The 281,119-nt window shown below is 36.1% G+C and overlaps 3 protein-coding genes, 1 long non-coding RNA gene and 3 other non-coding genes across 7 annotated transcripts; 2 read left to right on the forward strand and 5 right to left on the reverse strand.

Annotated features, from left to right (window-relative positions):
* Positions 1-3,680: 3,680 nt before the first annotated feature.
* On the forward strand, positions 3,681-15,789 carry LOC131846330 (sodium-independent sulfate anion transporter). Its single transcript, XM_059195608.1, has 10 exons — positions 3,681-4,088; positions 6,682-6,852; positions 7,838-8,058; positions 8,755-8,908; positions 9,617-9,781; positions 10,320-10,481; positions 11,130-11,230; positions 11,983-12,168; positions 13,669-13,842; positions 15,473-15,789. Exons 1-10 carry the CDS (start codon positions 3,860-3,862, stop codon positions 15,686-15,688), a joined length of 1,779 nt encoding a protein of 592 aa, XP_059051591.1. The 5' UTR covers positions 3,681-3,859; the 3' UTR covers positions 15,689-15,789.
* Positions 15,790-21,393: 5,604 nt separating this feature from the next.
* On the forward strand, positions 21,394-128,549 carry LOC131846252 (prominin-like protein). The gene is made up of 21 exons (XM_059195513.1): positions 21,394-22,010; positions 90,779-90,917; positions 92,311-92,436; positions 93,138-93,325; positions 94,661-94,825; positions 95,457-95,578; positions 95,802-95,825; positions 96,973-97,138; positions 97,726-97,892; positions 98,610-98,722; positions 99,653-99,757; positions 100,297-100,438; positions 102,854-103,060; positions 105,964-106,152; positions 107,544-107,678; positions 109,634-109,792; positions 110,221-110,342; positions 115,875-115,925; positions 126,712-126,909; positions 127,300-127,380; positions 128,375-128,549. The coding sequence occupies exons 1-21, from the start codon at positions 21,737-21,739 to the stop codon at positions 128,385-128,387; spliced, it is 2,886 nt and encodes a 961-aa protein (XP_059051496.1). The 5' UTR covers positions 21,394-21,736; the 3' UTR covers positions 128,388-128,549.
* On the reverse strand, positions 46,857-48,532 carry LOC131846254 (uncharacterized). Its single transcript, XR_009357672.1, has 4 exons — positions 48,293-48,532; positions 47,706-47,832; positions 47,247-47,381; positions 46,857-47,065 (listed from the first exon to the last, which is right to left on the reverse strand). It is a non-coding gene; the product is annotated as an uncharacterized LOC131846254 (long non-coding RNA).
* Trnae-uuc (transfer RNA glutamic acid (anticodon UUC)) lies at positions 79,349-79,420 on the reverse strand. Its single transcript has one exon. It is a non-coding gene; the product is annotated as a tRNA-Glu (tRNA).
* On the reverse strand, positions 89,849-89,920 carry Trnap-agg (transfer RNA proline (anticodon AGG)). The gene has a single exon. It is a non-coding gene; the product is annotated as a tRNA-Pro (tRNA).
* Positions 128,550-134,973: 6,424 nt separating the features above from the next.
* LOC131846248 (sodium-independent sulfate anion transporter-like) lies at positions 134,974-222,115 on the reverse strand. Its single transcript, XM_059195510.1, has 14 exons — positions 221,600-222,115; positions 180,818-181,012; positions 173,442-173,572; positions 172,719-172,854; positions 165,169-165,296; positions 156,674-156,766; positions 144,278-144,461; positions 143,498-143,662; positions 142,533-142,720; positions 141,286-141,400; positions 140,001-140,146; positions 138,502-138,672; positions 136,856-137,051; positions 134,974-135,249 (listed from the first exon to the last, which is right to left on the reverse strand). Coding segments are annotated over exons 1-14 (2,271 nt in total). The 5' UTR covers positions 222,021-222,115; the 3' UTR covers positions 134,974-135,247.
* Positions 222,116-222,758: 643 nt separating this feature from the next.
* Trnak-uuu (transfer RNA lysine (anticodon UUU)) lies at positions 222,759-222,831 on the reverse strand. Its single transcript has one exon. It is a non-coding gene; the product is annotated as a tRNA-Lys (tRNA).
* Between the last annotated feature and the right edge of the window lie 58,288 nt (positions 222,832-281,119).

Consider the following 281,119-nt stretch of genomic DNA (forward strand, 5'->3'; position numbering starts at 1 on the left):
ATAAACAAATTATAACGTTGTATGCTAATAAACTAATTATTTACTTGATATGTTGTCTTCTATGAATTCGTCTATCCTGTAATAGGCTTTCTTACATAAAAATTGTTTAATATAAGATTTGAATTGCCTCTCTGTCAGATTTAGTGCAGATTCTGGCAGTTTATTATAAAATCTTACGCAATTACCATAGAATGAATTACTGACTTTGTGCAGGCGGCATTTAGGTAAAATTAGCTTATTTTTATTGCGTAAGTTTCTATTTGTACAGTCTTTAAGTTTTCTAAAACTGTCTAAATTCTTCCGTGTATACATGATATTCTCATAAATGTATTGTGAAGTAACGGTGAGGATATTTGAATCTTTAAAACACTGACGTAATGACTCTCTTGAACCCATACCATAAATAGAACGTATGGCTCTCTTTTGTAAAATAAATATAGTATTTATATCGGCTGCTTTACCCCATAGTAGTATACCATATGACATAATGCTATGGAAATAACTAAAGTATACAAGTTTAGCCGTCGCCACGTCTGTTAATTGCCTAATTCTTCTAATTGCATATGCAGCTGAACTGAGTCTATTGGCCAATTTTGAAATATGGGGCCCCCATTGTAATTTCGAGTCCACTGTTATACCTAAAAAAACTGTATCATTAACAAAATTTACTATTTCGTCATTAAGCAATAACTGTGTATTTATTGGTCTTACATTAGGAAGTGTAAATTTTATACACTTTGTTTTGCTGGAATTTAATAATAGGTTATTACATGTAAACCAATTTAATATAGCAGACATAGCACAATTTACATCGTCTAATTGATTAGTTTGACGTCCAATTTTAAACACTAACGAAGTATCATCCGCAAACAGCACTATATCTGCAATTTTCTCTACCATAAAGGGAAGGTCATTTATGTAAATTAAAAAGAGAAAGGGGCCTAAGATTGACCCTTGTGGAACGCCCATCCCAATATTAGCTCCCTTAGATTTTATACCGTCAATATCTACAGTTTGGACCCTATCCTCTAAATAAGTTCTCATTAATTTTAGATCATTATCTTTTATACCATAATGTTCGAGCTTGTACAAAAGTGTTTTATGATCCACGCAATCAAATGCCTTTGATAGGTCTCCGAAAAAACTCCGAGTGCATCCTGTGACTTCTCCCATGATTGGAAAATATGTGTTATCAGCGCTACACCTGCGTCAGTAGTAGACTTGCCGGCGGTGAAACCATATTGTTGACTGTGAAGCAGTCGGTTATCCCTGAAGTGTTGTAACATTTGATTTAACATTATCTTTTCAAACACCTTACTTAGAACTGGCAAAATAGATATAGGTCTATAGTTCCCTGGCTCAAATTTATCTCCTGATTTAAATAGTGGGATTAATTTGCTAAATTTCATTAATTGTGGAAAAGTCCCATTATCAATACATTTATTAAAAATAGTAGCTAGATATGGAGCAACAATATCTATGAAAGAACTAACTACTTTTACAGACATGCCCCAAAGGTCTTCTGTATTTTTTAAATTTAGATGTTTGAATATTTTTATGATATGAACGGGGCTAACATGTGAAAATTTAAATCTTAAAGCACAACAACCGATATTAGACTCTAGTAATATTTTTGCTCGAGATGGAGATGAGTCCAGAGAAGATGTAATATTAATCGGAATATTAGCAAAAAAATCTTCAAAAACATTAACTACATCTTTTGTTGCTGTTATTAATTTATTATCATAATTTAATGTAAATTGAGTAGTTCAGTATGTTAAACCACTTCATCACCAAGTGCGTCTAAGGGCGTGTAGATAAATAACATTCGGAAATTGATCACTAATGAGGAAGGACCTGAAGGGCATAGAAGCGCTATGTACCTCGTGATGATCTGACCTCCATCTGACTGTGTGTATGGTCTCATACAATAATGATAGCGGAATTAAACAAATTAATACAAAATGTGACATAATCATATGCACCTTACATAAGAGAATGCGGTAAAGTATAGTTAGGTATGACATTTATCAATGAAATATAGATTGTAATCAATATGATTGATTACAAAAGTATTTTGATGAATTCCACCCCTAAGAGAATAAATTCAAATCGAAGCCGCGGTCAAAAGCTAATTATAACATGTAAATAAAAATAATAAACAATACAAATCATTAAGAGAAAAAAAAGCGAACAAGAAATTCAAACAAAAGAAAACAAAAAATATAAACACATACCAAAACCATAATAACAAGGCAAAAAAAATGTGTAACCACTACTTCGGAGCATCGTCACCGAGTCGCTGTACTGATGTGCGTGTAGGGGGCCCATCTCAGCATTATGCCATGACAAAAGCCACGACGCTTATAGTGAAATATGATATGATAGTTATGAAAGAATTTCATTATAAGATAACTGTACCTATAGTATAGGTACCTAGATCTTAGATCAGCTCACCGTTCGTCATTTTAACGCTCTAAAATAACAATTTTACAATGCTGTTTCAAATTTCTTCATGAATATCAAAATAGCTGAACTTTCAGGTCGTTGAATAATTTCATGTTAATTTTTGTTTTTATAGAGACTAGTGTAAGTTTTCGAAAAAGGATATAAGGTCTCTAAAAACTTGTCAGTGCTTCTCATAACTGCATACCTATCTGCTGTAGGCATCCGATGGGCCGTATGCTTGTTGTAATTATCATAAAGAGAAACCAGACACTTTTAATTAAAATACCATAACATCTTGAACAAATATTACAACAATGGTAGGTTATAACTTTGCACGTACACTGAATACCTCGGTGGGCTAGCGGTTTAGACTACCGAAGGTGGTTTGATTCCTCGAACAGTTCGGTACAAACATTTGTATTCATAGGTATGATTGTTTATATCGTTCTGGGCGTTATATATGTATATTATGTATGTATTTAGAAATATATATATATTTAAACATTTATATCAGTTGTCCATCACAAGCTCTGCTTAGTTTGGGTCTAGATGTGTCGTGTAAATTGTACTGGATTCTGACTATTATACTAGCTGTTCCCGCGACTTCGTCCGCGTGGATATTAACTTTATACTTCAAAAATAAAAATAGCCCAAGTTACTCCTTATTACATCAGCTACCTGCCAAAAAAAGTCACGTCATCGGTCCAACCATTTCAGAGATTATCCGGAACAAACAGACAGACAAAAATTGTAAAAAATGTTATTTTGGTGTATGTACCGTATTTATATTCATATGCATGTAGTAAAAAACTGTTAATTCAATATTACAAACAGACACCCCAATTTTATTTATATGTATAGATGTATAGATGTACATTGTGTATGTATTTAAGAAAATTTATATTTAATTATTTATATCAGTTGTCTAGTACCCATAACACGAGCTCTGCTTACCTTAGGACTAGATGGCGCCGTGTAAAATGTACTAGATTATTATTACATAGAACTACGCTATCTGTTGAACTAGCCAATAAGTACTTAAGAGCACAAAAATAACCTGCAAGTATACGATCGTATAATGCGCGTTTATACGTGACATTATCACTATTAATGAATTAATATTGTTTATTGATACTGAAATGTTTATACGCGAGTAGGTTCGCATGACGCTGAGATAACGAATTAAATTATAAAGTGTGATATGACAGCAGTCCGTCGACGAGGTGCGCGAACAGACAACGTCCAGAGCTGCGGCTTCGATACCCGGGACTGTTAGCTACAGATTCTTATTACTTTTGGAAGATAATATCAAAACAAAAATAAATTTATTTATTAGTGAATTACAGTATAATTAAGTCAAGTTCCAGTCCTTTTTTTAATAAATGTGTAAAGTATAGAATTCCATTTGAAAATGGAAATAATAGAAGAGACTCCGTACTCCAAGGGTGAGAGTGCGTGGTTGCGTATAGCCCGGCGCCGGCTGCCGATCCTGGAGTGGGCGCGGCGGTATGATCGCATGGCGGCAGTGGCGGACCTGGTGGCGGGAGTAACCCTCGGGCTTATGCTGGTGCCGCAGAGCCTCGCGTATGCCAGCCTCGCTGGTCTTCCGCTGCAGTATGGACTATACTCTTCATATATCGGTAATAATATAGACTAATCTATACATCTATACATATAAATAAAATTGGAGTGTCTGTTTGTTATATTGAAATAACCGTTTTTTACTACATGCATATGAATATAAATACGGTACATACACCAAAATAACATTTTTTTTTATTTTTGTCTGTTTGTTCCGGCTAATCTCTGAAATGGCTGGACCGATTTTAACGGGACTTTTTTTGGCAGTTAACCGATGTAATAAGGAGTAACTTAGGCTACTTTTGTTTTAGAAAAATAAAATTTAATTCCACGCGGACGAAGTCGCGGGTACAGCTAGTATTATTATGAAGTTGAAAGATTTGTTTGAATATTTTTTTTATACTACGATGGTGGCAAACAAGCATACAGCCAATCTGATGGTAAACGGTTACCGTAGCCTATGGACACCTGAAACTTCGGACCAGGGGTGTCACGTGCGTTGCCGATCCTTAATATACCCTTGATATAATTCTAATATACAAAATTCTCGTGTCACAGTGTTTGTGACTGAAGTTCGTCGTAACGGTTTGACCGATCCTTATGAGATGTTGTGTCTGTATGCAGTACGTCTGAGCTGATATAAGTGATCCATACCCAAAAATCTTTTAATTATTTTTGGTCAATTATTTTTTATTTTTTTTATACAGAATTAGAAAAAAAAAATACCTCGAAATATAACACCAATCCCTATTTTTAACAGTGATAGTATATTAATAATTCGACTCTCGCCGGTCGATAACTATGTAGTTTATATATAAAATACTATTATATACTAGCTGCACCCGCGACTTCGTCCGCGTGGAATTTAACTTTATTTTTCTTTTAAATAAAATAAACGCAGCCTAAGATACTCCTTAATACATCAACTATCCGCCAATAAAAATCCCGATAAAATCGGTCCAGTCATTTCAGAAATTAGTCGGAACAAACAGACAAAAATTGTTAAAAATGTTATTTTAGTGTATATACCGTATTTATATTATATTATTATATATATAATATATTATTATATATATTTGGTGTATATACCGTATTTGTCATATGCATGTGGTAAAAACGGTTATTTCATAACCGTTTTTACCACATGCATATGACAGTTCAATCACTTCAGACACTTCAATTTTATTTATATGTATTATCAACGATTAACATGAACTGAATCTTAGTTTAGAGAAAATTAGAGATTTCAACAAGATTCAGACATCGTGAAACCAAACCGAGTATTTAAACCTACCCTAACCTACCAAACCGAGTACCTAATATAGATATATCCTGAAAAAAATATAAGTTTTATTCCTATAACCTAAGTAAATTCAAAGAAATAATTATCAAAAATGCACATACGAGTACAGCCGCAGGAAACAGTTACAGCATAATGTTAATAATCCATACTTCGTAAATACTATACTGTACCTATGCTGTATGTTTCTTACCACATGACTACTAAACGGCTAAACGGATTTTATTGAAATTTGAGATAAAGATAGATTGCTTGTACGGAGTGGTCTGCTCTAATCACTCACTGATTTCCTCTTATTAATTGTTTAACCAGTTGTTGTGTATTCAATATTTTTTCTATTTGATTGTTTAATTGAATTAGTGCTAATCGGTAGTTTGTATTCACACACTTAAACTTAAATTGTAAAGTAAGAATAAAACTATTTAAAAGAGCAACACGCAAGTTTCTTGCTCGTTCTTCTCGTGATGAGACAGCTTTCCGAATGAGTGAATTTTAATAGTCATTTTTTTTAATCTACCGAGATTAAAAAAAAATGTGATGACTATTAAAAAGTGCTTCAATGTATGTTTATTTAAATAAATGATTTTCTATTCTATTCTGTTCTATTGTGTATAACATTCTGACTCTAATGAATTAGACGCTTGTAGTTTGTACTCACACATTTCAATTTTTAGATACAATAATTATTTAGTAGACAGCAACACACAAGTTTCGGGCTCGTTCTTCTTGTGATGAGACAGATTTCCGAACGAGCGGTAGATTGAAAAATATGTTATGACTATACAAAAGTACTTAAATTTATTTTTAATTAAAACAATATTTTTCTTTTCTATTCTATTCTATTGTGTCACGAAAGCGGGCAGTTTCTCATACGGATATATTTATCTCAAAAAGTAATCAGAAAAGAGGGTGAAATAGGGGATGACTGTACGTGCAGAGGAAGGCATGGGTAACAGATATTTACTCGCGCTTATCCACGCACATATTTTTAGAAGTCATAGGTAACGTATTTAATGGTGCTTAATTGTCGACACATATATGTAGTTTAGCTCAAAGAATATTCTAGAAGGGTGTGGAACAGAGGAAGTAACAGGTATTTTATCTGTTGTCTATATAACATATAGTGTTGCCAGGTCCGATTTGTTTTAAATCGCTACATGAGTCAAAAAATCGGAATTCAGTGGTTGCAACAAGTAATCAGTGTTGTTTAGTCTAGTCTTAATCAGACATTCAGCGTCCCGATCAGGTACAAATCGGGACGCGTCCCTAGACCCCTAAAAAACGTCCCGCGTAAATCGGGACACCTGGCAACACTAGTAGCATATAGAAGAACGCTGATGTAATGACCGCAGGCACCATACTGTACGTGTTCGTGGGGACTGTGAAGGAGGTGTCCATCGGTCCTACCAGCCTGATGGCGCTGCTGACGCTGCAGACGTGCCGCCACCTGCCCCTCGAGTGCGTAGTGCTACTCACCTTCCTCTCTGGCTGCGTCGTGCTGCTCATGGGCGTGCTCCGACTAGGTAACGCTTAAAATAAATAAATAAATAATATCAGGACAATTTACACAGTGCCATCTAGACCCAAATTAAGCTTGTGTTATGGGTACTAGACAACTGATACAAATACATAGATATGTTTTTTTTCGTAAATACATACATATTATACATAGAAAATACCCAGACCGATACAAACAATCGTACTCATGAATACAAATGTTTGTGCCGTGCGAGGAATCGAACCCGCGACCATCTGTAGTAAGGCGGTGTGCTAAACCGCTAGACCATCGAGGCCGTCGAAAAAACAGCTTACTTCCGATGGTCGCGGGTTCGATTCCACGCACGGCACAAACATTTGTATTCTTGAGTATGATTGTTTGTATCAGTCTGGGTATGTTCTAAGTATAATATGTATGTATTTACGAAAAAAAAATGTATCTATGTATTTGTATCAGTTATCTAGTATCCATAACACAAGCTTTAGCTAGCTGAATTTGGGTCTAGATGGCGCTGTGTGAATTGTCCTGAGATTATTATTATTATTATTATTCCTAAAAACTGATTTAAAAACTGTTGCGTAGTTTAAAAGATTCAAGCGAACAGACAGCAGAAGCTTTCATTTTATAGGTACTATATATAATTGGTTATTGGTAAATAGTAAAATACTATACTATAATATGTTACTATTTACCAATCACGGTAGACAGACTCTAAGTTGTACGACGGGTATCTGCTTATTTTCAATACGTTATTAGAACCTGATCTAAGGTTTTACGTAAATTCTGGCCGGGTTAAACTTAAGTTACTACATTTACCAATGATTTAATATATTACGAAATTGGTACAGCTGAAATACTAAGTCATAATTTGTAAATCGCTGCAACTTGTAAGAGTGAAACGAAACGTTAATGAAACTGTCACTCTACCATGCTACAGTGCACATGGTATAGTCTAATATTTCCCTGCCAAGTATTAGAAGATATAAAGTTTTATTTTCAACACTGCCCAGGTTGCCTGGTGCAGCTGATATCACCCTCAGTGACGAGCGGGTTCACGTCAGCCACGGCGGTGATCATCATGGCCTCGCAGGTGAAGGGCCTCCTGGGACTTAGTTTCACCGCTGAAACTCTGCTCGAGAACGTGCAGGAGATCATCGCCAGGTGGAACGACATACGCTTGGGAGACTGTTTGCTGGGAGCGACCTGTTGTACAGTGCTTTTAGTGTTGAGGGTAAGGTTTATCATTTAGAAATCATGAGTAGAAATAATTCATTTATCATAATAACTATAGCCCTGAACAAACAGCTAGAGAATTTTGAGGAGAACCGTCTGAAGAGTTTGGACGTGACACGCACCACCCGCAAGACTCGTGTGAGGCACTCCTGCATCTCCACCTACAATGATTCTGGCACACAATGCGACCGAGTCTTTATGAATAAACTTGGTTTGGCTAGTCACATTGACCGCATGGAAGGAAACATTTGTGAGTCGCTGTTGTCAGATTTACGACAAGGAGGATATCATAGCCCTAAATAAGAATAATAATACACACAGAGCCATCTAAACCCAAGCTAAACAAAGCTTGGTTTTTTTTGTGGATGATAATGAAATGATGCAACCGCCTGCGCTAACGGTTTACGCTGGCGGGGCCTCGCCTAGTGGAGGATGATAAGATGAACATGAGGTCTGGTCTAGCCCATCGTGACAAATTCATCAAGAATTCCACGACGGTTTCCAGGGGGAACCGCATGGAGGTCAACTTAACATGGTACATTGCTAGTATGTGGTAATTCACGTCCGTCACATGAGGTTTTTGATGATTTAGAAATTGCTCAAGTCAGTTTTTTCGTGGACTTACCAGTGATGAAATCATCCGTCAACATTTTCTAATATACAGTTAATGAGTATAAAAGTATGTCTGTTATAGAAATTAAAGGACCTGAAGGTGAGCCCGAAGCGTCTCAGACTGCAGAAAACACTGTGGCTTATTTCAATAAGTCGAAACGCGCTGGTGGTGACCGTTGCCGCTATATTCGCATACTGCAGTTACAACCCCAGTAAACTTCTTGTCAAACTCTCAGGTAAGTGTCGTTTGGAAATTACTATGTACTTTAGCTTTAACAAATAGAAATAGAAATAATCTTTATTCGAATAAACTTAATATAAACACTTTTGAATAGTCACTTTTTTTTATTCTACCGCTCTTTCGGAATGCAGACTCAGCACAAGAAGAATGAGCAAGAAACTTGTGTGTTGCTTGTGTTTATTGTTGCTTGTAACTTCATCAGATCCCACTTAATTACTCACGCATTGTAAAATAGTACATACATAAAGGAAGAGGTGAAATGTACTTCAAAACAACCGCCAATTCGTTAAAATAAGTATATGTCCAACAATTTCAATTTCAATTGTTGGTGGCTTCAAATATTTGTAAAAATTTTATACTGAGTGTTCGTGTACTTGAATAAATAACAAATACACAGACAGACACAAACAGAATAAAGTTATCCTGATTTTTAGCACAAAGTAATTAAGATTTGCAAATATTTTTAGATGTTCTTATTGCATGAATAATGTAAACTGTGTCAATAACAATTCTTCTGGTCAACATTTCTATAAATGGGAAAGGAAACAAACACCTCTTGTTTGTTATCCAATCACCATAAAATATATGTAGTATTTGGAATCGCCATAATGTCAATCAAACATGATCATGCGGACGGTGTCGTGTACAGAGTCTAGTATTGAAGAAACTAAAGAAACTGATAAGGAATTCAATGTAAACCTAGGTTACGTAGAGCCTGGTCTTCCGTCGCTGGCGCTGCCGCCATTCAGCGTCACCTCCGGAAACCACACGCTCTCCTTCTCGGAGATGGTGCACGAGCTCGGCTCCGGTCTCCTCATGATACCCTTTGTCATGGTGTTGGCTAACATCGCTATCGCTAAAGCCTTCTGTGAGTATAATTCAGTCACCCTTTATAATATAGTTAAATTGTAATAATTAAAATCCAGAATATTTACAATAATAACACTGTTGGTATTCAGTGGCAAACAAGAGCAGTGAATCATAATTTATTTTCAGACAACGAGAGTCCATTTTGTTAGTTACATTTGGGACAACCCGTCAATGTCCCAAATTACAGTCAATACCACCCAGTGTCCCAAAATTGGACAGTATTTTACAAACAATTGTCTTCACGACACCGCAATTGTAGAAGTCGTAGGTTCGCTCTTGCGCAAACATGAGTGACGCGCTGCAATGGCGCGACAGCCTCAACAGCGCCCTAAAGAGCACGAAGATCATTGTAGGTTTTTTTATGTATAGCTGCTACACCCGACATAAACTTTGACAAAACTTAACTCGTTGAACACCGAGTAAATCTGCGAACTAACATATTAATTACTTCTAACTGCCAATGTACTTCTTTCAGCTCAAGTCATCACATTAGCATGTATACCATTTAAGTTAAATAAAAACTAAACAATTTCCAGCTGGCGGCGGCCGCGTGGACGCGACGCAGGAGATGCTGACGCTGGGGCTGTGCAACGTGGTGGGCGCGCTGGTGCACGCCATGCCCACGTGCGGGGCCTTCACGCGCTCCGCCGTCTCGCACTCCAGCGGCGTGCGCTCGCCCGCCGCCGGCCTCTACTCCGGTTAGTATCCACCACCGCACCGTCTCGTGAGAAAACCTCGGCAGGTAGTACATTCCACACTCTAAGTGTAGGCGGGAGGAAGCTCCTCTGAAACCACCCTGTCATCATCGTCATATCATTTATACTACCTACTCGCCCCGACTTCGCACGGGTGTGCATGTATCTTATATATAAAATTCTCGTGTCACAGTTTTCGTTCCCATACTCCTCCGAAACGGCTTGACCGATTCTCATGAAATTTTGTGAGCGTATTGAGTAGGTCTGAGAATCGGCTAACATCTATTTTTCATCCCCCTAAATGTTAGGGGTAGTCCATCCCTAAATTTTTTTTTTATTTTTTTGACAATATATTTAGTTTTTATTTTTTTATGATACAACATACAAAATACATAAATTTTCCTACATAAATTTTCACCCTTCTATCATCAACCCCTGTTAACATATATAACTAGCTGTCCCGGCAAAACAACGTTTGCCGGGACAGCTAGTTATATATATAAACCTACCTCTTGAGTCACTCTATCTATTAAAAAACCGCTTCACAATCCGTTGCGTAGTTTTAAAGGTTTAAGCATACATAAGGAAGAATAGACAGCGACAGCGACTTTGTTTTATACTATGTAATGACTATATTGTATGCGTTTGCAGGCATCATCACGTTGCTGGCCCTGATGTTCATAACGCCGTACTTCTATTATATTCCCAAGGCGTGCATATCGTCCGTTCTAATTTGTGCCGTCATGTTTATGGTGAGTTATGACCACGTCTACTACGTCTGTGCACTGTTAGTACTTGGAGTAGTTTATTTCCTTCCCCAAGGTCTTATCCATCTTTATACAATAACTAGCTACTTGCCCCGGCTTAACACGGATGTACATGTATCTAAATATATATAAATCAAAAGTGACTGACTGACGTAGTGATCTATCAACGCACAGCCCAAACCACTGGACGGATCGGGCTGAAATTTGGCATGCAGGTAGATGTTATGACCTAGGCATCCGCTAAGAAAGCATTTTGATTAATTTTACCCCCAAGGAATAAAATAGGGAATGAAAGTTTAATGAAACTTTGTTAATTTTAAACCGATCGGGCTGAGATTTTGCGTGCTTAAAGCTACCATGACGTAGGCATCTCCTAAGAAAGGATTTTGATAAATTCCACCTCTAAGGGGATAAAATAGGTGATGGAAGTTTGTATGAAAGTACTATAAAGCTGCAAAAACTATACCTAATAATAATACTTTTTATCGCGAGCGAAGCCGCTGGCAAAAGCTAGTATGATATAAAACTTCATATCTTTACATTTGTTTCAAAAGAGGTACAGCTATACTCACATGCTGTACATAGAAAACACCCAGACTGATACAAACAAATTAATCAGAAATAGAAATGTTTGTGCGAGGAACTGAACCTGCGACTATTAGAAGTAAAGCGATGTGCTAAACCGATAGACCACCAAGGCCGTCAAATCTCGACTAAACTTACATGATGCGTTGCAGGTGGACTTCGATATAGTAGGGCGGCTGTGGCGGACCAGCAAGAGCGAGCTGATGGTGCTGGTGTTGACGTTTGTGATAGGTGTGACGATGACGGTGGAGCTGGCCGTGCTGGCGGGCGCGTTCGCCAACCTCGCCATGCTGCTGCGAGCGCTCATGGTGCCGCCGCTGCATCTCCATACCGTCAAGGTGAGTCACGTCAATTCTAGTCTCCCTCTCACAGAAGGCCAGAGATTTGCGAATATTATAAACCTACTCGTCGGTTCCATTTGCGAGCTGATTTGGTATAATGCCCTTACTGTCCGAGTCACTGCTCAAAGACCGCCATCTTGTGCTGTCTGGAAAAACCAGAAGTGATAATACAAGAAGACCTACTCCCGAATTGTGCGTTCCGTTCGCGAGCTGCTCTCTTTTTGTTCGCATCACTGTTCATAACCGCCATCTTGTGTCCTCTAGAAAAATCTGAATTAATACAAGAAGATCGTTTTAAATTTTTAGAATAAATTCAGAAGTAATTTGGTTTCGTACTGTGGGCTCAACTGAAAATTAGCGCTGGAAACTATGTTTCCAGCATTATGCTGAGTTGTGGTCCACATTGCTCTGTTTTTTTTTATGTGTAAATTATTCTAGTACTTCTTATGTTATTACTGTATAAAACGAGTTAATAAATTCTATTTTATTCTATTTTAATTTGCATTATTGAAATAAATAAATTCAAATTTCATATTTAACAATCTGCTTCTTGGTTAACATGACTTCTTATTTGTTAGGCTCTATGTTAGCTCTGGTATGATACATTTTAGTCAGTCTGTTCATAATCCTTATCATTGGACTTGACTTATTGGCTTTTTGCCTAGTTAAATAAAAAAGAAGTTTATTTAGTATTGTGCAGAAAATCTCTATCTCTCTGTTAGAGGGGTGAAGAGGAGGTGTGTAGGATTTGAGTTTTTACCATCTGCCTCTGACTGCTGGTGTGTGTACAGACTCCTGGTGGGGTTGTAGTTAAATAGAAATAAACCGTTTTTATCGCGTGGAAAAATCTTTAAAAATCGTCTCTTTGCCCGAGGGGTGATGAGGGGGTGTGTGGTATTCTTACCCACTAAAAAACCACTCGGTGTACGAGCGCCAGAGCCGGGGCGCGGCGTTTCGGAGCAGTCTCTCTGACTGCTGGTGTGTGTGCAGACTCCTGATGGATGGGTGGTGTGGGTGTAGTTAAATATAAAATAAGTTTTTTTTATCCTGTGGAAAAATCTTTAAAAATCGTCTCTTTGTCCGAGGGGTGATGAGTTGTGCAATTCTTATCCACTAAAAACTCGGTGTACCTACGAGCGCCAGCGTTTCGGAGCAGTCTCTTTGACTGCTCGTGTGTGTGCAGACTCCTGGTGAGGAGTGTAGTTAAATAGAGTGGAAAAATCTTTAAAAATCGTCTCTTTGTCCGGGGGGTGATGAGGGGGTGTATTATTCTTATCCATTGCTACCTACGTGTGTGACTGCTCGTGTGTGTGCAGACTCCTGGTGAGGAGTGTAGTTAAATAGAGTGGAAAAATCTTTAAAAATCGTCTCTTTGTCCGGGGGGTGATGAGGGGGTGTATGGTAATCTTGGCCACTAAAAACTTAGTGTACCTACGAGCGCCGTAGCCGGAGCGCGGCGTCCCTAGGCAGCCCCCTTGAGTGGTGGTGTGTGTGCAGAGTGGTGGTGGTGAGTGGTGCGCGGCGGCGGTGTGCGCGCCGGCGATGATGTTGGTGTACGTGAACGCGGAGGGCGTGTGTCGCCGCGCGCTGGCGGCGGCGGCCCGGCTGGCGCCCGCGCCGCTGCTGCTCGACTGCGGCCGACTCGCCCGGCTCGACGTCTCTGCAGCACAGGTACCCACATACTCTACACGGCCTCTGTGGACTTTTTATTTTTACTTGTTTTTCTACTGTTTTTATTATCACATTTTTCTATTTTTTATTATAAATATATTATCTATAATAGTACTACAGCATTGATTTGATACGGCCAAAGTTTTAATTGCTTAATGTGTTACTCTGGAGTGGGCTTCGGTGTTCTTCCAACTACACTGAACAGCAGCACGGACTATAAAAAAAATCTTAGGACAATACCGTCTAGATCGAGGTTAAGCTAAATAAAGCTTGTGTTATGGGTACTAGATAGTGTGATATAAATACATAGATATATATTTTTAGTAAATACATACATATTATACATAGAAAACACCCAGACCGATACAAACACCACGGTGGTCTAGCAGTTTAGTACACCGCTTCCCTTCCGATGGCGGCAGGTTCGATTCCAAGCACGGTACACACGTTTGTATTCATGAGAATGATAGTTCGTATTGGTTTGGATGTTTCTTATTTATGTGATTACAAAAAAAATTACAAGTATTTCTATCAATCGTCTAGTACTGGTAACACAAGCTCTGTCATATTATATTCAAATGTAGAAAATACGAACTAGACAGATTATTACTCATTCACGAGATTCAAGAGCATAGTAATGAAGTACCGAAGTCTCTAGAAGAGATCTTATCAAGGCCTGCACTATTCAAGACTTTATATAAATTTATTTCCAACACTGTGAAGAAATTGTATTTTTTTTTAAGTTTTTGTATTTTATGTTGGGCTAAAAAGGACTTGTATCCAGATTAAATAAAAAAAATTTGATGGCACTAGAATAATCCCCTGACATATTTATCAATCATATTTATAGAAGCAATCCACTTTTTGACACTTGATAAACACGTTCAAAAGTTGTCCATTATGTATAACTTTTAACTTAAATATCAAAATAAAAAAATAAGAATCAAAATATCTTTATTCATGTAGGTCTATTATATACTTTGCTTTACAAATATTTTTATAAATATGTGCAAGCATTTTTGAAAATCAATCTATCGTCAGTTCGAAATTAGAGGTAGGTATTGACGATAGATTTGACATATTATAATATGTCAAATCTACCGTCAGTTGGGAATGATTTCGAGATGAGAAGAACTGACAAGAAACTCAGCTCGTATTCTTTTCAAAAATGCTTGCACATATTTATAAAAACATTTGTCTTTTGTTGTTTTCAAACAGTTGCGTACAGATCCATTCTTAAATTTAAATTAGTGAGAATAGGTCGACCTAGTATATGCTATTACAATTATGCAAGAGGAAACAGTTTGATCACAATATTATTAAATATTCTTTATTGCACTTAAATACATTTGTAAGTATATTAATTACAACTAATGTTAACAAAGGACGACTTATCTCTAAAAGAGATCTCTTCCAGTCAACCCAATAGAGCGTGGCATAGGAAGTGTTGAGTGGGTCAAAATGTGCAAATAATATTTTTTATAAAAATGTCATAAATAATTAAAACTAAACATAAAAATATAATGTCCAAAATACAGATACTAATACAATACACATAAAGATAAAAAAAAATATATATTAATATATATGTACTTGAATACCTAAATTATTATATTATATACATTTTCAGATTTTACAGCGTCTCGCAAAAAAATTAAAAACCACCAAACAGCAGCTGATCATATTCAACGTGTCCCCGGAGGTGGCGCAGGGGCTCGAGTGCCTCCAGGACATCGACAAGAGCGCCTTCCGCGCGACCACCGCCTCCGAAGCACTAGCAGCCGCCGCCCGCCCGCGGGACGACGAGGCCGGCCCGTTGCTCGCGGACGGGCCCGAACACGCTTGACGATAACCCCGAACTTAGGAATTACCTCCTCTAGCTTTCTCGTTTCCTAGTCGAATTATTTCGGAAAGTAAAATTATGTTATTAGCTACCTTTACACGTTATTTCGTGCTCTTTCACGTTGTTTCGTCTCATTTCACTTTCTTAATGTATATAATTAAAAACTGACGGCTGTATGAGCTTAGACTCTTTGCCTTTCCTATAAGGATAAAAAAAAAATTAAATAAAATTTTTATTATTAGCTACCATTACACGTACGCTTTCAGGCAGGAAAGAATATTTAAGGTCTACACAACGGCGGATCTGGGGGGAGGTCATGGGGGTCATGACCCCCTGAGCCCAGGACTTAGGTGGCCCACTAATTGAACGTAATAATTTTATTTAATATTTTGTCACCATACAAATTTTATCAATATTTTTAAGTACAGTACTTACGTACATTAATAAAATACCTACTTTTTACTCGAATCTATTGTTATCAAAATTAAATTATAAGTTCTTGACTTGACCACAACTATGTGACCCCCTCCTGGCGCCAAAGCTGGATCCGCCCTTGGGTTTACATTACACATTCTTATATATATGCAGTGCCTTTTTGTTTTAGGTTACAAAATTAGGTCTACAAAACTGGATGTCTTACAGAGTACCTAACTTCACACAGATGAAATAAACTAAATAAATAAATAAACTATTCAAGTGAAACATCCTACTATACACAGCAGCATTGCTTAATTTTTAAACACACAAATTGACACTACACAGTAATTATTATTAAAATTACAATAAAATTGTATTAATAAAGAATTAGGTTATAAAACTTCTTATATTTCAAATGCAATTTAGTGTCTATTTAATATTACTGACTGATGCGCTAAAAATATCAAATATATGTCTAACATTCTTGTAATATTCACACATCCAATAATCTTAATCTTGTTTTAAAAGAAAAAGATAGTTAAATTTAAAAGAAAATTTCTTGGCGGTAAATCGCGAACGCATCTGATCGCGTGTCAAAGAACGCGTAGTGTAAAGGAAGCTACTGACCGAGTTTGTATTAATATAGTGATTAGAGTAGTTGAGTTTTTTAATTACAATTTGGTCGCCAAATAGTCAACAAGGCTCCAAGCTATATCCGAACTCTATTCAACGCCTGATGATGCCTCGTTCAGAGGCGAAACGCGTGGCGCAACATGGGTGTAGACTCAATAACGATCGGAATTTGATCACCAATAGAGAAGGTCGTAACGCTTCCAGTAGTGGTTAAATTCAAATTCAAAAATCATTTATTCATGCAGGACATTTTAGCCGCTTATGAACGTCAAATTTTTACATTATAATTTTATTTTTTTTCCCTACCATCCAGTTCGGTTTATAGATCCAATCATAATCGTTAGCTTTCCGCACTGAATATGTGTGGTCTCACACATGCTAATTGTATGCGGAATTAAACAAAATAATATAAATACGTTAAGTAATGGAATATATGAGTTATGTGATATTTTATAACTTTAAAAGTGTGTGATTATATGTAAACACGTTACAAGCAGTTCTATACCCACATTCCGCTTTGACGGCCTCGGTGGTCTAGCGGTTCAACAGGATCGGAATTTGATCACCAATCCGATGGTCGCGCTTCGATTCCTCGTTAAATTCAAATTCAAAAATCATTTGTATTCACGCGTGTAATTGTTTGATCGGTCAGGGTGTTTTCTATTATATTTTTTTTATAACACAGCGGACAATCGAGCGTGCGGTTCATCTGATGGTAAGTGATTACCGCCGCTCATGACCACATGTAACACCAGTGGAATTCACAAGTACGTTGTCGGCCTTTTAAAAGAATAATATTTAGTTGAAGGTTTGGAATATATCGAGTTCGGATATTTTATACCATTGCTGGAAGTGTGTGATTACAATGTGGCAAAAAGTTTCTATAAAATGTAGAGATGAGTCAACTCGAGTTAGCGAGTTACCTGAATTTTATCTCGATGTTAACGCGAGTCATGTTTATTACGAGTTAAAACGTCTCTAAAATGTATAATATGTATGTATTTACGAGTTATCTTGTACCCATAACACATGCTTTTACTAGCTCAACTTGGGTCTAGATGACCCTGTGTGAATTGTCCTGAGATTATTATTATCTTATCTATTATCTCTCTGGTCAATAATATTTTCCAACTAGCTGCACCCGCGACTTTGTCCGCGTGGAATTTAACTTTATTTTTCTGTAATAAAAGTACCTAAGTTACTCCTTCTTAAATCAGCTACCTGCCAAAAAATGTCCCGTCAAAATCGGTCTAGCCATTTCAGAGATTAGCCGGAACAAACAGATAGACAGACAGACAAAATTGTAAAAAAAGTTATTTAGGTGTATGTACCATATTTATATTCCTATGCATGTAATAAAAAACGGTTATTTCAATATTACAAACAGACACTCCAATTTTATTTATATGCATAGATGTATAGATGATAAAAATTGTTTAAATATTTTTAGACCCCTAAAACTCTATCCACACTCATTTGCATCTGATAATACTATTGCCAGGGTGACTGTTTTGTTTGTAACATGTAAGTAATATATTTGTTAAGTATTAACTTAAATTAATTTAGTAATAAGTACCCATTTACTGACGATGTTAATTAGATACGGTATATCAATACAATCCGAGGTTGTACTCAACAATTGTAGGTACACAATGTATAGGTACACAATGTGTAGGTACACAAATCATAATTAATAAGTAAGTAAGCTACATTGTAAAATGTAGCTAGTATTTATGTTCAGTGTACATATTATGTGGCATATAATAAAATTGTATATAATATATGTAAATATGAATTATTGTTTAGTAGTTTCATTTTAGAATTACAATTATCTTTATATATAAAAACTAGCTGTTCCGGTGACTTCGTCCGCGTGGAATTTAACTTTATTTTTCAAAAATAAAAGTAGCCTAAGTTGCTCTTTATTACATCAGCTACCTGTCAAAAAAAGTCCGATCATAATCGGTCCGGCCATTCCAGAGATTAGCTGGAACAAACAGACAGACAGACAGACATTGAAAATACAAGAGAAAATTGTAGAAAATGTTATTTTGGTGTATGTACCGTATTTATAATCATATGCATGTAGTAAAAAACGGTTATTTCAATATTACAAACAAATACTCCAATTTTATTTATATTTAGGGGTAGATGTAGGTAAGACAGGGTAGCGGGTAAGACGGGGTACCCACCAAAATTCACAGTTCAAATTGATCAATCACGCTCTTTCAATCATCGTGCGACGCGCCACCATGATACTTAACAGTCGCCGGGTGTTTAGTGATTCACAAGTGCAGTGTCGATAAAAATGCAAAATAAGTGTTTTATTGCAAGTTATTTATAACATTTTCTTCTAGCTTGACACGTGACTGTGGTTTGTTAAATAACGTTAGCTGGTGAGGTGTTGTTGTGATTGATGCTTAAACTAATCTATAAAAAAGTAGGCATTTTGTTCCTTTAATATTATTGACTGTTTTGTATTTATTTATTTTTTTATATAAAAGGGCTCTGCAGGCGAGATAGGGTAACTGATGAGAATAATTCTGTTCTGGTTTGTTTTTCGAAAAATGAGTTCGTTTTTTGTGAGTTTGTGATTTTAGAATGGTTCGTGAATACAAACGCACGACTAACGTCGTCGGTCGTGGTCCGAAGAAACCATGCAGGAAGCGAAGAGTTCAAGCGGTTTTGGATGAAAAAATGGGTTATAAAGAGAAAAGTTAAGGTTTCCTAAGAAATCCTCTCATGTTGCTAAAAAGCATGGAGACACAGCAATAATCATGTCGCCTCCTACAAAAAAGAATTAGAAGTCATAGCTGGAGCAGCAGTTGAAGCAGCTGGTTTGATGTGTAACTTGGATGTCGCTACATAACCCATGCTTACCGTGGGACTAGATGAGGCCGTGTTAATTGTAGAAGCTTATTTATTTTTATTTTCATCGAGACGCCAGATCAGCAGGGTTCTCCTTGGATGGTACATGAAACCAATGATGACTACATAATGAGGTTATTATCTCCGATATCCTGTAAATGACTTTGGTCTTTCGACAGCCGGATTCTGTACATCGCGGCACGGACGTGATCATCAGGGAAAAAAGGGCTTAAAGTATGACATCATAAATTACCATAATTATATGAATATTTTTAAATAGGATTTTAATGTCCAAATATTAAAAATGTATACATGAATTCTATCGATTAGCATATTTACTAAACCACTGTCCTTTCTTTATAGTTTCGAGCCAGTGCGGGTCGTACCGATGTGCTGTCTTATTTTGTAGAGCTGTATATATATTTCGTAACCTAAAGATGGATTTGGCAATATAGCAAGATAAGTTTAAATTGTGTGCTCTCTTTAAACTTAGAACAACCTTCAATTGTAGTAGCTTCCCGCTCCAGCGAGGAGAGCAGACTACTATGCTTGTAAAGCTCATATTGCTGTTCATATGTATAGGTCTGGGCTTGCCGAATATTAAATTTAAGTAAATTACAAATTTGTGTTACACACAATTTCGATAACGCCTACAGAATTCGTTAAAGCAAAACCTTTTCACGTGTGTCATTACTTTTAAAACAGGAGTTTTATCCGAATATTAAGTATTTTGTTTTGTATTATTAAAAATTAACAATAAAAACAGACAAAAATGCTATGAGTTATATTTATTATGTCCTATATGATATAACCTTTTGCCGATGATTGTTACATACTAATAGTAAAACCTGTCAACTATTTGAATTAAATACTAACTAATATTATGTTTCCGTGGCATATTTTTAATATATATACATAATGAACCGGAAATAGTAGCCTATTACAGAAGGTATAATGGGTAATAATCTACGTACATATATTAAATACATAAACCTTTTAGTTTCCGAGGAGATGATTGAATTGATTGGTTATGAGTGAATGATCAGCAGAAAACTTCAGCTTAGTTCAATTGCTCAGCAACGTCATGTGCATTCTCGTAAATGTTGCCAAATAATTAATGGTAGAAATCTGAGTTCTACAATATTCATGGAATAATATACAATAAAATTTAAAAAGATTATTATACATAACTTTCTTTCTTTTATACTCATACATATTTAGTTATTTATAATTTGTTTGAGAAATACAATTTTTTTACTTAAATTTATGTAAAATGATAAATACGACTTCGTAAGGCAATATGACAAATAAATTTACAGAGCACATTCTATTTTTTTTTTTAATTGCGTAGAGTTAGGTTAAAAATTTAGTATAACGTCCGGGATGTAAAATGACCATATACCATATTTTTATTGCTTCTTTAACAATTTATATATATTTTATGACTCGTACTAAATTGAATAGTAACCCCACAGATAAGACAATAATACCTACACGTAATATTAATAAATGATTATATATGAAGACGATTTTACTTGTGTTACAATGCCACTTTGCATGTGCGTAGTTCAATATGAAGTAAGAAAGCATGACTAATATTTGGTCTGTTTAATACTTTCATTATATTTACTTCAGACCAATACATTTTTAAATATTTTTGTTGTTTTTGTGTAGTTTTATTTATCGAGATAGTGGCAACATTAATACTATCTTCTTGTCACCGCTGTGTGCTCCCGGTCATTGACATTCATTCATTCCATATTCGATCATTCATTCACAAGTCGCGAACCCTTCGTGGTCGACGGTAATGTCTGTCGACCGTTTTATTTTCGTAACAAAGGATTTTCTGAAATGTAAATGCTGACTTAAAACCTGCATAGGATTAGTCGCTTAAGTTTAGTGTTAGGTTGACATTTTAAATATTGGCAGTGAGAATTTAATTTTTTGTTATAACTTCGAGAAGTCAATATATCGACCTCAATAGCGGCTGTTTATGTTTATTATACGTGTAGTTCGATGTTTGTTTTACAAACAGCTAGTTTACCGATATTTAAATTATAAATAGTGAGAGTATTCCATGCGTGGATAGCAGGAAATATCGGGGTTTGTGTGTGATGTGAGAGCAGTGTCGACATGTATATCGGAAGGATGGGTGCTGTGTGGCTCGTGGTGGCCGCGGTGTGGAGCGGCGCGGTGGCCGGCCATTCTTTCCTGAACGACATCAGCCGGAACCTGCGCACGGAGATGTCCGGCGTGATGGAGATGGCGAACGTGTCGTACTCCACGCCGGTCATCAACGCCACATATTTATCGAAGAACGAGTTCGACATGCGCGCTATGGGCATGCTGTACAACTCCACGCACCTGGTTATCGACCTCATTGCCAAGAAGGAAGCATACCCTGAAGGTGAGTACGCAGTTCACACTCTGCCCATGTGTACATTCAGTTATATGGCAGAAAAAAAATATCTCTAAATGACTAATATACTATCAAATTGAATGATTTTTTCATGACATTTGAATCTTTAGACACAGTTATTTAATAAAATGATGCTAAGATTGTTTATTAAAAAAAAAAAACAAAGTAAGTATATATTTAGTAGTGATATATAATGTCTGTCTGTCTATGAAAAACTGATTAGAGAGGTCTGTCACAGGTACTTAGTGATAAATTCTGTTATTTAATAAACATACTCTAACTACAGGTCTAGAGCTGATTTTGTTTCCAGAACTAATTAAATACATGTTTTTTTTTTTACCCATTTTCGTCCATCTCCTTTTCAGTGATGGAACAGGCAAAGATCCTCAGACTGTACAGCCTTTAATTAAATACATTTCTTTTCTTGTCAACCATTTTGATTTAGAGGGTAGAATTAAGACATTTCTCTTACCATTAGTTTCTTGTCCTATATATTATTATCTCTTATGCAAAATTATACAATAAGTATAATAACATGACATCTATATACATATAAATAAAATTGGAGTGTCTGTTTGTAATATTGAAATAACTATTTTTTACTACATGCATATGACTAAATATGGTACATACACCAAAATAACATTTTTAACAATTTGGCTGGACCGATTTTGACAGGACTTTTATTGGTAGGTAGCTGATCTAATAAGGAGTAACTTAGGCTACTTTTATTTTAGAAATATAAAGTTATATTCCACACGTTGATTTCAACTTCGTCCGTGTGGATATAATATAATCTGCACAAATTACAAGTCCAGTTAGGATATAAATGTAAATTTTGAAAAATATTGTTTATTATATTTGTAATTTTTTATACTATTAGTAATTTGGAACTTAGAAAAAGAAGTTAGATCTTCTAGATTTGGAAGTTAGATCACTTAGACAATAAATCATTCTTACTTTAATATTAGGTGACCCCGCAAACATTGTTTTGCCATATAAATTAAAATCACTATTAAAAAATAGGGGTTGATGGTAGAAGGGTGAAAATTTAAAGCTGTATGTATTTTTTAATATCACATTAAAAAAAAAATTTTGTACAAAAAAAAATTTAGGGGTGTGGCCATCCCTTATCACTTAGGGGTATGAAAAATAGATAGTAGCCGATTCTCAGATTTATTGAATCTGCATATAAAATTTCATAAAAATCTGTCAACCCATTTAGGAGTAGTATGGTAACTAACATTGTGATACATGATTTTTATATATAAGAAGATAAGTTTTTGCTAACCACAAATGTATGAATGAATCGAGATATCAGGCCTGTAGTGAATATGATGGCATCCTTATGACAAATCTATATAAATATATATAGTGACCTATCAACAGCCCAAACCACTGGACATAGTGAAATTATAGATGTTATGACGTAGGCATCCGCTAAGAAAGGATTCTGATTAATTCTACCCCCAAGGGGATGAAAATTTGTATGAAACTTTGTCAATTTTAAACCGATCGGGCTGAGACTTTGTATGCATAAAGCTACTATGACGTAGGCATCCCCTAAAAAAGGATTTTAATAAATTCCACCCCTAAGGGGATAAATTAACGCAAGCGAAGCCGTGGGCAAAAGCTAGTTTCATAATATAAGTCTGTGAAAACAGGTTTACAGATGATGCACACATTAATACAAACTAGATTTTGTATACAAGACACATATTTTTTTATACATAACATAATATTCTGTTTTGTTTCTAGTTTCATACTAATAAATTACTTAAGTTTATTTCAATTTATGTAATTTACAGCCATAAATAATAGCAAATGTTTTTCCTTATTTATCCCAATTTTAAGTTTTTTACAATTAGTTAAATATTTATGTTGGAATGAAATCCAACTGTAAGGAACAAAAATGAGTAACCATTTTTATATATATATATATATATATATAAAATGCACGCTTTATATAACAACATGATTAATTTGTTTTAAATTAAAATATCTACAATGTCATATAAAACAGTTTTTGCAAAACCTGATTATAAAATTATCATCGTTAACTATATTACTGTTTTTATAAAAACAAAAATGAGTAACCATTTTTATATTAAGTAATGAAATGTGGTATGATAATGGTACAAAAATGAAGTATTAATCTTGTATAAATTATTTATATAAAAAGTCCATATATTCAGTCAACATTAAAACTATGATTAATTTCTGTTGAATTTGAAAAGTGGGAATCAAAATATGACTATTCAAAAGTGCTTGTAATGAGTTTATTTGAATAAAGATTATTTCTATTTCTAGTACCTGCCCCGCTCATAATGTGTTGATTTTCATCCTATCATCTTTCGCTGATATTTCACCCAGCATATACCAAGATACATTTCCATATTCAACCATCCGTACGGGCGTTTGGGCCCGAGTTCCCACCAACATGCTGCCCACCTTCGTGAAAGAGGACTACTGGCCGAAGGGTGTGGTGTATCGGCGCTACCGGGGCAGATTACCATCATCAGTGCCGTGATCACACAGACAATTTATATTTCATTTTCTATCTAAATATATATAACTCAAAGGTGACTGACATAGTGATCTATCACCTCACAGCCCAAACCACTGGACGGATCGGGATAAAATTTGGCATGCAGGTAGATGTATGACGTAGGCATCCGCTAAGAAACGATTTTGATTAATTCTATCCCCAAGGGGATAAAATAGGGGATGAAAGTTTGTATGAAACTTTGTCAATTTTAAACCGATCGGGCTGAGACTTTTGTATGCATAAACTATGACGTAGGCATCCCTAAATTTTAATTTGATAAATTCCTCCTCTAAGGGGATAAATTAACAAAAGCTATTTATATGTCATTTGTATGTTAGTCTGTAAGGTATTTTTAATATAGGTATCAATCTCTGGCGGTATAGAGATAATTAGCTTGAAGCGAGACTTCGCTTCGCTTGTGTGTTCTACCGATTATAGGACCAGACTGTGTTCTGAGCAATTGTTCGACATGATGCCGACAGCCACCTTTTACCACCGCACCGCTCGCCATCGACAGGGAATTCATCCCCACACGCTGGAACGCGGAAGTGCGGTTTCAGAGGAGCTTCCTCCCGCGTACACTTAGATTGTGGAATGTACTTCCTGTCGAGGTTTTCTCGACGAGACTACAGCATGGGGTTTTTCAAGAAGGGTATATTAAGGTTTCTTAAGGGTCGGCAACGCGCACGTGATACTCCTGGTGTTTCAGGCGTTCATAGGCTACGGTAACCATTTACCATCAGACGGCCACCATCGTTGTATAAAAAAAATGGGCCATTAGTTGAATTAAATAAATAAATAAAAAAAAAATACTTATAGGAGTTAATAATGATCAATTTATTGCATAAACAAGTTCATAGGACTTGATATGTGGCTGTTATAGGAGTATGCTTCATTATGTTACGCACAATGGATTTTAAACAATGGTACTTTGTATGCACTGCTAATATATTCACATTGCACTACTCCAGGGTGTTGGTAATACCTGTAATTGTTACACAGTGGAGTACTTGAGAAGGTATTAAAGCACTAAGAGCTGAAATTATATGAAATTGTATTTATTAGGTAGTTGCTTAAACAAAGGACATACATAATTACAATTAAATTAATCTATACATCTATACTTATAATTAAAATTGGAGTGTCTGTTTGTAATATTGAAATAACAGTTTTTATTACATGCATATGAATTGAATACACCAAAATATTTTTTTTTTTACAATTTTAGTCTGTCTGTCTGCTTGTTCCCGCTAATCTCTGAAATACTACTATTTTGAAATAAGGGGGATAAATTAACAAAAGCTAGTTATATGTAGGTATGTTAGTCTGTAGGTATTTTTAATATAGGTATCCAATCTATCTGGCGGTATCGAGATAATTAGCTTGAAGCGAGTACTTCGCTTTGTGTTCTACCGATATATATATACCGACTCTGTTCTGAGGAATTGTTCGACATGATGACGACAGCAACCTTTTACCACCACACCACTCACCATCGACTGGGAATTCATCCCCACACGCTGGAATTTAAGTGGTCCCGATTACAGTGGAGCGGTTTCACATAAGCCTCGCGTATTTAGATTGTGGAATGAACTTATAGGTTTTCACACACAGACTACATTTGAGGTTTTTCAAGAAGGATTATATTAAGGTTTCTTGGGTCGGCAACGCGCACGTATATAAATATATAAATTTTCAGGCGTTCATAGGCTACGGTATCCATTTACCATCAGATGGGCCGTATGCGTGATTGCCACCATCGTTGTATAAAAAAAATGGGCCATTAGTTGAATTAAATAAATAAAAAAAAAAAATACTTATAGGAGTTAATAATGATCAATTTATTGCATAAACAAGTTTTTGGACTTGATATGTTTTTTATATTCATTATGTTACGCTACATATGGATTTTAAACAATGGTACTTTGTATATGCTAATATATTCACATTGCACTACTCCAGGGTGTTGGTAATAATGTAATTGTTACACATGGAGTACTTGAGAAGGTATTAAAGCACTAGCTGAAATTATATGAAATTGTATTTATTAGGTAGTTGCTTAAACAAAGGACATACATAATTACAATTAAATTAATCTATACATCTATACTTATAATTAAAATTGGAGTGTCTGTTTGTAATATTGAAATAACAGTTTTTATTACATGCATATGAATTGAATACACCAAAATATTTTTTTTTTTACAATTTTAGTCTGTCTGTCTGCTTGTTCCCACTAATCTCTGAAATACTACTATACTACTCTGAAATACTGATACTACTATACTATATACTGAACGGGACGGAAACAATTATGATATAAAAAATTTGACGTTCATATGCGACTAAAATGTCCTATTAAATGAACGATTTTTGTATTTGAAATGTTTGTTTTTATATTCGTGTTGTCTCCGTACGGTAGTAGTTTTGTCAATACTAAAGTCTATTTTTTACTCGTTCGTTTCGCTGTCGCTGCACAATGTAAGCTTCTCAAACGAGACAAGTGTATGTTTGTATAAAAAGTGTGCCGCACAGCTGCCAAATGTCAACCGGCGCTTCACGATACGTGTTGCAAGGACTTGCATCTCAAAGCAGACATGTGTAGTAATAATAATCTCAGGACAATTCACACAGCGCCATCTAGACCCAAGTTAAGCTAGCTAAAACTTGTGTTATATAATTTTGGTAAATAAAAAAAATATTATTATCATTATTACATTATATAGATACCTTTTTTGTAAATACATAGAAAATCTCCAGACCGATACAAACGATCATACTCATGAATATTGTATATACATATTTGTACTAAGGATGTTATGGATATGAAATTTCGGATACGGATAGGTTTCGGATATAGGAATGATTATGAATAGATAACTGATACAAATACATAGATTTTTTTTCGTAAATAAATACATATTATATATAGTAAACAACCAGACCGATACAAACAATCGTACTCATAAATACATAGGGTAGTGCCGTGCAAGGAATCTATCGGACGCGGTGGTCTAGCGGTCTAGCACACCGCGTCCGATGGTCGCGGGTTCGATTCCTCGCACGGCACAAACATTTTTATTCATGAGTATGATTGTTTGTATTGGTCTGCGTGTTTTCCATGTATATTATGTATGAATTTTCGAAAAAAAATATCTATGTATTAGTATCAGTTATCTAGTATCCATAACACAAGCTTTAGCTAGCTAAACTTGGGTCTAGATGGCGCTGTGTGAATTGTCCTGAGATTATTATTATTATTATATTACTATCATAGGTCATCAAGTAGACGGTTACGAGTGCTACTTCTAATATTGAGGTCAATAAATACGATCCTATCTTATAAGTTGGACCAAATTACACTGAGTGGAGCACTTGTAAAAAAAACGGTTAATTAATTCGGGGTTTAACCCGGACATACACGTGTCGAGAGATTTTTTTATGAATGACTAGCTGTGCCCGCGACTTTGTCCACGTGGAATTTAACTTTCTTTTTCTAAAATAAAAGTAGCCTAAGGTACTCCTTATTACATCAGCCACCTTCTAGTAAAGGTCCCGTCAAAATCGGTCCAGCCATTTCAAAGATTAGCCGGAACAGACAGACAAAAATTATAAAAAATGTTATTTTGGTGCATCTACCATATTTATATTCATATGCATGTAGTAAGAAACGGTTATTTCAATATTACAAACAGACACTCCAATTTTATTTCTACGTATAGATGGGGCAGTGCGGGGTGCATTTGATACTTATGTACCACTATTTGTGCGCGGTTTCACTCGCGTTAAATCATTACATAGTATAAAACAAAGTCGATGTCGCTGTCTGTCCGTCCTATGTATGCTTAAATCTTTAAAACTACGCAACGGATTTAGAAGCGGTTTTTTTTAAATAGATAGACTGATTCAAGAGGAAGGTTTGTATGTATAATACATGTACACCCGGGCGAAGCCGGGGCGAGTAGTACTCTATATATGGCCCATGTGTTATTCTGATGTATAAGCTACATTACTCTAAGTTTTATCAAAATCCGTTCAGTAGTTTTTGCGTGAAAGAGTAACAAACATCCATACTCACAATCGCATTTATAATAAGATTATGCGTATTTATTTACCACTGTGCAGTATACAAGGGTGTGCCCTGCGCAGGCGCATGTCACGTGTCGCGAGTCGCGGCCGTCGACCCCCTTAGTTCTGAGATGTAGGCATGGGTTCTGGCGCCGACTGGATGCTCTCATAGCAATAAAGAGACGTTACAATTGGATCTGAACAATTTTAGATCCTCAATTAGGTGTGTGCGGTGGGAGTGGGCCGGACGAGCTCTTGATTACTTAATACGCCTCTACGTGTACATTGTGAACCTGAGAAGCAGTGGAGTAGGTACTTTTCTTCAAATTCAAATTCAATCATTTATTCATGTAGGACACATTAGCCGCTTTTGAACGTCAAATTTTACATTATAATTTTAATTATTTCTACTACTGGACTACCGTCCAATTCAGTATATGGATCCAATTGAGAAGAACTGGCATGAAACTCAATTGAATATTTTATTTTCTTTTTTTATAAGCCAGTTTATTAACAATGTTATATAGGTGTCTATGTCTAACATTAAATGAAAATCCCGTGCACGAACAACTATTGCCATGCACGCTCGTCATTCAAGTAATCGTTTAGTGAGTAATAGGCCTTGCTCAGTAAATATGATTTAACAGATGTTTTGAATTTATTTAAGGGTAATTCCAATATATCCTTTATTATCTTATTGTACATTTTTATGCCTGTTCCTATAAATGTCCTATTGATTTTTTTAAACGATATTATGTGGATGGTAATTGAAGAAGAATATTTTTTATATTTCCTATGGAATTAGGTGTTATTTTGCGAAGTCAATTTTTTTACTCAATGGATTTATATTATTTTGTTTAATTCCGCTGTCATTGGCATCTGTGAGATAAATATTTAAGAATAAGAAGAAGAAGCAGAAACATGACTAAAATTATTGTCACACTATTGTTTCGCTCCTCTAGTCCCAAGCTCAGCAGAGATTGAGCTATGGGTACTAGAGAACTGATACAAATAAATAAATACATTTTTTTGAAAACACGGACATAGAAAACTCCTAAACCGAAATAAAGAATAATACTCATGTATGTAAATGTTTGTACAGTTTGAGGAAACAACCTGCGCTCATCGGAAGTAAGGCAGTGTGCTACCCGCTGGACCAGTGAGGTTGCATCAAATATAACTTGTACTGCATTAAACAGACTGGGGCAATTGCTCGATACTTAGCTAACGAAACATGTTTCTAAACGCATATATATATATATTATATTTATGACTCAATATTTTTCGTTAATTTTCCTGAAAGTTTCATCAAAGTTTCCCTATTGTTATTGTATTGCGTCATTGAATAGACTTTGGTAAAACAAACAATTAATTTATGCATCATCAAAACACTTTGATATGCATATATTGCAGTAATGATGTAATCATTAATCATTTATTGTATTACCGACTAGCTGTTCCCGCGACTTCGTCCGCGTGGAAATTAACTTTATTTTTCTAAAATAACAGTAGCCTAAGTTACTCCTTATTGCAACAGCTACCTGCCAAAAATAGTCCCGTTAAAATCGGTTCAGCCATATCAGTGATTAGCCGGAACAATCAGACAGACAGATAAAAATTTTAAAAATGTTATTTTCGTAAACATATACTTATATTCATATGCATGTAGTAAAACACGGTTATTTCAATATTACAAACAGACACTCCAATTTTATTTATATGTATAGATTATATATAATACTTTATCTATACTCTGTCTATCGGCGCTACCGTGGCAGATTGCCGTCGTCAGTGCCGTGACCATAGAGACAATTTTATTTTACATATTTGATTATTATTTCTTATGTATGTTAGTCTATAAGGTATTTATAATATGGGCCATGTAGCCTGAATTAAATAAATAAAAATACTAGATACCCACCCCGGCTTCGCACGGGTGTAATGTATTATACATATAAACTTTCCATATAAACTAGATATGTATATAAAAAAATTACATAATCTGTTAGGGTCTTAGTACTCATAATACTGCTTGAATAGGACTAGAAACATTACAAGGAGTCGCTTATTTATTTATGTTTTGGGACTAGAAACATTTTAAGGAGTCGCTTATTTTATTATTTATTTATATACGTGTACTTTTTTAATCACAATATAAACTGTCGTATCCTCTGTTCCAGGTAAGCGACAGTGGTTCATTTTACCGTTGTGGGCAGTGGTAGCGCGGTAAGTGGTAACACGTTTCTAGCGGTAACCGTCCGCAGTTGCCGTTTTTGCGTGTCTTCTCCGGTCACCGTAGTCTATAAATCTATACATATAAATAAAATTGGAGTGTCTGTTTGTAATAATATTGAAATAACCGTTTTTTTACTACAGGCATATGAATATAAATACGGTAAATACACCAAAAAACCACTATTAAAAATTTTTGTCTGTCTGTCTGTAGGTCTGTTTGTTCCGGCTAATCTCTGAAATGGCTGGACCGATTTTGACAGGACTTTTTCGGCAGGTAGCTGATGTAATAAGGAGTAACTTAGGCTACTTTTATTTTAGAAAAATAAAGTTAAATTCCACGCGGACGAAGTCGCGGCTGCAGCTAGTCTATACATATAAATAAAATTGGAGTGTCTGTTTGTAATAATATTGAAATAACCGTTTTTTTACTACAGGCATATGAATATAAATACGGTACAAATACCCAAATAACATTTTTGTCTGTCTGTTCCGGCTAATCTGTGAAACGACTGGCCCGATTTTGACGGGATATTGTTTGGCAGGTAGCTGATGTAATAAAGAGTAACTTAGGCTACTCTTATTTTAGAAAAATAAAGTTAAACGCGGCGAAGTCGCGGCTACAGCTAGTACAGAATATAAAGTGATGATTATCCAAATAAGCTTAATACAGGCTGCTTCTTGCAGTAAAGACATTTCAACAGACTTTTAAAATGGAAGAGGCTTTCAAATCGGCTTTTTTTTGGTATCTGTGATCACACATTTTTTCTACACAAACTGATTATGATTATTCTTTTTGTTTGAATCTGGTGCTTTTCCTTTAATACTTGAATATGATTTGATTTGTAATTTTTGTGTTATCATTAATACTCGTAATGCAACTGAGATTGGCTTCACCGGGGCTTGCCGGTCTATTGTGTAAATTAATTATATTAGGTTGTAGGGTTCCGCGATTTTTTATTCTCTTACATTATATATTATCTCAATACATCATACATACATGCTTCTCAATACATTTATGATAATATCATCTATGCCAGAAGGAATATAGACAGTTTCAAAAGAGTTAGTGATTGCACTAATAAAAGCTTACGTAACAATAACAAACTGATTTTACCTAAATGTCGTTTGGCTAAAGTTAGTAATTCGTTTTATGGCAATTGCGTAAGGTTTTACAACAAAATACCAGAGTCTGTTATAAATCTGCCAGAAAAAAGATTTAAATGTCAAATAAAACGGTTCCTTTGCAAAAAAGCTTACTATAAAATTGAAGAATTCGTTAACGATAATAATGTTTTTATAGAAAAACTTTAAATCTATAGCACTGACAATATTATCTGATTACATTAATAATGAGTGCGTAGCGACTTCTATGTTGATTATCGCATGCCTCTTACTTGTTATACTGTAATTATTTATATAAAAAAAACATCTATTAAAAAGAGCAACACACAAGTTTCTTGCTCATTCTTCTTGTGATGAATCTGCATTCCGAATGAGTGGTAGAATCAAAATATGACTATTCAAAAGTGCTTGTAATGAGTTTATTTGAATAAAGATTATTTCTATTTCTATTTCTATCACGTTTAATTTATGATTTCGTGGTCAACAACTAGGTAACCGACTTTGATATTGACGAGTATGTTAGGTTTAGTTTTGTTTAAAGTACAGCACAACAATTACGTTAAAATAGATGATGCAATAACTTCGATTTTAAATAAATTTCTACGATTAAAGTGTAGCCTTACTGAGTACGGTGTTACATCACGAAGTGGATGCCTATTTTCTTTTATCAGGGAGTATAGAGAAATAATTCATAATTCGAAATATCATTATTCATGCAGGTCTATTACATACTCTTATGATATGTCAAATCTACCGTCAGTTCGGAATGATTTCGAGATGAGAAGAACTGACAAGAAACTCAGCTCGTATTCTTTTCAAATAAATATTGTACATGTTTACAATATTACAGATTCATTTTTAAATTCAAATTTGAGAGAATAGAGTGACCACCAGCATTTGCTACTGCAATAGCAAAAACTCTATCAGTGTTCGTAACCTGAACAGAGCAGTAACTGTAAAATAGATGAACATGAGGTCAGGTCAATTAGCCCATCGTAATAACTTCACCAGGAATTTATCATTATGGTTTCCAAGGGTCAACCTGACAGCGTATATTGCTAGCAATAGGGCTGGTACTAGTCCCACTATATGTCCATATTACAGTTATCTACAACACCACGATGTTCTCAAATGACTAATTATTATTTATAAGCTGCGTAGCCTAGCGTCTAGAGTCTAGATCAGTGTTTTTCAATCTGTGGGTCATGACCCCTAGGGGGGTCGCGAGCCTTACCAAATACATTGCTGTTGTATGAAGAAATTTAGGTATGTACACACATATCGCAAACTTATTAAACTGTATAAACTCTAAAGAATATTTGCGAAATTGGCAGTAACCGCAACATGAAAGCACTATAGACATCGTTTTGTTATGTGATTTCTGTTGCTGATATGGTTCCATTCAGACATTCATTCATATGTTTCATGTGTTTCGTAGCCGGTAATTTCACAACTGCAATTATTTTTTTCTAAAAGTTTAACACAACTAAACTTTAACTTCAACCAAACAGCTTATATCTTTAAATCGAAATTCCTGATGTTTTGCAGTTAATTCAGTTTGTTCTTAAGTTTGCGTTATTATTATATTAGATATATCTAAGATTTACATGCTATCGATCGCTTGTAAAAGCGTTATTGTCGACATCGGCTAAAAGAAAAAGTCGAGGTTCATATACAACAAAAACACAATTCTAATGTGAAGGATGAGCCTGTTTATTTTTCAAATGTTTATCAATTTTTGGTGATATTTTTGAAACGTTAATAATGAAAACATTTTCTAATTGCAGTCTATTTCTCTTTTTAGTTTTAATATCTAAACTATTTTCTTTCCTTCTTTCTTTCTTACCATTGAAGAAAATGTCAGTTCACACAAGTATGAAGTGGCTAATGGCACTAATGATTTAAGAGCTTCTCTTGCCAGTTTTACCTAACTAACGTAGTATGTAGGCTTTTAATTAAATTATTTCTTTTGTTTTATAAAACACAAGGGGGTCGCCAGAATATTTTAACCTGTACCCTTTATAGGTCGCGAATCAAAAGATTGAAAAACACTGGTCTAGACCAACGTAATTTAGGTCGATACTTTGTACATGAAAGTTGTAATAAATTATGATATTAACGCGTAGGCCTTGCCTTACCTTGCCTTAGCTGCCTCGGCAACAGTTCTATAAAAAAAGACTTTCACAAATGTCAATAGAAACCTGCCCGCCATGCCACTGCACTATGTAGGTGTATCGTGGTTTCTTGTTTATTGGAACTAGATGTCCTTTATAAAGATTTATAAATAAAGACACGTGTAGATATATCTTTGTATAATTTAATCTTAATCATGACGACCTCGGTGGTCTAGCGGTCTAGCTCACCGCTTTACGACCGATGGTCGCGGGTTCGATTCCTCGCACGGCACAAACATTTGTATTCACGAGTATGATTGTTTGTATCGGTCTGGGTGTTTTCTATGTATAACATGTATTTACGAAAAAAAATTATCTTTATATTAGGAACAGCTAGTATAAAATATAGGTTTTTGTCTGAAAGAGTAACAAAAATTTACGAACTTTTTCGTTTATAATAGTATCAAGATATTAAGTTTACTTTTGGTATTTCTTCATAAATGTGAACGGCTTCATCATAAACCGTGTCCTTTCTCGCATGAATCACGTCGCGCGCTGTGGATTGTTGTATTTTGACGTCATCCCCGCTCTGTAGCTTTTACATTACAATGCACGCATTTCTTTATGGTTACGTAGCTTGAATTTGTTATCAAGGACCTCTGAATTGAAATATTGATGGTAGGAATAAAAAAAAATATTTGGATCTCATCTGAACTCGGAATATGGATGGTAGGAATAAAAAAAATTTGGATATCATATGAACTCGAAATATGGATGGTAGGAATAAAAAAAATTTGGATATCATATGAACTCGAAATATGGATGGTAGGAATAAAAAAATATTCGGATCTCATCTGAACTCGGAATATGGATGGTAGGAATAAAAAAAATTTGGATCTCATCTGAACTAGGAATATGGATGGTAGGAATAAAAAAAATATTTGGATCTCATCTGAACTCGTAATATGGATGGTAGGAATAAAAAAAAATATTCGGAACTCATCTGAACTCGGAATATGGATGGTAGGAATAAAAAAAATATTTGGATCTCATCTGAACTCGTAATATTAATGGTAGGAATAAAAAAAATTTGGATATCATCTGAACTCGGAATATGGATGGTAGGAATAAAAAAAATATTTGGATCTCATCTGAACTCGGAATATGGATGGTAGTAATAAAAAAAAATTTGAATCTCACTCCCAGCTTTAAGAGAATTGACTAACAACTCACTAGTATGATAGGAATAAAAATTGAGTGCTCATGCTGAAATTTTAAGGTACTAATAAGATACAAATGTCATAGTCTTTAAGGAAACAAAAAAGTTTCAACCAAACCGTAATCGAAAACAATTGTTCATTTAATAAGACTTTTTATTTTCCTCCTAATATATAACATATACAACTTACATAGTATAAAACAAAGTCGGTATCGCTGTCTGTCCCTATGTATGCTTAAATCTACGCAACGGAAATTGAAGCGGTTTTTACTAGATAGAGGAAGGTTTATATGTGTAAATATAAATACTATATAATACATAATGATCTGATAATCAAATTATAAGTACAACTACTACTACTAAGTATTATTCTTGTGCTGCAGAGTTATTGCTCCAACATAATGGTCTACCAAGCTCATTATCGCAACGTACAATAGAGACTGGAATCTGTATCAATATTCTGTAAGCGTTTTATTTTAGAACTCATTTCACTCATCGCTTCACTTGAGCCACTCGAATCCACCTTTTTCTTTCTTTCTTTCTTTCTCTCTCTCTTTCTTTCTTTCAAATTTCTTGCTTTCTTGCTTTCTTTCTTTCTTTCTTTCTTTCGATCGAGTTATCGAGTTTGCCTATACAGAAGTATAAGCATACTCGATAGCTACAGAGAGCTACCAGCCAGCTATGTACCAAACAGATTTGTTTAATTGGAAACTGCCTATACTTCTAAAAAAATACTATAGTATGTTTTTTAATGCCGGAGACTAAATTGACAGGTGTAAATATCAAATGTTTAAATAATGTTACCACCTACAGCAGGGTAGTGGTGTACCTGTGATACCGATTTGTTTAATCGGAAACTTTTTGTTGTTTAAACGTTTCCACAGAATTTTAAAATTTCTACACTAGGGTTTCCATTACTGTCGTCGTATTATACAACATAAACATACATTTTTGTCGTTTCCGTACAAACAGTAATTTTTACAGTATTAAGCTACAAACCAACATTTTTTTTCTTTCAAACAGTCAAATATTTAAATAGTTGTTTGTTTTATGATATATGACACTATAAAACGTCATTTGTTTTATGAAAATGGCAGTTAAGTAGTGTTTATTTAAGTGACAAATAAAAAAATATATTTTGATATAGCAACCTCGTATATTTATTAATATACTCTCTGTCTATGTACTAAATACTATCTATACTTTTTTAATTTTGTGTTGATGCGTTTTAAATAAACTCCCACACAATATTTCTGTATAACCCATAAAAATGGGTAATTAATATTAATTTCCGATAGTACCACAACCCTTTTTAAAACATGCAAAAACCTGGTAATATCGGAAATGTCAAATTTGTGTCCGAGCTTAAGAAACAGACTGTAGTGCCTAATTTACCTCTATCCCTCCTCTCGATCGTGTGGCGCTGCAATCGCTATCGAGTTTTACAGAATAGCTCTACTGGTGGCGGTGTCGCAACGAACCTGTGAGCTGTCAGAGCCGTACGTTTTAACTGCACAGTTGCCGACGCCTGTCCACGACGCCACAACTCAATAGACGCTTTCAGATCTCGATTACATTCAAACCTGTCTGTTGTTGCTTTCAACATTCTATACAGATAGGAAGATATTGAACTGGTTCAGTTAGCTCAAAAGATTGTGTAAGAAAAAGGAAAATTCCTGTTTTGCTGACAATTATTGTCTTTTTGAGTATCCAATGGTTTTTCTGTTACGTGAAAAAGTCTATGCACGTGAATTTATCCGTATATAGAATCCAAAATAAGATTATTCGTAGAAAACTAAAACATCATCATCTGCTTCTTCCTTATCCCATTTATTTGTGGTCGGCGTAATATGTTTTTCTCTTCCATTCATCTCTGTTCGCAGTCATCTCGTTATTTACTCCCTTTCTCACCATATCATCTTTCACACAGTCCATCCATCTCTTTTTCGGTCTTCCTCTACCCTTATAACCATCTACATTCATAGGTAACACCGTCCTTAGGATATGATCTTATCACTACGACTGATTTAATCTTATTGCATGATTATATGTGACCCAAAAAATTAGTGCTTGTTGGTAGTTTGTATTCACACGTTTCGACTTGTAAATGTAAACTTACAAGGATTATTTAAAAGAGCAACACACAAGTTTCTTGCTCGTTCTTCTTGTGATGAGACAGCTTTCCGAACGAGTGGTAGATAAAAAACAAATTGTTATGACTATTCAAAAGTGCTTAAATTAAGTTTATTTGAATAAATGATTTTCTATTCTTCTATTCTATTCTTCTATTCTTCATTCCTACGCATTACATGCCCATACCACGATAGACGATTACTCTTTAACATCTCTGACATCGGTGCCACTTTCATACTTCCTCTGATGTATTCATTCTTTATCTTGTCTATCCTCGTCACAGAAAACTAAAACAAACAGATATTATTGTTCGAGAATTTATAAGTATATGTAAGTAGTAGCAAACATTGAAATGATTATGAATAATGATTTGTGCCCGTGACACACTCGTGAAATTTATATATAGCCTATGTGTTATTCTGATGTAGCTATATTATTGTAAAGTTTCAACAAAATCTATTCAGTAGTTTTTGCGTGAAAGAGTAACAAATATATATGTATTATATAAGTATATTACAATTTATGTATATATATATGTATATATAAGTCAAAGATGACTGACAGTGATCTATCAACGTACAGCCCAAACCACTGGACGGATCGGGCTGAAATTTGGCATGCAGGTAGATGTTATGACGTAGGCATCCGCTAAGAAAGGATTTTAATTAATTCTACCCCCAAGGGGATGAAAGTTCGTGTGAAACTTTGTCAATTTTAAACCGATCAGTATGAGACTTTGCATGCATAAAGCTAATATGACGTAGGCATTCCCTAAGAAAGGATTCTGATAAATTCCACCCCTAAGGGGAAAAAGCTAGTATCATATAATTGTTCCAAATATATATACTTTTAGATATGAATTAACGCGAGCGAATCTGCGGGCTATATAAAAGCTAGTATCATATAATTGTTCCAAATATATATACTTTTAGATATGAATCTCCTCTATAAAATACATTACTTTCCTCTATTGTCAATCATTTCTGCGGTGTAACCTATATATAAAGCTTTTTTTTTGGTATGTTCTTATACATTGGATTACATTATTTAATGTCCATATAGAACTCTAACATTTTTTAAAATATTATATCATATATTTTCAACAGAGGTAATGTAAGGTTCCAATTGTGAAAGAATTTTTCAATTATTCAATAGTTATCAGAGCCTACTCAATGCAAATAATAAAATCGTTCCTCGATTATAATATTAGTATAGTTAAGTTTATTTAAGATATACTATTGCAATTTGTGATACAATTTAACATAATAATACCAGACAAGCCAACGACCAAACTCTACTAGCTCTCTTACCTAATCGTAAAAGTAGGTAGTAACAGTTATAGTGAATTGGCACTTTGTTGCATTGCTGCTCCTCGACCCGGCTTCGCACGGGTGTACATGTATTATATATATAAAAATTCCTCTTGAAACACTCTATCTATTAAAAAAAACCGCTTCAAAATCTGTTGCGTAGTTTTAAAGATTTAAGCATACATAGGGACGGACTGACAGCGACTTGTTTTATATTATGTAATGGTATATTTATAGGATGGGATTTATAGTAATGTGGACTGATGATCCTCTTGCTAGCAATATACCATATCAGGTTGACCTTGACGCGGTTTCGCCTGGAAACTATCGTGATAAATTTCCAATGTATTTGTCAGGATGCGATGACCTGACTTCATGTTCATCCTATCCTCCACTGGTGCCCCGCCAGCGTAAACCGATAGCGCAGGCGGGTGCACCGTTCTATTATCATCGAAAATGTGTACTTATAAAGAACGCCAGGAAATATATTCAGCGATATCATTGACTTATGTTGACCTCGTGATAACGTACACTCTATTTATAGTAATGAAGTGAATACACGTCTGTAATGTTATCTGGTACAGGAACACGGCATATGTTACATTACATTATGTAATTAATAAAATAATTATATAATAATAAATATTAATAAATAAAAGCCTATTACTTGAATGACGAGCGTGCATGGCAATAGTTGTTCACGCACGGGATTTTCACATTACATACATTGTAAATAAACTGGCTTTAAAAAAAAATCAATTGAGTTTCTTGCTATTTCTTCTCAATTGGATCAATAACTGAACTGGACGGTAGGGGAAAAATTATAATATAAAAAAAAATTACGTTCATAAGCGTCTAAGATGTCCCACATGAATAAATGATTTTTGAATTTGAATTTGATATGAGAATGTACAACATGTACAACAACACAAATGGAAACAAATTGTATATAAACATATTTACGTATGTACCGAGGAATCGAACCCGAGACCATCGAAAGTAAGGTGGTATGCAAAACCGCTAGGCCACAGAGAATATTGTCATCCGTGTTTCATTATCCTTACATGACATTACATGTATCCGTGATATATATTATAAATGTGAAAGTAGGTATGTTTGTTACGCTTTCACGCAAAAACTACTGAACCGATCATCGTGAAATTTTGTACACATGTTCTTGGATGTATTAGACTGAACACAGGATACTTATTATTAAAAATATATATATATTTTTTTAATAACAAAATAAAATACCAAAATTTGCTGCTTCAGCGCCACTGAAGTAATAAATCAATTATTAAGTTAGATTTCTAGACATACAAGTAATAATCTCATATAATAATAACTCAGGACAATTCACACAGCGCCATCTAGACCCAAGTTAAGCTAGCTAAAAAAATATATCTATGTATATGTATCACATACACATAGATATATATTTTTTTGTTAATACATACTTATTATACATAGAAGACACCCAGACCGATACAAACAATCATACTCAAGAATACAAATGTTTGTGCCGTGCGAGAAATCGAACTCGTGACCTTCGGAAATAAAGCGGTTTGCTAAACCGCTAGATCACCGAGGCTGACAAAAATTAAGGAGTCATGTGCCCATGCCTTGTTATTTTTCTGCCATAGCCTTTCTTTATTGAAGGGTTTGAGCTATTCTCAGGTGCTTATACCCTTTTACAGCTTACAGTACAAGCTGCTAGCATGGGGTTTTTAAGAAGGGTGTATTAAGGTTTCTTAAGGGTTGGCAACGCGCACGTGACACCCCTGGTGTTTCAGGCGACCATAGGCCACGGTAACCATTTACCATCAGATGGGCCGTATGTTTGTAAAAAAAATATTAATATCACTAAATTAATTAATTGACATATTAATACAATGTTTATGCAAATACAAGTGTCGACTGATATAATCAACGAGTAAGTAAAACAACCTTGGCGCGGATTGAACTATTGGTCCAAAATAGAAAGTTGCCACTCGGCCACCACACACGTGGAAATCCGTCCATTCATACAATTGTTTGCCAAATATTACCAATTAACTGGCACTTGTGAGTCAAGGATGAGTGGTAATAAAATGACGCAAATTATATGATGACTTCATAAGACACTATCAACGAAACATAGGGTCCTAACTACAAGGCGAATTCGGTCTTAAAAGCAAAAAATCCCAGGTATAACACTAGTTCTTAGATTAGGTAAAGTTTATTTAAATTTAAATTAAAAAATCATTTATTCATGTAGGACATTTTAGCCGCTTATGAACGTCAAGTTTTTTACATTATAATTTTTTCCCTACCGTCCAATGCAGTATATAGATCCAATTGGGAAGAACTGACAAAAAACTCAATTGAATTACTTTTTTCGAAAAGCCAGTTTATTTACAATGTATATTTATATAGGTGTCTATGTCTAACATTAAATGAAAATCCCGTACATGAACTATTGCCATGCACGCTCGTCATTCAAGTAATCGTTTAGTGAGTAATAGGCTTTGTTCAGTAAATATGATTTAACAGATGTTTTGAATTTATTTTATTTATTTACGGTTTACATTACAAATTTACGGTTATTAACAATCAAACAACATTATAATGAGCATGTTGTACCCACATGTACACCAAATTATACATGCTAAGTTTTAAGTGCACACTCAGCAAGCTTTGGACGGATGGTCTAATCAGTCAACACTCAGACCAGGTGGACAAACAAACCAACGGCTGTTCAGTCACGCGCACCATGTATATTCTTTATACACACATAGGAAAAACACCATGTAATGTAATGTACAAGAGTGAGATTATCTGTAAAAAAGAAACTCATATAATGATTCTAATAAGGTTTACAACACTTTTGATGAAGAAAAATAGTGCCCTCTCCCCTCACTACCCCCTTTCTTTATATATATTTTTTTCTCGTTTTGGTGGTTGAAAACCAGCTGTATGTTCACATCGGACATACAATAAAGCTGAGTGGAGCCATTTCAGTGCCTATATGGATGTAAAAAAATATTATTTTATGTTTCTTTTTAATTATCTTCATTTTAAATTAATTATATTTATATACACATTTTTTTTTTTTCGTTTGTTTTTTTTTATATTGTAACATTGTTGAAAAGCACTGAATAAATATTTTTTCTTTCTTTCTTCTATAAAATACATTAATCAAGTGAAGCAAATATTGGAACTTCTTAATCTATTTGAGCTTTCAGCAATTATAATAATAACAAGCTACTCACCCCGGCTTCGCACGGGTGTACATGTATTATATATATAAACCTTCCTCTAGAATCACTGTCTATTAAAAAACCGATTCAAAATTCGTTGAGTTCTAAAGATTTAAGCATACTTAGGGACGGACAGACAGCGACAGCGACTTTGTTTTATACTATGTAATGATGATAATAATTTTTATTTTTTACAATATAAATTGTTCCCTGGTACCTAAACCAAATAGAAACTCGTATTTTAGAAAAAGAGATATCTTCCAGCAAATCTAGATAATGTTATATATATGGATAGTGTATTAACTAGAATAGACATATATACGTGTATGTATGTGTATATATATGTTGAGTTCAACTTGCCTTGTAGATCCGGACGGACAAGCGACACGGCCCACTTTATTAGTAGACCTTTCTGACGCACACACGCCTCTGCAATATAAAAGCAGGTAAATGGCAAATGATTCAGAATTATTAATTCTACTGAGTTAGTTGTTACCTCTTAAATTATTGATCATGCATTGTTTTTATTCGAAGGCACATGTAATGAACTAGAGCCCGTACTTACTACTGTATCCCACGAGCATTACTTTTTGCGTATTTATATAATGACTAGCTGTACCCGCGACTCCGTCCATGTGGAATTGAACTTTATTTTTCTAAACTAAAAGAAGCCTAACTTACTCCTTATTACATCAGCTACCTGCCAATAAAAGTCCCGTCAAAATCGGTCCAGCTATTTCAGAGATTAGCGGCAACAAACAGACAGACAAAGATTGTTATATTATTGTAAAAATGTTATTTTGGTGTATGTACCGTATTTATATTCAAACGTATGTAGTAAAAAACGGTTATTTCAATATTACAAACAGATATTCCAATTTTATTTATATGTATCGATGTATAGATTTCGGTGTAGAATTGTTTTTTAATTGATATTTTAGTGTTTTTTGTCTGTACATAAATTAAAATGGTGAATGTTAATATTCATTATGATTATCGCATGCCTCTTACTTGTTATACTGTAATTATTATATAAAAAAAACATCTATTCAAAAGAGTAACACACAAGTTTCTTGCTCATTCTTCTTGTGATGAATCTGCATTCCGAATGAGTGGTAGAATCAAAATATGACTATTCAAAAGTGCTTGTAATGAGTTTATTTGAATAAAGATTATTTCTAATTCTATTTCTTACTATATTATAATAAATCGGGCTGATACATATATGTCGTGTCTGTACTGCACTAACCACAGTGGTTGGTCGTCTGTTGCACACAATCTACGGAACTCGCGCCGGGTGCTGCGATGCGCGCACGCACGTTTCGGGGTCAACACCCACGCAGTACGTACCAAGATCAAGCCGGCGCAAATGGTGCGACACTTAGCAACTGTTACATCATATTTACCGTATATGTTTAATATGCATTTAGTGAAAAACTGCTAATTTTAAATTCACAACAGATTTTCTATTCTATTCTATTCTATTCTAGAGAGAACAGAAGATTTAATTTGAAGAAATGTCTATAGAAAGTGTCCTTATAAAAGTACCTTTAGGATATATCCTTACTGCCTTACTTCCTTATCCTTACTCCTTACTCCTTACTAATATTATACATGCGAAAGTAACTCTGTCTGTCTATCTGTCTGTCTCGCTTTCACGTCAAAACTACTGAACCGATTTAAATGAAATTTGGTACACATATAATCTAGAACCTGAGAAAGGACATAACCTACTTTTTAATCCGAAAAAAGGGTTGTAAGGGATTGAAAGCGGAGATTAAAGGTTATATGGAAGTATCGATAATTTACGCGGACGAAGTCGCGGACACATCTAGTCTAAATATATATAACTTAAAGGTGACTGACATAGTGATCTATCAATGCACAGCCCAAACCACTGGACGGATCGGGCTGACATTTGCCATGCCGGTATGTTATGACGTAGGCATCCCCTAAGAAAGGATTTTGATAAATTCCACCCCTAAAGGGATAAATTAACGCGAACAAAGCCGCAAACAAAAGTAGTTTCTATTCTATTCTACTATGTAATGATGATATAGTCATACAAATTACTAAATTCACAAATCTGGATTTTCTGATCGTTTTTTTAGTATTCATATTAAAAATATTATGTCTGTATATTAAATACTGTTTTTGAAAGATCAAAGGTTAAAAAATAGTAACTAATTCGAATGCAGTTTACCTTCAAATGCAAATGTATGACAATCGAATACAATTGAAGTGCGGACTCGTATATCTTTTGGATAAGATAATGTGCAAGTTAGTTCGAATATTTAACTTAAAATTCATAGCGCTGACAATGTTATCTGATTGAACAGAGATTAAGTGCGTAGCGGTTTCTATGTTGATTGTCGCATGCCTAATCCTTGTTAATGTAAATAAAAATAAAACAATTTTATTTAAAAGACCAACACACAAATTTCTTGATTTCTTCTTGTGATGAGTCTGCATTCCGAATGTGCGGTAGAATTAAAAAACTTGACTATTAAAAAGTGCTTATATTAAGTTTATTTGAATAAAGATTATTTCTATTTCTATATCGTCGCTTAAATAGAAAAATGATATTTTTCAAAATTACAAGCTACAATTGCCTCCTTGTATATAAGTCAATTAAATTAACCACGCCGTCTTAATCATTATCTAAATACTTTTAAAATGATATACAATACTTGTGTATAAATTTAAAACTTTAAAGGAAAAAATAATTCAAATAAATAAAAAAAAAACTTTAAATGCTTGTCTTGTAAAAAATGTACATTTTGAATAGTGCCATTTTTCTATTTAACCGAAGGCCTAAATGAGTACAGTTATGAGTCAACTAGGTTTATATTACGTGGTCCCGTAAGTGAACAAGCTAGGACAGTAAAATCCAAGATTTACGACGGCCGCCAGTAAAACAGACGATAAATATTAATTAGACTGGTAGCCGATTACAATTTGAGACGAGCAATATAATTTTATGAATAACTAGCTGTACACGCGACTTTGTCCGCGTGGAATTTAACATTATATTTCTAAAATAAAAGTAGCCTAAGTTGGAGTAACTTAAGCTACTTTTATATATTACATCAGCTACCTGCCAAAAAAAGTCCCGAACAGACAAACAGACAGACAGACAAAAATTTTTAAAAATGTTATATTGGTGTACGTATCGTATTTGTATACATATACATGTAGTAAAAAACGGTTAATTTAATATTACAAACAGACACTCCAATTTTATTTATATGTATAGATAATGTGGTAAGGTAATTAACTATTAATGTAAATAAATAAATAAATAAATAAATAATGTAGTAGATGCTAACGATAATCAATGATTTGGGCCTGAGCTAACCGATCATACATCAGTTAAGTGTGATTCCTATACCGACCCCCCAGGGGTCTATGACTAACTGCAAGGGGTCTACGACAACAGTCATCTTGTTGTTTTTACTTTATGTTTTTAACACTAAACTTTACTACAGTTAGAAATTTACAAAATATACCAGGGGGCGTATTATGAACTCTTTAAAATCCAGTCAGTTTCCAGGCAGTTCAGTTTACGGCCTTAAACTGAATTGTTCTTTTTCGTATTATGAGGGTCCAAATTCAAACCGTATTCTGCCTGGATAGTTTGTCTCTGGCTGGTTAGTGGATTTTCTCGCGCTGCGTTCGGATACGCATACATTCGTTGCAACGTTAAGTTGAGTTTTTGTGTGTCTCTTTTTGGACAAAATATTAATTAAATAAATGTAAATTAAATATAGAAAACAGTAATTAAGATACAATGGTAGAATTTGTGTAATATACAAAAATATTCCAGACAGTTTTATTGTCTTTTTTAATAATTCGGATTTATTTGTAAAAAATATTTTCATTGTAATATCCAAACGAACTTTGTGCATCTACTTAAAATTCCGCGCAAAGTACAATTTGAAACTTAGCCTTTCCATGACTTTATACGCAAGTTAAATTTAATAATTCAATTATTGTGAAAAATATACCTAATGTAACGTAAGTATTCCTAACATTTTCTTAGTAATGTTTTTTTAAAATGATGCAAATATTTAACTGTTTATATTTGTATATTTATCTAACTAAATTGTAGATCACGGACTGAAACCCCTCGCCAACGTCGTGTATCGTACCGGTAATTTAAAATTATATGGGATTTTTAAAATCCCATAGGGAAATGGCAAGTGGCTTTAATAAGTCCGCCCAAGAATACCATACCAATCGCTTGTGTGAGGACGTCGCTCAACAATTAAACTCCTTAGGTAAAGGGGCTTTTAAAGACTGGAAAGGATTGTCAAGTTTAAGTGTTATAAGGTAACCATCTGAATTTTAATTTATTTCATTTAATAGGAATCTCAGTAAAATCTGAAATACATGTATCTATGCAAATAAATTGAAGTATCTGTTTGTAATTTTGAAGTTCACCAGTTACAACAGCTTTTCAGTAAATGCATACATATATAAGGTAAGATAAATGACATTAAAAAAAATATATTTGTCTGTCCGTTTGTTTGTTCTTGCTAATCTTTGAAACAGCTGGACCAAATTTGAGGGATACTTTCACTGTCATATGTAATGAGTTGTGTAAAGGAGTAACAAGTTGCTTTTATTTGAGATATTTTATTTATTTTAACAAAAACTAGGTATGCCATATGGACAAAGTCATAGGTAATAACTAGTATATAATAAAATTATCATATCCCTTTAATTATAACTACCAATAAAAGACAAATAATGTACCTATATCATTTATTATAAAAACAAATAATTAAAACATTGACCTATTAACAATATTATTATTTATAAAAATAAATATTCAATTTCTTAGTTCCACAACTAAACAACATGGGTTTGTCTAGCAGCTAGACCTTCATTTAGTTCTCTATAAGAACTCAAAGTACATGTAGGCATCTAAATCTAGAAGCCCAATTGTGCTCTCAATGATATTCCATGTTCTTACAGTGTAATATGCTTCTTGTGGTCCTGGTATAGCATTTGAGATGGGAGTATACTTCTCTAAAGCATATCCTGGATCTCCTAAAAAAAAACAACATATTATATACTATAATATTAATATTTATTTACAAAAAGTATTATTTCATTAAAAACACAGCACAATAACTGTTGGTGCTGATAAATAACTATGTTTCTAAATTACTGAAGTTTAGAGCTTAGATGTAATGATGTTTGTAGTTTCATAATAAAATTTTGTGCTTACCAAGTAATCATAAGGATTTATTCCAGCTTAAGTCCTCTAGATGTTGCTTAATGCCTCTGGTTTGCCCAAATGTCATGAGTAGCTCCAGTTCCAGTTGGCATCCACACTTATAATCTCCATGTCAGCATTACTAACCTAAAATTTATTTCCAGATTAATTACATAAATGAAGATTATTTGAAACATAAGAGAATAATTAATAGATAAATATTATTTGAAACATATGAGATTAATTACATGGATACAGATTATTTGAAACATATGTCTAAGTGTTATGGTCATTTAATATTTAAGTAAACAATTTATTGTTAGTATATAAGTAGCTTTAGAGATGTATAATCATTAACATATTTTGTATGTCTAAAATCTTGTTTATTGTTAATTTATATAATTATATTAAAAAAAGATATTAAAAGTGCTTATATTATTAAACATGTCTTTTAATTTATATTTCACTTACCAATTATATATTTAATGAATGGTATTGTTTTCTACAATAATATCTCTTCTTAATTTACAATGGGGTGGCATGTGTACAGTCAAATACAGCCCAATACACCCAGCATTCCAAATTCCAATTATAAAACCTAAAATATAATTAATTTAATTTAATTAATTGTCCTCGGAGGAAAGTGCCGGAGAGACTGCACATCATCAGACTGTTGCATACTTGTATACTTGCTTTCTAGGCTTTACTTGTATGCATACATTTTACCATATATATTATCACTATATCATATGGTATGGTACATGGTACTCATAGATGTATTTGCAACAATAACAGTTGCTAATTGTATAGAAATAGATACCTTTGAATATTTATTATCTATCCTTTACTCAGATGTCCTTGGAATTTTATATATGTATTTACTTTTGGATGTTGGGTAAATGCAATAAATCGGTTATTTGCCATTGGCTGTGCTAAAGAATGAACAGCAATATCACTAATAGGCCGTTGATAAATATGCCTGTAGCATAAATAATAATCCTACTAAAACCTGACATAGTCAGCTAGTGATTTAGTGAAATAATTACAATACATTATACCTTAGTTTCCACTGGTAGGTCTGTAAATTTCGATGATACCGGCATATGAGTTCGCACGCATATTACGCACCAAATCTTTATTTAGATTATAACGTTTTCTAAATTGTTCATTTTTATTGGATTGGTCGCGTAATCGCCGTCTTTTCACTTTCCTTACTTCTTTTTCGTAGGGTGCACACATTTCCAAAAACTCCAATACTTCGAGTTCATCACACATAATTAAAATTAAAACGAAACAAAAACAATAACTGCACAAACATATTTTAAACATAATAAAAACTGACATAGAAATAGAAATAATAACCAAATTACAATAATGAAGCTATAAATTAGAAAACAATTCTATAAAAGCTAATATGAAGCCACCGTAAACTGAATTGTTTTTAAACGGTCTTTTTGACAGTTGTGTCCGCTTAGATCTGTCAAATGAAACGCTCATAATACGAAATAGCCGGTCAGTTTTCGGGCAGAAGACGTTCAGCTGTCACGTGACCGCTGACTGGCTGGCTAATAGCGTTCGTAATACGAAATCGCCAGGCAGTTCAGTTTAAGCCGTAAACTGAATGGGAATAAGAGTTCATAATACGGCCCCAGGTAAGAATGGGGGTCTACCCAAAACAGAAAAATATGGCAAGGGGTCTACGACACAAGTTTCTCGCACATTCTTCTTGTGATGAGTCTGCGTTCCGGATGAGCGGTAGAATAAAAAAATGTAACTATTCAAAAGTGCTTATATTAAGTTTATTTGAATTAAGATTATTACTAGCTATTCAAAGAGGGAACGCTGCCTGTATCTCCGGAATTTTGCCTAAAGGGACCCCTTTTAATAATATATTTTAGTTATTGTATTATATTTTTTAAGCTTTTTAATTTTAGTTGTAGTTGTATAAATGATATAATTAGTTTAGTATTGTTGTCATTTGAATCAGTTTTTAGATATACATAAACAGCAAAATAAGAATAATAATGTTACGACAGAATAAAAGATTATTTCTATTTCTATTTCTAAGATTATAAACTTTTGTCGAGTCAAGTCGGGAAAGCGAAAGTAACTTGTAATCTCATTAAATATAATACAATGTATTGTTAAATTTAACTATTGTTTGAAATGAGAGTTCTTCTATTATTTGTTGAAGACCCTGCAGAGGTCGTACAATGTCGGCGGATGTGTGTCTGCCGCCGGCGTGGTGAATGTACCGTATCCTATGGCTTGAGCCGAGGTTCGAACCCCTAGCGGTGCCCTCAGACTAAAGTCGTATCCGTCAGGCGGGAGTTGGCCTTTAGTCGCTCCATAAGTCCTTCCGCGGGTTTGGAGTGCTATCTGCACTCGCCCCCGATCGTCCGGTGTAGCTGTAAAGGCCAGCTGCGGCCAACAGTATTAGAGTAGTCTGAAAAAAAAGTTGTCTCGCGACTGCAGCGATCTCGTGACGCCGACCGGCTGTGACATCCCACGACTATTGTTTCATTGTATAAATTGCTACATTTAATTATGTAAAGTAAGTTTTATTATTATAATGGTTAGGTACATTATTGTTCTATGCGTTGCGTAATTTTTGTCAAATACTTTTTTATAATGAGATTTGGTTGAATAAAGTCACATAACTCGCGTTTCCAATTAATTTTATATTTGTTCTTTCCCTGAATGCAAGTGAAATACAGTGAATTTAGATAAAATTTTGCGTATTCTACTAGGTTATCATAATATCTTGGCAGTTTGTTTGTGTGACAGTGATCGCAATTCACGGCCAACGCTACTGATAAGATATTGACGTGTAACTGTAGTTGTTAACGCAACGTCACGAAGGCCGCCCCTCGCTCCACTCCTCCCGCCCGCTCCCCTGTATCGCCATCACTGATAACAATAGCAATACTGCTATCGGTTTATGCTTGCCTAGTACATTTTCAGGAGGCACGTCGTGGAAAGCGTTTTTCAATGCTACGCGTTCACGTAAAACGAGATGACGATTACACCGTTTCAGCGGCCGGTTACGTCACGAGGTGTCGAGATCTACGTTCACTTGCCAAATATTTTGATACGAAATATGTACATTGCAGCGATTGGTACTTTTGTTGGGTTTGGAACAACGCCAGATTTCGTTGAAAGTGCTTCCTTCTGCTACTCTATAAAATAAAAATAGTAGATACTTATGTCCAGCTGATTACATATCACGACAACATGGCCTGTTCAAAATATTTACGTTGCGTGTGAATGTAACAACGCTCAGCTGTTACCGTAATAACTAACGGTTAATAACACATCGGTATTATACTCGAGACTACTGTAATTATATTATTGCAGAGTTTTTTGTCTCACATAATGTCTCTATTGCGGAGTGGTATTGCGAAATGGTGGTTCCATAGAGAACTTTCCTTTGTCTCCAACTTGTCAGAGCTGTGCCAAATAGTTGGTCTCTATTCGGGTGGACAACAGGGCCGTGTGTCCCGCATTCATGGAATTGGGTCGCACCTGCACTGCGGCGCCCGAAGCCCTAGCCCCACTCGACCTCTTTCGTAATCGGTGCATTGAGTTTAGTGTCCTTTGATGACGAGTTGCCGAAATATCTATTAATAGTAGGTCTTTTACAGACTCTTATGATATGTCAAATCTACCGTCAGTTAGGAATGATTTCGAGCTGAGAATAACTGACAAGAAACTCAGCTCGTATTCTTTTCAAATAAATGTTGTACATGTTTATAATAATACAGATTCATATGTTCGTTTGTTTCATTACAGCCTGGTGTTTCTTTCTATTCATCGTGAATATTCACTTTTACATCATAAATAGTTTTATCAGCGTTTGAGTGGAATTGAGTAATTTATACTTAGACTTATATAATATATATTTATACTCTTGTGATATGGATTGCATAAGGTACTCGATCTCTATTTACAATGCAATTTTTTAAATTACTTTACTTTTTTATGCTTTGTAGTTAGAAAGCAACTCAGAATAAGTATCATCACTACATAGTATGAATCGACAAAACAAAGTCGCTGTCGCTGTCTGTCCGTCGATATGTATGCTTAAATCTTTAAAACTACGCAATATTGAAACGGTTTTTGAATAGATACAGTGATTCAAGAGGAAGGTTTATATATATAATACATGTATACCCGTGCGAAACCGGGGCGAGTAGCTAGTCTCATATATTTTTTAATATACGATATCTTTTATAATTGTTTTCTAATGTTCAAAAATGAATGTAATTGAGATTAAGCTAACATTTCATTATTTGAGGACTTTTTGCGGCGTTCATAATTTTGCCGTCCATTAGTGAGCTCGGGATCTTCATCAAGATATATGGCGATATTGTCTATTGCATGTCAGAAATGACTAATGTGTAGACCTAATATTATGTTAAACGATCTGACAAACCACATTTATCCAATAAATTTCATCTCATTTCATTTTAAATATTACTTAAGTAAGTTTAAACTCAAAATTCATAGCGCTGACAATATTATCTGATTGCACTAAGAATGAGTGTGTGGCGGTTTCTATGTTGATTATCGCATGCCTCTTACTTGTTAGTGTATATTTTTTTATAAAAAAAACAGCTATTCAAAGAGCAACACACAATTTTCTCGCTCATTCTTCTTGTGATGAATCTGCATTCCGAATGAGTGGTAAAAAATATGACAATTCAAAAGTGCTTGTATTGAGTTTATTTGAATAAAGATAATTTCTATTTCTACTAAATTCAATATAGGTTTTGTGATCTTAGTAGTTCATATAAACCTTCAAATTAATACTGAACGTTGAACTGGTACTATATAAATATAAGTTCTTGGAATTGATATTGAATAGTTTGTTATTTCAATATTAATTCTAGGAATGCAATTTCCTCTTCAATTGATTGTACAGACGCAGACTAATGCCATGCAGATCGTTATTGGACGTGGCCGCGTGCGAAAATATTCGCATTTGCACATTAGTCGCAATATGTCGACTAATCTGCCATGTGTCCGGAGCGAGGGGAGCTCGAAGGCTAAATCAATTGGTCCCACCGATGGTAGCAGTTAGCGTAACTATACGGTGCCCGTTTTGCAATGCGTCTGCCACTCACTGCTCGCGTTAGATAATTCTTAACAATATATTACCATTTTTCTATACTGCGATGATGGTACGACCCATATTATGGTAAATGGTTCATCATCATCATCATCATCATCGCAGCCCGGAAGACGTCCACTGCTGGACATAGGCCTCCCCCAAAGATCTCCACGACGATCGGTCCTGCGCTGCTCGTATCCAATGCCTTCCAGCGATCTTGACCAGATCGTCGGTCCACCTTGCTGGAGGCCTTCCCACGCTGCGTCTTCCGGTTCGTGGTCGCCACTCGAGGACTTTACTGCCCCAACGGCCATCTGTCCTACGGGCTATGTGCCCTGCCCATTGCCACTTCAGAGTCGCAATTCTTCGGGCTATGTCGGTCACTCTGGTGGTAAATGGTTACCGTAGCATATTACAAAAAAATGTATCTATGTATTTATATCAGTTGTCTAGTACCTATAACGCAAGCTCTACTAAACTTGGGACTTGATGGCGCTGTGTGAATTGTCCTGAGATATTATATTATATTATACTAGCTGTACTCCTGAAACACCAGGCGTCTTATTACAAAAAATCTGTTAAAACTCGGACGAAACGGGGTCTAAGTGATCGTGGTTTAAACCATTCCTAAAGTTAATACTTGGAATAAGCCGAACATTATTATGAATCCAGATCTAACAGAGGACTACTTAGTATTACAGTTAATTCGTTCATTATATATCTATCTAAATATATATAACTCAAAGGTGACTGACATAGTGATCTATCAACGCACAGCCCAAACCACTGGACGGATCGGGCTGAAATTTGACATGCAGGTAGATGTGATGACGTAGGCATCCGCTAAATAGGGGATGAAAGTTTGTATGAAATTTTGTCAATTTTAAACCGATCGGGCTAAGACTTTGCATGCATAAAGCTACTATGACGTAAGCATCCCCTAAGAAAGGATTTTGATAAATTCCACCCCTAAGGAGATACATTAACACGAGCGAAGCCGTCTTTTTAACTTAACGTCTGCCACTCAGCGCTCGCGTTAGAGAATTCTTAACAATATATTATCATTTTTTTCTATACTGCGATGATGGTACGACCCATATTATGGTAAATGGTTACATAGTATGGACACCTGAAACACCAGGGGTGTCACTTGCGCGTTCCCGACCATTGTTCATGCTCAATGTTTTCTAAGTACATTTTGTAACAGATACCTGGAAACGCTAGGTAGCAGCAGCAGCTAGGTAGCAGTTTCCAGGTATCTGAATCGCCTCACAGCATTCTCGCCATATATCTACATTATTACTTTAATAGTATTAAAAATGAATAGTGACAATTGAGTTAGTTACAACTCTTTCTCATGAATAATTGAAATATAAGTGTGTCTTATTTGGATCTAAGATTATATTAATAATATCTAATATATTGCCTGCTTCTTCATCCCAGTTTTATTGTGTATGATAATGGAATGATGCACCCGCCTGCGCTAACGGTTTACGCTGGCGGGGCACCAGTGGAGGATGATAAGATGATCATGAGGTCAGATCAGTTAGACCATCGTGAGAAATTCGCGAGGCATTTATCACGATGGTTTCCAGGAGAAACCGCGTGGAGGTGGACCTAACATTGCTAGTAATGGGGATTACTAGTTCCCATTACTAACAATCCCCTTCCCTCCACTTCATCCCAGTTGAATTTAACTTTTTTTATTAAAATAATCAGTCATAAAATCTTCGAGTGAAAGTCCCGTCAAAATGGGTCAAGCCGTTTCAGAGATTAGCAAGAATAAACAGACAGATAATTACTATAGCAACTTGAGAAATGGCCATTCAAAGAGGCAACGCTGCCAGTATCTTTGGGACGCTGCCTCGATGTGCCGCGTTAGATTACAATGATTTGTTTTTATTGTGATTGTTGATGTATGTAATTACTTATTGTTTACTAAATAATGTGTATATTACGATGACAAAAAGCACAATTACCAAAGCACTGTAATAACGCCCTTACCATCCCTGGATTTCCACGATTATTTCAAGACTAAAATTAGCCAAATCGGTTCAGCCGTTCTCGAGTTTTAGCGAGGCCAACGAACAGCGATATATAGAATAGAATAGAAAATCATTTATTCAAATAAACTTAATTTAAGCACTTTTGAATGGTCAACATTTTTTTAAATCTACCGCTTATTCGGAAAGCTGTCTCATCACAAGAAGAATAAGCAAGAAACTTGTGTGTTGCTCTTTTAAACAATCCTTGTAAGTTCACATTTTACAAGTCGAAACGTGTAATTTATTAGGGTCAAACATAAATATACAATAAGATTAAATCAGTCGTAGTGATAAGAGCAGACCAGCCGCTACAAGCAGCACTCGTTCACGAGTATGACGGATGAGCCAGCCATCACTGCGCTCGACAATATTTTAGGGAGCCCAATGAATGGCTACCTCTAAATTTAACAGTGTTTTCTACAATATTATGCATATATTATACATATAAACCTTCCTCTTGAATCACATTATCTATTAAAATAAACCGCTTCGAAATCCGTTGCGTAGTTTTAAAGGCATACATAGGGACAGACAGCGACAGCGACTTTATTTTATACTATGTAAACAGATATATGTAAGGCAATTGACTAGAACCGCTATAGGGTTAATAAACGTCTATTATGAATTAGGTCACAGCGATGTTGGTATCGTGTATCGTGATCTCCCGTTTGTACGACCAGTCAGAACACGATGGTGTCGCAGTCACAGCTGCGCCCCAACATCTGGGTCGGCCGCACTTGCACAACTCATGCGCACGTTCTACCACGTCATCCGCTCCTCCACTGACAACTAGTCAATGAACTTTGAGCAACTACACAGATAATATATCGTTGTTTTAGAATAGAAAATCATTTATTCAAATAAACTTAATTTAAACACTTTTGAATAGTCATAACAATTTGTTTTTTATCTACCATTAAAATAGAAAAATGACATTTTTCAAAATTAGAACCTGGAATTGCCTTCTTTTATATAAGTCAATTAAATTAACCACGCCGTCTTAATAATTATCTAAATACTTTTAAAATTATATACAATACTTCTGTAAATCTTATCTTATATATAAAATTCTCGTGTCACAGTTTTCGTTCCCATACTCCTCTGAAACGGCTTGACCGATTCTCATGAAATTTTGTGAGCGTATTGAGTAGGTCTGAGAATCGGCCAACATCTATTTTTTATCCCCCTAAATGTTAGGGGTAGTCCACCCCTAATTTTTTTTTTATTTTAAGGCAAAACAACGTTTGCCGGGACAGCTAGTAATAAATAAATTTAAGACAAAAAATAATTTTTAAAAAATTAAATGCCTTTTGTAAAAAATGTACACTTTGAATAGTGTAATTTTTTTATTTAACCGACGATAGATTTATTGATTGCAGTTGCAGTTGCAGATGATAAAAATATAAAAATACTTTTGAATAGTCATAACAATTTATTTTTATCTACCACTCGTTCGGAAAGTTCACACTTTACAAGTCGAAACGTGTGAATACAAACTACCAACCAGCACTAATTTATTAGGGTCAAATATAAAAACACAATAAGATTAAATCAGTCTTAGTGATTAGTAGACCAGTCCGTACAAGCAGCACTCGTTCAGGAGTATGACGGATGAGCCAGCCATCACTGCGCTCTACCATATTTTATGGAACACATAGCTGCCGTACACAAGGGCGCCATTTATCAGCAGAGTGGATTTGGTAATGTTTCACGAGTATATGCTGATTGTGTGCCGAAGTGCGATCAAAGCGGTCAACGGAGCGTCTGTACTACGCTATCTGGTTCATTGGGTTATAGTTAAGCCGACTACAGTTACGCCACGGTCATTCTCCTGCTCTCCGATGATTCATGATCTTATCCCATACAATAAGAGACTGTAATGTGTGAACGATGTGGTCCATAATCGAGTGCTAGCAGTTTCCAGTATTGTGTCGGAACGTCGACTGGCAGTTACGTTGCCTAGCGCTCACTCTCGACAAGGCCTTGAGTTCGATTACGGAATGTATTGGCAGTTATTGTTTAATTTCTATTTCGGTAACTCGTATCTATAAAGTTTAATGTTAATTGAAATGTATATGATTTGTTTTATGAATCCTAATATTTTTTTGCCCTGCACCAATATACAGCGTCATCTAGTCCCTCGTTAAGTAGAGGTTTTTTTTTCGGACTAGTCTAATGCTGTTGGCCGCAACTGGCCTGTACAGCTTCACCGGACTTTATGGGGCGAGTGCAGATGGCACTCCAAACCCGCGGAAGGACTTATGGAGCGGCTGAAGGCCAACTCCTGCCCGACGGATACGACTTTAGTCTGAGGGCACCACTAGGGGTTCGAACCTCGGCTCAGGCCGTCGTAATTTCGATCCCCGTTTGAATTGGACGGGGGATCGATCGAAGGGGACAGAGCTTGTGTTATGTATACTAGTTAATTGATATAAAATGTTTTGTAAATACATTTATATACATAGAAAACACCCAGACCGGTACAGTCATACTCATGAATACAAGACTTGGTACTACTTTTGGGGAATCGAACCCGCGATCATTGGCAGTAAGGCGGTATGCTAAAGTCCACCGAGGCCGTTATGTTTAGTTTTCGCGTATTATTAATTTGAATGTGTCAAGTTAGCCTTGATTTGTAAATTTCGCCTCTCCGTTTAGTAATACCACTTCTATACATATAAATAAAATTGGAGTCTCTTTTTACTACATGCATATGAATATAAATACGGTATATACACCAAAATAACATTTTTTACAATTTTAGTCTGTCTTTCTGTTTGTTCCGGCTAATCTCTGAAATGGCTGTATCGATTTTGACGGGAATTTTTTTGGCAGGTAGCTGATATAATAAGGAGTAACTTAGGCTACTTATTTTAGAAAAATAAAGTTAAATTCCCCGCGAACGAAGTCGCGGGTGCCGCTAGTTTAAAGTAAATACACAAGTAAGAAATACACTTTTTGTGTAATTATCTTTTAAAAACTTCCACGTTTTATGACGATTAGACTATCCTACACAAACTGGATTTTATTTCGAGTATTTCTACCCGTGTTTTGTGCCTTGATATCTTATCATTAAACACTTGGCACACAATAATAATAATAAATATTGTCAATCTGTAACATATAAATACTAAGAAAAGGTAAGTACAGTATTGTTATTGATTTATACGTAATCTTATCATAGCCCCTACAAGACTAACGCAAGGCACGTGTCTTGATCCACTGTAATCTGTAAATCTGTAATATCTTCGGAAATATTCATTTAAATTACATGCCGTAAAGGGCTATATTGATGTATATTAAATCGACAATGTAAAAACATAAATTGATGTACGAGTTTTATATTATAAAAATATATATGCTTATTGTTCACTTCGTAAATACGCCATTTTTCACAAAATGTTGAGATAATGGGTGCCAATTGGTATTGTGAATGTATTTATAACAATATAAAATATCATTTCTTATAACTCAGGATAATATACTATAGCCTTTTGTGCCCTCTTACAACAAACTCCCAGAGTATGTACTCAATTTGCCAGAAAAAAATTCAAATGTGTTATAAAATATTTACTTTGTAAAAAAGCTTATTATAAAATTAAAGAATTTATAAACGATAATAATGTATTTGTAGAAAATATCTAACTTAAAATTCATAGCGCTGACAATGTTATCTGATTGAACAGAGATTAAGTGCGTAGCGGTTTCTATGTTGATTGTCGCATGCCTAATCCTTGTTAATTAAATATAAGTAAATCATTTTTTTTTTAAAAGAGCAACACACAAGTTTTTTTCTTATTCTTCTTGTGATGAATCTGCTTTCCGAATAAGCGGTAGAATAAAAAAACTTGACTATTCAAAAGTGCTTATTTTAAGTTTATTTTAATAAAGATTATTTCGATATCTATTTCTTAATTTTAATTACTCTATAAATATAAATAAATAAATAAACCTCTAAATTTATCAGTGTTTCTCTACAATATGCAACAACGACTTTGTTTTATACTATGTAGTGATTAAGATTTTTTAAAAGTAGTTTAGTAGCAACGCAGTTGTTGCGGTTTCTATGGAAATATAACTTGTTAGAAGTCTGTAAAGACCCTCTCTATAACCTACATTTGTTGAACAATTGTGTACACCCTTCTCAGGTCTCATGGTCACTCCGAACAGCACGCACACATCATCTGCCTCCCCATCCATCGGCCCTCCCCAATGCATTATCAATATAGCTATTGTAATATATGGGTGTAACCAACTAGCAAGGGTACCGTATAACGGGGTACATTTCTAAGTACATATTATTATCATTACATAGTATAAAACAAAGTCGCTTTAGCTGTCTGTCCGTGCCTATGTATGCTTAAAATCAGGGATATTAGGGAGCTCCGTAACCGTATCCGAAACTATCGGATATCCGATATAAAAAAATATTCGTAACCGTAATCGAATCCGAAATAACAGTTTCGGATAATATCGGATAGGGGCGCAGCCTAATTGAGACACGTTATGTAACCATTTTATTACTTAGCTGTTTGTATTTTACTTTGAAATTTCGTAAAAAATAATATCCGAAACTAACGGATAATCCGAAATAATTTCATATCCGCATCCGTACCCGTATCCGGTATAATAATCATCCCTATATCCGAAACCTATCTGTATCCGAAATTTCATATTCATAACATCCTTGCTTAAAACTTTAAAACTACGCAACGGATTTTGAAGCGGTTTTTTTTAATAGATAGATTGGTTCAAAACGAAGGTTTATATATATAATACATGTACATCCGTGCGAAGCCAGGGTGAGTAGCTAGTAATATATAAGCAGAAGTGAGTAATCCACAAAGTAAGTACATATTAGCAAGTGGGAGTGACAATCGAAGTGTGTGTTTGTTTGCTATGAACTTATACCTCCGTTTGTGCCAGCGGACCTTTCACACATCCATTGTTCTCTCCCCCATGTTTTCACCTGTGTACACTCACAGGGGGACCTATGGCAGACATACTGTACCTATACTTGGCTAACACACACTTGCACTTGGAATTAAAGTAATAATTTATACCAGTTGATTGACATATTGTTATGTAACTAATTAGGTGTTTATTTTTACTAATATAAATACAATTTCTAAAATAAAAGTAGCCTAAGTTACTTCCATCAGCTACCTGCCAATAAAAGTCCCATCAAAATCGGTCCAGCCATTTCAGAGATTAGCCGGAACAAACAGACAAGACATAAATTGTAAAAAATGTTATTTTGGTGTACGTACCATAATTATGTTCTTATGCATGTAATAAAAAACGGTTATTTCAATATTACAAACAGACACTCCAATTTTATTTATATGTATAGATATTCACAATTATTTGTGAATTTTTTGTTTGATTTACACTACATACTAATACGATCAAAGTGTCTGTCTGTATCAATTTAAGGACCTTAAAAAAAGAACATGTAATTAAGAATTTTCAGTTTTTGGAGTTGGTTAATGATAAACAGAGAGATATCGCCGTATCAGTGAACAATGTAGAAAGTGATGGACAGCCACCAACTGGCAGTTGTCACATAGTTGTCTGTTTGTCACTCACTATAGTGCGGTGGGAAATGTGTCACTCGATCCGTGTCACCAGCGGACTGCAGGTGTATATTGTACGTGTGATGTTTTACTATATTAAAAATGCTTATGTTTTAAACTAGCTGTACCCGCGACTTCGTCCGCGTGAAAATTAACGTTATTTTTCTAAAATAAAAGTAGCCTAAGTTACACCTTATCACATCAGCTACCTGCCAATAAAAATCCGTCAAAATCGGTCCAGCCATTTCAGAGAATAACCGGACAAACAAACAGACAGACAGACAGATAGACAAAAATTGCAAAAAAAATCTTTTCGTTGTATATTTATTCATTCATTCATAATTTAAGAGCTGTGGCTCTTGTCGGTGGAGCTCCCGCCACCTTCCACGATCTTCTATCAGTCGTTTTAGCTGTTGATACGACACGACTCCAACTTTTTCTTTAACTTGCTTGAGATAGCTGTGTCTGTCTTGGTGTATATACCATATTTATATTCATACTAGTGTTTGCTCGCGGCTTCGCTCGCGTTAATTTATCCCCTTAGTGGTGCAATTTATGAAAATTCTTAGGGGATGTCTACGTCATAGTAGCTTTATGCATGCAAAGTTTCAGCCCGATCGGTTTAAAATTGACAAAGTTTCATACAAACTTTCATCCCCTATTTTATCCCCTTGGGGGTAGAAGTAACCAAAATCCTTTCTTAGCGGATGCGTACGTCATAACATCTACCTGCATGCTAAATTTCAGCCCGATCCGTCCAGTGGTTTAGGCTGTGCGTTGATAGATCACTATGTCAGTCACCTTTGAGTTATATATATTTAGATGCATGTAGTAAAAAATGATTATTTCAATATTACCAACAGACACTCCAATTTTATTTACATGTATAGATTAGACCTCTAGCAATGTATTGACCAAAATTGCAATAAATTCCACTAGGTAGTTTTTGCGTTATGCGTATATGAACATGCAGACTTACAGCTATACAAATATGCAGATTAACAGTCTAGATTTTTTATAGAGACAAAAGGTTTTATACCTTTTGTCTAAGAGCCTCTTACAATTTCAATAATTACACGGTAAGAACACTTCATTCGTTAGTCGTTAGATATACGCTGTATTTTGTATAGCTCTCATCAAAACATCATTAGAATGTGTAATAATTAATTCGACCACAACCTTGACTATACTAATATATATATTCTGAACGTGCAATTAATGAGTCACGGTGACAGTAGATGGTGGAAATGGTAATTTGTATTTAACGTTAGTATTAATTACCTACACGATTGCTTATCTGTGGACAATTTCAAGTCACTTCACATCTTTTTCTTATCTCGGTTAGCTCTCTCAGATCATTTGGTTGTAAACTTATATTTTAGAAGACATAATACAAATTTTTAACTGCAGCACATCAGTGAAAATTCCACTCATATCGGTTAAAACATTTCTAAGATTATAGCGTACATAGGCGCAGACAACACTATCATGAGATTATTAGTAACTAGCTTTTGTCCGCGGCTTCGCTCGCGTTAATTTATCCCCTTAGGGGTGGAATTTATCAAAATCCTTCCTTATAGTCATAGTCGCTTTATGCATGCAAAGTCTCAGCCCGATTGGTTTAAAATTGACAAAGTTTCATACAAACTTTCATCCCCTATTTTATCCTCTTGGTGGTAGAATTAATCAAAATCCTTTCTTAGCGGATGCCTACGTCATAACATCTACCTGCATGCCAAATTTCAGCCCGATCCGTCCAGTGGTTTGGGCTGTGCGTTGATAGATCACTATGTTAGTCAGTCACCTTTGAGTTATATATATTTAGATGTGGATTAGTGAAACCTATTGCTAGCAATGTACCATAATAGGTTGACTTCCACGTTATTCACTCTGGAAAACATCACCCCATGGGCTCACGTCACGATGGGCTGTCTGACCTGACCTGTCATGTTTATCTTATCATCCTCCACTGGTGCCCCGATCGGCACAGGCGATATTCGACGATAACGGAATGGTGCACCCACCATTCTGTTATCTTCGAATAAAAAAACTCATTGTTTGCGTTCTACTATTATGGACAGACAGCGATAACAACATTTTTATCTTACTAATATTATGAACGCCAAAGTTGTTGTTGTGTGTTGTTGTGAGTATGAATGCTTACATGGATGTTTGTTACTCTTTCATGCATATACTACGGAATTGATATTGAGGTTTCATTACAGTAGTATAGCTTATACATCAAAATAACATATAGGGTACATATTTCATGTTATATACTGTCTCACAGTGTATTTTGATATATCTGTGCTATTTATCTTTATAGGCAATAGCTATCACATGAGCTCATACTATTGTAGCAAACAATTGTAGTCATATAAATATCATCATCATCTGCTTCTTCCTTATCCCATTTATTTGGGGTCGGCGTAATATGTTTTTCTCTTCCATTCATCTCTGTTCGCAGTCATTCCGTTATCACCATATCATCTTTCACACAGTCCATCCATCTCTTTTTCGGTCTTCCTCTACCCTTATAACCATCCACATTCATATGTAACACCGTCCTTAGGATATGATCTTCTTTCCTACGCATTACATGCCCATACCACGATAGACGATTACTCTTTAACTTCTCTGACATCGGTGCCACTTTCATACTTCCTCTGATGTATTCATTCTTTATCTTGTCTATCCTCGTCACACCACACATCCATCTCAACATTCGCATTTCAGTTGCATGCAGTCGTCTCTCATCCGTCGCCTTTATGGGCCAGCACTCTGATCCATACAAAATGGCAGGCCGGATCATGGTCTTGTAAATTTTGCCCTTAAGTTTAAGGGGAACTCGTGAGTCGCACGTCGTCGCCGTAACCTGCCGCCACTTCATCCAACCTGAGTTAATCCTGTGCTTTATGGTTCGGTCTAATTCGCCATTGCTTTGGAGGAGTGAACCTAAATACCGGAAATCGGAGCAGATCGGTAATGGAACTCCATTTAGTGATATGGCTGCAGAGCCAGAAAGACCGCCAAAGTCGCAAAACATGTATTCCGTTTTGGAATTACTTATCTTTAAGCCACCACTTTCCAGCTTTTGCTGCCATATCGCCAATCTATCTGTATCTCAGCTCCCTCCTCACCAACGAGCACAATGTCATCTGCAAATAGCATGCACCAGGGTGCCTCTTATATATATCAAGGCATATTATCAACAAAAAGAGGTACGGGCTTAAAGCCGACCCCTGATGCAAGCCTACACACACTGAACTCGCTGGTATTTCCCGGGCCGACCGAACGTATGTACGAGGTTGACTGTACATAGCACGAATCAACTCCACATACTTCACTGGCACTCCTCTATCTTTCAGGGCCCACCACAAAACCGGTCTGGGTACTTTATCGTACGCCTTTTCCAGGTCCACAAACACCATGTGCAAGTTCTTGTGAGCACGTCTGTATTTTTCACACAGCTGGCGCAGTGCAAATATGGCATCTGTGGTACTTCGGCCTGGCATAAATCCAAACTGGTTTTGGGTGATACTAGTCTCATCACGCAATCGCTTCTCTATCACTTTCTCCCATACTTTCATACTGTGAGACATGAGCTTTATTCCTCGATAATTATTACAATCCTGTACATCACCCTTATTCTTAAAAATGGGCACTAGTGAACTATTGCACCATTCCTTAGAGGATCGCCACTTGACTGCAATAATTTATTAAAGAATGAAGCTAACCACTTGCATCCATCTTCTCCTAATAATTTCCAGACTTCTGCTGGTATGCCATCTGGCCCAACAGCTTTCCCATTCTTCATACTTTTCACTGCTTTCCTTACTTCATCCATACCAATCTCATTTACTACACCGATGTTTACCGAGACATCTTTTGTAGGCTCATCCCACAGATTCTCTTCATTCATAAGTTTTTCAAAATATACCTTCCAACGTGTTTTTATGTCGTCGTCTTTTAACAAAATTTGGCCTGTATCATCTTTTATACATTTCACATGCTTCATATCTTTCGCTCTTTCTTCTCTCATTTTTGTGATCCTGTATAGTTCTTTTTGACCACTGTGGTCATCAAGTGACTTGTATATTCTATCTAATGCCCTTGTTCTGGATATTGCTACTACTTTTTTTGCTTCCTTTTTAAACTTATTATAAATTATCTTTTTCTCTTGTTTCAGACGATCATTCTCTATAGGTACCTTTTGCCAATCTTTAAAAGCATTCTTCTTTTCTTTTAATATCTTTTGCACTTCTTCAGTCCACCACCATGTATCCTTATCTATTATGCCCTTTCCCTTACTTTCTCCAAAGACCTCTTTTCCTACCATTCTAATATAATGTGCTATTTCATCCCAACATTCATTCACTGTTTTTCCTTTCATATCTTTCATACTAATCATTTTGCCTACAACTTCATTCTTGAATCTACTTGCATACTCCTTGTTTTCTATCATTCGCCATTTAGTTGTAGGTGGGGGGCGTTTCTTATTTTTATTTATATGTACTTTAATTTTTAGTTCTATTAATAACAATCTATGTTGTGTGACTAAATCTTCTCCTGGTAGCACTTTACAGTCTTTCACAGTCCATAGCCTGTTTCGTCTCGTAAGGAAAAGTCTATTTGTGTCGCATGGTGACCACTTTTATAGGTGATAAGGTGTTCCTCATTTTTTTTAAACCAAGTGTTTACTATAGCCAGGTCAAATGCTGAAGCAGTTTCTAATAAAGATTCGCCATCCTCGTTTCGTATACCAATCGACCTCCCCCCATGAACTCTATCATAGTTTTCATTATGTACGCCTACATGTCCATTAAAATCCCCTCCAACATATACCTCTTCATTTTCTGGAATACCTATCATCAAACCATCAAAATCTTCCCAAAACTTTGCTTTTACGTCTTCATCACTTCCAGTCTGAGGAGCATACACACTAATAATGTTCAGAACCATGCTCTCTACTACTTTCACAGCTATTATTCTATCGCTTATCCTTTTTATATCTATGACACACTTTTTCAGCTCATTATCCAGCACTATTCCAACCCCATTCCTTTTCCCAGCACTTCCTACATAGTAAAATTTATATCCTTCTCCAATCTCTTTAGCTTTCGCTCCTTTCCATTTCGTCTCCTGTATACAGGCTACTTTTATTCTTCGCCTTTTCAATACCTCCGCTAGCTCTCTTCCTCTTCCAGTCATCGAACCTACATTCCAACTACCACACCTCATACATACTTCTCTTATTTTCTGGACTTGCTTCTTATGTTGCACCCGTCCGTTGTGGTGCAACACCCTTGTCCATTTCTCGCAGTGGCCGGGTGCTGCCCCTACGCGTCGCCTCGGGGGTACGCCCTAGTCCGATCATCAATTCGTTCACTCAAATTCATATTACGAGAGAATGGTTTTGGCTTCAGTTTTTGTTTTATGACCGGCCGCCTGCCTGACGTCAACCCTCCTTGGGCTTCTTTAAATGATCTTCTCCGGTAGTCCGGTAGCCTCACCTTACTGTAATCTTCTAGGAAGGCTTATTTGGTTTGAAATCAGAGTTTTCCATCTCCTATTTGAACTACCAACCAAGGTTGACGAGGTCCAATCCCCGGGCATAAGAGCTTTGTTTATAGTGGCGGCCCTAATTCGCCACTGCCATCTAAAAAATCATGGAGTTTTGCGCGCTATTTATGGAGGTATACCCTGCCATAAACCTCTCCGACAGACCGCTGCATTGTCCGCGACTGCTTATTGGTTATTCACAGCTAACCTCCATATCTGGGGGCCGTTCGCTATCCGCAACCTGCGACGCGTGTGGTGGCAATGAGCTTTGCCCCTGGAAATCTTCCTCCAGAACCACATAAATAAATCATATAAATACATGTATATTAAATGTATCATAAGTAAGTTTGTCAGTTTATTGTTTGCACGGTAAACATACTTTTACTTCCTATATTCTTTTTGATAGCAGTTAAGTCCCGCTGAGTCATGAGCGTAGAAATTATTTAAACAGAAATGTAGTTATCTTAATTACGTCTTGATATTTTGAAGACGTACAGCCCAATTGTGAATTATCTTGGTTCAATTTGAACACAGTGTATAATATGAATGTGGATGGATGTAAAGGGAGGGGACGCCGTAAGAAAAGATGGATGGATTGTGTGAAAGATGATATGAATAAAAGAAGAGTATGCTCAGATATGACGACCGATAGAGAGCAGTGGAAGAGAATGACATACTGCGCCGACCACAATAATGGGATAAAGGGAAGGCAATGAAGAATTTGAACGCAGTTGGTGCTGGCAACAGCCTCTTACTCCACTATATAACGACCGTTCTGGAAAGAACGTAATATGAATATTATATATATATATAATATAAAGAAGAAATAACCATAACACAAGCTCTGCTTAGTTTAGGACTAGATGGCGTTGTGTGGATTGTGGAGTGGAGTGCGAGCTGAGTTACTTGTCAGTTCTTCTCATCTCGATATCATTCCGAACTGACGGTAGATTTGACATATCATAAGAGTCTGTAATAGACCTACATGAATAAAGATATTTTGAATTTGTTTTGGTATTATTATTTGTAAGTCTGTGAGGAGTATTGTTGTTTTATTAAAGAAAAATCACAAACGACCGTTGAATTATGTTGTTAATGCGATAAACAGTTATAATCGAACTAACTGTGCCCGCGACTTCGTTCGAGTGTTATAGTCCTTCACTAAATAAAGAGAAGATATCCAATAACCTAAGGGTGATTTTACAAACTTTGAATGTCATATTTATTTATATTTAATCAAGAGCCTAAAAAATAAGTTTAAAGATTCTAGCATAAAAATTGACGATTCTTCCATACAACTTTTCATCTCCTCTTCAACTCATTACAAACCGTTTTTCGCATTCAGAAGTAGACTATGTCCTTTCTCAGGGTCTAGATAATCTGTGTACCAAATTTCATTTAAATTGGGTCAGTACTTTTGGCGTGACAGTGAGACAGACAGACAGAGTTACTTTCGCATTTATAATATTAGTAACCAGTTTTTATTAATGGCCTCGAAACGGTATCAGAATTGCGAGAAATTCGCCACGGAACTAAAATACGTTTTACCAGTCTCGTGCATCATTACCGGTATGCTATGGTCTATGGTACAGGTTCGACACGGTAAGCTCGCGTGGTACGTGTCCAATTGGATTCGGTCAAACAATTGCAGTTACGTGAGATATCCATGTCTCAAATTATAGAGCAATCAAAAAGTAACAAGTCGGCCTCGTTAGGAAGAAACGACAATTGAAAGAAAGAAAAAGAAACAATTGATCAATGGCAACGCAAGCTTATAACACTGCTAGTTTGTTCATTGTAGAAAAACTTAAAATTCATAGCGCTGACAATATTATCTGATTGCACTAAGAATGAGTAGCGGTTTCTATGTTGATTATCGCAGGCCTCTTACTTGTTATTGTGTATTAGAACTTAAAATTCATAGCGCTGACAATATTATCTAATTGCACTAAGAATGAGTAGCGGTTTCTATGTTGATTATCGCAGGCCTCTTACTTGTTATTGTGTATTAGAACTTAAAATTCATAGCGCTGACAATATTATCTGATTGCACTAAGAATGAGTAGCGGTTTCTATGTTGATTATCGCAGGCCTCTTACTTGTTATTGTGTATTAGAACTTAAAATTCATAGCGCTGACAATATTATCTGATTGCACTAAGAATGAGTAGCGGTTTCTATGTTGATTATCGCAGGCCTCTTACTTGTTATTGTGTATTAGAACTTAAAATTCATAGCGCTGACAATATTATCTGATTGCACTAAGAATGAGTAGCGGTTTCTATGTTGATTATCGCAGGCCTCTTACTTGTTATTGTGTATTAGAACTTTAAATTCATAGCGCTGTCGATATTATCCGATTTTACTAAGAATGAGTGCGTAGCTGTTTCTATGACTGTTGATTATCGCAAGCCTCTTACTTGTTATTATCAATTAAAAAAAAAAATAAAACACCTATACAAAAGAACAACACACAAGTTTATTGCTCATTCTTCTTGTGATGAATCTAAGTTCCGAATGAGTGGTACAATAAAAAATATGACTATTCAAAAGTGTTTGTAATGAGTTTATTTGAATAAATATTATAACTATTGAACAAGTTCTATGTGTAAAGATGAAATCATCTTACCATCTTACCGATCGCCATCGCCAGGGATTTCATCTCCACCCGCTGAAACCTAAGTGACATAACTTCCTCCCGGGTACACTCAGATTGTGGAATGAACTACTTGCCGAGGTTTTCTCGAGAAACTACAGCATGGGGTTTTTCAAGAAGGAGTATATTAAGGTTTCTTAAGTGTTGGAAACGCGCACGTGACACCCTGCGATGTTTCAGGCTTCCATAGACTACGGTAACAGTTTATTATCAGATGGGCCTAATATTATAAAGATGAAGAATTGGTTTGTTTGTTTGAACGCTATCCTATACTAATCTTAGGAACTACTGGTTGATATTCTCGAATTGAAAAATTATTTTTGTTTTGGATAGTCCATTTGTCGAGGAAGGCTTTAAGTTATATAACACTAGCTGTCCCGGCAAACGATGTGTTGCCTTAAAATAAAATAAAAAATTAGGGATGGACTACCCCTAACATTTAGGGGGATGAAAAATAGATGGCCGATTCTCAGACCTACTCAATACGCTCACAAAATTTCATGAGAATCGGTCAAGCCGTTTCGGAGGAGTAATGGAACGAAAACTGTGACACGAGAATTTTATGTATAAGTGTGTAGTGTAGTGTAGGTTTTTTTTTTTAAAGGATGATAATGGAATCGTGCACCCGCCTGCGCTAACGGTTTACGCTGGCGGGGCACCAGTGGAGGGTGATAAGATGAGCATGAAGTCAGATCAGTTAGCCCAACGTGACAAATTCACCGGGAATGTATCACTATGGTTTCCAGGGGGAACCGCGTGGAGGTCGATCTGAGATGGTACATTGCTAGCAATGGGTTCATTAGTTCACATTACTAACAATCCCCTTCCCCCTGTGTAGTGTAGGTTGGACTCCATTTTCCGCAATTGGCCTCTCATTCGGGCCGTTGAAACCGTTTTTATATATAAGATTACGCTAAGACCAATAGGAGCAAAACTGTAATGAAATATGATAAATATGAAGTTGCGCGTAATAGCTAGTACCACTATATTGTGCGTAGTAGTCTATTGAATACAGAAATAGCATACTTTTCAAGGGTAAATGATGGTCCTGCGCTGTATAAAGCCATTGGGTCGTATAACTCGTGCCCGTCCGCCCCCGGGGGCACATTGCGCCGGACCTTTTCTACTCCGCTTAAGGCTGCACGACTCCGACCCCTGTCCATACAATACGTGCTACTATGAAAATTTTACAATAACTATTTAAACTGAATTAAATTTGCGAATAGAATAAAATATTAATAATAATAATATTTCGAAAATACTGAGAAATTCGACTTTCACAAATAAAAGTAACTATCTTTCAATTTCCTTACTATAATTAATGAATGTAGATAAAATATTTAAATAAGAATCACTGCTGTAAGATCAAGGCTCGAGTTTCTCCTGTATCGCAAGAACATTATTGTTTGTTTGCAGTTACGTATAGCATTTGCTAAGTTATAACTTGGTTTGTATTAGCTTAGCCGTCAAATTGAAATTCAAAATATCTTTATTCATGTAGGTCTATTACAGACTCCTATGATATGTCAAATCTACCGTCAGTTTGGAATGATTTCGAGATGAGAACTGGCAAGAAACTCAGCTCGTTTTCTTTTCAAATAAAAGTTGTATATGTTTACAATAATACAGATTGATTATAAATTCAAATTAGATTAAAGGTAGAATAGAGTGACCACCAGCATATGCTATTGCAAAAGCAAATAGTCTAATCAATGTTCGTAACTGAACAGACCAGTCCCCACAAGCAGCACCCGTTCAAATGCAATTCAAGTTCAAACTCCCATCAAATGGTAAAGAAAGAAAAACATTTATTGATATAAATATACACATACACATTACACATTTGACGTAAGTACATTTTACATATATATTTAGTAATAATAATAATAACGCAGAATCCGAAAATTCTTAAACTCCTCTACAATATCATCACACACCACTACCTCTCCCACACTTGGCTAAGGCCCGTGTAGGTGAGTTTTACCTTTTAAAATTTTTAAATGAAGAGAAAACGTAATAATAATAAAGAAAACCAGCAAAAGTTGAGAGAGTGAGACGATAGAGAGAATAATAATAATAACGAAGAGACAATACGAACAAACCTGATATTGTAGTGATGGATCGGGCACTCTCGAGGGTGTTTTTGGTGGACACCACCATACCGCATGACGAGAACCTCGTGAAAGCCGAAACTGAGAAAAAGAGAAAATATCTCGACCTGGCTCACGAGGTGACCGAAATGTTGGGGGTGATGTCCACCGAAATCATTCCAATCGTTATGTCGGTGAACGGTCTTATCCCAACCAGTCTGGAACAACATCTCAGACGGTTGGGATTCCGAGGCGGCTCACTCCCGGGAAAGATGCAGAAAGCGGTGCTCTTAGATTCTGCCCGCATTGTACGCCGGTCTCTCCCTGCGGCCCTGAACCCCGGCCGACTGTGCTTCTGCCGGGGGTATGTTGCCATCTCCTTTCCTTAAGAGGGGAGATGATTTTTGAAAAAAAAAAGAAAATAATAATAAGTTTAAGAAATAATAATAATAAATTGAAATTAAATAAACGAATCTACATTCCATTCCAAAAGTCTGTTATCTTAGATACATGTACAATAGTCCGTCGCTTCCTAAATACCACAGAATAAACCATCAACCAAATAAAGTAACGAGACACTTGGCATGTCCCGTCCTCGGTACTGATCACCAGCTTAAGCTGTGAAAAACAGATAATAATAGTAAATTTATTTCATTAACCATTTATTTTTAATTAATTAAAGATGTTTTACATATAAATAATCACATATTGTTATTTATATATTTCCTTAGGCTGGGGCTGGGAACTCCTTGTAAGCATAATTAAATACTTGTGATAGGAGATCACGCTCTTCTACGTTTATTTATTATTATATTCAGAATTTGTTTCTACTGTAAATAACGTGTGTATGTGTTTGTGTGTGTGTGTGTGTGTGTGTGTGTGGAAGGGTGTTGGGTGCGAATGTATGTTTATTAAAATATTATAATTATTGTATATATATAATCTTACCCAAAATCAAATAATACCTTCTCTAATGTTAAATAACAATTTTCTTTCTTACGCATCTGTTGATTTGTATATATGTATGTATATGTACGTGTATATTTTTATATTTATAAATATTGAGTATATGTGTAAATATTTATTTAATATTATGTATTATATATAATTATGGACTAATTTATAATATTTTTTATACATTTTTATTTTATATGCTCTGCTCACATAGATCTCTGTATGCCCAATGGTTGACTGGGAGAAAATACCTCATGGTGGTAAGTCCGCCATGTTTATGTATTTGTGCATAAAACATTTAATAAATAAATAAATATTACATTATGACTACATTCCTCAGGACTGCAGTCCAATTGCACACTGTCATCCAGAACAGTACAAAATAGCTTCAATTTCGTCATAGTTTTTATATTTTAGCCACTTTGTTAAAACTTTTTATATACATATGTATGCACACATGTACAGCTCGATGTCTCGGTTCATTTGGTTCTTAGTGACACACGTCATTATTGTTACAGACATTCCTAGTTGCAATTCTGTAAATATCAATTTCCTTCAGATGGAAATTGATTGCAATCGTATTACGTAGTCTAGCCCCTGTTTTTTATTACATAGTAATTGTTATGATTACAAGCAAACAGAGCGTGAGATTACTGTGTTGATGTTTAGTTTCACTTTTTTTTCATTATAATAATAATTATAATATCTCAGGACAATTCACACAGCGCCATCTAGACCCAAGCTAAGCAGAGCTTGTGTTATGAGTACTAGACAACCGATATAAATACATGGATACATTTTTATGTAAATAAATACATATTATACATAGAAAACACCCAGACCGATGCAAACAATCATACTCATGAATACAAATGTACCGTGCGAGGAATCGAACCCACGACCATCGGATAGTAAAGCGGTGTGCTAAACCACTAGACCACCGAGGCTGTCAATTATATCTAGTTACTAGTCATATCTCAAATGAATGTGGATGGTTATAAGGGCAGAGGAAGGCCGAAAAAGAGACGGATGGACTGTGCGAAAGATGATATGGTAAGAAAGGAAGTAAATAACGAGATGACTGCGAACAGGGATGAATGGATGAGAAAACATATTACGACGACCACAAATAAATGGGATAAGGAAGAAGCAGATGATGACTAGTTATATCTCAAATAGGTAAAGTGTTTAAGTAAATTATCTAAACGGATAATTCATTTTATGACACACACGGAAAATTATGGCATTATGTGAAGCAATTTTTTTTATGGATATTAATAGACTGGTGCATCCTACTACGCTGACGGTATACGCTGGCGGGGCACCAGTGGAGACTGATAAACTGAGTATGAAGTCAATGCCCATCTTGGCAAATGTCAATTTTTTTTGTGGATGATAATGGAATGGTGCACCCGCCTGCAGTAACGGTTTACGCTAGCGGGGCACAAGTGGAGGATAATAAGATGAACATGAGGTCAGATCAGTTAGCCCATCGTGAGAAATTCACCAGGAATTTAACACGATGGTTTCCAGGGGGAACAGCGTGGAGGTCGACCTGACATGGTACATTGTTAGCAATGGGGAAATGACAATTTACCACGATGGTTTCCAGGAGGAACTGCGTGGTCATCCTGACTTGTGCAACATTCTGTTATGTGAATTTGTAACGATGGGCTAACTGAGCTCACCTCATGTTCATCTTATCATCCTCCACTGGTGCACCGCCAGCGTAAACCGTTACCACAGATGGTGCATCAGACCAGTATGAATGTAATGTAAAATCAGTAAACTTAAAATCCATAGCACTGACAATATTATCTGATTACACTAATGATGAGTGCGTAGCAATTTCTACGTTGATTATCGCATGCCTCTTACTTGTTATGCTGTAATTATTTATATAAAAAAAACATCTACTAAAAAGAGCAACACACAAGTTTCTTGCTCATCATTCTTGTGATAAATCTGCATTCCGTATGAGTGGTAGAATCAAAATATGACTATTCAAAAGTGCTTGTAATGAGTTTATTTGAATAAAGATTATTCTATTTCTATCGTCTATTAAACAAAACCCTGTATATATATATGTATATACACACACCATCTGAATCTTCGCACAAAGTTAAGAGACTGAAGAGGAGGTATGTAATGTAGAAATGCAGAAGTGGTGCTGACCTCTTCGCCCACAAATCAAGCAGCACTCATCACATCTCAAGACTTCAAGTCTTGCAACTGATCGCCGATTAAAATAGCACCCAGATATATTATGATAAACATAATAAAACTTGTTTTACGTTTGTGACAGACGATGCGACACTGCCAAATATAGACTAAGCCACTTTGTCAGTTGGGTTGATTTATTTCTGTCTGTATAAACTCTTGGGCGTCTCCCGAGTTACTTGAATGACGAGCGTTTATGGCAGTAGTATAAACACCTATATAAATATAAATTGTAAATACTGGCTTTAAAAAGAATAAGTAAGTCAATTGAGTTTCTTGCCAGTTCTTCTCTATTGGATCTATATACCGAACTTATTTTTTTTTAAAAGCCAGTTTATTTACAATGTATTTTTATATAGGTGTCTATGTCTAACATTAAATGAAAATCCCGTGCATGAACAACTATTGCCATGCACGCTCGTCATTCAAGTAATCGTTTAGTGAGTAATAGGCTTTGTTCAGTAAATATGATTTAACAGATGTTTTGGATTTATTTGAGGGTAATTCCAATATATCTTTTGGTATCCGGTTTCATATTTATAAACTATAAATGGCGCTTTTGGAAGAATGATTAATGTTTAGTCTTGTTTAAACAGAAAATGGTTTATTTGAGTAATTATCTAAAGAACATATACACTTACGTTACGTGTGAGCGGAAATTGGTGTAATTCCGTGTTATAATAATTTGTTTATTACATGTCTTAACAAATTTGCTCTGTCTTTGCAGGTAAGAGACGGCATCCAAGGTGTAAGTTTACTTGCACTACTTGTTATCCACGATTGAAAGCGGAAAGGTAATATGTACTTTACTGAGTCAGTATAAGTAACTTTAAAACGTAAGCAATAGAATTTAAATTGAATCGTATTACACAATCAGTTACTACGTTTAGATGTCCGTCTTATTGTATTATAATACCAACCAAAAGAAAGGAGATAAAATGCTTATGAATTTGTGGGGCCCTGGTCTAAGTCTAGTTTGGGACCTACCTAATTATATGACTCAACTAAAAAAATACATCGACCAAAAACAAGCGACCAGAAATTCCCCGTTCCTTTCGATAGACGCGCACTTGCATGAGTTGATTGATCTCAGGGTTGCCGACTTTATTCTAATTATCGTTTGAGTGAGGACTGAGGCCCTATGTATCCTTGGGGCCCTGGGCTGCAGCCCAAAAACCCTTAGGTAGATCCGCCCCTGCTTATGGTAATGTTCCTCACTTTGATTCCAGCGTAAGGGTTTCCAAGATTAGAACTTGGAGATTTATATAAAACAGTATCAATGATACAGATTACAACTTGTCTAATACAGATAACGAGTAATTCATTATAGTTCAATATTCTCTACAACTTTTATCTATATATTTTTTTCATATTTCCTACCGTTATCGTGTTATTTTGAAGAGAGGCGTTTTTCAATTATTTTTTAGAATAGAATAGAAAATCATTTATTCAAATAAACTTAAGTTAAGCACTTTTGAAAGTCATAACAATTTTTTTTAATCTACCACTCATTCGGACATTGTCTCGTCACAAGAAGAGCGAGCAAGAAACTTGTGTGTTGTTTTTTTAAATAATCCTTGTAAGTTCACATTTTGTAAGTCGAAACGTGTGAATACGAACTACCAACCAGCACAAATTTATTAGGGTCAAATATAAAAACACAATAATATTAAATCAGTCGTAGTGATAAGAGCAGACCAGTCCCTACAAGCAGCACTCGTTGCTGCACTGCGCTCGACCATATTTTAGGGACCCCAATGACCCGGCCACCACGCCGCCACATGTCTGGACATTTTAGTAAGCATTGACTACTCATTCCACTCGACCACGTTTTTTTTAATTTTTTCGTCCTTTTCCCGTCAACTTAATCGACTTCCTGACTATTATTATTTACGTTTTTTTTTTATTGATGACAATGGAGTAGTGCACTTGCCTGCGCTAACGGTTTACGCTGGCGGGGCACCAGCGGAGGATGATAAGATGAGCATGAGGTCAGGTCAGTTAGTCCATCGTGAAAAATTACAAGGAACTTATCACCATGGTTTCCAGGCATGGTACATTGCTAGCAATGGGTTCTTCAATCCACATTACTACCATCCCATTCCCCTCTTATTGTTATATAATATATTGCGTCAAAACTGGCCACATCATGATTTAATTTAATATTTTATTACACTACTAGCTGTCCCGGCAAACGTTGTTTTGCCATATAAATTAATAACGCTATAAAAAAAATTACCGCAACAAGTCTTGTGGTTACTTCCGACATTTGATCACTGCACACAAACTGTTCTACGGGTAAAGGTTCTTCAGAAGTAAACAGCTTTATTATATTTATATTTAATTAACATCAAATTTGATTTTTTTTTTATAACACAAGGGACAAACGAGCATGCGGCTCACCTGATGGTAAGTGATTACCGCCGCCCATGAGCACCCGTAAGACCAGAGGAATTGCAAGTACGTTGTCGGCCTTTTAAAAAGGAATAAGCTCTTTTCGTTTAAATATCGTAGTGGTTCAGAAATACCATTGCTGGAAGGTGAACAATGTGGTTGTGTGGTGTTGCTTGTGGGGACTGGTCTGTTCGGTTACGAACACTGATTAGACTATTTGCTTTTGCAATAGCATATGCTGGGTCTATATAAGGTCACTCTATTCCAAATTTGAATTTATAAATGAATCTGTATTATTGTAAATATAAATATGTACAATATTTATTTGAAAAGAATACGAGCTGAGTTTCTTGTCAGTGCTCATCTCGAAATAATTCCGAACTGACGGTAGATTTGACATATCATAAGAGTCTGTAATAGACCTACATGAATGAAGATATTTTGAATAAGAAAAAAACATGTCAACTCAATTATAACAAAGTTAATTATCACAAATCTAAAAAAAAACTACTCAAAATTTGAGATTTTTATTTTATTTTCTTGTTTAGTTTAATTATTGCTACTTCAGCGGATAGTTTCCAGGAGTTAAGCAGCACATATAAGTGTAAAGATCTGAAAGATGTATGGCTTTTATACAATCTCTCTCTGGTATATAAATTGGCCATCTGTTATGAACAGTATGCGGCTGGGTAACTCCCAAAATGATCGTAAAACGGCCATATAAAGCGCATTATGACTGGCTTTGTGTTACATTGTACATTTCATATTTACTGTCGCCGACATAAAGTATATCTTAAAGGAGTGATGATTGAACAAACTCTGTACTCAATTTGCCAGAAAAAAGATTCAAAGGTCTTAAATATTTCCTTTGTAAAAGAGCTTATTATAAAATTGATGAATTTATAAATGATAATAATGTTTTTGTAGAAAATATCTAACTTAAAATTCATAGCGCTGACAATGTTATCTGATTGAACAGAGATTGAGTGCGTAGCGGTTTGTATGTTGATTGTCGCATGCCTAATCCTTGTTACAATAAATCTAATTAAAACAATACTTATTTAAAAGAGCAACACACAAGTTGCACACGGGTGCTGCTTGTGGTGACTGGTCTGTTCAGGTTACGAACACTGATTAGAGTTTTTGCTTTTGCAATAACATATGCTAGTGGTCACTCTATTCTCCCAAATTTGAATTTAAATGAATCTGTATTATTGTGTTCATGTACAACATTGACACTAGAATACGAGCTGAGTTTCTCGTCAGTTGTTCTCATCTCGAAATCATTCCGAACTGACGGTAGATTTGACACATCATAATAGTCTGTAATAGACCTACATGAATGAAGATATTTTGAATTTGCTGGTCGATCGGAACACATCTGTGTGCCGGTCGATGTATGTAAACAACGGCATGTAAGCTAACGATAGCGGTGTCTGGTGTGCGGGCAGACTGCGCTGCAGCCCAGCGGGTATCGATCCAGGCATGCACCGGCTCCCACCTCCCGCCCACCCGCGCACCCCGCCGCGCACCCCCCGACGATCCCGCGCACCCCCAACCCCGTTTCAGCAACAGGCTACATTACAATTTGGGCTGCGGAAGTTCAATGAACCTTCGATACCGGGCAGGTCTCAGTAGTTAATGCGACTATGATATACTCATTTGTCAATAGGTTCACTTTCACGTGCCAAGTGGACTGTAATTTTTGGTAATTGCTTATTTGCTGCGTGTGAGGTCTCAATGATTTATAGAAATAGAAGTAGAAATAGAAATAATCTTTATTCAAATAAACTTAATATAAGCACTTTTGAGTAGTCACATTTTATGAGTAGTACTCCGTCCAAATCTAGTGTATGACTTCAATTTTGATCTTTCAGTAAAAACGGCATAAGATAATATTACATAAAAAATAAAAAAACTCTCGCTCAGATTATTTTTAATATTCATATAATATTTTATATTACAAGTGCAATAAAGAGAATATATCTATACATATAAATAAAATTGGAGTATCTATTTTTAATACTGAAATAACCGTTTTTTACTACATGCATATGAATATAAATACGGTACATGCACAAAAATAACATTTTTTACAATTTTATTCGATCTCCTTTAATATATTATATAACGCAGCATTTAATATGGTTGAGTGCAATGTTGGCTGGCTCATCCGTCATACTCGTGAACGGGTGCTGCTTGTGGGCCGGTGGTCCCTCTATTCTCCCAAATTTGAATTCAAATGAATCTGTATTATTGTAAACATGTATAACATTTATTTGAAAAGAATACGAGCTGAGTTTCTTGTCAGTTCCTCTCATCTCGAAATCGGTAGATTTGACATATCATAAGAGTCTGTAATAGACCTACGTGTATGAAGATATTTTGAATTTTTGAATTTTAATTAAATATAGATAGTGAACTAACTCTGTGGTGATTGAAAACATCGTCAATAAATAAAATTATTAGTAGATTAGTTATAATTAGAGGAAAACAAATGCACAGCGGGGAGTCTATATTTACGTTGCATTCCGCGGTTTTTCTATATAATATATATACGTATATATATCTATATATATATATATATATATATAAATAAAATATATATATATATAAATAAAATTGGAGTGTCTGTTTGTAATATTGAAATAACCGTTTTTTAGTCCATGCCTATGAATATAAATACGGTACATACACCAAAATAACATTATTTACAATTTTTGTCTGTCAGTCTGTCGGTCTGTTTGCTCCGGCTAATGTCTTAAATGTCTAGACCGATTTTGACGGGACTTTTTTAACAGGTAGCTGATGTAATAAGGAGTAACTTAGGCTACTTTTATTTTAGAAAAATCAAGTTAAATTCCACGCGGACGTAGTCGCGTGTAGAGCTAGTACGTTATATAATCCGATACATCGAACTAGTCAGTACAACCACATTGTGAAATCACCTTCCAGCAATGGTACTTCCGAACCGATACGATATTGAAACCTTCAAGAAAAGAGATTCCCCTGGTGTTGCGGGTGCTCATGGGCGGCGGTAATCACTTACCATCAGGTGAGCCGCATGCTCGTTTGTCCCTTGTGTTATAAAAAAAAGAAAGTATTATTAAGTTTTATCTAAGCACTATTTCTTTGCTTTGCTTATTTTAGATGACAAGGGGGTGGGGGAGTCTAGATGATTACGTCATCGGGAGTTATTTACTTTTTTACACGAATGGCAACCCTCACATTGATTTGCTAAAAAACAATACATTAATTGAAAAATGTTTACGTAAGCATGGGGGGAGGGGGGTAAGAGCTTTGCTTACTTTTGCTAACAATGGGGTAATGAAGGGGGTAATTAATTGTAATATATCTGCTTTCGTAATACTTGAACGGCCCCTAACTACATAAACGATTATACGAGTAAAATAAATATTTATCGCACCGTATAAACTTTGAACAAAATAAACCAAAAATAAATCGGGTAGTAAAAGTAAAATCTTATAAATGTACAAAAAGTATATTCCCGTACCGGGAATCGAACCCGAGCCTCCTGGGTGAAAGCCAGGTATCCTAGCCACTAGACCATACGGGAGACGGTGAATGTGACGAAATTGTGTATCACTAGACCGCGTACACAATTCATTCATATAATAAAGAGTAATATATTTTTATGATATATTAGAGATTAGATATATATATATATATAAACTAGCTGTACCCGTGACTTTGTCCGCGTGGAATTTAACTTCAGTTTTCTAAAATAAAAGTAGTTACTTCTATCACATCAGCTACCTGCCTGTATATCGTATTTATATTCATATGCATGTAGTAAAAAACGGTTATTTCAATATTACAAACAGACACTCCAATTTATCTATACATATGAATAAAATTGGAGTGTTTATTACTACATGCATATGAATATAATACGGTACATACACCAAAATAAGATTTTTTACAATTTTTGACTGTCTGTTTGTTCCGGCTAATCTCTGAAATGACTGGACCGATTTTGACGGGACTTTTATTGGCAGGTAGCTGATGTAATAAGGAGTAATTTAGGCTACTTTTAGAAAAATAAAGTAATGTAAAATTCCACGCGGACGAAGTCGCGGGTACAGCTAGTATTAAATAAAAAATTCAAAGTAAACGAAGTATTCTGTGCAGTACATTTGTGGATGGTTCAGTCCCCCAATTATCCATGTTTATTGTGAGCCCTACTTAAGGGTCGAAAGTCCCCTCGACCTTTGTATAAGCATTTCAGCCAGTGTTCGGAAGGCATCAGTCCGGCAGTAATGAGTAGCTGTCGACATAACGGGGCTCCAAATTAGTGTTGCCAGGTGTCCCGATTTACGCGGGACGTCCAGATTTTCAAAAGTCTGGGGACGCGTCCCAATTTGTACCTAATCGGGACGTTAAATGTCTGATTAAGATTAGACAAGACTGATTACTTGTTATGTAACATTAAATACATATTTAATTTAAGTAATTAATATAGTACTATTGGTAGAGCTCACATAAATATTGTAAAGAAATCCGATATTTTAAAATGATATTAAAAAAAGGTAGTTTGTGTTTAGTACTAATGAAGTATCCAATGTAAAGATTATTACAAATATTGTAAATAGCGCCATCTAGTATTCATAGACCGAACTAAGTTGTTTGTCATAAGATAACCGTTACCCCGTTTCTCTCCTTACTACACTGACTTCGGTCTATAAATACCGGAGGTCGGTAGTTGAATAATCCCCCGTCCAATTCAAACGGGGACCGATGTTACGACGGCCTGAGCCGAGGTTCGAACCCCTAGCGGTGCCCTCAGACTAAAGTCGTATCCGTCAGGCGGGAGTTGGCCTTCAGCCGCTCCATAAGTCCTTCCGCTGGTTTGGAGTGCCATCTGCACTCGCCCCCTATCGTCCGGTGAAGCTGTAAAGGCCAGCTGCGGCCAACAGCATTAGAGTAGTCCGAAAAAAACTTTGAATAATCCTCTTTCGTTGGGTGAGCCGCGGCATTCAGTCGACGAGCGCAGAGCGTGCCGGTTGTGTTTTGGATACTAAAGTGAATTGTATTAGAAATGGGTTTATCCCGGTCTTAGTTGGGCCTGGGGGGAAGCTGCAAGTAGTGAAGGTGAGTGTTAATGCATTCTAAAAGGCCTTTTAAACCTACACCCGTGTCACAAGTCACGGGCGCTACTTGGGGTTTCTCTTTCGGTTGCCGGCTTCAAAGCCTAAGTCGTCATTCATAATTTGTACTTCTTACACTGTACTTGCACTAGTGGTTTAAATGCAATAAATTAAACCTACACTTAAAAACCCCTTGTTTTTTATTTACTGTACCGATCCGCAACCCTAAATCCCGATTTTTTGACCTCGTGTACCGGTTTAAAACAAATCCGTCCTGGCAACACTACTCCAAACATCTACACGTTTTTTCTCTCCAAGGGTTATGTAAAGTAGGTTATTCTTGGATATCCTTTGTGTGGGCGAAATCTCACTCACATCTCACTTGTTAAACTTATAAATCTATACATGTAAATAAAATTGGAGTGTCTGTTTGTAATATTGAAATAACCGTTTTTTACTACATGTATATGAATATAAATAATGATAACACCAAAAAACCACTTTTTAACATTTTTGTCTGTCTGTCTGTCGGTCTGTTTGTTCCGGCTAATCTCTGAAATGGCTGGACCGATTTCGATGGGACTTTTTTTGGCAGGTAGCTGATGTAATAAGGAGTAACTTAGGTTGCTTGTATTTTAGAAAACTAAAGCTAAATTCCATGCGGACGAAGTCGCAGGAACAGCTATCATATATAATACCATTATGTACCGCCAGAGAATACTCATGAATTCATAATTGATTACAATTTGCAGATAGGAATGTACTCACGCACTCTTGGCACATTTCATATGAGGGAGCGGTCCATTATTATATAAGTACGTGATATGTAATTTGCCACAATGGGCAGAAATTCGAGATACATCTTATACGTATATACTGTGAATAATTAACATTAACTGGAACAAATTAAAATTCAATAGCAATTTATATCGAGTGAGACTCAAATTTACAAACATTTTGATTTACCACAGTATATGTATGTTTTTTTTATTATTATTATTTAGATAATTCACACAGCGCCATCTAGTCCCAAACAGATTTTGTGTTTTGGGTACTAGACAACTGATATAAATACATATTTATTATACATTGAAAACAGTCAGACCGATACAAACAATCATACTCATGAATACAAATGTTTGTGCCGTGCGAGGAATCGAACCCGCGACCATCGAATAATAAAGCGGTGTGCTAAACCACTAGACCACCGAGGCTGTCAAATGAGTTCTTAACGAAATGAAGTCAAGGCGATAATGTAAGGTTAATCGAACTCACGCATATTTGTATGAATTTATACATATATATATATAAATAGCACGATATACCGAATCTCTGTGTCTAAACTACATTAACATCTACATACATATGTTTATACTAGCTTTTGCCCGCGGCTTCGGCCGCGTTAATTTATCCCCTTAGGGGTGGAATTTATCAAAATTATTTCGTAAGCATTCACGTCATAGTAACTTTATGCATGCAGTCTCAGCCCGATCAGTTTAAAATTGACAAATTTTCATCCCCTATTTTATCCCCTTGGGGGTAGAATTAATGAAAATCCTTTCTTAGCGGATGTCTATGTCAGAACATCTACCTGCATGCTATATTTCAGCCCGATCCGTCCAGTGGTTTAGGCTGTGCGTTGATACATCACTATGTTAGTCACCTTTGAGTTATATATATTTAGATTAATAAAACAATACTTTTTGATACATTCCTTTCGTATTACTCGCGGTTTTCGGCTAAGAGATAAGGACCGAAGTGATCAGTCTGTTACTAATCTTCATCTAAGACACGCTTTTCCTCTTAAAATTATTGGTTTAATTTAAATAAGTAATGGTTTAGTTTAATATAAATAATTGGTTTTTTATAAAACTATACTTAGACCCACTCCGTAACAGTGCACCTAAGCTTTTTTCATTTTACCTATACACAAATAAAATAGAACTACAACAGTTAGGACGATACTGAAGTTTGTATAGCTCTTATCGGTACGTCTGCCAAAAATTCTTTTGTAGTACAATAAGCCAATAAATCTTTGAGCCCTTTTTTAAATAATCTTTCTTCTTTATGCTCTCCAGGATTTTTGTTATAAATCAGTATAGTTTCAGGTCAGCAGCGCGTGATATACTTTGTTTTGTAACATGTAATGCTCATATGTACTTACATTGGGAAGCGCAACACATGCGCGCCAGTTAATCAGTACCCACTAGAGCGTGAAGTACGCACGGCCAAGGTTCGAATTCATTGTTATGTACGTAATACATATACTCACATATACTGAAGGGGGTTTTTGTTTGTTTGAATGCGCTAATCGGTGACCAATCAAATATGGTTTATAAAGTTTATAGCCCAATGTAATTTATTAATTATCATGGTTTACACAATTTATTACTTACTTAATGAATTTATTATTTTAATTCTGCTGCAATTAGCATGTGTGAGACCACAAATATTCGGCGTGGAAACTTGGCTACCGGCGACCAAACCGTCGAAGAGTCAACACTAGCTGTCCAAGCTGTATACAAACTCTATTCAATGCCTGATGATGCGTGACTCTGAGATTGTTGATGACGCAATATGACCACGTCTCTGTTGTAAGTCATCACTGGCAACACACATTGGTCGTAAACCTTCGTTGAGATCGCGGAAATTTGGACGAAAAGATATATCATAACTTCGAACGCTGCCCAAGTTTCCACACCGAATATCTTTGATAGTTTGCCCTAACATACGTAGTGATCGACAATTTCGAGTGTAGAATCACCGATTTTTAAAATGGAATGACATAAATTAATCATTTATGTTATTTTGTTTAAAGAAATGTGTGAGACCACAAATATTCGGCGTGGAAACTTGACTACCGGCGACCAAACCGTCGAAGAGTCAACACTAGCTGTCCAAGCAGTATACAAACTCTATTCAATGCCTGATGATGCGAAACACGACTCAATATGGGTGTATACTCAATAACGGTCGGAATTTGATCGCTGTTAGAGCAGGTCATAACGGTCGGTAGTAAAGTTTCCACACCGAATATTTATGGTCTCACACATACTAATCGTAGCGGAATTAAAATAATAGAAATCCATTAAGAAGAAATGGACTTCCGCAAAATGATTCAATTTAGGCGCCGAGCAGAGTAAATATCAGCAAAGACTTACTCTTACATCTGTAGTGATTCTGTACTAGGTCATTCAATATCTTTTTCATTATTTGGTCAAGGTCACTTATTTTACACGGACGAAGCCGCGGGTACAGCTAGTATAGTATAGCTATATATATAAGTGTTAGTGCGTCTGTATCAACTCTTAGCTTGTGTATTTTATAACTACAACATTCTAAGGCCTTTGGAGTCGATTCATAAATGAACGGAACATATAATTACTTAATTCTAACTAGAGATGTGTCAACTCGAGTTACTAACTCGAGTTGCGGTGAATTCGAGTTAACTCGAGTTGAATTCTGCCAACTCGAGTTGGAAGTATTCAACTGGTAAATGAATCGAGTGAAAGAGCGAGAGCATGATTCTGTTGTCAAACTGACAATGGCATAAAATTTTCCGATCATTTCATATCATACAATTTTCACTCGTCACAAATGTTTCAATATTGATTTGAGGTCGTTATCATTTATTTTCCGCATATTCGTCCGGTTATGTTATCATTAAAATAATTATGCGTTTTATAAGTCCTTCCGCGGCTTTGACGTGCCATTTCTACTCATCCCCTATGGTTCGGTGAAAAATTAAAAAAAAAAAGATTAGTTCGAAAAATAAAAAAATAACTCGAGTTATGTTTATTACGAGTTAGCACATCTCTAATTCTAACTGCCAGTAGCCACTTCATTACGTAGGTGACAGTTATGACCGTGAAATAACGGCGACAATGGACAGTGGACCGTCACCAACGGTGTGGTTAATTTAGTGTTTTCACAACTTTCGCTGCGCAGTACAATCATGAGGAACAGCACGTTTTTTTATACCATTCAGTGACTACAAAGTTGCGCGGATCTTTTTGGAAAATGCTCATTGTTTTTTGCTTTATTCATGACCTCTGTTATTAATCTCGACCTTCACGCCCTGGATTTGCACGGGTGTACATGTATTATATATGTAAACCTTCCTCTTGAATCACTCTATCTATTAAAAAACCGCTTCAAAATCCGTTGCGTAGTTTTAAAGATTTGACGATAGACAGCAATAGTGACTTTGTTTTATATTATGCAATGATAATGGAAGGTGTACCCGTCTATGCTAACGGTTTACGCTGGCGGGGCACCAGTGGAGGATGATAAAATGAGCATGAGGCCAGGTCAGTTAGCCCATCGAGACGCCTTCACGAGGAATGTTACGGTTTCCAGGGGAAACCGCGTGGATGTCAACCTGACATGGTACATTGTTAGCAATGAGGTTATTAATTCAGATCAGGGATGGTAGGGAGCTCCGTAACCGTAACCGAAACTATCGGATATCCGATATAAAAATATATTCGTAACCGTAACCGAATCCGAAATAAAAGTTTCGGATAATATCGGATAGGGACGGAGCCTAATTGAGACACGTTATGTAACCATTTTATTAGCTATTTGTATTTTACTTTTGAAATTCCTTATAAAATTAATATCCATTACCGAAATTATCCGAAACTAACGGATAATCCGAAATAATTTCATATCCGGATCCGTATCCGTATCCGGTATAATAATCATTCCTATATCCGAAACCTATCCGTATCCGATATTTCATACCCATAACATCCCTGATTCAGATTACTAACAATATCCTTCTCCGGCGGTAGATAAAAAAAAATGTAATGACTATTCAAAAGTGCTTCAATGTAAGTTTATTTGAATAAATGATTTTCTATTCTTATTCTATTCTCCCAACGCATACAGTTTATTCTGTAATTATCGACCCACCCCGACTTCGCTTTTTGAAGCGACTTTTTTTAAATAGAGTGATTCAAGAGGAAGTTTTATATGTATAATACATGAACACCCGTGCGAAGCCGGGGCGAGTATCTAGTTTAGTCTAAATACATCTTAATGTAATCTTAGATCTTATTATTTACATTCTCATTGCATTGTGTCCCATGTGAAGGTAAGTGATCTCAGTTGCATTACACTACCATTGTCATCTGCCGAGGATGTATGCATATAATAATCTCACACGGTCAGATATGAGTGTGTGGTGCCCTTGACTTCGTTACCTTAGTTTTTAATTCAAAATTCAAAATATCATTATTCATGTAGGTCTATTACAGACTCTTATGATGTCAAATCTACCGTCAGTTTGGAATGATTTCGAGATGAGAAGAAAGAAAACTAATATAGAAATGGGTTTAGGTGAATCAGAAGTATGTACTCTGTCTGTCTGAACAACTAGAGTCTTGGTTGTGAAGTATACTTTAACAATTTTTTTAACTCGTCTGCTTTGCTTAAGATGCAGAACACCCTGTCCAGAATGAAAAAATGTTTGGTATAACAATGTGCATGGGTGGATACTAAAGCAGTCCAAGTCCAAGTCCATTGGTCCAGTTGACCAATTTCATATCTCCGGCGCAAACCAGGGCAGTAAAGAGGAGGCAGGCAGGCACTTATCAAAATTGTATTTGATATATTTATTGCATTAATTAAAAATATGATAAATTACTATAAACTAGATTATTTGAGAAACAAAATAATCGTAAATAAAACGTCATATTATTTAATAAATAGGATATATTAAATAATTTTATACAAAACCGGTGTAATATTAAATAAAAATGTTTCATTTATTTCATAGAATTCATCACCTCGAAAACGAGGTCTTTGATGTACACGCTAACGTAGACAATTATTAACACAAATATATTGGTACAAAAATGTCCATAAATAGTTAATGGCCGTGTGTGTATATAAGAGATTAGTCGGGAGCGACCGTGAGGTAGCAAGTGATTAATTAATTATTTTATTGACAAAAAAGTTAAAATTTATAATCGCAAATATATATATACACACACCGCACACTAGCACAGAAGAGAGGAGGCAGGCAGGCACTTATCAAAAAATGATGTTGGATAGTGATGCAAAAAAAATATACGAGTATGGGCGGTGTGGAAAAAACAAAGTATATTTTAAAATTTCATAGCGTTTTTTGACATCTTTTTAGCCTTGAAAAACGTTTTTTACGTAAAGATGCACGAAATAATTTCTTTATTATTATTTTTCTTTTATATTAATATAACGAAACAAAAATTGTTATAGCTCGGTCAGCCCGTCCAGTGGTTTGGGCTGTGCATTGATAGATCACTATGGCAGTCAGTCACCTTCGAGTTATATATATTTAGATATTAAAATATGAAATAGTTTCAATTACTATAAAAGATAATATTTTATTTCGATACAAAACTGGTGAAAATGTACTGAGTTCGTTTCGCGTTAGGTCAATAGCAATGGTGTCTCGAAGATGAGGTCATGATGTACAGGAACCACGCTCGAGGTGCCCCGTTACTGGCCGTGTGTGTATATATGTTTGCGATCACGGTCGCTACCTACTGTAGCTAGGGTTGCCAACATTTATTGACAAAAATAAAAACGTAATCGCAAATATATATATATATATATGGTTTGGATAGGAAAAATGAGGATATTTTAAAATTTCATGTTTTTTAGCTTTAAAAACGTTTTTTTTGTGTGCTAAATAATTTCTTTATTATTATTTTTCTTTTATATTAATATATGGACATCCATAAAATTGTTATATGGGGCCTGACCAAAGTAGATTTACTGATTTATTTAAGTCAAACAGAAATGTAAAAGGTTAATATAATAAGAGCACGGATTTTATGTCTGTGGAAAGAAAGAAAGAAAGAAAAAAAACACTAGAGCTGTGACAAATGTCGCAACTCACAATTGACATTTAACATTTCGTTCAGTAATTACAAATCGTTAAGTACCCATAATGAGTATTTTGTTTTACGCAACATAGTAAAGGTTGAAAATAAAGTATTTTTGCATACTTTATTTGTAAAAGTATAATGTTTTATTACCAAAAATAAAGTTAGGATACGTTATTACAAAGTATGGTTGCAAACCTGTACTTTTTTTTGTATGGATGATAATGGAATGGTGCACCCGCCTGCACTAACGATTTACGCTGGTGCCCCACCAGTGCAGGATGATACATGAGCATGTAAGATCAGTTAGGGATCATCATGAGAAATTCTCCAAGAGTTTATCATGATGGTATCCAGGGGGAACCCTGTGGAGGTCAAACTGACATGGTACATTGCTAGTAATGGTGTCAACAGCCCACTTACTAACAATCCACTTTCCTCCTAGTGTAGTCGTAGCTGTGGTGTCAAATTTGATTGTTCCCAAGTTACGTACCCACTTAGGGGGGTCATAAATTACGTTACCACTTAAGGGTGCGGGGGATGACTTGTTATGTATCTAAATATTAAAACATGCAATCTATACATCTATACATATAAATGAAATTGGTGTTTCTGTTTGTAATATTGAAATAACTTTTTTACTACATGCATATGAATATAAATGGTACATACACCAAAATAACATTTTTTATAATTTTTGTCTGTCTCTCTGTCGGTCTGTTTGTTCCGGCTAATCTTTGGAATGGCTGGCCCGATTTTAATGGGACTTTTTTGGCAGGTAGCTGATGTAATAAGGAGTAACTTAGGTTACTTTTATATTAGAAAAATAAAGTTAAATTAACACCAAAATAACATTTTATACAGTTTTTGTCTCTGTCTGTTTGTTCCGGCTAATCTCTGAAATGGCTGGACTGATTTTGACGGAACTTTTATTGGCAGGTAGTAGTAGGTAATATAATGAGTAAATTAGGCTACTTTTATTTTAGAAAAATAAAGTTAAATTCAGTTAGAAAATAATATAATATATGACATACTTTTGGGTAAATAGCTACATTTATAATTCAGATAGTCACATTACCCATTTTGTTTTATTCAAAGGATACTGACAAAATTATTTATAGCACCTATTATTAGATTTCCAGTTGGTTTGTGGCAAAATGGATGTTTTATGTCGGCACGCGGATTTTCTAAATTTAATACATTTACTAAAATTTATATTAACCTTACCAGAATACATATTTTAATGTACTAAAGTTAATATTGCCAAACTTACCAGATTTATTTTTTCTAATACTTGTTGTCGTTAGTTAATTTTAAACTTTCGTGTTTAATATACATTATTTAAATTATTAACCGGGTCTTAACACGAATAATTTTATGGCAAATAAAGGTATTTACCTCTCTCGACGTTTCGACTAGGTTGCACTAGCCGTGGTCACGAGCTGACTAAGTTAAGACCCGGTTAATAATTTAAAAAACTTGTTGTCGTTGTTTTCGATTTATAAGATATGTTTATAACTAGCTGTTCCCGCGACTTCGTCTACGTGGAATTTAAGTTTATTTTTCTAAAATAAAAGTAGCCTAAGTTACTCCTTATTACGTCAGCTACCTGCCAAAAAAGTCCCGTCAAAATCGGTCCCGCTATTTCAGAGATTAGCCGGAACAAACAGATAGACAAAAATTTTTGAAAATGTTATTTTGGTGTAGGTACCGTATTTATATTCATATGCATGTAGTAAAAAAACGGTTATTTCAATGTTACAAACAGACACTGCAATTTTATTTATATGTATAGATAATAATTGATTACAAGTCAATAGCCATATATATTTCAATAAAAGATTATAAGGTTATAATTAACAAGATATATAGACTTAAGTATAAAGATATGTACATATATACGTATTGTGGAGAAAATATTTATAAAAAAATTCTCAACAAAACTGTTAACCATGTTTTTGTTTTAAACTGTAATAAAGTAATAACAATAAAATAAAAGAAAAAAAAAAGCAAAAACTTATTGGGCTCGTCCGGGATTTGAACCCGGGACCTCTCGCACCCTAAGCGAAAATCATACCCCTAGACCAACGAGCCGCTTACGTGAGTTGTCGAAATTGTAAACTCGTTGCCGTGGAATGTCATTCACCGAGATTTGATGGTGACGTCAGTACTGATATGTTGATATCGTAAACTTATCATTGATAAATATGAAATTTTTTTTATGGATGATAATGAAATGGTGCACCCGTCTTCGCTAGCGGTTTACGCTGGCGAGGCACCAGTGTAGGATGATAAGTATGAGCTCAGGTCAGTTAGCCCATGTGTTTTCTGTGTATAATATATATGTATTTACGAAAAAATATCTATGTTTTTGTATCAGCTATCTAGTGCCCATAATACAAGCTAGTTTGTTCTAATTTTTGTTTGTTTAAGCTTTGTTTAATTCCGCTACAATTTGCATGTGTGAGACCACAAATATTCGGAGTGGAAACTTGACTACCGTTACGACCTTCTCTAATGGTGATCAAATTCCGACCGTTATGGAGTCTACACCGTGTCGTGTTTCGCCTCTGGACGAGGCATCATCAGGTGTTGAATAGAGTTCGGATATAGCTTGGAAGCCTAAAGCTGACTATTTGGGTACCAAACCGCAACATAATTCGACAACTCAACGCCCGAAGGTCGTAACGATAGTCAAGTTTCCACACTCAATGTTTGTGGTCTCACACATGTTAATTGTAGCGGAATTAAAATAATAGAAATCCATATAATATCCGATACAAACAATCATATTCATGAATACAAATATTTGTGCCGTGCGAGGAATCGAACCCGCGACCATCGGATAGTAAAGCGGTGTGCTAAACCACTAGACCACCGACGTCGTCATATATATATAATATTTATGTACGTCGTAGTAACTGATTGACACGTGTGTGCTGTTGTTCGCAGGCTTTGTGCACGTGTCGGACGGTAATCTGGAGCTGGCGCCGGTGAAAGATGAGTGGCGGACGCTGCTGGCGCACTACGCGGGGCCCACCGCCGTCATCGTGGTCGCTGCACTGTTCGCAGTGTCGCTACCACTCGCGGGGTAAGTGTTGATACCATTGTTTTTTTTTTTAATTTTGATCTAGCCTCAACTGGTGGGAAATGAAACGAGATCTAGGAACGTGCTTACCCAGAATAGAATAGAAAATACTTTATTCAAATAAACTTAATTTAATCACTTTTGAATAGTCATCACATTTTTTTTAATCTACCGTTCATTCGGAAAGCTGTCTCATCACAAGACAACCGAGCAAGAAACTTGTGTGTTCTTTTAACTTAACTTTTAACTCTCTTAAACTCTTTTAAATGATCCTTGTAAGTTCACATTTTACAAGTCCAAACGTGAATACAAACTACCAACCAGCACTAATTTATTACGGTCAAATATATAGACAATAAGATTAAATCAGTCGTAGTGATAAGAGCAGACCAGTCCCTACAAGCAGCGCTCGTAAGAACCAGAAGAAATCTATTCATCATAGACATGAAGTGGTATTGTTATTTAGTCAGTAATTTGTTTTATGGAAATTGCGTAAGGTTCTACCAACAAACTGCCAGAGTCTGTACTCAATTAATATTTCCTTTGTAAAAAAAGTCAAGCACCTGCGAGTACTCGGAAGAATAGTGGCAGAGGACTCTCATACTGGCCACCAGTCGTTAGTTAAAATATTTATTTATTAAAGGAAAACCAAGGCTGACTATACTTAAATAGAATCAATATAAACTGACAGGCTTTCACAAATAACAACAGACTCATTCTGTTAATTTTGACATCACTACGTATAAAGTCAACAACACATTATAAAGTTAACAGAGAATATGAAATTAATTAACAAGAGTACAGTAACAAATAGTGAATTTATACAAATATATACATATACATGATCTTCAATAATTAATTGTTATTTTTTTTTATTGGGTTGTTTGGGCTATTGTCAGATACCTGCACCTGTAGCACTGCGTCCTACATAGTGCTCGCGCTTTTTTAAAATTCATCAAAAAAAATTATTTAAAGAAGGGCTCACTTAGTTGCTGTCTCGCTGATTTAATATTATTACAAAATAGTCTATATAATAAGTTTTAGATTCTGTATATAATAATAATAATAATAATCTCAGGACAATTCACACAGCGCCATCTAGACCCAAGTTAAGCTAGCTAAAGCTTGTGTTATGGGTACTAGATAACTGATACAAATACATAGATTTTTTTGTAAATACATACATATTTTACATAGAAAACACCCAGATCGATACAAACAATCATACTCATGAATACAAATGTTTGTGCCGTGCGAGGAATCGAACCCGCGACCATCGGAAGTAAGGCGGTGTGCTAAGCGGCTACACCACCGAGGCAGTCTATTAAAATTTTATATGTGATAAAAATTGTAATTGTTTGTTAAAATTTTTTAATTGTAAAAATTGTTGTTTCAGTTTGTTCTGGTGTTGCTGCCACTGGTGCCGGTCGGGGCGGCGGCGGCGGCCGTTCGACCGCAAGTACGACGCGTGTCTTAAGGGTTTACTGGCCATCCTGCTCATAGCTCTGCTCACACTCTTCCTGTAAGTATATCTGTGTAGCTTCTTAAGTATCATGACTGATGACGTCATCAGATTTGGTAGTGACATTACTCTGCTTCTCGGCTGATAGGTTCTAATTGACGGTAGAATAAATACGATAAATGAAAATTATTATTAATGTAAGTACTTTAGAATAGTAAATACTCAAGTTTGTTATAATACAATCTTTTACCCGCCACTTCGCTCGCATAACTTCATTACTGGCTGCTAGAGAGCGCTGAAGTAGCAAAATGTTGATTTTTTTTATTATAAAAAATATTTGTTTTTTTAATAAAAATGTGTATCCTGTATTATCCATTCTAATAGCTCCAAGAACATGTGTACAAAATTTCATGATAATCGGTTCAGTAGTTTTTGCGTGAAAGCGTAACAAACATACCTACTTTCATACATTGACGAACTAAGATAATGAACATCAGGAACAACAGGTTACGTTTTATTTAAAAAAAAAGATATTTTTTTTTATAAAAATAAAAAAAAAAAAATATCAACCTTCTGCTACCTCAGCGCCATCTAGCAGTCAATGAAGTTACAAGCAATAGTGTATTCATCATATTGATTCATTTCTATTGTAATTATCTCCGATACTTATTTATTGGATTCAATGAGAGTGAAGCCCCGGGTAAGAGCTAGTAGTGTGAAAAATAAAAGTAAGTGATGCGATGCGGTGTGATGATGGTCAGGTTCGGCGTGGTGTGCGCGTTCGCCACGGAGTCCCAGCTGGAGTCCAGCGCGGCGGAGGTGGGCGGCGCGGTGCGAGCGGGGCTGCGGGACGCGCAGACATACATGAACGCCACGCAGCACCACGCGCACTGGCTGCTCGTGGTCAACTACGCACAGCTCGAGAGGAAGCTGAACGGACTCCTCACAGGTACACTGGCGCTGCTCGTGGTCAACTACGCACAGCTCGAGAGGAAGCTGAACGGACTCCTCACAGGTACACTGGCGCTGCTCGTGGTCAACTACGCACAGCTCGAGAGGAAGCTGAACGGACTCCTCACAGGTACACTGGCGCTGCTCGTGGTCAACTACGCACAGCTCGAGAGGAAGCTGAACGGACTCCTCACAGGTACACTGGCGCTGCTCGTGGTCAACTACGCACAGCTCGAGAGGAAGCTGAACGGACTCCTCACAGGTACACTGGCGCTGCTCGTGGTCAACTACGCACAGCTCGAGCGGAAGCTGAACGGACTCCTCACAGGTACACTGGCGCTGCTCGTGGTCAACTACGCACAGCTCGAGAGGAAGCTGAACGGACTCCTCACAGGTACACTGGCGCTGCTCGTGGTCAACTACGCACAGCTCGAGCGGAAGCTGAACGGACTCCTCACAGGTATACTAGCGCAGGACTCACTCACATCTGATGCAGAGAAAACAGAATTGAAGAGGAAACGCCACTACACATCCATTTCGTTTACGTATGAGTGCTACAACCACATGTAGCACTCATACGTAAACGAAATATCTCCTTTGGAAAGTTTACATTTTATCCTAAGGAGGTAAAAATTATCGCTCCTAATATCCTTTAATTGCGAGAATGTTGGTTGGTCTATACCGGACCGTAGTTATAGATATGTTTCTTCCGGCCGGCCACCGTTTGTATATTACAATCAGTCGCCAAAATACAACCGTGAAGACACAACGTGGTTTTATTTAAATTTAAAAACAAAATTACACTTCTCCCAAGGCAAACAGAAAGTAGTTTTAACACAATCAACACTTGTGGTATCCACCCAGTCCCAACTAAATCCGGGATAAAACCACCAATTCTCATAATATCCACAATTAAATTTCTCTCATTTATTTGATAATAATCGCTCCAACCTTCAATTCTCGCTACGTCAGTTCAATACATACATCAGTCTACTTGTCAAAGTCACAAGGATTATATAGAGTCCGCCCTCTGACGTTCTGTTTCAGCTTATACAGAATGCCTTAGATAAATTTAAATTAAAATTAAAAAAAAATTATACATGTAGGACTTTTTAGCCGCTTATGAACGTCCATTTTTTATATTATAATTTTTTTCCTACCGTCCAGTTCAGTATATACTCGTAGATCCAATTGAGAAGAACTGGCAAGAAACTCAATAGAATTATTTTCTTAATCTATTAAAGAAACATGAATCGACTATGTGTGCTAACTTTATATATTTTTTTATTAATACTCATATGATAGTGTGTAGTAATTAGTTTTGTTGCGTCAGGCGCGGGCATGGCGGTGTCGGTGCAGCTGGGCGAGTTCTCCAACGCTGTGTCGGTGACCACCCTCAACAAGATGGTGCAGCAGCTGGACGGCGTGCAGGCAGACCTGCAAAAAGTCCAACAGCTCACGTCCACGCTGCGGTTCAAGGCCGAGCAGCTCAACACTGGTAACACCCTCACACTGACTTACATTGCTGTGTTAACTTTCTTTTTTATAGTATACTAGCTACTCGCCCGGGCTTCGCATGGGTGTGTGTATTATACATATAAACCTTCCTCTTGAATCACTCTATCTATTAAAAAAATCTCTTCAAAATCCATTGCGTAGTTTTAAAGATTTAAGCGTACATAGGGACGGACAGACAGCGACCGCGATTTATTTTATACTATGTAATGACTAGCAGACTCGGCCTCGCGTTGCTGCGACTAAGGTTCTTGAATAAAATAATATTGCGACTATAAATTGAGATGTAAGCTATCCTATCTTTCAAGTTGTATCAAATTGCACACAATGTGCAAATCAAATTTGCAATCGGTTCAGTAGTTTAGGAGTCCATCGCGGACAAATAACGTGACACGTAATTTTTATATATAAAGATTGTCTATATAAGACAATACTAATTCATACATCCATTTCCTATTGCTCGCTGTTTCGACATGACATTTAAAAATACATACAACCCTAAATTTTCACCCTTCTATCACCAACCCCTATTTTTTAATAGGGATTTTAATTTATATGCCAAAACATCGATTGTTGGATCAGATAGTTATATATATAAATGTGATGCTGTACAGGTCTTCGGAAGGTGAAACTGAAGCTGCTGACGACGCTGGCTCACTGCGAGATGCCGCCCTGCATCAATCTGCAGCGGAAACATCGCATCGGGGAATTGAACACTGAAATACAGTACAGCCAGGTGCGTATTTGTAGCTCTTGTCGCTATAATAATAAGGTTCATTATTGCATGACTCTACTCAAATATTGGGTAGCTTTTTTAACGGATGGTATAGAATAGAAAATCATTTATTCAAATAAACTTACATTGAAGCACTTTTGATTATACATTATTCTATTGATAGAATTTTTAATTAAAAATTTTGTTATTGTTACACTTGTGATTTCACGCATACTCGGATTAGATGCTCGACAAATATTTTCCAACGGTAAGTCTCTTATATTTATATGAAATAGAAGTAATCTTTCGGCCTCGGTCTCGGTGGTCGCGGGTTCGATTCCTCGCACGGCACAAGCATTTGTATTCATGTGTATGATTGTTTGTATCTGTTTGGGTGTTTTTTATGTATATTATGTATGTATTTACGATACATAAATATATCTATGTATTCAACAGTTATCTAGTACCCAAAACACAAGCTTTAGCTAGCTTAATTTGGGTCTAGATGGCGCTGTGTGAAATGTTCTGAGAGTATTATTTATTCTTTTTTATTCTACCACACATTCGGAACGCAGACTCATTACAAGAAGAATGAGCGAGAAACTTGCATGTTGCACAGAATTACATTTTTGAGAATTTTTCGTGAATACAAACTGCTAAATTTAAATATAAGTAGATATATATTAACACAAATAATACAATTTACAATGAATACAGTTGATATATCCTTCTATAAAAGAACGGGTTTTTTACTACATACAGATACATATAATTTAAACACAAAAAAAATATATATTAAATAAGATCTAGGATACACAAATATAAATATATATAGAATGAATTACAATATTCAATGTTCACAAAAACCGAAATCAGTTACAATAACAGTATCAAAATAAAAAAAAAAAAAATAAAAAAAAATAAAAGAAAAACCAATCCGTGTCACCGCTCATAATCACAGTATGTAATAGGGGCATGGCACCCATGAGACTATGATACACGTATGTTATGTTATTATTCACTTTCTCAATTACTTAAAATTTGTTTTTCCAGTAAATATACATTTTACAATCAAGTGCAGAGAATCTGAAACCTCCTCTAAAAAATACAGTTTTATGCCGCAATGCGATTTTGTCGCTTCTATTGTTCCGACTATATCTTTCATCCACGTAATTTTATATACAAATATTCGTTCCATACGACTTTATGTATAAGACTTGCTAGATGTAGTTCTCTACGATAAGACATCTTCAATATACCTTTATCATTTAATATTGGTGTAATTCGACTGCGCATACGTCATAGCAGAATCTATATTACAATCTTCACGAATATAGCTTATTCCTTTTTAAAAGGCTTCTTATAACACACTTAATATGACGGTGTCGTCATCAGATGCCGGACGTGTCGTCCAGATGCCGGACGTGTCGGAGCTGCTGAACAACGTGACGTCGCTGCTGAACAGCCACATCAAGGAGGAGGTGGCGGAGGGGTACCGCGTGTTCCGCGACATCCAGCGCGGCATACAGCGCTCCGTCGACGAACACATCCCCGGCGTGCAGCAGGCCGTCACTGACACTGGTACCGACCCCACGCACGCACACACACACACACACACACACACACACACACACACACACACACACAAATTCAAAAAGTAAAAATTATAATATAAAAAATTTGACGTTGATAAGCGGCTGCAATGTCCTACATGAATCATGATTTTTATGATTCATGTAGGACATTTTAGCCGCTTATGAACGTAAATTTTTTTTATATTATAATTTTTTACCCTACCGTCCAGATCAGTATATAGATCCAATTGAGAAGAACTGGCAAGAAGCTCAATTGAATTTTTTAAAAGTTACCTTATTTACAATGTATATTTATATAGGAAATTCTCTGCATAAACAACTATTGGCATGCACGCTCGTCGTTCAAGTAATCGTTTAGTGAGTATAGGCTTTGCTCAGTAAATATGATTTAACAGATGTTTTGAATTTATTTAAGCGTAATTCCAGTATATCTTTTGGTATCTTATTGTAAATGTTTATACCTATTCCACACTACTTTACAAGTTCGTTTGTAAATGTCGTATCTCATAAAGGGATGTAGTAAGTCGCAAACAGTACCGATAGTAACGTAACGTTAATTATACTGTGCCGCAGGTGTAAAGTTGGCGGAGCTCGCGACGCAGATCACGTGGCGCGCGGGCAACGTGAGCGAGACCCTGCGGCTGCACGAGCATGACGCCGTCATACTGCAGGACGCCGTGCGGCGGTACGCGCCCTACCGCCGCTACGTGGGGCTCGGGACCGCCTCCGCGCTGCTGCTCGTCAGTATCCGAGATCCGCACTTTACAGACACGCAATGCCACGACACTTCGACTATATGCAAAGCTTCACACCTCTACCTATAAAATATGCATAATTAATATGAAAAAAAAACAGAGAACATCCAGACCCATAGAATGATGATGATTATGAATAATACGAGAATGATGAATGATATGAGAATGACTTCTTTCACGTGTAAATCAATGTGTTTTTATAAATATTGATTACGACGTGTCATTATAGTGAAATCATGAAACATGTGTGTAAATCTAGCTTTACAGTGTAAATCCTGTAACAGCACGCTCCAGTAGTACTCGTTCAGTTCTATTTACGTACAGTTTTAAAGGGTAACACCGGCTCTGTAGCGTCAGCAGATACATTTATTGACGACCTCGATGGTCTAGCGGTCTAGCACACCGCTTTACGACCGATGGTCGCGGGTTCGATTTCTCGCACGGCACAAACATTTGTATTCACGAGTATGATTGTTTGTATCGGTCTGGATATTTTCTATGTATTATATATATGTATTTACGAAAAAAAAATCTATGTAATTGTATCAGTTGTCTAGGACCCATAACACAAGCTGTAGCTAGCTTAACTTGGGTCTAGATGGCGCTGTGTGATTTGTCCTGAGATTATTATTATTATAATTATTCTTCACAGCATCGTCATAGCCACGACGAATCAACCGAAGTGTATAACTGTGTTTACAGATAACGTGCGTGATGGCGTGGGGGCTGATGTGCGGCGTGTGCGGCAAACGGCCAGACGTATACGGCGCCGCCGACTGCTGCAACAAGGGCCAAGGGTCCAACTGCCTCCTCTGGTACGTACATCGCACACTACACACTACACTACACACGCGGGTCCGACTGCCTCCTCTGGTACGTACATCGCACACTACACACGCGGGTCCGACTGCCTCCTCTGGTACGTACACCGCACACTACACACGCGGGTCCGACTGCCTCCTCTGGTACGTACATCGCACACTACACACGCGGGTCCGACTGCCTCCTCTGGTACGTACATCGCACACTACACACGCGGGTCCGACTGCCTCCTCTGGTACGTACATCGCACACTACACACGCGCGTCCGACTGCCTCCTCTGGTACGTACATCGCACACTACACACGCGGGTCCGACTGCCTCCTCTGGTACGTACATCGCACACTACACACGCGCGTCCGACTGCCTCCTCTGGTACGTACATCGCACACTACACACGCCGGTCCGACTGCCTCCTCTGGTACGTACATCGCACACTACACACGCGGGTCCGACTGCCTCCTCTGGTACGTACATCGCACACTACACACGCGGGTCCGACTGCCTCCTCTGGTACGTACATCGCACACTACACACGCGGGTCCGACTGCCTCCTCTGGTACGTACATCGCACACTACACACGCCGGTCCGACTGCCTCCTCTGGTACGTACATCGCACACTACACACGCCGGTCCGACTGCCTCCTCTGGTACGTACATCGCACACTACACACGCGGGTCCGACTGCCTCCTCTGGTACGTACATCGCACACTACACACGCCGGTCCGACTGCCTCCTCTGGTACGTACATCGCACACTACACACGCCGGTCCGACTGCCTCCTCTGGTACGTACACCGCACACTACACACGGCGCACTTTATATTACGTTAAGAATTACTTATATGTGTAATTCTAGAATTTTGAATACATATTATATGTTTGCCTATTTCTTAGTGTATGACGTGTTTGTTGGTGTTACAGCGGCATGGTGATAATATTCGTGTTGGGCGGCGTGGTGACGGTGGTGATGCTGGTGTACTTCGTGGTCGGCGTCACCGCGCAGCGCTTCGTCTGCGATCCACTCACGTCAGTATATATTGCTGTATCTTTATTACCCTTATTAACATCTATACTACTTGCGTATGGGCTATGCAAATACATTACGTTACGCATTTAACACTTTCAAAATCGGTTCAATAGACCCATAGATTCAATCTAGCAATCTTTGCCTGTTAATAATATTAGTAAAGACTAGCTGTTACCCGTGACTTCGTTTACGTAGAATTTAAGTAACTGTTATTAAAATAAAAAATATCTCAAAATAAAAGTGGCCTAATTTACTTCTTATGATATTTTGGAGTGAAAGTCCCTCCAAAATCGTTCGAGCCGTTTCAGAGATTATTAAGAACAGACAGAGAGATATTTTTAGATCGTTTTGCTTTATGTATATACCTTAATTCTTGCATACGTATTTAGTAAAGCTCTTAAATTTAAATTATAAACGAAAATTTAAATATTATTTATTTATATTCGAAGTCTGTTGTACTTCATCGTTGTCATATGCGGTTCCCACATTCCGCCAATTTGTTATCTGTCTTATGTGACATGAGAATATTAATGTGTAGGGAGCCGCGCGGCAATCGGCTATTCGCGGATGTGGAGCGGTTCGTGGAGCTGGAGCGAGCCATCTACAACGACTCCGCCGACGGTAGCTTCAACCTGACCACCGTCATCACGCGTTGCCACAACAATCTCACCATCTTCGAGGTAACGTTTACAGTAGTGGTAGTGAAGGTGTAATTGTAGATCTATTACACACTGAGAGTAAACAACGATAAAAATATTTTTCTCCTTATTTTAGGAGTTGAGATTTTATTAAATTGGGATGAAACTATTTTTTTTGATTGCGCATCATACGCTGTCTAGTCTCCAGTGGAGCTTCCGTTATAGGTATATAGGTAATTCGGCACCAGGTAGACCGGGCATCGTTTGCAGTGAAGCGTGTGTGTTGTATGTGTGTACAGACGCTGGAGCTGCGGCGCGCGGTGGACGCGGGCGCGTGGCGGGCGGGGGGGCGTCGTGTGTAGTGAGGCGTGTGTTGTATGTGTGTACAGACGCTGGAGCTGCGGCGCGCGGTGGACGCGGGCGCGTGGCGGGCGGGGGGGCGTGTGTAGTGAGGCGTGTGTTGTATGTGTGTACAGACGCTGGAGCTGCGGCGCGCGGTGGACGCGGGCGCGTGGCGGGCGGGGGGGCGTCGTGTGTAGTGAGGCGTGTGTTGTATGTGTGTACAGACGCTGGAGCTGCGGCGCGCGGTGGACGCGGGCGCGTGGCGGGCGGGGGGGCGTCGTGTGTAGTGAGGCGTGTGTTGTATGTGTGTACAGACGCTGGAGCTGCGGCGCGCGGTGGACGCGGGCGCGTGGCGGGCGGGGGGGCGTCGTGTGTAGTGAGGCGTGTGTTGTATGTGTGTACAGACGCTGGAGCTGCGGCGCGCGGTGGACGCGGGCGCGTGGCGGGCGGGGGGGCGTCGTGTGTAGTGAGGCGTGTGTTGTATGTGTGTACAGACGCTGGAGCTGCGGCGCGCGGTGGACGCGGGCGCGTGGCCGGGCGGGGGGGCGTCGTGTGTAGTGAGGCGTGTGTTGTATGTGTGTACAGACGCTGGAGCTGCGGCGCGCGGTGGACGCGGGCGCGTGGCGGGCGGGGGGCGTCGTGTGTAGTGAGGCGTGTGTTGTATGTGTGTACAGACGCTGGAGCTGCGGCGCGCGGTGGACGCGGGCGCGTGGCGGGCGGGGGGGCGTCGTGTGTAGTGAGGCGTGTGTTGTATGTGTGTACAGACGCTGGAGCTGCGGCGCGCGGTGGACGCGGGCGCGTGGCGGGCGGGGGGGCGTCGTGTGTAGTGAGGCGTGTGTTGTATGTGTGTACAGACGCTGGAGCTGCGGCGCGCGGTGGACGCGGGCGCGTGGCGGGCGGGGGGCGTCGTGTGTAGTGAGGCGTGTGTTGTATGTGTGTACAGACGCTGGAGCTGCGGCGAGTAAGGACGCGGGACCGCAGTGGCGGCGCGGGCGCGTCGTGTGTAGCGAGGCGTGTGTTGTATGTGTGTACAGACGCTGGAGCGGCGGCGCGCGGTGGCCGCGGGCGCGTGGCGGGCGGGGGGGCGTCGTGTGTAGTGAGGCGTGTGTTGTATGTGTGTACAGACGCTGGAGCTGCGGCGCGCGGTGGACGCGGGCGCGTGGCGGGCGGGGGGGCGTCGTGTGTGTAGTGAGGCGTGTGTTGTATGTGTGTACAGACGCTGGAGCTGCGGCGCGCGGTGGACGCGGGCGCGTGGCGGGCGGGGGGCGTCGTGTGTAGTGAGGCGTGTTTTGTATGTGTGTACAGACGCTGGAGCTGCGGCGCGCGGTGGACGCGGGCGCGTGGCGGGCGGGGGGGCGTCGTGTGTAGTGAGGCGTGTGTTGTATGTGTGTACAGACGCTGGAGCTGCGGCGCGCGGTGGACGCGGGCGCGTGGCGGGCGGGGGGCGTCGTGTGTAGTGAGGCGTGTGTTGTATGTGTGTACAGACGCTGGAGCTGCGGCGCGCGGTGGACGCGGGCGCGTGGCGGGCGGGGGGGCGTCGTGTGTAGTGTGAGGCGTGTGTTGTATGTGTGTACAGACGCTGGAGCTGCGGCGCGCGGTGGACGCGGGCGCGTGGCGGGCGGGGGGCGTCGTGTGTAGTGAGGCGTGTGTTGTATGTGTGTACAGACGCTGGAGCTGCGGCGCGCGGTGGACGCGGGCGCGTGGCGGGCGGGGGGGCGTCGTGTGTAGTGAGGCGTGTGTTGTATGTGTGTACAGACGCTGGAGCTGCGGCGCGCGGTGGACGCGGGCGCGGGGCGGGCGGGGGGGCGTCGTGTGTAGTGAGGCGTGTGTTGTATGTGTGTACAGACGCTGGAGCTGCGGCGCGCGGTGGACGCGGGCGCGTGGCGGGCGGGGGGGCGTCGTGTGTAGTGAGGCGTGTGTTGTATGTGTGTACAGACGCTGGAGCTGCGGCGCGCGGTGGACGCGGGCGCGTGGCGGGCGGGGGGGCGTCGTGTGTAGTGAGGCGTGTGTTGTATGTGTGTACAGACGCTGGAGCTGCGGCGCGCGGTGGACGCGGGCGCGTGGCGGGCGGGGGGGCGTCGTGTGTAGTGAGGCGTGTGTTGTATGTGTGTACAGACGCTGGAGCTGCGGCGCGCGGTGGACGCGGGCGCGTGGCGGGCGCGGGCGGCGGAGGCGGTGCGGCGGCGCGCGGCGGGGCTGCGGCCCGCGTTCCCCGCGGCGCGCGCCCCCCTCACCATCCTCAAGGACAGCGCCAAGCAGAAGCTGCGCCAGCTCGCCGACACCGGCCTCTCGGACTTCGACTTCGACCGCATCCTCTCCGCGGTCAGTGACCCCACACTTTACTCTGCTCGGCTGCGGCCCCCCTCACCATCCTCAAGGACAGCGCCAAGCAGAAGCTGCGCCAGCTCGCCGACACCGGCCTCTCGGACTTCGACTTCGACCGCATCCTCTCCGCGGTCAGTGACCCCACACTTTACTCTGCTCGGCTGCGGCCCCCCTCACCATCCTCAAGGACAGCGCCAAGCAGAAGCTGCGCCAGCTCGCCGACACCGGCCTCTCGGACTTCGACTTCGACCGCATCCTCTCCGCGGTCAGTGACCCCACACTTTACTCTGCTCGGCTGCGGCCCCCCTCACCATCCTCAAGGACAGCGCCAAGCAGAAGCTGCGCCAGCTCGCCGACACCGGCCTCTCGGACTTCGACTTCGACCGCATCCTCTCCGCGGTCAGTGACCCCACACTTTACTCTGCTCGGCTGCGGCCCCCCTCACCATCCTCAAGGACAGCGCCAAGCAGAAGCTGCGCCAGCTCGCCGACACCGGCCTCTCGGACTTCGACTTCGACCGCATCCTCTCCGCGGTCAGTGACCCCACACTTTACTCTGCTCGGCTGGGGCCCCCCTCACCATCCTCAAGGACAGCGCCAAGCAGAAGCTGCGCCAGCTCGCCGACACCGGCCTCTCGGACTTCGACTTCGACCGCATCCTCTCCGCGGTCAGTGACCCCACACTTTACTCTGCTCGGCTGCGGCCCCCCTCACCATCCTCAAGGACAGCGCCAAGCAGAAGCTGCGCCAGCTCGCCGACACCGGCCTCTCAGACTTCGACTTCGACCGCATCCTCTCCGCGGTCAGTGACCCCACACTTTACTCTGCTCGGCTGCGGCCCCCCTCACCATCCTCAAGGACAGCGCCAAGCAGAAGCTGCGCCAGCTCGCCGACACCGGCCTCTCGGACTTCGACTTCGACCGCATCCTCTCCGCGGTCAGTGACCCCACACTTTACTCTGCTCGGCTGCGGCCCCCCTCACCATCCTCAAGGACAGCGCCAAGCAGAAGCTGCGCCAGCTCGCCGACACCGGCCTCTCGGACTTCGACTTCGACCGCATCCTCTCCGCGGTCAGTGACCCCACACTTTACTCTGCTCGGCTGCGGCCCCCCTCACCATCCTCAAGGACAGCGCCAAGCAGAAGCTGCGCCAGCTCGCCGACACCGGCCTCTCGGACTTCGACTTCGACCGCATCCTCTCCGCGGTCAGTGACCCCACACTTTACTCTGCTCGGCTGCGGCCCCCCTCACCATCCTCAAGGACAGCGCCAAGCAGAAGCTGCGCCAGCTCGCCGACACCGGCCTCTCGGACTTCGACTTCGACCGCATCCTCTCCGCGGTCAGTGACCCCACACTTTACTCTGCTCGGCTGCGGCCCCCTCACCATCCTCAAGGACAGCGCCAAGCAGAAGCTGCGCCAGCTCGCCGACACCGGCCTCTCGGACTTCGACTTCGACCGCATCCTCTCCGCGGTCAGTGACCCCACACTTTACTCTGCTCGGCTGCGGCCCCCCTCACCATCCTCAAGGACAGCGCCAAGCAGAAGCTGCGCCAGCTCGCCGACACCGGCCTCTCGGACTTCGACTTCGACCGCATCCTCTCCGCGGTCAGTGACCCCACACTTTACTCTGCTCGGCTGCGGACCCCCTCACCATCCTCAAGGACAGCGCCAAGCAGAAGCTGCGCCAGCTCGCCGACACCGGCCTCTCGGACTTCGACTTCGACCGCATCCTCTCCGCGGTCAGTGACCCCACACTTTACTCTGCTCGGCTGCGGCCCCCCTCACCATCCTCAAGGACAGCGCCAAGCAGAAGCTGCGCCAGCTCGCCGACACCGGCCTCTCGGACTTCGACTTCGACCGCATCCTCTCCGCGGTCAGTGACCCCACACTTTACTCTGCTCGGCTGCGGCCCCCCTCACCATCCTCAAGGACAGCGCCAAGCAGAAGCTGCGCCAGCTCGCCGACACCGGCCTCTCGGACTTCGACTTCGACCGCATCCTCTCCGCGGTCAGTGACCCCACACTTTATTCTGCTCGGCTAAACTACACTTGCAACTAAATAATAAACTATATATTGTTCATTGTTGCATCAATAAAAGTAGCATATTCTAAGGAATAGACTCCAAAAACAAGAATTATTTTATTTTTAAGAATATGAATCCGAGTAGTCCTTTTTTTAAATAAATATTAATATAATATCAATCATCTGCACTACTCATTTACTCTGGCGAGATACCAGCGAAGAATGCTAAGATGAGAGGAGTATAAACTAGCCTAAGTTATTTTAAACGGGCCATATTGTATTATATTAAATTAATTTAAACTGGATATATTTACTAAGAATTTAATTATGATAATTTCCAGGAGGAATCTGATGCAGGTTAACTTGTAAAATAATACTTGCAATGGAGTTGTCAATTTATATTTATTGTTATCATTTTCCCTTTACCAATTTAATATTATCGATGTTGCCAGTTTTATGTGATTTTTAAACACTGTTAATTATTTAACGAGTATAGAGTAATTTTAACGAAAATTAATATTAATCACCGATTTTTATGGGTTCTTGGAAAATAATGTATGGGTGTTTAAAACGCATTATATGAAATTTATAATTATACGTTTATTTTCACAATATATGTTTAAAATTACCATTAATTTCATTGAAATGAAAATTTACTGTTTCATTTGTAGAATTAATAATTTTAAGATGCTGTATTTCGTAATACGTATCTAAATTATTTAGCCATTTATAAAAAAAATCAACATATATAGTCATAGTTTCTACGACTTCTACGTAAGTATATATTCTATGAGAATATATACTTAGGTAGTTGAATTCAAAGACGGCGGTGTGTCGTGTGGCGTGGTGTAGCGTGTGAGCGTGGTGTGGTCCCCGCAGCTGGAGACGAACATGACGTCGCTGTCGCTGGACGCGCTGTCGGAGCAGCTGCGCAGCACCGCGGCGGCCGTGGCGGCGCGCGCCGGGTACCGGGACGTGTCCCGCGACCTGGCCGCCGCCGCCGCAGACCTGCACCACCTGCACGACGACGTGCTGCGGCCCATGCTCGACTACACCGCGCAGCTCAACGTCAGTACCCGCCCCCGCCACCACCACTAACAATAACAGCAACACCACCAACAACAATATCACCACCACCAACAACAACCATATCACCACCACCAATAACAACAACATCACCACCAATAACAATAACAACAACACCACTACCATTAAACGATCTCACGAACTTTATACCTTACACTCGAGTACAAACAAGTCATGAACGATTGTCATACTGACTTCACGTACAACTGCAAATTCATACCCAATGTATACTTAAATCTTTAAAACTACACAACGGATTTTGAAGCGGTTTTTTTTTAATAGATAGAGTGATTCAAGAAGAAGGTTTATATATATACTACATGTATATCCATGCGAAGCCGGAGCGAGTAGCTAGTTATTTATACAATCATCATCATCATCATCATCATCATCACCAACGCAGCCCGTAAAACGTCCACTGCTGGACATAGGCCTCCCCCAAAGATCTCCACGACGATCCGTCCTGCGATGCTCGCATCCAATGCCTTCCAGCGACCTTAACCAGATCGTCGATCCACCTTGCTGGAGGCCTTCCCACGCTACATCTTCCAGTCCGCGGTCGCCACTCGAGGACTTTACTGCCCCAACGGCCATTTGTCCTACGAGCTATGTGCCCTATGAACTATTTATACAATAAATACATGTATGTGGTCCCGAACAGTGCGGTTTCAGAGGAGTTTCCTCCCGCGTACACTTAGATTGTGGAATGAACTTCCTGCCGAGGTTTTCCCACGAAACTACAGCATGGGGTTTTTCAAGAAGGGTATATTAAAGTTTCTTAAGGGTCGGCAACGCGCAAGTGACACCCCTGGTGTTTCAAGCGTTCATAGGCTACGGTAACCATTTACCATCAGATGGGCCGTATGCTTGATTGCGACTGTTGCGGGTGAATGATACTATGTATATTACAGATGATAATAAACTGACAATAGAAATATTGATCTTATATACTAAATAACAATAGGAAAATGTAAGGTGGGGTGACACAGTGTAGACAGCAGTGCTTAGTAGACAATATTGAATTTGTCTTACTAGACATTATTAAATGCAATTATTATTTTGATGTATCTAGGTGTGTACGAGCTAGCATCGTATATTATTTCGCAACATTAACATTTTATTTTACATTTCACATTTCATTAAAATCAGTTCGCATTCGGTCATCAAGGACGCCGCGCCTACTCGTTACAATCATTAATCAGTTATATTTTAAGTTTCAATATACAGTTTTAATCAAATTTCTATCACTATCATTTATCAGTTTTACCTATCACAATCTTTATAGTTTCGGTACAACCCGAACAAGGTGACTGTGTCCTATAGCGACCATAGTAGTATAAAAAAAATGTAATTAATTCTGATTTAAAATACAGACCACGGCCATGAAGTTACGCGATGTACTCCGGTTCAACCACACATCTCTGAAGGAAGCCATCTCATACCTGATATACGAGACCACGCAAGCGGAGCTGTTCCTCAACACCCAAGGACCTGATGTAATGCAAAACGTGAGTAGTAATTATTTTTCTTCTTAATGTAAGTAATAGGAGTGATTTATACGTATAATTAGTAAAAATCACGGGATCTTACCACGTTTTATATTTATTTGCTGAGTTCCCGATATTTCGTAGTTGTGGAGCTCATACATCGGACAGACAAAAAGAACAATAGCCCGTCGCATTGCTGAACATATGAAAGCTATTAAAAACAACGATCCACGTAAATCAGCCATAGCGGAACACTTGTTGGGATGGGGACCCAATCACTGGATTGAACTACACCAACCAAAAGTATTAACATCAGAACGGCATTATATCCCAAGAATGGTTAGAGAGGCCATTGAAATACAGAAATATAAAAATTTCAATCGAGAAGACGGCTATAGGCTCTCTAATGCCTGGAAACCAGTGATTCGTTTAATTAAATAAAAATAAAAACCGCGATCGAAAAGTGTATTAAATGTACGTGAAGATACTGTGAGTACAGTTTGCCGAGATGAATATCGAGCGAGTTCCAGTAGTAGCAACAAACGAACACGTGTGAAGGTAGACGCATATGTCTGCCCATAAAAAGATTTCATTTTCCATCTACCCGCTGTATCTTCAGTTCACCCGTGATCATGGTGGTTGAAACACTACCGAAATATCGGAAACTCAGCAAATAAATATAAAACATGGCAAGATCCCGTGATTTTTACTAATTATACGTATAAATAATGATAGCGTCAAATTTAAAACGGTATATAATAGGAGTGATTTTTGTGAACTAAGCAAGGTATATCTTAATCTTAATCCGACATACTCTTTCCTCTTTAATTTTTTTTTATTGTAATTCAAAAGTATTTAAATTTTTTTCATTCCTTTATATACATAACTGCAAATGTACTAAAAATGTTTAATGAATGTTGGAGGGAACTGGCTTTCGTGGCACTGGTTCACCTATATCGAAAGCCAGGGCTAACTATATTTAATTGTACCGTACATTTATGAATAAAGTTTATTATTATTATTATATTCGTCAACGGGTGCTGCCTGTGGGGACTGGTCTGTTCAGGTTGCGTACACTGATTAGATTTTTTGTTTTTTGCAATAGCATATGCTGGTCACTCTGTTCTCCCAAATTAGAATTTATAATGAATCTGTATTATTGTAAACATGTACAACATTCATTTGAAAAGAAAACGAGCTGAGTTTCTTGTCAGTTGTTCTAATCTCGAAATTATTCCGAACTGACGGTAGATTTGTTATATCATAAGAGACCTACGTGAATAAAGATATTTTGAATTGAATCATCATTACATAGTATAAAACAAAGTCGCTGTCGCTGTCTGTTCATCTCTATGTATGCTTAAATCTTTAAAATTACGCAACGGATTTTGAAGCGGTTTTATTTAATAGATAGAGCGATTCAAAAGGAAGGTTTATATATTTAATACATGTACAGTCGTGCGAAGCCGGGGCGTGTAATAATATTATAAATGCGAAAGTTTGTGAGATGGATGTTTGTTACTCTTTCACGCATAAACTATTGAACGGATTTTGATTATATTTGAAAGTAATATAGCTTATGCATTAGAAATAATATATTTCTATGTTTTTTATTGAAATTTAACGTGCGAGAATATGTATTTATGAAAAAAATATCTATGTATACGTATCAGTTATCTAGTACCCATAACACAAGCTGTAGCTAGCTTAACTTGGGACTAGATGGCGCTGTGTTAATTGTCCTGAGATTATTATTATGTAAACAAATACACCGTTAATCTTCCTAAAATAATTAACTCTCTTACTCACGGTTGTAGTCCAAATTAAAAATCGAGCAAAAGTTACAATATTGTCGCTACAACAATATTGAAATAATATCACAGGGTGTTGATTTTTAATTGTCGGATGCTGATTATATGAGAACTGAAAAGTGATCGGATGTATGTTGGTAACGTGTGGTGGTGGTGGTGGTGCAGATGACGCGTGAGTTCGCGGAGACTGTGGGCGCGCTGGTGGACGAGTACCTGGCGCGGGTGGAGCACGCCGCTCACCACCACGTGGGGCGCTGCGGGCCGCTCTCCTCCGCCTTCAACGCCACCAGGGACGCCGTCTGCAGGAACCTGCTCATGCCCACCGTACGTATGCTCTCCAGTGTCTATGTGCTGACGGACGACCACCATTTGGGTGGTGTTGTTGAGGTCGTCGACTCCGCCGGCGAGGACGGTGTCGCGTGTTACAGATGGGGCGGGTGCAAGCAGTATATAGCCACTAGTGTATATCTAGAACGGGTACTGGATGTCGTCCCGAAGGTCTAAGTGCTGACGGACAGTGTTTATTATTCTTCCTTTATTGTACACATACATATAGAAAAAACAGTAATACAATAAATGTAATGTACAAGAGCGAGCTTATCTCTAAAGAGATTTGTTCCAGTAAACCTAGAAAATGTTAGGTGTTGTTGAGGTCGTCGTCTCCGTCGGCGAGGACGGTGTCGCGTGTTAGTCCGGTAGGGGCGGGGGGGGGGGCGATATAGGTAAGTGTGTACCAATGTGTTTGTCCGTAGAACGGGTACTGGATGTCTGTGGCGTGGTGCGTGGTGCTGGCGGCGCCGCTGCTGGCGGTGGCGCGGCGGCTGGCGCGGCTCTACACGCACCTCGACCCCTACCCCGGCCCGCTAGTGGAGGCGTGAGTACTCGCACGCACACGCACGCGGACACACACGCGGACACACACACACACACGGACGCACACACACACACACACACAAACACTCGCTACGCGAACCACACGCTCTGAGCAATGTGTACATGTTATACATACTAATTATCAATATTATACAGTAACATATATATTACTGAATGATTTTACTACAATAAAAGAATAGCACAAATATACCGTAGAAATTTTCAAGTAATTATGCTGTCTAGTCAATTAAAAAAGCAATTATGTTGCATCAGAAATGAATATATACTAATGACATAAGTAATTTTGGTAATTCTAGAAAGTTTTAATACAAAGAAAGTTGCTGTTAACCCTTTCTAACCAATGTGGAGTGTCACTCGATATTGACTGTTCCACCAGCTCCACTGCCGAATGATACTCGACATAGTGTAATACTTCTTTTCGGGAACAATTTAAAAAAAAGTGGGAATTTTTTACCAAAATACCAAAAGGGATTATAATTAAGAATTATAGTATAGTATCCTGTAATTACTCATAAAATAAAGTTTATCGTATAAGAAAAAATCAATTTTACTTACAAAATACGAAAAAAACCCCTAAAAGTTAAGAAATGCAATTTTAGCGTAGAGCTATTGGAATAAAAAGAAAAAAGGCTTGGAGTGGAAAGGGTTAAAGAATTTTAATTCTTCCTCTAATGTGATACAGTGAACTTGACAAATCCATTTAAAAACTACATACGAAAGATGATACACACACTCACATATAATATATACATATGTACAAAACAACTATCCACAACTCTACATAAATGTTGTCATACAAAAATGATTGAACTGAGAATATGTACAACATTAAAAAAAATACGAGCTGAGTTTCTTGTCAGTTCTTCTCATCTCGAAATCATTCCGAACTGACGGTAGATTTGATATATCATAAGAGTCTGTAATAGACGTACATGAATAAAGATATTTTGAATTTGAATTTGAATTTTAACATAACAATACTATGAACACACGTTCACTTTATAATTTCAGCTTCAATTATTTTTATATGGCACTTAGAAATATTACCAATTATATACGCTACATGCATCCCTAAATCAAATACTCAAAAGACAGAGTAAGCGACTTGATTTATTAAGTTAGTAAAATTATGTTTTACTATCTTAATAAATGAGTCGCTTTGTCTATCTGTTTGCTTGGATATTTTAAACTACGTGACGGATTTTAATACAGTTTTTACCAGTGATTCAAGAGGAAGGTTTTTATGTATAGTACAATATAGTTTAACCATGCGAAGCCGGTGCGGGTACATATAAACACTTGTTAATCTGTCAGTGTTTAATATTGAACATGGCAACACAACTCGTTACCAATGTCTTCGACTGAAGTTACTTAAGTGGTGAAATAGCTAATGTTGTATTTGGAAGTAAAAAAAAATAGTAAAAGGCAGGTTTACTTGTATTTTATCGTCATCGTGGTGAACTAGGTACTTTATCTATTTGTATTTTGACTTGATTTCTATCTACGTCTTAATTGAAAGGTAGAAATAGACAAACTGTTTTCGATCAATTAAATTCAAACTGAATCACGATTTCATTGCTTGAGTAAAAACTTAAAATAAATATTATAAACATATTGTTTTATTTATTAAAGTTACAGTTATATAGAGGTCTTATATAAAATGTAAGCAATTTGTAACTGTATGATACTGGGAACTGAACACGAGACCTGTATCTCAGTAGACCAGAACCCACCCGTCATTTGTGTGGTAACTTTAGGGATGCACGTAGCGATTGCGTCTGCGTCGCACATATTACGGAGACATGCGTGCTTGTGACGCAATGAAGGTGGATTCATATTTGTCCATGTGTCGTGACATGACGCGTCGGACCAGTCTACGTTCATACTAATAATGCCTAATGTGTTGTGATGGATTCTGTTGAGTCTCATCAGAAACGATGTCGATTGATTACGAGCGTGTGAGACCGGGGCGTCATGACACGCCAGACATGTGTACATGCGCCAGTGTTGTATTGTGAAGCGTCGAAGTTTCACTTTCCTAGACTTACGGCTGTATTGATACTTCAAATCAAATCGTCAGAGGCAACAAAACATGCCATATAAATGTGAAAACTAGTCATCACATTACGACACGAGACGTCACGACAAAGCAGACAAATATAAGTCCAACTTTACGGAGACATGCGTGTTTGTTACGTTTACATGCGTGCCTGTTACGAAGATGCGTGCTCGTTGCGACGCAGACGCAATATTATATAAATTAAGATTCATTCACCTACCATTTTCATATCTAAATTGTTTGCAGTGTATTTTGAACTTATTATTTTTAATAAATATATTACTAGTAAGTGCCAAAGTGACAATTTAATTAACAAATTTGTCACTTACTCTAGTTATACTACCGTACATGCGAATTTACGGGTTAAAATAGTTGCATCTAAAAATAATAAGATATAAATCTGCAAACGGTTGTGTTTATTTCTTATTTTCTTTTGTTTTATCTTTTGTTAATTTGTTTTATTTGAGAGCTGTGTTAACATTCAGTTTGATTTGTATGAGTTTGTCAATGTGTCTGATTTGGGTTTGTTGCACACTCATCCCGCTGCCTCCGAATGGGTTTGCCCCTTGCATATCTACTTCAGAATGCACCAGAACTGACCTGGCCCTTCCTTGTATCTGATCACATCGAGAGGACGTGAGCAGCGTTCCCTCGTTCGATTCATACTTATTATTTTGTTGGGTTTTTGGACACGAGCGAGTGGTACATAGAAGAGATAGCGCTGCGCCTTACTGTACATTACGATAACAATTGATGAGTTGTAAACGAGTGAGTGATGAATTTAACTAACTACGTTGTATATACTACCCTTTGAAGTTTTAAATACGATTTGTAATATGAAAAACATAGAAAGGGTAACAAAATACGCTTTTATAATAAATATATAATTTAAAATCAATTACAATAAATATATAAACGGTGCCGAGTTAATATCGATTAAACGATCGGATCGTGACTATTTTTAATTTTGTTTATCTGTGAAAATCGGTCTAGAAAAAGAGAGAAACAGTGGACAGCGGCGAGCGGTATGATTAGTTTAATTTTCTGTTGGATTTTTATGTTTCAGTTGGGTCACTCATTGTCATTAATTAGGTAGAATAATGAGCCTAGCGCTCCATGAATGGATTAGTCCGAAATATGTTGTATGATTTGAGAAACTCCAAATGTACGTCGCGGGGAGTGGAGGGGGTGCGGGCGAGGGGGGTGGGGTAGCAAGTGTGGGTGGAGAGTAACGTGGGGTGTTGTTGGCAGTAGCGAGTATGAGCCGATGTGCGCGGCGCGCGGGTGGTGGCGATGACCCTACGCCTCGTCCGGTAACTGTCACCACTCACCACTCACCGCTCACCACTCACTACTCACCGCTCACCGCTCACTACTCACCACTCGGCGACGTCTCGCAGCGGCTCGCGGGGTCTTGCCCACGCTCCGTCTCCACCTTTATCATGTGTAACGCTCTGTGACAATAGCTAGGGTTGCCACTTCAAAATTTGAAATGCCCTAAATTCTGGAAAAAGATTTGGTTCCTAATTTTACGGAACACGCTCGAACGTTTCACTAAAAATGAAATATTTCTTTAAAAATTTTTCATCTACTAAACACTGGATTTGTACGGTCAAATATTACCAAATACGGTTTGTTAATGTTTTTGCACACGGTTTGGTGCGAAAACACAATTAATTTATGAAATAATATTTCCATTATACCTAAAAGTGTTATTTATCGTTTATTCGTAAAAAATAATGTATTTCTCCATAGTATGTTTTGAATTAATTTATAAAAAATACTAAATAACTAATATCAATAAATTTACTACGCTTGGTATTATTTAAAATAAAGTTTTGACACTTAATGATATCGTGTGGGGACGGCGCTGTCGCGCTCTTCGACGTCGGCGCTTCTGTGCACCACTCGCTCGCCGGAACTACTACCGTCACTCAACATACTGCATTCACTTGTCCCATTGTAATGCTTTAATACTCTCAAATATATTTAATGTAAGCTTGACTTTTTATTCAATACAGCAAAATACTTTGCAATGTCGTCAGTTTGTTATGGAATGCAATGCAATTGAAAAAATAGCGTATCAGTTGGTAAATACATTTAGTCGTAAAAGAAATAATTATTAATAAAATTAACTCTTAAATAAAGTCATAATTTTGCGAAAATACACATTAATACTTATTAATCTATAATTCATCATCAACTCAATTTAATTATAATAAATTGTAATTTAATTGAGTTAATGATGAATGGAAGTGACCACACACGCTGCATTCGAAACTGTTACTTTGCTGTGTCGAAATAAGAGTCAAACTGCAATAACAAATAGTTCTGCAAATCGTATACTGTATATTGTGGAGTGTGACGGTGGCGAGCGGGTGCATCATTGCTCGATGTACCATTCGATGTTGTACCCTGTATAGCTACAAGTACTAGGAGGTAGGTAGGCATGCATCGCTAGCGCATACATTGCTTGCCGTTGTTACGACTCGACGGCGTACCACACCAGCGTACCGATCGATGTAACTCCAATACTGTAGATTATCATTTTATTTGCTATGTCTGTTAGTGACTTCGTAAAGTTTCTGTTATTTTTCATTTTGTATCCATCGACCTCCATCTCTCATTGTAATCAAACTTCACCTACATTTCAGATTTACTAGGTTGTTCTATATCACCAGGATCGTTTCATTACTTGTAAGAAGTCCCTCATTTATGTAGTACATATTTGCCTCTATATATTTAATGTAAATAGAAAAATAGTATATCTATGTCCCCTTTGGTCTTGATATCAGTTCTGTATTTTTACTCGGATCCTACATGTTCAAATATCCCAGAATATTGTCGTGTGACGACCACAGCTCGTTTTGTTATCCACAGATATGCAACTACCAAAATGAAGTCCATTTTTTAATGTTCAATTCGACGCTCCTCTTAACACATTCCCGAATTTGAAATACTTTGACTACAATACTTAGAATACGCTATTGTAAATTACTAACAATGTTATAAACGCACAAAACATTTATTCCACAGATTATAATCTGTTCATAACTGATCGGTTTCGCCTTTTTATGATATTAACAAAAGTCTACATACTGATGACATTTTTGTCCTTCTAAATGTAATAAATGTGTTTTTTGTGAACAATAGAGTTTAGTTTGAGATATTTTAACTCTGCCTAAATAATATGAAAAGGCGCAACTGCTCAGTTACAAAATTAAATCTGTCGTTACAATATGTGTTTTTTTTTATTAAAATGCTTTACGGCTCTGGATACACGTCCTTTTTAGCCGAACTTAACAAATATACACATAACAAGTTTGTAACTCGAATATGTGTTTTGTGCATTTGTGTTGCCAACAATCAAATAAAGATAAATAAGATGTCGGGAGTGTGTGTGTGCGTGTGTGTGTGCCCGCGATGGTGATGACCGTCTGTTGTCTGTTGCAGCGAATATTTGTATGACGCGTACGCGGACCGCGATAACGTACCCCTTGCCAAGTAAGTGCCCTTAGGACACCCTAGATGCCTAGCCACCCTAGCTACTATGCTGCATGCGCCTCCTTATGTATATGTATGTATAATGTACGCTCAGCTTTAACATATAAATACAGAGTGAAAGTTTGTAGCCAGTGCTCGTTTTAATGTCGTTACTAGTGTTGCCAGATCCAATTTGTTCTGGTCTAAAAATCGGGATTTAGGGTATAAAAACGTGAAGTTTGGAGTAGTGTTGCCAGGTCCGATTTGTTTTAAATCGGTGCATGAGGACAAAAATCGTGATTTAGGGTTGCAGATCGGGACAGTAAATAAAAAACAAGGAGTTTTTAAGTCTGGGTTCTATTGATTGTGTTTTAAACTACTAGTACAAGTATAGTATTATATTAATTACCTAAATTAAATATGTATTTAATGTTACATAACAAGTAATCAGTCTTGTCTAATCTAGTCTTAATCAGACATTTAACGTCCCGACAAATCGGGACGCGTCCCCAGACCCCTGAAAATCGGGTCGTTCCGTGCAAATCGGGACACCTGGCAACACTAGTCGTGACCGTTAGATATAGATACGATAATTGTATCAAAATAATATAATATATTGTATTGTTTAATAATTTGTAATAATGTTTTGTAATATTGAAGAAGAAAGAAAGAAAAATATTTTATTCAGTGTTTTTCAACAACGTAAAAAATACAATACACAATATAAAAAACAAACGGAAAAAAAATTTAATATAATGTACATGTAATTAAACTTATATTATATTATCGATATCTATATCTATGTTAACAATATCTTTAGTATTTATCACATTTTTATTTGATTTGTCGTACTGAAACATTCACTCTGTACACGTCGAGACTCGACGACGCGTAAAAGCTGAGTTTACAATGCACGCATGAGTTATACAGCTTACTCGGTTTTGGATTTATCTCCTGTTGGGTTATATACTTTACTATGTGGTTTTTAATTTTTATTAGTAGACAATTTACACAGGTGGAACGGTGTGGTGTTTAGTGTGTAGTTGTAGTGGTCCGCCACGGATGCGTGTGCGTGCACGTGGCTCCGCATGGACGCAGCGGGTTCTTTTACGTTCTGTTTAATTAATTTTCGTTCTTTTTATTTTCTTTAACGTTACTTTAACTGCGGGTCACACTTGTCATTGAATTGGTGGTCGCGGAGACCTAGTTTGGGTCGCGGCTAACGTTTAACTTGTACCGTGGCCGTCCACGTGGCAGCGGTTCGAAGCGCAGCACGCTCGACATCGAGGGCAAGATCGCGGAGTGGCGCGGCCGGCAGCCGACTGCGCCGCTAGCGTCCCCCGCGTCCGGCGCGTCCGGCGCGTCCGGCGCGTCCGGGGCGTCCGGCGCGTCCGGCGGGCGGTCCCGGACGCGGCTGCTGCTGGCGGGCGACGGGCCCGAGGTGGTGTGCCAGCTGGTGCCGCCCGCGCTCATCGACGACCTCAAGACGCGCCTCGACGTCAAGGACGAGGACAACGAGTCCGGCATACACGAGTCAGAGTAGACACGGGCCAGTTTCATATCAATTTTTAATTCATCGAAATTATTATTTAATGCATTACGGATTACTTTTAACTATATAATAACTCGGTATAACGGGCTTCGAACTCGTAGCCGACTTTAATAGAGTCAGTTCAATTCTCACCACTGAAGGAGTTAGTCACTGACGATATTCTGACCAACTTTTGTACTTGTAGTTTAATCACTTTTGTATCTGACATCACTAGTATGATATAACTGCGTTTTGACGTTTATATAATAATAAAAAAAACGCAATTGTACCTTACTATCGTGTCAGTATATATAAGAATTATTGTGTATTAATATTTCGATAAGATATGTACGGATCAACCGAGGGAACACGAACGTTCACTCGCAACGAATTCGTGCGTACGCATTACCGTAACGGTAACTAGTCACGATAATCTTTAATGTTCTAGTATTATATTTGACTCCTTGTACTCTTTATATTTGAATTTTCAAGTTAAATAGGCTTAAGTGTAACTTAAGTGTGTTTTAAAATTTTTAATCCACTAAGCAGCCATTTTTTTATATCGGCGTGCAACGCGATTTGTCTTCCATGGCCAACACGGACCATCCCTCGAGTCTGCTGTCCATTCTCGTAACTTATTCATATCACTTACCGTTTTTAATGTACTGTGTAATGTTTTATTAAGTAATATAATAGGTATACAGTTACTGTACTTCCGCTTATGCTTGCATTACCGCGATGAATTTAGGATACGACCGGGCGAATAGGTTAGCTACACCATACTACGATCACTTTCAGAATAACATATAAAATTTCATTACTATGATTATGATAAAAGATATTACATTATTTATATGTTATATTTAGAACTAAAATTTGATATTAAAATGGCGACAATATACATACGCATAATTATATACATAATTTAATTAGTTTAGGAGGAATCCGGCTCGAAGGACCAAAGACATGTGGGTTTGTTTGATATAGGAACAAACTATATTTCACAGGCAACGCGCACGTGACATCCCTAGTGTTTCATAGGCTACGGTAACCGTTTATCATCAGATGGGCCGTATGCTTATTTCCCACCTATGTGATATTAAAAAAAAAGAAAAATACATAAGTAATGTATTTTACTTAGTGGGAAGGCCTCCAGCAAGGTGGACCGACGATCTGGTCAAGATCGCTGGAAGGCATTGGATGTGAGCAGCGCAGGACCGATCGTCGTGGAGATCTTTGGGGGAGGCCTATGTCCAGCAGGGGACGTCTTCCGGGCTGCGGTGATGATGATGATGATGATGACATAAGTAATGGTATAATAAGTGGTCGGCGAGACGATTCAAACGCACCGTGGTGGGTGTAGTAGGCACGCTGGATGCACTTGTGATATACACCAGTACGAAGCGTTTACACATGGTGTGGCTAACCTAATCAACACTGGTTCACTTTATACCTCGTTCTGATAATAACGTTACGTCCAAAACCAATTTACAACCGCTTGTGCCTCGCCAAACATTTGCGACTGGGACAAACATTGGACTGGGATAAACAGAAGATAATCCCTACTAATAATTATATACAAAAAGTGTATGTTTATTTATCTATCAGATTTATTATTGGGTTGTTAAGAATAAACAATGACTACTAGGAGAACAAACATAGGTTATATTATAGCTATTTTTTATTTTGTAAGACTTTATAAGCAGTAATAATACTTTACGACAATTCACACAGCGCCATCTAGTCCCAAACTAAGCAGAGCTTGTGTTATGGGTACTAGACATTTTTTATAATTATCTACACAATATACATAGAAAACACCCAGACCGATGAACAATCATAGTCATAAATACAAAAGTTTGTACCGTGCGAGGAATCGAACTCGCAACCATTAGAAGGTAAGCGAAGTAATATAGACTACAAATACCCTCGTTAGAGATTTCTGTACGGTCCCCTCCGATCGATCCCCCGTCCAAAACAAACGGGGATCGAAATTACGACGGCCTGCGCCGAGGTTCGAACCCCTAGTGGTGCCCTCAGACTAAAGTCGTATCCGTCAGGCAGGAGTTGGCCTTCAGCCGCTCCATATGTAAGTCCTTCCGCGGATTTGGAGTGCCATCTGCACTCGCCCCTAACGTCCGGTGAAGCTGTAAAGGCCAGCTGCGGCCAACAGCATTAGAGTAGTCCGAAAAAAAAAATGTTTCTGTATAAGAGTTTGTGCAGTCGATGTCGCAGGTAGAAAGCCAGCAAGGTATATGGGGCTGTTCAAGTATTATGTACGCACAATGGGAGGGATCTTTGCTTTGTTTATTTTAGATGACAAGGGGGTGGGGGAGTCTAGATGATGATTACGTCATCGGTAGTTATTTACTTTTTTACACGAATGGCAACCCTCACATTGATTTGCTAAAAAACAATACATTAATTGAAAAATGTATACGTAAGCATGGGGAGAGGGGATAAGAGCTTTGCTTACTGTTGCTGACAAGGGGAGGGGGGGGGGGGGGGTAAATAATTGTAATATATCTGCTTACGTAATACTTAATAATAATAATACACTTAGATTGTGGAATGAACTTCCTGCCGAGGTTTTTCCACGAGACAGCATGGGGTTTTTCAAGAAGGATACTGTATAAGACCCTAAGGGATCTTCAATAAAAGCGGACTGTAGGTTTAAATATAATGTATTGCTAATATGAATTTATAAATTAATCGAATAAAGAGAGTGACGACGCGCGTTCTTGAAGCCACTTGTGACTGCGACCACCGATGCCTCCTCACCTCGATCCCCGCCAGCGCCATACATTGCATAGAAACAGGTACATTCAGGTTTCTTAAGTGTAGGCAACGCGCACGTGATACCCCTGATGTTTCACGCGTTCATAAGCTACGGTAATTTACCATCTGATGGACCGTACGCTCGATTGCGACCATCGTAGTATAAAAAAAAACTTGACCAGCCCCAAAATGTATGTCCAATGTTTGTCCCAACGTATATCTATAATCGTACAATACTCGATCTCATATAATTACATATATCCATACTGTAGCATTTTATAATATATATATAATAACATTTTGACTAAGATTTGGATGCGTTTTTGAGTGATTTTGATATCGACGTACTGTAGCACAGTAGTGGGGTTTGTATGGATTTTACAATGATCGTTGAATGTCCAAATTACGCTCTTATATTAAATATAAGTAGGTAGGATTCTAAATTTATTAGGTATATAATTTTTTTATGGATGATAATGGAATGGTGCACCCGTCTGCGCTAACGGTATACGCTGGCACCAGTGGAGGATGATAAGATGAGCATAAGGTCAGGAGTCAGTCAGTTAGCCCATCATGACGAATTCACCAAGAATTTATCACGATGGTTTCCAGGGAGAACCTCGTGGAGTCAACCTGACTTGGTACATTGCTAGCAATGAGATCATCAGTCCACATTACTAACAATTCAAGTTGATATTATACCTTATGCTATTGACATAACGTTGTAATTTGAAATTTTGTAATCCATAAGTATTAAATTAATATCATCAAATTGCGATGAAGAAATTCAATCGGCTTTAATAATGACATATTTAATATAAAATTTTCTGTATGTTTATATAATGTGTAAATACTCCGCTTTACGCGAAGGGAAAAATGACTGATATATAATTATGATCAACCTTATACCCTTTTACTTATTTAGAACATTTTAAACATATTAAACAATAATAAATTTAGTATTCTTATAAAAGAAATAATCACTATAGTATATAATAATTATTAATCACTAAAATTAATAATTAATTCTGTTGCCAAAATTCTATTATTAATTCCAGTTTTTATAATAATACTGGCTGCACTGCTGCTGGAATTTAACTGTATTTTTCTAAAATAAAAGTAGTCTAAGTTACTCCTTATTACATCAGCTACCTACCAAAAGAAGTCCCGTCAAAATCGGTCCAGCCATTTCAACAAATTTTCAAGCCGGAACAAACGTCAGACAAAAATTGTAAAAAAAATATTTTGGTGTATGTACCGTATTTACATTCATATGTATGTAGTAAGAAACACTCCAATTTTATTTATATGTATAGAGTATTAGATAATTTGAGATTACAAATCTCAAATAATCCGCATAAACCATAACATTGCATAAAACCATAATGAAAATATACTACCCTATTAATATTACTTGTTTTTGGGGTTGCCAACTTTTTTTGACAAAAAAAACACAAAAGTTTGGTACTTGTGGTTTCTGGTCTAAATTGACCATACTAAACCTAATCATAAAACGCTTTAGAATGTATACCTGTTCTCTTAGCTATAAGTGATAATACCAATTTATAATAATATATAATTAAATTGTATTTTACAATGAAGTAGCATAGTATCACAATATATGTTTTTGTATATGTAATTGTGTAGTTGCACCGAAGTGAATTGATGTGTATACCGCCAGCGTTCTTCATAAATACCTGTAAAGTTAGGTTAAGTAAATACAGTGTACATATAAGTAATATAGGATTCGTTAAAAAAAAATATATCAATAAATTTTAGTCGTAGCATATCGTGGATATTACAATATGTCGCAATTCTATTAAGACTGCAATCACTTTCGCACGATTGCATTAACTTTTCATAAGTATTTTTCTTACCCTTTCAAATCCCATTCAAATTCAAAATATCTCTATTCATGTAGGTCTATTACTTACTCTTATGATATGTCAAGTCTACCGTCAGTTCGGAATGATGTCGAGATGAGAAGAACTGACACGAAACTCAGCTCGTGTTCTTTTCAAATAAATGTTGTACATGTTTACAATAATACAGAGTAAATATTTCCTTAGCCTAACAACGTCTTCTACGGAAATGACAATGTAATAATTCTATTTTGTATGAAATCATAAGACTATATGTCCCTTACACTGGAAATAATAAGCACCGGAAGTAAATAGTTTCGATAGACTGTACATGAGTTATGGACTTAAATGAACCAGCGAAATCTGGATGTTAAAGTAAATCAAAAATCGCTCATTCGTGTTAGGACATTTTTATATTAATTACTTCAATGTGTCAACTTCATCACAATTGACAAAGCTTCTATCTAGTGTCAAACTAATTAAAAATACAGAAATTATACCAAAGACAACGGCTGTATGGGCTTAGACTCTTTGCCTTTCCATTACGGATAAATAAAACAAAAGAAAAATTAAATAATATAAGAAAACACTACTTAAGACAATGGCTGTATAGGAGTGAGTCCTTTTCCCTTTCCCTGAAAAAGCAAAATCCGAACCAAAAAAAAAATCAATCTTGTGGCATATTCTAGTATCGCTTAAATGGGTTAACATGCGTGGTGATTTTATTTATCGTATCGAAAAAATATCGCATAACATAGTAGTGGAGGATTCGATCGGCATCAGGCTTTTATATATTTTATATACATACGCAGCGCATACAAGTAACGAACATACAAGTATCATTTCATTCGTCGAGCAGGTGCCGGGTCCACCGTGTGTCCAATGTCCAACTCAGCAGTTCTCAGGACTTGTTATCCGGTTGTTGGTTTAAAGGAAAAGATGTATGACAAAACTCATTTCACCGCTCGTGTTTGTCTCCCTGCCCAGACAAATCTGGTAGGAGCTTACTAGTGCAGCTTTAGATATACGTTCCAGTATCGCTCCGACATACGCGACAACGTCGCCCGAGGCACGTTCCCATTGACCCCGACGACCCCATAACGGCAGGTAACCTCCCCACGGGCCCACCCGTTCCACCCCGACCACACTTTTACACACACACACGACACCGTCCTCGCCGGCGAAGACGACGACCTCAAACACACAATATCGCGCATTCAACCGGGCGCCTGCGCGCCCGGGCGCTCCACACCGGTGCCCCCGGGCGCCCCTCCGATCGATCCCCCGTCCAATTCAAACGGGGATCGAAATTACGACGGCCTGAGCCGAGGTTCGAACCCCTAGTGGTGCCCTCAGACTAAAGTCGTATCCGTCGGGCAGGAGTTGGCCTTCAGCCGCTCCATAAGTCCTTCCGCGGGTTTGGAGTGCCATCTGCACTCGCCCCATAACGTCCGGTGAAGCTGTAAAGGCCAGCTACGGCCAACAGCATTAGAGTAGTCCGAAAAAAAGTTCCAGTATCGCGAAGTTTTTGTCATGTACTTTCCAATTGAGGTTTTTTAAACAAAAAGTTGTATGTAGGTGCCACCCTTTTTGTTTAAAAACTCTTATACTGTATTGTCAGAGAAAATTCACATTTTTGATATTGTAATTTGATTACATATAATACTTTATATAGCGTACATATATGCGTATATATGTATAGCTTTTTTCTCGGCACGTTAAAAAAACTCATCCAGCATATACCTTCTACATATCTCTAACTAGTGTTTAAGACTTGTATAACATAGTTATATATAAATTATATCTTGTATCTCGGTGTATATTTATACCCTATAAGGCTGGTGATATACAGTCAGTTGTTATCAGAATGTGACTAACTTTCACGATGAACACATTTCTTCCTTATTTGGTATCTAGGCCCCGCCCACTTTAAATGGACGGTTTTCTGACAAACTGACGACTAACCGTCTGTATATCCCCAGCCTTATTGCATCATGTGATTCTTATAAGGACTTATATGTAATATTTTTATGAACTCGCACAATCATTTGTTTCAAATTAAAATACAAACACTACATATTTCCTTAGTTATTTGCTTTAATATAAAAATAATATCTTTTCAACTATGCCAGATTTTAAAGAACGACATTTTGTTGGTTAAATAGAAAAATGGCACTATTCCATATGTACATTTAAAGTTTTTTAAATTTATTTGAATTATTTTTTCCTTTAAAGTTTTAAATTTACACACAAGTATTATATATCATTTTAAAAGTATTTAGATAATGATTAAGACGACGTGGTTAATTTAATTGACTTATATAAAAGAAGGCAATTCTAGCTTCTAATTTTGAAACTGTCATTTTTATATTGTCACCTTAAGTTAGGTAAACATGTTACTTTATTTTTATGTCCAATTCTCATGATTTTTGAAATCTTACTGATCTAAATCTGATTATTTGTATTTAAATAAACCATCAATCTCTATAGTATTATATATTTTATATTAAATAATATAATGCTATATAACTTGATCTAAATACTAGTGTTACGTACTATTGTTTAGAAGATATACTATATATATATTTGTCCAACATATCGCTTTGTAATTGAGAAATAATGTCTAATGTATTTTTCAACTCAAATGTACAAACATAAATACGTATTCCTCACGAGTTAATATTTTCTATATCATTCAAAATAGCCCAATAGATTCATTGTCGCAATTGTTACTTTGACTCGTGCATGTCTGCCTTCCAAAGTCCGCCAAAAATTGGTTAAGCGTACGCCGAAAGTTGGCAGTAGGCTAACAGCTGCAGGTGTCTACTACCACACGAGGACTACCCACTGGTGTAATGGTAACGATTGTATTTAGTACTTTGACGTTTGCTTGTATTGTACTATTTGTCTAATTTTGGTATTTGGGTGAATATATCCGTACCTTTATATCTGTAGAGTGGAATTTTTTGGTTGGAGTTTCTTTCTTTTGTTATAGCGTACTTAGTTCTAGTATTATGTTTTAATAGAAAATATTATGAATATAATATTGAAATGATTGAAATATTTCCTAAACGAGTAAGGTTTGAATTAGTAGTTATGTTATAGTCAGTATAACATTGTTGCCTAAAACTGGGACATTTCAAATCAATAGCCAAACGAGAAGCACTAAATCACTGGCAAGAAATGCCAGGATTGACACATTCAAAAGCCCTAATATCGGGCTACTCGAACAAATACTCCAATATACTATTGCTATTGAGTAAAAACAACATATGCATGATGACTATGACCCTCACAGGACAAGTTGAACAAGAATATAGCTTACCTAGGCCTGTGCACGACAAAAATCTGCAGATTCTGCCAAACTGAAGAGGAAACGCCACTACACATCCTATGTGATTGTAGCCCACTCATGTATAAACGAAATATCTCCCTTGGAAAGTTTACACTCTTTCCCGAGGAGATAAAAACCATCGCTCCTAAGAATATCCTTCAATTCTTGTCCCTGACGGGTCTAGGTAGCGAACTTTGAAAAAGGGCGAGCACAATAGATCTATGTAGGTCGCAGTGCTACAGGTTCAGGTGCCTGACAATAGCTCATATTCGTGAACGGGTGCTGGTTGTGGACAAAATGAATATGTACGAACGCACGCCGAACTGACGGTAGATTTGACGTATCATATGAGTCTGTAGTAGATCTGCATGAATAAATATGTTTTGGTTAACCAAACATTTTACATTAACCATTATACTAGCCTAATTTATTACTGTTAAATAATGTCTAATTTATTAACTCGAGCTATGGTAGTTTAACATATTACATGGCTAGAGGCATGTTGGAAATCGGCCCTCGTGAAATATTCAATCACTGGCTTACGTTATTTTAATAATATTTTCTTTAGGCTTGTTAGAGGATTAAGGTTTTGGTTTAATTGTTTTAGTTGGTCGGTGCATGCATGCGCGCTTTTATTGGGTTTAGCGCATTATCTAAGCTTTATTGGGACTTGGTATAATTTTAATTTGTTCTTATCTAAAACTGCCGATATCAAGTTTAAAATACTTAATTTGATAGCTGATAGATAATTCTGTAATGTACACGCTATAAAGGATCTTAAATATTTGATTATATAATTCAAAATACCATCTTCATTTTTTTGATGATTACTTTTATGATAATAATTTCTATTGTATGTGAGGTAAAGGTCTAAGATAAGGTGCCGCAATGCAACGCAGCGATATTAATTTCAAGTAATTGTATTTAGTATCTAATTCCTGGTATATAGAGTTCAGTATTCAGTGACAGAGAATTGAGGTGGTAAGTTAATGGATGATGTGTAGAGCAGTTTTAAAATGGAGCTACTTATGCAAATGTGATTTCTATTTCCATACGTCTGAATGTATTTTATAGAGCGTTGCAATGCGGTTCCGCTGTTTATTAGCAAATTAATTTTCTTAAACTCTTTTCTATAAAAGTCCGTTCATTATTCATTTTGTATCTTCTTAATTTATTGACGAATCTTCTCAGTCATGCTTTATTTTAAAGTCGGCTAATACTCCTGGGAAGGTATCTACCAGAGTTATCTGTAGGTCCTCCGCCTGGTAGTAGAGCGTGTTTGTGAGTGGTGGCGTGTTGCAGCGCCTACAAGGCAGAGAAGAGGAGCGGGCGCGACGGGCGCGGGCGGGGCCGGGGCGAGGGGGGCGGCGGGGGCGGGGGAGGGGGCGGCGCGGGGGGCGCGGGGGCAGCGGGCGGCGGCGGCGCGGGGGGGGAGGCCGCCTCGCTGGCGCCGCCTCTCGACGCACACCACGCGCGCAGATATAATGATATGGCGCCAAAGTGAGTACCACCCTATCCAGGTTATTATGTTATCATATCACTTTTTTTTTTAAATTGCTAATCCACCATTGTATGTGATAAATAGGAAAACGAAGGAATGGTAATTGAGTTTACCACACTGTCATTTATTGTCAGTTTCCATTATGAAGTAAATTAACTGAAAATCAACATAATAACAGAAAGACACCCATCAATTTATAATCTGCAGCTATAATTGTATTGAATAACAATTCATGCTATGACTGCATTCGAGTTCACAGTACACTCCAGTACCGCTTGATTGCATAGGATATGTTTTGTTACTAACTCTCGTGAGTGCCATGCACGTGGTGCGGGCGGTGGCCACGTGCACGGCGGCGCGGGTGACACGTGGCGCGTGTGTATTTACAGGCACTGGGAAGAAGGCCCTCCCCGCTACCACGGACCTACTGAGTACGAGCGACCCCCGCCCTACTACTATCCCGGACCAAAGTGAGTACGTCCCCACTGCATGAGTGCTGCTCCTGTGCTGTTCACACACTGCCGATCATGCGTGTACACTAACAAAACAATACGACCGGTGGTCTAGAGCTTTAGCACTATGTTACTTCAGATAGTTGCGGGTTCGATTCTCGCACGATACGTCTATTTGTATTCGTGACTATGATTACATTGGATAAGAGTTTATTTATTGTGTATATTTACGTATTTAAGTATTTTTGTGTACTATCTACAATCCATAATACAAGATCTGCTTAGTTTGGGACCAAATGGCGCTGTGTGTAATGGTCCAGTAAACAAATGACTTGGGACTTGTGAAGTAGCAATTTTGGTTTGCATTTTCGAACCATCACTATTTCAAATTTCAAATTTGGTTTCAAAAGTTGGTGTCTAATAATCAAAGTCAAAACCATAACATACAATATATATTTATTTATTTAAAATTTTGTTGAATTTTGTACAATAGGCGAGTTTAATGCTAACCTTAGAGAGTGCAGAGATACTCAAAAGCGGGTTAGTTACGTAATATATATGAAAAAGTAGTTAATTCTTCGAATAATTCCTTAATACAGAACTCATTAATTTACTTATCCGTAATTTAGTTTCTATGTAAAATTATAAACTATAAACATACAACAAAATCTATCACTACTTATTAATATTTTTTAGTATTTTTTTTTGTCTGGTGAAAACTAGGTGTGTACAACAGTATTAGAATATTTATGAAACAATAAGTTTCTTAACAGATTTATATTATACTAGATATTTATCATTATATTTCGCCTAATTTACATAATGTCTTCCTAAATTATAGCCGATATGTTACTCTAATGTATTAGATACATTACTGTAAAGTTTCATCAAAATTCGTGCAGTAGTTTTTGCACGAACGGGAAACAAACATCCATCCATACTCATATATATACCTCTCTTATGATATACTCTTTAAGTTCGTGTTGTTATAATATATAATTTTATTTTCCAGTGATAGACAGTAAACTGGCGCTCACTGAACTGGACGAAGATCTGCTGAAGTACTGAGGACTCCCTGATGCAAACTGACAAGGCAACACGAAACGTTAAACGTTGCAACTAAAATTACACTTTATAGACTTATACTTTATAGTCTATTTTTCCATAGCAATTACAAGAAGATATATTTATATCAGTAAAGACGAATGCATAATTCTCTATGTGCATTCCCTACCGAAGTGCCGTAACGTCTGCATTTTATAACAATAAACTTTCAATATTTCCGAATGATTTAAACATGTTCTAAAAACCTAACCATACATGAATGACCCCGAAAAGCAAGGTGTATTTATTATCGGTAATAGCCTAGTATTAAGATCGTTATGTTGAATAAGACAGGTAGAGCTGAGGAATAGAACATGTATATAAATCTTCGATAAAAAATATATTAATATTTTGCTTTTGAAGTTTCAAATAATTCAATTTTTTCGTTTTACATTGTTTTGTTTCTTTTTATAGAATGGCGTTACAATTCTTCGGCAGTGAAAGCACGCTTAATAGAGTAGTTATGTACTTTCAAGGAATAATTATATTTTGAATATCGGTGCGAATGTAATGATTGTAATGTATGGTTGTGGTGACTGGTCGGAGCTAGTTCGACAACTATATTGTATGAGAAAGATTTATTCTGATTCGACGCTGTCTCATACATACAAATTGGTATGAAATTAGGACATGTTTACCGTAATTATAATCTATGGTCACTGATACATACTTCCCTAAATGTAACAAATATACAAGATAGTGTAATATGCACTTTAGATATTGGTCCTATGAGGTAGGATAACGCGTTTAATCAGAATGAGTCCATCACAAATAGGATATGTCAATGTATGATCGTTAAACTTATTCGACGTTGTACGTAGTAACTATGAATATTATAGTAAAATAGAAGGTAGTGTCTGTATGTAAATATAAGTGGTGGAGAAGGTAGTCGGCTCCATAACTGCCATATTTGGACTGTCCAATCCCTAATTGTTTTATAACTAGGTATATTTTGTCCTAGTATAATCTGCTGCAAGATGGCGATGGCTTTAAATGATTTTGAACTCTATACGTTTGTTGAGAGATCGCGGGATGCAATACCGCACAAAATCTGATTTCTAAATCTGTGAGATTCCTTTATATTATTATAGCTTATTATATTAATTTTAGGTGTATAATTATTAGACATGTGGCGATTTTAATTGCGATTAAGTGTTATACGAGATACTGAAATGTGAAGTAGTTTTTTTATTATTAAATTCCAATAGATGTCGCCAAATTCGATACTGTTGGAGCAAAGATATAGGTTGAATTAAGGACCGTATAATTTTCTCAATTACACGAAATATATTAGCATTTAATTTTTATATTATAATAATGTTTTCTACAATTTGTAGGTAGTTAAGGAAATTCTCTCTCGTTTTTTCATCGTGCCGCACTTCTGATATTCAATACAATTTGTTTGGTAGTGGTCCGAATGGAAAAGCGATGGAGTGATGGAAAGAGATGGTGGTGCAGTGTGCTCGCTCACACTTGAATCACGCGGACGAGATTATGCATTTATTATTAAAGATATACAACTAATGTAACGTATTGGTGCGTGCGACAGTTGTAGTAACGTCGCAACGACCAAACCAAGCGGACGGTGATTCTTTATTTGTTTAATTTGTATTACCCGTTTTGACCTGAAGTGTTTTTTCTAATCTGTAACATGCAATGCAATCTAGTCCCAAACTAAGCAGAGCTTGTACTAAACTGAATAAGTTGACAGAAGTAATTTCTGTCTAATTAAAAAATCATTTATTTATTTACGACATTTTAGCCGCTTATGAACGTCAAATTTTTTACATAAATAATTTTAATTTTTCCCTACCGTCCAGTTCTGTATATAGATCCAATTGAGAAGAACTGGCAAGAAACTCAATTGAATTACTTTTCTTTTTTCTTAATACATATTTTTTTGTAATTACACACAAATATCTAACTACATAGTAACTTCGATCGTAACGTATTTCGTATGTAACGTGGTGAAAATGACGTCATCTGTCTATAGTGCGATTATATTGACGCCATTTGACGCTGTCAAGTCAGGATGATATTGGGAACAATTAAAATTATTTAACACATGGTTGTGTCAAATTGTACTGATTTTTTTTTTAGTTGTTTGATATATGATCTCCCTTTAATACAGCGGCTGCGAACACAATTTATACATTTTGAAAAGAAAAGGTCCATCCTCATCCCATCAGCTATTTCCTCAAAATTGGTGTAGGGTCTGTTCTATGGTCTTAGAAAATAAATTATATTTAATAACAGCTTGAGGTCAAAATACACAAATAAAGAATCATAAAAGTCCGCTCCTAGTGAACGACTATGTCGCCGTATACTAATTATATATAGGTAAGCTATGTTATTCAATTTTATTTTTGACTCGGAGCGCGTTTCGAGTGCAAATGTCTATTGTAGTATACACGTGTCATATTCTATATTAGTTAGGACGTTTATTTAAATATTAATATCGTTAAACTGGTTTTAACACGAATAATTTTATGGCAAATATTTACAAATTTTTTTATTGAGGGATTGGGTTAGGTTTATTAAGGTCAATGGAATGGTGCACCCGCTGAGCTAAAGGATTACACCCGTGGAGGATGATAAGATGACTTTTTTTATTCAGGATTTTGGGATGTTGGATTTTTTTAAGGTTAATGAAATGGTGCACCCGCCTGCGCTAATGGTTTACGCTGCCGGGGCACCAGTGGGGGATGATAAGATGAGCATGAAGTCAAGTCAGTTATCCCATCGTGATGAATTGACTTGGAATTTATTACGATGGTTTCCAGGGAGAACCGCGTGGAGGTACATTGCTAGCAATAAGATCATCAGTCCACATTACTAACAATCTTCTTCCCGCTATGTCATGTGCTCGCCCTTTTTCAGAGTTCGCTACCTAGAACCGTCAGGGAAAAGAATTGAAGGATATTCTTAGGAGCGATGGTTTTTATCTCCTCAGGATAGAGTGTAAACTTTCCAAAGGAGATATTTCCTTTATGCATGAGTGGGCTACAACTACATAGGATGTGTAGTGGCATTTCCTCTTTTGCTTGACAGAATCTGCAGAATCTAATATAATATTAACTAATAAGAAACACCAGTGCAACCTAGTCGAAATGTCTAGAGAGATACCTTTATTTGCCATAATTATTAGTGTTAAAAACAGTTTAACTATATTAATAATAAATACTAAATGAGAAAGTCTAAATGCCAAATGTTGATTGGGTAGTGTCGGATTTCTTAATACCGTTGGAAATTTTTACTAAGTTCAATGGAATTGACGCAATTTCCTGCACATTTGTTTTATTTCAATAAACAAAAAGTTGTTTTCTGCATTTATTTTTTATCTAAAAAAACAAAAATTCTTTAGTCATGTAGTTCTAATACAGCCTCTTATACAAACAGACACTCCAATTTTATTTATATGTATAGATTATGCTATGATTATAAACTAAAACTTTTTTTATATAACTTATGAACTATTTTGCGACAGTTCTGTTGGATTTCGTAGGAAGGTTGGTATACGACGCGGCTCTTGAACGTTAAGCGATGTGGCCGCCAGGTGGCGGCTGTATGTTTGTCTATAACATGATATTAAATAATATTTCATGAAATGTGAAATATTTATTTTAAATACATTTTTTATTAGATGTTACTACGCAATGTATGATACTGCCAGGAATCGAGGTACGGGGGCATCGAGGTCGTCGCAGTGGCCGGTCGGCTCGAAGGACCACTGTCAAGGCCCTAAGGGATCAATAAAAATGGACTGTAGGTTTAAATTAGGGATGTTAAGGAGATCCGTAACTGAATCCGAAATAAGTTTCGGACAATATCGGATAGGGGCGGGGACTAATTGAGTTATGTAACCATTTTATTAGCTATTTGTATTTTACTTTTGAAATTCCTTAAAAGATTATTATCCGTAACCGTAATTATCCGAAACTAACGGATAATCCGAAATAATTTCATATCCGTATCCGGTATAATATCCGAAACCTATCCGTATCCGAAATTTCATATCCATAACATCCCTGGATTAAATATAATGTATTGCTAATATGAATTTATAAATTAATTGAATAAAGAGAATGACGACGCGCGTCCCTGAAGCCACTCGTGACTGCGACCACCTCAGCTCCTCACCTCGATAGCCGCCAGCATCATACATTGCGTAGTACCATTAGATGTAATAATATATTCTCTTAGCCGCGTCGTAATATTGTCTTCGCATACGGACGTACAGTCAGCTCAAATATTGTATTATATACATCTCAAAATGTCCGTCTATATATATTGTTTGCTCGTTCTGTCCGTGTGTGGAGACGTGGATAGCTCTTGATCTCTATACGCAGTTCGTCTTCCTCTGACCGTTTGTAACCTCTTTGTAGTATTGTTGAAATTGACAGACTTAAACGCGTTGCAGTTATTAAGGTACCACGTTTCAATGAACACACGACACCGTCCTCGCCGGCGAAGGCGTCGACCTCAACAACCTCAAGCGCAATCAAACGGTCTCTTACGAACGTTCGGGTTCTCAACATAGGCGCATCCGGTCGCCTCTCTGCACGATCCCCGTTTGAATTGGACGGGGATTGATCAGAGAGGCGACCGGATATTACGACAGTCTGACCGTCGGTCTGAACTCTGAACCGTTGCTTAAATTGCATATGTTTTTGTGTATGAATATAAGCTATCCAATTGCTCATGATGTCATACCTGTTAATGAAATTTGTTGAAGCACTGAAAGATATTATTTCATTGCATTTTTTTATTTTGTAAGATAATGGAATGATGCACTCGCCTGCGCTAACGGTTTACGCTGGCGGGGCACCAGTGCAGGATGATAAGATGAGTATGAGGTCAGGTCAGTTAGCACACCGTGACAAATTCACCAAGAATTTATCACGATGGTTATCCAGGGGGAACCACGTGGAGGTCGACCTAACATGGTACATTGCTAGCAATGGGAGTTACAAATTCCCATTACTAACAATCCCCGTCCCCCCTATTTCAGTGCATTAGATTGACTGATTCTTTTATTCACGGCTTCGGTGGACACCGCCCTACATCCGATGGTCGCGGGTTCGATTCCTCGCACGGCACAAACATTTGTATTCATGAGTATGATTGTTTGTATCGGTCTGGGTGTTTCCTATGTATTTACGAAAAAAATATCTATGTATTTGTATCAGTTCTCCAGTACCCATAACACAAGCTTTAGTTAGGTTAACTTGGGTCTAGATGGCGCTGTGTGAATTGTCCTGAGATTATTATTATTATTATTAGTGATGACGAGATCGACAAATTCTATAACTGCAACTCGTTTATATTATTTAATCTGTGTATTTAACAAGTTCAACAGAGGGTGAACCAAAATAGGGTCCTGTACCATTTACTGAACCCGTGCTCACTTTTCAGTAGTTTCAAATGTAATAAGTTAAGTTTTATATACTCGTTCGTATTCAATCAAATATTGTTTTAAAATATGTATTAATTGTGCTCAAAATATTGTGTATCGTCGGTGCTATATGACGCCGTGTAATTTTAGTTCTTACTCCCTTGTGTTTAGGATGAATTTGATTTTATTAGTGAAATTACCTTTACATATGTATGTACTGATACTGATAGTGTATGTATAATTATAATTCACATTATCTCGTAGTTGTAAAGTCGGTAAGATGTAGTGTAACGAAAATTTGCAAGTCCCGCCACATGTGAAGGCTGTGCGATCCGCATCGGACTGTGTCGAGGTTTGTAAAATAAACATTTCATTATATCCAAATTATTATGTTGTTTTATTTAAATTTGTAGCTAGTAGGAAAATCCGATTGGCTTGAGACATACATACTTATATATATATATATATGTATATATAACATTTGCCAGTCAGCTAGTATATATATATACTAGCTGACTCGGAAAATGTTATTTTGACATATACTTGAAAATCGCTTTTAAGAAATAGGAGTTGGTGATAGAAGGGTGAAAATTTTAAGGCTGTACAAAATTGTCGTAAAAATTAAAATGTAATATTTTGAGGTGAGCTACTCTTAGAGGTATAAAAATTATGTGCTCGAACACCGAATGCCGTGGTTTTTTTTTCGGATTACTCTAATGCTGTTGGCCGCAGCTGGCCTTTACAGCTTCACCAGACGATAGCGGGCGAGTGCAGATGGCACTCCAAACCCGCGGAAGGACTTATGGAGCGGCTGAAGGCCAACTCTCGCCTGACGGATACGACTTTAGTCTGAGGGCACCGCTAGGGGTTCGAACCTCGGCTCAGGCCGTCGTAATTTCGATCCCCGTTTGAATTGGACGGGGGATCGATCGGAGGGGTGCCGTGGTTTATAAAAACTCTCCCTTTTATACAGAGAAGATATGAAACTACCATTTAATATTTTAAAAATATCAGATCTTTCGACAATAATGATGTGAACCCTAACATATATTAAAAATAATTCAATTAAATATTCAAAATTACACTAACATTAAAACAACATTTAACTGTCATCACATCTTTATTATACTTATCTGTAGCAGAATAACAGTATTCCGACAATATTATGTACATAAAAATAATATACGATATAAAAACCAACAAATAAGCAACACTTTACTATCTAACCGTCCACTGCACTCGCATATCACTAAATAATCACTAAGCAACTAGTACCTAGGTGCACACATAAATAACTACATAAATGTATATTTATATACAATAAATACTGAAGACAGCCGGAGTCGCGCGCTGAGATCTGTATGTGGGGCGCGCCCGCTGCTAATGCTCTGCGAAAGAGAAAAAAAAATCATATTTACTGAGCAAATCCTTACTAAATTAAAAATTACTCATGCACGGGATTTTCATTTAATGTTAGACATAGACACCTATATAAATATACATTGTAAATAAACTGGCTTTAAAAAATAAGTAATTCAATTGAGTTTATAAGCAGCTAAAATGTCCTACATGAATAAATTATTTTTGAATTTTGAATTGCATAATATACTACCGGCTTCACGAATCTTTGTATTTCTCGACTTGTTCTATACTATAACACGCATGTATTATACATATAAACCTTCCTCTTGAATCACTCTATCTATTGCTGAAAACTGTATTAAAATCTGTTGCGTAATTTAAAAGATATAAGCGAATAGGCAGCGGCTGAAGACTGGAATATTTTTGTTAGTGGGTAGACAAAAATATTTGTTTTTGTGAAAACATATTGTTAGTCCCAGAAATTTGGCGACCAATACTACCGAAGACAATATCATTCGTTCATATCGTCATTTTAGTAAACGTGAAAGTTCTTGTATGTGTGTCCCCAACACAGGTAAGAACGATCCCCAAACATGAAACCTGGATCGTGGTTCCTTTGGCAGGTAACAGGTAACAAAGGTGTAAAAAATTTCATATCAAATTCGTTATTTTAAAAAACTCCATATTTTCATATATTGTTCGTAGCATTATTATAACTTGCGCTTCTCATTGCCAGACACTTAGTGTGGTTCCAACCCCCCGCCGGACCCCCCTAAACTATACTATTTTAGAAATAAACTTACGTCATTTTAATAAAGCTGAAATTTATATATATTATTGAGAGAACTATTAAACTGAGTTTCCTAAATTGCCCGACTGTTTCCTTGGTTCTTTATCCTACCAGACTCATTGAAACCGTATATTGGGTAACAACGGTGTATACAATTTCATATCAAATTCGTTATTTTAAGATGCTCCATTTTTTCACATATTGCTCGTAACAGTATTATAACTTGCTCTGCTCGTTGCCAGACCCTTAGTGTGGTTCCAACCCCCCGCCGGACCCCCCTAAACTATACTATTTTAGAAACAAACTTACGTCATTTTAATAAAGCTGAACTTTATATATATTATTGAGAGAACTATTAAACTGAGTTTCCTAAATTGCCAGACAGTTTTCTTGGTTACCAGACTCATTGAAACCGTATATTGGGTAACAACGGTGTATACAATTTCATATCAAATTCGTTATTTTAAGATGCTCCATTTTTTCATATATTGCTCATAACAGTATTATAACTTGCTCGGCCTGACGGCCTGAGCCGAGGTTCGAACCTCTAGTGGTGCCCTCAGTCTAAAGTCGTATCCGTCAGGCAGGAGTTGGCCTTCAGCCGCTCCATAAGTCCTTCCTATGGTTTGGAGTGCCATCTGCACTCGCCCCCTATCATCCAGTGAAGCTGTAATGGCCAGCTGCGGCCAACAGCAATAGAGTAGTTCGAAAAAAAATCGGAACTTTGCTTAGAGGGACTCCTTTTGATAATATATTTTTAATTTTAGGTTCTTAGATGTAGAATTAAGTTATATAAATAAATTTTCGTTCGTTTAAAAAAAAAGTAAGTGAAGAATACTGACACGTGGGCGTCGCGTGCGTCGCGTGGGTGTGCGCGTGCGCACGCAGCAGCAGCCGGTCGAGTTCTGCGCGCGTCGCGCAGTGCACGAACTCGCGCGGCCGCACGCCGCGCAGCACGCCCGCCAGCGACGGCTTCACGTTGTAGAAGATCAGCGTCTGACCGCGCTCGTGGAAGTCCTCGATCAGGGACTTTATACCCTGTCGATTGAATTTTTGTTGTAGTTTTATTTTATACTAGCTGTACACGCGATCATCGTTTCTTCTTCGTTGATAAGGTGCAGGTAGACCCGTCTACAATGCTAATATCGTAACCTTGTGTTGATTATGTTAGGACATGCAGGAGATTATTGCAATTCTCACTGAGTTTTTATTGATGAAGTAGCTGTAAATCCAACTTCGTCTGCGTGGAATTTAACTTTATTTTTCTAAAATAAATGATATTTTCTAAAATATAAGTAGCCTAAGTTACTCCTTATTACAGCAGCTACCTGCCAAAAAAAGTCCCGTCAAAATCGGTACAGCCATTACAAACAGACAAACAGACAAAAATTGTAAAAAATGTTATTTTGGTGTATGTACCGTATATTCATATGCATGTAGTAGAAAACGGTTATTTAAATATTACAAACAGACACTCCAATTTTATTTATATGTATAAATGTGTATATATGAAAGGAAAACTATAGAAACTATTGACAAGACAGAATGAAGTAGGTATATAAAAGAACTATAAATTTAAATGCAAATTTAGAAAAAAAAATCAGTTACAATAGTTTTAGATTCAAATTCAAATTGAAATACTTTATTTGTAAAGTACAGGTTACAAACGTCTTAAGAAATAGATAGAAGTTTCACTGTCTTCTGCAATTATTCAATTGAATAATACTAATATATAATAACTTTGCTAATTAGCTAACTAAAATAAATTAATAGTTTTATAATGGAATCATGCATCCTCCATGCTGATTAATGTTTCTGAAAAGCAATAATATATGACGCTGGTTTGTATATCGCGCTATATATATATTTTTTTCCTTTAACAAAGGTCGTCAGCTGCGGCCAACAGTATTTGAATAACTCAAAAATAAATTTGTGTGAGCTCAATTAACATAACATAAGTATATATAACTCAAAGGTGACGGACGTAGTGATCTATCAACGCACAGCCCAAACCACTGGACGGATCGGGCTGAAATTTGGCATGCAGGTAGATGTTATGACGTAGCATCCGCTAAGAAAGGATTTTGATAAATTCCTCCCCTAAGGGGATAAAATAGGTGATGAAAGTTTGTATGAAACTTTGTCAATTTTAAACCGATCGGGCTGAGACTTTGCATGCATAAAGCTACTATGACGTAGGCATCCCCTAAGAAAGGAAACTAAAGCCGCAAAAACTATACCTAATTAATAATAATACGTCTTAACGCGAGCGAAGCCGCGGGCAAAAGCTAGTCAGTATATATATTTGTTTTCTAATCAAGACGGTCTTATATTTTTTCTTATACTCTTTTCTCGAATAGTACAGAACTACAGACTACTAAGTTTTTGTAGCTGGTTTGTGAATAAAATACATATACTTATTCTGAGGCAAATAAATCTTTACTTAAGTGGGTGGTAGTTCGAGTGGCCGATAATGGTGGTACCTTACCTTGGCGGCGGTGAAGTCCGCGGCCTGCACGTGCGTGGCGTCGATGACGAGCGGCGCCGCGGCGGGAGCACTAGCTGCGGCCTTGCGCAGCGCGCGCCGCACGTACTCCGCCGACGGGAACGACAGCGCGCGGTCCACCGTCGCCACCACGTGCGAGATACCGTCGCGAGACTGTAAGCACACGTGCCATTTGTCACAGATATTTTTTTTATTGGGTTGTTTGGGCTATTGTCAGTTGTTTGTAGCACCTGTAGCACTGCGACCTACATATATCTATTGTGCTCGCCCTTTTCAGAGTTCGCTACCTAGAACCGTCAGGGACAAGAATTGAAGGATATTCTTAGGAGCGATGGTTTTTATCTCCTCAGGATAGAGTGCAAAATTTCCAAAGGAGATATTTCGTTTATGCATGAGTGGGCTACAACCACATAGGATGTGTAGTAGCGTTTCCTCTTCAGTTTGGCAAAATCTGCAGATTTTTGTTGTGCATAGGCCTAGGCTTGCCTTGGTTTGCCTTGTCATTCCTAACGTGACCATTTATTCTTTGAAACAAAACGGAATATTGGTTTATTTATGTCAATTAATAGTAAAAAAATAAAAACAATCTTTAAGCATGTCGCGTACAAGCAGCAACAAAACGCAACACAAAGGGAGCGTTCTGATTGGAGCGCACACCCATCCAATTTAAATATGCAACGTAACGTACAGACTTTATAAAATCTATTTGATCGATCTAACGTACTTATGTTCACGCCGCCAAAATTGTAATTTATCATCGTATTTACCCAATAAATTCAAGATTATAACCAAAATCTATAATTTTAACAACCCTGTAATCTGCTGAAGTCATCAACACATACCATCTATTATTCGAGCCGCAACATCAACTGCCATCTATTATTCGAGCCGCAACATCAACTACCATCTATTATTCGAGCCGCAACATCAACTACCATCTACTATTCGAGCCGCAACATCAACTACCATCTGAGCATTAGAGCCGCATCATCACGGACCAAAGCATTAAAAGTCAAGTATTATTGGACGAACAAATTTGCTTTAATAAATCTAATGAAGCTTTTAAGTAAGACTGAAACTCTTGGCACATTTTATTACATTCACCTAATTATCAACAATAATCAACATCACAACCGACCCGCTTGACCACACAGATTTTAGCGCAGTTCAATACCAACTTTAGCGGAGTTTCCAAAAACGGGACATTTTTGAGGTCACAAAATTCATTTTGGGGACACAGGGACTCGTAATTATAAATGTATTAATAATGTTTGATACACTTTCACGTAAGTCTACGGAATGGATTTTCATGAAACTTTACAATAGCTTATACATCAGAATTATACATAAGTTATAATTAAAAAATATATGTAAATTGGGCGAAAATAATGATAAATGTCAAATAAGTGTGGTGGAGACGAAGTTGCACGCAGTTGAAATCGCGGGCAGAGCTAGTAAAATAGTAATATTAGGATACTTACAATAGCATGTGTAACTTTGACGGCTGGTCTCGCGGAGGCGTACAACAGGAACACAAGGTTGAGAGCGATACCGATCACGATTCCGAGCTCCAGCCGCGTCACCAGGCACGCGCCGAAAGTCACCACCGCCGGGATTATGTCCAGCTCTGTCATCAGTGTTTTTTTATTATAAACTAGCTATTAGGAATTTAATTATATTTTCTAAAATAAAAGTTTAAGTTACTCCTTATTACATCAGCTACCTGCCAATAAAAGTCCTGTCAAAATCTGTCCAGCCATTTCAGAGATTAGCCGGAACAAACAGACAGGCAGACAGACAAAGAAAAATTTTAAAGTGTTATTTTTGTGTATGTACCGTATTTATATTCATATACATGTAGTAGTAAAAAACGTTTATTTCAGTATTACAAACAGAAATTCCAATTTTATTATATGTATAGACCATAATGGAATGGCAGGGCACCAGTGAAGGATGTTCAGATGAGCATGAGATCAGGTCAATTAGGCCATCGTGACAAATTCATCAAGAATTTATAAGAATAGAATAGAATAGAAAATCATTTATTCAAATAAACTTACATTGAAGCACTTTTGAATAGTCATTACATTTTTTTAATCTACCGCTCGTTTGGAAAGCTGTCTCATCACAAGAAGAATGAGCAAGAAACTTGCGTGTTGCTCTTTTTAATAATTTTATTATTACTTTACATTTTTAAGTTTAAGTGTGTGAATACAAACCACCAATTGGCACTAATTCAATTAAATACTCAAATAGAAAAAATATTGAATATATAACCAACTGGTTAAACAATTAATAAGAGGAAATCAGTCATAATGATTAGAGCAGACCAGTCTCTATCACGATGGTTTCGGGTAAATAATGAGATGACTGCGAACAGAGATGAATGGAACAGAAAAACATATTACGACGACCACAAATAAGTGGGATAAGGAAGAAGCAGATGATGATGGTGGTATTACATTGTTCTTAGGAATAGATAGTTTCATATTAAGGTACATTTTTAGTACACAAATATCAATAATTAATACTATATTACCTATGTTTACATTCCACATGCAAATTAAAAATAATGTAAAAAGAACCAATAATATAAAAAAGAGTCGCTTCCACTGTCTGTTCGCTTAGATCTTTTAAACTGCGCAACGGATTTTAATGCAGTTTTTTGCAATAGATAGAGTGATTCAAGAGGAAGGTTTATATGCATAATACAATACACCCGTGATAAGTCGGGTGGGTAGCTAGTTATACAATTGGTTATCTCACTTTTAGTCCTCCATATGGGTTTGAATACGTGGAGTTCCATCATGAACACGACGGCCGCTATGATGACGGCCGCCAGCGAAGCCTTCGGGATGTAGAAGAAGTAGGGCGTGAAGTACTGAAAGTACACAAATATTCATAAGTCATGTTAGAAATATTATATTTATCTCATACAACGTTATAGTTTAAAACATTTGTAATGTAGAGGTAGAAGAAACAAAAGCAAGCAAGAATGGACGGTCGGATATCCTTACAAAAATTATAAATGTGAAAGTAACTCTGTCGCGCTATCACGCCAAAACTATTGAACCGATTTAAATGAAATTGGGTAAACAGATAGTCTAGACACTGTAAGGGGGCACTCAAAAATTCCAAGATGTCCCGCATTTAGCACCATGAGCTGGAGTCGTTGGATCGTAGTTTCAGTCCACTGCGACTACGACGGCAGCTAGCTCCCCTTCGATCGATCCCCCGTCCAATACAAACGTCAACTTTCATAATAATAATAATAATAATAATAATAATAAGCTTCTGCCGGGGGTATGTTGCCATCTCCTCTCCTTAAGAGGGGAGATGAGAATTTTTGGAAAAAAGAAAATAATAATAATAATAATAATTTTTATTTCAGACAACATGATCCATTGATTGATCATTAAGCTGTTACTAACAGTAACAGCTTAATGACATAACTTATCCTATGTTAGTAATAAAATATATAATAAAATAAAAATGTAACTTTAAACATATTACCTGTCCCCTGTCCCGCCCAGTGTCTTAGAATGGGACAGTCTACTTTACAAGCAATTGTCTTCAGGACACTGTTGGAACTCGCCCGCACTCTGCCTAATCGTTATTCTGTATAGCATATCTGTGCGCAAACACGCGCTGGTGGCCCAGTGCCCGAAAGGCATTGTTATATTCGAAGAGCATTGTAGGTTTTTTGTTATTGACCCACAAGCCGCCAGTGTTGACAAAATGCCTTAAAAAGTGTTATTTTGACTTGTTTTGTCAGCCGCCAACATATTACTTCTAACTGCCAAGTTCTTCCGTTCTGTCCATAATTATAACGTTTGGAGTGCCATCTGCACTCGCCGCTCCATAAGTCCTTCCTTGGTTTGGAGTGCCATCTGCACTCGCCCCCTATCGTCCGGCGAAGCTGTAAAGGCCAGCTGCGGCCAACAGCATTAGAGTAGTCCGCAAAAAAGGCAGCTAGCTACCGAGTGAAGGGTACTGTAGTAGTGTAGGGCTACCTGCAGGGAGAGTAGGACGAGTGCACCGGTGTAGAGTCCGCCGGCGGTGGTGGCGACGCCAGCCGCATGGTTGACAGCGCCGCGGGACAGTGCGCCCGACACCGGCATCGAGTCCACCAGCGACGACGCGATGTTGCACACGCCCAGCGCCACCATCTCCTGCGTCGCGTCTATGTATTTACCCTCAGCTGCAGGACAAACGAACACTCTCACTCTAAATCAAATATAGACTTCACTTTGCCGAAGGACGATAAAAAAGATGGATGGATTCTGTGAAGGATGATATGTATAATAGGAGAGGAAGCTCAGATATGACGAATCAGGAATCTGTGGAAGTGGTGGACATACTACGTCCACTACAAGTAATGGGATAAGAGTAAGGCAATGAGATCAGAAGACGCACTAGAGTTATCTACATCTTCAAAAGCTTCAGCTAGTGGTGTTGGACCGGCTACGTATGTATAAGCAGGGATGAGAGATGACATACAGATCCCTAATTTGGTGACCTAGGATGGGAAGCAGAAACGTAGGCAGGCCAGGTTGGAAGACACCAAAAAACAGCAGGGCCAACCTGAACAAGATGCGATGCGATGCGATGCAATTGAAGATTGTGATGCGAATCGAAGAAAGAGGAAAATTATGCAAGAGGCGTATGTCCATCAGTAGACTAATACATGCTGAAGAATAAGATGACTTCTAATTCATCTTGAGGAGAGAATCAATGAGGATGATAATAATTTCAATACACTACTAATGCCATAAGCCATTTTCTACCAGCCAACCATAGGTTGTGTTGAAAAAAAATTGTAGACGCTGCAAATACAATGAACAAACTTTTATTTATATTAACAAAAACCTATTTTATTCCACACGGACGAAGTTACGGGTAACGGTTCGTTTCCTAATAATAGTATAAGATCCATTCATAAAAATTCCAACTTCAGTGTTAAGAAAAAGATACTAACAGAAGACTTTTGCGAGGGCGATGTTCTCGAGTATGGAGAGAAGGGGCACCACGAAGATGGCGGAGCCGAGGGTGGACGTCATCTCCACGAACGAGTACGTGTGGTTGCCCACCGTCGCAGAGAACGGCGGCGGCTTCAGCTGCGGCAGGCCAGACTTCACCTCACCTGACAAAAATATATACAGCTCCACTTTACAAATCCGAGGTTGCGTATTAGGACCAACAAAATCATTACATAGTATAAAACAAAGTTACTGTCGCTGTCAGTCCGTCCCTATGTATGCTTAAATCATTAAACTACGCAACGGATTTTGAAGAGGTTTTTTTAATAGATAGAGTGATTCAAGAGGAAGGTTTATATGTATAATACATATACAACCGGGCGAAGCCGGGCGAGTAGCTAGTCATTATCATTACATAGTACAAAACAAAGTCGCTGTCGCTGTCTGTCCCTATGTATGCTTAAACCTTTAAAACTACGCAACCGATTCTGAAGCTGTTTCTTTAATAGATAGAGTGATTCAAGAGGAAGGTTCATATGTATAATACATGTACACCGGGCGAAGCCGGGGCAATATTATAGATAATAGATAGTAATATTATATATTTAATCTTACCACGTTGAAGATCGTATTGAAAAATCTTATTTCTCACATAGGGACCGGCTATTTCTGCACCGATAATGCAATAGTCAGCGAGCTAAAGACTTTTCGAGTATTACTTCGGTCAAGTCGTTTCGGAGGAGTATAGTAACTAACATATACTACTATTATAAGTGTACCGGTGAGTACAAACGGCGCCTGCTGCTGTGTGTCGAAGTAGTATGCGAGAGCAGCACACACCAGCACCACGAGGATGTTCCGCGTGGTGGACAGGAACCAGAGGGCCTGCGCTGCCGCGCCCCGCGCCCGCGCCCACCCGCCCTCCTCACCCTCCGCCGGGCTCACCTTGATGTCCTTCACTTTCTGCAATAGAGCACAACAATATATAATACCACGATGGTGACAAACAAGCACACTTAGCATTTTTATTATTTATATTTCCTAAAATGACAAGCATATTACAATTTTACCGCTAAAAAGAATCCATTTATCGTATCTCCTCAGTTTCAAGACACTCTCCTTGATGTGAAGCAAAATCTCGGGGTCCTTGGCTTTGATATATCCAGTGACGTTCAGTTTTGCGGTCATTTGGAGGACAAGGCTAAAATAGCCTCAAAAAAACTTAGTGTGCTCAGTACAGTGGGACAAGGCGCCGATCCGGCCGTATATGGAATACTGTTCTCATCTCTGTACCCATATTAGTTTAATTTGACCGCATTCAGAAAAGCCAGAATCAGGAATATTATCGACCCATTGGCTTTGCGGCATTTACTGTGCATTTTTACCGCATATATCACGGAGTGTTCTGAATTGTTATTAATACCAGCCGCTGAGTAGTACCCGCCAGAAACTAAAATACCATCTGGATGAATGGCGGTCCACCAAAGTGCGGTTTTCTAGAAACTTTTTGCCTCGCACAACCACATTGTGGAATCACCTTCCAGCAGTGATATTTCCGAACCGATACGATATTGCATTCCTTTTTCACAACAATCTGGTGTTGCGGGAGCTCATGGGCGGCGGTAATCACTTACCATCAGGTGAGCTGCATGCTCGTTTGTCCACTGTACCATATTAGTTGAATTTCCTAAAATGACAGGAATATTATATGCATTTACTAATTATTTATTAGTTAAAAAAATGGTGGATTCTCCATCGCGTCGATTGCATCACGTGACCGCTCATTACGCGACACATGAGCACCAATAAAAATATTAAGTTGTTGCAATGAATGCTTTATGAGAAGCTGGAGCAGCCCCCTCTCCAGATCCGGGGCTACCTGATCCAGCATAATTCAAATTCAAAAATCATTTATTCAGGTAGGACATTTTAGCCGCTTATGAACGTCAAACATTATAATGTTAATTTTTTTCCCTACCGTCCAGTTTGGTATATAGATCCAATTGAGAAGAACTGGCAAGAAACTCAGTTGATTACTTTTTTTTTAAACAGACAGTTTATTTACAATATATATTTATATAGGTGTCTATGTCTATCATTAAATGAACAACTATTGCCATGCACGCTCGTCATTCAAGTAATCGTTTAGTGAGTAATAGGCTTTGCTCAGTAAATATGATTTAACAGATGTTTTGAATTTATTTAAGGGTAATTCCAATATATCCTTTGGTGTCTTATTGTAAATTTTTATACCTATTCCCATAAAAGACCTATTGACTTTTTCTAAACGATACTTAGGGACAGCAAGTTTGTCTTTAAATCTAGTATTAATATTATGAATATTGCTGTTTTTCGGAAATAAGTCAAGATTTTTATGAACATATATGATATTTGAATATATAAATTAGAAGCAACGGTGAGAATATTTGCCTCTTTAAATTTCTCTCTTAATGAGTCACGACTCTTCATACTGTAGATCGCTGGCTCGATTAATAAAAATCAACTTGAAACTGTACAATGAGCGATATAGTGATAAACCTTGTGTATCGTGTTTTGATACAGTATCGCCGTTTTATTACCTTGTATATATATTGCAAACATGAATTGCACACGGGCTATTGACATGTCATGTAATAAACCGGTTAAATCCGCCTTTGACCCACATTTGGCTGTCCTTTTGCTGGGTACGGTGCAGGCAAACCCGTCTACAATGCTAATATTGTAACCTTGTATTGATTATGTTAGGACATCCAGGAGATTATTGCAATTCTCACTGAGTTTTTACTGATGAACTAGCTGTATTCGCGACTTCGTCCGCGTGGAATTTAACTTTATTTTTCTAATATAACAGTAGCCTAAGTTACTCCTTATTTCATCAGCTACCTGCCAATAAAAGTCCCGTCAAAATCAGTCCGGCCATTTCAGTGATTAGCCGCGACAAACAGACAGATAGACGAAAATTGTAAAAAATGTTATTTTGGTGTTTGTACCGTATTTATATTCATATGCATGTAGTAAAAAACGATTATTTCAATATTACAAACAGACACTCCAATTTTATTTATATGTATAGATTATGATTATACAGATATAATTAACATACTAAAATAGCAAACATATAAATCTGGGCTTTTTTTTTATGTTAATGGAATGGTACACCCACCTGCACTAACGGTTTACGCTGGAGGGGCACCAGTAGAGGATGATAAGATGAGTGACCTCACGGGTCAGACCAGTCAGCCCATCGTGACAAATTCACCAGGAATTTATCACGATGGTTTCCAGGGGAACCGCGTGGAGGTCAACCTGACATGGTATAGCTAGTAATGGGGTCATGAGTCCACATTACACAATTCCCTTCCCCCCTGATGTTAGCATTGAGAACATTCTAAACCTTAAACAACATAGGAACCGTAGTAACATAGGCTACGGTTATGTTAGAAAAATAAAGTTAAATTTCACGCGGACGAAGTCGCGTGTACAGCTAGTTTGAAATATGTTTTCTAAAACAGCCGTTCATCACGAATTAACGTCATAAAAGGAAACAATATTAGGTAGACGTATTGTTGTGTTGTGTCGCACGTCATTTGTGTTGACAGTTCTTAATTGTGTCGATGGACAAGTGTTTACGTCGGTAAATGTCCCGGCTGGGGTTATTACACTATTAGATACGATCATATATATCATTGGTAATCAACGTCTATGTGACAAACTCGATCCATTGGGTTTGCGGCGAGATATCGCATCTCTGTGCATTTTCTACCGCATATATCACGGGGAGTGTTCTGAGGAATTGTTCGGATTAATACCAGCTGCTGAGTTTTACCACCGTACCACCCGCCAGAAACAAAAATACCATACAAAAATACCCTCCTGATCACCTGGATGAATGGCGGTCTCCCGCAGTGCGGTTTTCTAGAAACTTTTTGCCTCGCACAACCACATTGTGGAATCACCTTCCAGCAATGGTACTTCCGAACCGATACGATATTCAAACCTTCAAGAAAAGAGCTTATTCATTTTTAAAAGGCCGACAACGTACTTGCATTTCCCCTAGTGTTGCGGGCGCTCATGGGCGGCGGTAATCACTTACCATCAGGTGAGCCGCATGCTCGTTTGTCCCCTGTGTTATAAAAGAAAATATATTCAATCGTTCTCCTCGTCGCAAAAAAAAAAGTAGACGTGTTCTAAGAGTCGACAGGAGACTTCGTATTTGCAAATTGGCAAACTCGCTGGAGTAGACGTGTTCTAGAGTGGAGACCGCAAATTGGCAAACGTAGTGTAGGACGCCCCGCAGCTAGGTGGAGCGACGATATAAGTAGGGTTGCGGGTAGTAACTGGATGAGAAGAGCTGAAGGTCGTGCCCAGTGGCGTGTCTTGGGAGAAACCTATGTCCAGCAGTGGACTGCAGTGAATTGATGATGATGATGATGGTATATTCACGCTGCTAAATCTAACGGTAGATCCACTATAGAAATTTAACACTGAAATAGTGATTTAGATCTATTGCTATGATTTTAAAGTCGTACCGTATGAGGAATTGAACCCGCGACCATCAGATAGCGGTACGCTAAACCACTAGACCACCGGGTCTGTCAAGTGGCGTAGAGACGTATAATCATTACTAGTATAATATAAGACGTGGATTCAATGTCAGAAATATTTACAATATGCTGTGTAGTCTAGAAATAATCCAGTATGAACTGTGTTTATTTTTAATCTGTATTTAGAACTTTGGTTAATATTCGGTCGATTATAAGTAGATTTTTGTTAAACTCTACGGCATGAGTATGCAATAAGTCAAAGCCAGTGATTATTGCAGGATTTTGGTGATAAGTGATACATATAAATAAGTTTGTAATATTGAAATAACCGTGTTTTACTTTTTATTTTAGTTCTTAGTTGTACAATTAGGTTATGTAAATACTAGTTATATAATAATATGTATAGTAATACGATATATACACCAAAACAACATTTTTTACAATTTTTGTCTGTCTGTCTGTCTGTTTGTTCCGGCTATTCTCTGAAATGGCTGGACCGATTTTGACGGAACTATTTTTTAGCAGGTAGCTGATATAATCAGGAGTAACTTAGGCTACTTTTATTTTAGAAAAATGAAGTTAAATACCACGCGGACGAAGTTGCGGAAACTGCTAGTCGTTTATAAGAATGGACAAACAGATATCGCGACGTTGCCAGCCTTCATTGGATGAACTTGAAATGCAAACGACTGCAAACATTCCAGGAAACAAACAATTATAAATGCACAATTCTATTGTTTCTCACGAGATAAACTGGATAATTAGGGTCCATCTGTAAATGATGTCACATGTTAAGATGAGGGGCTCGCCGAAGTGTGACGAAAGATTTTTTTATTGGGTTGTTTGGGCTATTGTCTGGTGCTTGTAGCACCTGTAGCACTGCGACCTACATAGATCTACTGTGCTCGCCCTTTTCAAAGTTCGCTACCTAGACTCGTCAGGGACAAGAATTGAAGGATATTCTTAGGAGCGATGGTTTTTATCTCCTCAGGATAGAATGTAAACTTTCCAAAGAAGATATTTCGGTTATGCATGAGTGGGCTACAACCACATAGGATGTGTAGTGGCGTTTCCTCTTCAGTTTGGCAAAATCTGCAGATTTTTGTTGTGCATAGGCCTAGTTTTGCAATATGGTTGTTTAATTTGCAGTGTCCTGTGAGGGCCCTAGTCATCACGAGACGAAGGATGGAAGCGGTCAGAAGTTCTGTGACGATATATGTTGAGGGCGCCACTATATCTAGTATGTATTAATTATAAATATAGTATCTGTATAATTAAATAGTACTGTTAGTATAAAAATAATGTAGCAAATAAGTTATATATCTCACAATGATTATCTGTAGAATGCAAATGTTGTTTACGTAATTTAGTTCCGAAATGAATACTAGATGGCGCTGTTAGATTTCTGAAACTCGATATTATTTCGTTTTCATCGATTGATATACACGATTGTAAAATTTTATTATTCAGTATTTTGTAACACCATTTTTTGATATACTTATACTCTTTTCCTCGTATGTGGTGTTTCATTTCGAGGTTTTTGGTAGCAAAACATAAACCCCATAACAGAAATACTACAAGAATAAAAGAAATACAATTTGAAAATGTAGATACATTTAAATATTTAGGTAGTTTGATTACCAGTGACTCCAGATGTACTAAGGACATTAATATCAGAATAGCTATAGCGAAAAGAGCATTTAATGATAAAAAACATCTTTTGAGAGCTAATATATCAAAGTCCTCTCGGAAACAACTTATCAAGACCTACATCTGGAGTATAGCCTTGTATGCCTGTGAGACGTGGACATTGACACAAAAGGAAAAAGACAAACTGGAAGCCTTTGAAATGTGGTGTTGGAGAAGAATGGAAAGAATTAGCTGGAAAGATAAAATAAGGAATGAAGAAGTGCTTGAGAGGATTAAAGAAAAGAGACAGATCATAGATATTATTGAGAATAGGCGGGGAAAAATGTTGGGGCACTTGATACGACACGACGAACTAATTAACAACATTATAGAAGGAAAAATAGATGGAAAGAGAGGAAGGGGAAGACCAAGACACAGCTATATCAAGCAAGTTAAAGAAAAAGCTAGAGTCGTGTCGTATCAACAGCTAAAGGGACTGATCGTGGAAGGTGGCGGGAGCTCCACCGACAAGAGCACAGCTCTTAAATTATGAATGAATGAATGGGCTGTCTGAATATGGCGGCGCGGACGTCTTCAATATATTTTAAATAAATAACCCTGAACAATTAATACAGCGCCATCTAGTTCCACGGTAAGCAGAGCTTGTGTTAATAGTACTAGACAACTCATAAGTACTTAGATAATTTTGTAAATACTTATATAATATATATAGAAAACACCCAGACCGATACAAACAATCATACTCATGAATACAAATGTTTGCACCGTGCGAGGAATCGACCATGCGACCTTAATATGGGTAAACCTGCACATGTGTACTATAGCAATACAAAGTGGCACACAACTCAATGGCAATTGCTATTATAATTATTTATAACACCGTTCTGGGGACGAAGGGGGATGTGAACTCATGACCCCATTACTAGCAACGTACCATGACCTGACCTCCACGCGGTTCCCCCTGGAAACCATCGTTATAAATTCCTAGTGAATTTGTCACGATTGGCTAACTGACCTGACCTCATGCTCATCTTATCATCCTCCACTGGTGCCCCGCCAGCGTAAACCATTAGCGCAGGCGGGTGCACCATTCCATTATCATCCATGAAAAAAAATACTGTACCGCCAGGCTCACTGTGTCTCCAGCCTTAAGTAAATATTTACCTCACTTATGTCGCGTCTGGAAAACAATATATATATACTAGCTGTTCCCGCGACACCGCCCGCGTGGAATTTATCTTTAGTTTTCTTAAATAAAAGTTATGTTACTCCTTATTACATCAGCTACCTGCCAAATAAAGTCCCGTCAAAATCGGTTCAGCCGTTTCATAGATTAGCCGGAACAAACAGACAGACAGACAAAAAATGTTATTTTGGCGTATGTACCGTATTTATATTCATATGCATGTAACAAAAAACTGTTATTTCAATATTACAAACAGACACTCCAATTTTATTTATATGTATAGATAACTTACTAAAAGTTTGTCATTGTAAAATTCCATTATCATCCGTAAAAAAAACTACCGTTCTAATGAATTGTTTCGTCTCATGCCACTGTCATTTCTCCGTTAGCTTGGTGGTGACAGTGGGGAACAATGGCATAGTAGCCATTTTTAGTTCGAAAAACGGATTTAGATGGCGTCATTGGTATCGAATGGAATTCAACATTGTTTTGTAATCGTTTAAAACCCAAAACTATGTTTTTAAAAAGGTTTAATCTATTTTTAAAAAGTCATATATAGATGTTAAAATGAAATAATGCGTTTTGAAAAGTAATTTTCATATATTTACTCATTTTGTTGTTGCCCTGTATTTGTTTACAATTTAATCATTGCTAATTGGGGCTTATTGTTTCCAAAATACTTTCATAGATGGCGCTGTTTTCATTTGTATCATCGTATTTTAAATGTTTATTTTATATTTTCAAATAATAAGTACTTACTATATTATTATGATAAATTAAACATAAAAAAAGTTTAAGTAAATATAAAACAGCTAAACAAGAAAACCATATTCCAGTAATACTTATTTAGAACGTATTGCCATATTAAAAATAAATGCATAGATTTATCGATTTTTTCGAATAATCGATAACAGGATATTACAACGCACTATTCGATGGTGCTTTTAATTAGTCTTTGTAAACAGTAAAATTTCATCATTTTGTATTATACTCTTATTTGGAACGAATTGCATTGCATAATTTTTACTCGACGACGGCAAAATAGAGAGATTTTGGCAGGTATGCAAGTACTATATATTTATCTGTTCGCTCATAACTTCGAAACTTGAAAAGGGAAATATTAATTAGATTGATCTGATACAAGTGTGCTCTATTATATCAACGTCCACACGGTCACCCTGGTAATTATAGCAATTAATGACATTAGTAACATAGTTCTTCTATTAAAAAAAATAAATACCTACTTATTGTTATTTAATGAATGAGAATTGGATGTGGTATAGAGTATATAAGGTCAGCTATACCTTTATGAAACCTCAATAAACAAGTGTTATATGGTATCTAAATTACTGACATTGATAGCTAAATATGAGGATCCTCGAATTTTTACAAATACTCATAAGAAACTTTACAAATACTCGAATTTTGCTTTTGTAGAAGGATATTTTCAACCTTACTAAATTGTACAAGGTTTTGAAACGATAATCATTCATAATACTATGATTATATATATTACTGATCCTAGTACCTACTATTCATGATAATTAGTTTTTTAATATCTCCATTCGAGGGTAGGTTATTCATAATTTATATTATTAGATTTCATCACAAATAAAAATATCGATTTTAAATCGTAGGTTGGTCCATATTTTTTTATTATATCGAAATGACAACGAGTACTGGCAACATATGTAAATGAAATGTTAAAAATGTAAAATATAGGAATAAAAGAATAGGATAAACGACTTTAAGTCAAATGCTTAAAACATATTTTCACTAGCATTGGATTTTTTCTCTTTTTTTCATCATTTAAGTTAAGTAGGTACTTCAACTTTTGAATTGTTCCTGTTCAGAGTTCATTGAACTTCTTATTTTTTTGTCAAACTCAATAATTTAAATGTGTCTAAGGACTACTACAAATATTTAGTAAACTATCGTGTCTTTGAGGATTATCTCATACCAGGTATAACTATAAGTTGTTAAAAACTTGCATATGTATGCGTGTGTATCTTTCATATTAAAATATAATAAACATAGGTACTTGGTGACCGCTTTAATGTGGTATTATTATGTTTTTATTATTGTTATGAATGTAACTTCAAAAAAGAAAACTAACACTGATTTTATAATTTTTGATTGATTGATTGATTGATTGATTGATTGATTGATTGAGAAAATACTGAAAATTATTAATCAAAATAAAGTACTAACTAAACAGTAGTATTATTTTTATATTTTATTAGAACTGAATGAATATGATGTATGAATAATATGTTTATTGTGCTAATAAGGTTACAGTTTAGTTACTTTCATGTAAATTCATTCATGTAAGTTCATGAAAATGTAACATAGGTATATGATATTGTTTTCAGATTTTCCTGACATCAACAACTTAATACTGAACAAAGTTTAAACAAATAAGAGATGATATTCTATATCTCCTAGTCATTCAGATGAAGATAAATAACATTTTTACTGTAAAGATCAGGGGTTCAAAAGAATAAGAAATATATATGTATATATGAACATTTTACTGTATAAAATAATAATGCAAGTAAAAATAAGAGAAAAAAGCAGAAGAAAAATCTGTAAATTATTAATCACAATGCAATTAATAATATAATTAAATAAGTAAGAAAGCAATGGACTAGTGATGAGAAGAAATTCCAAGTAATTATATTATGTGTAACCGACTGCAAATAAGTTTATGATTTAAGCATATGATTATTATTATATTGCTTCATCAACAAATCCAGGAATATTTTGTGTACCAGGAATTAATTATGAAATGATTTTGATGAAATATTATGTCTTGATATTGATTTATTTGGAATATAATATCAAAATAACAGAAGTGTTTGAAGTTTTAGTGGTATAACAGACAAGCAGTGAAAGAAATATTATTGTAAATTATTAACAATTGTTTATTCTGTGATTAATAAATTATTTAAAAGTGTTTTGTTACCTGAAATAAAAATTTTATGATCTTCAAGTGTTGTGTTCATGCAATGTTAGTTTCACCTCATTCGATTTAAAATGTCAGGAATTATTTACTACATAATGATTTTGTATTAGATGGTAATCATATATATTTTTTAATGCAATGTGTGTAATAATTCCCATTTACATCAAAAAACTTTGTGTAAATCTATATTTCTGTCTATAGACTTTGGTCGTGGAATACTAATAAGAAACTAAATCTAGAGACTGTAGTATATCACAGCATCCCAGAACTTTGTATTTAAGTCATATAAGGACTTAGTACCTACCTAATACTTGCTACTTTTTTAATCAATTAATTAATTTGATCTCAATCATCATGATGAACAATGATGATAATGTTGAGAATACTGCCAATGATGAATTTTATGGTGGTCATAAATAAATACCACCGTCACTATCGTCAACAGTCATTATTGATCTCATCATCATCACCGTTACCCTCCCTCATCCATATTGTCAAAAGTTACTACCTACTATTATTAACTGAAATGGTAAATAAGCTGACGATCCAACCAACCACGACGCTATCCGACGTACATACATACACATATATTATTAAACAGCATTACGTCATCATGTCGTGCCCGCTATATCCCGCATACGTTATCATTCCGGAGAACATAGATGTTATGTCCAAATATCCTGTAATTTCGCAGCTTAATTTCAACTGAATAACAACTTACAACAAAACCAAAAAACTAGCAGTAAAGGCGTAGTTTGTAGATATCGAAGGTTCTACAAATAGGTATAACATCAAAATAAGTACCTACATGTCATTAGCACCGATGTAGTATCCCTGAAAGAACCTACATATAACAGATTGATGGTTTGCAGATATTATTTTCAGTTTTACAAATTGCCAGTTTACCATAATTAACTACGTATTGAGAAATAATTATACACTGAAAATTATATGAGGTACCCATATTCACATCAATTAATTATATAAAATCTATCACTATCACATAACAATTTAAATAAAAAAAAAAAAATCGGGCTATTCGTTAAGGAGAAAATTGCTCCTAACCGATAGCCCGATTTTAGTGCAGACGCGTTACGACATATCTTCGTCGTGAGAAAAAAAGTAGGCATGTAAAAAAGTAACTGTAACATAGTACATAGATACATAGGTACATTAGCCGTGTCTGTAGACTGTCAGCGAACAATATTATACCTACATTGAATTTTCGATTGTACCCAATCAGGAGTTCGATACAGTTATATATCTATTATGTACGTATCTTTGCAAAACAGATGTCATGTAGACCGAATTCTCTGCCATCTATTTTCATGCTTTATTACTAATCACCCACTAGTAATCCGAACTGCTTCAGATATAGCGACATCTATCGCCTACGGCGGCGAAATAAAATAGCCCGTGAGTTAGGAAGGAACCATTTTCTTATATGGGATATATATATATATATATATTATATTATCTGTGGTGGTGACGTCAATCCATCATCAATAAACTTATTACAGTTCAATAGCGTATTAGTCACATCATTTGCAGACACAGTTAGACCAAATTGGAGATATTGTTATGTTATTGAACCTAATAACTGGGTTAATTAAGTTATATATATATATACTAGCTGTCCTGACAAACGTTGTTTTGCCTTAAAATAAAAAAAAAATTAGGGGTGGACTACCCCTAACATTTAGGGGGATGAAAAATAGATGTTAGCCGATTCTCAGACCTACTCAATATGCTCACAAAATTTCATGAGAATCGGTCAAGCCGTTTCGGAGGAGTATGGGAACGAAAAATGTGACACGAGAATTTTATATGTAAGATATATCATCATCATTGCCTTGCCTTTATCCTTTTTTATTTATAATATAAATTTTACATCAGAAATAATAATAATAATCCAACAAAATGCACACAGTGTCATCTAACACCAAACTAAGCAAAGCTTGTGTTATGGGTACTAAACATCAGATACAAAGTCTTAGATATTTTTTTACAGACATAATATACATAGAAAACACCCAGACCGATACAAATGAAGTCATGAATACAAATGTGTGCACGGTGTTAGGAATCGAACCCGCGACCATCGGAAGTAAAGCGGTGTTCTAAACCGCTATACCACCGAGGCTAGAAATACACAGTGTGAAATGGAGCAGCCTTTGTTGAGCTGTTAATATTTATAGAGTTACACGTAGAAGATACAATGGGACTAGCATCATCATATTATGATTAAGAGAGAAATTCAAAGAGGAAAATATTCTCAAAATATAATAAAAATCTTGACTTATTTCCAACAAAATTCATAATATTAATACTAGATTTAAAGACAAACTTGCTGTCCCCAATAATCGTTTAGAAAAAGTCAATAGGTCTTTTATGGGAATAGGTATAAAAATTTACAATAAGATACCAAAGGATATATTGGAATTACCCTTAAATAAATTCAAAACATCTGTTAAATCATATTTACTGAGCAAGGCCTATTACTCACTAAACGATTACTTAAATGACGAGCGTGCATGGCAATAGTTTTCATGTTCGGGATTTTCATTTAATGTTAGACATAGACACCTATATAAATACCTATGCATTGTAAATAAACTGGCTTTTTAAAAAATGTAAATCAATTGAGTTTCTTGCCAGTTCTTCTCAATTGGATCTATATACCGAACTGGACGGTAGGGAAAAAAAATTATAATGTAAAAACTTAACGTTCATAAACGGCTAAAATGTCCTACATGAATAAATGATTTTTGAATTTGAATTTGAATTTGATAAAAATCACTAAATAAATGTAATAAAAAAAATTACATACCCTGAGGAGAAGCAGCACCACGATGCAGGAGATGCCCAGCACCGCGTCCCAGAGTCTGGTCTCCCCGATGTGCTCGTACATGCCGGACCACACCTGTTCCAGGCCCAAGACATTAAAATGAGATATGTGCCTACACTTGTAATATTTCTCTCAACACTGGAGACCCTTCCATTAGTTTATGTCTCTAACATAGAATTAAGTTAAGTTTTACACACTCATCACATCTTACATAACGCTATAGTGGGGAGGTGATTACCACCGTGGTATAAACATATTTTTATGTCACTCGAATAACAACACCTGCTGATACCTGGTATCTATATCTTATATATAAAATTCTCGTGTCACAGTTTTCGTTCCCATACTCCTCCGAGACGGCTTGACCGATTCTCATGAAATTTTGTGAGCGCATTGAGTAGGTCTGAGAATCGGCCAATATCTATTTTTCATCCCCCTAAATGTTAGGGGTAGTCCCTAATTTTTTTTTATTTTAAGCCAAAACAATGCTTGGGGACAGCTAGTATAATATAAGATTATCCATGCATAGTATGAATTCCACGGAGTCTTTACGATGTTGCTTTAAGGAATCAAATATCCTCACCGTTGCTTCTCAATATATTTATGAAAATATGATGTATGCCAGGAAGAATATAGACAGTTTCAAAAGAGTTAGTGATTACACTAATAAAAGCTTACGCAACAATAACAAACTGAATTTACCTAAATGTCGTTTAACTAAAGTTAGTAATTCGTTTTATGGCAATTGCAATTGTTTAAAACAAAATAGCAGAGTCTGTTACAAATCTGCCTGAAAAAAGATTTAAATGTCATGTAAAACACTTCCTTTGGAAAAAAGCTTACTATAAAATTGAAGAATTCGTTAACGATAATAATGTTTTTATAGAAAAACTTAAAATCCATAGCACTGACAATATTTTCTGATTACACTAATAATTAGTGCGTAGCGAATTCTATGTTGATTATTGCATGCCTCTTACTTGTTATACTGTAATTATTATATAAAAAAAACATCTATTCAAAAGAGCAACACACAAGTTTCTTGCTCATTCTTCTTGTGATGAATCTGCATTCCGAATGAGTGGTAGAATAAAAATATGACTATTCAAAACTGCTTGTAATGAGTTTATTTGAATAAAGATTATTTCTATTTCTATTATTTGCCTGTATATAAGATTTTTTTTCCATCTGTACTATGCAGTTGGCCGCAGCTGGCCTTTACAGCTTCACCGAATGATAGGGGAGTGCAGATGGCACTCCAAACCAAAGGACGGACTTATGGAGCGGCTGAAAGACAACTCCTGACTATATCGTATAGTCAGGAGTTGTCTTTCAGCCATTGACGTATATTACTAGTCTGCACCGCACCGCTAGGGGTTCGAACCTCGAGAAGAGTCGACAGTGCCCGTGTACCTGCCTGGATTTGCCGAAGGCTCAAAAGGATTTTACCCCGTTAAAAAAAAAGGTCCATTACAGCTACTTGAATCAAATGCTTATACGCTCTGTAGACGGAAATTTGTTTACACTACTGTGGTTGCAAACAAGCCTACGGCCCATCTGATGTAAAACTGTTACCGTAGCCTATGTACGCTTGAGACACCAGGCGTGTCAGTGTGCGTTGCTGATCCTTAAGAAACCTTATACCCTTCTTGAAAAACCCCATAAAACCCTATGCTTCTAGTCACGCGAGGTAACCTCGGCAGGTAAGTTTATTCCACAATCTAAGTGTACGCGGGAGGAAGCTCCTCTAAAACCCCACTGTCCGAAACCACTTAGGTTCCAACGCGTGGGGATGAATTCCCTGTCGATGTAAAAGGTAGTCGTAGGCATCAACATTACATAGTATAAAACAAAGTCTCTATCGCTATCTGTCCTTATATACGCTTAAATATTTAAAACTACGCAACGGATTTTGAAGCGGTTTTTTTTATATAGATAGAGTGATTCAAGAGGAAGGTTTATATGTATAATACATGTACATCCGTGCCAAGCCGGGGCAAGTAGCTAGTGATAAATAATTTAGTAGTTATGTTAAAGCCTAGGTTTTTTACACGGTGTGGCGAGCGTACGCAATGGAAATAAACAGTTGAAGGTCATTAGAAAGTGTGCCGATAAAAACTGTCGCAAAAAGTATTAAATTATAGCAGCAAAAACGCAGTTTATTACTGTAATAATTAGCTTCCACTCCAATACGAGTAGGTACGCGGTGTCTACTACACCCGTTACATCTCAATGTTAACTGGTAATCTAAAGTTTAAGAGAATAGAAAATAATTTATTCAAATACACTTTATTTACTTTTGAATAGTTGGTTGGTAATTTATTGTACAGATTATTAACATGTCTTGAAAAAAAAATGGTGCATTGGCTGACTTGTCCCAAAAGTGGGATTTCTTCCAGTCAACCTTTGAGTGACTGAGGGGCTGAGACTATAGGATTTGTTCAGCGGGTTTATTGGTCTAAATGTAACAAACAGACGGACATACTCACTTTGGACAGACAGAGAGACAATCTCTGATACGTAAATTTTGAAAAGATTACAACTGGATCCTCTCCTGTAGTGTGTGTGTGTCCTAATGTTTTTTTTTAATTTATTTAGGGACACCAACAGTTTTACAATTATACAATTTATTTAATTACATGGTCTTAATCAGAGGTTCCCAAACTTTTTTGTGTCGTAGACCATTCTTGCCATATTCTTCGGTTTTGGGTAGACCCCCCATTCTTACATGGTATTGATTTTTTATAAATTTCTAACTGTAGTCAAGTTTAGTATTAAAAACATAAAGTAAAAACAACAAGATGATCGCTGTCGTAGACCCTTTGCAGTTTGTCATAGACCACTGGAGGTCGATATAGACCACTTTGGTGGAATCACTGATCTAAATGAACAATTATTTATAGGCGAATTCGGCATGCAAAATAATATACAAAGTTATATAACAAAAATATTTAAATCAACAGCTTTTTTACTATGATTTTGTTATGTTGTATGAATGCCTGTGCGTTCACCGCTAAGAAAACCCTTTTTGCTGTGGTTCCTCAATTCCAGAACACGTCCGTTACCATCTCTAAGAGTATTGGGATCCTCGGTGTCGACATCTCTAATACTGTTGAGTTCAGCAGTCACCTGGAAGGAAACGTAAAGCTGGCGTCCAAGAAGCTCGGTGTGCTCAATAGAGCGAGGCGGTACTTCACTGCGGACCAGAGACTTCTCTTATATAAGTCACAGGTTCGGCCGCACATGGAGTACTGCTCTCATCTTTGGGCGGGAGCACCTGGATACCAGCTCGGTCCTTTTGACTCGGTTCAGAGACGTGCTATGAGAATTGTCGATGATCCCAATCTCTCTGGCGGTATAAAAGCCACTTAGCTTGAGACGAGACTTCGCTTCGCTTTGTGTATTCTACCGATTATACAACGGACTCTGTTTTGAGGAATTGTTCGACATGATGCCGACAGCCACCTTTTACCATCGCACAGCTCGCCATCGACAGGGAATTCATCCCCACACGCTGGAACCTAAGTGGTCCCGAACAGTGGAGCGGTTTCAGAGGAGGTTCATCCCGTGTACACTTAGATTTTAGAATGAACTTCCTGCCGAGGTTTTCCCACGAGACTACAGCATGGGGTTTTTCAAGAAGGGTATATTAAGGTTTCTTAAGGGTCGGCAACGCGCACGTGATACCCCTGGTGTTTCAGGCGTTCATAGGCTACGGTAACCATTTACCATCAGATGGGCCGTATGCTTGATAGCCACCATCGTAGTATAAAAAAAATATTCACGTGTGTATTTTTTAAAAATTTAACTATTATAAACATATCACATCATTTTTAATCTATTTATATATTGTATAATGTTTTGTAATTGTATAATTGTTTAAGAGCTCGAAGTGTAATATATAAACATTCACGTATATATGTATGTAAGTATGTATTTAATTATAGGAGCCAACAGAATATCAGCGCTGCAGACTTATCTGTAGCTTCATGCTGAGTTGGTTGCCTCTTCATCATTGCGACACATAAAGCCACCTCCATTTTTTAATTTTGTAATATGATATTCCTGCATTTTTAATTTGTAAACTTTATTTCTATTTATAAAATGTATCTCATGTATGATATGTGTTTGTAATTGTTGAATAAAGCATTTATCTATTATCTATCTATTTTATCTGCGCGCGAAATTTTTTCTCCATTATCAAATTTAAAAAACTAATTATTTAGCAGCAGAGTGTCCATGAATAAACTATTAAAATAATAGAAATAGAAATAATCTTTATTCAAATAAACTTAATATAAGCACTGGGGCGAAAGGGGATTAGTATTGTGGACTGATGACCATATTGCTAGCAATGTACCATGTCAGGTTGACTTCCACGCGGTTGCCCCTGGAAACCATTTTGATAAATCTTAGTGAATTTATGGGCTAACTGTCCTGACCTCATGTTCATCTTATCATCCTCCACTGGTGCCCCGCCAGCGAAAACCGTCAGCGCAGGCGGGTGAGCCATTCCATTATCATCCATAAAAAAAATATAAGCACTTTTGAATATTCAAGTTTTTTTATTCTACCGCTTATTCAGAATGCAGATTCATCACAAGAAGAGTAAGCAAGAAACTTGTGTGTTGCTCTTTTAAATAAATATTGATTTACTTATATTTAATTAACAACAAGGATTAGGCATGCGACAATCAACATAGAAACCGCTACGCACTTAATCTCTGTTCAATCAGATAACATTATCAGCGCTATGAATTTTAAGTTACATATTTTCTACAAAAACATCATTATCATTTATAAATTCTTCAATTTTATAATAAGCTTTTTTACAAAGAAAATATTTTATGACACATTTGAATTTTTTTTCTGGCAAATTGACTACAGACTCTGGCGGTCTTATTACAAAAAATCTGTTAAAACTCGGACGAAACGTGGTCTAAATGGTCGAGGTTTAAACCATTCCTAAAGTTAATACTTGGAATAAACCTAACATTATTACGAATCCAGATCTAACAGAGGACTACTTAGTACTACAGTTAAATCGTTCCTTATGTATTCCATACAGAAATCAGTCACTCATGTCTGTCACCGTACAATTACGTTCCATTTTACCAGAAAACTGAAAAGATCAAAAATAATATTAGTTCAAAGAAAAATGTATAAACTAAAAATAAATTTATTTCTATTTATCTATGTCTTCATTATAACTATTTCATTAATATATAATATTTATTAATGTACTATTAGGCTGAAAATCAGTTTTAAATTACAAGTAGGAGTCCTATACGGAGAAAAGGAACGGCGAGATATTTTTATTGGATCGTTCGAATGGTGACTATTTCAAAGTCAAATGAGTGAAAAAATAACAAATAACGTCTTTTATATATTTTTATTGTCGTAAAATTTGCTTTAAATATTTTTAATTTAGTTAAACTATTTTTCCAAAAACTACAACTTACAATAGAATTTTTAAAATGGAGTTTGTATTTTTGCATTTAGACCACTGTTAAACTAGGGGCATCGCAGGTCTAACTTTAGACCATAGACGAATCACGATTTAGAGATAAACTTCATTTTGTAATAAGGAATACATTGGTGAATGGTTTATTACTAGTGCTAAACCAGGTTTATCTTTTTGTAATAAGGCCGTGGGAGTTTGTTGTTAAGCTAGCTAAAGCTTGTGTTATGGGTTCTAGACAACTGATACAAATACATAGATTTTTTTTTGTAAATACATACATATTATACATAGCGCTATGAATTTTAAGTTAACTTAGATCTCACTTAAGTCTAGGACGAGTGAAACGCATCTTCAGTATAGTGTCCATGAATAAATTACTAAAATTAGATTCCTAAGATCTCACTTAAGTCTAGAACGAGTGAAACGCATCTTCAGTATAGTGTCCATGAATAAATTACTAAAATTAGATTCCTAAGATCTCACTTAAGTCTAGGACGAGTGAAACGCATCTTCAGCATAGTGTCCATGAATAAATTACTAAAATTTAATGTATACGTATTTTTTAATTGTAATATTTGCGCGTCCGTACTGAGGGCCCAACTGAAAATCAGCGCTGGAAACTATTTGCATTAATAAATTTTTTAATGTGTAAATTATTCTTGTATTTCTTATTTATTACTGTAAAAACGAGTTAATAAAAATTCTATTCTATTCTATTCTAAAATTAGATTCCTAAGATCTCACTTAAGTCTAGAACGAGTGAAACGCATCTTCAGTATAGTGTCCATGAATAAATTACTAAAATTAGATTCCTAAGATCTCACTTAAGTCTAGGACGAGTGAAACGCATCTTCAGCATAGTGTCCATGAATAAATTACTAAAATTAGATTCCTAAGATCTCACTTATGTCTAGGGCAAGTGAAATGCATCTTCAGCATAGTGTCCATGAATAAATTACTAAAATTAGATTCCTAAGATCTCACTTAAGTCTAGGACGAGTGAAACGCATCTTCAGCATAGTGTCCATGAATAAATTACTAAAATTTAATGTATACGTATTTTTTAATTGTAATATTTGCGCGTCCGTACTGAGAGCCCAACTGAAAATCAGCGCTGGAAACTATTTCCAGCATTATGCTGAGTTGTGGCCCACATTGACTCCGTTTTAATGTGTAAATTATTCTTGTATTTCTTATTTATTACTGTAAAAACGAGTTAATAAAAATTCTATTCTATTCTATTCTAAAATTAGATTCCTAAGATCTCACTTAAGTCTAGGGCGAGTGAAACGCATCTTTACCATAAATAACAAATGCAAACAGCCTCCACTCATTTCCATATAAGCTGACTAAAACATTAGCTAAGACGTATTTACTCAATTATTTATACGTACCGCCATTTCCTGTACCCCATTAACTAACTCTCGTGTACAATTTACGCAGATTGTCATCTGATTTGTGTTCTCGAACATCACTTCCTCAATACCACGTACTTTAATGACTAGGACGAATTAAGTGATTTGTTAAATGCTAGCCTCTTTTAAACTTTATTTGCATGTCATCATATATTAGCCACTCATCATTTATATTAGCCACTACAGTTAGTCGCGATTGGCCGCGTGGAATTTAAGTTTATTTTTCTAAAATATAAGTAGCCTAAGTTACTCCTTATTACATCAGCTAGTTGCCAATAAAAGTCCCGTCAAAATCGGTCCAGATATTTCAGAGATTAGCCGGAACAAACAGACAGATAGACAAAAATTGTAAAAAATGTTATTTCGGCGTATGTACCGGTGTTTGCTTCAAATATTAGATACAGAATTATTTTATTATTACATAGTATAAAACAAAGTCGCTGTCGCTGTCTGTCCGCCCCTATGTATGCTTAAATCTTTAAAACCATGCAACGGATTTTGATGCGTTTTCATTTTAATAGATACAGTTATTCAAGAGGAAGGTTTACATATAATATATGTACACCCGTGCGAAGTCGGGGCGAGTAGGTACTACTGTAGAGGTAGTACTTTAGAGTTAGTTAAGAGAAGGGTATAACTACCTAGTTATACCCTTCTCTTAACTAACTCTATATAATCTGTAACTCTCTCTTGAATCACTCTATCTATTACAAAAAATACTTTAAATTCCGTTGCGTAGTTTTAAAGATTTAAGCATATATAAGGACAGACAGCGACAGCGACTTTGTTTTATACTATGTAGTGAGGAGCAACTAACAAAATAATAATAATAATAATAATTTATTTATTTGCTTGCTACATGGTAGTTTCGGATCTTAATAACTAATATAAGTACATGACCTGCAGCACCCCATGGAGGTATGCAAATATTAAAATTAAATCATATTCAACTTATATATAAAATTCTCGTGTCACAGTTTTCGTTCCCATACTCCTCCGAAACGGCTTGACCGATTCTCATAAAATTTTGTGAGCCAATTGAGTAGGTCTGAGAATCGGCCAACATCTATTTTTCATCCCCCTAAATGTTAGGGGGATGAAACGATACGACACTTACTAACTTGATACGACACGACGAACTAATTAACAACATTATAGAAGGAAAAATAGATGGAAAGAGAGGAAGGGGAAGACCGAGACACAGCTATATCAAGCAGGTTAAAGAAAAAGTTGGAGTCGTGTCGTATCAACAGTGAAGGGACTGATAGAAGATCGTGGAAGGTGGCGGGAGCTCCACCGACAAGAGCACAGCTCTTAAAAAAAAAATGTTAGGGGTAGTCCACCCCTAGATTTTTATTTTATTTTAAGGCAAAACAACGTTTGCCGGGACAGGTAGTTTAATATAAAACTATGTCATTACAGTACGAATACCCACAAATACATTTAAATATCTATATTAATTAATTAATGTTAATATTTATGCTTATTAAAAAAAAAATATAATGTCATCCATTTTGCAATGAGTAGTATGTAAATTTTTATGACATCGTTTCTTTCAATACATACGGGTTTCAAATGTAAAACATTGCCTGCCTTACCTGCAGAAATTTTCCACCAGGGAAGCTGAGGCCCAGTATATCCTTGACTTGCGTGGTGGCGATGATGATGGCAGCCGCTGATGTGAACCCAACAGACACCGGGCCGCTGATGAAGTCGATCAGGAACCCTGAACATGGAAATGTTGCCATCAGGAAATATGATTTTTTTAAGTATGATATTGGAATGGTGCACCCGCCTGCGCTAATGGTTTACGCTGGCGAGGCACCAGTGGTGGATGATAAGATGAGCCTGAAGTCAGGTCAGTTAGCACATCGTGATAATTTCACCAAGAATTTATCACGATGGTTTCCAGGGGAAACCGCGTGGAGGTCAACCTGACATGGTACATTGCTAGCAATATGATCAGTTCACATTACTAACAATCCCCCCAGGAAATATGATTAGAGTAGGCAGATATTTTTTCAGCCTTTATAGACTTAAAAAAATGCTTAAATGGGCAAAAAATACGCCAAATTAGTTTTTTACCGGGGACAAATAAAAACAAGAGTGACCGACATAGCCCGAAGAATTGCGACTCTGAAGTGGCAATGGGCAGGGCACATAGCTCGTAGGACAGATGGCCGTTGGGGCAGTAAAGTCCTCGAGTGGCGACCACGGACCGGAAGACGCAGCGTGGGAAGGCCTCCAGCAAGGTGGACCGACGATCTGGTCAAGATCGCTGGAAAGCATCGGATACGAGCAGCGCAGGACCGATCGTCGTGGAGATCTATGGGGGAAGCCTACGTCCAGCAGTGGACGTCTTCCGGGCTGCGATGATGATGATGAAGAAATAAAAACAAAATTATATAGTAACATTTTTTTTTATATATTCTTCTGAGGAGCAAGTCAGCTTAAACATATTTTTATTGGTTTTAACATATTTATAAAAATCAATACAATTATAATCGTAATAAAAGACGGTTATCAACTCGCTTTTTATTACATTAGTGGTCGAACGTTGAACGTTCGTATATTTAGCACTCACGCTTACGCTTTTTGTCTAGCGTAGATCGATCGATTTAATAATAAAAAATGCAGCTCGATTCGAATGCGGGACAGAGTCCATCCCGCCGGGACTTATTTTTATTTTATTTTTTTTTATTGGATTGTTTGGGCTATTGTCAGATGTGTAGCACCTGTAGCACTGCGACCTACATAGATCTATTGTGCTCGCCCTTTTCAGAGTTCGCTACCTAGACCCGTCAGATACAAGAATTGAAGGATATTCTTAGGAGCGATGGTTTTTATCTCCTCGGGAAAGAGTGTAAACTTTCCAAAGGAGATATTTCGTTTATGCATGAGTGGGCTACAACCACATAGGATGTGAAGCGGCGTTTCCTCTTCAGTTTGGCAGAATCTGCAGATACTTATCGAGCATAGGCCTAGTTTAGCCATATGCTTGTTTAATTTGCAGTATCCTGTGAGGGCCCTAGTCATCATGCATATGTTGTTTTTACTCAATAGCAGTAGTCTATTGGAGTATTTGGTCGAGAAGCCCGATATTAGGTCTTTTGAAGTTTAGGTCTTTTAATCCTGGCATTTCTTGCCAGTGATTCAGTGCTTCTCGTTTGGTTATTAATTTGAGATGTCCCAGTTTTAGGCAACGAGGCACACCACAGAAGGGTTCGGGGCCCACGGCGGGACTTAAATCAAGCCTAAAATACGGGACATCCCGGGAAATACGGGACGTCTGGCAGATATGATACAGAGGCTGTGCCCGCGTGAAATTTATAGGCTACAACAGAGCGTTCACGCGTTGCTGTGGCTAAAGTTAAGTAATATTGCGACTATAAATTGAGATGTAAGCTATCCTATCTCTCAAGTTGGATCAAATTGCACACAATGTGCAAATCAAATTTGCAATCGGTTGATTAGTTTAGGAGTCCATCGCGGACGAACAACGTGACACGTAATTTTTATACATGTAGTATAGTTGCTGTCTGTACCGATTTGTTTAATCGATTTTTTTTTTTATATCGATTTGTTTAATCGACTCTTTTTTTGTCGCCATCGGTTGCGCTCAGACGCCTGGTGTAAATATTAGTTTTAAAGCTGACCATCAGTGGGATCGGCCTCAGTCTTTTCCTATCTTGCCTGTTACCATTAATATATTCAAAATTTACGTTACAATTATAGTAGTTTTTCATTACTGTCAAAATTTACTTAACAATTATAGCATTTTCATTACTGTCAAATCAAATCATAAATATTCAATATAAATTCATCAAAAAAATATTCTTTAGATATAATGTTCAGTGTATTATATAACACAAAAATACATTTTTATACATTCCGTACATAGTAATTTTTACAGTGTTAAGCTACAAACCTACAATTATTTTTCAAACGGATAAATATTTTAAATACACCATATGAATATTTGTTTTTATAAATATGGCGGTTAGTCTTTGTTTCCGAAAAATAGAAACGTCAAAGTTAACTTTTGTGCCTAAACAACAGCCGATAGTGAAAAAATGAAGAGGACATGTTTTGTGCGCATTTTTTTTCTCTACAACTTTTATTTGAAACGTTTTCTCATATGTCTTACCGTTATCGAGTTATTTTGAAAAATGGCATTTTTCAACTTAATTTTTAATTTTTTCATCCCTTTCAAGTCTCTTAAATCAAAATTTCTTTTAGAAAATTATTGTTCACGCATTTCCGGACTTATTTCTATATATTGGACCAAAACTAGTCAAATCATGGTTTAATTTTAAAGTTTTACTATACTAATAGTGCTATATCGCTATATAAAAATTGCTAAAAGCAACATACACAATGTTAAATATGGCTTCGAGATTAAAAACAGACTATAAACAGACGCGGGTAAATCCGCGCACACAGCTTATATATTGTAGACATATCGCGTATCTAGTACAATACTGGTGTAATTCAGATATTAGAAATTTTTGAAATTAGACTTTAATTCAACAGCTATAAAGTGGAATTTCCAATATTTGTAATTTCTGAGTTAAGCCAGTAATAAATTATATATTTATATTTTTTAAGTTAAGCCAGTATTATATGAAATTTTTGAAATTATTATCAGACTTTCCAATATTTTATTTTATAGGACCGTATTTTCATATAAAAATATAGGACCGTATTTTCATATAAAATACAATAATACGATCTTCAAAAATTGCATAATTTTTAATTACGACGGTTTAGCAAAATGTAAAGATGTATTTTGATATTTTGTGTTACTAGTGTCCATGAAAACGAAACTATATCGAGGTCTAATTCGATGTTAGCGCCATCTAGTGACGCGCGTCGACATTAACAATTCACTTGTGTACCCAAGTGTCTGTACATCAAAACTGGTGTTTAAAAAAAAGATGAAACTTTTTCTACTAGACATTTCCTAGTATTTATATATAATTATTATTATTATTTGAGAGCCTTTGATCGCTTAGGTGCTGGTCTGCGTCAACAGTTATTTGAATTTATATTGATATATATATAATGATATTTTTAGGGTTTCTTTATAAAATAAACTGAAATTAGTTTCTCTGTAAACAAAGAAATGTTTTATTTAATTTTATAACACTACAATTAATTAGCTCTGAAATAATGAATCACACATATAACTCATCTGTAAACAAAGAAACGACATTTAAAGTTTATTACAATTATTATTCAACTATTACTGTCTTTTTATAATATATATATTTTATATATCCGATCCATTTTTTTTTTTTTGGTTCTGTTTTTCCCTTTTTAGGGAAAGGCAAAAGGACTCAGCCCATACAGCCATTGTCTTCAGTAATATTTTCGTATATATTTTTTTTTGTTCTAATACTTGTCTTCAGTAGATACAAATCTTGAAAAGTTGATATAACGTACTCGAAAATGGGTTTGTATGTTTCTGGGTTCTTCAATAGATTCTGGATGGAGCGCGGCACGATCCATTTTTATGTTATTTCTATTGACAGCTCCCTTTGACACTCCTTGCAATCAACAGCGCGGAACGTGCCAAAATTTTAATTGTTGAAATATTTAATTATATTATTATAAAGAATTTCTTTATATATATTCAAACTAATATTATTATATATAAATATATATTTTGATTGATTTAATTTATTATTTTTTTCTTCTATAATTTTTATTAAGGATGAGTTAAATTTAAGTTAAATTAAGTGAATATGTCGCTGCACGCGATCTCATCACCGCTGGGCTGCTACTGAATTTCAGTGTTTTGCTCGTTGAGCAAATTGTTCACTGAGTTGCTCTACCCTTTAGAATAGAATAGAATAGAAAATAATTTATTTAAATAAACTTAATTTAAGCACTTTTGAATAGTCATAATATTTTTTTTTATCTACCACTCGTTCGGTAAGCTGTCTCATCACAAGAAGAACGAGCAAGAAACTTGTGTGTTGCTCTTTTAAATAATCCTTGTAAGTTTACATTTACAAGTCGAAACATGTGAATACAAACTACCAACCAGCACTATTTTTTTTGGGTCAAATATAAATCTACACATATAAATAAAATTGGAGTGTCTGTTTGTAATATTGAAATAATCGTTTTTGACTACATATATATGAATATAAATACGGTACATACATTAAAATAACATTTTTTACAATTTTTGTCTGTCTGTTTGTTCCGGCTAATCTCTGAAATGGCTGGACTGATTTTGACGGGACCTTTATTGGCAGGTAGCTGATGCAATAAGAAGTAACTTAGGTTACTTTTATTCCAGAAAAAATCTTTTATTAAAAAAAAATTAAGTTAAATTCCACGCGGACGAAGTCGCGAGTACAGCTAGTTGTTAATAACATCGTTACATAATTAAGGCTCTAGTGTTTTACTGAAGTCATCATTACATAGACAAATAAATTAACAAAGTCACTGTCACTGTCTGTCCCTATGTATGCTTAAATCTTTAAAACTACGCAACGGATTTTGAAGCCATTTTTTTAATAGATAGAGCGATTCAAGAGGAAGGTCTATATGTATATTACACGATGACGACCCCGGTGGTCTAGCGGTCTAGTACACCGCTTTACGACCGACGGTCGCGGGTTCGATTCCTCGCACGGCACAAACATTTGTATTCATGAGTATAATTGTTTGTATCGGTCTGGGTATTTTCTATGTATAATATGCATTTATTTACAATAAATATATATATCTATGTATATGTATCAGTTATCTAGTACTCATAACACAAACTTCAGCTAGCTTAACTTGGGTCTAGATTGTGCTGTGTGAATTGTCCTGAGATTAATATTATTCCTAACCTCAAAAAAAAAATCTCATCTCCCCTCTTAAGGAGAGTATTATTATTATTATTATTACACATACCTACACCCGTGCGGAGCCGGGGTGAGTAGCTAGTAAAATATACACAATGGTGCATAGAAATCGGCAACTCATCTCCTATTAAGAGCCGTTGGATGTAGCGACTGAAAACATGCCTCTTGTTTGTTACAAGTTCCATCAACAATGATACATCACTCTTTGTATTTATTGTGACTTCATACGATCGGAATGTGGACTTGTCATGGCAGATAGATAAATAAAAAAAACGGTCAAGTGTAAGTCAGTATTACTCGTGAGAGGTTCTGAATTATATATTCTTAATTTATACAATATTTTCTTTACTAGATTACAAATTGTATACCGAACCTGCAGGCTTAATCATTACTAATATATATAATGAAAATCAGCGTCGTGGCTTTTGTCATGGCATAATGCTGAGATGGGCCCCCTACACGCACATCAGTACACAGTGACGCGGTGACGATGCTCCGCAGTGCAAAAAAGCTTACTATAAAATTGAAGAATTCGTTAACGACAATAATGTTTTTATAGAAAAACTTAAAATCCATAGCACTGACAATATTATCTGATTACACTAATAATTAGTGCGTAGCGATTTCTATGTTGATTATCGTATGCCTCTTACTTGTTATACTGTAATTATTATATAAAAAACAACATCTATTCAAAAGAGCAACACACAAGTTTCTTGCTCATTCTTCTTGTGATGAATCTGCATTCCGAATGAGTGGTAGAATCAAAATATGACTATTCAAAAGTGCTTGTGATGAGTTTATTTGAATAAAGATTATTTCTATTTCTATTTCTAAATGTGAAAGTAACTCTATCTGTCTGTCTGTCTCCCTTTCACGTCAAAACTACTGAACCGATTTAAATGAAATATGGTACACAGATGGTCTAGACCCAGACAAAGGCTATAGGCTACTTTTGAATTCGGAAAAGGGTTGTAGGGGGTTGAAAGGGGCGATGAAAGATTATATGGAAGTAATGTCATTTTACGCGGACGAAGTCGTGGGCACAGCTAGTCTATACATTATAAAATTAGAGTGTCTTTTTGTAATATTCAAATTAACCGTTTTTTACTACATGCATATGAATATATATACGGTACATACACCAAAATAACATTTTTTAAAAATTTTGTCTCTGTGTCGGTCTGTCTGTTTGTTTCGGTTAATCTCTGAAATGGCTGTACGGATTTTGACGGGACATTTTTTGGCAGGTAACTGATGTAACAAGGAGTAACTTAAGCTACTTTTATTTTAGAAAAATAAAGTTAAATTCCACGCGGACGAAGTCGCGAGAACAGCTAGTCTAATATAAAATTATGTCATTAAATTTATAAATGTCACTATCCTACAAATACATTTAAATATTTATATTAATTAATTAATGTCAGATTAATTAATAAAACAATATATAATGTCATCCATTTTGTAAAATATTTTTTGTAATAGAGTTTTATAAAGATACATGTTTTGCAATTTTGGGTTGGGAACCCAAGACACAGTTAGATTAGTCACACTAACAAACCGCGCGGGTGTCAGATTTGATTTAGTACTATACATATAACTATATATACAAGTCGTTCACCCCACTTCACTCACATCGGCTACCTGGCTACCGGTTATAACCGATTTTTTTGTCGATGACTACTTTATGATTATTCTTCGTTGTTTAAACATAAGACCTCGGTTGTTTAGCGGTTTAGTACAAAATTTTATTTCCAATGGTCGCAGGTTCGATTCCTCGCACGGTGCAAACTTTTATGACTATGAGTTTGTATCGGTTTATGTTTTTTATGTATGTATACAAAAAATATCTAAGTATTTATATCAGTCGTCTAATACCCATATAACAAATAAAAAAAAAAATAGGTCAAAAGGATGTCGACACAAAAGAAGAGGCAGTATAATACTATAAAATTAAAAAAAAACCTATAATACATGGTTTCCTAAGCTTGGGACTAGATAGAGCTATGTGAATTCCACAGCGAGGTTTTCTAGAAACTTTTTGCCACGCACAACCACATTGTGGAATCACGTTCCAGCAATGGTATTTCCTAAACGATACGATATTGAAACCTTCAAGAAAAGAGCTTATCCCTTAAGGCCGACAACGTACTTGTAATTCCCCTGGTATTGCGGGTGCTCATGGGCCGCGGTAATCACTTACCATCAGGCGAGCCGCATGTTCATTTCCCCTGTGCTATAAAAAATATTATATATATGTTATTGTACAATTAGAGACATACCAAGCTGAAGGATCCCCATGACAAGCTCGACGCAGCCGGAGAGAAACGCGAGCAGAACTGCGAACTCAGGACCCAAGCCGTGCAGATTCTCTCTGGTCAGGATAGCTGCTATAGCGGTCGGCCCTATCGCAGAGTCCTATGTCAGAAAGAAATGTATTAAATTTCGGTGCAGTAAGAAATTAGTATTATTAGTAGTTTTTACATTTTATGCCTGTCTGTCTGTCTGTTTGTTCCGGCTAATCTCAGAAATGGCGGGACCGATTTTGAGGGGATTTTTTTTAATAGGTAGCTAATCTAATGAGGAGAGGAAAATAAAGGTAAATTCCACGTGGACGAATTCGCGGGTACAGCTAGTAAGCAATATAAATTAACCATACGTAATAGCTATATGTATTATAGCTGTACCCGCGACTTCGTCTGCGTGGAATTAAACTATATTTTTGTAAAATAAAAGTAGCCTAAGTTACTTCTTATAACATCAGCTACCACCTAAAAATGTCTCGTCAAAATCGGTCTAGCCATTTCAGAGATTACCCGGAACAAACATACAGACAGACAGACATAAATTGTAAAAAAAAATATTTTGGTTTATATACCATATTTATATCCATATGCATGTAGTAAAATCGGTTATATCAATATTACAAACAGACACTCCAATTTTATTTATATGTAAGAATTGATAACAATTGCATCGTGGTGTAGATACTGGTAGATACTCACCTTCACAGAGCCGAAGACTGTGTAAACAAAACAGGCCATGAAGGACGAGTAGAGTCCGTATTGGGGTGGTAGACCGGCCACGCCAGCGTACGCTATCGCCTGAGGAATCACCGTCAGGCCTACTGTTATACCTGCAATTGAATGTTATATTAATATAAAAGAACTGGCTTCTTGAACAGAATTTATGTTTGATGGAAGAGAGTGGAGAGTGGAATCCACCATTCCAGTAATTTTTTTTTTTTATAACACAGGGGACAAACGAGCATGCGGCTCACCTGATGGTAAGTGATTACCGCCGCCCATGAGCACCCGCAACACCAGGGGAATTACAAGTACGTTGTCGGCCTTTTAAAAAGGAATAAGCTCTTTTCTTGAAGGTTTCAATATCGTATCGGTTCGGAAATACCATTGCTGGAAGGTGATTCCATAATGTGGTTGTGCGAGGCAATCAAATCAATTGGAGACTACCTTCCTTTATTAACAATCTCCTGTTCCACGTTGGAGATGACGTCTACAACGTCTATAAAGTTAACCCTGCAGGAAATATCGGAAAATGTAGTGAAAGAACAATCACTATCAGAAAATTTTTAAATACGATTATAATTTATTACGATTTTACGTGATCTAGTGTTTTGAGTAGTCATGCTCACTAAAACGTCCAGACTTGTGGCGGCGTGGTGGGCCGGGTCATTGGGCTCCCTTATGGTCGAGCGCAGTGATGGCTGGCTCATCCGTCATACTCGTGAACCGGTGCTGCTTGTAGGAACTGGTCTGCTCTAATCACTATGACTGATTCCCTCTTATTAATTGTTTAACCAGTTGGTTATATATTCAATATTTTATCTATTTGAGTATTTAATTGAATTAGTGCTAATTGGTGGTTTGTATTCACACACTAAAACTTAAAAATGTAAAGTAATCATAAAATTATTTAAAAGAGCAACACGCAAGTTTCTTGCTCGTTCTTCTTGTGATGAGACAGCTTTCCGAATGAGCGGTAGATTAAAAAAATGTAATGACTATTCAAAAGTGCTTCAATGTAAGTTTATTTGAATAAATGATTTTCTATTCTATTCTATAATCTTTTTATTTGATGTTACCGTTGTTAACTGATCAACATTGGAATACGCCGTTTCACACCTTTTAGTAATCTTGAATTACAAACTAGTAACCTTTCAGTATAGCGTGCTTATTCTATGAACTAACAAAAACTTAATAAGTCAATTACAATATCGATAGACCAATGCACTCGATTTATTCAGTTTGTTGTCAATTCGGTGGTCTAGTGGTTTAGCACACCGCTTTACTATCCGATGGTCGTGGGTTCGATTCCTCGCACGGTACAAACATTTGTATTGTATGAGTATGATTGTTTGTATCGGTCTGCGTGTTTTCTATGTATAATATGTATTTATTTACAAAAAAAATGTATGCATGTATTTATATCAGTTGTCAAGTACTGCTTAGCTTGGGACTAGATGGCGCTGTGTGAATTGTCCGAAGAAAAAAATTAAGAACAAAACTGAATTGAATTGAAGTCGATATTGAGATCAGAGTAGAGCAGTTGTTAGAGCAGAGGACACTTCAAACCCGCAAGAGGATCAATTCTGTCTGAAGGATACGACTTTAGTCTGAGAGCTGGGGTAGTGGTAAGAAACTAGGCTCTGGAGGAAAAAAAATCGTTAACATTTTTGTCTTAGTTTTTAATCTAATAGAGTGTATCGTAAAACTTTATAAAATCGATCTAAACGTCCATTATGCGTTTGAATGAAATAGTTGCGATCCGGAATTGAACGGAAAAAAATATAAATCTATTTATTGTATTCTTACATCCAGATAATGCTAGGTTTTTTTGTTAAAATACGTAGCAGATAGTACGCTTTATTCTAGATTAGGAAATGAGATGAGTGTCTGTGAACTGTAACGATTTATGTTACTTTTTTATTAGCTCTAATTGATCTTAAGACCTGAATAATGGTGAGCAATACTTATGTTAATAACTCTTTATAATAATAATATAAAAATATTTTTTCCCTACCGTCCAGGCAAGAAACTGAAATGAATTTCTTTTGCTTTTAAATTCAGTTTACTTATATAGGTGTCTATGTTTAACATTAAATGAAAATCCCGTGCATGAACAACTATTGCCATGCACGCTCGTCATTCAAGTAATCGTTTAGTGAGTAATAGACTTTGCTCAATAAATATGATTTAGTAAACATAAAATGTATGTTCTAGAAGTTTGATATAATCATGTTTATTATTGAGTACTGTTATTCGTCGTTATTCACTTACTTTAATATTTCTGAGTAGGTAGTAGGTACTCTAGGTAGGACGGACGGACAGCGACAGTGACTTTGTTTTATACTATGTTATACAGATACTTCTATTACTATCTATTCCATCTGTGATTCAAATCGAGGATATATTTATTTTTATATATAAGTAACCAAATGACAAAATAATGAAGAATAAGAATCTATATATATATATAACTCAAAGGTGACTGACATAGTGATCTATCTATATATATATATGGACTCAAAGGTGAAATTTGACATAGTAGATGTTATGACGTAGGCATTCGCTAAGAAAGGATTTTGATTATTTCTACCCCCAACGGGATAAAATAGGGGATGAAAGTTTGTATGAAACGTTGTCAATTTTAAACCGATCGAGCTGACTTTGCATACATAAATCTACTATGTCGGGGGGAAGGGGATTGTTAGTAATGTGGATTGATAACCTCATTGCTAGCAATGTACCATGTCAGGTCGACCTCCACGCGGTTCCCCCTGGAAACCATCGTGTTAAATTCCTGATGAATTTGCACGATGGGCTAACTGACCTGACCCCATGCTCATCTTATCATCCTCCACTGGTGCCCCGCCAGCGTAAACCGTTAGCGCAGGCGGGTGCAGCATTCCATTATCAACCCAAAAAAAAAATCTACTATGTCATAGGCATCCCCTAAGAAAGGATTTTGATAAATTCCACCCCTAAGGGGATAAATTAACGCGAGCGAAGTCGCGGGCAAAAGCTAGTGTATTATATATATAAACCTTCCTCTTGAATCACTCTATCTATTGAAAACAACCGCTTCAAAATCCGTTGCGTAGTTTTAAAGATTTAAGCATACATAGGGACGGACGGACAGCGACAGCGACTTTGTTTTATACTATGTTATACAGATCTAGAAACGCAGTAGCGTGTCAAAGCCGAGTTTCAAGTAAACTGGCAAGCAGCACCGTGTGTATATTTACACGAACCATTTGGAGCCACTTTTGACCCCCTCATAACTCAAAAACTCTTTCACACAAACTTGTCAAATTCGGTTCATATATTGAGACTTGCGAGATAAATATGTGTTCCAAATTTCATAAACATATCTCAAACGGTTATTTAGATATTAATGTCCAAAAATCGTCATTTTTATCACTGATCAACTATAGATCAAAATTATAACCCACTTCCAGATGACCTAGGAAGTTCAAATTTGGCATGCAGATAGGTAATTAGGTGAATATAAAGGAAAAAATCTGAAACTGGTAAATTGTTATCATACTTCTATTACTATCTATTCCATCTGTGATTTTATTTTTATGTATAAGTAACCAAATGACACAATAATGAAGACAAACATTATAACGGTCGTTCTATTTATATAAAAATAATAATATGGTGTTAAAAATGACTTCTCATGAATTATATATATAAATTTCGATATATAATTGCGCACAATTTGTCAAGTTTTGCTCAATTACACCATGTAATGATTAAATTGTGTTTTTCATTCATATAAGGTTGTTATTTTATGGAATTTTCATGTGACTTGTCAGATTACTTCCGTCCCTTTTTGTCGATGTCAAATCACATCTAGTAAAGGTATCCACAACTTAGTAGTTTCGCACGCCTTCCAATGGTCGCGGGTTCGATTCCTCGCACGGTACAAATATTTGTATTCATGAGTATGATTATCTGTGTCAGTCTGGGTGTTTTCTATATATATTACTAGATGTACCCGCGACTTCGTCCGCGTGAAATTACTCTCTCCCTCTTTCTTCATTTTTCTAAAATAAAAGTAGCCTATGTTACTCCTTATTACATCAGCTACCTACCAATAAAAGGCCCGTCAAAATCGGTCCAGCCATTTCAGAGATTAGCCGGAACAAATAGACAGACAGACAAGAATTGTAAAAAATGTTATTTTGGTGTTCTTCTCATATCGAAATCATTCCGAACTGATAGTAGATTTGACATGTCCTAAGAGTCTGTAATAGACCTACATGAATAAAGATATTTTGATTTTTTTTGAAGTTGCAGATCTTTTTATTACTTACAAATTTGACTTTTCCGGAAATTGAGTTAAACAGTTTTTTGTCCTTAAAACTCACCCCTTCCGCTTCTCTACTTCTTTAATTATTTTCCTTTCTTTTTTGTTATATTATTCTTACTCTTTATTATATATTTATAATGTCTAATATGTATGTATTTACAAAAAAAAAAATATCTATGTATATGTATCAGTTATCTAGTACCCATAACACATGCTCTAGCTTAACTTGGGTCTAAATGGCGCTGTGTGAATTGTCCTGAATAAAAAAAAAAAGAAAAAAATATATACATAATATTATAAATGCGAAAGTAACTCTGTCTGTCTGTCTCGCTTTCACGCCAAAACTACTGAACCGATTTAAATGAAATTTGGTACACAGATAGTCTAGACCCTGAGAAAAAACATAGGCTACTTTTTAATGTGAAAAAAGGGTTGTAAGTGGTTCCCCTATCTACCACTTTATACTGTATAGATGCAAGGTTGTATGGAAGAATAGTCATTTTGAAATTAGAAACTTTCAACTTATTTTTTAGGCTGTTGATTGTATAGTATGGAATTCTATATGGAAATTTATGGGACACAGTCACCTAGATACATAAAATAATAATTGCATTTAATAATGCCTAGTAAGACAAATTCAATATTGTCTACTAGGCACTGCTGTATCTAAACTGTGTCACCCCACCTTACATTATCCTATTTCTATTTAGTATATAAGATCATTATTTCTATGTACATATTGTCAGTTTATCATCATATGTAATATACATCGTCTCGACCAGCAACCTCTTATTATTTACCCGCAAAAAAATTCATCATTTTTGAAGCTAGAATGATGTTTTTTTTTGTTATTTAGCTTTTATAATGTTAGATAATTAATTAATTATTTGGTCACTATATTACGCGGACGAAATCGCGGGTACAACTAGTTACTTACATACATATTTTTCCAATGGGTATCATAGTACTATAATTTTATTTCGCTTTTTACCATTTTAAAACAGTAGGGAACAAAAGGGTAGACGGTAGGGGGAAAAATTAAAAATATAATGTAAAAATCCTGACGTTCATAAGCGGCTAAAATGTCCTACCTGAATAAGTGCTTTCACTTTTGCGGCACATAAAGTCACCTACATTTCTTTTATTAATTCGTGTTTTTTCTGTATTTCAGAAGGAAAAATTAAAAATATAATATAATAAACTTGACGTTCATAAGCGGCTAAAATGTCCTACCTGAATAAGTGCTACCTTTTCACTTTTGCGGCACATAAAGTCACCTACATTTCTTTTATTAATTCGTGTTTTTTCTGTATCTCACGTATGTTATGTGTCTGTAATTGTGAATAAAGAATTTATCTATCTATCTAACTATTAAATGATTTTTGAATTTGAATTTAACAAAAAAAATGCTTCAGCTGATCTGTAATTACTTACTTTGAATTTCAAATTATCTTTACACATTTGTATTTAACGACCTGTATTTTAATTGTTAATAGGTACTTGTGACTAGGATTTTTTCGTCTTCAATTTTATCTGGCATGCAGACCGACAGACAATGGTAGCAATTAGAGATAAGTGTTACTTTGTACAGTTTTGCTGCAGGAGTAACAGTAATTGTTTATTGCGTAAGATTTTCGTGAGACAGGACGGTTAATTCGTAGTTAATATCTATACATATATACGTATAAATAAAATTGGAGTGTCAGTGATTAAATATTTATTTTTTTTATCTTTTTATCATTTTTTGACTTATATTGTGTATCTATCAATTATTTAATATTGAAATAATCGCTTTTTACCACATGCATATGAATATAAATACGGTACATACACCAAAATAACATTTTTACAATTTTTGTCTGTCTGTTTGTTCCGGCTAATCTCTGAAATTGCTGGACCGATTTTGACGGGACTTTGTTTGGCAGGTAGCTGATGTAATAAGGAGTAACTTAGGCTACTTTTATTTTAGAAAGAAAAACAAAGTTCAATTCCACGCGGACGAAGTCGCGTGTACAGCTAGTATGTAGAATATATTTACTCAACAAAACAATTTACAATTAGCATATTTATAAAAACTTTAATTTGTAAAACCTGTTTGTTACTCGCGTGCCTTTTTAACATAATCATTACATATACATCGTATAAAACAAAGTCGCTGTCGCTGTCTGTCCGTCCCTATGTATGCTTAAATCTTTAAAACTACGCAACGGATTTTGAAGCGATTTTTTTAAATAGATAAAGTGATTAAAGAGGATGGTTTATATGTATAAAACATGTACACCCGTGCAAAGCCAGGGTGGGTAGCTAGTCTCGTATATATACAGTTTAAAATCCATTGATTTTCAAAATATTACGTACATAATCTAATTCAGCAATAATAACATGTCATGATCTGTTGGGGCGATGAACTTTTGAAAAGGTAATAGGATGGTATTTTCCGTCCTTCCCTAAAAAGAGGCACAATCACCACCCTCATGAAGAACAGCGTGTACAGGATTCCTTAATTCGGGCCACTGGCTGGCACGATATTTCGTACATTCAAATACTTATATTTTTACACGAATATTATGTTTGTTACCATATTTTATTATTCCTCATTCCTCTTGCCTTCTGTTACTATATATAGTTTGTTTCGACATATAATATACTGTTATACATTCATATTGCGCCTTCAATTACCTTATAATATGTATTTATATACCATTGTTAGCTGCACCAACTTGGGACATATAATATACCAGTCCTGAGAAATAGAAATAGAAAATCAACCCTACACACAGTCTCACACTCAGGGTCTCAAATTATATCACTTTTTTTTAATCTTAGTAATATTATGTTCCAAAATTCAAAATATCTTTATTCATGTAGGTCTATTACAGACTCTTATGATATGTCAAATCTACCGTCAATTCGGAATGATTTCGAGATGAGAAGAATTGATAAGAAACTCAGCTCGTATTTTTTTTTATAATACGAGCTGAAATTCTTGTCAGTTCCCGCCTGTAAAATAGTCTAGCTACTATAAGAAGATCAGGCTTACCAGCAATAATATCCGATATTCCATTCCTAAAGGAGTATTTAGGCAGCCATGAAAGTATGGGGACACGCCTCAGTAGCGACTTGGTGGAGCAGCACGCGCGCGCCCGCCTCGCTGCGTCTCGTCGCCATCCGCTTCCGCTACTGCTCTCGCTGTCCGCTTTTGATGGGAACCCACCTCCGTATGGTCCATTTGTAGCTGTTAACACAAGGGATTTATTAGTCTAAAGTAATAATAACCTTTATCACTAAAGGCATAATGATTAGAATTGTTGTTTTCATTAGTAGCTTCAAATTATTCATTAGTATCTTCTAAATAAGCGTGTGTTCTGGCCTCTTTCTATCCGCTTTTAGTGGGAACATACCTCCATTTGTAGTTGTAATACACGGAAATTATTAGTCTAAAGTAATAATATTCTTTAATACTAAAGGCATAAAGGTTAGAATTGTGGTTTTAATTAATAGCTTCGAATTAGATAACCCTGTGTGTTCTGGTCTCTATATCCGCTTTTGATGGGAACATACCCCCGTATGATCCATTTGTAGCTGTAATACACACATACTATATCTTGTCCCGTTGCTTGCAATAAATACCATGTATATATTATTTATTATTAAAATAATACTATGAATATTTTTTTTATTCGCAAGGGATGAACAGAAAAAATAATCAAATAAATCGAATATAGAGTAATCATAAAATAAATTAATCGTTTTCAACTAAAACTCTATAAACCACACTACTGTTGGCAAAATGCCCGATCTCATTTGGTGGAAGTCATTGTAATTAAAAGAAGAAAAAACATCCAAAGTAATAGAAGGAGAGAGAAATAAAAAACATCAAATCAAAAATATATTTTTACATGTAGGATATTTTAGTTTTTGGACATTTGTTCCCTACCGTCCAGTTCAGTATACACATGCAATTGAGAAGAACAGCCAAAAAACTCAACTGAGCTTCTTTTTTTTAAAACTCGACTCTACATGTACGTTTGTCATTCGAGTAATCTTTAGTGTGTAACAGGCTTTGCTCAATAAATTTATTTATTTAAACTATAATCCATATACATATATCTTATATATAAAATTCTCGTGTCACAGTTTTCGTTCCCATACTCCTCCGAAACGGCTTGACTGATTCTCAAGAAATTTTGTGAGCGTTTTGAGTAGGTCTGAGAATCGGCCAACATCTATTTTCATCCCCCTAAATGTTAGGGGTAGTCTACCCCTAAATTTTTTATTTTTATTTTTAGGCAAAACAACATTAGCCAGGACAGCTAGTATACTGTATATACATATTTGGATTAAATAATTAAATGCAGGATAAATATGATTCTAAAAATGTTTTGAATTTCGAAATGAAAACATTGTTAACATTTGTTATATTTGTTATGCATGCATATGCAACAGTGCAAATTCGATGCGCATTGGTTGGTATATCACTGCGTGGAAAGCTCAACAATTGTAACATTGTTTCTAAAAGACGTCATTATCGGAGCGTCATTACATCGTTCGTTGTGGGGTCAACGGAGGATTCCGTTGTTTAGGTAAGTATCTACTGGTATACGGCAGCTGTCAACACCCCACACACACTGAGACAGACAGACACATTGTGATTGTATCGCACTTGTCTTACGTTCACTGACACTTGTACATATATATATTTTAGTCACTGTACCCGCGCCTTCGTCCACATGGAATTTATTATTATTATTATAACACTTTATTGCACCAACATATAAAGGACATGAACAAATTAAAAACAAAAAAAAAAACTAAGTACAAAAGGCGGTCTTATCGCTAATGCGATCTCTTACAGACTACCTTTGGAAAGAGAGTATTTACAAAAAAAAATAGAGTAAGTGGCGCATTAGTGGAAACATAATTATTTAACTTTTTTTTCTAAAATATAAGTAGCTTAAGTTACTTCTTATTACATCAGCTACCTGCCAATAATAAGACTGATTTTGACGGGACTAAGGAAAATAATATTAAAGAAAAACAGAGTTTTTAAATTAATTTTTTTTAAATTCAAATTCAAATCCAAATCCAAATTCAGTTTCAAATACAATTCAAATCAAATTGAAACCTTCCACGTCAACTTCAATCAAAATGTCTTTCTGAATATTATTATTCATGTATTTGCGAACTTATTTTGATATATTGCGATAAAACCGTTCACAGCAAGGTTTAATTTAAAATTTACTGGACTAAACAGCAGATAATGAAAAAAATGAAAAGAATCTGTTTTGTGCAGATTGTTTTCCTCTACAACTTTTATTTGAAACATTTCGTTATATTTCTTATCGTTATCGAGTTATATTGAAAAATTGGGTTTTTCAACCCTATTTTTAATTTTTTCATCTCTCTCCCGTCAATTTAAATCAAAAATTTCTTTCGGAATATTATTCACGTATTTGCGACTTATTTTTATATATTGCGTCAAAACTGGGTGTGCCCAGTTTTGACGCAATATATAAAATGAGGTTTAATTCAAAATTTTCTTGGACTATTAGTCCCAAGATAAGCAGAGATTGTGTTATGGATACTAGACAACTGACATAAATACTCAGATATTTTTTTTGCAAATACATAAATAACATTGACGGCCTCGGTGGTCTAGCGGTTTAGCACACCGCCTTACTTCCGATGGTCGCGGGTTCGATTCCTCGCACGGCACAAACATTTGTATTCATGAGTACGATTGTTTGTATCGGTCTGGGTATTTTCTATGTATAATATGTATGTATTTACGAAAAAAAAATACATATCTATGTATTTGTATCAGTTGTCTAGTACCCATAACACAAGCTTTAGGTAGCTTAATTTGGGTCTAGATGGCACTGTGTGAATTGTCCTGAGATTATTATAGATTATTATTATTCATAGAAAACACCCAGACAGATACAAACATACTTAGGAATACAAACGTTTGTAGCGTGAGAGGAATCGAACTGGTAGTAAAGAGTGCTAAACGGCGTGCTAAACCAGTGACGCCGTCACAATATTTCGGGAAATTGTATAATGACACTTATGATGAGCAAAATAAGAGTTAATTTCGTGTACCATTTATATTAGAATTTAGAAATTTATACAAGTGTTTGCAGTGACGGTCATTCCACATTCGCACAATACGCAAAATAGCTATTATGTGTCAAAAACAAAGGAGACATTGTTTACAAACTGAATGACAATCAAGATATATTTATAATAATATAATAATTATAATGAACCCTGAAATCGTTGACAGGTGTGAAATATCTGTGGTACAAGATGGAAATGATTTTTTTTTCGGACTACTCTAATGCTGTTGGCCGCAGCTGGCCTTTACAGCTTCACCGGACGATAGGGGGCGAGTGCAGATGGCACTCCAAATACGCGGAAGGACTTATGGAGTAGCTGAAAGCCAACTCCCGCCTGACGGATACGACTTTAGTCTGAGGGCACCACTAGGGGTTCGAACCTCGGCTCAGGCCGTCGTAATATCGATCCCCGTTTGAATTGGAGGATCGTTCGGAGGGGCGACCATGGTCGCTGGTGTGGAGTGCCCGGTTGATTGCGCGATATGGTGTGTTGGGGGTCGTCGTCTTCCCCGGCGAGGACGGTGTCGTGTGTGTGTAAATGAGTGATCGGGGTGGGTAAATTAATTTTTATCATATTTTTTTTTTATTTTATCAACTCACTAGCTCTTAACCGCGGCTTCGCTCGCATAACTTAATTACTGACTGCCAGATGGCGCTGAAGTAGAAAAAGTTTTTTTTTAAGTAAAATGTATCCTATGTAATGAACATATGAATGGTACGTCAATTCGTATTTTTAAATATTTATATTATTATACTTTAAATATTGTCATTTTGTTGCTATGGTTTTGTTATTGGTTATTCCTCTTGCCTTTTGCTACCACACATAATTTTGTTACGACATATATTTTTAAAATATACTATTATACATTCATATTGCGCCTTTAATTACCACCATCGTTGACTGCACTGACCCCAGCGCCCTACTCACAGTCCCACACATGTATATTCGCTAGTCGCTTATGACTTGACGAGTACTATGTTAGTGAACAGTGAACGGGAAATGTTATTATCACTATCGTTTTGTTACAAGTACAATGGACACCGAGTCCAACCGATTTGTTTACAAACACCGCTATTAGGCTGATCGGGACGAAACCAAATCTTTTTTGAGGCTATTATGTTATTCTGACGACCTCGCTGGTCTAGCGGTATAGGACAGCGCTTTTCTTCCAATGGTTGCGAATTCGATTCTGGCACGAATTCTTTTGGTGCGCGCGTATCTGAATGACATCCTACAATATAGACGACCTCGGTGGTCTAGTGGTTTAGCATACCGCTGTGCGCGTGATGGTCGCGGGTTCGATTCCTCGCACGGTACAAAGATTTGTATTCCTGAGTATGTTTGTATCGGTCTGGATGTTTTCTATGTATTATGTACTTACAAAAAAATGTATCTAAGTAAGTATTTATATCAGTTGTGTACTCATAACACAAGCTCTGCTTACCGTGGGACTAGATGGCGCTATGTTAATTGTTTAGGGTTTTTTTTAATATTAAATGTACTACAAATATTTTTTTTTCGGACTACTCTAATGCTGTTGGCCGCAGCTGGCCTTTACAGCTTCACCGGATGATAAGGGGCGAGTGCAGATGGCACTCCAAACCAAAGGAAGGACTTATGGAGCGGCTGAAGGCCAACTCCCGCCTGACTGATACGACTTTAGACTGAGGATACCACTAGGGATCGAATCTCGGCTCAGGCCGTCGTAATTTCGATCCCCGTTTGAATTGGACGGGGGATCGATCGGAAGGGGATTACAGGTATTAAGATTTTCTGTATGTGTACATTGTTTAATTACATATATATATATATATATATATGTTTAATTTTATGACTTGCATAAGTGACTGAAAATGATTGAATTATTTTAACATTTACTTTAATTTATTTTGATATATAATAATAATAATAATAATAATCTCAGAACAATTCACACAGTGCCATCTAGTCCCAAGTTAAGCTAGCTAAAGCTTGTGTTATGGGTACTAGATAACTGATACAGATACATAGATAATTTTTTTTTCGTAAATACATACATATTATACAAGAGAAAACATCCAGACCGATACAAACAATCATACTCATGAGTACAAATGTTTGTGCCGTGCGAGGAATCGAAGCCGCGACCATCGGACGTAAAGCGGTGTGCTAGACCGCTAGACCACCGAGGTCGTCGTATAATACATTAAAGAAATATAATAATAATAATTTTCCATTTACATGTTAAAAATCAGTTTTCTTTGTAAATATTCGAACGGAAAACACTGAGATCGATCAACACTTTAATATAATTAATAGCTATATATAATTAACATGTAGTTTACAACAAACTGCCAGTCTGTACTCAATTTGCCAGAAAAAAGATTCAAACGTCTTATAAAATGTTTTCTGTGTAAAAAAGCTTATTATAAATTTGAAGAATTTATAAATGATAATATTTTTTTTGTAGAAAATATCTAACTCAAAATTCATAGCGCTGACAACATTATCTGATTGAACAGAAATTAAGTGCGTTGCGATTTCTATGTTGATTGTCGCATGCCTAATCCTTGTTAATGTAAATCTACTTAAATCAACATTTATTTAAAAGAGCAACACACAAGTTTCTTGCTCATTCTTCTTGTGATGAGCCTGCGTTCCGAATGAGTGGTAGAATCAAAATATGACTATTCAAAAGTAAAATAAATGTAAGTATACAAAAATGCTTATATTAAATTTATTTGAATAAAGATTATTTTTATTTATAAAAAAAATCTAGTAGTTTTTAATGATGTTCTTTTGTAAACAGATATATGAAATAGAAATCTAAATATATATAACTCAAAGGTGACTGACATAGTGATCTATCAACGCACAGCCCAAACCACTGGACGGATCGGGCTGAAATTTGTCATGCAGGTAGATGTTATGATGTAGGCATCCGCTAAGAAAGAATTTTGATTAATTCTAGCACCGAGGGCTAAAAGTAGGGGATGAAAGTTTGTATGAAACTTTGTCAATTTTAAATCGATCGGGCTGAGACTTTGCATGCATAAATCTACTATGACGTGGGGTGCCTAAGAAAGGATTTTGATAAATTCCACCCCTAAGGGGACAAATTAACGCGAGCGAAGCCGCGGGCAAAAGCTAGTCATTCATATAAGAAAAGGCAGCCAGAGAAGAAATAGAGTTTACTCAATGATTTTCACTGGATCGAGTAATGATCTCATCTCGGAACCGGAAACCATTAATACATCGACTAAGATCAGATTAACGGAAAGTAAACCTGACCTACACGTTTAGCATAGCGAAAGTACCAGCCGTACAGACAACAGAACAGTTCGTTTTTTGTTTTATTTAGTTTTTTTTCGGTGTCGAGACTTTTGGTCCGTGGGGTCTTAGCGCTATAAGACTTTTCAAAGAAATAACGAAAAGGGTAGTCGACATCACAGAAGACCGAAGAGCTGGCAGCTACCTCGGACAAAGAATTAGTCTAGCCATTCAAAGAGGGAACGCTGCCAGTATCTTCGGAACGTTGCCTAAAGGGACCCCTTTTAATAATATATTTTAGTCATCACATTATATATTTTTTTAAGCTTTTTAATTTTAGGTTCTTAGTTGTACAATTAGGTTATGTAAATAAATTTAAATTGTAGAGTAACATTTTGATGTTGTATTGGTAAATTTACAATTGTATTGGTAAATTTACGGAAATTATATATTATAATAATCAATTAATCTGAACACGAGAATATTAAAACAAAATGTTTCAAAAAGATTTCAACCTATAGGTTCGTTTATATATTTACATACATTAACGTGGGTATTTCTTTTAATTTGTCTACATTTTTTGTATTACAATGATTGTGTGTAATATGCATAAGGCCCATCTGATGTGTCTTTTACTTCTGTAAATAGTACTTGCCCTTTACTACCTTTCTGCTATTGGAAATTAGGGTTTAGGGCCGTATGCTAGTTTATCATCACCGAATATAATCTATACATATAAATAAAATTGGAGTGTCTGTTTGTAATATTGAAATAACCGTTTATGATCTATGATTATAAATACGGTACAAACACCAAAATATATATTTTACCATTTTCTGTCTGTCTGTCTGTCTGTTTGTTCCGGTTAATCTGTGAAACGGCTGGACCGATTTTGACGGGACTTTTTTTCGCAGGTAGCTGATGTAATAAGGAGTGACTTAGGCTATTTTCATTTTAGAAAAATAAAGTTAAATTCCACGCGGACAAAGTCGCGGGAACAGCTACTATATATTATATATATATTTAGAAAAAACCCCATGCTGTAGTTTCTATGGAAATCGTAAGTGTTCTATATAAGCTTTAAAGTTAAATAAGTTAGACATAAGAGTATTCCATGAAATATTGTCAGAACCTGCTTCCGATGCAGCAAAGTTGTTGTTCTGGACGGTATCGTATTAGTTTAAGTTTTTTAAGTTGATTTTTATTTTATTTTTGTTATTTAGTACAGGTACATTTTGTGTACAAAACTCCAAAAAAAAAAAAATTAAATAGAAAAAAAAAGAAAGTGACATTTTCTTGATACAATATTTTATTTCAAAACCGTTTATAACAGTAGGTAGTTAGAAAGTCCCCTCTACGATCGAACCTATCCTCAGAGTAAACTCGTATCCGTCAGGCGGGAGTTGGCCTACAGCCACTCCACAAGTCCTTCCTTTGGTTTGGGAACCTATCCTCAGACTAAAGGCAGGCGGGAGTTGGCCTTCAGCCGCTCCACAAGTCCTTCCGCGAGTTTGGAGTGCCATCTGCACTCGGCCCTTATCGTCCGGTGAAGCTGTAAAGGCCAGCTGCGGCCAACAGCATTGAGTAGTCCTAATAAAGAATCCTGAGAAGGATGAGGAGAGGAAAACTTAGTGTTTCTCTTTTTTGGTGACAAAAACAATATTTTTGTGTCTGTCTGTACTTACACTCATACATCATTTGCGACACGTGCGACGCCAGCTTTCTACTGAGTGCTCGTTTAAACACCATGGAGACGAATTCATTTGGTGCACGCGTATCGGAATGACATCCTATATAGCCGGCCTCGGTGGTCTAGTGGTTTAGGTCACCGATGTACACCTGATGGTCGCGGGTTCGAATCCTCGCACGGTACAAACATTATTCTTGAGTTGATTTGTATCGATCTGGGTGTTTTCTATGTATATTATGTATTTATTTACAAACAAATCGATGTATTTATATAAGTACCCATAATACCAGCTCTACTTAACTTGGGACTAGATGGCGCTGTAGGAATTGTTCTAAGATATTTTGGACCGTTTTCACTAATTCTTTTGTTTGTTATTTTAGTAGAAAGTTGTTATGAAAAAAAAATATTTTTTTTTAAAATTTTTTTTGTACATTATTATAGCAAGTTATCTATACATATAAATAAAATTGGAGTGTCTGTTTGTAATATTGAAATAACCGTTTCTTACTACATGTATATGAATATAAATACGGTACATACACCAAAATATCATTTTTTACAATTTTTGTCTGTCTGTCTGTCAGAACAAACAAACAAACTACCCATTTCAGAGATTATCCAGAACTGTCAGAACAAACAGTTCTGGATAATCTCTGAAATGGGTAGACCGATTTTGATGGGACTTTATCTGGCAGGTAGCTGATGTAATAAGGAGTAACTTATACTACTTTTATTTTAGAAAAATAAAGTCAAATTTCACGTGAACGCAGTCGCGGGAACAGCTAGTATATATATATTGTTTTCCAGACGAGACATAAGTGAGGTAAATATTTTCTTAAGGCTGGAGACACAGTGAGCCTGGCGGAACAGTATTTTTTTTTCATGGACGATAATGGAATGATGCACCCGCCTGCGCTAACGGTTTACGCTGGCGGGGCACCAGTGGAGGATGATAAGATGAACATGAGGTCAGATCAGTCAGCCCATCGTGACAAATTCATCAGGAATTTATCACGATGGTTTCCAGGGGGACACGCGTGGATGTCAACCTAACATGGTACATTGCTAGCAATAAGATCATCAGTCCACTAGCAATCCCCTTCATGATTACTTATTAGTTTATTACTACATGACATTTATTACTACATGATATACATACAATTTATTACTACATGACACATCACAGATATCCCGTTATCAACCGATACTAAGGTGCCATTTGTATACGTTGGTCAGTTAGCCCATCGTGACAAATTCACCAAGAGTTTATCACGATGGTTTCCAGAGAGAACCACGTAGACATGGTACATTGCTAGCAATAAGATCATCAGTCCACTAGCAATCCCCTTCATGATTACTTATTAGTTTATTACTACATGACATTTATTACTACATGATATACATACAATTTATTACTACATGACACATCACAGATATCCCGTTATCAACCGATACTAAGGTGCCATTTGTATACGTTGGTCAGTTAGCCCATCGTGACAAATTCATCAGGAATTTATCACGATGGTTTCCAGGGGGACACGCGTGGATGTCAACCTAACATGGTACATTGCTAGCAATAAGATCATCAGTCCACTAGCAATCCCCTTCATGATTACTTATTAGTTTATTACTACATGACATTTATTACTACATGATATACATACAATTTATTACTACATGACACATCACAGATATCCCGTTATCAACCGATACTAAGGTGCCATTTGTATACGTTGGTCAGTTAGCCCATCGTGACAAATTCATCAGGAATTTATCACGATGGTTTCCAGGGGGAACCGCGTGGAGGTCAATCTGACATGGTACATTGGTTGTATTGGGGGCGGAACAGTATTACGAGTATGATAATAATACTTGACTTGATCCAATGTCGCATGTATGTATGTATGTATGTATGTATGTATGGTAGTCGCAGTGTGGTAGGGTTGCCAACAGCAAATTTAAAAAACCAGGACAATTCAGATTAAAAATAGAACGCAATAAGAGAATTGCAATACTTAAATTATTAAGTAGTTAAACTTCAATTAAATAAAATAATTATATCTATACATATAAATAAAATTGGAGTGTATGTTTGTAATATTGAACTAAAATAAAAATAGCCCAAGTTACTCCCTATTACATTAGCTATCTGCTAAAAAAAGTCCCGTCAAAATCGGTCTACCAATTTCAGAGATTAGCCGGAACAAACAAACAGACAGACAAAAATTGTAAAATATGTTATTTTGGTGTATGTACCGTATTTATATTCATATGCATGTAGTATAAAACGGTTATTTCAATATTACAAACAGACACTGCAATTTTATTTATATGTATAGATATATAGATAGTACATGTACTATCGTGGTAGTGCGAAGTCGGGGTCGGTGGCTAGTACTGAATGTTAGCACAAATTTAGTGCTAACACAAGATAATAGTTAGATGCAGGTCATGGATGCAGAGGTCTGCATTGCATGACACGCGTCGGTGCCCAGTTACGGTCGCGTGGTCGCGGACACGCATCACTGCAGCCCAGTCGCGTCATCACTGCATTGTTACTTCACTTTATGAACACCATATGTTCTTTTCACGTAACCATAACAAACTGAAAGGTTTTGATAAATTCCAGAAGCGATAAATTAACGCGAGCGAAGCCGCGTGCAAAAGCTAGTTTCTATAATAGTAGTACGATATGTTACAGCGTTATCTGGTATCAAGTTAAGCAGAATTTGTGATATATGTATGTTTGGTTATATTTGTCGACCAATTGCAACATTTTAATTTTTACCTATTTGTCACTGGAAGAAGGTAGTATCTATGATACAGGCTCGGCCTAGTATAGATGCTACTGGTAAATTATATGTATGATGCGTATTTAACAAAAATGTAATAGTTTATAAGGAGAATAACTGTAACTACTTAAATTGGTATCAATAAAATATATTATTATTATTATTATATATATATATAATTGCTATCTATATATCTTTGAATGACAGTGTTCTGCTCCTTCCTTTCTTCAAGAAAAGAGCATATTCCTTTTTAAAAGGCCGACAACGTACTTGCAATACCCATGGTGTTGCGGGTGCTCATGAGCGGCGGTAATCACTTACCATCAGGTGAGCCGCATGCTCGTTTGTCCCCTATGTTATAAAATATATATATATATATATATATATATTTACATAAATAAATTTTCGTTCGTATTTTTATAAAGACCTTACATGGCGAGCCCGTAGATAACGAGTACACCAGAATGCAGTCCTACCAGTCGGCAAAAACTCAATGTGTCAACGGATATTTTGAAAAAACTTGCCAGCTTCAATTCACCTATAAAATAGTAATGTATATGATTTTTTAACAGTGATGTCATTGTTTAATTGCTGTTTTAACAGGTTTAAATATATTCTCAATAAAAAAAATACAAATTACTCCAACACCGATCAAATAATCATAATAAAAAATAGTTAGTTTAGGATTTCGGTTTTTTACAAAGTTATATAAAACTTTGTATATTACGTTGCATGCCTATAAATAATTGTACATTTAGACCCTAACACTTTACATGTAATAAATAGGATGATAGTAACAATTGTTGGTGATCCTAAATAAATAAAAAATAAAAAAAAGTGTAATCTGATATTTACAAAGAGCCATCTAGTCCCGAGCTAAGCAGAACTTGTGTTGGTTACTAGATAATCTAGTAACCAACAGTAGTTGGCTACTTGACGACCTCGGTGGTCTAGCGGTCTAGTACACCGCTTTACGACCGATCGCGGGTTCGATTCCTCGCACGGCACAAATATGTATTCATGAGTATGATTGTTTGTATCGGTTGGGTGTTTTCTATGTATAATATGTACGTATTTACAAAAAAAATCTATGTATATGTATCAGTTATCTAGTACCCATAACACAAGCTTTAGCTAGCTTAACTTGGGTCTAGATGGCGCTGTGTGAATTGTCCTGAGATTACTATTACAATCACGCAAAAGAGTCACCTCCGATTGATCCCCCGTTCAATTCAAACAATTATCGATATTACGACCTGAGCCGAGGTTCGAACCCCTAGCGGTGCCCCCAGACTAAAGTCGTATCCGTCAGGCGGGAGTTGGCCTTCAGCCGCTCCATAAGTCCTTCCTTGGTTTGGAGTGCCATCTGCAAATTATATCACAGCCGAGGAGGACTTTTAACACTCGTTCCCTATCGTCCGGTGAAGCTGTAAAGGCCAGCTGCGGCCAACAGCATTAGAGTAGTCGGAAAAAAAAAACCAAGAGTGAAAAAAAAAAATGAGTAAAATACAATCACTCATGTTTGCGCGCGCTGGCCCTCCCGCGCTAAATCGCGCGCGATCCTGATATCGCGTCAAAGAACGTGTCGTATAAAGGTAGCTTTTAAACATAGGTATCCATTGTTTAATATGACTTTTGAATAAGCAATCAATCTTTTAATATCCACAGCCACCGTTAACAATCAACATAATTACAAACCGTGAATAAACGATTCACGTACCTACTTCTTATAGCACACTTATAGTTGTATAATGCACTATCTTTTGCCCGCGGCTTCGCTCCCGTTAATTTATCCCCTTAGGAGTAGAATTTATGAAAATCCTTTCTTAGGGGATGCCTACGTCATAGTAGCTTTATGCATGCAAAGTCTCAGCCCGATCGGTTTGAAATTGACAAAGTTTCATACAAACTTTCATCCCCTATTTTATCCCCTTGGGGGTAGAATTCATCAAAATCCTTTCTTAGCGGATGCCTACGTCATAACATCTACCTGCATGCCAAATTTCAGCCCGATCCATCCAGTGGTTTGGGCTGTGCGTTGATAGATCACTACGTCAGTCACCTTTGAGTTATGTATATTTAGATTTGTGGAATGCAAGTACCAAAGAGCGATTTATACAACTTAAATGGCAAACAAACTGCCGTCCCACCTGCTGGTGAGTGGTAACCGTCGCTTATATTTATAAACAGTACTACGTACATCATGTTATCATGTGATACCTTTAATACCGTCATTGCATTACCATTCTAAGGGATTAAGATTTTTTTTTCGGACTACTCTAATGCTGTTAGCCACAGCTGGCCTTTACAGCTTCACCGGACGATAGGCGAGTGCAGATGGCACTCCAAACCCGCGGAAGGTCTTATGGAGCGGCTGAAGGCCAACTCCTGCCTGACGGATACGACTTTAGTCTGAGGGCACCACTAGGGGTTCGAATCTCGGCGCAGGTCGTAATATCGATCCCCGTTTGAATTGGACGGGGGATCGATCGAAGGGGATTCAATGTCATTAATTTTATTCTTATATATCATTGGACGACGTGATACCACATGATAACGTGATGTCTCACGTTATCATGTGATACCTTTAATACCGTTAATGCATTACCATTCTAAAGGATTAAGATGTTTTTTTTTCGGACTACTCTAATACTGTTGGCCGCAGCTGGCCTTTACAGCTTCACCGGACGATAGACGAAAGATGACTAAGATGTAATTCATCTTATCCCCTAATGTTACTATCCTACTTAAACTAACAACCGAAACGAAGTTTCCAAAGCAAGCTGCTTGGGTTTAAAAACATATATAATAATATATATAATATGAAATACTATTAATATTATATATGACGACCTCGGTGGTCTAGCGGTCTAGCACACCGCTTTACGATCGATGGTCGCGGGATCGATTCCTCGCACGGTACAAACATTTGTATTCATGAGTATGATTGTTTGTATCGGTCTGGGTGTTTTCTATGTATAATATGTATGTATTTACAAAAAAAAATATCTATGTATATGTATCAGTTATCTAGTACCCATAACACAAGCTTTAACTAGCTTAACTTGGGTCTAGATGGCGCCGTGTGACAAGCGAGCATGCGGCTCACCTGATGGTAAGTGATTACCGCCGCCCATGAGCACCCGCAACACCATGGGAATTGCAAGTACGTTGTCGGCCTTTTAAAAAGGAATATGCTCTTTTCTTGAAGGTTTCAATATAGTATCGGTTCGGAAATACCATTGCTGGAAGGTGATTCCATAATGTGGTTGTGCGAGGCAAAAAGTTTCTAGAAAACCTCACTGTGGAAGACCGCCATTCATCCAGATGATCAGGATGCTATTATTATTTATATTATATTAAATCTCATCCATTCAACCAATCTATTCTATTCATTATCATTAACTAAACAAACAAATAGACAATTAAAATCTATTCATTATTACCTGTGCTGTTACTAACAATGGAATTAAATTATGACTTAGTTTTTGTTGTAAACATTATTATGTAGTTACCTAGATCTGTACAAATAAACGTTAGAATAGAATAGAATAGAATAGAAAATCATTTATTCAAATAAACATAATTGAAGCACTTTTGAATAGTCAACATTTTTTTAAATCTACCGCTTATTCGGAAAGCTGTCTCATCACAAGAAGAATAATCAAGAAACTTGTGTGTTGCTCTTTTAAACAATCCTTGTAAGTTCACATTTTACAAGTCGAAACGTGTGAATACAAACTACTAACCAGCACTAATTTATTTAGGCTCAAATATAAAAACACAATAAGATTAAATCAGTCGTAGTGATAAGAGCAGTCGTAATTAAAATTATGACTTAGTTTTTGTTTTAAACATTATTATGCTGTTACCTAGATCTATACAAAATACAAATAAATGGTGCAACGCCACGTCAGGATGGGCTGTGTCGCCTGGCTTTGTCTCGGGAGAAATGGACCGTCACAATGGCCTTTGTTGCGAAATTTACAGAGAGACGTCAGGTGGCCGCAGGTATATGAACTTTTGCATAACTGTATTCCATTATGTTTATAGTAGCCTAGTACAATTATTGCGCAAAAATGTAAACTATATACTTACTCATACATACAAATAATAATAATCTCAGGACAATTCATACAGCGCCATCTAGAACACAAGTTAAGCTAGCTACAGCTTGTGTTATGGGTACTAGGCAATTGATACTAATAAATAGATTTTTTTTCGTAATTACATACACATTATACATACAAACAATCATACTCATGAATAAAAATGTTTGTGCCGTGCGAGGAATCGAACCCGCGACCATCGGACGTAAAACGATGTGCTAGACCGCTAGATAATAAGGCCGTCGAATATATAATATTGAAGTGTCTGTTTGTAATATTGAAATAACCGTTTTTAACTACTTACTATTCATATGCATGAACATCTTATATATAAAATTCTCGTGTCACAGTTTTCGTTCCCATACTCCTCCGAAACGGTTTGACCGATTCTCATAAAATTTTGTGAGCGTATTGAGTAGGTCTGAGAATCGGCCAACATCTTTTTTCACTAAATGTTAAGGGTAGTACTTTTATGCAAAACAACGTTTGAATATAAATGTACCAAATTAACATTTTTTGCCATTTTTGTCTATCTGTCTGTCTGTTTGTTCCGGCTAATCTCTGAAAATTTTTAAATAAAGAAAAATGTAATAATTTGAAATATTGAAAACTCTATTATTTATTTTGCAAAATTATTAGTTAGAGAAATTTATTTGCAAATAAATAAAATATCGTAAATTCTTCTACAGTCGTATGTTTAATATTTCTCTCGTCATCCAGTAATTAGTTTAACTACGTAATAATATTTAACTGCCACCATTTATAACTGTAAATAATGTTGAATAGCATGTTTCATACAATATTAAACGCTCGGTCTGATATCACTACATTCCTAGTCAGTGATTCTCGAGGCATTGCATTTTATGCATAAAATATTTTCTTTAACAAACTCAGCGCCAGACCCTAAGTGACCGTTTACAAAAAAATACAAATTTTTGTAAAGTCACCGATTCCCAGACAAAAATGCGACAGACCTGTTTTTTTTTCGGACTAATCTAATGCTGTTGGCCGTAACTGGCCTTTACAGCTTCACCGGACGATAGGGGGCGAGTGCAGATGGCACTCCAAACCAAAGGAAGGACTTATGGAGCAGCTGAAGGCCAACTCCTGCCTGACGGATACGACTTTATCTGAGGGCACCACTAGGGGTTCAAACCTCGGCTCGTAATTTCGATCCCCGTTTGAATTGGACGGGGGATCGATCGGAGGGGCGCCCGGGGGCGCCGGTGTGGAGCGCCCGGTTGAATGCGCGATATTGTATGTTTGAGGTCGTCGTCTTCGCCGGCGAGGACGGCGTCGTGTGTGTGTGTAGAAGTGTGGTCGAGGGCGGAACACGTGGGCCCATGGGGAGGTTACCTGCCGTTATGGGGTCGTCGGGGTCAATGAGAACGTGCCTCGGGCGACGTTGTCGCGTATGTCGGATATTACTCCTCGGTACGTAGTCGACCGCACTGACTATAAGCGGGTTAGGATGGGATTGGGCAGAGTCGAAGTAGCGTCTAGTTTGTAAGTGCCATACTTGGTTATAGTTTGTTTTTTTAGTCCCGGAGACTATTCTTGTAATAGATGTATCCCATCAAAAACAAATGTGAAATGATAGCCGAGTTTGATATTATCTATATGAGGTGAGATCTAAATGGGTGCCAAGTTCAATGGTCTGTCCTGAAATGTATTTATAACAATATAAAATATAATTTCTTCTTATAACTTAGGATAATATACTGTAGCCTAAGGTCTAACTTGGCCAGTTCTCATCAGAGTGAGTCTCAAAATTTGACAGGTTTATGTGAAAGAGTTTTTGAGTTATGAGGGGGTCAAAAGTGGCTCCAAATGGTTCGTGTAAATATACACACGGTGCTGCTAGCCAGTTACTTGAAACTCGGCTTGACACGCTACCGCGTGTCTAGATAGAGAATGTGTTCCAAAAGCATACACGGTTTATTCATTAGAAAGATGTCTATACTTTTGTATACAGTGTTCCAGACACTGTGTGACAAAAAGATACACAGGGCGCCTAAGGTGTTAATACTGTAAATACAACGTGTACACATAAGGGACGCATTACATTGTCAAATATGTATATTGCATCTGATATGGAATTAGGATAGTAACGAAAATTAATATCACCTCTAATATTATTATGACATTGTATATGAGTTGATGTTTTTTGGAATTGACGTTGTTGACGGTGGTATAGTGTTTTTGCACATCGCATTACTTCCGATGATCGCAGGTTCGATTCCTGGCACGGTGCAAATATTGTATTTTTTTTTAATTTATTTATTTTAGGCCACAACGGTAACTCTCCCTCCATATCATGATCCGTGTGTGTATGTGTGTGTGTGTTCTTAATATCTAATATTATATATTCATTAAAAACATAGTATAAAACAAAGTCGATTTCGCTGTCTGTTCCTATGTTTGCTTAAATATTTAAAACTACGCAACGGATTTTGAAGCGGTTATTTCTTTAATAGATAGAGTGATTCAAGAGGAAGGTTTATATGTTTAATACATGTACACCCGTGCGAAGCCGGGGCGTATAGCTAGTGTTCTATAAACAAATGTTGTAAAAACAATACTACATCGCTAGGAAGCGCCAGTTGGTTGGCTGCCTTGAGATCGCAATTAGAGAACTAAAAAAACTTAATTACCCTTTCAAACCGCCCGCGACACTCAGGAAATTGTCACTGTTGAAGAAATTGCTGCTGATATCATGATTAGTGATGATATCATATATTGTATCACCGTACCACCCGCCATAAACTAAAATACCATCCTAATCAAAGCCTATTACTCACTAACGATTATTTGAATGACGAGCGTGCATGCCAATAGTTGTTCATGCACGGGATTTTCATTTAATGTTAGACATATAAATACCTATTATAAATAAACTGGCTTTTAAAAAAAAAGTAATTCAATTGAGTTTCTTGCCAGTTCTTCTCAATTGGATCTATATACCGAACTGGACGGTAGAGGAAAAAAAAATATAATGTAAAACTTGACTTACATAAGCGACTAAAATGTCCTACAAGAATAAATGATTTTTTAATTTGAATTTGATCATCTGGATGAATGGCGGTCCTCCACAGTGCGGTTTTCTAGAAACTTTTTGCCGCGCACAACCACATTGTGGAATCACCTTCCAGCAATGGTATTTCCGAACCGATACGATATTGAAACCTTCAGAAATGAATATAATATACTATATGATGACTCCTTCTTTATCATGTTATAATGTGCCCGCGGTTTGTTTACTTATTATATGTTGTAAACAAACCGTATTTATAAGCTACTTTAATATCTATACCTACAATTCCGTAGCCTATATGCGATTCCCATTCATATATCCCTCTTGTATGACTGTATTTCTATATATTATCTCCTTATTATTTGTGTACTATCTCTATTTTAGCGAAATGTATAGAAATAAAAATAATCTTTATTCAAATTAACTCATTACAAGCACTATTGAATAGTCATATTTTGATTCTACCACGCATTCGGAATGCAGATTCATCACAAGAAGAATGAGCAAGAAACTTGTTTGTTGCCCTTTTTATTTCATTTATTTCGTATATGTATCCATACTATGTTAATGAACAACTTATAAAATATGTTAGTAAATTACAATTTTATTCATTCAATTCATATATTTATGCCTATTTCCACGTCCAGAAGCACGGGGTCCGCAGCAGTGCAGCGATGTCCAGTGTCTCTGGAGCGGATAGTCCGACATATTAGATATGGTGTTTAGGAGGCTGTTTGCGCTCCCCCGAATTCTACACATCAGTGATGCAGTTCTATTTCGCATTATGACTTCAAAACCTTCTATCCGCGCTGCTGCAAATATCTCTGATGCGCTGCAGAACCAAGGGAGCCCAAACAACATCCTAAACCCTTTATTATATTGTACGCGAAGAGCGTTGTATGCCCTCTGCGTATACTTAAACCACAGGCTGCACGTGTAAAACGACTGATAATAGAAATAGAAATAATCTTTATTCAAATAAACTCATTACAAGCACTTTTGAATAGTCATATTTTGATTCTACCACTCATTCGGAATGCAGATTCATCACAAGAAGAATGAGCAAGAAACTTGTGTGTTGCTCTTTTTAATAGATTTTTTTTTATATAAATAATTACAGTATAACAAGTAAGAGGCATGCAATAATCAACATAGTAATCGCTACGTACTCCTTATTAGTGTAATCAGATAATATTGTCAGTGCTATGGATTTTATGTTTTTCTATAAAAACATTATTATCGTTAAAGAATTCTTCAACTTTATAGTAAGCTTTTTTGCAAAGGAACTGTTTTATTTGACATTTAAAACTATTTTCTGGTAGATTTATAACAGACTCTGGTATGTTATTGTAAAACCTTACGCAATTGCCATAAAACGAATTACTAACTTTAGTTAAACGACATACAGGTAAAATCAGTTTGTTATTGTTACGTAAGCATTTATTAGTATAATCACTAACTCTTTTGAAATTGTCTATATTCTTCCTGGCATACATTTATTTTCAGTTTTCGATATAATTTCCCTTTGGTATTTCTAAATGAGCGGTAGATTAAATAAAACTATGATTATTCAAAAGTGCTTAAAATTAAGTTTATTTGAATAAATTATGGAAAATATTCATATTTTCTATATTTCTATTCATTTTACCATATGATTTCTCTGTGGCGATATTGAATGGTTAGCGGTTTGACTTTAACACGTCGAAGGACTTGAGAAATCTTTGTCACATTGAGAACGGCATTTTTTTATTGTTAATCTTATATATAAAATTCTCGTGTCACAGTTTTCGTTCCCATACTCCTCCGAAACGTCTTGACCGATTCTCATGAAATTTTGTGAGCGTATTGAGTAGGTCTGAGAATCGGCCAACATCTATTTTTCATCCCCCTAAATGTTAGGGATAGTCCACCCCAAATTTTTTTTTTTAATTTTTTAGACAAAATTATTAGTTTCTATTTTTTTATGATACAACATACAAAAATACATACAACCCTAAATTTTCAACCTTCTATCATCAACCCGTATTTTTTTATAGCGTTATTAATTTATATGGCAAAACGTTTGCCGGGACAGCTAGTTACATATGTATATTAGTTTTTAAATATGTTTTAGTGTACAATAATTTGAGGTAGACACTAACTACATTCATTTTTGACGACCTCGGTGGTCTAGCGGTCGCGCACACCGTTTTACGTCCCATGGCCGCAAGTTCAATTCCTGGGACGGCACAAACATTTGTATTCATGAGTATGATTATTTGTATCTGTCTGGGTTTTCTACATATAATACGTATGTAAGTATTCATATCAGTTGTCTAGTACCCATAACACAAGCTTTAGCTACCTTAACTTGGGTCAAGATGACGCTATGTTTATTGTCCTGAGATTACTTATATTTCAATTAAAGTGCCCACGGATGATCATCCAGTCCCAACGTGTAAACTTTCATTGTGGAGCGCCCCACCGGTGGGCATGCGGTCTTTAACGTGTTAAATTGGCCAGAAATGATGAACAATCGTTCTGACGTCATTCGGCCCCATGACGCACCATGGAATGTTTACGGCATGTAGCTCCGCGGTGTGTAATTTAATCTTCATCAGGAGCCATTTCTGTTATATGTAAACAGAAGTATATATTACATACACCTGTACCAATTATACATATAATGAGTTATTTTATTTGGCCAAGATGTAATTTATTGATTATTTCTATGATACAGGTGTTTCGCAACAAAAGCCGCGAGTAAAGATTTCATTTTATAATAGAACTAGCTTTTGTCCGCGGCTTCGCGTTAATTTATCCCCTTAGAGGTGGAATTTATCAAAATTCTTTCTTAAAGAATATCTACGTCATAGTAGCTTTATGCATGCAAAGTCTCAGCCCGATCGGTTTAAAATTGACAAAGTTTCATACAAACTTTCATTCACTATTTTATGCCCTTGGGGGTAGAATTAATCAAAATACTTTCTTAGCGGATGCCCACGTCATAACATCTACCTGCATGCCAAATTTCAGCCCGAGCCGTCCAAAGGTTTTCCCTGGAAACCATCGTGACAAATTCCTGGGGAGTTTGTCACGATGGTCTAACTGATCTGACCTCATGTTCATTTTACCATCTTCCACTGGCGCCCCGCCAGCGTAAGCCGTTAGCGCAGGCGGGTGCACCATTCCATTATCACAAAAAAAAATCCCTCAATGTTTTGCTATTTATTATCGCTTTATCATTTGTGTACTATCTCTATTTTAGCTAAATGTGTTTTTATATATATTAATTCATATCAATTTATTATATATTTATATCTTGTACAATCGTATACAACACAGCAATACACAACCCCTGGTCATGTGCTGAAAAACAGCGTTGCAGCGCTCCAGCCGCTGCAGCATTATGCTGAGCACGGACCTATTCGGTAGATGCTTCGACAGACATACACACACACACGTAATTTTGTAACAATATACGATAAATGTACTTTTTTTTGTAATTGTTAAACAAAAAATACACTCTTTACAATAATTTGCCTGACAATATAAAATTATTGAACGAGCGAGCTTTTAAATTAAATTTAACCAAATGGCTATTGGCACATTGTTTTTATAGTGCAAAGAATTTATCGAATATAGTAATTTAATTCATAATCTATAGTAATTATATATGCCAATAATTCCAATAACATGTTTATTTTAATTTAATTATAGACTAATCAGAATGACATAAATATATTAATATATAAAAAAATATAAAAATTTGCACGCCTGTATGCAGGCTGAATGCACTGGACATTATATTCAATATTGTATACACCTATAAGTACTGTATTCTGCGAATAAATTATTTGATTTGATTTGAAAAAAAAAACTCAAAACATTGTATTGCAAAAAATTTTTTTTTGTTTATTGTGTGTTTAGTTTTATTAACATTTACCGAATAAGTATCATTTCATTTCATTTCAATGAGAAACATACATACAAACCCCTCCCCTACAATATAGACCCTAGATTCCTTTCGGTTCTAGATGACAGTACAATAATGTTGCTGACTCAGTCAGTCATTAATTAAGGCATAAAAAATCGGTCAAGTTCAAATTACAGGCTTGCACAATAGATGTTTCATGCTACTGTTTGTTGACGATAGAATTGCGGACTGCTAGCGCTATTTTTTTCAAAACCAGATAATTTTCCTGTAATATAGCACATTTATCAAGATGCCCAAGTTTCCTCAGCCCGTTGTAGGTCGTAGGTATAAAATGTCCCATCTTTTGACGACTTTAAACTAGACAATTAACACAGCGCCATTTAGTCCCATGGGAAGCAGAGCTTGTGTTATAAGTCCTACTACTAGACAACAATGTTTTATTTTTAATATATATATTTTAGATAGACAACACACTGACCTGTGGGGAAGGGGATTGTTAGTAATGGGAACTAGTAACTCTTATTTCTAGCAATGTACCATGTTAGGTCGACCTCCACGCGGTTCTCCTTGGAAACTATCGTGATGAATTCTTGGTGAATTTGTCACGATGGGCTAACTGACCTGACCTCATACTCATCTTATCATCCTACACTGGTGCACCATTCCATTATAGTACACAAAAAAAAACACTTTGACCTATATAAACAAACTCATGAATACAAATCTTTGGACCATACTAGTTATCAAAACCGCGACCATCGGCAGTAAAAAGAGCTTGTGTTATGAGTACTAGACAACTGATATAAATACTTAGATTTTTTTGTAAATACATACACAATATACCTAGAAAACTTCCAGACTGATACAAATAATCATAATCAAGAATACAAATATTAGCAACCTCCGATGAATCAAACCTGTTACAATCGAAATTAAAGCGGTCTGCTAAACCGCTAGATCAGCGAGAACTTTATAAATTTACTTGAATAATAAAATAAATCAAATTCAAATTCAAAATATCTTCATTTACCTACATGGTCTATTACAGACTCTTATGATATGTCAAATCTACCGTCAGTTCGGAATGATTTCAAGATGAGAAGAACTGACAAGAAACTCAGCTCGTATTCTTTTCAAATAGATGTTGTACATGTTTACAATAATACAGATTCATTTTTAAATTCATAAAGCCAATTCATAATTGAAATTGATATTCAAAATATTTTTATTCATGTAGGCCTATTACAGACTCACCGTTACTGCCGTCAGTTCGGAATGATATCGAGATGAGAAGAACTGACAAGAAACTCAGCTCGTATTCTTTTCAAATAAATGTTGTACATGTTTACAATAATACAGATTCATTATTAAATTTTAATTTGGGAGAACAGAGTGACCATATGCTATTACAATGAGAAGAACTGACAAGAAACTCAGCTCGTATTCTTTTCAAATAAATGTTGTACATGTTTACAATAATACAGATTCATTATTAAATTTTAATTTGGGAGAACAGAGTGACCATATGCTATTACAATGAGAAGAACTGACAAGAAACTCAGCTCGTATTCTTTTCAAATAAATGTTGTACATGTTTACAATAATACAGATTCATTATTAAATTTTAATTTGGGAGAACAGAGTGACCATATGCTATTACAATGAGAAGAACTGACAAGAAACTCAGCTCGTATTCTTTTCAAATAAATGTTGTACATGTTTACAATAATACAGATTCATTATTAAATTTTAATATATATATATATATATATATATACAATGAGAAGAACTGACAAGAAACTCAGCTCGTATTCTTTTCAAATAAATGTTGTACATGTTTACAATAATACAGATTCATTATTAAATTTTAATTTGGGAGAACAGAGTGACCATATGCTATTACAATGAGAAGAACTGACAAGAAACTCAGCTCGTATTCTTTTCAAATAAATGTTGTACATGTTTACAATAATACAGATTCATTATTAAATTTTAATTTGGGAGAACAGAGTGACCATATGCTATTACAATGAGAAGAACTGACAAGAAACTCAGCTCGTATTCTTTTCAAATAAATGTTGTACATGTTTACAATAATACAGATTCATTATTAAATTTTAATTTGGGAGAACAGAGTGACCATATGCTATTACAATGAGAAGAACTGACAAGAAACTCAGCTCGTATTCTTTTCAAATAAATGTTGTACATGTTTACAATAATACAGATTCATTATTAAATTTTAATTTGGGAGAACAGAGTGACCATATGCTATTACAATGAGAAGAACTGACAAGAAACTCAGCTCGTATTCTTTTCAAATAAATGTTGTACATGTTTACAATAATACAGATTCATTATTAAATTTTAATTTGGGAGAACAGAGTGACCATATGCTATTACAATGAGAAGAACTGACAAGAAACTCAGCTCGTATTCTTTTCAAATAAATGTTGTACATGTTTACAATAATACAGATTCATTATTAAATTTTAATTTGGGAGAACAGAGTGACCATATGCTATTACAATGAGAAGAACTGACAAGAAACTCAGCTCGTATTCTTTTCAAATAAATGTTGTACATGTTTACAATAATACAGATTCATTATTAAATTTTAATTTGGGAGAACAGAGTGACCATATGCTATTACAATTTTGTCAAAAGCAAATAGTCTAATCAGTGTTCGTCATCCTTACTGACCGAAGTAACCAGACCCCACAATCTACTGATTGTGAATGGTTGTGAAGATATACAAGTATAATCCTAATGGATTGAGGGGAAGAGGATTGTCAGTAATGTGGACTCTTCACCCCATTGCTAGCACTGTACCATGTCAGATTGACCTCCAAGCGGTCCCCCTGGAAACCATCGTGTTAAATTCTTGGTGAAATTGTTACGTTGGCCTAACTGACCTGATCTCATGCTCATCTTATCATCCTCCACTGGTGCCCCGTTAGTGTAAACCGTTAGCGCAGGCGGGTGCACCATGCCATTATCATACATAAAAAAAATCTACTGAATTGGGGGAAGGTGATTATCAGTAAGGTGGACTCTTCACCCTATTGCTAGCACTGTACCATGTCAGATTGACCTCCAAGCGGTCCCCCTGGAAACCATTGTGTTAAATTCTTGGTGAATTTGTCACGTTGGCCTAACTGACCTGATCTCATGCTCATCTTATCATCCTTCATTGATGCTTGAAGGATGATAAGATGAGCATGAGTTGGCAGTTGGCACAGGCGGGTTCACCATTCCATTATCATGCCATATCATATATCCATATCATAATGTATCTGTTTGCATATCCTTTTTTTTTTCCTTTTTGTAATTATTTGTTTCTTTTATGCACAATAACGAGTTTTATTATTATTATTATCATCCATAAAAAAAATCCTACTGGATTATATATCTTTAAAAAATAGTGCGGGTCGGCTAGTATGAAATAAATTATTTACTATTATCAACACAGCAACCAATATTCTAAAATCTGTGGAACGTGGAAAATTATTTTTATGCAGATTATCACATAAATAATTTTTCTAAGTATCTGCTTGTTTAAGAGGATCAATCGCCAGGATCAATGGCGAGACATGTATACGATTTGTTCCACTGGATCCGTACAATTGTGTTTATATTTAGGATTTTAGCAGATCTCGTAAACTAACAGACTCAAAAAATATGTATATAGTATGTGAAAATCTGCATAAAAGGAATTTTTCACAGTCTATAGTTTCACGAGTGGGTTTGAAGTGTTACAGAGACTTTAGTGTAGTCTACCATACTGCCTCATGATCCGATGAGGGTTGGGGCGAACCCCCAACATCTCGTAGTAATACTTTATATTAACTACATCTGACGACCTCGGTGGTCTAGCGGTCTAGCACACCGCATTACGTCCGATGGTCGCGGGTTCGATTCCTCACACGGCACAAATTTTTATTCATGAGTATGATTGTTTGTATCGGTCTGGGTGTTTTATATGTATGTATTCTGTACTCGTGAAGTGGTGCTGCTTGTAGGGACTGGTCTGCTCTAATCACTATGACTGATTTCCTCGTATAAATTGTTTAACTAGTTGTTGTGTATTCAATATTTTTTCTACTTGATTATTTAATTGAATTAGTGCTAATCGGTAGTTTGTATTCACACACTTAAATTTAAAATGTAAAGTAATAATAAAATTATTTAAAAGAGCAACACGCAAGTTTCTTGCTCGTTCTTCTTGTGATAAGACAGCTTGCCGAATGAGCGGTAGATTAAAAAAAAATGTGATGACTATACAAAAGTGCTTCAATGTAAGTTTATTTAAATAAATGATTTCTATTCTATTCTATTCTATTCTACACATGATAGATGAATTCCACGCTTCTTTTATTCAGGATTGACGTTTAGTACATCTTCATCTGTTAGTACTTATAAATTCTCGTGTCACAATGTTAGTTACCATACTCCTCCGAAACGGCTTGACCGATTTTTATTAAATTTTATATGCATATTCAGCAGGTCTGAGCATCGGCTACTATCTATTTTTCACACCCCTAACTGATAAGGGTTGTCCATCCTAACATTTTTTTTCATTTTTTGGAAATTTTATTTGTAATGTGGCATTAAAAATATATATTATACATCCCTAAATTATATATGAAATTACCCTCTACCACCAACCCCTATTTTTTGACAAAGTTTGGCGGTACAGCTAGTACCTATACATAAGCACAATGTAATAAAGTTAACAAATAAAAAAAAATAAGATTTTTTAAATTAACTATACCTATATAATACGTTATCACATAACTGTGAATCATTTATAATCATTATAATTTTTATCTCTCTGTCTGTCGGTCTCTTTGTTCCGGTTAATCTCTGAAATGGGTGGGCTGATTTTGACGGAACTTTTTTTGGCAGGTAGCTGATGTAATGAGTAACTTATTCTACTTTTATTAAAAAATATATATATATTAGAAAAATAAAGTTAAATTCCACGCGGACGAAGTCAACAGATAGTTTATCATATAACTGTGATTCATCCCCTCCGATTGATCCCCCGTACAATTCAAACGGGGATCGATATTACCACGGCCTGAGCCGAGGTTCGAATCCCTATCGGTGCCCTCAGACTAAATTCGTATCCGTCAGGCGGGAAATGTCCTTCAGCCGCTCCATATGTCCTTCCTTTGGTTTGGAGTACCATCTACACTCGCCCCTATCGTCCGGTGAAGCTGTAAAGGCCAGCTGCGGCCAACAGCATTAGAGTAATCCGAAAAAAAAAATTATTTATGGCATAGTTCCCGCGTCTAAATTGCGTAAGACCCTCGTTGTACGGTACACCTCGCAAACACTATAGAAATCCTTGACTCTGAGTAAAACCGGTTTCCCGCGAATTGTATTTGACGGTGAAGGGTAGCCGACCCGTTCTGCATACAATTACTGTCTACGTAACTGGCTAGATCTGGATTTAGCTGGACTTGACATGCTTTCAACTATAGATGTATATTGAGTATTTAATAGAATTAGTGCTAATTGGTGGTTTGTATTCACACACTTAAACTTAAAAATGTAAAGTAATAATAAAATTATTTAAAAGAGCAACACGCAAGTTTCTTACTCGTTCTTCTTGTGATGAGACAGCTTTCCGAACGAGCGGTAGATTAAAAAATGTAATGACTATTCAAAAGTGCTTCAATGTAAGTTTATTTGAATAAATGATTTTCTATTCTATTCTATTCTATTCTATATCTTAGAGAGAGGAGGAAGGGAGTGATCAATATTTATAGGCAACTAGCTGACTTTAACTTTATTTTTCTAAAATAAAAGTGGTCTAAGTTACTCCTTATTACATTAGCTACCTGCCAAAAAAAGTCCCGTCAAAATCGGTCCAGCCATTTCAGAGACTGGCCGTAAGAAACAGACAGATAAAAATGGTAAAAAATGCCATTTTGGTGTATGTATATTTGTATTCATAGGCATGTAGTAAAAAACTGTTATTTCAATATTACAAACAGACACTCCAATTTTATTAAATGTATGAAATAGTGTGTGGACTGATGACCCTATAGCTGGCTATATATATCAGGTTGATCTCCACGCGGACGCCTTTATAACGCGGTTTATTTAATACGCGTTCACTTAGCGCAGAACATTATCATCCATGAAAAATACAATCTTCTTTCTTCCTTTGTACATGATTATGTTATCATGATAACAATGAGTCTACTAGTAAGGTCAAAACGTTATTACACAACACCTGGTGGTTTCAGAAGCATTCAAACTGAACAGTGAATAATACAGTAATATTATATTACAGAATGAAGAAAGTTAGTTACTATACTACTCCGAAACAACTTGACCGATTTTTATAAAATTTTATATGCTTATTCCTTTTTAAAAGGTCGACAACGTACTTGCAATTCCCCTGGTGTTGCGGGTGCTCATGGGCGGCGGTAATCACTTACCATCAGGTGAGCCGCATGCTCGTTTGTCCTCAGTGTTATAAAAAAAAAATATGCATATTCAGTAAGTCTGAGAATCGGCTACTATCTATTTTTCATACCCCTAAGTAATTGATATTTTATATTTTTATTATTTTATTTATTTATTTTTATTTATAAAAACTTCTTGGACAAATATAAAACAAAATAAAGGTGCATATGGCGGACTTAACACCATAAGGCATTTTCTCCCAGTCGACCATAGGGCAAACAGAGATTAGTGGGCAGTGCATTTAAGTAAATAATAACATGAAATAAATAATAAAAGGAAGTAGGTACAATTATAATAAAATTCATAAATTGAAATATATATATTTGAGCCTAAATAAATTAGTGCTGGTTGGTAGTTTGTATTCACACGTTTCGACTTGTAAAATGTGAACTTACAAGGATTGTTTAAAAGAGCAACACACAAGTTTCTTGCTTATTCTTCTTGTGATGAGACAGCTTTCCGAATAAGCGGTAGATTTAAAAAAATGTTTACTATTCAAATGTGCTTAAATTAAGTTTATTTGAATAAATGATTTTCTATTCTATTCTATTCCAACTACATACATGTATACACATATATACGACCTCGACGACGACCTTTGACGACCTCGGTGGTCTAGTGGTCTAGCACACCGCTTTACGACCGATGGTCGCGGGTTCGATTCCTCGCACGGCACAACATTTGTATTCATGAGTATGATTGTTTGTATCGGTCTGGGTGTTTTCTATGTATAATATGTATGTATTTACAAAAAAAAAATATCTATGTATTAGTATCAGTTATCTAGTACCCATAACACAAGCTTTAGCTAGCTTAACTTGGGTCTGGATGGCGCTGTGTGAATTGTCCTGAGATTATTAAATTTTTTTTTTTCAAATTCAAAATATTTTTATTACATATGTATATATATATTTATTATATCTCCCTTTTTACGGGGGTAATATATTCAAACACGCGGGCCTTAGCCAAGCATGGATGAGTTATGTGATGAAGATAGAAATTTTCTGACTATTCGGCATGTGTTTAGTATGACGGCTTTTTGTAATTATTATTATTATATATTAAAAAATACATAGAACCCTAAAAATTAGAAAATTTCCTTACAAAATGATTATCTGTGTAATTACAGTTTAGAGCAGTTAGGGTGGCGCGGATAATGAGATACCTAAAATCCTATTGTGCAGTGACGTCACTATGACATTGGTGTTATGACCTTACATAAAAAAGTGAGTTGCCACTTGCCACTATCAAACATTGATAGTGGCAACTCACTTTTACACGTAAAGTAAATTGTATCGGTAACTCACTACCACGTAAATTGTATCGGTGTTTAGTTAAATAATTAATACATACATACGTACATACATTTGTATTTATTTGACGGCTTCGGTGGTCTAGCGGTTTAGCCTTACTTCCGACGGTCGCGGGTTCGATTGCTCAAACATTTGTATTCATGAAATAAAATAAAAGTATCCTAAGTTACTCCTTATTACATCAGCTACCTGCCAATAAAAGTCCCGTCAAAATCGGCCCAGCTATTTTAGAGATTAGCCGGAACAAACAGACAGACAAATTATAAAAATGTTATTTTGGTGTATGTACCGTATGTAGTAAAAAACGGTTATTTTAATATTACAAACAGACACTCCAACTTTATTTATATGTATAGATGACGGCCTCGGTGGTCTAGTGGTTTAGAACACCGCCTTACTTCCGGTGGTCGTGGGTTCGATTCCTCGCACGGCACAAACATTTGTATTCATGAGTATGATTGTTTGTATCGGTCTGGGTAATTTGTATGTATAATATGTATGTATTTGAAAAAAAAAGATATATATATATATATATATATATAAACACCTCTTTGGGCACTTTGTTGATCACGCCACAACCTAAACACTTGCCGATTCCACCTTTTGCACTGAATAACTTGACCTCTATCGCGTATATCTCAGGCGGTATGGCAACGTCGCATTCTATTTTGCGATGTGGCCATATATATTCGTCGATAGTACGATATACTCGACACTTTTTTTTACTAATAATTCGTGACTGAATGGCTCCGAACGGCTAAATTTTTGGTATACACAAAGACTTTTTGGCTCTGAATATATTCCAAAAATCAATTAATTATGTTGATCACTTTATATACTCGTCCTTACTGCGATACTTATTTACATCCGAATATATATAGATACCGTAACGGTCTATCAATTATGAATTTATTAATTTACTAATGTAGATATTTTATATTCGCAATGCTCCATACATGCAAGCTCCAGCAACGGTGGAGGCAGGGTCCCCCCTGCACCGTACACCGCACCCCGCGCACACAAACAAATTAGATATTTTTTGAATACACAAAGACTTTTTGGCTCTGTATATATATTTCAAAAATCAATTAATTATGTTGATCACTTTATATACTGGTCCTTACTGCGATACTTATTTTAATCCGAATATATATAGATACCGTAACGGTCTATCAATTATGAATTTACTAATCTAGATATTTTATATTCGCAATGCTCCATACATGCAAGCTCCAGCAACGGTGGAGGCAGAGGGGAGCACCGTACACCGCACCCCGCGCATATAAACAAATTAGAATAAATTAAATTCATAAGATTATTTATATATTTCGACTGCCTCGGTGGTCACACCGCTTTACATCCGATGGTCGCGGGTTCGATTTCTCGCACGGTGCAAACAATTGTACTCATCGGTCATCGATTGTTTTCATCGGTCTGGGTGTTTTATATGTATATTATATATGTATTTACAAAATAAAAATATCTATATCAGTTCAGTATCAGTCTGTGTTAATTGTCCAGGGCTATTTATTATATATTTATAAACGGTTATCTTTTTCCATCCCACCGCTCGCTATCGACAGTGAATTCATAGAAATGTCACTCTAAAAACAATAATAGTTTTGTTTTTGTATTTCAAATACTAAATGCAAAATAGGTATTTTCAAAATACTTTTTCAAAATAAAGTACCTTTTGAATTTTTGTCCAAACCTCAGATATTTTATTTATTTTAGGTATATCAATCATTACATAGTGTAGTATAAAACAAAGTCGCTGTCGCATCTAACAGTACATAAACAAAGAAAGAAGACTTTTTGGCTCTGATACCGTAACGGTCTATCAGTTATGAATTTATTATACCTAATCTGGATATTTTATATTCGCAATGCTACATACATTATAATATCCGCCTCCATTCATTGTAACGGTGGAGGGACTAAATAGTTGAATAAAACTGAATAAGCAGTTGCTCCACTCTATAGGTATGCGTCGTCGTCGTATGCTGTTCATTTTTTCACTCGTTTTGGCGCCAAGAGAGGGTCACATAGTCGTGGTCAAGTTAAGAACTTATAATTTAATTTTGATGACAATAGATACAAGTAAAAAGTAGGTATTATATTAATGTACGTAAGTACTGTACTTAAAAATATTTATTCTTTATTGTACATTTGAAAAACTTAACACTTAAGGACTTGTACATATACACGTACATACTGCCATTTTCTCTTAAAGACATCCAGAGAAGCTTTAGATTTATCAAATACGCGGGGTGCACCGACCTTTGACCTTATAACACCTGATTCGCGCGTAACGAATTACATTGCTACTTTTTGGTATTTTATAGTGGATATTTCACTATAAAATATTATTATTTCTTTAGATTATGACATAATAGCATAGTTTACATGATTTTAAGGGAAACATACGATAAAAAAAATTCCCGTAAAATGTAAAAGATAAAAAATGGTTATTGTTGGTTATCCTTGAGAGATAGACATATACCATCACGGACTTTTTTGTTGACCTTATTTTGATACATCTCAAAGCACTAGACAATACGCATTTTCATTAAACAGTATTGTATTTTTTTTATTTATTTAACTTTAATGCACAAAAAAATTTGTACATGTGGCGGACTTAATATCTTGCCGCGTTATTTACCAGGCAACCATGAGTGGTGCAGCGAAAGATTATTGGCGGTGCACTAATATAAATAAGAAATGTCAAAAAAAGATTTATAAAGATAATAAAGATAAGCAAAATATACATTTCTATAAAAAAATAACAATATACATACATAAATATATAACCCATAAATGTATAAATAAATACATAATGATCCGATAATCAAATTATAAGTACAGTCTCAAATTGAAAGTAAGAAAAACAGAAAATATAGAGAGAACTATAGGGATATAACAGAAAGATGTGAAAAAAGGAGGACAGTAAAAAAGTTACAAATTTAAATAATGTTCCCGCAATTTCTGTTTAAATGAATTTATTACATTATTATATATATTAGGCATACGACTAGCCTTATGCTGTTACTTTTTTTTTAATCTATACATCTATACATATAAATAAAATTGGAGTGTCTGTTTGTAATACTGAAATAACCGTTTTTTACTACATGCATATGAATATATATAAGGTACATATACCAAAATAACAATTTTTATAATTTTTGTCTGTCTGTCTGTCGGTCTGTTTGTTCCGGCTAATCTCTGAAATGGCTGGACCGATTTTGACGGTACTTTTTTTGGCAGGTAGCTGATTTATAAGGAGTAACTTAGGTTACTTTTATTTTAGAAAAATAAAGTTAAATTCCACGCGGACGAAGTCGCGGGAACACTTGTTTTTAATAAAAACGGTTTATTTGATAGAAAAAACATCTTTTTTGTGGTACTTGAGAATGTTGAAGCCTGTTGTTTGTAATATTGAAATAACCGTTTTTTACTACTTGCATATGAATATAAATACGGTACATACACCAAAATAACATATTTTACAATTTTTGTCCGTCTGTCTGTTTGTTCCAGCTAATCTCTGTAATGGCTGGACCGATTTTGACGGGACTTTTTTTGGCAGGTAGCTGATGTAATAAGGAGTAACTTAGGCTACTTTTATTTTAGAAAAATAAAGTTAAAAACCACGTGGACGAAGTCGCGGGAACAGCTACTGTATAATATATTACAGATACCAACGTGTTTTTTTATTGATGACTAGCTGTACACGGGATTTCGTCCGTGTGGAATTTCACTTTATTTTTCTAAAATATAAGAAGTTAAATTCCACGCGGACGAAGTCGCGTGTACAGCTAGTTGTCGGTAGTCTAGCGATTTAGCACACTGCTTTGATTCCTGCTTGGTGGTCGAGGGTTCGATTCCTCGCACGCTGCAAACATTTGTATTCATGAGTAGGATTGTTTGTAACGGTCTGGGTGTTTTCTATGTATAGATAATATATATGTATTTACGAAAAAAATCTTTGTATTTATATCAGTTGTCTGGTACCCATAACATAATCTTCAGCTAGCTTAACTTGGGTCTAGATGAAGCTGTGTGAATTGTCCTGAGATTACTATTATTATTAATTGGTACACAGGTAAACTACTAACTAGGCCATATTGGTGTTGTTTGTTATGGTGAAAAAACTAGTATATATATAAGTTACACGTACAATTTCAAAGACTTATTTCTTGAAAACTGCTGGCTATTCTGAAATAAAACTTTAGGGTTTGTATATGTAATGTTTGCATATAAAATATGATTAAAGGTTACCAGTGTATTTACACTTTTACTGAACAAACAGAGTTGTTTAATACTGAAAATATTGTGTGGAAGGCATCAATTACTTTCAGTGCATGTATAGCTTTTCTCTTTTCCTAATTATTATTATTATTAAGTTTAAAGTGGTTGAATTTTACGTAAGTGGTATTTATACATTATTTCTAATTTACCATTTATTTTAAGTTTTTTAAACTCTATTCATCGAGACCTATCTAATGAGTCCAAACACGATATTTCTGCTGTAAGTTTTCGAAGAGTATGTTCATCATCTGATAATACTGGTGCCAGCATGAAGTCAAGGTTAACAGATAACTAATTACTTTTATTTCGTCAAAATCTTTAGATTACGTATAATAAATTCATAATATCGCTACCTATTCAAATCAAAACAAGTATTAGGTACTTCATTTACTAGTATATAAATTCATCAACACACAAGTAAATGATTTTTAAATATATTCAGAGCCAAAAAATCTTTGTGCATTTAAAAAATTTTGCCGATACGGATTCACTATTGCAAGAAATTGTTGAAAAAATATATATCGAGTATCTACTACTATCGACGAATACATTTGGCAACAACGCATGGTCTCGGCCGGAACGGCAACATCGCATACTAGAATACAAAGATAGTGGTAGAACGCGGAACGGCAACATGTTGCCGTTCCGCCACGCTACCGTTATAGTGGTAGAAAGAGAGAGACAGTGGAATCAGCAATATCTACGGATCGTGGCTGGATCAACTAAGTGTGCAAGTGTATATAAATGTATATATATATATATATATATATATATACATTTGTCTTTAATTCAAAGGAAATACAAATAATGAACGCATCACATTTAAAACAGTAATAAGTACGTAATATTATCACATTTTCAAACAGTAAGTACGTAATATTATCACATGGTAACAGCACGTATTATGGCAAAAATAAACATCGGCTGATTTGAAAAGATTTATTATAGTAATAATAGTAATCTCAAGACAATTCACACAGCTTCGTCTAGACCCAAGTTAAGCTAGCTGAAGATTATGTTATGGGTACTAGACAACTGATATAAATACAAAGATTTTTTGTCGTAAATACATATATATTATCTATACATAGAAAACACCCAGACCGTTACAAACAATCATACTCATGAATACAAATGTTTGCAGCGTGCGAGGAATCGAACCCTCGACCACCAAGCAGGAATCAAAGCGGTGTGCTAGCTAAATCGCTAGACTACCGACAACTAGCTGTACACGCGACTTCGTCCGCGTGGAATTTAACTTCTTATATTTTATAAAAATAAAGTGAAATTCCACACGGACGAAATCCCGTGTACAGCTAGTCATCAATAAAAAAACACGTTGGTATCTCTAATATATTATACAGTAGCTGTTCCCGCGACTTCGTCCACGTGGTTTTTAACTTTATTTTTCTAAAATAAAAGTAGCCTAAGTTATATATTACATCGGCTACCTGCCAAAAAAAGTCCCGTCAAAATCGGTCCAGCCATTTCAGAGATTAGCTGGAACAAACAGACAGACGGACAAAAATTGTAAAATATGTTATTTTGGTGTATGTACCGTATTTATATTCATATGCAAGTAGTAAAAAACGGTTATTTCAATAATACAAACAACAGGCTTCAACATTCTCAAGTACCACAAAAAAGATGTTTTTTCTATGAAATAAACCGTTTTTATTAAAAACAAGCTGTTCCCGCGACTTCGTCCGCGTGGAATTAAACTTTATTTTTCTAAAATAAAAGTAACCTAAGTTACTCCTTATAAATCAGCTACCTGCCAAAAAAAAGTACCGTCAAAATCGGTCCAGCCATTTCAGAGATTAGCCGGAACAAACAGACCGACAGACAGACAGACAAAAATTATAAAAATTGTTATTTTGGTATATGTACCTTATATATATTCATATGCATGTAGTAAAAAACGGTTATTTCAATATTACAAACAGACACTCCAATTTTATTTATATGTATAGATTATTATTTATTTATTTATTTTTTCATCCAAAATAATACAAATTGTGTAGGATAACGTAATAGTAACATTACAGTAAAATTTTGTCAACAACATAATAGCAACTTAAATATTAAATCTCGGTATATCTATAGACTAGCTGGCCCCAGCGACTTCGTCCGCGTGAAATTTTATTTTATTTTTCTAAAATAACAGTAGCGTAAGTTAATCCTTATTACATCAGCTACTTGCCAAAAAAAGTCCCGTCAAAATCGGTCCAGCTATTTCAGAGATTAGCCGGAACAAACAGACAGACAGACAGACAAAACTTGTAAAATATGTTATTTTGGTGTATGTACCGTATTTATATTCATATGCAAGTAGTAAAAACGGTTATTTCAATATTGCAAACAGACACTCCAATTTTATTTACATGTATAGATGTATAGATTAAAAAAAAAGTAACAGTCATAAGGCTAGTCGTATGCCTAATATATATAATAATGTAATAAATTCATTTAAACAGAAATTGCGGCAACATTATTTAAATTTGTAACTTTTTTACTGTCCTTCTCCATTTTTCACATCTTTCTGTTATATCCCTATAGTTCTCTCTATATTTTCTGTTTTTCTTACTTTCAATTTGAGACTGTACTTATAATTTGATTATCAGATCATTATGTATTTATTTATATATAATATTTATACATTTATGGGTTATATTTAAATGAATTTAATCGATAAAATCGTTGTTAAGTATTAAATTAATTGTAAGTGATATTAACTATTATATTATGCATAAAAAATATTTGTAATAATAAAGAAAATACATTTAAAATATTTTACTTGTTGTGTTAGTTATTTATAAGATCTTACTATAATTGTTAGCTGCTTTACAATTTAGAAAGTACAATAGGTAATGTAAATTAAAATTAATTGAATACTTAACAACGTTTTGTTCGATTAAATTCATTTAATTATTAAAATAGTTAATTTAAAATTAGAATAAAGACAAAAAAAAATAACAAAAAAAATCGGTGGCGGGAATCGAACCTTGAGCGTCCGTTTGGTAAGTTGATTCAAAGGCTTATTAAAATCAAAATTCAAAATTCAAAGTTACTGGTCATTTTGAAATAATACTTAGGGTTCGCATACCCTTATCGGATACTACTACTACACGGAGTTTCGTCAAAATAGAATATCTAGGTTAGGTATAATAAATTCATAATTAATAGACCGTTACGGTATCTGTATATACTCGGATCAAAACAAGTACTATGAAATAAGAAAGAGTATATAAATTGATTAACACAAGTAATTGATTTTTGAAATATATTCAGAGCCAAAAAGTCTTCTTTCTTTATTTATGTACTTGTTAGATGCGACAGCGACTTTGTTTTATACTATACTATACTATGTAATGATTGATATACCTAAAATAAATAAAATATCTGAGGTTTGGACAAAAACTCAAAGGGTAATTTATTTTGAAAAAGTATTTTGAAAATACCTATTTTGCTTTTAGTGTTATAGTACTTTAACTGTTATATTTTAAGTAACAATGTTTAATTATAATTAATACTACTGCACCAACACTCCGATCGTGCAAAAAAATTTGCTGTTTCATTATTTTTTAGTTCAATTAGTGGTCTACCTAAGTCCTGGGGTAAGGGGGGGAGAGTCATGACGCCCCCATGACTCCCAAGACCTCCATGACGCTCCCCCCTGGATCCGCCGTTACGTCTTCTCTTCATTCGCTCAGTAACGTTGTTACTAAAGGAAAAATTCCCGTCCAAAAAATAACAAGTATTGAGGTTTGATCTGGAGTCACGTTCCTCTAGACTGATTTCTATAAATATTTAGATTAGATAGACTATTATTCTTGAAATACTAGCTAGACATTATTAAGTTACTGTAGCCATAATGTAGTAGTCCAAACGTGCCAATGAGGAAGCCCTTGGCAAATGCTGCACCCTGATTGGCCCGTTTGAATTGGATCAAGAAGTGGTCGAATGCCAAAAAGGTGGATTTGTATAAAATCGTGTATAAATCGCTTAATTATTATTATTACTCGTCGTGACAGTTGTGGCTCAAAACGGATCAACATTTATATATCGTCAGCTGGCATTAGATCAACAAAAGGCCTCCGGATCAACAAGTGAAAAAGGATCAACAAAAAACTACCTATACGGCACGTCTGAGCCACAAAGTGCCCAAGGGGATATTTATATATATATATATATATATATATTTATCTGTTATCTAGTACCCATAACACAAGTTTTAGCTAGCTTAACTTGGGACTAGATGGCGCTGTGTGAATTGTCCTGAGATTATTATATCAACATAGAAATCGCTACGCACTCATTCTTAGTGTAATCAGATAATATTGTCAGCGCTATGGATTTTAAGATTTTCTATAAATACCAGCTGACCTTGCAAATGTTGTTTTGCCATACAAATTAAAATCGCTATTAAAAAATAGAGGTTGATGATAGAAGGGTGAAAATTTAGGGTTGTATGTGTTTTTTTTAAATATATAAAATGAATGTTAGTGTTGGACAAACCTTATCACTTACGAGTATGTAAAATAGATAGTAGCCGATTCTCAGACCTACTGAATATGCATATAAAATTTTATAAAAATCGGTCAAGCTGTTTCGGAGGAGTATGGTAATTGTGACACGAGAATGTTATATATAATATTCTTTAATATAATATTAGTCGACATCACAGAAGACCGAAGAGCTGGCAGCTACCTTGGACAAAGAATTAGTCTAGCTATTCAAAGAGGGAACGCTGCCAGTATCTTCGGAACGTTGCCTAAAGGGACCACTTTTAATAATATATTTTAGTTATCATATTCTATTTTTTTTTTTTTAAGCTTTTTATTTTAGTTCTTAGTTGTACAATTAGGTTATGTAAATACTAGTTATATAATAATATTACTGTATTATTAACTTTTCAGTTTGTATGCTTCTGAAACCACTGATTGTTGTGTAGTAACGTTTTGACACAAGCGACAGCTATCAGAGTGGAACTAATTATGAAATGTTTGACTCGGTAATAATATTTAACCAATATACTCGATACAATATCGAAATTTAACCTTTTTAACACAGAAACAACTTATTAATATTAGTTTTGTATATATATACTAGCTACTCGCCTCTGCTTCGTCCGGGTGTACGTGTGTTATACATATAAACCTTCCTCTATAATCACTCTATCTACGAGTATTAAACGCTTCAAAATCCGTTGCGTAGTTTTAAAGATTTAAGCATACATAGGGACGGACAGCGACAGCGACTTTGTTTTATACTATGTAATGATTACTAGCTGTTCCCGCGACGTCGTCCGCGTGGAATTTAACTTAATTTTTCTAAAATAAAAGTAGCCTAAGTTACTCCTTATTACATCAGCTTTTTGCCAAAAAAAGTCCCGTCAAAATCGGTCCAGCCATTTCAGAGATTAGCCGGAACAAACAGACAGACAGACAAAAATTGTAAATTATGTTATTTTGGTGTATGTACCGTATTTATATTCATATGCATGTAGTAAAAAACTTTTATTTTAATGTTACAAACAGACATTACAATTTTATTTATATGTATAGATGACTTCGGTGGTCTAGCGGTTCAGCACACTTTACGTCCGATGGTCGCGGGTTCGATTCCTCGCACGGCACAAACATTTGTATTCATGAGTATGATTGTTTGTATCGGTCTGGGTGTTTTCTATGTTCAACGTGTTTGTATTTACAAAAAAAATCTATGTATATGTATCAGTTATCTAGTACCCATAACACAAGCTTTAGCTAGCTTACCGTGGGACTAGATAGCGCTGTGTTAATTAACCGGTTAATTATTTATTTAGTATTTATTTATACGTAACTTTCTATACATTTAAGATTTTGTACATATTATACGTCAAAAAAACATGTTCAAAGATATCTAAAAATTCTTACATTTATAGAAAGTTACGTATATATAATAATACTATATTTTATTATTTCGGATTCAAAATCAAAAGATCTTTATTCATGTAGGTCTATTACAGACTCTTATGATATGTTAAATCTACCGTCAGTTCGGAATGATTTCGAGATGAGAGGAACTGACAAGAAACTCAGCTCGTATTATTTTCAAATAAATGTTGTACATGTTTACAATAATACAGATTCATTTGAATTCAAATTTGGGAGATTCATTAAATGAATATAACGATATATAAAAAAAAATTTAACGAGATCTCGTTAGTGTCCCATAAGGTAGCGAACTCTGAAAAAGGGCGAGTTAAATAGGTCTATGAAGGTTGTATAGTTCTAGAGGTCTAAGCATTTGACAATAGCCCAAAAACTTTAATAAATAAATGTATCCCAATTATCTATATATATCAATAAAATTGGAGTGTCTGTTTGTAATATTGAAATAACCCTTTTTCACTACATGCATATGAATATAAATACGGTACAGACACCAAAATAATATTTTTTACAATTTTTGTCTGTCTGTCTGTTTGTTCCGGCTAATCCCTGAAATGGCTGGACCGATTTTGACGGGACACTTTTTGCAGGTAGCTGATGTAATAAGGAGTAACTTAGGCTACTTTTATTTTAGAAAAATAAAGTTAAATTCCACGCGGACAACGTCGCGGGAACAGTTAGTTTTATAATAAAATAACCCTAACAAAAAAAATTAACATCTAACAATAGCCCCAACCTTCAAAAAAAAAATGCTACCCTAAACATGTCCATCATATTTAGGACAATATTTTTTTTATTTATAATAATCCCTACAAAAAATCCCTAAAAAAAATAATAACTTTAAAAAAAAAAAAAATTATACCACTTACCTACGTAGTGATTTCCGTGGCAAGCCAAGCAGGACTCTTTCCCGTCCAGGCCGTAACTCAGAGTGGGGACACCTGGTTTCGGACACAACTTACACCCCCCATTGTACTTCTCGCAGAGACACACATTCCTGTCCAAACTTGTCTTGTCAACTTTAAGTTCATTCAGTCCAAACTTATCACACTCCTGTTTCACTAGAGACGCTTCTATCCTCTCCCTTTGCTGCAGGAACTCGCAAGAATGTGGGCACACGTGACAGGTTTTCGCCGCGGCCAAGTTTCTATTGGATTCCGAGCTCATATTGTCATTTTGGTTCGGATCTGGTAATTTATAATGTTTCTCATCCTTATTCCCAATTATGAACGCAGTTAAAGTGACTTCAGACCCGGAACGAACAGTATTATTTAACTTGTATTTAGTCATATTGATTTAGATTTTTAGAAGTACGTTTTAAAAGGGGACGCTCGAGACATGATAGTGGGGTATAGTGACAGTGCGAGGCGGCCGGTCGGGACGGCGCCGCGGTACCGAATGACTGCCGCCAGTTGAGTCGAGTCCACTGTCTGCGAAACAAGGTTTGAGGTTAGATTTCGCGAATTTGCATGCAGTTAAATATATAGTGTTACTTGTTTATAATTTGCTACAGTTATCGTTACTCAGATGCGACTTCACTACATAGTATAAAACAAAGTCGCTGTCGCTGTCTATCCGTCCCTATTTATGCTTAAATCTTTAAAACTACGCAACGGATGCAGTTTTTAGCAATAGATAGAGTGATTCAAGAGGAAAGTTTATATGTATAATACATGTACACCCGTGCGAAACCGGGGCGTGTAGGTAGTTTTTAATTGAGTGATAAAATTTAATTGTTGTATATCAGGTTATTTAGTTATCTCGTAACTTGGGGAATTGTGATAACTTATGAATAAATCAATTATACATTATTTTCCTTTGCCTCAAATTATATATTTTACTTTTTTTCCATAGCCACGGGCAGAGATAATATAACCATAGAAAAAATAAAAAAAACAAATATTTTTTATATTATTCTTTATAACAATAAAAAAAAATTAAACTCCATAATATAATTATAACTACTTTTACTTTATATATTAATTTCAGGAAACGTAAAAAGAATAAATAAAATGAACAAAAAGTGAACGCCCGAACAGGGACTTGAACCCTGGACCCTTGGATTAAAAGTCCAATGCTCTACCGACTGAGCTATCCGGGCAATGAATTATTTTGCGAAATAGTCATACACTTCCGACTAATGTGTAATAATGTCTGAATAAGGACTTACGTAGATATATTTTTCTATTTTTAACAAACTTCATTGAATGTTACTAATGAGATACTGTTTAATATCAAATTCTTACACCTATTTATTCTTCATGTTCAACTCATAAGTTCTAATTTAATTCAACGATGGTATTTATTTAAAAAATACAATACTTTCTTTTTTTATTGTATATTTACCATGTAATTATTAATGTAAGTAATTATAAGCTTTATTTATACTTATTACAATTATATTTATTTATTGACAACCTATATAAGTAATCCGTAAACCATACATCATGTAACGCCATCTAGTGACAACCCTAACTAAGCAGAACTTGTAATTGTGTTATAATTATGTTAATGTTATAACGATTATTGCTAATTATTTGCTACTAATCATACTTTAAACGGTAGACCTCCACGCGGTCGCCACTGTAACCATGTGGTTAACAACTGATTAATTCGTTATGATGCGCTAACGACCTTCTCTTATCATTTTCCCCTTATCATCCTCCACAGGGGCCATCGGACGAAGCATTCAAATATAATTAATAAAATAACATATTTTTGAATAATAAAAATATATTACTATTAATATTATACACTTAATATTACAAGTTAATAAAGAAAATAGTGCGTAAAATTTTGACATGTTGAAATTGCTCATATAATTTGGATAGGCGTTTTATTTGGGAGAATGTAAAAAATTAGGAATGAAGATCATATCCTAAGGACAGTGTTACATGAATGTGGATGGTTATAAAGGTGGAGGAAGACCGAAAAAAGAGATGGATGGACTGTGTGAAAGATGATATGGTACGAAAGGGAGTAAATAACGAGATGACTGCGAACAGAGATGAATGGAAGAGAAAAACATATTACGACGACCACAAATAAATGGGATAAGATGCAGATGATGGCATTAAATAAACGACGCAACGTAATAATGTACATTGTTCAATATAATACATTAGCTTTTACCCGCGGCTTCGCTCACATAACTTCATTACTGGCTACTGAAGTAGCAAAAGGTTGATATTTTATTTTTTTGTTTTTTATAAAAAAATATATTTTTTTTTAATAAAAAGTATCCTATGTTCATTCTAATACCTTCAATAACATGTGTACAAAATTTCATGATGATCGGTTCAGTGACATCGACAAACGCGTCACTAGGGAATGCAATCCCGACTCGAGATTGCAAATTCGGGATCCCGCGGGATTAGAAATATCAATCCCGCGGGATCCCGGAATTTTCGGGATCCCGTCTAAATTAAAAAAAAATGTTGAATTCAGATGACTGAAAAAGCTAATAACTGCTTGTTTGTGATAGTGAGGTTAACTAAAATAACATATTACTCGAAAGAAAATAAAAACCTTTATTCTTTAATCTTACCAACTAAATAATAATCAGGTTGTAAGGAAATTAACGTAGGTAAATTAGGTAATCAAAACAATAAGCTTATTTCAAGGGAATTAGGAAAAAGAGTGATTTTGAAAATGACTCCTTAAAAAACAATGGGTATTAATAGTTTCATCTGCTAAACGGCATCTAATGTCCGTTGCAATGTCCGCTGCTGAGAATGCCCTCTCCGACTCAACGCTGGTTGGCAACAGCGTGGCGAAGCAATTATATGCAAACTGCAAAAATCGCCCCCTTGTTCCTCCACACTCAAACAAATCCATTTCTTTTTTAATGGTAGATTCTAATTTGTCTAAGCTCGTGGACGTGGATATACGTGCAAAAGGACTTTTAGAAGCTCGCAGAGTTTCTTCTAATTCCTCTTAAAGCGATTTATTAGTTTGTGCAGCACGTAAATTCAAATCTTCTGCAATCATTGAAAGAGGCAAGTCATCTTCGATTAGTACTGCCGTATTAATATCTGCTTGGTTTGGTTCTTTACGATATAATCGTGTGATTATATTTTTTATTTCTTTTTCACTGCCGCCCAATCCCGTTAATCTCGAACGGGATCTCGTCATATGATGCGTCGGGATTGATCCCGAAAAATTACACGAGATCTCGCGAGATCGGGATCCCGCAGGATCGGGATTGCATTCCCTACGCGTCACCTACCTTAGTACAGGTAGGTGACGCGCCTATATAATTCATGAAAGAAAAAAAATTACGATAAATTCATACCTTTCAACTCCTTACAACCCTTTTGTGGCATTAAAAGTAGCCTACGTCCTTTCTCAGGGTCTAAGAGTCTAGAATTAAATTCTAGATTTACACATAACTAGCCACACGCCCCGACTTCGCACGCGTGTACATGTATATATATATATAAACCTATCTAGAACCTATCTATTAAAAAAAATCTCTTCAAAATCCGTTGCGTAGTTTTAAAGATTCAAGCATAGGGACGGACAGATTGCGACAGCGGCTTTATTTTATACTATGCAATGATTGTAGATTTATTTATTTTAGAATTAAATAGAATCTTAAATAAAATTTGGTACACAGATAGTCTAAACCAGAGGTTCCCAAACTTTTTAGTGTCGTAGACCCCTTGCCATATTTTTCAGTTTTGGGTAGACCCTCCATTCTTACCTGGTATCGATATTTTGTAAATTTCTAACTGTAGTAAAAGTTTAGTGTTAAAAACGTAAAGTAAAAACAACAAAATGACCACTGTCGTAGACCCTTGCAGTTTGTCATAGACCCCTGAGGGTCGATATAGACCACTTTGGCAATCACTGGTCTAGACTATCTGTGTACCAAATTTCATTTAAATCCGTTCAGTAGTTTTATCGTGAAAGCATGACAAACAAACAAATTGTTATTGTATATATTGAATTCTTGAGAAATTTCCGCTAAGAGTATTGGAGGTAGGTGTGATATACGACACTCCACGTGTGCTGTTGTTGACTGTTTACTAAGGGTATAAGGACCAAACGGAGAAATGGGTAACGTGACCATTCATTAGGTAACTGAATGGGAATGCATCAACCTAAGGTATTTTATTGTATTAATATATGGTAAACCCATGTTTAAGCATAAAATATGCAGATTTTGCCAAACTGAAGAGGAAACGCCACTACACATCCTACGTGGTTGTAGCCCACTCATGCATAAACGAAATATCTCCTTTGGAAAGTTTACACTATTTCCCGAAGAGATAAAAACCATCGCTCCTAAGAATATTAAAATTTAAATTCAAAATTCAAAATATCTTTATTCACGTAGGTCTATTACAGACTCTTATGATATGTCAAATCTACCGTCAGTTCGGAGTGATTTCGAGATGAGAAGAACTGACAAGAAACTCAGCTGGTATTCTTTTCAAATAAATGTTGTACATGTTTACAATAATACAGATTCATTTAAATTCAAATTTGGGAGAATAGAGTGACCACTAGCATATGCTATTGCAAAAGCAAATAGTCTAATCAGTGTTCGTAACCAGAACAGACCATTATTATTCTGTTGTATAAACTATATTATTGTAAAGTTTCATTTAAATCTATTCAGTAGTTATTGCGTAAAAGAAAATCATCCGAGATTTGACATATCATAAGAGTCTGTAATACAAATATACAATAATATACCAAAATTTAAAGAACTGCCTATGAAGCCCTTTAAGTTAGCATTTAAGAAATGTTTAATAGATAAATGCTTTTACAATATGCAGGAGTATTTTCAACGATGATCGACTACTACAACATATCCTCAGTGCTAAATACATGAAGCTCAACTTCAAACATGGATTATTTCCTATAAATGATATAAATTGTTATTATTACATTTAATTTTAATTTTGGACATACTTATTATTACTTAATGTTGGACATTTAACAATATAAATAATTATGACAATTGGTTGTTAACATTTAACAACTTATATTAACATGAATTTAAATTTGCATGCTCAAAATGCAGCTGAATATGAAACTGTAAATTAATTTGTAAGAACAATGTAACCTATTCAAAGCAAATAAATAAATAAATAAATAAAAGACCTACATGAATAGAGATATTTTGAATTTTGAATACATATGCTATTAATTTTACGCAGGTAAAACCTTTGACATAGCTAGTTACACATCATCATCGCAGCCCGGAACACGTCCACTGCTGGACATAGGCCTCCCCCAAAGATCTCCTAGTTATTAGTTATACATATATGTACAAAATTGAGAACCCTTCAATTATTGAACGTGCAAAGCCGGGACGAGTGACTAGTGTTAAAAATGAATTATAAAATCCTCAACATATGTCTATAATTTACTGTTTGAATCATCGACTAATAATTCTTTAGTTGTAACTATAAATCTATTCATTAGCGAATACACACGTCACAGATACAATAAAAAAAATGATAAAGGCCCGAAGACAATGGGTCAATATGAATAACCATACAAACAGCAGCCGCTGAACTTTGCGTGCTCCATTTTCATACAAACGATATCATGGGACGGATCCATTAAACTGATTTATTATGCGAAAGTGATTTCTTTAGCTTAAAAGATGGTATTAAAAAAGTCTATTCTTGAGAATATATAAGAAAAGGGTTAGTAAATGCTATAGAATACTGCTATAAATACCAGAATAAATGCTAGAGAATAAATACCAGAGTCTGTTATGAATCTGCCTGAAAAAAGATTTAAATGTCATGTAGATTGATCAATATCAATCTCAGTGTGGACTGCGTTTTGCTCCTAATAGGTCATTTTAGAATCGTCAATGGAGATGTTTTTGTAACATTGTTTTTCATGTAACTGGATATATACATGTAATCTATACTAATATTATGAGGTACAGTTTGTTTGTTTGTTTGTTTGTTTGTAATACTTTATCTAAATATATATATAACTCAAAGGTGACTGACATAGTAGACTATCAACGCACAGCCCAAACCACTGGACGGATCGGGCTGAAATTTGGCATGCAGGTAGATGTTGTGACGTAGGCATCCGCTAAGATAGAATTTTGATTAATTCTACCCCCGAGGGGATAAAATAGGGGATGAAAGTTTGTATGAAACTTTGTCAATTTTAAACCGATCGGGCTGTGACTTTGCATGAGAGGAGATGATAAGAAAGAATTTTGAGAAATTCCATTCCTAAGGGGATAAATTAACGCGAGCGAAGCCGCGGGCAAAAGCTAGTTATACAATAAAATTATTAATAAAAGGACACTATTGACTTACAATAGCGGACTTATGCCAAAAGAGGGATTTCTTCCAGTCAACCTTAGAGTGACTGAGAGGAACAGTGGAGTGGTTTTTTTATACTACTATGGTGGCAAATAAGCATACGGCCCATCTGATGGTAAATAGTTACAATAGGTACAATAAACAATACGTGTCACAATGAAATATATACACAAATATGTGCAAACATATGTATATAAATTATTATATTACAAATAATAAGAATATATGTACTTATAAATATAATAATATAATAAATAAAGAATATACATTTACACATACACACGATATAAAAAAAAAATGTAGATATGCGGAATATTAAAAAAAAATATTTGTTCGGTGTGATCTTCGATTCTGCTGATCCTATTTAAAAAAATCTTTCGCTATAATGAATAGAAGCGAATTGCTCCTCAATGAAGAATGTGGCTGATTTTGAGTGATTCCGCTGCGTGCGCTAAGTCACAGATAACATAATATCGATCTAAAAATTTATTAGTGTAATCGAATTCATCACATGTATCTTTTTAACTTTATGTATTTGCTAATTGTATTTCGGTGTTAGGTTTCCACTAAGTGAATTTTCAATTAAAAAATGGTTGTAACGTTAGACACTGTCAATAAACCTAGATACTAGTAATTTTCATTTCATACCCCGCAAATTATATTCCTAGCTTTATTTACAACGTACAAAGTAAACGGTTAAAGTTACGGAAAAAATATGTATAACGGAATTGATCTTCTTTAAAAGTTCTAATAAAAAGTCCGCGACAACGTCTGTATGTATGTATGGTAATCAAATTTCTCCTAAAATGCATTATTTGCGAAGGTATTTTTATAAACATGAAAGTTCTAAAAATTTAAGGTTGGGTTAGGTCCTACCTTTTAGGGGAGTGAGTCGGGCAACCTCCCCGTATGTTCCTGCCGTTGGGAGGCTTCCCCATCCACGTGGATACGTCCGCGGGGAACGGTGGCCGAGCAATGATTTGGTTCTGATATGCCATGGACGAGATAGTAGTAGTTCCTTAGGGATATTCTGCTATGTCGGTCGATAGCTCGACGAAGGGGGGCGGAGCAGGCTGGGACAATGGACCCAGGTGGGGCCCGTCCCGGCCGTTAAGCGTCGTGTTGGTGGCCCGGTCCGCTCGCTTTATTTACATCAAATCAGCCTAAAATATAAGTTTCAATACTTCCATACAACCTTTCATCTCCCCTTACAACCCCTTACAACCCTTTTTTCGCATTAAAAGTAGTCTATGTCCTTTAACAGGGTTTACATTATCTGTGTACCTTTCATTTCAATATGTTCAGTAGTTTTAGCACGAAAGCGAGACAGACAGATAGAGTTACTTTCGCCAAGCTATACCCAAGATACTACAGCATTGTCTCTTTGAATAGAGATACTTAAAGTTCTATAGCTAATGCAACTTTTTCAAAATTGTTACCTAGGTCACAATTGGCGAAATAGTGCAAACGATCAAGTCCAAAATCCCAATGCCAACCAGAATGTGAGTTTAAAGTATACGGCAAATTCAACAGTATATAAATATACATTGTAAATAAACTGGCTTTAAAAAAAATAATTCAATCGAGTTTCTTGTCAGTTCTTCTCAATTGGATCTATATGCTGAACTGGACGGTAGGGTAAAAATTAAAATTATAATGTAAAAAATGGACCTTCATAACCGGCCAAAATGTCCTACATGAATAAATGATTTTTTGAATTTGAATTTGAATAACAGATTTTTTCAGAATTATTACTTAGACAAACGATCAGGTCCTAAACCCCAATGCCAACCGGAATGTGAGTTTAAAATTATATGGAAAATATGATATGGGTAACATCATAGTATGTATTTTTTGGAATTATATAAACTCGGTGGAGGGTGTGGATATTCGCAGCACAGTTTTATACTTCTATGAAAGCCATCGTTTCTGCAGTGAATTGGTATACATGTTTTTTGTTTTAAATAGAAATAGAAATAATCTTTATTCAAATAAACATAATACAAGCACTTTTGATTAACACATTAATTTTATTCTACCGCTCATTCGGAACGCAGACTCATCACAAGAAGAATGAGCAAGAAACTTGCGTGTTGCTCTTTTAAATATTGTTTTAATTAAATTTACATTAACAATGAGAAAGAAAGAAGAAAGAAGAAAGTATGATTAGCATGCGACAATCAACATAGAAACCGCTACGCACTTAATCTCCGTTCAATCAGATAACATTGTCAGCGCTATGAATTTTAAGTTAGATATTTTCTACAAAAACATTATAATCGTTTATAATTTTTTTAATTTTATAATAAGTTCTTTTATAAAGAAATAAAATAAAAAAACAATAGACTTTTTCAAAATTATTATTTGGGTCACAATTGGCGGAATCGTGCAAACTATCGGGTCCAAAGACCAATGTCAACCGGAATGTGAGTACAATACAGTTGATGCTGTAACACCTGATAAACTGATTATGGATTCGTCTCACTCTCCTATACGATCCTACAATGCCATAAAAATCGATTCATCGATTCAAGCTAGGCGTTGCGTAGTATAGTTTAGGTTTAGAATTAACTTTAAATATTGTAATTATTATCATTACAATTATTATTATTATTACAATCATCATCATGATGATGATGATGATGATTGTAATTATTATATATAAACTAGCTGTCCCGGTAAACGTTGTTTTGCCTTAAAAAAAAAATAAAAAATTTAGGGGTGGACTACCCCTAACATTTAGGGGGATGAAAAATAGATGTTGGCCGATTCTCAGACCTACTCAATACGCTCACAAAATTTCATGAGAATCGGTCAAGCCGTTTCGGAGGAGTATGGGAACGAAAACTGTGACACGAGAATTTTATATATAAGATATAAATTCCTTATTTACTCAATCAGTTGGTTGTATATTCCATACTAGCTTCTACCCGCGGCTTCGCTCGCATAAATTCATTACTGGCTGCTGGATGGCGCTGAAGTTGACCGATTTTGATGAAATTTTATATGTATACTAGCTACCCACCCCGGCTTGCGCACGGGTGTACACGTATTATATATATATAAACCTTCCTCTTGAATCACTCTATCTTTTAAAAAAACCGCTTCAAAATCTGTTGCGTATTTTTAAAGATTTAAGCATACATAGGGACGGACAGACAACGACTTTGTTTTATACTATGTAATGATTCAGTAGGTCTGAGAATAGGTTTATAACTAACTTTTATACCCCTAAGTGTTAAGGGTGGCTCACCCCAAAGATTGTTTTCCATTTTTACGACAAAAAATTTTGCTTTTATATTTTTATTATGTGACATTAAAAATACATGTAACCCTACATTTTAACCCTTCTATTATTAACCCCAATTTTTAATAGTGATTTTAATTGCACTAGCTAATCCGCCAAATCAATGTTTGGCGGGTCAGCTAGTGCATACATATACAACAGTTCAACCTGTTCATAGAGGGGGATGAAAGAAAGGGAATGGGGTCTAGTGTCCCCATTGCTAGCAATGTACCATGTTGGGTCGACCTCCACGCGGTTCCCCCTGGAAACCATCGTAGTTAATTCCTGGTTACTTAATCACAATGGGCAAAGTGACCTGACCTCCTGCTCATCTTATCATCCTCCACTGGTGCTCCGCCAGCGTAAACCGTAAGAGCAGGCGGGTGCACCATTCCATTATCATCCACGGAAAAAAAAACCTGTTCAAAGATCGGACAGGCTCCTAATATTAAATATTGCTCGTATTATAAAAGTATCTGTTTTTAATTCCAAAGTAAAATATTACATACTTACAGTCTGCTCTGGGTGTTACATAAACGAATTTTTTCACTAATTACTCAACTCAACTTGCTCATTAAAATACTTTTTAAAATTAGAGAGTTACGTTCAGTTCGGTGTTAAAATCGCGACTGACGATTTGGCGGTAATTTGTCTGCGCCTGCGCATCTCAGGTGCACCGGCGTGTTATGTTAGAAGCGAAGGTAAGATGCAGTTAAAACAATAATACAAGAATGCAACATTTTTATTTACTCGTTTCCTTATTTATGAAGTGTAATTGAATACATAGTTAGGACTAATATCTATAATATAGAAATAACCGTTTTTTACTACATGCCTATAAATATAAATACATACATCAAAATAAAATTTTTTACAATTTTTGTCCATCTGTCTGTTTGTTTCGGCTAATCTCTGAAATGGCTGGACTAGCCAAAAAGGTCCCATCAAAATCGGTGTAATAAGCAGTAACTTAGGCTACTTTTATTTTAGAAAAATATATTTTATTTTAGGACTATAAAGTGTAATTCAACGCGGACGGAGTCGCGGGTACAGCTAGTAGTATAATAAATTTACTCAAAGGTTTCCTATACCAGTGAGAATGCCTACATTAAATAGTACATTACTTGTGATAATATATAACTCAAAGGTGACTGACATAGTGATCTATCAACACACAGCCCAAACCACTGGACGGATCGAGCTGAAATTTGTCATGCAGGTAGATGTTATGACGTAGGCATCCGCTAAGAAAGGATTTTGATAAATTCCACCCCTAAGGGGATAAAAAAGGGGATGAAATTTTGTATCTTCATAGATTTTCGACTGATTGAACTGAAATTAAAGATTGGAGCTACTATGATGAGGACGTTCGCTTAAATAGGATTTTGATAAATTCAAACCCCATGGGGGTAAAATCATAGGGGCATAATCCCTTGATGCAGGATGTAAATGTATTAGTTTGAAGCTGTCAGTACCTAATGGAACGAATAAATTAAGACGAACAAAATATTTTTTAGTTCTTTAGGCTACTTTTATTTTAGAAAAATAAAGTTAAATTCCACGCGGACGAAATCACGGGAACAGCTAGTTACTTGATAAAAATTGACGACTAATGTATAGATATAAAAATTTATAACAAAAAACCTCAAACAATTCGAGAAATGACTTTTGAAATAACAAATAAATAAAGAACAATTAACAATTTTATACAACGATTTATTATTTGTAAAAAATTGTCTAAATGATGTAACTCTAACGATTTGACAAATCATAAAAACGGCAATTACCAGGCGTTAATTTTAGCCGGGCATCGGTAATTAACGGTGACATCCAAGATTCCTGGTGTATGCTGATTGTGTTTTTGTGGAGCCGCGGAAGGCGCGAGGTCGCGCCGCCATTTCCGTGTTTCCCGCCAATTTATCCGTGAAATGTCGCCAACCAAGATGGCTGCTGAACCGAGCTTGGGTGCTTTTACGTCATTTTTGTTGACGATTGCAATTAGATATTAAACTGTTTTAAATTTGACGCGGTCATTATTTATACGTATAATTAGTAAAAATGTCGGGATCTTACCACGTTTTATATTTATTTGCTGAGTTCCCGATATTTCGGCAGTGTTCAACCACCATGATCACGGGTAAATCGGGATCGCTTGCGCTAACCGTTCACGCTGGCGCCGGGGCATCAGTGGAGGATGATAATCAGGTCAGTTAGTCCATCGTGACGAATTCACCAAGAATTGATCACAATGGTTACTAGGAGGAACCGCTTGGCCATAAATCTGCCATCGTACATTGATAGCAATAAGATCATCAGTCCACAACAACATCAATTTATTATTACATAATATAATATTACCTACATGTTATTGTATATGTACCCAACAACATTTTGACAATATCATTTGTGCAACCGTAAAACGTCTTGAGTAAATTATATAAAAAGTTTATTTGTAAATGAACTCGAAAATAATTTAAAAAAAAATTACTAATATAAAAGTTTGTGAGTATGGATGGATGGATGGATGGTACACTTTCAAACATAAACTACGGACGGAGTTATAAACCCTTAAAGTAATATAACTATGCAGCAAAATAACACATAGTCTATAAATTACATGCAGGTGAATCCAAGCACAGCTAATAGGTACGTTATATTTTAGATAAATAAATATCAAAGAAACAATAATAAAAGGATCATTTGGAACTTGGAACGGAATTTTAAAGTATGATATGAAACTTTTAAACAATAAAGTTTAGATAATCATAATTTGCATAATTATTGTTACACCAGCACTAAACAAAATATAACTTATTACATAAGATTCAATGAAATTTGTATTTCTTCAGTATTAATATTAAAAATCGCGCCATCTAGTGAGAAATAGTGAAACCACTTTAATGATAGTACACGCAATTAAAAGCAGCGATTAGTCTGTTGCTAATAATGCTGATTCGACTAATTAGTTTACCGCTCCGACACTAGAGGTCGCAAATAATTTTTTTACAAAGTAAATTTTGTTTCGCGTTGTCTTAATAAGTGCTTCAACTATTGGAGGGTACCTAATTGCGCAAATATATATATTTTCTGCTACTGCTTTCTACCATAAACTTAGAAATAAAATAATTTGCAAGTTCATAGAACGCAGAATCAAGGGCTTAAAATTAAGTCAAGAAATTTCCTTCTTAGCTACGATGTTTGAGATGTCACGTCTTTTTCGTGGATCTTGAGTGGAGGCTTATATATTAATTTTCTGATTTTATTTTTCAATCCCTCAAGGATTTCGGGTACATGCTTAAATCTTTAAAACTACGCAACGGATTTTGAAGCGGTTTTTTAATAGATAGTTTAATTAGGTATTTCATTAATAGACATTCAAGAGGAAGGTTTATATATATAATACATGTACACCCGTGCGAAGCCGGGGCGTGTAGCTAGCAAGAGTATAAGTGGTAGTCAATTATGGCCCATAACCGCTCGCAAAAGAATAGAATATAATATTATATATAGTAATTTTTATAATCGTAGTAAATAAACTAATAACAACCCTGTATAATTCAAACAGCGCCATCTAGTCCTAAGCTAGACAAGGGTTGTTGTTTGTGTACGTTAGCGTAAAACGTAAGCGCAGGCGGGTGCACCATTCCATAATCCAGTGGTATAGGTAGGTAACCAAGGGTCCGGGGCAAATAAAAAAATGGGGCCACACTGCTCAGCAGGCCCTACATTAGTTTTATTAAAAGGCACATATCGCTATCCATCAAATTGACAACACTGCCAACCCACAGAAAGAATTTAGGGGGATTCCGAAGGTATAACTCGAATTTCTCTCAACTGAGTTGTCATGATTAAACTCGGTTTGCAACCTGTCATATTTATTTTGAAAATGGGAGAAATTTTCAAAAGTTCATATCGATCGACATTTTCTGATAAGGGTTCGAGGGACCACGGAGCTTGAGGGCCGAGGGACACTGCCTGTCTAGCACCTAGGTAGCTACGCCACTGCTATAATCATTCATAAGAAGACATATTACTACTGCCTATTGTGACATAGACAATCATAGACTGTCAATAACAATCCCCCCCCCCCCCAGGGGGTGGAGGGGATTGTTAGTAATGTGGACTGATGTACTTATTGCTATATACATAAGACCTCCATGCGGTTCCCCCTGGTAACCATCGTGATAAATTATTGGTGAATTTGTCACGATGGGCTAACTGACCTGACCTCATGTTCATCTTATCATCCTCCACTGGTGCCCCGCCAGCGTGAACCAGTAGCGCAGGCGGGTGCACAATTCAAAAAAAGAATTACGTTCATAAGCGGCTAAAATGTCCTACTTGAATAAATTATTTTTGAGTTTGAAATTGGTGCAAAAGCGTAGTTGTATTTAAAAGATAATAACAGTTATATCTCTCATTTTCACCGAATTTCAAATGCATTGAACACAGTTGTTTTTAAAAGATAACAACTTTGTTTTCCATACAACTACGACTTATCACTACGACTGATTTAATCTTATTGTATATTTATATTTGATCCAATAAATTAGTGCTGGTTGGTAGTTTGTATTCACACGTTTCGACTTGTAAATGTAAACTTACAAGACTTATTTAAAAGAGCAACACACAAGTTTCTTGCTCGTTCTTCTTGTGATGAGACAGCTTTCCGAATCCGAACTTAAATAAAAAACAAATTGTTATAACTGTTCAAAAGTGCTTAAATTAAGTTTATTTGAATAAATGATTTTCTATTCTATTCTATTCCATAGCAATTGATCTGAATTCAGCAATAATAACACTGAAAATCATTTGTACTATTAATAATAATAATAATCTCAGGACAATTTACACAGCGCCATTCATCTAGACCCAAGTTAAGCTAGCTAAAGCTTGTGTTATGGGTACTAGATAACTGATACATATACATAGATTATTTTTGTAAATACATACATATTATACATAGAAAACACCCAGACTGATACAAACAATCATACTCATGAATACAAATGTTTGTGCCGTGCGAGGAATCGAACCCGCGACCATCGGTCGTAAAGCGGTGTACTAGACCACTAGATCACCGAGGTCGTCGAGTATTAAGTTATCATTAAGTTCTGTCACGGATGCCCCTGTCGTGACTGCTGTACCTGATGAGAGGGTTACCGTCGCCGTGCGATCCACAGACGCACAGACCTCTAGAACCAAGGTGGCGGACGGTAAAGACTGTGTGGTGGCGAGAATGTCAACTAATGTCTACAAATTCAAATTCGAATTCAAAATATCTTTATTCATGTAGGTCTGTTACAGACTCTTATGATATTTTAAATCTACCGTCAGTTCGGAATGATTTTGAGATGAGAAGAACTGACAAGAAACTCAGCTCGTACTTTTGTTTAATGTTGTACATATTTACATTAATACTATTTTATTTAAATTCAAATTTGGGAGAATAGAGTGACCACCAGCATATGCTATATAACAAAAAAAAAAATTTAATCTATGTTCGCAACCTGTACCTACAATATTATTAGAACCGTCTATTAACTTTGCAGCCTGGTAGTGCTGCCCGATTTTATAATAAAAAAATATATATACATATTGTGTTACGAGCGGGAACACAATGACTGAAAATCTTATTCATATATGAAAAATTATTATATTTCACGTATTTCTTCTGAAGTCACTTGTTCTTATAATTTTTAGACCACTAGGATGACATGACATTTTATAAAAATAAATGGTCTATGATAGAATATCGATTATTAAACAATGCGATTTTAATATTCGAATACAACTAGTATTTGAATATTAAAATCGAATAAAGAATTTAGTGTTTATGTCATAATAATTGATTTGTCTATAAACAATTTTGACCCAGCTCATAATCAAAGTGTCCATAGTCAGTCAATCAATGGTCAGAAATTGTCAGCCGGTAACCCGGAGTGTCAGTCAGAAAATAGATATTGACCTCTATTTTTTATCGATCAGTCTCGAACTCAGGACTACGGCACAGTATATAAACTCAAATTACTAAGCCATAAGATGTAATGTTCGATGGACAATATGGATGTCGCACAGTGTCGTAATTTGAGGACGAGCAAGGAATGAATCATGTGTTTATTGTTATATTTTTACTACCTAAGACCTTTGTAAAGGTGAGCCAGGTTAGAAGGTTGTATGCACTTTTACGATTGTCGTACGATGCATACAAACGAAAACCTACTTTGCTATATCAGCTATGTGTATCATATGTACTCGTATATATACATATATATATATATATATTTATTATTTTACGGACTTTTGTCAATTTTTGGTAAATGAGTCCCGTCTAGCGTTGCCAGACGTCCTGTATTTCCCGGGACGTCCCGTATTTTAATCACCATCATTATCATTAACCATCTTAAGTTTAAGATATCCCAACGGGACTGACTCTGTCCCGTATTCAAATCGTGCTCCGTTTTTTATTATTATATCTTTTCTCGGACTACTCTTATGCTGTTAGCCGCAGCTGGCCTTTACAGCTTCACCGGACGAAAATTAAATCGATCGATTTGTCAATTTGTCTTTTGATAATTTGTCCCGGGTAAAAAACTAAATTCCCGTACTTTTTTGTCTGTTTAAGCGATTGCCCCTTATTGCCTGGAAAAAATCTGGCAATACAGTCCCATCGTACCTTCATCTTTAATACAAACAAAAAATATATAAAGTTCTCAAGTCACCATGTTCCTACGAAACGGGTTGACCGATTTTAATGAAATTTTATATGCATATTCAGTAAGTCTGGGAATCAGCTACTATCTATTTTCATACCCCTAAGTGATAGGGGTTGTCCACCCCTAACATTATTTTGTTGGACAATTATTTTTATAACGTGGCATTAAAAATACATACAAACCCAAATTTTCACCCTTCTATTAGGTACCCCTATTTTTTAATAGTATAAAATAATTATATAAAAAGAGGATTCATCCAGACCCGAGTGATTTTTTTCACTACTCTAATCCTGTTAGCCGCAGCTGGCCTTTAGCTTCACCGAACGATAGGGGGCGAGTGCAGATGGCACTCCAAACCCGCGGAAGGACTTATGGAGCGGCTAAAGACCAACTCCTTCCTGACGGATATGACTTCAGTCTGAGGGCACCTCTAGTGGTTCGAACCTCAGCTTGGACTGTATACGAGTATGTAAAACGGTGATTTTTTTAATGAATAATATATGGAAATAGAAATAGAAATAATCTTCATTCAAATAAACTCATTACAAGCACTTTTGAATAGTCATATTTTGATTCTACCACTCATTCGGAATGCAGATTCATCACAAGAAGAATGAGCAAGTAACTTGTGTGTTGATCTTTTGAATAGATTTTTTTTATATAAATAATTACAGTATAACAAGTAAGAGGCATGCGATAATCAACATAGAAATGGCTACGCACTCATTATTAGTGTAATCAGATAATATTGTCAGTGCTATGGATTTTAGTTAGATAGTTTTTGTACCTTACTTTTTGAGTACGGAATAGTTATGTTTTTATTAGTGAATCAACTTTGATTTGTGTTGATATTAGTGTATTTGTAGTTATTTTTTGTATAGTAATACTCAGATAGGATTTTCCAATATATATGTATTATAAAACATATGTAGGTACCTATTGATTGTTAAATACATAACACTGTATTTCCACGTGTGGTCGCTGACACTAAAAAGTTATTTACCATTGTAAAGTAATATTAAATAATAATAATAATAACAATGGCGCAGCACATTTGCCATCTAGTCCAGGGCATATTTTGAAAACTAGCCGTACCCGGTACTGCGTTCGCGTGGAATTTAAGATCATTTATCCAAAATAATAGAATTTGTCTAAAATAAAAATAGCCTAAGTTACTCCTTATTACATCAGTTACCGCTACTAAGGATCTCCATACAGCTAATAAGGAGTTTATTACATCAGCTACCTGCCAAAAAAGTCCCGTCAAAATCGGTCCAGCCATTTCAGAGATTAGCCGGAACAAACAGACAGACAGACAAAAATTGTAAAAAATGTTATTTTAGTGTATGTACCGTATTTATAGTCATATGCATGTTGTAAAAAACGGTTATTTCAATATTACAAACAGACACTCCAATTTTATTTATATGTATAGATGTATAGATTATTAATATATTGAATCTTACTTAGGACCCCTTATTCAAGTCTAACAACTAACATTTACATTGATAGATGACCCCATTACTAGCAATATACCATATCAGGTTGACATCCACGCGGTTCCTCCTGGAAACCATCATGTTAAATTTCTGGTGAATTTGTCTCGATGGTATAGGCATGTAATGCGTAGGAATGAAGATCATATCCTAAGGAAGGTGTTACATGTGAATGTGGATGGTTATAAGGGTAGAGGAAGACCGAAAAAGAGATGGATGGACTGTGTGAAAGATATGGTAAGAAAGGGAGTAAGTAACGAGATGACTGCGAACAGAGATGAATGGAAGAGAAAAACATATTACGACGACCACAAATAAATGGGATAAGGAAGAAGCAAATGATGATGGGATCACCTGACATCATGTTCATCTGGAGGATGATAATCTTAAACTGGTGCCCCGCCAGCGTGAACCGTTAGCGCAGGCGGGTGCACCATGCCATTGTCGTCCAGCTAATAAAATAGACTTTAAAAGCATCATGGATATGTCTTTCCCAGTCACTTGAAGTTCATGATACCACTCTTGCGTTGCCATCATTTTTTTTAATACCACGAAAGTGGCAATCAGGCCTACTGTCAATGTGATGGTAAACTATATGTTAAACCGCTAGAAATGAGGTTATTCTTTCGTATATAGTGGCCCATATTATAAATATCTTATGGACTAACATACATAAGAAATAATAATAAAATGTGTAAATAAAATTGTCTCTATGGTCACGGCACTGACGACGGCAATCTGCCACGGTAGCGCTGATACACCACCCCCTTCGGACAGTAGTCCTCCTTCATGAAGGTGGGCAGCATGTTGGTGGGGACCCGGGCCACGAACGCTTTGAAGCTCGCGTTGTGACTCTATTCCAGCTGCGTCAGCTTCATTATCAGGTTACTTTAGGTCCGGATATAGTCTACATTATGACCCTTGTTAGTGCCTGTACCTGACAGCTACCATTTACCATTGTTTTTAACTACGATCTAAATATATATAACTCAAAGGTGACTGACGTAGTGATCTATCAACGTACAGCCCAAACTACTGGACGAATCGGGCTGAAATTTGGCATGCAGGTAGATACTATGACGTAAGCATCCGCTAAGAAAGGATTTGGATTAATTCTACCCCCAAAGGGATAAAATAGGGGATGAAAGTTTATATGAAACTTTGTCAATTTTAAACCGATCGGGCTGAGACTTTTCATGCATAATGCTACTATGACGTAGGAATCCTCTAAGAAAGGATTTCGATAAATTCCACCCCCAAGGGGATAAATTACAGTCGTTTTACAAATTTATAACCGATATATACCGAATCCCATGGTGTTAGAAGTCGGGTATATAACATAGTGTATGATAAATATATATGCGGCTGTGAGTAATGTAGATGTCGATAAGTCAACCACAATTTAATGTTTTAATGAGCAATATCTTTCAAACCATGTATGTGTTGTGTTTATGACGCAAATCGATAAGTAGGGTGACAATAAAGCAGGATAACAACAGCAATTTTTCGGGATTAATGGACAAAACTTGGGACAAAAACTGTCTTGTCTCAACTTTTTTATCCGCCAAGTATTTATTCATAAGAACTGCTTCTTTTTAAGAGTAACAATAAAACAAAAAATCACTTAGTCTACTGAATATATGTATATTCAATAAGTCAGGACAACAATGGTAATTTTTCGGTATTAAATGGACAAAACTTGGAACAAAAAGTCTCTTTATCTCAACTATTTTATCCGCCAAGTATTTATTCATAAGAACTGTTTCAGATTAAGATTAATAATAAAAGAAAAAATCACTTAGTCTTCTGAATATATGTATGTTCAATAAATCAGGATGACAATGGTACTTTAACAGGATTAAATGGACAAAACTCGGGACAAACAAGTCTCTTGTCTCAACTATTTTATCCGCCAACTATTTATCCGTAAGGAATGTTTCAGTTCAATAATGAGGATACAGCAAAAAAATACACAGTTTATTTAATGGATTCATATTATTTTGTTTAATTCCGCTACAATTAGCATGTGTGAGACCACAAATATTTGGTGTGGAAACTTGACTACCGTTACGACCTTCTCTATTGGTGATCAAATTCCGACCGTTATTGTATCTCCACCCATATTGCGAAGTGTTTCTCTCAACGAGGTATTAGGAATTGAATAGAGTTCTGATAAGTCTTTGAAGCCTAGTGTTGACTGTTCGACAATCAAGCCATGAATTACATGGTCCTCAAGAAGATCAATTTATTGAGTGATACCACGGGTTTTAGTAGTCTATAATACTTAATGGGTTTATATAATATTATGGGACCAAACTGCGTCCAACAGTCAATAGTAGGCTTCCAAGCTATATTCGTGTTCTATTCAATGTCTGATGATGCCTCGTTCAGAGGAGAAACACGTGTCGCAATATGGATGTAGACTCAATAACGGTCGGAATTTGATCACCAATAGAGAAGGTCCTAAAGCTTCCAGTAGCGGTGGTCAGAAATTTACATGGATTATTTGTAATCTCACACATATTAAGAGAAGCGAAATTAAAAAAAAAAATCTAAGTAATGACATGGACTTCCAAAATAACACCTAATTCGAAACCATTGGTCCGTCAGTCATTTTCAACACCGTTGAAAGTGTATTCCCGCGTCCAAGCTTCTTGAGTTTTGTTTGTAATATTTTTTTATACGATGGTATAGTTAATTGGTTAATGAAGACACGATGCTCAATAAATATTAAACATCAGGACTACTGGTGTCCCATATATCACTTCGTCGGGACACGGGACACAGTGTTACGGGATATCCCAATCAAATCGGGATTGTTGGCGTCCCTAGTAACAATATATAGCATTTCTATTTATATATAGGTATATTTATGGGGTTATGAGTCCTCATATAGAATCAATTAGGCAAGTACACATATAGAGTAATAGAGTAATATATATATATTACTCATTTGTATTATGTAATTAAAGAAAACATAAAACGCTCTCTGTGGTGTAGTGTATACACTACCTACTCTGATCCCCCGTCTAATTAAAGTGGAGCTTGAAATTGCGATGGACTGAGCCATGGTTCGAACCCCTAGCGGTGCCCTCAGACTAAACTCGTATCTGTCAGGCGGGAGTTGGCCTTCAGCCGCTCCATAAGTTCTTCACTTTCGTACTTCCTCTGATGTATTATTTCTTTAATCCCCGTCCAATTCAAACGGCGATCGATATTACGACGGCCTGAGCCGAGGTTCGAACACCTAGTGGTGCCCTCAGACTAAAGTCGTATCTGTCAGGCGGGAGTTGGCCTTCAGCCGCTCCATAAGTTCTTCACTTTCATACTTCCTCTGATGTATTATTTCTTTAATCCCCGTCCAATTCAAACGGCGATCGATATTACGACGGCCTGAGCCGAGGTTCGAACACCTAGTGGTGCCCTCAGACTAAAGTCGTATCTGTCAGGCAGGAGTTGGCCTTCAGCCGCTCCATAAGTCCTTCCGCTGCTTTGGAGCGCCATCTGCACTCGCCCCCTATCGTCCGGTGAAGCTGAACTGCCCGACTGCGACCAGCATTAGAATAGTTCGAAAAAAACATATTATATGTTGGGTATATATAAATATTTAATTTGACGGCCTCGGTGGTCTAGCAGTTAGCACACTGCCTAATTCCGTTGGTCGCGGATTAGATTCCTCTTCCTATGATTGTTTATATCGGTCTGGGTGTTTATTATGTGCATTGTATTGCCTTTACAAAAATAATGTATCTAAAATTAAAACAACAAAATTGTTTAAAAGAACAACATGCTACTTTCTTATCGTTCTTCCTGTGATGAGACAGCTTTCCAAATGAGTGGTAAATTGAAAAAAATAAGTGATGACTATTCAAAAGTACTTCAACCAAGTTTATTTCAATGAATGATTTTCTTTTCCAATATTTTATTCTATTCCAAGACATAACCTCTGTTCAGCTTGAGACTAGATGGCGCTGTGTGAATTGTCCTGAGTTATTATTATTATTGGAATAGAATAGAATTAATCTTAATTCAAATAAACTCATTACAAGCACTTTTGAATAGTCATATTTTGATTCTACCATTCATTCGAAATGCAAATTCATCACAAGTAGAATGAGCAAGAAACTTGTGTGTTGCTCTTTTGAATAGATGTTTTTATTATTAATAATCATCACCATCATCATCTCAGCCCGGAAGACGTCCACTGCTGAACAAAGGCCTCCCCCAAAGATCTCCATGACGATCGGCCCTGCGCTGCTCCCATCCATCGCCTTCCAGCGATCTTGACTAGATCGTCGGTCCACCTTGCTACAGGCCTTCCCACGCTGCGTCTTCTTCTGGTTCTTGGTTGTCACTCGAGGACTTTACTGCCCCAATGGCCATCTGTCCTACGAGCTATGTGCCCTGCCTATTGCCACTTCAGTTTCGCAATTCTTCGGGCTATGTCGGTCACGCTGGTTCTTCTGCAGATCTCCTAATTTCTGATTCGATCACGGAGGGAAACTCTGAGCATAGCCCTCTCCATTGTCCTCTGAGTAACTCTGAGCCTCATGAATAAGGCCCATAGTTTGCGACCCGTCTCTGTGCTGTAAGTCATCACTGTTATTCAAGTATATAGGTGACAGTTACCATTTACCATCAAATGGTACTTTATCTTGTTTACCTATCTAGTTACATAAAAAAATTAAATTATAAAATATTACTATAATTTTCTAATTTAACTACGGAACAATAAACAATAAAAACATCTATCTCGTGCAACATTCACCATGAAATCCTGAAGGTTGTTGCGTGTCAAGGTAATTTGATGTTAATTTGTGATAAGTTAAGGATTTATAAAGTTGCTTATGGTACTGTGTATATTGAGACCGTACGCAACGAGGAACCCTGGTCTACGATACTCTTATTTTGTGTGATGAGGAAGAAAGAAGAGGAGAGAGAACGAGAAATCTCCTCCTTCGCTTATCCGATCGGGCGGTGACGTAAAGAAGGACCAGGCCAGGGCCAGGGACGGTAGCTACGTAGGTGGTTACCTAAGGTAGAAAAGAAACGGTGCGAGTCAAGATACTCTCCCTCTGCCAGGGCCAGGGGCTATAGCCACGTAGGTGGTTGCCATGTCATGGCCCTCGGAAGGTATGCACGCGATCCCACGTGCCTCCAATTTGTAGCAACACATTAATTGTGTTAATTAAATAAATAAAATAAAATTGAAGGGGTGTAGCTATTAGGGTTGTGGAAGACTGCTCGCGCATTTCCGTAACCCTGACAAAAGGTTGAGAAAAAGAACATCTTGGGTTTTTTTATGGGTGTTAATGGAATGGTGCACCCGCCTGCGCTAACGGTTTACGGTTTAGTCTTACAGACAGACAGACCTGGTGAATTTATTCACGATGGGTTAACTGACCTGACATCATATTCATCTTATCATCCTCCACTGGTGCCCCACCACCGTAAACCGTTAGTGCAGGCAGGAGCACCATTCCATTAACATAAAAAAAAAACCCAAGTTGTTCCTTTACTGCTTGCGCGTCCCGTAACCCTCACAGGTTACCGGAACGCGCGAGGAGTCTTCCACAACCCTGACGGGCACGACACCTTCTCATTATTATGTTACTAGAAATGGGAGGTATGCGGGAATATGCGCATACCCGAGGGCCATGACATGGCAACCACCTCTGGCCCTGGCGGAGGGAGAGGATCTTCACAATCACAAAAAAATCGACGCTTTTTTGATGTTTTAACTCCAAAACTCATAGCTACCGCCTCATAGTAGGCGGTAGCTCATTCCCGAATAATGAGTTTAACCTACTTTATCTAGTATTTGTGGTTGCTCTCAGTAAAAATAGAATTCTTAGTATTCTGATGACGAAATGATTTGAACACCACAAGAACCCCAGTAGGGCCGTTTTATTTCTGTTTATCAGGACGACACGATTTTTTTTTGTATTTTAATAGATTAGAAATTTCTATATTCAACAATACCAGTAGAATAATTATCCTTTTATGGCAAGAGAATGCCCGATGCATTTAGTTCGTGAAATTGTCTAGGAAAAAAAAAATACCAATATACGTAATTGTTTTAATTTTTGTACTCTATCGGGATCTTACCAAGTCTTATTTTACCCGTGATTTTTCCAAATTGTACGTATAAATAGTGACTGAGTCAAGTTTAAAACAATATACTCTTGAATTGCAGGGAATATTAAAAAAAATAGCTGTATATTCCAGCCGATCTCGAGTTTTATGCTTGGCAGTGTTAAAGTGAAATAAAGTGATTTATTTATGTATATAAATATTAAATATGTGTGTAAATATAAGTTTATGGTTAATTACTCTTTTCATATATATAAATTTAAACAAAATAAACACGTATATGTCGATAAAAAAAACTGAATAATGTAGTCTTACGTTCAATCTGCATCTCTGAAAGCTGGTGGCATTGATGGTAAATTGTAAATTGACCGATTAAGGCACCATCGAAGGTCGAGTTGAAGCAGGTATCATTGTTTATTGGCAATTAAAACTGTTACACTTAAAGAATAACTAACGTAATTGTAGCGCCACTAATTGTCACTATTACCTGTACATTACAATGTTGGTTAATAAATTTATTTTATAATACGTTTTCAAATAAATAGATGTTAGCAATATTACAGAGATGTGGTCACTAACTATGGGCCTCATGAATAAGCTCAGAGGATCGTGGAGAGATCGAATTAGAAGTGAGAAGATTCGCAGAAGAACCACAGTGACCGACATAACCCGAAGAATTGCGACACTGAAGTGGCAATGGGCAGGGTACATAGCTCGTAGGACAGATGGCCGTTGGGGACATAAAGTCCTCGAGTGGCGACCACGGACCGGAAGACGCAGCGTGGGAAGGCCTCCAGCAATGTGGACAGACGAACTGGTCAAGATCGCTGGAAGGCATTGGATGCGAGCAGCGCAGGACCGATCGTCGTGGAGATCTTTGGGGAGGCCTATGTCCAGCAGTGGATGTCTTCTGGGCTGCGATGATGATGGTGATGATGAATATTATAAAAGAAAGGCTCTGAATATGGATGCTGCTGTGGCTGCGGTTTCACCTGCATGATTTTTTTCTATACTACTATGGTGGCAAAGAAGCATACGGGCCATCTGATGGTAAGCGGTCTAGCACACCGCTTTACGACTGTAGATACGACTTTTACGTAACGTGGATGGTCGCGGGTTCGATTCCTCGCACAGCTAAAAATTTGTATTCATGAGTACGATTGTTTGTATCGTCTGGGTGTTTTCTATGTATAGTATGTAGTAAAATATCTATGTATTTGTATCAGTTATCTAGTACCCGTAACACAAGCTTTAGCTAGCTTAACTAGGGCCTAGACGACGCTGTGTGAATTGTGCTGAGATTATTATTATTGCTTTTGTAATGTGACCCTTCTACCATCAACCCCTATTTTTTAATAGCGATTTTGATTTTTCCATATAAATGTTTGCAGGGTCAGCTAGTATATATATATATATATATATTTGTTCAAAACATTGTTCACAATTTGCGTAAATCTTTTAAGAAACGTGTTTACACAAGAACAAGTTTGATATGCTCATATTTTGTTTTGTTTGTCTGTTCATAATTTATTAATGTTTTATTATTTTATTCACACCTTTTTGCATTCACATATGGCAGACACCGTTTCGTCATTTAAACTAAATATCGACTAATCATTCTGACTGACTTTGCTTAAGACCTCTACGCCAGAAGAAAAATAAATATAATATATGTATGTAATAATTATTTTTACGACCCCGGTGGTCTAGCGGTCTAGCACACCGCTTTACGTCAGATGGGCGCGGGTTCGATTCCTCGCACGGCACCAACATTTGTATTCATGAGTATGATTGTTTGTATGGGTCTGGGTGTTTTATATGTCTATTATGTATGGATTTACGAAAAAAAAATATATCTATGAATTTGTGTCAGTTGTCTAGTACCGATAACACAAGCTTTAGCTAGCTTAACTTGGGTCTAGATGGCACTGTGTTAATTGTTCAAGGTCAGTCGTTGTTTGGTCAAATCAATTGTTCATGTTTGCACCGTGAGAGGAATGGAACCCGCAACCATAGGAAATAAAGCGGTGTACTAAACCGCTAGACTACCGGGGCTGTCAAATAATATCTATATATCCATACATATAAATAAAATTGGAGTGTCTGTTTCTAATATTCAAATAACCGTTTTTTACTACATGCGTATGAATATAAATACGGTACATGCACCAAAATATGTTTTTTACAATTTTTGTTTGTCTGTCTGTCGGTCTGTTTGTTCTAATCTCTGAAATGGCTGGACCGATTTTGACGTGGCATTTTTTGGCAGGTAGCTGATGTAATAAGGAGTAACGTAGGCTACTTTTATTTAAAAAAAAATATTTTTCTTTTAGAAAAATAAAGTTATATTACACGCGGACGAAGTCGCGGGAACAGCTAGTAATAAATAAAAGAAAATAACCTAGTGACTGGTGGTCTAGCAGTTTACCATATAACCTTATCTCCGATGGTAGCAGGTTCGATTCCTCGACGATCCAAACATTTGTATTCATGATTGTATATCGGTCTGTTAAGTGTGAGTCTCGAAACTAGCCCCGTTGAGTAATCGAGAGCCAGCTATTGACCTTCACATACAAGGATAATTCGTGTATTTGAAAAACCGACAGACAGCTGGTTCTTGAGAGGAATTCCCGTATCATCACGCTACGTGTATAGAAGAGGTGTGTAATATAAAAAAATGTGGTTATGTTATATAGGTCAACGACCGCCATTCGTGCGGGTATGTCCGAATAAATAATAGTTTACTCATAGTATTTTTTTTTATAACTGGAATGGTAAATAAGCTGACGCGTCTTATGGTAAATAGCTGTACCCGCGACTTTGTCTGCATGAAATTTAACTTTATTTTTCTAAATAAGTTCTAGATAACTGATACAAATACACAGATATTTTTTTTGTAAATACATACATATTATACATATAAAACACCCAGACCGATACAAACAATCATACTCATGAATACAAATGTTTGTGCCGTGCGAGGAATCGAACCCACGACCATCGGATAGTAATGCGGTGTGCTAAACCACTAGACCACCGAGGCTGTCAAATAAGAATATATCTCATATACATCAAATAATTAATTAAAATTCAAAATTCAAAAAATGTTTATTCATGTAGGTCCGTAACAGACACTTATGACAAGTCTAATTATAATCAATATATGTATATTGTATATACGAGATAGTGTAACAATTACACTACTACTTAGAGAACATATTAATATAATAACTTATACATCCAGGAATAAATCTTAGCCTAGTCTTACATCACAAAGACAATAAACAAAACAAATAAAATAAACAATAAATTAAATTGTGGCAGGCTGTGCTTCATTGCATCCTGTTAGACATTAGAATCTAATAAAAAAATTAATATATATCAAATAAAAATAGTATACAGAGAAAATACCTAGACCGATACAAACAAACATATTCATGAATACAAATGTATGTGCCGTGCGAGGAATCGAACCCGCGACCCGCGGTGTGCTAGACCGCTAGACCACCGAGGTCAAGTTGTTTTTATTAAATTATATGTATTTAACAAAAATGTAATAGTTTATAAGGAGAATAACTGTAACTACTTAAATCGGTGTCAATAAAATATATATTATATTATTGTATTGTATTTCAATCATATAAAACTATTGATGAATTACTACTTATTTTTTAATGGACAAATACGGAATTTTGATATGAAATCAACAGATAACCCACACAGATGATCTGTAGTGTGACCGATGGCAGGGAGGCTGCGCCGTCTACCTACATCAATACGGTAACTATCTGTTAATAAACGAGAATAGATCCCTCCATATGCAGATTAGTTATATTTTGTGATGAAATCATTGTTTTGTTTATGGTTTTCTAGAGCTCTATGTTCTTTACTACCACATATAAGTATCAAACTGTACTAAATTTATGATATAGATTAAATAAAAATTGTCTTCCTACAAATAAATAAATAATCTTGACAATTGACACAGCGCCATCTAGTCTCACGGTAAGCAGAGATTGTGTTATGGGTACTAGACAACTGATACAAATACTTAGATATTTTTCTGTAAATACATAATATATGAACATAGAAAACAACCAGACCGATACAAACAATCATATTCATGAATACAAAAGTTCGAACCGTGTGAGGAATCGAACCCGCGACCATCGGAAGTAAAGTGGTGTAAGCTAAACCTCTAGAGCACCGAGGCCGTCAAATAGAATACTAGTATTGAAGTTATATCACTTTATATTAAAAAAAAAAAGAGATATACCAGAGAGCAAGTGTTATGGATATTTTTATTTTAATACTGCGATACCGTTATTAGAATACGTAAAATGCACCGTACGCATCACTGTGGGTATATATATATATATTTTTTTAATTTTATTTCTTTGTAATTGTTTATTTTTTCTTTTATCCATTACGTATATAATGTTTTAGGATTATTATTTAAGATTATTAATATATAATTTTACTTTTTATTATTTATATACTTTTCTCTTGATATTATTATTTTTATTTTAATTGCATAGTATCTGATTTATTAAGTTAATGTATACGTATTTTTTAATTGTAATATTTGCGCGTCCGTACTGGGGGCCCAACTGAAAATCAGCGCTGGAAAATATTTCCAGCATTATGCTGAGTTGTAGCCCACATTGACTCCGTGTAAATTATCTTTGTATTTCTTATGTTATTACTGTAAAAACGAGTTAATAAAAAAATTCTATTCTATTCTATTCTAAATTCTATTCTAGATATTATTCGAAGAATTAATTAAAACCACCTATTGCCTAATTCTGCAACTCCTTTGTTGTTCGTATCACGTGAGTGTTGCGTCACATCCTGTATGAATGCCGACAGGACATGACGTTCCATACATAATTGCGAAATGCATTTTTCATGTCAGACATACATACATGTATTATTGTGTATGATATAAAGACAGTGACTTCTAGAGGATTTTTCGGTGATCTAACGGTTTAGTACACCGTCTTACTATCAGACGGTCGCGGAATCGATTCCTTGCACGATGTATACATTTATATACATGTGTATGAGTGTTTGTATTGGTCTGGGTCTTTTCTATGTATATAGAATAGAATAGAAAATCATTTATTCAAATAGACTTAAATTAAGCACTTTTGAAATGTCATAACAATTTTTTTTATCTACCGCTCATTCGGAAACTGTCTCATCACAAGAAGAACGAGCAACAAACATTGGGCTCCCTAAAATATGGTCGAGCGCAGTGATGGCTGGCTCATCCATCATACTCGTGAACGGGTGCTGCTTGTAGGGACTGGTCTGCTCTAATCACTATGACTGATTTCCTCTTATTAATTGTTTAACCAGTTGGTTACATATTCAATATTTTTTCTATTTGAGTATTTAATTGAATTAGTGCTAATTGGTGGTTTGTATTCACACACTTAAACTTAAAAATGTAAAGTAATAATAAAATTATTTAAAAGAGCAACACGCAAGTTTCTTGCTCGTTCTTCTTGTGATGAGACAGCTTTCCGAACGAGCGGTAGATTAAAAAAAATGTAATGACTATTCAAAAGTGCTTCAATGTAAGTTTATTTGAATGAATGATTTTCTATTCTATTCTATTCTAAACTTCTGTGTTACTCTTTTAAATAATCCTTGTAAGTTCACATTTTATAAGTCGAAACGTGTACACGCTACCAACCAGCACTAATTTATTAGGATCAAATAAAAATAATACACAATAAGATTAAATCAGTCGTAGTGATAAGAGCACACCAGTCCATACAAGCAGCACTCGTTCACGAGTATGACGTATGAGGCTGCCATCACTGCGCCCAGGGAGCCCAATGACCCTTATATATGTATATATTTAATATTATGTATGTATTTCCAAAAAAAATGTATGTATATTAGTTGTCGTTGCTGTAACCATAAATCAAGCTCAAGGTCAAACGCGCTCAAAATTTGATATAAAAAAAAAGCTCTGCTTAGCTAAATGGGCAAGATGAATTCTCTGTCTGGTTTGTTCAGGGTTATTATTATTATTACGTCACTTAGTTGTCACTAATAAAACAATGCTGTTAACTTTACGACTATATTTCTAAATGGGATAGTTAAAGGCAATATCAAGTAGCGATGGCATAAACTGAATACTTGATATGTACATTTCCTTGACAATATTTTAATTATTAATATAATGAAATATAACTAAAAATATAGATTTAGAAAGATTTGATTATATTGTGAACAAATTTATATAAGAAGAGTGATAAGAAAGCCCATATTGTAGTTACCAACATTTGATGGCATTCCACAAGATTGGCTCATTTTTTATGCAGGTAGAAAAACATGTAGGTATAACAATGTTGTGTATCAACAGTGTTAACACGGGGTGTCCTTGGCCTTGACCGGTACTTGGCAACTGGTTTAATCCAGTCGAGGGCATTTTGATCCTTTTGGTATTCAGTACCATAACAACATACCCGAGGATCTTTTACACATTAAATTAATAAATTGCCAATAAAAATATGAAGAAATAAAAACTAATACTAACTTTATTGATCTTATATTGGGTATATAAGATTTTAATACAATTCAAACGACGTTAATGTGCCTTCTTCATATATTTATGAAAAATGTACGTAAGTATTAACTACCACCCGGCGAGCCTCCAGATAGTTTCTTATTAGAATTACTTAAAAGAATAGGAGATGAAATCTTCTATATATATAACCCAAAGGTGACTACTGACATAGTGATCTATCAACGCACAGCCCAAACCACTGGACGGATCGGGCTGAAATTTGGCATATAGGTAGATGTTATGACGTAGGCATCCTCTAAGAAAGGATTTTGATTAATTCTACCCCCAAGGGGATGAAAGTTTGTATGAAACTTTGTCAATTTTAAACCGATCGGGCTGAGACTTTGCATGCATGAATCTACTAGGACGTAGGCATCCCCTAAGAAAGGATTTTGATAAATTCCACCTCTGAGGGGATAAAATAACACGAGCGAAGCCGCGGGCAAAAGCTGGTTAATTTATATGCGGTTGAAATAGGAGCGAAAGGTATACCACCGAAATCTCTCTACAATTTTCTAGAAGATCTCGGTCTGACAAGAACTACAGTAAGTTCTATACTAGAATGGGTATCTGAAGCTGCACTAGTAGGCTCCTACCTGATTTGAATGGGCAGAGAGAGCGGCGAAGGTGAGTATTGACGTTCGTCGTCACGTGGCATCTTAAACCTACACCCGGGTCACAAGTCCCAGGAACTGCTCAGACTTTCCCTCTCTGCTACACGATGGACTCTGCTCCCCGGTGAATCCCTGGTATGTTAAGAAGTAAGTCTCTCAATGTCTTAAAAAGTACTCTAATCTATATAGTATTGTTTTTGTTATTATCACATTTTTCCTCACATGGACATACAGACATACATTCGCAATGCCAGGCACGTACCGGCCATTACGATTACATCAACGTCCAAGGTCGAGTTTTTGAGTTTCTGTCAGTAAGGACGAACGTAATATTGACATGTGACAAGGTTTTGTTGTAGAACTTAAGTCAGGGTTTTGGGACCATATATTCGATTTCTATTATAATTATATTTCATAAGAGCCTGAGGTACTCCTTGTGGTAAGTGATTACCGCCAACCCTGAGCACCGACAACACCAGGAGAATTGCAAGGGACTTGGCGGCCATTTAAGGGGGATTAAGTTCTTTTCTTATCACAACGATTCGAAAATACCATTGCTGGAAGGCTGGAGGTCAAATAGAAGTTGCTGATATTATAGTGCTCCCACCCAGTATTCCAAATGACTTGTATAGCTGCAAGCTATAGGCCTCCGTGAAATATCGTCTCACTCTACTGAGCACATCTAACTTTTAGAGACATTTTTAGTCTTTCCTTTAAATTACCGCAAAACTAAACGTCACTGAATATATCCGTTGGATATTCATTCATTCCTTCATTAACACTAAGGATATCGAGGTTGAATTTCTGACCAAAAAAAACCTGAAAAACATTATGATTTAGTATTTATTTTTAATTATAATTTAATTTATTATTTATTATTTTAATTGTAATTTAATTTATTATATGACTAATTTATTATTTTATTATTAAATTTGATTAGTTATTCAATTCCGACTTGACATATTTGTACTTAATTTTATTTATTAAAATTAAGTACAAATATGTCAAGTCGGAATTATTATTGTTTTAGTTTTATATTAATATATATGTAAGAGATTCACAAGAGCACTGACTTTGTGTCTGTTCATTCATCCCTGTTCGCAGTCATCGCAGTCATCATATTTACTTCCTTTCTTACCATATCATCTTTCACACAGTCCATCCATCTCTTTTTCGGCCTTCCTCTGCCCTTATAACCATCCACATTCATATGTAACACCTTTCTTAAAATATTATCCTCGTTCCTACGCATTAGAATATCTATGTACCAGATGTCATTTATATCGACAGACAGACAGAGACAGAGTTTCGCATTTATAATATTATAGTAAGGGGGGAAAGGGGATTGTTAGTAATGTGGACTGATAATCTCATTGCTAGCAATGTACCACGTCAGGTCGACCTCCACGCGGTTCCCCCTGGAAACCATCGTGATAAATTCTTGATGAATTTGTCACGATGGGCTAACTGACCTGACCTCATGCTCATCTTATCATCCTCCACTGGTGGCCCGCCAGCGTACACCGTTAGCGCAGGCGGGTGCACCATTCCATTATCATCCATAAAAAAAAAAAATTATAGTAATGATAATGTTACTTGTGTTACCAGTGTTACCAACAAGAAATGAGCAACTGTATAGTGTAGTATAGTGTAGCCTTCATAAATTGTGGACGAACGCAAGCGCTTCCCTTTTACTTGTAAATAATATTTAGATAGAATTTATTTAATATATATTTTTATTGTTATTTTAAATATAATAAATTTATATGTATCTATATAGAAAAAACCCGCATCTTAATTTTTTTTTAATGAGATATTGCAGCTGCCTGAAAACCAACGCTGTATAGGTGTATCTCATTAAGATTGTGCTTATATCAGCAACAGTTGAGACAGCTCCTATTGCCTTTCTATGTTATTATTTATTTCTCATTTTGTGTCTTATTGCAAATTGTATTAATAATAATAATAATAATAATCTTAGGACAATTCACACAGCGCCATCTAGTCCTAAGTTAAGCTATCTGAAGCTTGTGTTACGGGTACTATATAAATGATACAAGTATATAGATATTTTTTTTTCGCAAATACATATTATACATAGAAAACACCCAGAGCGATACAAACAATCATACTCATGAATACAAATGTTTGTGCCGTGCGAGGAATCGAATCCGCGACCATCGGACGTAAAGCGGTGTGCTAGACCGCTAGACCACCGAGGTCATCAATTTTATTATTTGTGTTAATTATCTATCTATCAATTATCTGTGCATTTTCTACCGCATATATCACGGGGAGTGTTCTGAGGAATTGTTCAGATTAATACCAGCTGCTGAGTTTCACCACCGTACCACCCACCAGAAACTAAAATACCATCCTGATCATCTGGATGAATGGCGGTCTTCCACAGTGCGGTTTTCTAGAAACTTTTTGCCTCGCACAACCACATTATGGAATCACCTTCCAGCAATGGTATTTCCGAACCGATACGATATTGAAACCTTCAAGAAAAGAGCTTATTCCTTTTTAAAAAGCCGACAACGTACTTGCAATTCCCCTGGTGTTGCGGGTGCTCATGGGCGGCGGTAATCACTTACCATCAGGTGAGCCGCATGCTCGTTTGTCGTTTTGTTGTGTTATAAAAAAAAAATCTAATTTAGATTCTATTAGAAGAAGAAGAAGAATCTATTACAATAATGTTTAGTGCTGATTTCTAATTAGACCTTACTATATAAATAACAGGTCAGTAACATCCGCGTATTCATATCGAAGTGCAAATATTTTCAGTTTATGTCTTTCAGAGCAAAAAGCTCTTAAAGTAACTACAACAAAATTCATTAGAATTAAAAAAAAACTCATTAAAATTTACATTTCATTTTCGTTGAGTACGTACATGACGCAATCGTTGTCATTATTAAATAAGATTGTTTGTCGGTCTGTCAGTGTTATTACGCAGTCGGATGACGAGATATTGTTGAGATATTATTGTAAACAAAAACTGAGCCTTAGACAAAAATTTTTTCGGACTAATTTCGGAAAAAGGAATTTCGGGCTAATGCTGTTGGCCGCACCTTTACAGCTTCACCGGACGATAGGGGGCGAGTGCAGATGGTACTCCAAACCAAAGGAAGGACTTATGGAGCGGCTGAAGGCCAACTCCCGCCTGACTACTTATGCCGTACCGAGGCAAACGTGGACACTGACGATACGACTGATCCACCAACTCAAAGTCGCTCAACGAGCACTGGAAAGAGATAGCTTGGAGTTTCTCTACGGAATCAAGTACGAGACGAAGTAATTTGTAACAGAAAATAAGGTCAGCTACATAGCTCTTCGTATTTGCAAGTTGAAGTGGCAGTGGGCTGGTCATATCTGTCGCAGAACCGATGCTCGCTGGAGTAGACGTGTTCTAGAGTGGAGACCGCGAATTGGCAAACGTAGTGTAGGACGCCCCGCAGATAGTTAATAATAATCACAGGACAATTCACAGCGCCATCTGGATCCAAGTTAAGCTAGCTAAAGCTTGTGTTATGGGTACTAGATAGCTGATACAAATATATAAATATATTTTTTCGTAAATGCATACACATTATACATAGAATACACCCAGACCGATAGAAACAATCATACTCATGAATACAGATGTTTGTGCCGTGCGAGGAATCGAACCCACGACCACCAGAAGTAAGGCGGTGTGCTAGACAGCTAGACCATCGAGGCCGTCAAGAGGAAGAAGAGAAGGGCTGAAGATCGTGCCAAGTGGCGTGCCTTGAGAGAGGCCAGCTGCATGTCCAACAGTGGACTTCAGTAGGCACATGATGGTGATGATTATAATTATTTCAGGGCTGAAGAAAGTGGCTTGCCTTGGGAGAGGCCTATATCCAGCAGTGGACCGCAGTGAGCTCGCAGTGAGCTGATTATCATAATGATTATTTCTAATCAAAATTCAAAATAGTTACCTCCCTGTTACGGACGGACTGTAATAAGGCTGGTTAAAAATGAGACACGTTCCTAGGTGAAGTAAAATAGGTGTAATCAGCTCGCTAACAAAAATATAAAGACATTTTGGCATAAGAAAACAAACGGTATATAAAAACAGAATGTCAAAATATAAAATTCAAATATGTATATATAAAAAACATAAAAACTATCAAAAAGGTTGCCATAGGCAACACTCCCAATACAAACGAGAGGTTCCAAGTAAAAATGGTAGAATTAAATTGAATATTGATTGTTATTAAGGCACATTGATTTTAGAAGAAAAATCTAATCCATCACATTTAAAATAAGTAATCATGTTGCTAAGTAACAGTTTATATGTAACGTGCAACTGATCGGAACGAGAATAAATTATATTTACTACTGTATATATGTAATCCACTGTATAGAAATAGAAATAGAAATAATCTTTATTCGAATAAATTTAATATAAGCACTTTTGAATAGTCAAGTTTTTTATTCTACCGCTTATTCGGAATGCAGATTCATCACAAGAAGAATAAGCAAGAAACTTGTGTGTTGCTCTTTTAAATAAATATTGATTTACTTATATTTAATTAACAACAAGGATTAGGCATGCGACAATCAACATAGAAACCGCTACGCACTTAATCTCTGTTCAATCAGATAACATTGTCAGCGCTATGAATTTTAAGTTAGATATTTTCTACAAAAACATTATTATCATTTATAAATTCTTCAATTTTATAATAAGCTTTTTTACAAAGAAAATATTTTATGACACATTTGAATTTTTTTCTGGCAAATTGAGTACAGACAGTATATCTCCATCAGGTTATGGGCCCGTATAGGTCCAACTATAATTAGTGATTAGTATTTTAACAGATTTAATTTTGGATATGTTTTTGCTACTATTGTTCTATTGTTCACTGTTCTGTATATTGTTTTATATTGTTGTTATTTAAATGTAGAGTGTCTTAAATGTAATGGATTTAGGGACCGTATTAGACACATTGATTTTAGAAGAAAATATCTAATCCATCACATTTAAAATAAGTGATGTTGCTAAGTAACAGTTGATATGTAACGTGCAACTGATCAGAACGAGAATAAATTATATTTACTGCTGTATCCACTGAATATCTCCATCAGGTTATGGGCCCAGTATAGGTCCAACTATAATTAGTGATTAGTATTTTAACAGATTTAATTTCGGATATGTTTTTGCTACTATTGTTCTATTGTTTACTCTTCTGTATATTGTTTTATATTATGTATGTTATTTAAATATAGAGTGTCTTAAATGTAATGGATTTAGGGACCGTATTAGGCACATAGATCTTAGAAGAAAAAGTGTAATCCATCACATTTAAAATAAGTAATGTTGCTAAGTAACAGTTGATATGTAACGTGCAACTGATCAGAACGAGAATAAATTATATTTACTGCTGTATCCACTGAATATCTCCATCAGGTTATGGGCCCGTATAGGTCCAACTATAATTAGTGATCAGTATTTTAACAGATTTAATTTCGGATATGTTTTTGCTACTATTGTTCTATTGTTTACTCTTCTGTATATTGTTTTATATTGTTGTTATTTAAATGTAGAGTGTCTTAAATGTAATAGATTAAGGGACCGTATTAGACACATTGATTTTAGAAGAAAATATCTAATCCATCACATTTAAAATAGTAATGTTGCTAAGTAACAGTTGATATGTAACGTGCAATTGAATCAGATAAAGAATAAATTATATTTGCTACTGTATATGATCCACCACAATTGTACCGTATCAAAATATTGTTTATTGACACTCATTTAAATACTTGTAATATAATGACCAGCGCTTGTTCTGTTTTTTTGACGTGAACACTTTTTGAGGAAAACGACTACGAAATTAATATAAAATATGCAATATAGCGAAAACCAGTTCGCAGCTCCATTAGACTGGTCATTGAATAGTAGATGAGTACTTGTTTATGCTTACAGATGTTTTTTTATACTCTATGCGCTGTAGCACGTGTGGCAGTTACCAATTTTACATTCAACAATTGCTACATTTAAGTCCTTCCGCGGGTTTGGAGTGCCATCTGCACTCGCCCCCTACCGTCCGGTGAAGCTAAAGGCCAGCTGCGGCCAACAGCATTACAGTAGTCTGAAAAAAGTTGATGCAGTTATTAATGATCGTTTATTATTATATAGTACTAGCTGTTCCCGCGACTTTGTCTGCGTGGAATATAACTTTATTTTTCTGAAATAAAAGTAAAAAAAAACCCCGTCAAAATCGGTCCAGGCATTTCAGAGATTAGCCGGAACAAACAGACCGACAGACAGACAAAAATGATAAAAAATGTTATTTTCGTATATGTACCTTATATATATTGATATGCATGTAGTAAAAACGGTTATTTCAATATTACAAACAGACACTCCAATTTTATTTATATGTGTAGATGTATAGATTTATATATATTAGTGTGTAAGTATATTTATTTATTCAAATTTTTCAAATTCAAATTCCATTTCAAAATATCTCTATTCATGTAGGTCTATTACAGACTCTTATGATATGTCAAATCTACCGTCATTTCAGAATGATTTCGAGATGAAAAGAACTGACAAGAAACTCAGCTCGTATTCTTTTCAAATAAATGTTGTACATGTTTACAATAATACAGATTCATTTAAATTCAAATTTGGGAGAATAGAGTGACCACCAGCATATACTAACTGACATACCCCAGATATCCTCAGTTCCTTTTAGATTGAGAGTGTAGAATGTTTTGATTACACAGGAGTAGCTGATATGGTGAAAATTAGTCATGAACACAAGGACTTATAGTAATTTTTAATAATATTTCAGCTAGACTGGTTTCAGGTGACGAGTTTAAATTTTCAATTTTTTATTTATTTATATAACTTTAATGCACACAGTATAAAAGTAACAGTACATTTGGCGGACTTAACACCATGCGGTATTTTCTACCAGTCAACCATAGGCAGTACAGAGAAAAATTGTTATATAATCATAACAAAAAAAACTAAAAAACAAAGCATAAAAAGTGATATAATAATTTTATGTTTATAAAATGTATGTTTATTTATAATTGTATAATAAATAGAATAGTATAGTATAGAACAGATAATAATTTATTCAAATAAACTTAATTTAAGCACTTTTGAATAGTCAACAATTTTTTTTAAATCTACCGCTTTTTCGGAAAGCTGTCGTATCACAAGAAGAAGAAGCATGAAACTAAGAAAATAGAGTGTCTAGTGCACCTCCTACCTTCTCTCTGTATGCTCTCTCTCTGTTAACAGCAGGTTGTCTGTAAGGGATAGCTTTAAGACAGCCTTTTGTAAAACATTTATTTTCATTATTTTGTATTTATTGTCCTATGTTTATGTATGCGCAAAAAAGTTATTATTATTATTAACCAGCTACTCGCCCCGGCTTCTCACAGGTGTACATGTATTATATATATAAACCTTCCTCTAGAATCACTCTATCTATTAAAAGAAACCGCTTCAAAATCCGTTGCGTAGTTTTAAAGATTTAAGCATATATAGGGACGGACAGACAGCGACAGCGACTTTGTTTTATACTATGTAATGATGATTTAATATTACGAATATGGTACAGCTAAAATACTAACTAATAATTTGTAAATCGCGGCAACTTTTAGGAATGACTTCCTCGGTGGTCTAGCGGTTAAGCTTACCGGTTTACTTCCGATGGTCGCGGGTTCGATTCCTCGCACAGTACAAACATTTGTATTCATGAGTATGATTGGTTCGTATCGGTCTGGGTGTTTTCTATGTGTATTATGTACGTATTAAAAAAAAAATCTAACTATTCATATCAGTTGTCTAGTACCCATAACACAAGCTCTGCTTACTATTTATTTATTTATTATAGATTCCTGTTAAGGGTGAAACGGAACGGTAATGGAACTGTCCCCTGCACCATGCTACAGCGCACATGGTGTAGTACCACTTTTTTTTTATAACACAGGGGACAAACGAGCATGCGGCTCACCTGATGGTAAGTGATTGGGACACCAGGGGAAATCCAAGTACGTTGTCGGCCTTTTAAAAAGGAATAAGCTCTTTTCTTGAAGGTTTCAATAACGTATCGGTTCGGAAATACCATTGCTGGAAGGTGATTCTACAATGTGGTTGTGCGAGGCAAAAAGTTTCTAGAAAACCGCACCGTGGAAGACCGCTATTCATCCAGATGATCAGGATGGTATTTCAGTTTCTGGCGGGTGGTACAGTGGTGAAAAAAACCTCAAGTTAGTAGTAGTTTATACGCAACTGGCTGTGACGGTATACAGCATACGGCCCATCTGATGGTAAACGGTTACCGTAGCCAATGGTCGCTAGAAACACCAGTAGTGTCACATGCGCGTTGCCGACCCTTAAGAAACCTTAATATACCCTTCTTGAAAAACCCCATGCTGTGGTCTCTCGAGAAAACCTCGGCAGATAGTTCTTTCCACAATCTAAGTGTACGCGGAAGGAAGCTCTGAAACCGCACTGTCCGAGACCACTTAGTTTCCAGCGTGTGCGGATGAATTTCCTGTCGATGGCGAGCGGTGCGATGGTAAAAGGTAGCTGTAGGCATCATGTCAAACAGTTCTTCATGTTAAACCACTACACCAGCGAGGCCTATAATTATAAACCTACAATTGAGGTAGTTATACTTTCAGGAAAAATGTCATATATAATATTATAATATATATTTATTTCCACGCCATTGTCGGGAACAATGAGTGATAATGGGCATATTGGTACCTATTGTTAACAACTAAAAATAACTTCGAAAACCCCATAATATAGGTAAAAACCGAACGACTACGACTGTTCGACTAATATGATCACTACATAAAAATCCGAATGTTGAGATAGCTGTGTGGTGTGACAAGGATAGACAAGATAAAGAATGATTTTTTTCGGACTACTCTAATGCTGTTGGCCGCAGCTGGCCTTTACAGCTTCACCGGACGATAGGGGGCGAGTGCAGATGGCACTCCAAACCCGTGAAAGGACTTATGGAGCGGCTGAAGGCCAGCTACGAAAGATACGACTTTAGTCTGAGGGCACTACTAGGGGTTCGAACCTCGGCTCAGGCCGTCGTAACATCGATTCCCGTTTGAATTGGACGGGGGATCGATCGGAGGGGGCTACAGAATTCATCAGAGTTCACGAGTATGACGGATGAGCCAGCCGTCACTGCGCTCGACCATATTTTAGGTTAGTTAATCAGGTCTTACAAGAATAAGTTTCACTTTCATTTCCTTGAAGGGTTGGTATTAGGGGTTGGGGATTGTTAATAATGTGAACTAATAACCCCGTCTCTAACAATTTACCATAGAATAGAATAGAATAGAAAATCATTTATTCAAATAAACTTAACTTAAGCACTTTTGTATAGTCATAACAATTAGTTTTTTATCTACCACTCGCTCGGAAAGCTGTCTCATCACAAGAAGAACGAGCAAGAAACTTGTGTGTTGCTCTTTTAAATAATCCTTGTAAGTTTACATTTACAAGTCGAAACGTGTGAATACAAACTACCAACAAGCACTAATTTCTTGGGTCAAATATAAATATGCAATAAGATTAAATCAGTTGTAGTGATGAGAGCGGACCAGTCCCTACAAGCAGCACTCGTTTCACGAGTATGACGGATGAGCCAGCCATCACTGCGCTCGTCCATATTTTAGGCAGCCCAATGACCCGGCCCACCAAGGGGGAAAGGGGATTGTTAGTAATGTGGACTCATGACCCCATTGCTAGCAATGTACCATGTCAGGTTGACCTCCACGCGTTTCCCCTGGAAACTATCGTGATAAATTCCTGGTGAATTTGTCACGATGGGCTAACTGACCTGACCTCATGCTCATCTTCAAAAAAAAGACCCGGCCCACCACGCCGCCACATGTCTGGACATTTTAGTGAGCATGACTACTCATTCCATACGACCACGTCACAGGTACAAAAATTACTATATGCTAGTTACAGTATTCGCACTTTACATAAGGATGCATGCGGCAATCAATACAAAAGCCATATCATGATGACCTCCATTTCCCCCTGGAAACCATAGTGATAAATTCCTGGTGAATTTGTCACGATGTGCTAACTAACCTGACCTCATGTTCATCTTATCACCCCCCGCCAGCGTAAATCGTCAGCGCAGGCGGGTGCACCATTCCATTATATATACATCTACATATACATATAAATAAAATTGGAGTGTTTTTATTTATTTATTTATTTATATATCTATATTGCACCAGGAAAAATTACATTAATAGAGTAATTAAAATAAAATACAAAAGGCGGCCTTATCGCTTATGCAATCTGGAGTGTCTGTTTGTAATATTAAAATAACTGTTTTTTATTACATACATATGAATATAAATACGGTACATACACAAAAATATTTTTTTTTACAATTTTTGTCTGTCTGTGTGTTTGTTCCGGCTAATCACTGAAATGGCTGGACCGATTTTGACGGAACTTTTATTGGCAGGTAGCTGATGTAACAAGGAGTATTTTAGAAAAATTAAAAGTAAAATTCCACGCGGACGAATTCGCGATTACTGCTGGTATGTCATATAATGAATTTATAATTTTGTATGGGTCTTAAGGATATGTCTTTGCTTTAAGAATAATTGGTTAATTGTTTGAGGATATACATTTTAATAAACCAATATACATATATTAAAATACATTCCTTTAAAATAAATCACGCTATTATATTTGAAACAAGGATATTGTCAATAATATTATAGTTTTTTTTCTGATGACGGTATAAGGATATGTGATGTTACCACACCATTTCATCTCCAGGATGTTGCTACATCCGATTAGAAGATCAACATACGTCAAGTCAATGTAAATGAAGGAAAACTCGGAATTAAACTGTACAGTAATCCACTTGAGCAGTGTGATAATTATTTGTTTATTTGTTTTCGGAAAACCAAGGCTATTTACAAACATAATTCATCATCATTGCCTTCCCTTTATCCCATTATTTGTGGTCGGCGCAGTATGTCATTCTCTTCCACTGCTCTCTATCGGTCGTCATATCTGAACATACTCTTCTTTTATTCATATCATCTTTCACACAATCTATCCATCTTTTCTAACAAACATAATTATAAACATAAATAAATCAGAACGGCCATTTACTGGTTTTCACGAATAGAAACGTAATTTAATAAATTACAGTACTGACACGAGAGGCGTGTATGTGTCCTAAGTACTCATAAAATCATATATCAAAAAATAACAATCTACTAAATCTAAACATATATAACTCAAAGGTGACTGACATAGTGATCTATCAACGCACAGCCCAAACCACTGGACGGATCGGGCTGAAATTTGGCATACAGATAGATGTTATGACGTAGGCATCCACTAAGAAAGGATTTTGATTAATTCTACCCCAAGGGAGATAAAATAGGGGATGAAAGTTTGTAAGAAACTTTGTCAATTTTAAACCGATCGGGCTGAGACTTTGCATGCATAAAGCTACTATGAGGTAGGCATCCGCTAAGAAAGGATTTTGATAAATTCCACCCCTAAGGGGATACATTAACGCGAGCGAAGCCGCGGGCAAAAGCTAGTTAAAACATATACTGAAACTATAAATAACAAACATTTTAAATAATAGAAATGCATATAAGTAACATTAAATTCGATACTTATAAATCAGAGAATTACCTGCTCATCACGGCCCTCGCTAAAGATATTCTATCGGAAAACAAATCAATATCTAATACCCTACTTAATCTATTGAAGTTATTACTTGCTCGCCACATATCACTGTTTTGCCTATACTCAAATGAAATAGAAGGTATACAAATAAGAGTATATCTGGTACGTTTAGCTAATTACGAACTGACATCCCATAGTAATAATAGGTTGTTAAAGTTATAACATTTGAGCTTTTTATTATTATAAATGTTTTTTTTTAATTATGGGGAAAATCCGTTTTGGAAATCCGTTCGCCTCAGGTGTTGGATAACCGGATAATGCCGGTCTTCTATCGGCTAAAAATCACCTATTTTAACTATAATTTATGGTTTTATCAATATTCTGTATATCGACTTTAATCTAATCTTTAAATTAAAAGTGAGGATTTTACTTAAAAATTCGTATTTTCTTTAAGAAAACAATATTCATCGAAATAGACTTTGAAATGGATAAGATATCCAGTAGATAGATGTATATATATTTTATTTACGTTAAAGGTAAACAAGGCACTGTAATATTAACAACAAAAATAAAAAAAGTAGATACACAATTACATTGGTCAGTCAACAAAATACAATACAATATTGATATACAGATAAAATACAATACAACTAGCTGACCCCAGAAACGTTGTTTTGCCATATAAATTAAAATCGCTATTTAAAAATAGGGGTTGATGGTAGAAGGGTGAAAATTTAGGATCGTATGTATTTTTATTGCCACATTATAAAAGTATAATTGTTCAAAAAATAAAAATAAAATGTTAGGGGTGGACAACCCTTACCATTTAGGGGCATCAAAAATAGATAGTAGTCGATTATCAGACCTACTGAATGTGCACATAAAATGCCATAAAAATCGGTCATGCCGTTTCAGAGGAGTATGGTAACTAACATTGTGACACGAGAATTTTGTATATAAGATTACAAAAACACGTATAGTTTATAATATTAGTAATCGTATAGACACAAAAATGAAGAATGAATTGCAATTCAGTCGTAAATAAAATTCTGATGTAGATAATATTCAGATTTTACATTTTACAGTCTATATTTGGGCAAGTTGGAATGCTATTACGTATAAGAGCGAAGAAGACAAAAGAGAACGAAAGAAGAACAGTGTAAAAAGAAAGAAGCGAGTGTCAGAGAAGTTAAGAAATAAACGTAAGAAATTTGTGAGCATGTAAAACGCTGGAATTCAGAAGGAAGTATTAAAGGCGATAATAAATACTAATTTGGTAATTTTAATAGTAATAATAGTTGAAGATAGTAGAGAAATTAAGAAAGAAAGGTAGTAGAGAATTATAATTTGCATGCCTCCTGAATATGTAGCAAACATTTGTTCCAACACGTATAAGATCAATACTGTAAATGTTGAAGTCATTAAATAAAATAATAAAGACTTAGAAATAGTAGATGAACTGTATGTAAAATGTAATGGGAAGTATATTTTTTAATACATCCTATGTCATACAAATAAATAAAATTTTATTAAACAAGTTCAGTACAATTGACAACTTAATATTTGCATTAGTAAGTACAAACATGTTGTTAATCACGTTCCAGTGGTATGCCAACATAATTGTCATTACTCATTGAAAATGTGGTAAATACAGGTTACAAAGTACCACCAATAGGTACGTAATTCCACAAAAGTTTACATATAAGTCATGTAACGAAGTTCAGTCAAATGACAAGTTGAAATTATGTAGTGCTAGCGTCTCTTGATGATACAAAAGGTGATTTAACAGTAATCAATTCTTCCTCATCTTTAAATGTTGCTTACAATACCTTTAATACTGTGTTTTGATATGTTATCTTCCGCCTAAAGCCTAAAAAGAAATCCAGATTGCTCAATTATTTGTCAGGGACTTGCAAGTTTGTAGTTTGTATGTAGTATAATCACACATTCTTTATTCATTTCATCTTTGTATTTATAGTTGCAAAGCGGTAAATTGTCAATTGTAGAGATAATTTAATACGGGTTTCTCCGCTCTCGTAGATATTTCTTCAGATATATTACCATCTAATGTTTATATATATAAATTATGTTTTATTACAGACGAACTGTTCCTAAAGCTTTAAAAACACAACTAGTTAAAAAAGCAGAAGCTTGGTATAGCACTTGAAAACAATATTCAATTGAGTTTCTTGCCAGTTCTTCTCAATTACATCTATATACTGAACTAGGTAGGGATAAAATTACAAAATAAAAAAATGACGTTCATAAGCGGCTAAAATGTCCTACATGAATAAAGATTTTTGTATTTCGAATTTTGGTCAGATCACTCCCATAGCATCTATATTCTTCGTAGTTCCTCTCTTTAAGTCTGTTTTTTACCTATCATCACCCATTATACCGAAACAAGATAGGCACGACGCGGTGAGAGGGGCGACAAAGCATAGATCAGAATTGTCTACGGCATGTTTTAGATGATATCATTCTTTAAATCAGGAAGGCGTATAGCTCCAAAAAACCCCAGGGAAGTACAGTGAGCGAGTTTTTGACACTCCATATAGCATTATGCGTATGTGTATCTACCTGTGCGGACACGTATGTAATAATGGTCGTCAACAGGAAAAAAGATGCAACGACCATGAGAGGAAAAGCGTGCAACATTACGCAATGTACAGTTTCCTCCTTCTGAAGCATATACTACGTGGGCTCAATTTACATATCTTAGTAATAATACTGTCCCACTATTACTAATATAATGACAGCTGATTAATTGTGTATCACGACTGATGATGATAACCTAAATGATTGCTGCGTAGGAGGAAATAGAAGAATGCGGTAAAAATTTAAAATCGTCTACAAGATTTCGTATTATTCGAAGATTTGATATTACTACTATTCTATTTGCAGACGATTTACATTGAACCAATTGTTCAACTAGCTTTTTTATTTATACTACGATGGTGGCAAACAAGCTTACGGTCCATCTGATGGTAAACAGTCGCCGTAGTATAAGGACGCCCGAAACACGACGAGTGTCACAACCGCGTTACGGAAACCTTAGTGTACACTTCCTGAAAAACCCCAAGCTGTGGTCGTTCGAGAAAACTTTTGCAGGTAATTCATTTCACAATATAAGTGTACGCGGGAGGAAGCTCCTCTGGAAGCGCATTGTCCGAGACCTGGTTGGACTTAGGTTCCAGCGTATAGAGATGAATTTGATTAATGCTTCTCATCTACAAAAAGTTTGACAGTTATATCCCAGCTCACTTATTGACATTCTCTCGTAAGAGTGGCAAAACTGATTTCAATAAAAATCGGATTTCTGCATAGAATGAGACGGTACACCATTTCGTCTCTGAGACGGTTTTCTTTCTCCACAGTCTTGACATCATTCAGAGGCAGGAAGTTTGATTGTAGGTGATTAGATCTTGAACCATAGCGTGAAAAAGCATTAAATTAGCCAACGCCAATCACTGAAAGACAACTTTTCTAGTCATCTTTCGTACCATATGAATATAGACTATTGTATTTTAACGTTCGTTTGAAGCGCGAAAAAATGTACATTCTTTATGAACGAATAGGTATAGGTACAACTTGTTTAACTGGTTAAATCTAACTTCGAATGAATAGCTCAATTGCCAAATCCAACGCGACTGAGCAGTTCTAGAAACTACGCCACACATTCAATTCAAAACATCATACGATTGGGGGAAAGGGGATTGTTAGTAATGTGGATTGATGATCTTATTGCTAGCAACGTACAATATCAGGTTGATCTCCATGCGATTCCTGCTGGAAACCATCGTGATTCTTGGTGAATTTTTCACGATAAGCTAACTGGTCTACTCATGCTCATCTTATCATCCTCCACTGGCACCCTGCCAGCGTAAACCGTTGTGCACCGTTCCATTATCATCCATAAAAAACACGCGATTTGAGGAAATCTTATGAGAATTGTAGTGACATGCAAGAGGTTATCTACAAGTATGTCACAGGATAGTAAAAGATAGTGTTGTTACGTAAATTTCATTTAGACTTATCACCCTTTCTAAAGAAATTGTAAAGCCACCCTTTGTAAAGATCGAGGAGAGACAGAAATCGTTGTTACAACAATAGTGATTTATGAAATCTTAAGACTTAAGAAACTTAAAAAGAAAGAACTTTAGTTATTTATCTGAATCTTTATTAAGATACACCATTATGGTGTATCGTATCATGGCCACAAAACAAAATGGACGACGTACAAAATGGCTACCTTCTAAGCTTATTTGCAAAATCTCACCACGTTGATGTAAACACGTTTGAAATACGGTAGGTAAAGGATAATACGTGGGCGGAACTTACGGAATAAGGAAAAATATTCTACCTAATATCATGTGGGTCCTGTTATGTGATGCATCATGATGAAGAAATTATGTCTGGTTAATAATAGTCATGGAAATCGATAAGTAATTAATGTAAAATTTAGATTTAGATTAGATGTAAATAGTTATTCCTAAATCGGCCAAGCTGTATTTCTTCTGTAGATGGTGTGATATAATAGTGAAATTGTAGAATTGGGGATATGAGAACACCTCAATTGAAGCATGACATACATCCCATCCAAATCATACATTCATAGCTTTATGATGTCTGTAGTACTTTCCATATAGCTATAGATAACGGTTATTGACTTTTATATTTTATAGGCGCATAATAAAAGAACCAACATTCTATAAGATCAATATTAAACTCTATCGTTTGCAAAAGGATTAATGAAAGCATTGATCTAGATATGACAAAGATATAAATGGCTTAGGCATGTAAAAAGAACTTTAAAAAAAATAATGATGAAATAGAAATAGGCATAATGTAAAAGTGAAAGTATGAAAGTGTTATAGAAGTCCTTGATTGATTTATCTAAGAGAAGAGTTGAGAGTCTCTGAAATTTTCATCAATACATAAAGCGAGTTAATGAAAATACACGAAAAAGACTTATCTCTGTCGAACTCTACGAGGTATCTATTGCAGCAAGGAATATGTGGAGATATTACATAAATAAAATAAAACTAACAGTTGATTCTTATCGAGAATTCTTCATTTGATCTGGTGCGCCTCTAGAAATAACTAAATATGATAAAATCACTTAGTTATCAGAATTGGTTCCAAATTTCCTTATGTCCGGATTTATAACTTGTGCCATCAAAATACATGAGCGATAACATTTTCCTTTGTATGTAATACATAATAATGTAATACATGAGTATTATGACTATATTCGGTTACATGAACAGCATCATGAAAAACGTCATCGTGTAGCTCTTAATTAAGATAAAACAACATGTACAATATGACGATGTGGTCAAGATCGCTGGAAGGCATTGGATGCGAGCAGCGCAGGACCGATCGTCGTGGAGATTTTTGGGGGAGGCCTATGTCCAGCAGTGGACGTCTTCCGGGCTGCGATGATGATGATGATGATTCATATCCTACAAATCCATCCGTTAGTAAATTCGATGTTTCTGTTTATAATATGAGTGTTTCTTGTTTATATTATATTGCGTACTGACTAATTACAATAACCAATATGATTAACAATATTATTAATTTAATAAAAATGTCTGACAGTTGTGTGGTCAACATTAAACCTACTCCAAATATTTATATCAAATCTTAAGAACCTATTTTTAAAATACAACTGTAGATTATTTTAAGTTGAAGGATGACTCAAGTCTTTGAAGCCGGGGCATCGAATACGTTCAATATTGGTAAGTCAGTAGTTTGTAGAGTATTTTTTTTTATTTAATTAGAATATCCAACAAGAGTATTAAGGCTAAAAGAAGGCTAAAAGAATATTAAGGATTATTTAGGAAGTAGTAAACGTCGCCTACATACATTCGTACTAGAGTTGTCAGATTTCAGCATTTTCAGCCTATAAGGGGCAAACGCTTAAATAGGCAAAAAAATAAGAGAATTTAGTCTTTTGACCGGGACAAATAAAAAACAATATTATACAGTGACATTGTTTATCTAAATATATATAACTCAAAAGTGACTGCTGACATAGTGATCTATCAACGCACAGCCAAACCACTGGACGGATCGGGCTGTAATTCGGTATGTAGGTAGATGTTATGACGTAGGCATCCGCTAAGAAAGGATTTTGATAAATTCTACCCCTAAGGGGATAAAATAGGGTATGAAAGTTTGTCAATTTTGAACCGATCGGGCTGAAACTTTGCATGCATAAACCTACTATGACGTAGGCATTCCCTAAGAAAGGGTGTTGATAAATTCCACCCCTAAGGGGGTAAATTAACACGAGCGAAGCCGCGGACAAAAGCTAGTTTTTTTATATATTTTTCAGCTTAAACATATTTTTATTGGTTTTAACATATTTATAAAAATCAATACATAATTGTATTGATCGTAATAAAAGACGGTCATCAACTCGCTTTTTATTAAATTAGTGGTCGAACGTTGAGTGCGTGAGTATTTTTGTCTAGCGTAGATCGATCGATTTAATACTAAAAAACAGGGCACGATTCGAATACGGGACAAAGTCAGTCCCGCTGGGACATTTTACCAATACGGGACACCAGACTAAAATACGGGACGTCCCGGGAAATACGGGACGTCTGACAACGCTAATTCATACTGATATCATCACGACAATTACGATATCATGCAAGATCTGTAATACCAGCAATGGATTGCTATTCATATTTGTTTTTCAGAGCATTATATTCTTCCTTTATGTAATGTAACACACCTAAAACATCATCCTGATCATCTGGAGAAATAGCGGTCTACCGTGCGTTATTTCAGAAACTTTTTGCAACCCACAACCACATTGTGGAATCACCTTCTAGCAATGGTATTTTGGAAACGATATTGAAACTTGCAAGAGCACTTTCCTCCTTAAAAGGCCGGCAACGCATTTGCAATTGGAGTTGGCTTTCCCGTGCCAAATCGCACGCGCTCCTTAGTGTCTGTAAGTGCAACGCCGGGGTTTTATGTTGATTTACTTGTCTCTTCATTGATATTATTGTATAATTTCTTGTCTATAATAAAGACTAGTTAATAATCGAGGAAAATATTAGGTAAATCCAATTTTTTTTAATATACAGTTAACGAGTTTGGTAGTAAAAACCAGCAATGTCAATGAATCAGAGGCCGATCGAACGCGTGCGTCGCGTGCTGAGTGCGCACGCGCAGGTCTTGTTAAATGGCGTAATTAGTATTCAACATTATGCTTATTATAATGGTCACATTAATATGATGACTGTATTTTAATGCTGTAATGCTATGCCTTCTAATATCAATACATTTTTTTTTATATAAATATATATATGACTACTGGCGTAGTATTACTACCGGGTAGAATTTGACTTTATTCATTAAACTAAAACAATTTTTCTAAAATAAAAGTAGCCTATTTTACTCCTTATTACATCAGCTACCTACCAATAAGCTTTTAAAATCGGTCTAGCCATTTCATAGATTAGCCGGAAGAAACAGACAGACAGAAATTGTAAAAAATGTTATTTTGGTATATATACCGTACTTATATTCATATATGCATGTAGTAAAATATTACAAACATACACTACAGATTATATTTATATGTATAGATGTATAGATAATGAAATGGTGCGTAGACTGGTGCCTGTGCTATCGGTTTACGCTGGCGGGGCACCAGTGGAGGATGATAAGATGAGCATGAGGTCAGGTCAGTTACCCTGGATAAATTCACCTGGAATTTGTCACAATGTCATTGGATGGTCAGTATGGATTGTTTTCGATCGAACAGTGCCCACCTATACCGGTCGAGGTGGGAAAATCAGAGCTGCAACTCGCCGTGGAAACGACTCGTCAGACTGGGTAAACCCAACTTTTAGGAGAATCCAACTCGATTAGGCAGCTTTTGGGAAACTACGTAGTAAAAAAACCAAAAATGTAAGGACGAAATAATAATAATAATACACTCTCGAAGGTGTTTTTGGTGGACATCACCATACCGCATGACGAGAACCTCGTGAAAGCCGAAACTGAGAAAAAGAGAAAATATCTCGACCTGGCTCACGAGGTGACCGAAATGTGGGGGGTGATGTCCACCGAAATCATTCCAATCGTTATATCGGTGAATGGTCTTATCCCATCCAGTCTGGAGCAACATCTCAGACGGTTGGGATTCCGGGGCGGCTCACTCCCGGGAAAGATGAAGAAAGCGGTGCTGTTAGATTCTGCCCGCATTGTACGCCGGTTTCTCTCCCTGGGGCCCTGAACCCCGGCCGACTGTGCTTCTGCCGGGGATATGTTGCCATCTCCTCTCCTTAAGAGGGGAGATGAGAATTTTTGGGAGAAAAAAAATGAATAATAATCTCAGGACAATTCACACAGCGCTATCTAGTCCCAAGTTAAGCTAGCTAAAACTTGTGTTATGGGTACTAGATAACTGATACAAATACATAGATATTTTTTGTTTTCGTAAATACATACATATTATACAAGAGAAAACACCCAGACCGATACAAACAATTATACTCATGAATACAAATGTTTGTGCCGTGCGAGGAATCGAACCCGCGACCATCGGACGTAAAGCGGTGTGCTAGACCGCTAGACCACCGAGGTCGTCAATAATTTATAGATAGTTTGAAATCGTTTTATTTTTCGGACTACTCTAATACTGTTGGCCGCAGCTGGCCTTTACAGCTTCACCGGACGATAGGGGGCGAGTGCAGATGGCACTCCAAACCCGCGGAAGTACTTATGGAGCAGCTGAAGGCCAACTCCCGCCTGTCGGATACGACTTTAATCTGAAGGCACTGCTATGGGTTCGAACCTCGGCTCAGGCCGTTGTAATTTTGATCACCGTTTGAATTGGTCGGGCGATGACCGATCTCCCGACCAATTCAAAGGATAGAGGAGGGATTGAAATCGTATTCGCTAAAATATGGTCGAGCGCAGTGATGGCTGGCTCATCCGTCATACTCGTGAACGAGTGCTGCTTGTAGAGACTGGTCTGCTCTTATCACTACGACTGATTTAATCTTATTGTGTTTTTATATTTGAGCTTAAATAAATTAGTGCTGGTTGGTAGTTTGTATTCACACGTTTCGACTTGTAAAATGTGAACTTACAAGGATTGTTTAAAAGAGCAACACACAAGTTTCTTGCTTATTCTTCTTGTGATGAGACAGCTTTCCGAATAAGCGGTAGATTAAAAAAATGTTGACTATTCAAAAGTGCTTAAATTAAGTTTATTTGAATAAATGATTTTCTATTCTATTCTATTCATGTAAGACATTTTATACTCGACTATGGCGAAGCAAAATGTATTTTTTGTAATATTTAATTAATTATTATTTTTTAACGGACTTAGAATATTCGAATATTCCAAACCAATGTGTGTGGTCGAGAATTGTATAGTTATTTTTCTGTGGTTGACTAATTTGTGTTATATATAGGACATTATACAAAATTGCGATAGTGGGCAATAACAAAACTAATAAAATTTTGTACAACTCAATATTTTAGTAAAATAATATAATATTTGGTTCTATAAAACATACATTATGTAACTTGGTATTGACTGGTAGTGAATCTACCATCCACCACATTTGTATATATAAAAAAATTAACCCATCGCCATCTAGTCCCACGGTAAGCAGAGCTTGTATACACAACTGATATAAATACTTACGTTTTTTTGTAAATACATATTACATACATAATATATATATAAAACAACTGGACGGTAGGGAAAAAATATTAATACAAAAATTTTACGTTCATGAGCGGCTAAAATGTCGTACATGAATAAATAATTTTTCTTTGATTTCGTGTATTTAAGTATTTATATCAGTTTTTAGTAGGTACTCATAACACAAGCTCTGTTCACCATGGGACTTGATGGCGCTGTGTTTTTTTATGGATGATAATGGAATGACCTGCGGTAACGGTTTACGCTGGCGGGACACCAGTGGAGGATGATAAGATGAACATGAGGTCACATCAGTTAACCCATCGTAAATACACCAAGAATTTGTAGGAACCGCGTGGAGGTCAATCTGACATGGTATATTGCCAGCAATAAGACCATCAACCCAAATTACTAACAATCCTCTTTTTCCCACTGTCGCCATAATGAAACATTGTATGTATGTAAGTAAAATTAATTAGTACAGATCAACAATTTATACTACACTAGCTTTTGTCTGCGGCTTCGCTCGCGTTAATTTATCTACCTCATGGAATACGACAGCAAAGTTTATCGGAAAAGCCTTTCTTACCTGGTTGATGCCTACGTTATAGCAAAGCTAATATCCGAGGGATATGGAATGGACGAAAGTCTAAAGTGCTGACGATTCATGAAAATTGACATCGGAAGGGTTATTATCATCAATACAAACTTTCATCCTACTCTATTTTCACCAGGCACACAGGCGACCGTATATTATACGAGAAATCGAGAAGAGAAGTTGCTGTTTTATACAGGCCGAAGGCGCGACTCCTCGGACATTCTTAGCAGATGGCGATTAAAAATAGAGACAGGGCGATTGTTGACGATTGCGCTAAAATAATCAACATCGGAACAGCTGATGCATCGTCGGGGCGCTTTGGACTGGAAAGGCCGGAACATGCTCGCTAAAAGTATAATAAAAAAAGAAAAAAAAAAAGGGGAAAGGGAAATAAAAACAAAAATAAAATTGCCGAATTACGACAAAAAGTGAACTGTGAAATTAAACAATCAATAATTAAACAAAACCTGGACTATAACAAATAGTGAACTTTGAAAAATATATATATAATTGTATATATATTTATGTGTATTGTTCTGTATCAATGTAATGAAAACTGTGAAATTAGTGTTGTAAGATTATAATTGAACACTGAAAATTATCCTAAATAAAGATGGATTTTTCCTATTTAGACGGAGTCACTGTTAGGCAAATTGTAACATCTCGGCTGGAGTTGTACAAAATGGAAATTAAATAAATATTATAATATAAATTAAAAAAACGGACGAATATATGGAAAAATGTATTTAAATATAAAAAAAAAACACTATATAAATAAAAAAAAAAATTGTCCGCACGGTTTGTTATAGCTCTGCTTAGTTTGGGACTAGATGGCGCTGTGTGAATTGTCCTGAAATATTATTATTGTCAGTTATATTGTTAAGTCCTAAGTGTAACAGGAAAGTTGTAACAAGCGTCGAGCTGTCTAGGCAAAAATAACTACTGGAAACATTGTTGAATCATGTAAATACGGTTATGAAACCACAACAGAGCGCGGTATGATTGTTGGTGCTAATAAAATAATGTTATTAAAGTCCAAGGGTGATGTGCCACTTCAGTCTGATGTTCAATTCCTATGGAATATTATTTATTTACTCATTTCTTATCTATACATTTATACATATAAATAAAATTGGAGTGTCTGTTTGTAGAATAGAATAGAATAGAAAATCATTTATTCAAATAAACTTACATTGAAGCACTTTTGAATAGTCATTACATTTTTTTTTAATCTACCGCTCGTTCGGAAAGCTGTCTCATCACAAGAAGAACGAGCAAGAAACTTGCGTGTTGCTCTTTTAAATAATTTTATTATTACTTTACATTTTTAAGTTTAAGTGTGTGAATACAAACCACCAATTAGCATTAATTCAATTAAATACTCAAATAGAAAAAATATTGAATATATAACCAACTGGTTAAACAATTAATAAGAGGAAATCAGTCATAGTGATAAGAGCAGACCAGTCCCTACAAGCAGCACCCGTTCACGAGTATGACGGATGAGCCAGCCATCACTGCGCTCGACCATATTTTAGGGAGCCCAATGACCCGGCCCACCACGCCGCCACAAGTCTGGACATTTTAGTGAGCATGACTACTCAAAACACTAGACCACGTCAAAGCTACTTACAATTGCCATCTGATAGTTATAGTATTCACATTTTACATAAGAATTGAAATAACCGTTTTTTACTACATGCATGTGAATGTAAATACGTCTGTCTGTCTGTCGGTCTGTTTGTTCCGGCTCTCTGAAATGGCTGAACCGATTTTAACGGGACTTTTTTTAGCAGGTCGCTGATGTAATAGGGAATAACTTAGGCTACTTTTATTTTAGAAAATTAAAGTTAAATTCCACGCAGGACGAAGTCGCGGGAACAGCTAGTAGAACATAAAAACTTTTGTACAATAGGCGAGTTTAATGCTATAAGGCATTCTCTCTCAGCTATCTAGATATATTATATGGAATAAATTAACACATATATATAAGTATTACATACACGTTAAATATAGATAAATATACTAAAGGACGCAATGCACAATAATTGAAAGGGTAATCAAACATCAAACATCCACCCATACTCACAAACATTCAGGCGTCAATAGGCTACGGTAGCCACTTACCATCAGATGGGCCGTATGCTTGCTAGCCACCACAGTGGTAGTTTAAAAAAAGCAGTTACCTGCGATCGTCCGCGTGGAATTTAACCTTTCATTTCACTGGAACAAATAAAATATCTTCTTAAAACATTATCTATCTGCGAATAAATGTCCCGTCAAAGTCGGTCCACCGCTTTCAGAGATTAGCAAGAAAAAACAAACAGACAGATAGACTTTTTTTTAATTATTTTGTCATACACATTTAGTGGAAAGCCATTAATTTGAAATTACAGTGTATTTTAAAACCTAAAGTAGTAAAAAAAATAATTATTCCAATAACACATGCTGTTGGACTTTTTTTTAATTATTTTGTACAAATGGCACTCCAAACCTGCGGAAGGACTTAGTTGTGACGGATATGACTTTATTAACCGCTTTGAAAGGCCGTCGTAATATCGATTCTTGTTTGAATTTAAATCGATCGATCGATCGGAGGGTTTACAAAAGATAGTCAATTTTATTTATATGTTTATAAAAAAATAATTATTCCAATAACACATGCTGTTGGCAGCTGGCCTTTACAGCTTCACCGGACGATAGGCGAGTGCAGATGGCACTCCAAACCCGCGGAAGGACTTACGGAGCGGCTGAAGGCCAGCTCATGCCTGACGGATACGACTTTAGTCTGAGGGCACCGCTAGGGGTTCGAACCTCGGCTCAGGCCGTCGTAATTTCGAACCCCGTTTGAATTGGATGAGGGATCGATCGGAGGGGGTCTATGTTAAGCTAGCTAAAACTTGAGTTATGGGTAGTAGACAATTTATTAAAAAATTTTTCTTATAAATACATTCATACTATACATAGAAAACACCCAGATCGATAGAAATAGAAATAGAAATAATCTTTATTCAAATAAACTCATTACAAGCACTTTTGAATAGTCATATTTTGATTCTACCACTCATTCGGAATGCAGATTCATCACAAGAAGAATGAGCAAGAAACTTGTGTGTTGCTCTTTTTAATAATTTTTTTTATATAAATAATTACTGTATAACAAGTGAGAGGCATGCGACAATCAATATAGAAATCGCTACGCACTCATTATTAGTGTAATCAGATAATATTGTCAGTGCTATGGATTTAAAGTTTTTCTATAAAAACTTTATTATCATTAACGAATTCTTCAATTTTATAGTAAGCTTTTTTGCAAAGGAACTGTTTTATTTGACATTCAAATAGTTTTTCTGGCAGATTTATAACAGACTCTGGTATTTTATTGTAAAACCTTACGCAATTGCCATATAACGAATTACTAACTTTAGCCAAACGACATTTAGGTAAAATCATTTTGTTATTGTTGCGTAAGCTTTTATTAGTGAAATCACTAACTCTTTTGAAACAGTCTATATTCTTCCTGGTACACATGATAGATGAGAGACAAATAATCATACTCATGTATACAAATGATTGTGCCGTGCGAGGAATCGAGCCCGCGACCATTGGATGTAAAGCGGTGTGCTAAAACCACTAGACCACCGCGGCTGTCAATAAATTCCTAGGTATAACATTAACAACGCATTGGCCTATTTCTACTATATATATATAACACAAAGCTTTACCAACGTTTATCGAAGTGTATTTATAACAAATTGACGTCTATTTATAGTCCACGGCCTGACACCGCAATGTTTATAATTTCTTATAATTTTAGAATTCCATATAAACATATATGATACATATATACATATATGATCAGTATTATCTGTGATACAGTGGAATATTATCTTATCTGTATTACCACAGGGTAATATACAGACAACGGCCTCGGTAGTCAGCGGTTTAGCACTTCGATAGTCGCGGGTTCGATTCCTCGCACGGTACAAACATTTTCATGAGTATGATTGTTTGTATCGGTCTGGGTGTTTACTATGTATGTGTTTATGAGAATTGATATATATGTATATATTTGTAACAGTTATATAGCCCATAACACAAGCTTTAGCTAGCTTAACTTGGGACTAGATGGCGCTGTGTGAATTGTCCTGAGATTATTATTATTATTATTTCTTCCAACATTTCGTTTCCCATTTTCATTTTACACGTGAAAAAATATGTCATAAGTCAGTCGAAAACGTTAAATTTCATTTGTACAAAATTAACGATAATAATGTTTTTATAGAAAAACTTAAAATCCATAGCACTGTCAATATTATCTGATTACACTAATAATGAGTGCGTAGCGATTTCTATGATGATTATCGCATGCCTCTTACTTATTATACTGTAATTATTTATATAAAAAAACATCTATTAAAAAGAGCAACACACAAGTTTCTTGCTCATTCTTCTTGTGATGAATCTGCATTCCGAATGAGTGGTAGAATCAAAATATAACCATTCAAAAGTGCTTGTAATGAGTTTATTTGAATAAAGATTATTTCTATTTCTATTTCTATTGTAAAATTCGTATGTTTCAAATAACTCTAGCTATATTTTTGGTGTCTGAAAAACTGGATCAAACCACGAAACCACGTCATTGGGTTCAGTACTAAATTATTAATAAATTGATTAATACGATACTGAAATTTATTAATACATAATGCTAAAATCAGACGGGGTTACTCATGTTTCCGTATATAAATATTCGGTCGTCAGTTTGTTCAAATCTGTACAGCCATCAAGTGATTGTTGATGTAGCTATTTGACTATAAAACCACAATATATCCATGACTATCTGCATTGGAATGTAAACACTTAGATTACACATCGTTTTTTTTTAAACTCCAATAGTAAACACAATGGCAAATCCTAGTAATATTATAAACACAAAAGCCTCTAAATGAAATGAAATGAAATGAAATGAAATGAAATGAAATGAAATAAAATGAAATGAAATGAAATGAAATGAAATTAAATGAAATTAAATAAAATGAAATGAAATGAAATTATTTGTTATAAAATGTATGTATGTACTACCATAATAGATGGTATGGTTATTTATGTCATATAGATCTCACTTTTAGTCTTTACAGACAAGCAAATACATATTTGAATTAATCTATTATTATTCTTTATACAATTCAATTAAATTACATCTTATACATTTATTATTATTATAGAAAGTAATAAAATTATTTTTATAAAACTGTTATATATTCATTAGGTAGTATAGATTATTAGGCACATTGATTGAAGTAGAAAAAGTATAATCCATCACATTTAAAATAAGTATTTTAGAATAGAATAGAATAGAAAATCATTTATTCAAATAAACTTACATTGAAGCACTTTTGAATAGTCATAACATTTTTTTTTAATCTACCGCTCATTCGGAATGCTGTCTCATCACAAGAAGAACAAGCAAGAAACTTGTGTGTTGCTCTTTTAAATAATTTATTCTTACTTACAATTTAAGTTTAAGTGTGTGAATACAAACCACCGATTAGCACTAATTCAATGAAATAATAAAATAGAAAAAAAATTCAATATACAACAACTGGTTAAACAATTAATAAGAGAAAATAAGTCATAGTGATTAGAGCAGACCAGTCCACACAAGCAGCACCCATTCACGAGTATGACGGATGAGCCAGCCACCACTGCGCTCGACCATATTTTAGGGAGCCCAATGATGTTTGTTGCTAAGTAACAGTTTGTATGTAACGTGCAACTGCGATCGGAACGAAAACAAATTATATTTACTGCTACATTATATATGTAATCCACAAAAACATCTCCATCATGGATGGACAGATGGTGGTTTGTTACTCTTTCACGCAAAAATGGCTGAATGGATTTTAATTAAACTTTACAATAATATAGCTCATACATCAGAATAACAGATAGGCTATAAATTTCACGCGGGTATATACAATAAATAAATAATCCTGGACAATTAACACAGCGCCATCTAGTCCCACGGTAATCATACTCATGAACACAAATTGCACCGCGCGAGGAATCGAACCCGCGACCGACTGAAATAAGGCGGTGTGGTACAATATCTACAAAATTAAATAGAATTAAAGTGTCGAATTTGTTTCTATTTCTAAAACTACCAGTTGAATTAAAAAACTTATTAAAATGTGTAGTATTTAGAATAACAATATATACAAATAAATAAAATTTAGGTGTCTGTTTGTAATTTCAAAATAAGCGTTTAACTAAATGCATATAAATACGGTAATTATAATACATAAAAAAA

The sequence above is a fragment of the Achroia grisella genome, unplaced genomic scaffold, assembly GCF_030625045.1.
Source record: "Achroia grisella isolate CSIRO2021 unplaced genomic scaffold, CSIRO_AGI_Agris_v1 utg509, whole genome shotgun sequence".
Classification (NCBI taxonomy): Eukaryota; Metazoa; Arthropoda; class Insecta; order Lepidoptera; family Pyralidae; genus Achroia; species Achroia grisella.

What these genes read in the sequence shown, in the direction of transcription:
- LOC131846330 (XM_059195608.1), top strand. Translation starts at nt 3,860, where the DNA reads ATGGAAATAATAGAAGAGACTCCGTACTCCAAGGGTGAGAGTGCGTGG. An exon ending in TTTGTGCCGTCATGTTTATG is followed by an intron (nt 11,231 to 11,982) that starts GTGAGTTATGAC and finishes GATGCGTTGCAG; the next exon opens with GTGGACTTCGATATAGTAGG. An exon ending in TCGACGTCTCTGCAGCACAG is followed by an intron (nt 13,843 to 15,472) that starts GTACCCACATAC and finishes ATACATTTTCAG; the next exon opens with ATTTTACAGCGTCTCGCAAA.
- LOC131846252 (XM_059195513.1), top strand. Translation starts at nt 21,737, where the DNA reads ATGTATATCGGAAGGATGGGTGCTGTGTGGCTCGTGGTGGCCGCGGTG. An exon ending in TCGACCGCATCCTCTCCGCG is followed by an intron (nt 103,061 to 105,963) that starts GTCAGTGACCCC and finishes TGGTCCCCGCAG; the next exon opens with CTGGAGACGAACATGACGTC. An exon ending in ACTACACCGCGCAGCTCAAC is followed by an intron (nt 106,153 to 107,543) that starts GTCAGTACCCGC and finishes TTTAAAATACAG; the next exon opens with ACCACGGCCATGAAGTTACG.
- LOC131846248 (XM_059195510.1), bottom strand. Translation starts at nt 222,020, where the DNA reads ATGACTAAATACAAGTTAAATAATACTGTTCGTTCCGGGTCTGAAGTC. An exon ending in CATGGGGATCCTTCAGCTTG is followed by an intron (nt 165,297 to 172,718) that starts GTATGTCTCTAA and finishes TTCCATGTTCAG; the next exon opens with GGTTCCTGATCGACTTCATC. An exon ending in CGGACTTCACCGCCGCCAAG is followed by an intron (nt 137,052 to 138,501) that starts GTAAGGTACCAC and finishes TTCAATCGACAG; the next exon opens with GGTATAAAGTCCCTGATCGA.